The sequence below is a fragment of the Acomys russatus genome, chromosome 4, assembly GCF_903995435.1.
Source record: "Acomys russatus chromosome 4, mAcoRus1.1, whole genome shotgun sequence".
Taxonomy (NCBI): domain Eukaryota; kingdom Metazoa; phylum Chordata; class Mammalia; order Rodentia; family Muridae; genus Acomys; species Acomys russatus.
The window spans coordinates 80,699,673-80,988,030 of record NC_067140.1 but is presented as its reverse complement, the minus strand read 5'-3'; the positions used below and the strand labels follow the sequence as shown (position 1 = coordinate 80,988,030).

Below are 288,358 nucleotides of genomic sequence, written 5' to 3'. Positions count from 1 at the left end.
CCTATGCTTGCAATTTGGAAGGAGTTCACTCAAGTTTTTGTCGCTTTTGTTCACTGGAAAGTGGGGGGCAAGGCAATTCCATGACAACAGTGTGGGGACGTCAGAGTAAGTTAAGTGGACTAAGTTCCTTCCATGGTGTTGGGACGCACCAACACCTAAAGGCGCTCTATAAGAGGAAGTTGGTCATTTCACTTGACTTTTCCTAGACTCAGTTTCCCTTTCTGTAAAATTGGGTGATGTGATTCTATGATTTGGGGAGTCTGCATTTTCTCAGACTCTTGGTCCACAAGACTGCTCACACAGCTTTAATTCAGTCTTGTGTGTACCAACCTGTCTCTTAAACCATGTGACGGGGAATCAGGAACACGGACACAGTACATAAACGCCCAAGGCCTTCCTTACACTCTGCATTTCTAAGTTCTATCTTTAAAGAAAATAAAACAACAAAACAAAACAAAACAAAAAAACCAGGTCCCACTAGGCTGCCTGGCCTCCCTGGAACTTACTGTGTAGACCAGGCTGGCCTCAAGCTCACTAAGATCTGCCTGCCTCTGCCTCCCACGTGCTGGACTAAAGGTGTGTGTCACCAAGCCTGGTAAAGTGTGTCCTCTTCATCTGAAGACTTCAGCTTTCCTGTCCAAGTGTTACAGTAGTCTTGACCAGGGCTCTGTGGAAGCCCATTAGGAAAAATCTACTTCTCTGGCCTGGGTGGAGACCTAGCATTCCAAACCACCCCAAACACAGAATTAACCCAGTGAGGCAGGCTGATAATCACCTGGCCAGGGGACCACCCCTCAGGAAGGCCAGTTTACCTTAATCCCTTCTAAAGAGGCAGGAGCAACAGTTAGCCCTTTAAGGAGATGATGCACTCTTCCAGGATTCCTAACCCCTTGTGCGGCATCCTGCATAGCCACAGCTATGCAGCAATACGCGTCTGCTGCCGCCCTGACTGCTCAGGAAAGGACCATTATTCTTTCTCTCGTCCTCTGAGGATGCCTTCCCAACACTGTGGTGGGCTCCACTCTTCCTCACCAGGTGGCTGCTGGTCCAGCACGTGGCTGACCTCACACCTAACTCAAATGGCATGGCTTTTTTCTCTTCTTCTGATCTTTGGGGCAGCTGCTGAGATTTATGACTAACCAGCTTTGAGGTTTTTTCTTTTATACTTTAATAGAATTACCCTTACATTTCCTTTTAAGTTTATTCTTCAGTTCTTTTATTAACAAGACTAAGAGCCTGAAAGGAGACATCTATTTCCCTAGGTCACCATGTGCTGACTCTGGCAGGGCTCAAGGTATACTCAGGTAGAGCCAAACAAAGGCATGACAGAAACTAATATAAAATTTGAGGAAAACAAAAACAAAAACAAAACCCAATGGTGCCTATTCCGCTCTGAGGAAACAGGACCAGTTAACCTGAAGGTGCAGCTTTAAATACTGTTTCATAGTCCCTGAAGCTAGGTGAATTCTAAACCCATTGATGAGACTTAACCATATTTGGAGTATGAAGTTTTTAATCTCTGGTGCTGGGATGGGTGGAAATGTTTGTCTATTACAGAGACTCCCATCTTCTTCTAAAAGAGAGACTTCAGGCCAGCTTCCACCACCACCCTCCCCAATCAGACACCAGGCTCTCATCCTCCCCCCACCCCCCACCCCGCCCCACAGAGGCCAACAGGGCAAGTGGCAGGAAGCAGAGGCCTGGTAGGATGGGGGATAAAAGGGATTCCTGGGGCTGGAATGGGATCTCCAGGACCCCCCCCCCCACCCACCCCCCCCACACACCCTCATGCCCTCCCGAGGAGCTCAGGCCTTTTAACACCAGCTACCTTCCACTCCCAAAGGGCCACGGCCCTATCCTTTCATCTACCACACACAGTGCCTCTTATCAGAGGAAATTCCTGAAGCCACGGGGAACAGCCAAGTCCCCATAGACTGCAGGGTTCCTGCATACCAGAAGGGGTTAAGTAGTGTGACCTCAGAAAAGGCCAAATTGGTACATTGATTATTTGAAGCTAAAAGCATCAAGGCACTATGACTGAAGAACGGGCCATCTGGCCTGTCCTTTCCTTTAAGGCAAACCATAAAGAGTCTTTGGGGGAAGCGTGTACTTTCTCCTGCCCAGGCAGGGAAGCCACCTTGAGCATTACAGGCCTATGGCTGGCGATGGGTGCAATGACCTTAAATAAACAAAAATAAACAGACAAACCTGAGCCAACCCTGATTCTCATTCTCTCTCCCCCACCTTCTTCGGGGCGGGGAGGGGGAGGTGTTGATACAGGGTTTCTCTGTGTAGCCTTGGCTGTCCTACACTCACTTTGTGGACCAGGCTGGCCTTGAACTCACAGCAATTCATGTCTAGCAGCCCTAGAACTACTTACTAGTCTAATCCAGATAGGTACCCACCTGGCCCCCATTCTTCCACACGTTAACTGCTCTTGGTCTGGACTTCACTCTCTCCTGAAGGGCCCCGTAAACATTCACAATTGAGAAAGGCCACATGCTTGTCTCTTGCAAATCAACTCTTGAAGTAAATGGGTTTCCCAGATCCAGTTCAAGGGCCCACACAAGAATCAGGGACAGCTAGGACAATCCTCATCTCCTGTTTATATAGCAAAAGTTAACTTAAATATCAGGCACAGTAAGAGCCTACCAATAATGACTAATTAAGATAACACAGAATACTATGATGGTATACTGGGAAGGCTATGACCAAGAAGGCTTTTAAAGGACTAAGAGTGATACACGTCCATGTAGGACAGAACAGGACATGTGACATTTCAGAAATATGTGCAAGTAAAAACTTAAGAATGGTTTCTGGAATTTTCCATATAGCATTCTTAGATTATAGGTAACTAGAATTGTGCAACGTGAAGTCATACACATGAGGGAACTCCTGCAGCTGTAGAAGTGAACGGTAGACTTTAGGGCAAAGGCCTGAGGCTGAGAATGTCTGTAAACGCCTCTATCAGCTATAAACATTACAAAACTACTAGTATTTCTATTTCAGAGAGAAACCATAGACCTGAATTTCCTGGGTGTTTCCCTAAAGTTTCACCTGGGGCAGCCCCTGGGGGAAGAGGCTCCCGAATGCACTCACATGTGGATGACCAACTGAGGACCGAGGGTTGGAGGTGTTCCTTCCACCGACTTCCAGAAGTGCCACGACTCGGCACTGAGGTATTTAGGCTCTGCCAATGGACAGAACCAGGCCCAGGCCCTAGTCCACCTCTGGTTAACATGGTAAGCTGCCTAGTTTCCAAACCTGCTTTCACAGTATGGACCAGGTATAAGAAAGAGCACCCATCTTAAAAGGAAAGTATTTAATAAGATAGTGCACAGGTTATGGCCGCTTAGGACGGACCCCACTACACGCACCCATGCTCAGTGTGGTTCTTATAACAGGCATTTGTGATCTTGCACACTACCTATAGTCTTTTGCAAACACCAAGGGATATCCATAGTTACAAACTAGAAGGCAGGCTTATGTCCACCAGGCTCAGGGACTTTATGCTATTTTATAGTGCGTCAACATGGAATTATTTTTTTGCTTGTTTTCATCATCACAATCTGTGCTATGATCTGACACTGTTCATTATCAGAGTCAATGTATTAGCAGGAATTGAAAAGTTCTACTGATCTCCTAGATGGGATAATTTGCCCTCTAGCACAGCTGAGGCACAGCAGCTGAGAGAAGTTCTAGCTCACCCAGCTGTGACATCTCCGGGGACACTAAGCTGCACCAAACATCAAAAGGCAATTACGGAAACCAGTCACTAGGCTAATGAGTAGCCGTCACTGTCCAGTGGTCAAGAACCACCCACACTGTTGTCCACTAGAGACAAGGGCTGTGGAACAAAGACTGCAAGCGGAACTTGAGAAGTTTACTGTCTGACGGTTCTGGAAATACGCTACAAGTGAGGATGTCAGCAGGGCCATACTTTTCTAAAGATGCCAGGGAGGAAAGGGTTCCTGTCCCATCTCCCAGATTCTGGCAGTCTCAAGTATCCCTTATACAAAGAAGTATTCCACAGACATGATAGCCGTTGCTAAGAGCACAGGCCCTCATGTTGACAGGCGAGAAGTGAACTGTAGACCTGCCTCTTTTTTTTTTTTTTTTTTTTAACTTTTCAACTGTACATAAACATCTCTACCTCTCTGTGTTTGGATTTCTACAGTCTGAGAAAAAGAGGGAAAATACAACTATTTCCATGTGCCATAGGGATCACAGAGAAGGTAGCCGCTCTGTGGGTTTGTCAGCACTCTGAGCTGAGAAGGCCTGAGGAGAGAGACAAGCCTGTGCGATGCACTAAGTACTTTCAACTGTTGCATCTTCTACTTGGGATTGTGAAGTGCTTCTCAGTGGCACATCGACCTCACTTGATGTGTCGTGGGACCCTACATGGCTCCAAGGCCAGCTTTGTGCCCTACAACCCTGGCACTCACATAGGGCTGAGTGTTTAAAGGGGCTTCCACATGAATTCCTCTTTAGAAAACCGAATGAGGTGAGAATAAAAAATCCTCATAGCTAGGGTTAACTGCATGGAAGCCATTGATGGTCGTGACGGGTCATTCTGCGCATGGCATTCCAACTGGAGCTGAGCTCCAAAGGATGGCCAGAAAGGCCTTGGGAGACAGCAGCTGGGCACAGACCTTCCTGTGGCAAGCTAGGGCAGAAAACGAAGTTGGGAAAACAGGAGGTACGTAGATGTCACGCCAACAGAAATTTCTATAAAGATGGATGATACTAAATTGGGATTTTTTTTTTCCCCTGACTGAAGATGGTAAGAGACTTGTGAATCAGGAAAGAGAATGACAATTGCTGCAGGAAAGTCCTTGTCCCCAGCCAGGAACATTAATTTCCCAACTATTCAGAATGGAGGGAGGCGGATCATAGGTCTGCATGCAAATCCGAGTGACTGACAGGGATGCTGCTCTAAATGACTTTTTGCTGCTCAATGAAGCAAGAGTAAAGAGGGCGGAAGGTGGCGGGGGTGGGGGATGAGGTGGGGGGGTGCTTAAGCAAGAGGAGTCAGGATAACATGATGATAACCCTGCAGGCGAGTGGCACCATGCCATGTGTTGGGGTCCAGGGCAGCACGGAAAAGAAAAAGGTTACTGAGCGTTAGCATTTGTTTTCCTGCTTCCTAACTATGGACACAGTGCGGCTCATCACTTCCTGACCCTCTTCACGATGTCATCCCCTGGAACTGTGAGCAGAAGCAAGCCCTCCCTCCCTCCCTCCCTCCCTCCTTCCCTTCTTCCCCTCCCTCCTTCCCTCCTTCCCTCCTCCCCTCCCTCCCTCCTTCCCTTCCTTAAGCTGCTTTTGTTTGGTATTTGGTAGCATTAGGCAAGTAACTAATACAGAATATTAAGATTTCGAAATAAAATTGTATCATAGTTTGGACAATTTCCCTAGTGTGTACACACACACACACACACACACACACACACACACACACACACGCCAGTCACCTCAAATGAGCATGCACTCAGTCCCAGCACTCAGGAAGAAGAGGTAGGTATCTCTGTAGTGAGTTCCAGGCCACCCAAGGCTACATAGTGAGACCCTGTTTCAAACAAAAACAAAACCACCAAAAAACAAAAACAAAAAACAACACAAGTAGTTCCCTCCAAGGCAGCTTTGTTAGATTATAATACCATCTAACCACATAGCTGATTACACACTGGTGCTACCTTCAGTTAGTAAAACGTTCAAAATGTTTATTTCTGCTTCTGGAATATCTGTTTTATTAAATGACCAGGGGCTAGGGCTTTCGCTCTGGAGGAAAGCACTCACATAGCATGCATGAAGCCTTAAGATTTAATGCTCAGCACCGCAAAAAAGCCCCTCATCAGACAAAAACGCCACGGCCCAGTGCGATGGTACACACTGCAAAGTCCCAGCACTCAGGAAGCTGAGACAGGAGGATTAGGAGTCCAAGGCCAGCCTGCATACTGCATAGCAAGAGCCTATTTCAAACACACAACAATAGCAAAAACAAATACAATCTTCAAGTTGGGAGTGTAGCTCAGTGGTAGGGTGAACAGGCAGTGGGCACAAAGCCCTGGCTTCTGTTCCCAGCACTTCTCCCGACAATCAGAATAGAATCCCTGCAAAAATAAGAAGTCTTGGGGTCTAGCCAGACTCTTTCTGTGGGAGACCTGAGAACACTTTTCTTGGAAGCTTTTCGTACTTTCATGGGAAAAAAAAGAGCTAACCATCTGAACGATGCCAGTGGACCGTGGCTGAGGAAGCAGCAGCTGCAGCAGCCAGCCTAGCCTCCTGTGCTATCAACACGCTTTCCCTGCTGTTGCTAGTTTTCTTCATTTTCCAATTACTACTTATATGGCTTCTTGATTCTTAAATTAGGTAAACAAAACAGAAAACAAACAAAAACCCCACCGTGGCTGGGGAATGAGGAAGGACAGAGTTCTACACTACGTCAACAGCCCTAACTGTCTACCTTATCGTGGTCCTGCCCTGGAAAGACAATTTTTAAATCCCATCTGACTCTGTGTTCTACCATGGTATTCTGCCCTCTGTGTCTGAAGTACTACTCCAAGAGCTGCTGCAGGATCTGAATAGAAGAGGCATAAAATTCTTATTAATAGTTTATTCTGGTACACTCTTCCGGTCAATCAAAATCCCTTGGTAACAACGTGCTGAAACCTCCAGTGATTGGTCACTTAAAAGCAATGGGCGTATCTGGCTCCTGTTAGCCAATCAGAGATGAGGAGGGGAACAGAGGATGGAGGGCAGGGAAAGCAAACACAGACTTAGGGGCTCCAGCGATTGTGTGGAGTAGGGCCCTGGCAGGAACTGGCCTGGGCGTGAAGGTCTGTGCTGCCAATGCCTCGGCCTGATTAGAAAGTCCTCCTGATCTTTATGTTCCCTGATATCCTAGGTCTAAAGTCTCAACACCTCTGTCTTACGCCTCATCAGTTAAGTTTCAGGGAAGATGGAGCCAATAAAAATAGAAATGGAGAGCTGGGATGTGGCCCAGTAGTAGAACACTTGCCTGGTATGTGCATCTTATCTTCAGTGCAAATCCTGGTCACTGTGATGATCCTCCCCCCCACCATCCCCCCTCCACCATCCTCCCCTCCCCCATGCTCCCTCTCCCCATCCTCCCCCTCCCCATCCTCCCCCTCTACCATCCTCCTACTCCCCCATGCTCCCCCTCCCCCCTCTTCCCTCTCCCCATCCTCCCCCTCCACCATACTCCCCTCCCCATCCTCCCTCTCCCCCATCCTCCCCCTCGACCATGCTCCCCCTCCACCATGCTCCCCCTCCCCCCTCTTCCCTCTCCCCCATCCTCCCCCTCCACCATGCTCCCCTTCCCCCTCCTCACCACCACCATCATCCTCACCCTTTAAGAAAAGGCCTGTGTGCCGCTTAGGAGGGAGAAGGCACGTGCCACCAGCCCTAACAACCCACTCAATCCCTAGGCCCCACAGGGTGGAAGAGCAGAACCAACTTCCCCAAGTCGATCTTCACATTCCTACATGCAGATACACAAAGCAAATAAATTTAAAAAAAAAAAAAAAACAACTAAACTAAACAGAAACTCTTCCCTAAGAGGATATTGCATATCCATAGGCATCTCATTATATGGAGTGGGATAATACATATAATAATTGCACTAAAGGGATAAAAATTTGTAACCGATTTGCCAGAAACAAATGGAGCCTGGAAAGCGTAGTCTCTGGCCAGCCTGTGTAACCACTCAGGCACCAGGCAGGCATCTGTGTTGTCATGGTCTGGATCTTTACCACCCCTCAAGGCCTATGTACTAATGACCAGGTGACACCTCACTGCCCCCATGGCCTATGTACTAATGACCAGGTGACTCCGCACTGCCCCCAAGGCCTATGTACTAATGACCAGGTGACTCCTCACTACTCCCAAGGCCTATGTACTAATGACCAGGTGACTCCGCACTGCCCCCAAGGCCTATGTACTAATGGTTATATTCCTAGCCCCTGGTGTTACTAGGAGGCACTGGAATCTTTAGGAGTCAAGTCACAGAGGTTAACTCCTCAAATGGAGTATTGGATCGCCAGCTATAGCCTCAATCTCAGACTGTGTTCAACACACACACACACACACACTTACTTCCTTCTTCCGCCTTCTACAAGGGGAGCAGCTTTGCTTTACAATTTGAGGACTGCTTTGCCCCAGACCTAAATGATGGGGCCAACCAATCATGGCTCAGAGCCTTGAAACTGTAAGCCAAGAGGACCTTTTTCTCCCGTAAGTTGATTCTCTCAGGTCGTCCCAGCAACAGACAGCTGCTAGGAGGAAGGTCTCCTTGCACAAGCAGATGGTCAGTCAGAAGAAACGAGAAAGGAGAGCTATTGGTAAGCCCATCCTGTCCCATTAAACAAGGCTAAAGCCAGACAGCACAGATGCTGGCAGGACGCTGCAGTAACAACGATATACAAAGAGAAGAGACACTTCCGCCCTCCCTTAGCCAGGAAACTTCTCCAGGAATCACACACCTGAAGGGTTCAGCTGGAGGAGGCACTCCTCTGCCAGGAGGAAACTCCACACAATTCTAACTTGTCACACTACCCTGTAAGAGAGACTCCTGCCGCGACGACAGGTGCGGCCACACCTTGACCAGGTCTGCTCTTGTTAGTCTATTTAAATGTGAGTCTTACGTCACGGCTGAAGATGGATGGGTGGTGATCTACGGACTTCATGGTTCCTCTTACCAAAGCAGCCACACGAGCAGATCTTCTAGCTTCTTTGCTTTTCACGAGTATCTGTCTCTTTAGTTTTGCCAGAACCCAAATTCTGACCCTAAGAACTTTTGGTAATGGCAGGCGCTGTAGTGCCCAACCTACATGCCCTTGACAGCAGGCGCTGCAGTGGTCAGCGCACAGGCCCCTGACAGCAGGCACTGCAGTGGTCAGCCCACAGGCCCTTGACAGCAGGCACTGCAGTGGTCAGCCTACATGCCCTTAACACCAGGCACTGCAGTGGTCAGCCCAGGTGCCCTTGACAGCAGGTGCTGCAGTTGTCAGCCCAGCTGCCCTTAACATCAGGCACTGCAGTGGTCAGCCCACATGCCCTTAACACCAGGCACTGCAGTGGTCAGCCTACATGCCCTTAACATCAGGCACTGCAGTGGTCAGCCCACAGGCCCTTGACAGCAGGCACTGCAGTGGTCAGCCACCATGCCCTTAACATCAGACACTCACTGCAGTGGTCAGCCCACATGCCCTTAACACCAGGCACTGCAGTGGTCAGCCTACATGCCCTTAACATCAGACACTGCAGTGGTCAGCCCACATGCCCTTAACACCAGGCACTGCAATGGTCAGCCTACATGCCCTTAACATCAGGCACTGCAGTGGTCAGCCCACAGGCCCTTGACAGCAGGCACTGCAATCGTCAGCCCTCGTGCCCTTGACAGCAGGTGTGCAGTGGTCAGCCTACATGCCCTTGACAGCACGTGTGCAGTGGTCAGCCCACACACCCTATGTCAAATCCTGTATATATTTGCTGCACATCTCTGATGGAGAACGGTCCTCCTACCGCAGGACTCGCTTTGCCCACCGTAGAAGAGAGCCCACGAGCTTGGTGCTGCCCTCAGCCAAAGTCTGAGGAATGCAAATGCACGAGTACTCCAGTAAGCTGCCTCTGCTCTGGCTGCTCTCGTGGGCCTACAGTTTCCAGAACTTTCCTGTGGCACAGAACCAGGTTTCCCTCTGTGCAGTTTGCTCGCTGGGCACCCTTGCCAGGCTTCTTTGCCAGGAAGCTCCTTTTCGCCTCTCCCGGTTTTTCTGTTCATAGGACCGTCCCCAGCCTGTTCTCACCTCGGGGCCTACTCCTAGAGACCCTGGGTTAAGACAGAAACGTTCACAAACTTTTTCTACATAAAGAAGGCTACTTCTTCAAATGTAACTTTAAACACACACACGCACACACGCACACACATCTGTACAGGACTCTGAGTATCTGTTTGTGAATTAGACTGTTCTTTCGCAGACACTCACCTCCTTCCCATGTAATAAATATGTAACAATAATGAGAACAGAGCCCCAGAAACTAGAATCCACTTCCCAGAAGGATTGTGTGTATCTCTGTTCAGGGAAGGATGTCGCCCAATACCGCCCTCTGTTTATCGTGCACATGTAAGCTGCTGCCTCCCTTCCTGGCCTGGAAACCTCAGAGGCCTGGCGCGCATCCCCCTTATCTTTCTCCATGCTTCCCAGAGGCCAGCTGGAGGCCGGCTTCCAGGCAGAGCCCTGCTAGGCTGCGTCTTCCTCCCCCCGGCACCACATGCCGCCTTTCTGTCTTCATTCCACATGCTTACCAGTCCTGCCTGGAACTGTCTGCTGTTGAACTAAAAAACCAGTGAATCTGCCCACCATCTTAGACATCTTCTACCGTGATACTTCTTGGATCCTCAGGACAGGATGAACTACTTCCCTTTTGTACAAAGTCACATTGCTCTTGAATAAGAGAGGTCTGGGAACCCACCCTGAACCTACCCTCTACCCTCTCTTAGCTTTGCTCTTTGAAAAGATTCCCTCCAGGCTCAGAGTCCCATAGAAACAGAGTTTAAGAAAGGGAATCCCCCTTTCCAGCTTGGGCCCAGGCCGAATGGCTCCCAGAAAGAAGGGTGGCGAGAAGAAAAAGGGCCTTTCCGCCATCAACGAGGTGGTGACCCGGAAATATATCATCAACATTCACAAGCGCATCCGTGCCATCAACGAGGTGGTGACCCGGAAATACATCATCAACATTCACAAGCGCATCCGTGCCATCAACGAGGTGGTGACCCGGAAATACGTCATCAACATTCACAAGCGCATCCGTGGAGTGGGCTTCAAGAAACGTGCTCCTCGGGCACTCAGAGAAATTTGGAAATTTTCTATGAATGAGATGGGGACTCCAGATGTGCGCATAGATGCCGGGCCCAAGAGAGTTATCCGGGCCAAAGAGTAAGGAATGTTCCCTATCGCATCTGAGAATGTTTGTCCAGAAAATGTAATAAAGATGAGGATTCTACACTCAAAAAACTACAGTCAATGTGGATGAGAATTAACCTGATAAATGTCAAATAAAGTTGCAGAACTGCAAAAATAATAATTAAAATAAAATAATATAAAGCAATCTGGTTACATATTAAACTGTAGAGGGTTTCCTGTCTTGTTTATATCACTAACATAGTATAGAGTTACTCCATAAACTGTTTGGAGAAAGATAATGGCAAAATGCCTTAGGTATAATTGCAATATGAGATGCCCTAAAGAAAAACTGTCTATAATACTGGGTACGCACCATTTTTAAAGACAAGAATCCCAGAATATAGGAAGAATAAGAGAGGGCATCATACAGACACATGGCCAGGAAGGTACTTGACATGGGAGAGAAACAGTAAGTCCTTGATGGGGAGCCAAGACACTTCATGGAAACCGCTCTAAATGAAACCCCCGTGTCAGACTGGGAGGGGTGGCCTCCTGTCTGCAGTCTCCTTGGTTGCCAATCCTTTCCTCTCCTTCCCTGCAAAGGCTTTGGGATCACAAATCCATCAGGCAGGTCTTAGTGTCCACAGGGGCGGAGCACTATCCTTCCGCATCGGTCTAGCCAAGAGCAAGGAGCCTCCTATCGCCCCGCTCCCCACCCCAACCCTGTTGCTTGCCGACTAATGAAAACAGGATCTCTGTCATTGACTCCTGAAATTCAGAATTTGAGTTCAGAATTCGGGAATTTCCCTAGGAATCTCACGCTGGAGAAGGGGAAGGGATAAAGTTTTAGGGCCAGGCCGAGGAGGACTTCGAGACTTTATCCAGCCTGACTACTTTCTACATCACCCTGCAGGGGAGACTGGAGCGGAGACAGTGGGCGGAGACAGTGGGTGGCATCAAGGGCTGGACCAGCCCCTCACCATGCCTGTGTAGTTCTGCATGCCGCTTTCTAGTCTTTGAGGCTTAGACGCGTCAGTGAAGACAGACTTGGGAGTCACTGGACTTCTTTGTTTCTCTTCCCAAAGTGACCACCTTAAACGAACCCTTGTTCTCTAATTTTCACTACTATTTGTCTCTTTAATGGGCTTGCTGAGGGTCGGCGGTGAAGCCAAGGCTTCTGGGGCTTCCAGGGCCCAGACTTGAACCATAGCAATTCCAGGAATGTAAGTATGAAGACCTCATTCAATAAAAAGTATAATAATGGGCCGGGAGTGGTGGTGTGTGCCTTTAATCCCAGCACTCGGGAGGCAGAGGCAGGTGGATCGCTGTGAGTTCGAGGCCAGCTTGGTCTACAAAGGGAGTCCAGGACAGTCAATGCTACACAGAGAAACCTTCTCTCGGGGGAAAAAAAAAGTATAATAACAAAAGCTTCCCAGTCTGAACTTAAAAAACGACACAAAATCTGAGATTGCAGGCAACTAGAGGATTACACACTGTCACTTGGCCAGACCATCATCAGACCTAAGCTCACAGTGGAAATCAGAATAATTCTGGAGTTTGCTTCCCATTCGGATACTTAAAGCTCATCAATATCATTTGCGTCACTCTTACAGGTGGTTTTAACAAAACACAACATATACCAGAAAACCGAATCAGGGATTTCCAACCAGAGTCCGTCAGCCTGGGCAGCAGGCAGAGAGTCTTGAAACAATAGATTGGTGGTGACAAGCAGGCTCCCTGGCACAGACTGGATTGGCCACAGCCTCATCTTAAAACACGATCCAACTTTATTTTCTTGGCCTCTTCCATAAAATAGCTATGTGTAAACTTTGGCCAAACTACTAGGAAGTTGACAGACATTTCTGCTGTGGAATAAAAAGTGTTATATAATCAACCAATCACTGTAAAATGATATACTGGAGGCCTTTTGCTGCTGTCCCTACTAATGTGTGTGTGTTTCTTTCTCCAGACTCTCCACACTTCTCTTGGTGGATATTAAAAGATGCCTCAGCAGGGAGAGCCTGGGCCTTAACCTGTCACTGCAGATGCAGGTAGCTAGCAGGCCGAACGCTCGGTGTTGCCTGCTTTGTCATCAGCACAGGCTCTAGGCTCTTCCTGTCTTTTTCCACACACACATCTTAGGTATGAGCTTCTAGCACTCGACTTTGACCTGGAGTTCATACTGGCTAAATTCCTCAACTGACTGTGCCCCGGTGACTCACTGTGTCCTGGTAACGCCTGTGCTCCCTCCTGCTCACTGACCGTTTCTGTAACAGGTAGGTGATACATAGGTTCTTTAACTCAGAGGGGTCGGGCTGGAAGGATTGCTCAGTCAGTAACACAGCATCCTGTGAGCACCAGGACCTGAGATTGACCTCCAGGATACAAGTAAAGATGCCATGAGCAGTAGCTGATTCTTATAATCCCAGTTCTGGGAAGACAGACAGGAGGGTCCCTAGGGCTCCTGGGCCAGCTGATCTTGCTTAAGTGGTGAATTGCTGGGCAACGAAAGATTCTGTCTCAAAGGGAGTGACCTACACACCTACACACACACACACACACACACACACACTCAATTTTTGTTTGTTTTGGTTTTCGAGACATGGTTTCACTGTGTAACAGCCCTGGCTGTCCTGGACTCAACTTTGTAGACCAGGCTGGCCTTGAACTCACAAAGATCTGCCTGCCTCTGCCTCCCAGAAGAGGGTGGAAGAGAACACAACAGTTTAAAAACCATACCAAAATCCACACACACTGGGGGCCATACACGCTGGGGTGTAGGTCTACAATCCCAGCACCGAGAGGTTAAGGTGGGATGGTGAATTTAAGGCCAGCCCGGGCAACTTAGTGAGAATCAACCTTAAAACAAGAGTACAAACAGGCTGCCACTGAATCAGTGTTATAACACTGGCCTAATACTCAAGGGCCTGGGCTCAACTCCTAGTGTTGCAGCAGACTGGGGGGCATGGCGGGTAGGGGGATGAAGAGTAGGGGGTGGGGTGTTACACATTCAGTATTTCCCTACCATGCTCCCTGGTCACACATCCAAGAACATACAAACACGTGCCTGTATACACGCTGTGTGCACATGCATCGCATTCCAACACACATCCATAAGCCTAGCTGATGAGTATTTATCCTTCCTCACCTCATCTTGGTACCCCACCCCCTCAGACAGGGAAGCTCCTTCTTTCTCGACAAGTAGAGTGATGCCACCCTCCTGAACACATACGAAAAGTCACTCTTAACACATGTTGAAGGTAAGTGGCAGTGCTCAGTACTGGAGACAGAGAAGGGCTACCATATCCGTCTTTCCCATGGGTCTCCTCTGAGTCTGCATTCCCTCTTCACATCTCTCCAGTTGCAATGAAGGCTGAATAGTCAGGACTTGTAAGTCTGTGAACGCTCCCCAAGAGAAGTGCAGACTCTGATTTAGAAACCCCTGGCTTCAAACAACGGGTTTTCAGGAACAGAGGGCTGCTCGTCCCAGGTGAGGACCAGCTGTGGGGAACCCTCAGTTTCAGGTCGGAACTCTGCCCGCAGAATGGCTGCTACTACTTTCACATCCTTAAAACCAGGCAGTGACACCTTAGGTGTGTGAACTGCAGACTCAGGTAGTGGGAACATCTTCCTGCTCAGCGACTGGATAAACCTCAATGAAATAACGCTTTCTGACTGAATAGAGGATCAATGATATAGCATTTGCTTTGTGTGTGTGTGTGTGTGTGTGTGTGTTTGTGTATATGTGTATGTGGTGTGTGTGTGCATATGTGTGTGTATGTGTGTGCATATGTGTGTGGTATGTGTGTGTGCGCGCGCGTGTGTGTGTGTGTGTGTGTGTGTGATCCTGGTTCATCTCCAGCACCTCAAAAAAAAAATATCCTGTTAGTATAAGAACCCTGGGCCGTCCAGCTCATATGCACAGGTTTGGTTTTTTTAAGCAGGTGTCCCTTATAGTCTCCCAGGGGCTTGGGGAGGCTCAAGAGGTGTGGCATTGTTGGAGAAAGTATGTCACAGGTCAGCGTTGAGAGTTTAAAGACCTCTGCCAGAGTTGAGGTCACGCTCTCTGTTTTATGCTTAAGGCTCAAGGTGCAAGCCCTCAGCTCCCGGCTCCAGCCACCACGCCTTCACCCACCATCACGGGCCGTGAGAAAGTGGTTAATTCAGCACAGCTGCACTTGCGAGCACTTCGAGCTGGAAAGTCTAACGGCCAAGGCTTCCAGGCAGCTCCAGAGCCTCAGATCCAACGCAACCCTGGGAACTGCCTCCCAACAACCAGTACAGAGCAGATAAAACAACAGCTACGATGGCGGGTGGGTTCCTACGGTCTCCTGACATCCAAAAGGTGCATTCTTCTCAGCACCGTGAACACTGGATGGAATCTACTATCCTTGGGAACTGGCAAAGTGGGCAGCAGGATTTGAGTTCAGTAAGGGACATCTCCCCAGGGAGACTCCTGGGAACGCCTTTTCTGGAAGTTGTACAAGGAGAAAGGTCCCCTGTCACCACATAAGGGCTAGCAAACATGCCACATCATGGCGTCATCCTAGAGTCCCCGTTAGCATTTAGATAATCCCGTTAGGTTATCAATGATATTGTCACTCTAGTGAATCTCCTGCTCTGGGCTATCTGTTGCAGTCTGGGCAAATCCCCTGGGGTTCAGTTGGACCTGGGAGCTGGCTTCAATTGGTGCTTTGACCTCTCGGCCTCCATGTCCTCTTGTGCAAAAAATGTGATTTGGTGTGTATGGGAACCAACTGGGTTACTAGCTATAAAAACAAAGATCTGTGAAAGCACAATCTGCTTTCTTCAGAGCCACTACCATCCTAAGGTATACGTCCTGCTGTGCACTCCCCTATTGTTTTTAAAATTATCTGTATTACCTGTAGGCCTGGGTAATGATCAATCAACACACAAACACTTGTTATATTTTAAAATAGCCTTAGTTAACCTGGGGCAGGGCAGACATTAATCCTCTAAACTACCTCCCATAGTGGGTCAGGCATGGGATCCCTGTCTCAGTCCCATGCCATCTGCTTCCAATAACTTCTATCAAGCTACCTCCCATCCATAATCCCAAATACTTGCTCATGTTCTTTACCTGGCATGGATTCTCCATCCATGACACCAGCCATGTGCTTCTCCTGCAGCTAACCCATGGCGGCCTTCCTCTCTTCCCTTCAGGTCCTTCTCTTCTCTCCTCCTGACAGTCTTTTCTTCTTCCCAGAATCGCTCCCCCCCCCCCCCAGCCCTATCTACCTCCTGCCCTGCCCAGGTGGGATGCCTTTTTATTAAGCAAAAGGTGGGTCAGACAGCAAGCAGTAATTAGCATCAAAATACATCAGATTATCCCCCCAACACCCGCTCCAAAGCTTTAACAAAGGGGTGCTCTGCTCACTACCCCACTCATGTACTCTACACCCCTTCAGTGCAAGTCACAAGGGTTAGGGTGAGATTTTGGGAAGCTCATTGACAGTGGACAAGTACAGTTTGTGGCATATTCATTGGTATGACCTCTCTCTCTCTCTCTCTCTCTCTCTCTCTCTCTCACACACACACACACACACACACACACACACACACACACACACACACACACTTCTAGTGGCAGTGTAGGTGCCTCACCAGGCAGAGGAGGAGGAAGGCAGGGAATCTTCCATATTGAAACCATTAAGACCCTTGAAGGATCATTAGACAGCCTGGCTAGACCAGCCGGGGTTGGGCAGTACATCTCCCTGTCATATTATGGGATGTACCTGAAGAATAGGCTCAGTGGTGGGGGCTGATAAAGGAAGAGATGTGTCTGTCACCAAGGAGAGGAGAAGATTGCCTTAGAGAGCAGAACAGCTCTTCGCAGTAGGCATGGACCTTGACTTTGGAGAGGCACTGGGGAGGGTGCCCTCAGAGGAGGGTGAGGGATGCTGGGGTGGTGGTGTCTTGGTCGCCTTTCTGTTGCTGTGATAAAACACCATGGCCAAGGCAAATTATTCCAGAGGGCTAGGACTCCATCACCAAAATTCTGGGAGCAAGGCAGCAGGCGGGCAGGCAGGCAGGCATGGTGCTAGAACAGCAGCTGAGAGCTCACATGCTGATTCACAAACAGGAAGCAGAGGCACACTGGGAATAGCGTAACTTCTGAAACCTCAAAGGCCACCTCTAGCCCCCAGTGACATACCTCCTCCAATGGGGCCACACCTCCTCCTAATCCTTCCTAAACAGTTCCACCAATTGGAGACCACACATTCAAACATATGAGCCTGTGGGCTCCATTCACACTCAAAGCAGTAGAGGTGTCATCTCTCACGTGCCCTAGAAGGATCTCAGTACTCTGAGAACCTGTTTGTACATGAGGGGATTCTGGGTAGCTGGCTGTTTTCTATGATGCGCGTGCCCCACTCCCACTGACCTAGAACAAACCCCCAACCCAGAAGGTCCTGTCAACACCCCTCTTCCCAAGTCCTAAATATTAAGGTTCCTTGATGTCCAAGACCGTCCAAAGCCAGATGAACCCTAAGGAGGTGAAAGCACAAATATGAAGGTTCAGAGCAGGAGGGAAAATGCGCCCCTCTGTGCCCTTATCAAAACGTCCTCCCCAGCCCGAACTAAGGGAAAGGTCAATCAAGCTCTGCAGCGGATAAACATGACTCTGCAGAAAGCCCCAGCTGCCCAATCTGATGCGTGCCACCGTCAACCCTCATAAACGACAGAGCAGGGATCCATGGGGGCATTGCTTCCTCTGAACAGTCATGCCCCAACAAAACAACCATCGCCTGTATTTATTTAAAAATGTCGACATTTTGTGCACCATGGACCTTTTAAAAACAAGTTTCTTTTTTAAAAAGCACAGTGTGGAAGTTACTATTTATCTTAGTTTCTGAGCGTGGCCAAGTGTTTACTTTTGCTTCAATATTTACAAAGTCTTGTTGGTGGACCCACTATGTTCCTAGGAAACCACAACGCGTCCAAGCTCTGCAAGACTGCACTGTGCAGAGGCTGCTTGTGGCCTCTCCTGCGGAACTAGGAAAGCCCCAGAGACTCGAGGGCTCTGAGAAGAGAGGCGCCTCTCAAGGCCCAAAGGCCGACCTTGCCTCGTATTTCTTGGCAGCACGTCATCCGCTTTCCAGCTGAACTTCTGCAAACCCTGCAATTCCCCGGCCGCCGTCGAAGAGAGTTGCCATTGCAAGGGGGTATGCACCACGCTCCAGCTAAGCGTGGAGTACTGGCCCAGAGGGGAACCCCCTAGGCCTTCAGTGGGGAAATGGCCCTGTCCCTTCCCACCTGGAATCCAGAACTCTTCCTGCACTGCCAGCTGCGTGCTGCCCTCAATCACTGCGATGGTCCACGCGCCCTGCTGCCAGGGACTCAGGGACTCCCTGACCCCTCTGCTCCACTGTAGGGAGAAAGCGGCGGATCACAGCGTGTGCTACGCACCGGAGCACTGGGACTCGGGGTCCGGCTGGCTAGCGCAGGCGAACGTGACACAAGGCAGGCGGCGCCACAGGTAGAACTCAACAAAGGTCCCCACCTTCCAGCTCTGTTGCACTCGCACACGCACCTGCACCACCAGGCATCCAGCCCGCACCCTCGGTGACTGCCCATTACCCAACCCCTGCAAAGGTCAGCCGAGGACACCCCATGATTTTCCCTGGAGTGGACCCCAGAATGTCACCCAGCCTCAAGTCCTAGCGTCCTGACTCCCCATTGCTCCCTCCCCCATCGGTCCTCTAGGACCGCTGAGGACGCCAGCTGGTTGGCTCTTTCTTTCTAATAGTAAGCGACAGCAGGGCAGTGGGGCACCTCGCGCTTGGTACCCGGTTCTTCCCACTTGAGATGGGGTCTCCGCTGCTGCCACCCCTTACCTCAAGCATTTGGTGCAGATCCCAGAGGCAGGGGCAACCGGCGGGTCGGTGACCAAGTGGGGCTAGGATTCCCGGCCCAGATGGAGAAAGAGGAGGCCAAGGGGCGGAGGGGCGTGGTTGCGGGGGGTGGGTGAGGGAGGAAGAAGTGGGGGAAGGAAAAGCTTTGTGTCTGCCTCCGCCCTGCTCCTCTGAAGATCTCCTCCTCCGGGATCCCCCGCCCTCCTCCCAGCTTCTCTAGGACCCGGTCGGGGTGAGCTCGTCAGAGGTGAAGAACAAGGCGCCTGCGCGACCCCTGGTCCCGCCCACCCTTGGGCATTAACCGGGTTACCAGGAACTCTCAAGCTGGGGCGTTTGGAATGGGAATCGAAAAGTTTACCTAACCCGGAGCAAACTTGGCTGGGCCCGGCCCCCCCCCCCCCCCCCCCGCCCCCCGCCCCGACCCTCTCCGCTCCACCCCGTTCCCTCTGAGCTCCCCTCCACTGCCAGAGTTTGTTTCTGGGAGGTTTCTCCTTTCTTCCTCGGACGTCTGCACGCACCTCCCCTAAGACCGACTTCGGATCCGGGAAAGGGGCCGCGCGGAATGGAGAAGTCCAGCTGCGAGAGGCTGGGGCACTGGGTAGTGGTGGTATGGGGCACGGATCCCAGCCTGGGGTTTGCCATTGTGGTGGTCTCCACAGCACGAGCTGCAGGGAGGCAGGATGGTGTTGGCCCTGCACTCCAAAGTCTAAACCTGGCAGAATACCTAGCAGGGAGGAAGGGAGGGGGCAGTGCCGGAGGCAGTTGTCCTGTGAGCTGAGTTGACAGTTACCAAAGTGGCCGGTGTCACAAAGGGAACCTCAAAGAGATCCGTGTTTTTCTCTGAATTGGAAAAGGAATAGAGACCTTATCTTTGTTTTTGTTTTTTGTTTTTTGTTTTTTTACTTCCCACCTACGGCAGAGAATGGTTGCTTGTGAAAGCAGAATTCTAAGGGGGAAAAAAGTATATATCACTCAGTACCATCGGCCCAGCACCAGCAAAACCCAAGCCACCGACTGTGCTTCTCTTTGTATGCCAAGTCGCCGGTTTAATAATTTAGTAGCAGCTATGCGCCCGGCTGTGTGCTTGAGATACGTTAGAAAAGAAACCATCTTCCTTGCTCCGATGACTATGACATGCGGAGGGGTAACGGTGGGCTGGCAGAAGGGAAGCCAAGCCGCGCACACCACAGGCAAATTACTGGGACGTTAGAGCAGATCATCTATGAAGAAAAAGAACTTGGGTGGTTGGAGCCCTCGTGTCTGGCCCAGGTTGTAGAATGAAATGGGCTTGGGGGCGTTGTGAGAGGGAGCTGAGTAAAAAGAGTGAGGGAGACGTCGCGTCGCGGGTGATGGATTCCTTCACGTGGATTTGGGCATTGAATTGTACGATCTGACGCAGCTGGAACTCCCCCCCCCGCCCCGCCCCATTGTCGAAGCTGGGAAAGAACCAGGCCAGAGGGAGGCAGGTGCCACAGAGCAGGCTCACAGCCCTGCAAGTGGGAGAGGCACGTGGGATCCACCGATTTCGAAGGGAATACTGATAGTTCCTAAGTGGTGGTGCCCTGGCCCTCTTTTCCTCTGCCTCCTAAAGCCTGAGAGGATGTTTCTCAATAGACAAGTGTGCCCAGGTCAGCGCCGGCCTCCCTCCTTTTCTTTCTGCTTACCCTCTTACACAGTTCCTTGGCCACTGCTTCCTGGATCCACCTTGTCAGCCCTCTTCAGAAAATTGGGGTTCACTTTGTCTTACTCTTCCCTCAATCTGGAAAATATGTTTTAGTGTAGGGATCCATCTATGGAGTCTCTACGGAGGGAATTTAAATGGGCCGCAGCCAGCATATACTTCTTTAGTGTATTTCAAGATGCCCATTTGAAGGGGCCGCAGATGGGGCTGGCTCTGAAAAGCTGTGTTTTGTGGGGGACTTGCGACTGTAACGAAGGTATAGACTAATTTGCAAAGGAGTTTTTCACTGGCAGACAGACCAGGTGACACCTGACCTGGAGGGGCTTTCTGATGACTATCAGTTGGGCTACCTTTAGCTCTCTTCTGCCACCTTCACAGGGACCTAAGCCTCAGTCTTGACTGGCTAAGAATGCTGTTTTAGCTTCCATGGCTACCCCTCCCCACCTTTTGAGTCTTGCACTTGGCACGTGTCTCACGTCTCTGCACATTAGTAAATAACTACGCGCTTTCTCATTAGCATGTATATCACTGGTAAAATTTTGTGGGTCCACGTGGCTGAAGTTTCAGAGGGAAGAGAGGACAAGACTTCCCTGACAGTGCTACATCCTAAACACCACTGTAAGCACTTAGGCTCCAGTTACAACCTTGACTACACTGCGTTCTGTTGGAACTCCTGTCCGAACTCTGAGGGGGCTGGGGGAGAGGAGAGGAAGAGATAGCCGATGAGTAGTGGAAGTGGAAGGCCCCAGGGATGGAGCAGTGTGCTGCCCAATCTTAGTCCCTCTCAGGCACTCCTGTTTGGCAGGTTTGACCTCCCCAGGGGCCCTGTGGGCTGGAATGGCTATTTCTCTCAGTGTATACTCTCAGGTGACTGTTGTCAGGAGACCAGCTAGCAAACATGTCATTCCTAATGAAGTTGGTTTCCCCAGGACTTGACCAAGCAGCACTGGGTCTAGCACTGTCCAGGCTGACACCACAACACTGTTTCTTTTCCCTCTGTAGCAGGGCAAGAAGAGACAAGTGTGTGTGTGTGTGTGTGTGTGTGTGTGTGTGTGTGTGTGTGTGTGTGTGTGTGTTGAGAGGGGGCGGAGCTTGGGGGTAAAAATGCCTGGAAAAAAAAGTTTGTTAAAGCTGAAAAATAATAACAATGTGATTATTTGTTTAATTATCTGTATACTTGTGGGGTACACCCTCAGGAGGAGATGGACATTATTCCAGAAAGTAGCTGTTTCCCTTACAACTATCCAAGTTAGAGCCAGGTGTGGCTGCCCACGTCTCTAAGCCCAGCACTTAGGAGGCAGTGGCAGAGGGATCTATGTGAGTTCCAAGCCAGCCTGGTCTACATAGCAAGGTCCAGGCTAACCAAAGCTACAGAGAGAGAGAGAGAGAGAGAGAGAGAGAGAGAGAGAGAGAGAAAGAGAGAGTGTTCGTGTTCTAGGTCAGCCAGGGCTACATAGTGAGAACCTGTCTCAAAACACGGCGCTGGAGAGTAAAGGGTCTGTCATCCAAGGAGGAGAACTGAGTCCTAACGCTGAGGAGGCAGAGACGTGAGGGTCTCTGGAACTCTGGTCAGTATATTCTGACATTTTTTTCCCTTTGACTTTCAACTGCCTGCATCCTGGCATTTTTATTTTTTGGTACAGAGTGCATAGTTGATTTTTGTGTACCATGACTTTACTATGGGTTGTGGGTTGTATTAATCGCCAAGGTAATATTTCTTTTTTGCCCCATTTGATGTCTGCCTTGAGTTATCCTTGGTCAGGGCTCATACGATCCCTGCTTTCATATTTATAGCCACTTGATTAAATCTGTCTGTCCTATTTTGAAGTTCTCTGAGTCAGTTTATGCTAGATGAGTCCTGCAGAAGGAACACACTTTGTAACTATCTTTTATTTTATGTGGATGGGTGTTTTAGAAATTGTTATTGTTATTTATTATTTTATGTGGATTGGTGTATGCCTGCACCTTGTGTGAATCTGGTGTCCTCAGCGGCCAGAAGGGGGCATGGGATCCCCTGGCACCAGGGTTGCAGATGGTTGTGAATTGCTGTATGTGTGCTGGGAATCCAACGGGGTCCTCCAGAAGAGTAGCCAATGCGCTTAACCACTGAGGGTTTTTGGCTGACACCTGAGCGAGCGTATGGAGATGGGGTTAATCTTGAGGGAATGGGAAATAGAGCTTTGGTTATCTTCACTTGGTTTGCCGACCATGACCACTGAAATATAAATACAATCTGCTGCTGTAGGAGTTTAGCTGCCCGCAGGCCCACTGCTTACCCAGGGGCAGCCTTCATAGTCTATTTAGTCTTTGTTTATGTTCACTAAGCTTTGGACACAAATTCCATTAGTGAATCATTATTTTTAGGTGATATGACTCATCTTTCAAGAACCGGTTTTCCGTCTCCACATACCGATTCTACTTATAACAATTTGATTTAATTCTGTTTAAACTTGTTTTAGTTTTCACTCACAGAGCATTCATGTCATGTCTTTGACGTGTATGATGTTTTGCTGTTTCATTAGACCATAACTGAAAATAATTTCCCCTAGCAGGATGTACTGTGTTTGTGTTTCTGAGAAAAATTTTCTAATCTCTTTAAACACAAATTGTGTGAAATTCTTATTTTCTGTGGTGGACTGTGACACTGGCCTTGAGGAGTCTTCCATCCCTGTATGTGCCTGGCTGTCACTTTTCCCACTGACAGGCCAGTTTGCTCTTCCCTCCACTTGCCTGTCTAGTCCAATCATCTGACTTGTTTGACCAAAAGAACTGGAAAAAGTGTAACTGTGGCTTTAGGATTTTAAGTTTATGTGTCCCCATTGTTTGCTTCATGGGCCCAATGCCAGCCAAAAATCTTGAGATATTATAATGATTGGTCTCCACTGTCAACTTGATGGGATTTAGAATTAGTCACCTAGGAAACACCTAAGTGTATCTGGGAGAGTGATTTATGTTCAACAGGGGACAGGACCCTCCCTGATTGGGTGGTACAAGTCCGTGGGCTGGGGTCCCAGACTGAATAAAAAAAAATAAAAATAATAAAAATAATAAAAATAAAATGGGAAGTGAGTTGAGCACCAGCATTCATCTCTACCTGCTTCCTGACTAGGATTCAGTGTGACCAGCCATGTCATGTGTCTACTGCCATGCCTCTCCTGCTGGGGTGGGTTGGATTGCTTCTTGAACCATTAGCCAAAATAACTCTTCCTTCCTTAAGCTCTGTTTGCCATGTATTCTGTCATAGTGATGCCACTAACAGAGACAGGCTCCCAAACGGTGGGGCACTGTGTGGGAAGCGAGCCTTGGACAGTCTCCAGCCACCCATCCAGGGGCTCAGCCATCTTGGGTCCAGACTTCCAGCTGAATTTGGCTACCGCAGTGGCTTCAGCTGCCACTACTTTGTGTAGAAGAACTACCAGTTGAGCCCTTCCAACCTACATAATGACAAAAAAAAAAACAAAAAACAAAAAACAAAAAACAAAAACAATGGCTGTTTTAAGTCACTAAATTTAAGAGTTGTTTGTTACACAGCAATATCACCGACATAATTGCTTTTCAAGGCCCTATAGACATTCACTTCACTGTGGCTGTGTAATTTGGAAAGGATTTGAGTATTTCCACCAAGGACTCATGTTTGGAGTCTTGGGCTTCCTAGGAGCAATGTGGGGAAATGGGTTCTAGAACCCTCAGGAGATGGAGAATACTGAGACTGTAAATCACTGTAAGAATGCGCTCAAAGGGGAGTATGAGACTCTTGTTTTTTTCTGAATCCTGTGGGAATGAAGCCAATGGTTTTGTACTTGCCCTAATATCCTACCTCATCATAGGCCCAGAAAAACAAACAAACAAACAAACAAAAACCCACCACTCTCCATCTTCAACACCTCTAGAGTAATTGGTTGTATAATTGCTTCAAACATCTTGCTATACTAAAGGAATGATGCACTGGTCCTCTTGGAAACCATAACAGATTTTACAAGGGCAATAATTTCCCTCAATGGCTTTACCACACACGAGGAATTATACAGTGTACGTTAAAAACCACAAAGGTTCAGATATCATTATTTGGCTCTTTATAAAACCATTACTGACAAGGCCTACACAAGACTGGACCTTTCATCTTCCCATGAAGAAGGCCAAAGGGCCTTATGAGGCCCACTCCTCCCTGAGGATCTGTAAGCAGCTAGTGGTTGCTGAGGGAGGAAGAGACACTTTCCTCAGAGGTGTAGCCACCAATAAGTTGCCCATATGCCTATAAGTAACTTTAGTTAAGCTCCCTGGGACACATGCGCACTCATGTACACACACATATGCTCTTTGCCGGCATCTACATTAGGCTATACTTTTCCCTTTGTTTTTTTTCTTTTCTTCCTCCTCCTCTTTCTCTATTCAGACTTCAGTGCTTCTGTTTTAATGTTTTCTTTCCAAATGGTTTCTCTTTCAAGCTCCTTTAACACTAATCTTAATTTTCTTTTCTTTGGTTCATAAACACATCGGTAGCATTGGCCTGTTCTCCCTACAGAATATATAATGAATCTCTTTACCACATCCCTTGGCACCTACCTAAGCCAAGCCACCTCCTCCAATCCTTCTGTTCCTTACACATACCCTCTGCAACCACCACAGTGGGGCTTTCTGGTTGGAACAGTGCGGCGACTACTGCCCCCTACTGGTCGCTTTCACATGGTTGGAAGGTGATCTACTCAGGAGAGAAATTCCTCCAAACTTCCTGATCTACAAATTTCCAGACCCTACAGCTTCTCACCAGTTATTCTTAGAAGAAATCCTCGTGACTCACGTGGCCCCATGTTCTGGCCACGCCTCCTATTTAACGTCATCCCTGTCACCCTCTCCCCTACCACCCTGCTTCTGTCTTCCTTTTCTGTTCCTGGAACACTCCAAGCAACGTCCAACTGTTTCTTCTGGGTGATACCCCGTGTCAGTGCTCTGCATGTCTGAGCGCCTTCCAGAGGGGTGCTGTGGTGATGATGTCATAGGCTTGACTGTGTTTGCTTTCACATCCCCTCTGTTCAGAAACACTTTGATGAGTTAGAAGGTTCTAGAAGGTTCTAGCATCCTAGTTACAGTTCTCTTGTACTTTGAAAATGTCCTGTTGGCCCCCTGAGCTAAGCATCACTGTTGAGGAGCATCAAGTCAATGTGGCATGTTTCAGTAATCTGGAAGCTCTTGAGAGCCAGCCTTGTTTTCAGTGTCTTTGTTGTTGTTGTTGTTTGGGTTTGTTTTGGGTTTTGTTGTTGTTTGTTTGTTTGAGACAGGGTTTCTCTGTGTAGCCTTGGCTGTCCTGAACTCTCTTTGTAGACCAGACTGGCCTGGAACTCACAGAGATCCACCTGCCTCTGCTTCCTGAGTGCTGGGATTACAGGCGTGTGTGTGCCACTACGCCCGCTGTCTTCAGTGTCTTTAAATTCCACTCTGATGTGTTCCTTGCCTCCTTACGGGTACGCCCTGCACACCTCTCAGCTGGAGAAGCTCGGCCTTTCGGGTTCTAGGTAAACAACACTGTGTCGTGAAGCGTTTTCTTCCCTCTGTTCCTCCCTTCTCTCCTACCCGTGGGTGTGCTTATTAGCTCTGCCTTCCACCCGTGTCCTGTAACATCTCCGCACTCCATCTCTTTCCTCCTCAGCTGCCCTTCTTGAAGCAGCTCTGGGTCACACCTTGCTACTCACGGTCTCTTTGGTTGTATTTATATAATCGGAACAATGAACACAGTTGCTTATTCTGATAAATATTCAGTAATGTATAATTTATTTTATGATATGTATTATTTAACATATCCTTGGGGCAGGTGTTGGCGAGTGAAGCCTTGTGCGTGTTAATAAAGTACACACTATGTTGCTGTGCCTACACTGGTGTCCTTTCCACTTGCTTTCTTTTCATGCACTTTCTAGATGCTTCATATGAGTAATTCCACCCACCGCTTTACTCTTTTATTACAAGCCTTCTGATCTGGCTAGGCTAATGATTCTGATTCAGGGGTGCAGGTGTTCCCCTTGCTGCTTTTTTCTTTGACAGTTGTACTCCACGTGTGGGTGTACGATTATGATACACGTGTTTTACATGACAAATTTACACAACGCAGTGGGTTAAAACAGTTAGCTGAGTCCCCTACCTAGTGTCTTACATGGGTGTAGTCCAGGGACTTGGTGGGGTTTCCATCTCAGTACTACAGGGCCTCTGGACTCCAATCCAGGCTTTCTTCTAAGTGCCTGTGGCTGTTGGCGACAGCCTTTCCTCTGGGCTGTGCGACTGACACTCTTGGCTTTTTGGAGGTAAATGAGCTTAAGCAAAGGGTGGAGGCCCAGAGTTTTCACAGCAAGGGGTCACTTAGCTTTTTCAGAAGCTCCGAGGTAGTGGCCAGCGGAGTTGAAAGGCTTTATCACGGAATAAGGGGACGGCTTCAGGAGAACCCATCTGGGTCCGAGCTCCATGTGCAAGGGCAGCCTCAGCGGTAGGGCGATGCTTGGGCTTGCAGCACTGAGGAGCCAGAGTTAGCCAGATCCAGGAGCTCTGAGAACCTAGCTTACTGATGCGCCTCAGCCAGAGAGAGGTGCTGTGCTGAGGAAAGATACTTGAGGTTGGTCTCTTCCACGTACACCTGTGTCTGCATATCCAAGCATGCCCCTACCCCCAAGCGTTGGGTGCTCATTTTTCGGGGTGTGTGGTGTACTCATTTTTAAATTGTTATTACTAAAAGAATAGCGGTGGCCAGAAAAACTCAGGATCTGTGCTGCTTTTGCTCTGAAAGCTGAAAGAATTAAGAATGTTCTTCATGGAAAGATCATATTCCCTATTTTAGGAACATTTTTTTTCCCCAAACAAGCGTGAAAATTTCCCCTTGTTGGCACATTTTGCATGGCTTTGGCTTTTATGAGCAGCATTAAGGAAGTGATATTCATAAGTCTCTGCCTGGTGCGTCAGTTTGAGTTTACAGCACAGTCTCTGAATGTGGCTTTGGTCTCAGCTGTGAGGTCAATGTAGAAGGGGGTTGCCAAGGCCTTTCTGCGCGGAGAAATTGATGCACTGATAAGGAGAAGGCCTCACTAGACTGGAAAAAGAGGCTGAGGCACAGCAGAGGTCACAGCAAGGACAGAGGTACGGAGGGGATTTGTACGTCATAGCCTGTTGACCGGCAGAATACACTGCTCCAAAGACACAGGAAAGGTGGGGGCTCAAGGGAGGGCAAACACTTTCTAATTACCTCAGTGACAGAATTTTCCCTTCCTATTTTCTCCATCAGATGCATATTTAATCTCGTGGCATATCCTGCCCTACAATCCAGGGTCCCTTTCCTAGATCTTGTTTCTAGTTGACTCCGGGATAGAACACCATTAAGTCACATCTGCCACCATGCCAGTGGCTGTTTGCTAGAAAGCCTTGGAGAGTGATCTGAGATTCCTTTTCCTTCTCCGTGAACTGAATGTGGTTATTCCCACAATTCCTAAACTGGTGTAGCATCAAAGCCCAGCGGATTATATTCTTGCCTATTTCAATTTTCCAACGTCATGACCTGTGTTTTAAGCTTTTTTTGTTTGTTTGTTTGCTCTATATTTGATCTCTTGTTTTCTTTAAAGATATCTGAACATGGGTAAGTGCTTCTTTTTCCTCTCACCACCCTTCCCTCCTCCCTTCTCTTTCCCTTTCTCATCCCTCCCTCCTCTTCCTCGTCATCTTACTTGCTTTTCTCTTTCTCTCCCTTTCTCTCATTCTTTCTGTAGCCTTTCTTCTTTCCATTTTTAATGTTCTCCCATCACTTCCTTTTCTTCTGTTGTTTTAAAACAAAATCCCAAGTGTTTAATTTTACTAATAAAGACTCAGGAGCCAGTTGCTGGGGTGAAAGCCTGCTAGGTCAGAGAGGCAGAGAAAGTGCCCAGGTGACCCTCCTGCTCAGCTGATGTCCCAGAAGAAAAAAGCTCCTCTCCTTCCCCATGCTGTCTTAAATACCCTTCAAGTCAGTGTCCCTCCTTCCTGTGTTTTCTATGTTCCCTCCCCGTCAGGTGGTCACTTTTTTGCCTCTTAACTTATTGTTGACTTTATTTAGCTCTTGTTTATAGAAAGCGCTTAGCTTAAAGGTGTACGCTAGGGCTGAGCCACACCACAACAAGAAACAGAATTTTCCAGTTCACAGAATTTTCCAGATCACAATGTGATCAGATATCCTGCCATATTCTTCCTTTCTTTGATAGTACATATCCCTTCCTTCCTTCTTTTTTTTAAAAAATAGTTTTTTTGCCAACAGAGTATATTTGCCTTTAAAGACCTTCAGAAAATTCCAGTCCAGCCTTTCCATTACACTATCTTCAGGGGGCCAGTTTTTCTGAATATACACTTCCAGAGATATCTCCATGTCTCAGGATTGGTTTCTTCCTAGAACTGCTCGGAACTAAATTCAGGCTCCACTTTTCTTCTATGTAGTTTTTTTTTTTAATTCATGTTCTCTTAGAAAGGCCTCCAAGGAACAAGTCCTGCCGTTCTATTATATTGTAGTGTGATTCTAATTAACAATAGCGTTCCATGTAGTTCAGAATATTGAAGAAAGGTTTGTTTTTTTTTAAAGAATTTTTTTGAGGCAGGGTTTGTCTGTGTAGCCTTGGCTGTCCTGGACTCACTTTATAAACCAGGCTAGCCTCAAACTCACAGAAATCTGCCTGCCTCTGCCTCTTGAGTGCTGGGATTAAAGGCGTGCACAACCACTGCCCAGTTAGATTTATTTATTTTTATATTATGTGCATTGGTGTTTTGCCTGCATATATGTCTGTATGAGGATGTTGGATTCCCTGGAACTGGAGTTACAGATAGCCATGTGGGTGCTGGGAATTGAACCAAGGTCCTCTGGAAGAACAGCCAGTGCTCTTAATTGCTGAGGCAATTAGCCCCTGAAGAGAGAGTATTTAGACTGTTTCACCACAAAGAATGAGTATGGATGTGGTAATTACATCAGTTTAGTCATTACTGTGTATACACATTAAAACTTGTTGTATTCTGTAACTGTACAGTTACTGTTGTTGACTAAACTTCCTAAAGTACTACACAAAAAATGTTCCTGAACAGAAAAGAAACAAACAAATGAAAAAGAAAAACAGAAAGAGTGATTTCCAGAGGACTCACTTTCAGTATCTATGCACATCTGAAAACAAACTTATTTTGCTCTCATTCTTGGCAGATATTTCAGTTAACTCAAATATTGATTCAAAACACTTGTCATCTTAATTAGAAGGTGCCCACCCACCCCAACCCAATGAATCTTGCATCTGGTGCTGTGGTGTGGGTGATGCAGACACAGTCCTGGGTCAGTGTGTATGGTTGACACGAGTACAGCCATGTCAGAGATGCTGATTCCTCAGACCCGTGGCAAGACCTTCCCTGGGTCATGTCCACAGGAACTGCAGGGCCTGCAGGAGTGACAAGGCCTTCCCCTGGTTCCAGCATGGATGTTGACAGTGTGTGCAGCAAGTGCCAAGCACAGCTTCCTCCCCCAGAGGACTACAGCCTGAGCCTGCTCCCCAACCCAGATTCCCTACTAAGATTAGCTAACCTGCCTTGTCTTCTGGTCGAAAAGAAACATGCTGCGTTTCCAGGCTGCTGGTGCCTTACTATCAGAATGCACAGCCCACCCAATCTCAACTTTTCTCAGCACATGCCTGTCAGTCTTCCTTTCCCAACACCCAGTTAGATCAATCTTAAAGCTATGCTGGTCTCCACACTGTGGGAAACAGCCAACTGACACGAGTCCTAAGTTCCATCTAACTGATCTCATTTCTTTTCCTGGCAAAAAAAAGTTTCTTCATTGTCTAAGTTTGAATAGTCACTGGGATGTCTCCCATTGCTTTTTTGTCCTGGCCAGTCTCTTGCCTTTTGTGTCTTCACTAGATTACCGTGGGTTTACAGATATTTTTCCTGTAACATATTACTTCTTACAGATCCTTTATTTTAAGGGATTTGGGAAGGAGAGAGAGAGAGAGAGAGAGAGAGAGAGAGAGAGAGAGAGAGAGAGAGAAGGAGGAGACAGAGGAGGAAGAAGAGGAGAAGGAGGAGAAAGAGGAGAAAGAGGAGGAGGAGGAGGAGGAGGAGGAGGAAGAAGAAGAAGAAGAAGAAGAAGAAGAAGAAGAAGAAGAAGAAGAAGAAGAAGAAGAAGAAGAGTGATTCTCTTGTTTTTATGCTTTGTTCCCCCCAGCCCTTATTTGGAGGTTAAACAAAAAGATGGCCCCAGGAGACCAGGGCTGAGAGAGCCCTTATGGTGGGGGCTGCAGCTCTCATAATGGATCCTGGTGGCTTAAACAAGTGAGTGACATCATCATGACTTCCGTGACGCTCTTCCCTTAAGCAAACAGAGACATTACCTTTCTTTTCTTTTTCTTTTTTTTTTTTTAATTTATTTATTTATTTAATGAGTGGTTTTTTTGTTTTTTGTTTTTTTTGGGTTTTTTTTGGCATGTATGACAGAAGTGGGCATCATGATCCACCATGTGGCTGCTGAGAGTTGAACTCAGGACCTGTAACAGACAGTGCTCTTAACCACTGAGCCATCTCTCCAGCCTGACATTACTGTTCTGGTTGGAAGAAAATGATTTGAAATTCTGGACCATTTAGGTCAGAGCACAGAGAGCAGGGAAACAGAAGGGCAGCTTTCTGTAAAACTCTAGACTTACAGTACTTCTGAACTGCCCCTGGTGCTAATGGAGGAATGTGATTTAATATCCTTGTTTCCCAGGGTTGATGGGTGAATTGCATCCTTAACTAAATGATATTAGTTATTCAAGTATGAAATATGAAAGAAACAGCACCTTGTAATGATTAATACATTTAAATCCACTGAGACTGAAATCCCTCATGTTATATACCACATTCTCACAAGAATTCCCAACTCCAAACTCCATCTTATCAAACCTCTGGCAGAATTGTGGAGGGATCTCATTCTAGTTAGCTTTAATTGTCACCTTGACACATCCTAGGGATGTCTGAGAGGAACTCTTCAATTGATGAGTTGCCCAGAGCATATGGCCTCTGGGGATTGTCCTGAGGGCTGACTGCCAGTGAGTGCACCATTTCCTCTACAAGTATTGGTTCTGCCCGAGCTACATGAGCTACTTCTCATTGGCCTGTGAGTGTGTCAGCAAGCAGCATTCTTCTGGGGTTTTTATTTGAGTTCCTGCCCTGACTTCCCTCAGTGATGGATTCTACAGGCCAAAAATAAATCTTTTCCTTCCCTGGGTTGCTTTTGGTCATGGTGTTTGTCACAGGAACAGAATCAAACCAGAACAGATCTAGTTTGTATGTACGTGTGTGTGTGTGTGTTGTGGTATATGTGTGTGTGAGTCTGTGTTTGTGTGAGTGTGTGTTTGTGTGGTGTGGTGTATGTGTGTGTTTGTGTGGTGTGGTGTATGTGTGTATTTGTGTGTGTGTGTGTTCAGATGCTGAATAGTGGACTTGTGTCTGGGCAATTCCAGATGCTATTTGGAATGGGTCGGCCACAGAAATGCTTTTGAAGGTAGCAAAATTAATGTCTACTTTTTTTCCTGTTGGTGCTGTGCCCAATTGTGAGAAGGGACACAAAGGTTTCCAGTGTTGTGATCAGTCTTTCTGGTAAATAGGTAAAGTCAAAGTCCCGGGACCCAGGTGTTGATGAACTTAGCATTGTTACAGTGAGGCATCACAGCTTAGCTCAGCAGATTTTTTTGCATGCATTTATGTACGATGCATGTATTTCTGTATGATGTATACATGTATGTATGTGTGCTTTCATGACACACGTGTGTGGGTGCCCACAGCGGCCAGAAGAAGCCACCGAATCCCCACAACTGGAGGCACAGGTGGTCATAAGCTGCCCAACATGGGTGCTGGGAGCCCAGCCTGGGTTCTCTGGAAGAACAGCAAGTGCGCTTAAGCACTGAGCCATTCCTCCAGCTCCATAGAGCAGATCGCTGTTCTCTCACAGTGCTGGAGGCTGGAAGTCTGCAGTCAAAGAGAACCTGTGCCGTCTTGGGCACTCAGTGTTTCATCCTTCTCCGTTAGTGGCAGTCCTCAGCATGTGGCAGCCTAACGCCAATCTATCTCCACAGTCCCATGGCCTCTCGCAGCATGACTGAATCTGGGGCCAGATTTCCCTTCCTCATAAGTACTCCAGATTAGGAATCACCCAAATGCTAGATGACATCATCTTAACTTCATCATGTCGGCAAGGACTCAATTTCCAAATAAGGCCACTTAGGAGAGAGTTCTGAGATGTCCTAAATCACATTACAAGCCTTAGGCTGGACGGAGGAATCATCCAGACAAGTATATTTTAGCTTGCAGTGTCCAGCTAAATGGGCAAAGGAAAATCCTGCCCCACGTTCCAACCTCATGTCTCAAAGACAACCTGTCAAGGCCACGTTGCAATCTTAGAACCAGCCAACCAGAGAGCCGTGACGTCTTCTTCTCATGAACTAACATCCTGCCCCAAGACTGTGTCAACCCTGACTCCCTATTTGGTATTGGTTAGCAGAGACTGGCCAGCACGGCACTGCACGTTAACTCATGACGTCACAGCCTGCTTATCTTTCACAAGCACAGCTTCATTGTAAGGGATTTGTGCTTCTCCTCCAGATTTTCTTCTAGAACACCTTGGCCCCTTAGGTCCAGCAGACGTTTTTTCTACCAGCTGACAGCCCAGGGTATTTGTCCCAGGTCTGCATCATTCATCCTTTTTTTTTTTTTTTTTTTTTTTAAGATTTATTTGTTTATTAAGTTTACAGTGTTTTGCCTACATGTACCCCTGCATGACAGAAGAGGGCACCAGATCACATTATAGATGGTTGTGAGCCACTATGTGGTTGCTGGGAATTGAACTCATGACCTCTGGAAGAGCAGCCAGTGCTCTTAACTGCTGAGCCATCTCTCCAGCCCCCTGCATCATTCTTTTGGCCAGCATCCGTGTAGCTCAATAAATCTTTCTTAGCCTCTGGACCTCAAAAGACACCCATTCACATATATTCTTGAAGGCACACAATCCAACCTCCAATAATTACCAAAGCAACTCAGAAGCTAATTGGAACAGCGGAGCTCAATGAGCGTACAGCACAATAAATATGATTATTCTTTGAGCAAGGATACTGTAAATTTATCTTAGGCTTATTAATAGCTACACCCTTATGAAGCACAGGACTGGTAATGTAAATACTAAATTACTGAAAAGTGGGGACGAAATGCTCACACCTGCCTCACACTCCTAATGAAAACAAGCGGAGAAAAAAGTAGAAAAAGCTTGACAACAGAAGGGCAAATGGAGGTGGAAGAACCTATCATACAAGTATGGAAAAGGAGACTTTACACAGAAAGGCATCAGAGCTGGGTTTTGTTTGTTTGTTTGTTTGCTTGCTTTCTTGTTTCTTTTCCTTAGAGACAAGCTCTCACTGTGTAGACCAGGCTAGCCTCAAGCTCATAGTCATCTGTCTGTCTCTGCCTCCAGAATATTGAGACCATGCCTGGCCTAGTCTTGTTACATCTTTTAAGATTAAAAAAAAATCCTCATTAGTGGAAAATAATTTTTGGGAATAAATTTCTATCCTCCTAACTCCTTCCTTTTTTTAAACTTGAGAGTTATGAAGAATATAAGTTAAAAAAATATAATATGTCTCTCCTACACTTTCAGTGTCACATGTGTGTAGAACTTAGAGATGCATCACGTGACTTTTAATTCTGACAGAGTCTTTTATTTTAATCTTGTAAGATGTGACCTGCAAACACTCTTACCTCAGGTTTTTCTGCTATACTTTCTGGAAACCTTGAATCAAATGTAGATACCATAGAAGAAATAAATGTCTGCATCTATAAAGAATTTAGCTGCCTGCTCTGACATCTGCGTATGTATGTGGTATAAGAGACGGAGCCCAGGGCCTCGTGCATGCTCGGCAAGTGCTCTGCCAGGGAGCTATTTCCCCAACCCTTTATTTCTTATTTTGGGACAGCATCTCACTATGTTTCCCAGTCTGGCCTTAGACTCACAGCTCAGGCTGTGCATGGTCCATCCTCCTGCCTCAGCCTCTCTAGTGCTAGAATTACAGGGGTGTGGACCACACTCTCCAGCTTGAATTAATATCTTATAGTGTGCCTAGAGCTCTTCAAATGGGGACATTTCAGCAAGATGAAACTTCCAGAAACCTACAGGGAGTTTGCCAGAACTGTTGAGGGCATGTGCAATGGACAATTTCCAAGCAAAGCAACAGGAGGTCTAGAGAAAGTAAAGGGTAGCATTGTAGGCTAGAGCTCAGTAGACCCACTCAAGGAGCACCTCTGATGGCTAAGGGCCTAGGCAGCAGGGCATTGCATATTAACTTGTGGGTCTTGTCTAGGACAAGCCAGTCCTTTCTGCACACACTAAAGATTGGTGTAGACTGTGCCTGTTGCCTGGAGCTCATTTACCACTGTCTCAGTGTGGAGACCTGTCGATTCCAGCTTGTCAAAGTCCTTCTGAAATGACATGTACTACCTTAGTGAGTCCCTCATCAATGAACAGATAAACCACACATGTATATACATTCTACTTTTACACAGAGTCATTTTGGAAAGACTTTTTTTTGAAAACTGTACTTGGACACACACTCCATGGGTTTCTACAGGTGACTCTAGGCGGTGTTTATAAAGCACTAAAAATGTTTTCCTATGTCAGGGTATTGTTAGTACTGGAAGGAGAACACAGACCAAGACCCCTTACTAACTCACTTAATTTTTAGGGATTTTGTTGTTATTTTTACACAGGCACACGTGTATGTGAGTGCATTCGTGTGTGTGTGTGTGTGTGTGTGTGTGTGTGTGTGTGTGCCACTTGTGCAGTGCCCACAGAGTTGAGAAGACAGTATTGGATCCCCTAAAGCTGGAGTTATGGGTGGTTGTGAGTCATCTGACACGGGTCCTGGAACCGGACGCAGGTCCTCTGGAAGAACTCCATGCTCTCTTAACCGCGAGCCATCGCTCACGCCCACGCCTCACCAGCCCGCGTGAGGAGAAGGAAGCCGCAGTGCCAGGGTGCAAGGCCTCATTTGTTTTCTCCCTGTGCTTTCTGCAAAGGCAACTCTGAAATGGCGGGCCTGGCAGCTAGGAAAATGGTGAAAAAGCACATCACACCAACTCCCTTCCAGTGGTCCTGGTTTGTATTTGGCTTGGAGATGCAGAATAAGGAAGAGAGAGCTGAAGATGGAGTCAAGAATAGCAAGGGGTGCCCGGAAAAAGAAAATGCAGGGTTGGCCTGAGTTTCATATCCGGCCTTTTGCCATGCCAAGCACTTCGAATACCTCACTTCATGATAATTGTAGATTTCCGTCCTTGTTCACGCCTTTGGGTTTCATGATGTTTTACAACCAACGATAGTGATGCCTGCCACTCCATGGAGTGCAGTAACTACCCAGGCTCTATGCTCTGGAAGCCAGTCCTCTATTCCTCACGCCATGGCTATGCTTTGACTCTTATTGCTGTCTAGCTGGGTCCCAACTGTTCTATCAAAATGAACAGTCTGAATGTCCTCCTGGGGGCCCTGTCCCTGTTTACCCCCCAAATGCCTTCTTTCCTCCTATCCCGTCTTCTGCCTGGGTTTTCCTAAGTGCAATGCTTTTCCTGAGTTTGCTTGTCATCCACCCACTCCTGACTTAAAATGTCCAGCAGAACTTCTAACCTGTGTCCACGTCTAAAGAGGGCGGGGATAGGGACTTGGTAATCAGGTAAGATCAGCCAAATCCTGTGAACTGAAGTTCCCGGGAAAAGAAAGTGCTGTACCTGCCTTAAACACTTTATAAGCCTGATTAGCAGCACAGAACTTCAGTAATTGTGAGGGTTGGAATATTGCAACTCTACAGCCAAATTATCTTTGATTATCTTTACCTATTAGGCAGAGGTGACGGCTCAGAGGTAAGAGCACTTGTTACAAAAATATGATTACCTGAGTCCTCATCACCCAGGTAAAAATTTAACTGTGGCCGAAGGTGTGTGCTGTAACACGTGCACTGTGGGGTGGAACTAGGAGGGTTACTGGGGCTTGCTAATAGCCAGTGTAGCTAAAATGGCAAGTTCCATGTTCAGAGAGAGTTCACTGGGAATAAGGCAAGAGGGTGACGGAGCAGGAGATCCAGTGTCCTTTGTGGCCTCCACATGCTGTCATACAAATGCATACACCCACACCCCAGAAAGAAGAGTCACTCACATATTACTCACCTCTGTTTTTAACTGAGCATCCTTGTGACTCCCTGATAAATTTCTCTTGGAATGTACAGACAGACTCCTAGCTCCCACAAGCCCAGTGGCTAAGAGCATTGTTGAACAGTAGCTGAGGCCCATAGCCGAGTCTTCCCCACTTGACTCTAGCCTGTTCACTGTTTCCACTAATGCATTAAAAAGCACTTTGATGCTTTATGACTTTGTTTTCTAAAACCTTCATGAACTGTTGCCATATTGGAAAATTACATTTGGGGCAACTTAAATCTGACATGGTTGCTCATGTGTGGCCCCAGAACAAATTGTGCCTTGCTTCCTTTGAGATGAAAGCTATGTGTTTGTGTTCACAGCCCCCTATATTTTCCCCTTTGACCCCATAGATATGAAAACCTGTGGGGACTCTTATTTTCTCCACTTCACTGGTGGAGTCCCAGTTTTGAGAGATTTCTCTGTAGCTCTGATGCCTGCTCACATTCAGTAATTCCAGCAATCTACTCAGACAGATGGCAGTACACAGGGACCGTGGGGAAAGGGCTGTGCACATGACTTATTGTCTTCACAAAGCAGAGAGCATCCTCCTGACAGCAGGTCCCCAACCTAAACGCTCCTTACATAAGTCACGTAGGGACCTCTTTAGAAATGTGGGCTCTGACTCAGGAGGTCTGGGTGGGCCTGGGATGGGGTATTTATGAAAAGATCCCTAGATGCTGCTACTGCTGCTGTCTGTCATGGGACCCTGTTTTGAGAATCACTGTTCTGGGACATCCCCTGTATTCGAGAGCAGTCTCATGACCTGGCTCTAGGACAGAAGTGCTACCACAGTTTTTAATGGTCAGAGCCTGGGCCCTGGCGGGTCTACCAAGCTGGGCACAGCCTCCTGTCCTCTAACTTCCCGGAAGAGACAAGCTACAGTAAAAAGCAGAGGAAGAGGGTTTATGTGTTGTGGTCACACTGGGAAGTAGAACAAATAGACCCTTTGACTTCATAAGTCCACTGTCAGGTTATTGGCATCAGTGGAAAGTACCTAGTATTCCAGTCAAATAGGTAATTTGTTTCTCTACCTGGTCGCTACTTCTATGTAGATGATATACTAGGGCTGCTTGTGAGCTTCTGAATTCTCTATGCTTGATGCATAAATTAAGAAAATACCTTTTGTGATCCAGACTTCCAAGTAAAATGACAGTCTAGAAGCCGTTCCTGTTAGACCCAATGCATTCAGTTAGGATGAGGAAAATAAACTCAATTTCAAAGCCAGAGGGGAGAGTTTTGGAGATTCATAAAGGCAACAATAGTGTCACCACGATCTTACTTTGGCCACTCTTTGGCAACGTGGCCCTTGTGACCTCTGTTAGAAGAATCCAGGTGAGAAAGGTTGTCATGTGAAAGGCAGAAAACAACTGTTACAGAGTAAAGCAAAGCACAAAGGGGGTGAGGAGAGGACAGTGGCCAAGGAAACCATTGTGATGACCTGTATTTCAGGTATATGCTTTATTGTAGTTCTTGAGTCTCTCTGATAGGTAAGACTGCCTTGAAGGATGTTTTCCTACCAGATGACTGGCAGGCCCATTTGTATAGACTGCTACGGGAGGGAACTGTGTACCATGCCTTTATTTTGTGCCAGAATGTCTTTGTCTAGAGTCTAGACTGTAGACTGTAATCTTATGCTTAGCTGCATAGTTTAAAATGCCATGTCTAGACCCAGGGCTAAAAATATGACTCAGACTCCATTCTTTTGACTGGCAGAATGCCGTGGTTTCAGTTTCCTGGGTTTAAAGCTGTTGATTATGGGGGGGGGGGTCCACTCTCAATGGTTTCTCAGCCCGCTGATGTCTAACTGGGTACCTAATAAGTCACCTGAAAAGAGCTGGGAACATACGGGCGACACATGGAAAGCAGGCAAAGGTCAAAATAGCTCTAGCCGTGCAGCCTCCCTAAGGTGTAGGGAGGGAAGCAGAAGACACCTCCAAAAAGTGAGCCAGGTGTGGAAGAAGACCTAGAATCCTACCTTGAGGACAAGCCAACTTTCTAGAACCCTCAAAATGAACTGTCGTTCGTGAGACAGTGATTTCTGCAGTGGGAGGCAGTAATAGAGAGAGGAACACTGTTCTCGTGATCATTGTCACTGCCAGGACAGAGGCAGGGCACACTGTACTGAGAGCAAAGCTAGTCTTGAAAGTGATCTACCCCAGGAGCCTGAGCACTGGAGCAAATATAAGCCAGGGGGCTCTGGGCTGAGCTGGCCACGGCCCTGGGACATGAGACAGGCCCTGGATGTGCCCACAGAGAGCAGAAGCACATTGGGCTTTGTCTGTGAAAGGTCTCTCTCAGGGCCATGTGTTTGAATTCTTGTTCCATCTGGGGAGTCTTGGTGGATGAAGCGGGTCACAGGGGCAAACCATGAGGTTTTAAAGGCAGGCCTCACTCTCTGTTTCCCAACTGTAGATGCAATGAGACTAGGCAGCAATGTCTCTAGAGCCCACGCCCACTGACATAATTCTCCCAAGGCCACACATCCTACTCTTTCCCATCAACTGGGGAACAAGTACTCAAACACATGAGCCTAGGGGCCACTCCCATCCAGACCACCACAATTGGTTATACTTTAGGATGCTTTAGAAGATTCTCAGCGTGTTTCTTTCTTCGTGTTGCCATTATAGCAGTTCATTTTGTACTTAGTGGCATTGGGATTGAGGACTCAAAAATCAGCTGCTCAAATGAGAGGCTCCTCAAGGCCAAACCAGCAAGTGGACAAATTACATCACAGAAACACAAGAAATGTGAAATGCCACGGCACTATAAAAGGCCATAATTCTTCAGCGACTAAGTTAAAAGATTCTAAGTAAAAAAGGAAAAATGTTGTGAGGAAGGAAACTGTGCAGTCGCTATGGGACTCAGCTGAGGGTCCTTCCAAAGAACCAGAATAGAATTATCATCTGACCAGCTACACGGCTCTTTGGCTTATACTCTAGGAACTCAAAGTCAAGATAACACAGAGATGCTTGCACACCCAGGTGACTGCTGCACTGTTCTTCAAGCCAAGAAATAGAAGCAGCCTAGGTGTCCATCAACAAATGAACTGATAAAATGACGTATATACCCACAATAACATTTTATTTAGACATTAAGAAAACTGAAGTCATAGCATTTGAGGGGAAAATGGATAAAACTGGAGATAAGTATGTTAAGTAAAACAAACCAGACTGCAATAGGTAAATACAACACAGTGTGTGTGTGTGAGAGATGAAGGTAGTGAGAGGTGATTTATAGATCTTAAGGAGCAGGGAGAAAAACATGAGAAAGAGTATGGGATACTTGTGACATGAAGGCAGAGGGGTATATTTGGAAGGAAGGAGAGAACTCCAGGAAGATGGTAGAAGGAACGGGGACAGGAAGCAAGAGAAGACATAATGATGTGTACGTATGAAACTGTTACAACAAAACTCATTGCTTTGTATGCTAACTAAAAAAAAAAATTTTTTTTAAATGGAGCCCTGGTGGCTGCCGTCCTATGGGGGGTGGGGCAGTACGCATCATCAACGTGCCCAGCTGCAGTGACATTTTGTAAATGAGGCACAGCTGAACTCCCCTAGATATTGGCTGCTTGGCTCCAGTAATTGAATCCTGATGGCGGTAAGGGGAGAGAGAAAGGACATATCCATACAAACTTGTGCTAAGTAGTAACCTATGCTGCCTCGAGACTTGGATAAAAGGAAGGCCATTGCCTGATGCAAGCTCAGCACCTTGCACTCCCAAAATTATCCGCCAAAATAAATCTCTTCTCATAAGGTAGGAGGTATTTCATTGCAGGAATTAAAGACATGGTAATACAAACATTGAAAAAAAAAAGTATAGCTTATGCTTTCAACAGAAGTGGCATTCACACTGCAAAGGCCCCCGCTGTGATGATGGCTGACGGCTGATGTCAGGGTATCTGAGTCACTGTAATGCTAGCTGATGTCTGGGTATCTGAGCCGAGTCAGGGGTCCACACACACCCACCAGAGCTCCTGAAGAGGTTCTTTCCTACTTCTTTATTTTCTTAAGCCCCCTCCATGCGCCAGCCATTGGCCATCTGTTCCTCCAGAGATGTCCCTGTGGTTAGTTGGAGATAGACAGTGACACAGTCTACTTAGTAGTGTACCTTACTTATTACAAAAGGAATGCCAAAGAACGGTCCGCTTCCCGCGGGCTTGGGTGACTTTCCATGCTTGGCATCTTAGTTACTTTTGTATTGCTCTGAGGAGTCACCATGACCAAAGCAATTTAATAAAAGAAAGCATTTAATTGGGGCCTTGCTTATAGTCTCAGAGGGTGAGTCCACGACTCACCATCATGTGTGACAGGCCCCCAGACCTTAGCACAACTGACACCATGATGGAAGTACCATTCAGGCCATAAAACTCAGCACACAGACAGCACCATCTGCCAAAATGAAAACAAAGTTCAATCCATCAAAGTCCATAGTTCTGGGAAGTTTCTAAATGCACTAACCTTGCCTTTTGGCTTCTGTAGTTCCAGTTCTGGCCAAATGTTCTTGTTAACTGAAGTAGGTCGATCCATGATACAGTTTCATCCTTAAAAGCTCACCCTGAGAAAAGCTCAGGCATTGTAGTTGCTGCTGGATAATAAAGATTTTATATCAGCTTAAACCTGTGCCCAAGCAGTCTCCTCTGGTGGATGGAATCCCAGGTACAGCAGGGAGCACAGCAACAGGCAGGCGGGCAGGGCACTGAAACAGCAGCTGAGAGCTTATACATTAAGACAACAACAAGGAAGAGAGGAAGAGACGGACTTCCTGGGAGTGGCGTGGGTTTTGTAAACTTCAAAGCCCACCCCCAGCGACCTCTGACAACAAGGCCACACCTCCAAAACCTTCTCCAACAGTTTCACCAATGGCAGAACAAGCATTCAAACATATGAGCCTGTGGGGGTCAGTCTCATTCAGACCACCAGACCTGGCAAGTGTGGGTAGGTCTTCTAAACTGCCGTCCTCTCCTCGCTGTTTACCCAGCAGGCCGGGCCAGTGCAAACATGTGCTCAATTAAAAGTGTACTGGGAGTTCATTAGAAATCCATTGACAACACATTTTTGAAAATACTCTACAGATTTTACTGCTGATGATCTGATTTCCTTTACAAGGAAAAAAAAAAAACTCACCAAATTTAGTGAGTCATTGTTTTCCTCCAAGCCTGACCTTGCCTAGTGAGAACATGGACGTATCATTGACAGATGGACAGCTATTCCCTCAGTCACAAGCCTTTGTATGGCTCCCAATTTCACCTTTGCACTATATCAAAACTAGTGAACTTTTAGGGTTATAAAATGAAAAATAATAATTCAGATATTTGGTAGTCATGAGAGAGGAGATGAAGCTTAGGAAAACAAGAAACCCCAGGTGTGATGGTACATAACTTCTAACCCCAGGACTTCGGAGTCTCTGAGGCAGGAGAGTCAGCATAGGCTACAATGAAGCCCTGTATCAAAAGAGCACCCATTTCCCCTAAACAAAAAGAGTAACAACCACTATTACAGCCACCATTACCACCACTGTCGTCACACTAATCATCACCACCACATCACCACCAAAGCAGGTAAATCCTAAATTAGAAGAATTCCTCCATTTTCTCTTCTCTGTGTTTCATGACTATTCACATACTCTCGTCCCTGATTTGACTTCCCCACTCTAGGGAAATCACGTAGATAAGGGATTCCTGAACCCCTCTGTGCCAGTATGGTTCATGGGATTCCGGACTGGTGCTTGGCTTCCTCTGCCAGGCACGAGATCTACAGGAAAACCTCAGCAGGTGGTTGTCTGAGAGCTGCTTGTCATGGTGTGGCCCCTGTGGACTCCTTTAGCCCTGGCAGTCCGTGCCTCTTTTTTTACCTTCTCATCCACCCCCTAGAAGGTAGGCTCCTTGGAGATTCTGTTCTTCCCTGTGTAGGCCCCTAACTCATGTACATGACCTTAGAAAGGGTGCATGTGTCTGTAGATATTGCCAGGCCACAAGCATATAGCCATGTCACACTTAAAATGAATATATGTAGGCTTGGGGGTTGGCAGAGTGCTTCCCTAGATTGCCTGAGGCCCAAGTTCAACGACCAGCACTCTAAAACTTCTTCCTGAGGAGGACGAGGAAATAAGATCATGCAAGCTTTTTTTCCCTTATGCATAGTGTCTACATTACACACAACAATAACGTTGAATTCCAAGCACGGAGGAAGCAAAGCAGAATAATTTTTTATTCTCTTACATCGAAACTCATGGAAGCCTCACTGTCTTCACAGTCTTAATTTCTGGATGGAAACCACCACCCTCTCTCTTGTCTAAATAGAATATCTGAATAGACAGTGACCATAGGAGCCAAGGTCTTCATTTGGAGGGGGCGGGGGTGGAGGGGATAGGTCAGGATTCCAAGATTTCTTCCTTGAGTTGACAGCCTCCTGGCTCATTCGAATTAGGTAAAGGAGGAGACTTCTGGCCATCATGACTTCATCTAGAGTTGAAAGTTAAAGCAGAAATAGTCTTTGTTTTTATTTAACATATATCATAGAGTCTAGGTAAGCCACAAGCCCAGCCATTCCTGTTTGAGGGGTCACGGAGTGAGTTCTCATCACACGCAAGAAGGAACCTTGAAAAACTCACTTGTTAGCATCTGGGGAGACGGCTTTCAATGCAGGCAGCACGTGTGAGGACCAGAGTTTGTATCCTCAGGGCCCATGTAAATGCAACATGGACACAGTACCCTGTCTATAATTGATGGCTGTAGAAGGCAGCCATCAGTGATCCCTGGACCAAGCTGGTTTACCTATATGAGCCGTATTGATGAGCTCTGGGCTCAACTGAGAGACCCTACCTAAATAAATATAACAAAGAGCAATCAAAGGAGACTCCCGGTGTCAGAACCCAGAACTCATTCACATGTACACCTGTGCACACCCACTTCACACACATGTGAGCCCCCCCCAACAAACACACATATACCCATGCACACACAATATAAACATACACATATGAAGGCATGAAATCCACTTCTATCATTGTATCAAAATAAAAGCAACACAAGGGATGTGCCCACAGTTCAAGACTGAGATCTGTCAAAGCAGGGAAGTCAAGGTAGCGAAGTTTGAAGCATCTTGCCATGTTGCTTCCACAGTCGGGATGAAGAGAGCAATGAATATTCTCAGGTAACTTCCTCCTTTTTATGCTAATCCCTTACAGATGTGTCCAGAGGCCCGCATGATCTCAGTAAGCCACCACAGCCATACATGGCGACTTGCTTCCTAGTGCTCTGTAACAGTTTCTCCAAGATTGAAACACTTCGCTTTAAAGGCATGCTCTCTAAGACAGGATGTAAACAACTCAGAAATAGCTTCAGGAAGTCCCTAAAACTGATCAGATTCACTGGGCCCTTCCCTCTCCACGAATACAGAAGCAGCAGAGATTGCTGAGAGTTGCTTTCAAACAAGACAAGCCGCAAAGAAGATGCCCAGACAAGCCCAGCCACCTAGAAGAAGCAGAAAGCAGAGAAACAGCCTGGAAGCAGCAGCCATCAGCCAAGATTCCCAGGAGACCCCCAGACGAGCTGAGCTTCCTGGATGTGCTTCAGATCAGCTAAACCGCCAGAGAAGCACCCTCTCCAACCTCTTGAGCTGCCTGTAAGCTGTGCAGTGGCTCCATGTTTCCAGTTTTTGTGAGTTGTCACCTATGCTGGGGAGTGCCTTTGGTAGTACAGCTGCCTTTGAGTCATTTCTGCTCTTGTAGGTTAACCTCTTACCCATATTCCTGTACCTAACCTCAATAAAATTCATTGGTTCACCAAGCTGGACTCTGTTGGTGTCTTTTGGCCTGTCATGAGTTCCCTATCTAGACATTTGTTCACATCTTCCCCAGCAATAGTGTCACACAACACTTAGGTGAATGCAGGTCCTGTCAAATGACAATCAACACTCAACATTGTACTACCTCTGACCATTTCTAAGACACTACAAGGGAGAAGCCGGGTGACATTGTTTGTGTCACAGGAGAATCAGGACAGTGACTAATGTGCAACAAGGGAGAAACAAAAGAACCCAGGACCTCATTGCTTCCTGGACTAGAGTCATCTGAGGGGAGAGGCCTCAATGGAGTCATTGCCTCTATCAGACCAGGCTGTGGGCATGTCTGTGGAGCCCTTCCTCGATGTGGGAGGGTCAAGTCCACTGTGGATGGTATCATCTCTGGGCAGATGGGCCTGGGTTGTATAGGAAAGGTAGCTGACGGCTGGAGAGATGGCCCAGAGGTTAAGAGCACTGGCTGCTCTTCCAGAGGACCTGAGTTCAGTTCCCAGCAACCACATGGTGGCTCACAGCCATCTATAATGTGATCTGGTGCACTCTTCTGGTGTACATGCAGGCAGAACACCATATCTCTGCTTCCTGGATGCTGAGATTAAAGGCATGTGCCCCACCTCCAGCTTAAAAAGAAAGAAAGAAAGAAAGAAAGAAAGAAAGAAAGAAAGAAAGAAAGAAAGGTAGCTGAGCAACCAAGTGAAGCAAGCCAGTGAGCATCATTGGTCCATGGGCTCTGTTTCACTTCCTGCCTCCAAGTCCTTACCTGTCTTGGGTTCCCAAGATATAGTATAAGATGAGATAAAATCTTCACCAACATGCTTTGGTCATGTTGTTTATCTCAGCAACAGAAAGCAAAGTAGGACAAATACTGTGAGTGGCAGCATCCCTATACTGCTGGTTCTAGGCTGTATCAGAAAGCTGGCCAAGCACGAGCCTGAGCCAGCAAACAGCATTCCTCCATGGCTTCTGGCTGTGAGTCCCCATTGGAGGTGAAGCCTTCAGCCTTCTTGCCTTGACTTTCTGCCTTGATTTTCCTCAGTGGGGGACTATGACCAGGAAGCATAAGCCAAATAAATCCTTTGCTTCCCTAAGTTGCTTTTGGTCAGGCTTTTTCCCACAGGAAGAGAAGGTAAACTCTACCAACCACCCCCTGACAGCCAGTAATCCTAGGAGAAATCAGCAGCATGGTCTCTAGCTCCCTGATGCCGGGCAGGGCAGATCTGTTCACTCATTCTACAAGGCTGGTTTGGCCCAGAAATTACATACATAAATTGTGAAACTTTCTGTGTAACCAGTTGACCCACGTTAAAACACCAAGGAGACATACGACCTTTCCAGAAAAAAACAGAGTTGCAACTTTGGAACTGTATTATTGAGTTCCCTTTGAGAGTAATGCAAGTCATTTGTGCATCACGTTCATCCAAGGCGCATGGCGTTCCTGTGCCTCCAAGTCATCGACTGGCACGTGTGTTAGGGATGAGCAGATGTCCTGGCCTAGATCTCACATTTTTGCTTCTTCCAAATCCTTGGTTTCTTCCTGTGAAGCGCTGAGTTGCCTAATTAAACTCTGTCAGAAGTATAAAAAGGGTCTTAGAAATAGAAAGGGGTACCTTCAATTCAATGAGGTGGTGACGCAGGCAGGTCTCACATCTCATAATGCTACCACAGGAACACATTCTAGCCTAGAGAGGCCACCTCCAGGAAGAGAGCTTCCTAGGGCGTGGAGGCATTGGGGGGCGATGATGTGTATTTTCTTGCCTGTGGGCTGGTGTGGGCCTCACATGGTGTTCTACCCCTGAAGTGGAAGGCCGCATTCTTCCTCCTTCCCCAGCCTTAGCCTGCATTATGCTTGCTAACGTTTAAACCCAATTCCTGACTCACAGGAATATTTCCAGCGGGCTTGTAAAACATGGCTTTTACGGTGTTATGTGGGAACAGAGTGTATCTTTTGAGCCCTTGAAGATTAGCCAAGAGCCAATGTGTGAGGCGAGGGCTGTCCACAGGCACAAGCCCTGTGTGTCTGTGTCTTCCTTGGGAGCTTTGATCGCTTACCACTTGGGAGTCATCATCTGAGCCCAGGGGCTATCTAGATGTTTGGTTGGATGCTCTCTGCCCTGTGTCTCCGGCAAGAGCACAAAGGAGCAAGTACAAGGATCTGATACACTTAATAGTCCACTCTGGGACAAACATTTTCCTTGTTTTTCTCAGTCATGACATCTTCGCTAGATAAATTTAAACCACAGCAACACATTCAATGCCAGGCACTGCAGTGGCCTGCCTGAAACCCCAGAACTTAAAGGGTAGAGGCAGGAGAATTACAAGTTGGAGGCCACTTTTGACCACACAGCCAGACCCTGTATCAAACCCCATAAGTTGGGGTGGGTGGGGCAGTGGTACTTCAGGGCTAGAGTGCTGGCTTACCAGATTCAAGTCCAGGTGTTTGATCCCTGAGCAATGCAAAACCACACAAAAACATAAAAAAAAAAAACAAACAAACAGAAAACAATATATATACTGATATATATATATCAGTAAGGAAGCTACCCATGATTAAATGTACAAACACAGGAAAACCCTCTTTCTGTATAGAGAATGCAAAAAGATTAAAGATTATAGTAGTGAAGAGCTGAGTGCACTGTGATGTCTACTTTCAGCCATCGATAGATCTCCATGGAAACAGAAGGAGAAGAGAATATTGAATTGGTGAAAAACAATACATCCATCTCTGTGTATGTTTTCTGACAAACTAATGATAGTGGCGGGGGCTGGCATAGGACAAACGCACCTCTACGGGCCACAGTGTTTTAGTTAGGACGGTGGGTCCCGAAGTGGGTTCCATCCCAGCAGCAATCAGTACTGGGAATTGTGGGAAATGAGAATTCTCTGGCTTACCCAGAGGCCTGCTGAAATGGATACTTAGTAAGTCCCTGGGGAAGCTTCTGTTGTGCATTAAAAGCTGGAAAACACTGATGCAGACAACAAGGTGCACAAATGCAGATGCAATGAGGTTTTTTTAATATATGGAAATTGTGTAGAATATTTAAACAACTGGAGGGCGACTAACTGTGGTGACAACGGGAGTTAGATGGTGGGAATGATGTGTTATAAACCTGTATGTGGGAGACACACACACACGGGTGCACACACACACACACACAGACACACACATGCACCACACATGTGCACACACACACACGCACATACACGCACACATGCACACACGCAGACACACACACATGCACCACACACATATGCACCACACACACGCGCACACACATGCACCACACACACGCAAGCGCGTGCGCGCGCGCGCGCACACACACACACACACACACACACACACTTTAAGACTAAAGCTGAGGCAGTTTGGGCCACACCCATGTGTGGTGAGAACAGTGTGGACTGAGGAGTTCAGATTTCCTGGCTCACATTTGAAGAATTCTCCCTCCTCCCTCACGGCAGGAAGGTGAAACATATCCCTTATCTTAAAAGAGAGAGGCATGGCACTGAATGGGTTTTTTTTTTTTTAATAAAATAAGTACAAAATACCAATTTTAGGCAAAAGCATTTTCATACGTAAGTGCACGTGTTTTCAGTATGACTAAGGGTCATGGGCCACAAGTAGCCAAAAGCACCTGCAGAAATTCTAAAATTTCTCGTTTCATTTCACTCCAAGATCTTTGTGCATTTTCCAAGAACTCTGGGCCTGTTTATCCCAACAAACTAGATGCCATGGCATCGTCAGATCAGCCTTCGATAAGCAGAATAAACTATCAGATAGAATGAAAAAAGATCTCAGTCTCCTAGGCTGGCGTCAAACTCACTTTGTGGCTGAGGATGGCATTGGACTTTTAACTCTCTATTTCTAAAGCTATAGAATCCAGGCTTGTGCTATTATGCTTAAAAAATTAAACTGAATGTATTTGTAGATGCATATGTTTATGTAAATTAAGTAGAAAAAACACTCAGTGGCATGCTGAGAATGTAATTTTAAATCTTCCCCGGTCTCCTCTCTGTTACAGAAATACAAACCAAAAATAAAATAAAAGAAGAATTAAGTATAAATACTATGTTTAAAAATTCTAGAGCTTGGTAAAAATGCTTGCTATATCAAAGTTGAGTAAACCTACTTAACTGACTAAGCTGGCTGAGTGTATCTTATTAAGGATATAATTATTACATACACCCCATACTTAACACTCCACCTAAAAATGCCAGCTGAATTTCTTGTCCTTTGCTCTGTGTTCAGAAGCTAAGTGAAAAGTCACTGTGAAATCAGTTCTGGCCACAGTATAGTTTATCTTGTGCACTGTTGGCTTCCTCTCTTCACCATCTTGGCTCCTGGCCTTTTAAATATCATGGTAGTGCCCATATCTTTCAATGATGATTCAGTCACTCTCTCTCTCTCTCTCTCTCTCTCTCTCTCTCTCTCTCTCTCTCTCTCTCTCTCTTTCTCTCAGTGCGTGTGTGTGTGTGTGTGTGTGTGTGTGTGTGTGCATATGTGTGCATTGTGTTAGCATGAAGCTTAAATAAAACACAGACATAAACTCTTAGAAAATACTTGACTCAGACGGGTCAGAGCCCCTGTTGGAACAGTCTACTACTCAGATAACCATCCCATTTTGAAAAGGTAAAAATAAATTTTGAAAAAAACACCTTGTTCATGATCAGTTCCCTCCTATTTGCAGGGACAGTTTGGCAGCTTTAAGGCCATCCCAGTTTGGATCAGGGTTAGAACTAGATATTGTTTCTATTTTATACCACAGCTCAAAAACTGACCAGAGTTCACAACATTATTTATCAGCTACTATCTCCCTTTCTTCAATCCTTCCCTACCACCACAGCCTCTGCTTGAAGTAGCAACACTGTCAGAAGCATGAAAATGGTTAATATCAGCCATTTTGCCTCACATGACTGCTGGCTCATTGGAAACCACACTCTCAATGGACATCTCAAGAAATAATGGTGATGGCTGGAATCCAGGCAGAACTCTGCTAAATTCTCTTCTCATCCCAGAAAGGAATCTCTTAGAGCTCCTGGATTGGCAGTACATATGGCTGAAGTAGGGAGAGTGGCTCAACCCAGGAGGGATGGAGGGACGGAGGGATGGAGGGATGAAGGGTGGAGGGGTGGAGGGTGGAGGGATGAAGGGTGGAGGGGTGGAGGGTGGAGGGATGGAGGGTGGAGGGATGGAGGGATGGAGGGTAGAGGGATGGAGGGTGGAGGGATGGAAGGTGGAGGGGTGGAGGGTGGAGGGATGGAGGGTGGAGGGGTGGAGGGTGGAGGGATGGAGGGTGGAGGGATGGAGGGTGGAGGGATGGAGGGTGGAGGGGTGGAGGGTGGAGGGATGGAGGGTGGAGGGGTGGAGGGTGGAGGGATGGAGGGTGGAGGGTAGAGGGATGGAGGGTGGAGGGATGGAGGGATGGAGGGTGGAAGGGTGGAGGGTGGAGGGATGGAGGGTGGAGGGATGGAGGGACGGAGGGGTGGAGGGTGGAGGGATGGAAGATGGAGGGTAGAGGGATGGAAGGTGGAGAGTGGAGGGGTGGAGGGTGGAGGGGTGGAGGGTGGAGGAATGGAGGGTGGAGGGATGGAGGGATGGAGGGGTGGAGGGTGGAGGGATGGAGGGTGGAGGGATGGAGGGTGGGCCTCTCTCTCTCTCTCTCTGAAGGAGCATCTCACTATGTTGCTCAGGCTGGCCTGGAACTTGTTAAGCACATTAGCTTTGATCTCTCTGTCTTCCCAACTGCCTCCTGAGTTTAGGGCTTAATAGCTGTGAGCCCTGGTGCCAGGGGTTCATCCAGAAGCTTTCCATTTTGACACATTGAGAACTTAACTGTATTTTCTAAAGATTTTACAGTGTGCATTACAGACAAAGCTTGTTTTTAAAACAAGCTCCTGTGGGCTGGGGATGTAGCTCAGTGTGCTGGCCTACCATATACAGTGTCCTGAATCTCATCACCAGCAGGGAGGAAGGGGTAAATAAGAGAAAGCAAAGCTTCCATCACATGTCTTTTTGCTGAAGATTAGGAAAACTAAGTAACTAATGTTTTTCAACACCAACAGGTGTAATAGAATACTCTAACCCACATCCAAGGTGTAATTGTGAGACACAGAGCTACAGTAGCAAGACATCTTCAGATGAATACAAAGAAACAAAGCCAGGGACCTTCTACATTCCTACCCTGGGAATACGTATTTTAAACAGCTAAGTTGTTGCTGTGACTCAGAAGCCATTTTTCTTCTGGTTCCTATATAAGTTGTGCTGACTTTCAGGCACAATAGTAGATCTGGCTAACTATTTCTAGAGAGTCCTTTGGATCCTAGCATGGCTTGTTGTAACTCTATCTTACGGTCTCTCTTGAGGAATTGGCTTTGCAGGAATTTGTTTGCTTTTTTGAGGCAGAGTCTCTCCGTGCAGCCCTTGAGTTGAGGTCATCCTGCCTCAATTCCCTGAAAGCTGGGACTCCAGATATCATGCCAACTCAGAAAGGTCTTAATTTTCACAACTGAAATCTTGTAACACCAATATGGAGGCCTTGGGCCCTGCTAAACAGCATCAAGACTCTGTGGCCTTTCGTATCCATCAGAAAGAAGTGATTCCTAACACAATGTCACCTGTACTCTACCACAGGCAGAATTCTAGAATTCTGTGATATGACACAGATCCAAAATTCATTCAGCCTTTAGACAGGGCCCATTATTTAGCAGCTCATACCTGTTATTTGCTAGACATTACCAGTCTTCCAGCTCAGTCCAGTCAGAAGAGATAGAGGCTGCACACATACCGGGCTCCATAGCACTCGCGGTATGCCGTGCCTGCTATTAATAACACCAGTCCAGGAGAGAAAGCAATACGCTGTGTTTGAGGGAGGATACAGAACAGAGAAGTTTATTTTACACCATCCGTCCAAGAAAACAATCACCATAAACCAGTGCAAAATGTGCAACCAAATCAATAAGTGTGTCTTAGCTCGGAGAGCCCAAATTGGTGATCTCCTCTCCTGGTCCTTGGTTGACGCTGTCCCTCGGCTTGTACCTCAGACAGAAACATTTAACCAATCTGTAGCAGGTTATTTTTACAATTCAAACCAGGATGTGTACAAGGGACTCGGAGAACCATACCGAATGGATGATAAGTGATCAGTGCTTAACGTAAATTAAGGAACAGCACGGCGGGCAAGAATCCACAGTTTCAATAAATACAAGTGTAACAAGCATGGGTGGGTCTCAACTTGGTGGAATTATTCTGCATAATAATTCAGCATCGTAGAAAATCTAGCAGGGCGGTGGAGCAGTGATTGGCGAAACGTTCACAATAATTTGTGCCCTTGAGCCAGTCTGAAGTTAACACGTCCTGTGATTTCCGAGGCATCAGTTCTCTGCTTTCTCCCTCCCTGGCCATCCCTCCGGGAGGGGAGGGGTCAAGCTGGCTAGCTTCTTGGTGGTATCCTATGAGGAAGGATGCTTGCTCAAGAGCCAGCTGTCAGGGTCCAGTGTACTCGATACCAAGTGGCAAATTGGGACTTCATCGACGACATCTGTGCAAAATGTGCTTCTTTCCATTTTCCAAGAAACCAGTGTCTGTAACTTCTGTCCAGAGCACAGTGATAGCCTCTGGGGTCACTCCCTGTCACCACAAATGCCAAGCAACAAGAGCACATTTTAAGGACTCACACGCTGGGGAAGTCTTTGTTGTTGACTGCCTGGTGCCTTACAGATGGACAGTTAGCCAGGGCCTCCCTGTCAAAGGCCTCAGGCAGGCTAGAACTATTGCTTGAAAAACTAGAAAGAACCTAGTGAGAAAGAGATGGTCATAGTGAACATGTGTGAAGCAGGTTTCTTCCTCTAACTCCTTGCGCCCCACCCCCACCCCCAGGTGATGCCTCCAGGACTTTAGTGAGGTGTCCTCGGGCAGAAAAATGTCACGTCATGCATTTATTCCTGGTGGTTTTGCTCAGCGGTTTCCCACCTAATTGTTAGGTTCCCAACATCCCTGGGATTCATTCACCCCCAGGAGACACTAAGTATGATCTGTGGATCATCTATTAAGCCAGAGCCCAGTGAGAGAAGACACAGGGGATTCCTCCATCTCTGAAGAAAAGTAAAGAAACAAAGAGCTCTCTCAAGTAAAACAGTTCCCCAAACCCAGTAGCCTAGGAATCACCCCCAAACAAAATAATCCTAACATTTCCTGCCATGAGCGGACCCTCTCCTGTTTCCTCAAAGTCTCTGGTCATAAATTAGGGTATCTTCTGTGAAATAACTTAAAAAAGGAGGAGGCATTGGAGTAAGTTGTGCCTGGCTTGGGCCAGTTAGCAGCCAGTTTTGTTCTAGAATCTCAGTCACTGTTCAAAAATGGAGCTTGAAAATTCATGTGGATGCTAGACATCTTCACAGGGAAGAGGAGACAGGAAGGGGGCGGGCAGGTGACAGGGGCTGGGTGGGAGGTAGGACCAAGGGAGTTGGGGAGCAAAGGAGGTGGCAGGGAGAGCCTAGCCCACCAGGACAGGAGCGGAGACCTGTGGACAGCACGGGAGAGACGGACGCCGCGGCCCTTGAGGGGCCACATGACTCGGGTGCGGCCGGGTCTCGTATTGCACAGAGAAGAAGGATCTAGGCCTCGGCAGGTGGCCTGGCCAATCACTAGTCCCCACACATGGGCAAGTTCACAAAGGTGAACACGTTGAACTCCGTCATGATGGAGAAGCAGAGGAACACGCCGTACAGGAAGAGGCACCCACACCCCAGTTTCTTGTCCAGCTGCCATTTGTTCAGGTGAACACCAAACACCTGCAACACACAGAACTGAGTCAGAGAGTGTTGGAAGGGTGGGATGGAGTGGGGGGTGGTGCATTGGGAGGGGTGGACCTGAGCCTGCAACATCCTTGGAAAATAGGAACATTAAGGTCAAAAAGAGGAAGCCAAAACCTGCCAGCAGGGGTCATCCTGTTAACAAACAAAAGTGATGGGTCCAAACCCCGAGAGTGGCTTAGGCTTACCTCTCAGCTCCAGCCCCACAGTTCTCTGCATGTGGCGCTGGACACTGGCCTCTTTCCTCTTTTCTACGCACTGAGGATATCTTCTGTGTCTCTAAGCCTCACCTAGCCAATTTTCTACTATGCGTGAGTCTCTTCCCATTGATGTGGATGGAGGCAAGGAAGTTGCCAAGTTGCTGCTTCCAAATAATTATTTCACTCCTCCCTAAAAACTAAGAGTGAAATCTCTAATTTCCCAACTGGATTGGTTGCTGTCTATCATGCTGCCCTGGTTAACCACCAATCTCTGCAGTCTTATGTCCTGGCTCATCCTCAAAGTCGGCCACTGTACTCACACGGCCTTTTTGTTAAGTTCTTGAGTTCTGCACCAGTCCCCTACGAGCGACCGAGTTCCCTGCTAGACATGCGCGGCGACCTATATTTAGGTGCAAACTGCACCTTTTCACCTCAGTGGCGTTGGCTTCACTGCAGGTGCTTAACACTGCACGTCCAGTGTTTGTCCCATCTTACATGTCCAGCTGTTCATTTGGGAAAGTGCTAGGGGACAGTGTTGTAGTCTTGACCTTGTTACTACCAGCAGCAGAAATACCTAGTACCATGGTGTCAGCATGCCTACACTCTTTCCGTGGGTACCCAACATCCACAACTCTGCATACCTCCAACATCCACAACTCTGCGTACCTCCAACATCCACAACTCTGCGTACCTCCAACATCCACAACTCTGCGTACCTCCAGGGCCTAAAATTTCTGGTTCAAATGAAAGTGGCTGCCAAAGTCTCATTCATAACTTCGAATGAGCTGGATTGTTCAGGACCTTGTTGGGAGAAGTGTGTCTCTGGGGGTGAGCTCTGAGGTCTCAAAAGCCCGTGCCATGCCCAGTGTCTGTCTGTCTGTCTGCTTCATGCTTAGGAATCAGATGTAAATTGCCTACCTGCCTGCTGCCATAATCCCAGCCATGACAGTCACGTGCTCTAACCATCCGGAACAGCGAGCCCCCAGTTAAAAGCTTTCTTTTATAAGTTGCCTTGGTCATGCTGTTTTGTCATGGCAACAGAAGAGTAACTAAGACAACCAGCGTCCCATGGGCTCTCCCCAGCTTGTCTCTCTCCTCCCTTCAGGGCTTTCTTTTCATTCCATCCATTATTGCTTTGGCAAATGTCTCAGGTTTCTCTCCCATTTGGTGCCCTTACTTGGCTAATCCAGGATCCTTCAGTGCAAGTCCTGTCTCCATTTGCTCAGGCTGGATACACACAGCTTGCCACCAATGCTGGAGCACAAGGCCCAGCCACATGAATAGGGCTCACTGACCCTAGGTTGGTTGTTAATGCTTTAAAGCTATCGCCCTGACCTCCCTGGGTCCCTGCTTGCTTACCCTGCTATTTTATATCTTGCCTCGAATTCGACACACTCCCATCCACTCACGCCCCTTCGCAGGGCTGTCTTTCCCATCTATGTGCCGAGCTTCTCTCTGTTAGGGAGGGCTCCCTTCTGTGCCCATTCACAGCCAGCTCCACACACTGGATCCCATCTCTCTTAGTGCTTGAGGCTGTGTTCCTCGGCAGCTTTCTCCTCTTTCACCTTTTTCTGTGTCCCCTTCTCCACCCCTGGAGTTACTTCAATTCAATCAATTCATTGAAAAAAGCGATACTTTTCAAAAATCTTCTCACCAACCTAAAAAAATATCATCTTACATACAAATACAAAGTCTCTTTAACATCTCATTTTATTCTTCTCTGGTTCCAGTTAACTTTTCCCATCACAAACCACTCTCTCATCAACTGCCAATGAGACAAGCACTATTTCTAACTGTAATGGCCAATATTTGGGGTGTGTCTTGCTTGGAACAGCTGGTCATTCTTTCTATCCTGAACCATCATGTTTACTTGGTCTCCAAAATGCCACACCCTACTGTTTTCTTTCATATTCAACCACTGTCCTTTCTATGTTCCTTTATTTTATTTCCAGATAGGGTCACATTACGTATCCCAGGCAGGCCTTACACACTTGACCCTTGTGTATCCCAGGCAGGCCTTACACACTTGACCCTTGTGTATCCCAGGCAGGCCTTACACACTTGACCCTTGTGTATCCCAGGCAGGCCTTACACACTTGACCCTTGTGTATCCCAGGCAGGCCTTACACACTTGACCCTTGTGTATCCCAGGCAGGCCTTACACACTTGATCCTTCTGCTTCAGTTTCCTAAATTCTTTATGTGCCAACCACCCCTGGATCTTTCTCTGTTTCTTTAGGTATTTTATTGTCATTAATTCTGTCTCCAAATGTCTAAGCCTTTTATGACTCTAGTCAGGGATCTCTTGTGTTTTCTAACTATGTTCATTGTCCTGAGGAATTGTGTCAAACAGCAGAGCATCTGACTCTATCTACACCAAATGCCTGCTAAGTTTAGACTCTTGTCTCAACCGCTTTTCTTGCCTTTTCTTCTTGGAGGTCTAACAGACATTGCACATGTAAGATGTTTGAAAATTTTCAGTCTTTCTAGATCTACTTTTCTTTCATCAACTCCATTTCAATAACTGAACAAGTGGGTTAGGCCAGCCTCCTATAGCCTTGCCCAACTACAGAATATACTAGGATACATGTAAGAACTATAAGCATGCACTGTATTGCCATCTGGCCGGCTCTACAGTTCACTTGGCATCAATAAACCTGGGTCATTAAACTTCTCAAGACATTATCCTTCTTCTATATAACGGAGATGTAATAGTGACTCCAGGGGAAGCTCTATATGGGAAAATATGCAAGGGCGCGAGTACAGTGTGTGGTACTAAAAGCATAACGTGGCTAGACCTGCTGGTGTGGCCGTATAATCCCAGCGACTTGGGAGGCCAAGGCAAGATGATCACAGGTTTGATCTGTGCACCTTTACTGTGGCTCCGCTTCAAACTATTAAGTAAAAAGAAAGTAGTAGATACAGTTCAGTGATAGCCCCTGCTTAGTGTGTGCAAGGCTCTGGGCTCAAGTCCCTGCCTAGTGTGTGCAAGGCTCTGGGCTCAAGCCCCTGCTTAGGGTGTGCAAGGCTCAGGGCTCAGTGTACAGAAAGAGAGCAAAGTGTCACAGCTCCAAGTCACACCACGTGTAAGGAAGCTCCTAACTATGAAAGGCTCAGCTATGCAAATGAACACGTTTGTGTAAGGCAGTATTTGCTCAGGTAAAATCTTGACGTTAGACCCACATTCTACATTACTGCTCTTCCTTCTTGCCTGGCCTTCTGGATCCTCAGGCTTTGGCAAATGTACATTACAAGCATACAAGGTGAGATTCAGTGACTATTTCCTTGGAGCACCGAGGAAAAAAAATTACATTGTGTTTCAATACTTGCTGAGGTAAAATTTCAACAGCATCTTTGTACGCTAATGAATACTTAAAGTGGAAATTTATTCCCACTAAACAGAAAGTTTAGTTGAAAATATTGAATTATACAAATGAATGCACTGACCAAGACAGTGAGTGCAGTAGCATTAGAAGTGCCTTGACGATAAAATATATCTTAGTCTCTGAATACTGAATATTGGTCAAAGACGAAGAATTATGGGGATGTTTTACAATCTGAAGAATCCATAGAATGGAACCTACCCTTTGATGGCTAATCTAATACAAAAGAAAGAATACCTCTGCTGTGTGTGCTGCGTGTGTGCATGTGTGTACATGCAGGGCACTTGCTGACCTGTACATGTGTGGAAGTGGGAGGTTGATGTTGGGATGCCTTCCTTGATTACTTCTCTACCTTATTGTTTGAGACAAGGTCTCTCACTGAACCTAGATCTCAGTCTTTCTTGGCTAAGCTGACTGGCCAGGGAAGCACATGGATTTGCCTGCCTCTGTCTCATAGTGCTAGGGTGACATGGCATATGCTGCTATGCCTGGCTTTTATGTAAATTCTGGGGAATCTGATCTCAGGTCTACATGCTTACACAGAGCACTTTACCCTCTGAGCTATCTTCCCAGCCCGACTCTGCTTTTTATTGTCTGATTGAGGACTCAACAAAGCCATTCTAGGCAAGTGCCCTACTGCTGAGATATACTCCAGCACTCTAAAATATTTTAGGATTGGCCTGAGATAGGACCACGCTCTTAAGAAGAGGCTAGCTTCTGCTAGGAAGGGTGGAGGTATTCCAGTGCTTTACTGAATCCTCTTTTAGAAGAAACAGCCAGGAGATGGCACATTTGGGCGTCTGCTCTATTTAATGGAGCTGCCCGCATCTGCTCTTCAAGGTGAGCAAGGGGAGGGGTTGAACATGAACACCTAAGAATAGAAAGAAGCTATAAACTTACCGTGACAAAGACAGAGGCCAGGAGCAAGCCCACGGAGTAGATGAGCCCTCTGCTATTCAGCCGAATCTGTAAGGAAGGATTGGACCAGATTAGGCTTCTGAATCAGGCACCTGCTTAGCGCAGGACACGCAAGCAACTCTGAGGAGCTGCAAATTTCTCCTCGAGAATGGAAGCAGACAGTGGCACGGTAGCTGTGCTATCTTTTGGGAGTGCATGCTTTTTCAGACACACACAGTTGTCTTTGCCAGCTCCCAGCCCAATCCTGTCCTTACTGCAAAGGCAGGGCCGCAGCCATACCAGCCCACTAACACTCAGACTTTCCATCGTGTTGTGATTCTTGTCAACCACACTGTCCTGTTGACCTCTGTTGACATTTAGTTTTCTCAAATTCACATTACTTTTAGGTTGCATTGTATCACCCAAAAGGTGATGGAAAATTTTAGATAAAGTTTATATTTTATTTTTCACATAGAGTTTATTTGAGAAAGATGCCAGGCTACTTAATTTACAAGTAGGTGGAGAGTTTAACTAGATGTGGCTGTCACTGCCTGGACTTCCACTTGGAAGAGAATTGTTCCTTCTCCTCCTCAGCACCTGTCCTGTATGTCCTACTTGACAGATGTGAAGCCAAAGCCAACTGAGATACCACCAAGTACAGGGACCCCAATGCAAACTGTGCTATGAAATCATCCATTCCCTTGGTGTCTTAGTTAGGGTTTCTACTGCTGTGAAGAGACACCAGGATCACAGCAACTCTTACAAAGGAAAACATTTAATTGGGGCTAGCTTGCAGGTTCAGAGGTTTAGTCCGTTATTGCTATAGGGAGAAGCATGGCAGCGTGCAGGCAGACATGGTGCTGGAGAAGGAGCTGCGAGTTCTATATCTCGATCTGGAGGCAGCGGAAGCGACTGCCACTCTAGGCCTAGCTTGACCATATATGAGACCTCAAAGCCCTGCCTTCACTGCGATGCGCTTCCTCCAACAAAGCCACGCCTATTCAAACAAGGCCACGCCTCCTAATAATGCCACTCCCTTTGAGCTAAGCATTCAAACACAGGAGTGTATGGAGGCCATTCCAATTCAAACCACCAGACTTGGAGTCCCAAGAGACAGTAGTGGATTCTGCATGTCAACTGAAGAGAACTAAGGGTAAAGAATTTTTTAAACCTCTCACAACATCAGCAGCACCTGCTTCAAAGGAAACTACCCTCTAGCCCAATCACAGAAGAGGCCTCAGCAGAACTGGGTGGGCTAGCTCCAAAGTTCTGAGCCTAAGAGCTATGTGGAGATGGAGCCCACGTCCTTTCATTAGGCATCAGCACCGGTTCCCATGAAGGACTTCTCCTTAACTCTCTGTGTCTGGGTTAAGATAGACCATCGGTTCTTGGAGGCCTGTAACCAGTGCTGTTGCCAACTTCAGGGCATTTAGAGCAATATAATTTCAATGTCTGCATCTTCTGTCCCATTGCATCACTCACTAAACTGTGGCAAAGCCAGCACTTATGTCTTATTTTCCTTACTTGACGGGAAGAAGTGGATGTGTGGGTTCAAGTCTGGGGACTGTATTCCTGCCTCCACCCCACTCCCATCCTACACACATGGTCCTGAAGGGATGTTTAGCTGTGTTTCTGGAAAGAGAGTACAAGACTGGTTGATTTTTCTAGCTCTTTCCTTCTTTTTCTCTTGCTTTTCTTCTTGAGACAGTAATTTTGCTCCATGGTGTAAGTTGGCCTCAAACTCACAATCCTCTGGCATCAGTCTGCAAAATGCTGGGATTACAGGCATGTACCACCGTGCCCTTATTTGTCAACTGTTTTCTAAGAAGACGAGGAGTGGCTTGGAGGGGAGGTGGTCTCTTGACAAGGCTCAAGCTACTTGTTGCTCTCATTTCAATGTTTCCCACTGAGATGTGTGCACGGGAACATGTGTGGGTCTCTACAAGTGAGTGTGTCAGCTCATCTTTTACCAGATGCTCTAAATAGCCGATCCTTTCTAGAGAGACCTGGAGCCTAACAGCCCTCCCCAAGCAATGTCTGCCAGGGAAGGCATCAGCTGGATTGTAGGGGGAGGGCTGTAAGTAAAGGACCAGAAAGGAACCACTGTAAATCTGATCCAGAAAGCATCCACCAGGACAGAAAAATCCAACAACAGACGGCAAAGCCAATCAAAATCAGACATGCGTGTAACAAAAACAGATAGGCTTCATTTGCATGGCAGAAATTACAGGTCTGGAGAGCGGAGTTGTATGTGGTAACTCACCCTAGCTACCTAGAACCAAACAGGCCAATCATGACTGCCCACACCTGTGCGACTGGAATTACATGCCAGTGAATTGCAGGCCAAGTGGCTTCTTCTAACAAAGTGAGAACTTCCAAAATGGAGTCTCTTCACAACCCATGGCCATCTGCAGGCAGCTCTTCTGTAGCTGACATGCTGGTTGCTCTCTTTGAAGGAGCCTAAATTAATTTGTTTGCTTTCTATTCTGGCTAAGTGTTGAACTCTGTTTATCAACCCGTTAAATTCCCTACAACAGTGTCCATCTTTCTGAGTTCTACATCTGCTGGTCCCTGGCTGGGAAACAGTTATCAACCACCAAATGGCTTCTGGGAAATGAAGGGAATCAAGCTGTAAGTGTGACAAGAAGGCTATAGGCTACTGTGATAAATTCAGAGCAGAAAAATGGAGGCTGGGCCCCATCTCAGGCTGGCTGGCAATCTGTCTGTACTCTCCATATGGTATGGACAGACTTTCCCTCTCTCATCAGCACGTTGGCATAGAGGAGTCAGAACTGAGGGCCAAGTCACAAAGATATGACAACAATAAGGGCTCTCTTGCTAGGTGAGGTGGCTCCTGCCTGTGATCCCAGCACTCAGGAGGGATGTGAATTTAGGGCCGTCCTGGGCTACATAGTGAAACCATCTTAAGAAGAAAATAAGATTTTTTTTCCTCCAAACATACATCCTACACTGACTCTTTGATGGTCCCCAACTCTGTACAGTGCTGGGGAGAGGAGTGTTCTGGGAGCAGCACAGTGGTCATCAGAGGGGAGAACTGTCTTTGGCGGTGTCTTCAGCCACGCAGCGCCTGGATTGTGCATAAACATCAACAAGCTGCGAATATACACTCAGAAATCCGTCAAGATCTATTTTTTAACACAATATGCATTATTTAAATATAGGCGTGTGTGTTCTCAGGCCTGCTTGCTCCCTCAGCTCTAGGGTCAAATCCCTAAGAAAAACTGAGTGATTTCTTATCCTTAAGTAGCCAAGGACCAGCGGGTGTAAAGATCCACACAGGAAGATTCCGTATGGCTAACTACTCTCAAAACGAACCATGCTTTACTCAAATCCTTGAACTCCACTCTTACAGTCACACAGAATCTCAAGGAATAGTATTGCCAAAATATGAAATCTGGCTCCAAAGATGAAAGATGATGGATTCTTCTATGGGATTTCTCCTTTCTCCATTCTTCTTTTGAATCTTCTTTTGGCAGTGCATGCCCTAGGGGGACCTTCATTTCTCCTTGTTAGAGAACTGAGCTCTTAAAGCTTGTTTGTCCCTTAATGGCTGACCCCTGACTCATCCGTGCAAACACAGTAGTCAACAGTTAGGACCCTCTGCTTGGCTCTTGGCCTAACTCCTCTGAAGACCGGACGTGGGTTGGACCATGGCTTGATGAACTGTGATGAACGGGCCAAATCCGGCCCCTGTTGTCTGCTTTTGTAAACCAAGTTAACCAGAAGTTGCCTCACACATCTAAGCACTGTTTATAGGCCTTCTCATTCTATCTTTTCCTATAATAATGGAAAAGTTTTGACTGCGGTTGATTCACAAAACCTAAAATGCTTGCTGCCTCTGGTCCTTCATAGCAATGCCAGCCAGTCCCTAGCTTAGGGCACAGGTTCCTGATGCCACTTCCTCTGTTTTAAGTCCCTACTACTTGGTGACACGCTTTCTTCGTTAAGGCTAGTCATTTGACTTATTTAAACATCCGTTTTCGGTTGCGCAAAATGGAGGGCGAGATGTCTCTACCTTATGCATGCTCGAGAGGGCTGTGTTCATCTGTATTAAAGCTTTTGAACAGAGTCTAGATCGCAATGCATTCTTAACCATGGGGTGGGGGTGGGTTGTCATCCGTTCCTCAACATTACAAGCAGAAACTCATCACCTATAGCTCCCAAACCAAGATTCTACCCCATTCAGACAGCAGGGGAGCAAGGTCCCCACAGTCTAGGTATTTGATATGGAACCAATGAGTGAATAATAAATAGTCACGAGGTATCACGTCACATGAGGACTCTAAGAAGGCCCTTTTCAGTGGGGGCAATGAGGACTGGTCAGAGAGAATTTGGTAGCAGGGAGAGCATGTGTACCACTTCCTAAATAATTTTCTAGAAGCAATATGACCTCTGCCCAATCTTCCCTGTCCCCGCTCTCCTTTTAGCATATGTAGCTTTTTATCAAAACCCAACACCTTATACAAAAGTTCTCAAGCATCCAGAAGAGTTCAGAGTCATACTGTGATTTTTAGTGACCTTCAGAGCAAGCTATAGACACCAGTAAATTTCATCACTAAACATTTCTTCCCTCATCTCACTAAGCATGTTCAATGTTAGTTCATGGCCTTTTTACACAAAATTTTCATCTAGTGAAATTTACCATTACTATTACACTATTAAATGGGTTCTGAGAAATGTATCTATCTCTGTAATGCAAATCTCCTCATGACTCTGAATGCTTTGAGTGCCACACAGTGTGTTCTTGTTGCTGTAGGTTATCAGTGATCTCATTGGCTTGGGCCGTTCCAGGACTTCATATGGATGGAATCCTAATCCTGTGGTGTGTAGCATTTTAAAAAAATTTTTTATTAATTTATTCTTGTTACATCTCAATGGTTATTCCATCCTTTGTATCCTCCCATTCTTCCCTCCCTCCCATTTTCCCATTATTCCCCTCCCCTATGACTGTGACTGAGGGGACTTCCTCCCCCTGTATATGCTCATAGGGTATCAACTCTCTTCATGGTAGCCTGCTGTCCTTCCTCTGAGTGCCACCAGGTCTCCCCATCCAGGGGACATGGTATAGCTTTTTTTTTTTTTTAAACAAACAACCTTTACATTAAAAATGATTTATTTTGTTTTGATGTGTATCAATGTTTTGCCTGTATGTGTGTATGTACGTATACCATGTATGTCCATGGAGGTCAAAAGAAGGCATCGGATCTCCTGGAACTGGAGTTAGGGATGGCTGTGAGCCACCACGTGGGTGCTGGGACCTGAAGTTGGGTCCTTTGCAAGAGCAGCGCCTGCTCCTAACTGCTCCTAATTGCTCCAGCACCTGCACAAACACTCTTCTACTCAGCATAATTTCTAAAGATTCTTCCGTGGTTTTTATGGGCCAATATGGTCAGTAGGTTGTTTATTTTTATTCTCTGGTAGTGTGAATACACCATGGTTTCATTATTGTCCTGTCAATGGGCATCTAGGCTGCTTCTAGTTTTGAACTATTAGTGTGTATTTCCTTTATAACTACAAAGCGATATGAAAACAGCTTCCTCGTCATCCTGTTTCCTAACTTTGCTCCCTGAAGTGGGGCACTTGAAATGTTTCCAAAGTGGTAAACACAATTCACCTGTCTCATTTAAGAAGAGTTCTGTCTCCCATGAGACCGTCAGCCCAGGCAGGAGGTATGTCCACCCACTGCACTCTGCCCCCCCTCCCGCCTCAAACCCATTTGTCTTTTCTTTATGTGCTGATCTCCTCCTACTTGTGAGGGACCATCTTTCCCCCTCCACCAGGAAAACCAGGACAAAGACCCTGGGGGCAGATGGCTGGACTTCAGGTGTTTCTTTATTCCAGGCCTCAATTTCCATCATCTTCCTGTGATACCAAATGTGCCTATAGGGTTGTGTGCACACATGCTGAGTGCAGAAAGCCTGTGCCTATAGGGGCGTGTGGTGTGTGCACACATGCTGAGTGGGGAAAGCCTGTGCCTATAGGGGTGTGTACATACGCATGCTGAGTGGGGAAAGCCTGTGCCTATAGGGGTGTGTACATACGCATGCTGAGCGTGGAAAGGCTGGTAGCAATAAACAAAAGTGGACATTTCACTGGAGAAAAAGGCCAAACAAAGTGAGGGGTGGCTCTCAGCTTTTCTTTATAAAGGATGCTGATATATTTTACTTATGTATATGTGTCTATATGAGTGTATTTGTATGTATATGTGTGGGTATATGGGTCAGTGTGTGTGTGTGTGTGTGTGTGTGTGTGTGTGTGTGTCAGAAGAAGGCACTGGACCCCTTAGAGCTGGAGTTACAGGCATCAGCAGGCCCCTGGCTTGTTCCATAGGTGCTGGGACTCGAACTCCAGTCCTCACAGTTGCACAGTAGCACTCTGAACTGCCAATCTATCTTCCTAGCTTTCCAATCATTTCAAGTAGAGGTATAACTTTCATGCAGGAAAATACACCGGTCTTAAGTGTACACACTAACAGATGAGTTTTGAAAAATATATATATTCATGTAACCTACATGTTTTCTCTTATATGCAGAGCCTACATTTAATATATATCATGTATGAATTACATATGTGAATTTAATGATAAACTATTATATAAAATTTTTATATATGAATGGAAATAGAGGTGGAACTATTTGAGAGATGAAAGAGGAGTAGCAGGAGTGTGGAGGTGGAAAAAGAAGACGGTTAAGAAAAAAAAAAAAAAAAAAAAAAGAAGAGGGTTTAGTCAGGGAAGTATGTTCAAACTACATGACATACCAGAGTAGAATGTCCTTACGCAGCGCACCACTACATAAAATCAAGGAATATTCATATGTGTAAATATCTGTCCATCTGTCTGTCTGTCTGTCTATCTGACTTCCATCACCCAGGTAACCCAGAACTAGTCTCTGATGGTCTGTGTACCAGACAAAAGCATCAAACTCTTGTCATGTCTGCATTTGCTTTCGGGAAAAGCCTGTGGGCCTTCAGCTCTGCGCAGAGCTGGGTTCAGTCAGGCCCCTGCCTCACAGAAGCATGGCTCAGCAAGCTCACATGCAGCGTTTTCAAGGCAAGGATGACCTGAGACCGTGTGAGGGCCATTTCAGGTCGTTCAGTCCTGGAGCTTGGTGCTGTCTTCATTTCTCGCCTTCAGAAACACCCGTTTCCCCTTTCCAATTCCTTTCTTGGCAAGTTATGAGAGAGGAAACAGAAGTCTGGCTGTTCCCAAAGTCAACAGGAGCGCAGCCCACAGCACATGCCTATCTTCTCGTATGGATGCCACAGAGACTCATTCATACAAAGTTTCACGAATTTATGTCACACACAAAACAGTTCCCGGAGTCTCACTGCATTCAAGGACCCAAGAACCTGACTCCAAAAAGATTCCCTTTTCCCCAAATGGCCATCTTCATGGTCTGAAGTCCGCTCTGCCTAATCCACGAAGTCCCTTGGGAAAATTACAAAGTCTCTGCTTTTTGCTAAGTTAATACTAGGAACACGGTACAGCTTGTCATTCCCAGCCCGGCTCCCCCAGTTCCACCTCCCCCACTCCCGCCTCCCCCACTCCTTTCTTATTTTCTGAGACAGACAGTCACTATGTAGCTCGGGCTGGACTTGCTCGGTCCTGTATTCCTGCCTCAGTCTCCCCAGGGCTTTGGGGTTTCTTACAAGGCAGTTCTAAAGTTCTAACACTTGTTTGGGTATAGCTTTCAGGTGGATGTTACTAACCCTGGCTTTATACCTGAACTGCATCACTGGGTCAGAGTGTCTCTCACTCAAGAATTTGCTGGGGTGAAAAAGTGAACAAGGCCCAGAAAAGAAAGAAGTCAGTGACGGCTGCCACTCTTCCCTGCCCTTCTCTCCGGAGTGCACTCACAGACACAATAAACTTCACTCTGGAGCCGGGGGGAGGGGGGGACACTCTCCACAAGGTAAGTAGTGATTTTTATTCTTATTTGAAGATGAGACAACTTAGCAGCTTACATACGTGGTGAGAGGTCAAGTCTGTACTTGGGATTTGGGCCTTAGACTCTCAGTTCTAGACCTCCCTTCACCTGCCAGGCCCAAAGGAAAAGCAGGGTCTTCCTCTCTCTCACCTGTGAGTCCTCAGAAGTTGCTACTGGGCCTTCTTCACCTATCAGATTTCTAAGTCCTCCAAAGGGCGCCACTTCCAAACACTGTCACCACACGACTTTGAGGGTTACATTTCTAGAACACATCCGAACCACTCCACGGATCACACACCCCACTCCTGATGTCTAGGTGGGGTAGCAGCTACCTCCCAACACCCAGTGCCCACTCTGCATCTGCTGGCTTCTTCCCGAACCATTGAGCTCCCAGGCAGCTAATCCCCGCAGTGACTCTGAGGAAGAGGTGCAACCTGAGCTTGCCTGGCCCTCAGATGGGTCATTCCAGACAGGCCTGTCCAGTTTCCTGGAGCTCCTTCGTTGGCTATCGATGTTGAAACATTCTCTGGGGGGGGGAAGAGGGCACACAGGAGCCTCAGGAAGAGCTGAAAAGAAGAAGGCTCCCAAGGCCCCCCTCCCAGGATGATAGAAGCCTAAGGATGGCAGGAGAGAGGAGACACCGAGGGTTTGGAGAACTCCACCGCTATAGATTTTGTGGTTTCTCACTGGGCTGTTTAGTGATGCAACTGTCCTTGTGTCAGCCATGCTGCTGTAAGTACCCCTCCCCCACACTTCTGTAAGCCACCCCAGAACTCAGTGGTCCATCAGGTTGGACTTTGGTGTGACTGTTGCTTTGGTCTGTCATTGCTGCCCTGTCTTCAGTGTGTAGACATGTGTTCATGTCTCCCCAGCAAAGACTCACGCAATGTCCCTCTGTGGGGATGTCACGCTAGTTTAGTCTGTAGGTAACTAGATTGTTAGCACAGCTGCTCTTGGCTGCCTCCTCATCCTGCCTCTCCTTCCCACTCCCGTAGCAGAGTTTCCTGGCCTTTCTGAGTCAGCTCATCTGAATCTCAGGATTGCATCATCTCTGGGACCCTTAAACCAATGAAAAAACAAGACCCAACAGCTTTCCCTGTCAGCCTTCCTACACTACGATCCTTAAAGACCTTTCCTTTTCCCAAACATTGCTGATGTTTTCTAACACAAAGCCTGGAATCCAAGGAGCAAACATATGGGGATGGACGATGTCACTATAGCTCCCAGGGGCTCTGTTACAACAACTGTGATGCATGTCTCCATTAAAACGAAAGGGAAGGCTGGCTCTAACAGACAGGGGTCAGGATCCAGGTATGGGGGACTCAGTCAGGAATGCCTGCTGAGAAAGGTAGGCAAGAGTGACAGGGGGAAGAAGATGTCAAGACCTGACTGGATTATTGAGCCATCCCACGTAGGCCCTCTGCTGGGAGGGAGACATAGCACCAAGGAAGAAACATCAGAGGTATCAGACCCTGCACTTCTAAAAGACTTCTGGAGAAGGTGACTTCTGGGTGACAACTGGCCTTGGGAACGGCCCGAGGCATTCTGTCTGGCTTAGCGGACTCACTTTCTTGCAGTTCCCTTCTTTCTGGATGACCACTCCCCGCCCTCCCTGTCCTGTGATCGATTTCCTACACATCACGAGGGCATGGTTCTGGCTTTCTTCTCCATCAGCATTCACTTTCTTTACTAGTTGTAGCCTCTAAAAGCCACTTTACTGCTGTTAACTTGCGAACGTTCCCAGCCACAGAGGTCCCTCTATGGAACTTCCTGCTTTACCCACACCAGTCCACTGGCTGCTTGGTACTTCTGCCAAGTCAGCATTGAAACCCATCCAACTCAATGCAGATTCTGTATTTTTCTTACATGATTTCCTCGTCTTGTCCTCCTCTGTAAAGGGCAGCACAAGTGAGCATCCTTTGATGGTTTCCCTCTTCACCATGCAGCTGTTTGAAAATGCAATCACTCTCACCTTTAAAAACCTGATTCATTCCCGTGTGCACGCCCACCATCTCAAGTCACCAGCATCTCGTCTTCAGCTTCCTGACTTGACTTCCATCTTCTTCTCTTAGCGTCTTCTGATATATTTCCAGGCAGTATCAAATGAAACCTCACTGGAACCCCGACCTTTTACAATGGCCAACGCGGCACTGGTGACCACGCCCTTGCCTCTCCCAGCTCCCTCTTGCTAACAGTCGAGGGTTAGTGTGCAGGGTTTCTGTGCCTTTGGCTTAGCATCTCCTATTTTCCAGCTTGAGCGCTACAAGGAATACAGAGTGAACTGTTGCTCTCCCCCCTCTCCCCTGCATTAGGCTATGGGTTCACACTCCTGTAGCCTCACAGTGGGCAAAAGCATTCCCCTACCTTTCTGATTTGGGGTCTGGCTGCTTTAACCAACAGGACATGAATAGGCCTGATTTGGTAGAAACATATTTGAGGTGTGTTTGCAGAGCTGGGCACGACTTCTTGTGCTCATGCTTTTCATTGTAAGAATGTGTCTTATCAGGCGGATCTGTGCCTGGGGGTCCTGCTCAAACTATGGCACCAGCCAAGGACAATACATTTAGTAAACTTTGAACCCCTACCCAGATCTTGCCAATGGACAGGACACTCTCCACAGTTGAGTGGAGAGTGGAGACTGACTTTCATACAAACTCTGGTGTCCCATATTTGACCACATCCCGTGGATGGGGAGGCCTGGTGGCACTCAGAGGAAGGACAGCAGGCTACCAAGGAGAGACTTGATGCCCTATGAGCATATACAGGGGGAGGAGGTCCCCCTCAGTCACAGTCATAGGGGAGGGGAGTAAGGGGAAAATGGGAGGGAGGGAGGAATGGGAGGATACAAAAGATGGGATAATAATTGAGATGTAATATGAATAAATAAATAAATTATATCTAAAGAAGAATGTGTCTTTTTTTTTTTTATTAATTTATTCTTGTTACATCTCAATGTTTATCCCATCCCTTGTATCATCCCATTCCTCCCCCCCCCACCCCCATTTTCCCATTATTCCCCTCCCCTATGACTGTTCCTGAGGGGGATTATGTCCCCCTATATATTCTCATAGGGTATCAAGAAGAATGTGTCTTATGGGGTCACCGGCCTAACTAGAGCAAGAGACACTTGGAGCACAATCCGCTGAAGCTTGAAGCCAAGGCCATATCATTCAAACGCTTGTCAACACACCAGTGCATGGCTGAGGACAATATACGTTAGCAGATTATGCTACTGACCCTCAGGACCTTTTATTACATAGCATCATGCTATTTTGTCTCTAGCCAAACGCCTCCTGTTGGTCTTGCTGTCTGGTTCCAGTTCTTTCTCTGTGTAGTTCCCACGATCCTATCTCTTTCCTTTCTTTCTTTTCCTTCTCTTTGGGAGGCATTGGGAAAGTCTCACTGCGTAGCCCTGGGCAACCTGGAACTTACTGTGTTGACTAGGCTGGCCTTGAACTCACAGAGATCTGTCTTGCTTCTGCCTCCTGAACGCTGAAACTAAAGGCATGTACCACAACACCCAGTTCATGATCACATCTTTATCTTTCAAATGCCCATCGTTCTTTCTGTTACTATGGTTTCCAATGTTCTTTGCCATATGGCTGCTCTGTCTTCACATTTATTTCTGCCACTCACCGTCAGCTCTACCCTCCACTCTACCCCAACCATCAGAGATTTCCTGGCTGGTCTGGGGTCAGCCATTGTGCCAAGACTTCTCATCTCTTCATCTTTTACAAACTGTTCCTCCTCCTCCTCTTCCTTTTCCTTCTTCTCCTCCTCTTCCTTTTCCTCCTTCTCCTCCTCTTCCTTTTTTCTGCTCCTCCTTTTTCTCCTTCTCCTCCTCTTCTCAATATGCTTGCTCAGATAATCCCAGACTCAGGAGAGATGCTACCTCCTTACCAGTTTTTCAGGTCCTCTAGCCCCTGGCCTCACACGGTCATGCAGTCATGTGCCCTGCACAATTATCCTCAGAAGGGCAGGCACCACAAGCTTGTTTATTTGTACATTTGGCTCCTCCCACAAGCTGCAATTCTGGAAGCCCAGGCATGTCTGGCTTGCCTACCACAGCATCTCAATGCATAGTAGGTGTTCAGTTAATGCTTGCTGCCAGAGAGAATGAACCAGCTCTACGGTCTTTGTACCTCTGTGGATTCTGGAGTGAGCTCAACTCTTGCACAGAGAAAAGGATGGAGCCTCTCCTTTCACCATCGCTTCTAAGGCTTATTTTACATTTCTAAGCCCTAGCTCAGGAATGTGAGTTCTGCCCTGGTTTCCTGGAGTCTGACTGCTGACTCCTTTTGCTCTGTTAAATCTCATGCATGGCTGTTCATCACCATAATGGTACAAGAAGCACTCACCACCCAAACTTTGACTCTTAGGGTTATTTATTCAGGGCATTTGGGTAACTAGCTGGCTTCTGAACAAGGCATGGAGTATAGGAAATGTCAAAATCTGTAAGTGTGCATTTGTTCCACATTGTCAAATGTGTGGATCTAATGTCAGGCACGGAACAGACGCCTGGATAGCAATTATCCCACAATTATGACTTGGAAATCCCATCTGGACAAGATGGAAAAATTGCTTCAGAACTGTCGGCAGGTCTCTCCAGAGGTTGGGAGAGGCCATTAAACCCACACAGGCTGCTCGCTTCTGATGTCAGAGATGTGGAAAGATGTCCTGGGGTTACTGTCACCCTAAACAGAAAAAGGCCCTTGAGTGCTCTTTCTGAAGTGAAGCCTCTCTCTTGGGAATGACTCGGGGAAGAGATGAGGGCAGGCCACTGTAACAAGTCTGCCTTCCCATGACTCTGTGCTGTCTTCCAAGGGTCCTGCATCTCAGCACAAAGCCACACAGTGATACCCCTGAAACAGACCGACTTGAGGTACTGCAGAATGGAGCCAGAACAGCATTTTCCTTAGGGCGACACCTAGGCCCTCTGCTTAGGTCACTGGTGTAACACCTGCTTACCTTATCCCGCACTCCCACAACCTGGACTTCTCTTGTTGCGCGTGGCCTCCCTCAGTGTCTGCGTTAGTGGTCCCCCATTTCCCTCCTCCTCTCGGTACCCAGCACTTGCACAGCTGGATGCTGAAGAGCATGCAAGTGGTGCTTGGTTCAGGCTTGGGAGAGCATTCTTGTCATCTCAGCTGACACTTGCAGAAGGCCCTGGAGGGGTCTCTGCTCCTCTTCCGTGGACCTCAGGCTTCTAAGCAACCAAAAGGACCCAGCTTAGTGGGACCAAATGCTGTCCAAGCATCAGTGCTCAGAGCATCTGTCCACACACGTTCTCTGTGTTTGCCACACAGTTAAAGCCCACCGTCTTAAGATGGTTCTCAGCTTGTGGTGAAGGTATGCCGTTTGAGATAGAGCCTAAACTTAAAGCTTGCCCTACACTAGCTTTCCCTCAAAGACTCAAGCTCAACTCCACGAACACAAACTATTCTACACAGGCAGAAGGCGACAAAGCTCTCAGGAGCTGTCCCGCACACAAAGGGACAGCTCGCCAGTTTGGCCCAGGAGATAAACGATTCTCTGTTTAAACAAGGAAAACTTCCTGCCACCCGGGGGATGACAAGGACTGCTGTATGAGATGCTGAACTCAGTGCCCAGCATGGTAAGTGCCGTCCAAAGGGTGGGAAGAGATGGTGTACGGCCCCGAAGCTGAGTGGGCAATGTGTCTGACAGAGTGCTCTGACCGTGGGGATTCTAGGCTAAGACATCGGCATTTGGGCTGAAAGAAAATGACTTGAGGAAAATCAAAAGCATCACATTAAGCTTGGACCTAGGATCCAAGGCTGGTGTGGTGATAGCTAGCTGCTGATTCAGCTCACAGCTTCCCCCGACCCTGTTTCTAGCCCTTTCTTCTCGACCTGACTCAGGATGAAGGCTTCCCGATCGTGACGCTGCCACTGATGTGGAAGAAAGTTTCCAGAGCATGCACATCAAAAGCTGCACAACCATAGCTTTTAAATCGTTCTTACGTTGTCAATAGTGTTGAAAAATAAGCTTACTACATACTCTTCTTTTGAACTTGTAAAGTTCAAAGTAAAATCTCATTTTCAATGGGAAGTTATGGCACACCTAGATAATCTATGTGCTAAGGAGAATGAATCTGGACCCCAGCCTGCCTCTGCATGCAAAGTGAAATCTTGGTTTTCCTGAGGCTCATGATCATTGCTGAGTTTCTTTCAAGTAAGAGGTCTTTTGAAAGGCCCTCGGATGTCTGCATCTCTGAAACCTAAATGAAGGGCTTCCTCACAGCGGCTGTTGAGACAGCTGTGTTTGAATACAACACAACTTGATGCATCTTCTTCTTCAATCTGCCCAAGCACGCTTCTGTTGTGTGGCTGGCTGCCGGTCACCGAGACGCCTGGCTGGGCTGGGTCTTCTCCACCGTGTAAGGATGGGGGAGGTCTTCACCACAGGACCAGTCATGGCTGTCCAGCAGGAATGGCCACAGCGAACCAATTATGTCACCGTTAGATGGAAAACCCAAGTGTCGGTCTCAAATTTTGTTTCGGTGATGTCACCCTGTCACTAGGCATTGAGACCTGGATAGAGTTCTTTCAGATCTATGCGACTGTTTTATTTTCCTTTCTCTACACAGCTGTGGGAATTTCAGCTGGAGAGGGAAGGTGGGCAATGGCTGTGGGTTATCTGTGGTAGAAGGCTTGCCTGACTGAGCTGTAATTTCAGGCCTGATGTCCGTATTTGGTCAGGAAGACTTCAAGGTTGGTAGAAGGATCTTGTTTACTTCTGGGATGAACTATAGCTGTTTTAAAGATTTTATCTTCCATCACCATAACATGTTATCCCAGTAAAAATAAAACTAAACAAAAATTTGTCTTCTTTTGGGGGAGGGCAGAGGCAGAGACAGGAGAATATCTGTGAGTTTGAGGTTAGTCTAGTTAACAGAGTTCCAGGTCAGTCAAGTCAAGGGCTATACAGAGAAATCCTGTTTCAAACAAACAAACAAACAAACAAACCCAAAAATATGGGGGCTGGAGAGATGGATCAGTGGTTAAGTGTACTGACTGCTTCTCCAAAAGTTCTGAGTTCAACTTCCAGCAACTACATGGTGGCTCACAACCATCTACAATGTGATCTGATGCCCTCTTCTGGCATGCAGGTGTACATGCAGACAGAGCACTGTATACATAATAATAAACAAATAAATCTTTAACTTGATTTTAGGAGTTATTTAGAGCACAATCTTTTCTTCTTCTTGTGGTTGCTTTGTCTTCTAGTTCTCCAAAGAGAAGACTAGGAGCAGATGGAATTCAGATAAAGGCCATCTTCTTGCTTTGTTTTTACTTCTTCATAACGTTGGTAAGAAGGAGAGGGGGAGTGAAAGGAGCTGGAATAAGCGGGGAGAGTTGTGAATGTGCTACAGTAGATCTGTGTAGCTGGTGCATGGCTGGGCCAAGGCCTTCACTGCTCTTCTTGCCAAGGAAGACCATTCCCAGTAGATACAAGTCAAGTCCGTTAACGGAAGGGCTTCTATTTAGAGCACAGTTAGTTATTCTGAGGCCTGAGCTCATTTGTTTGGTGATGAAAAAAGACTGAGTGACAGGAGCAGACATCCCATTTCTATGCATCATTTTTAAAAGCAAATGTTGGGCAGGGAGCAGTGGCCTACGTCCTTAGCTCCCTGTACTTCAGAGGCAGAGACAAGCGGACTTCCATGCATTTGGTGGCAACCTGATCTACACATCGAGTTCCCAGGCAGCCAGGTCTACATAATGAGACCCTATGTGAAAACAAAAGCTGGGTCAATACCTATTTCTAGTGTCAATTGGAAAGAATTTCAAATGATGAACCCATCCAGGCCTGTAGGCTCACCTGGACCTCAGGTGGCCTTTCTGTTTATGAAAGTGAAATGTTTGGTGAAAGCCAATGAAAATTAAGAAGATCCAGACATCGGTTCTGCTATACTCAACACAGTTTGTTTGTTTGTTTGTTTGTTTTGCTTATTTCATGGTTCAAGCGTGTGTCTGCCACCCTGCTGTGATTTGAGGGAGCTGGATGCATGAAGGGCAACGTTTGTCCTCATGAGGCTCCTATGGCGAGTGGATACAGGTAGTGTGAAGCTGTCTTCAAATCTCAGGCATGAGATTTGCTAAATTAAAATACGAGGGACAAGCCAGGCATGATGATGCAGGCTTGTGATTCAGGTGTTTAAGGCAGGAGGATGTTGGGTTCATAAGCCAGCTTGGGTCACACAGTGACACACTGACTAAAAACCCAGGAATTGGAGATGCAGCCCCTTACCTAGTCTGCACAAGGCCCTGCGCTCACTGTCCAGTGCTGCAAAAATAAAGGTCGATTATCTAATGAATTAAAATTAAAGTATAATTTAAACTGTCATTAAAGCCATATTATTATCATATGTCATCAGACCTAGGTGCAATGCTTATTGACCTGTAAACCCTACGGACTGATGTGCAAAGGTCTCTGAGGCATCACTAGTCATGACAGCGATGCTCAAAGCCACGTTAGCATCCCTCCCCGAACAGCAGCATGGCCAAGTCCCTTCTGGGAAACCCAGATGCTACAGTTCTAGGCCATCCTTGAAAATGAAGTTTCTAATGAGATTTTAAGCAAAATGTATTTGATCTAATAAGAAGTAAGAAAGGCAACATATGAAATATCCGTACAGTGGATCTTAGCTGCCTAAAACAAACGAGAGGGAGAAAATAAGCCAAAATACTAACAATGGTCTACTCTGGGCCACACTGTGAATAATTTAAATTTCATCCTCTGGAGCTGCAGTGTCCCATGGGCAGCTTTAAGATCCATGTGTCTGTATAAACTTAAAGTAATTAAAATGGAATAAAATTGAAAAAAAAAAAAAGTAAACCTTCTTCATTTGTACCAGCCCCACACCAAGTAAGTGCCACCATGTCACATCATATGGCCAGGGAGGTACTGCATCAGCTATTGCTGCTGTGCCACCCTGCCAGCATTGCAGAAGGGTCTGCTGTGATCTTCTATAAATCACACACACTGTACCATGAAGAAAAGTGAAGGTTCAGGCGAGCCAGCTGTGGACAAACCCCAGGGCATGTCTTTAGCGTAGGTAAACCTTACATTTTAAGGAAATGGCAAGCCAGATTTAATGTGTGAACTTAAATACAGTCAATACTACTGTTCACAGCTTGTGAACAAGAGCAATGCGAAGAGGAAAGCTTCGTCCTGGTGGCAGCCATTACCTTCCCTTCTCCTTCCTGGGCAGACAGCTAAAGCAATGAGCAAGACCCGTCTTACAAGCTGGTGGGCGAATGAGATTTCTCTGGACAAAGGGATGGGGACTGACCTGACATTTGTCACCTCTGTGCACTGTGCCCTTGCTTTCGCTACACTGGAGAAGGGTCGCAAAGGCAGCAGAGCCTCACAGTGGAATCTGACACACTCTCGGGTTTTCCTGCTGGAAGTATTCATAGGAACTGTGAGAGTGGGAACATCTGCTACAGAATTTTAGTAGGAAATTAGCCATTGCTGGGTTACCCCAGTGAGGGTTGTGAATTGTCTGCAGTATATGAACAGCGCCCAGGATGCTACTCTAACAGATAAAAGAATGGCATGCCCCGTGTAGCAGGTGTTAACACATCAGGCCGCCTCGGCCAGTCCTTGCTCTTGGAATGCTTCTGGTTGGTGGTGCGTCGTTCATGAGGGATAAAGGGACGTGCTGGGCGAGCTTGATGGTGCGTGCCTGGGTGGTGAAATTTAATTGTCATATTTGCTCTTAGAATAGAGATGTGTCTTCCTGACCAGCCCTCCACACATTCCTCAGATTCCAGGGGACTTCCTTGCACAAGACAACTTACACATGTCCCGGGAGCCCACTGCTAGAAAGAGAGAGGGCAGGGCCAGTACACGTGGTAGGAAAAACCCTGGAAGGCTGCACCAGACATCTCTGGACACTGGATACACTTTATTTTCCTGTTGCCTTTTCCTCCATATCCTTTGCTGTAATAAATCTTATCTGCAGATATAACCTGTGACTGGCTCTCGTCGGTACTCTTGCTAGATCATCAGACTTAAAGATGTTCGTGGAACCCCCGACGATGTCACCCTTATAAGAGTTTCCTTCAGGAATACAGAGAAAAATAAACACTCAAAACAAGTGTGCCTTCTGATTGGTCCTTATGTATCTTCCTGGCATCTGTCAGTGTTTTAGCTTACGCATCAAATGCTGTGAAGATGGTTGATGTGGGTCAATTATAGGAGCTGACTGATAGCAATCTTACTCACTGACCTGCAGAATTTAGGAGGGTTATTTGGAATCTGAGACCACACAATAGCTGGCACCTGTATAAGGTAGATCACCTAGATGGCCTCTCTCTAGCTTCTCCTGTTTAAACATCATTCAGACATGCTAGGCATATTGAAATATATATGCCACAAGCAACCAGACATACTAAATTATTGTAGATATACTACAAACAATCAGACATATTAAATTGTTGTAAATACCCTGCAAGCAATCAGATACATTAGGTATACTGTGGATATAGTGCACCACAAATAGACTAGAGGTTGTGGCCAAATCTCGTCCACTGACTGGTTCCATATAGCTCATGAATGGGGATGACAGTTTACATTTTAAATGGGTAAAAAGAAAGAAGCATAATATATCTCAGCATGAAAATATAAGCATTCAGGTTTCAGTCTCTATAAAGCTCGGCAACTGCTTTCTGCTACACCAGCACAGTAGCAGCGAAAGAAGCCACCTATTCCCCATCTCCCCTGCATGCCAGCCTATGCTAGTGTCCTTTGTGTGACAGAAGGTTTGCTAAGCTCCATTACAGGGTCCTGCGTGTCTCTACATGTGTGACTTTGAAAAAAAATCTGCATAAGAAGAATTTGTTTCTCTAGCAACATTAGTATTCCGAGAGCCACTTTCCCAGAGGACAACAGCTCAGTGGCCTCGGCTGCTGAAAACACTGTCTACTTAGTCTGAATTTAGGGGGAAGTGATGGAGGAAAACACTCACATAGGATCCATAATCCACAGCCAGGGTCTGCAGAGCCCAGGGAAGACCGAGCCCAATCAAGATGTCAAACACGTTGCTCCCGATGGAGTTGGACACGGCCATGTCTCCCATCCCTGCAAGAAGAAGAGGCCGCTAGTGAGGAAGGGGGCCTCAACGGGAGGGGCCCACATGGGACTCTCTTGAGTCTTTCTGGTCTGGCAGTTGGGCAGTAGTTTTGCTAGACCACGTACTTGGTTCTCTCTTAGCCTGTTACTGATACAAAAAAATAACAGATTATAATACAGAGAGCCCACATTCTACTGATTTCTGACTTTACTTCAGATATGATGACAGTGTAAGTGATAAAAAAAATCTGTATTTGGTTCCAAGAATATTGGAAGTTCTGATCCACCCTTCTAGAAGGAATAAACCCCACAGCACACACATGGCTCCACAAGCTTTCCAACTTATACATTATAGCACTGTTTTCCATCCACCCTGCCCTGATTTCACTGTTTCTGAAGAACTGAGTAACATAAAGATAATGCCAGAACAATCTACAGAACACTGTGCTACATTTTGTTGCTGCCATGGTTTAAAATAAAAGCTTTCTAACATCCAAATGAGAGTGGGCTTTCGAAAGGATGTTGACGTCAGGAGTGTCCATCTGGTCAGGTAACCTCTGGATTTTGAAATGGGCTGTGCTGAGAACTGACTGCTGACAACTGTCATTTTGGGAGGTGCTACATTAGGAGTGAGATTAGTTATGGGGGGATTATCTGTCTTTCATAAGCCCCAGTTTCCTTATCTACAAAATAGAAGCACAGTTGTTCTTACCTCTTGGAACTGTGGAATGAATAAAGCATCACACTTAAAGTGCCTCACTTAGTCCAGGATAGCCATCTTTTTTTTTTTCTTCTATCTCTATTACTATTTTACAATTAATGGTGATAATAATGACCAGGAGGGGGTGTGGGTATCTGGGCAAGCATCTGTCCCCTACAGGGGGATACTGTCTGTCTCTTTTCCTTATTCCTCTGATCTCAGGAAGCTTTCTGGCTAACTTGGCAATAAAGTTGCCATCACCCATCTCTTTTTCCAGTCAGGATTGGCTGTCCTCTAAGTTGCCACATGGGGCATCCCCCACCAGGTAGGGATGCTTTCTTCCTTCCCTCCATATCCCCAGTGTCCCTGGAGATCCCACCTTGTCTGGCCACAATGAGGCTGGCCATGCAGTCGGGCACGCTGGTTCCGGCAGCCAGGAAGGTGATTCCCATGATGACGTCAGGGATCCCTAGGGTGTAGCCAATGATGGTGACCTTGGGAGAAACAGGAAGAGGCAGTGAGCCAAGGGACACCGTGAGCCACCTGGACAAGGTCTCCGATTCAGGCCATGTTAGGGATGAGGGCAGGCGAGGGGCAGCACCTTCTCTGGACTGAACACAGGGTGGCATGAACATCGTGTGGATGAGAGCTGGACTAACAGGTCTTAGTAGGATGCTTTGGCAAAACCAGGACTGTCAGTAAAAGGTTAGTCTATCTATCATACGTTCCTTTCTGGGGATAACTTGCAGATTGGAAAAACTAGATCTTAAGGGAAAAGACAATATTGAAACAAAATGTTTGAAGTCAAGATGGCCCTGAGTCATCCAGGCTGCCAGGCTGTGTGCCAGGAATGTGAGCCGCATGCTCACGGATCTGTGATAGGAGTTGACGAGACCTGGAAAGAGGATGGCTTCGCACCTGGTGCTGTCAGAGAGGTCGTAGCAGCTTTCCCCATCCTGGAAGCAGGGGTGACCGCTGATTTTGCTTGTCAACATGACACATTTGGGAAGTGGAACCTCAGTTGAGGAAACTGCCTCCATCAGATCGGCATGTGGGGACATTTTCTTGATTGATAGTTAATATAGGAGGGTCCTGCCCACTGTGGGCAGCACTATCCCTAGTAGGTAGTCCCAGGATGCTTAAGAACAGTAGCTGAGGCTGGGCTTGGTGGCACACGCCTTTAATTCCAGCACTTGGGAGGCAGAAGGGGGAGGATCTCTGGGAGTTTGAGGCCAGCCTGGTCTACAAAGTGAGTCCAGGACAGGCAGGGCTACACAGAGAAACCTTGTCTTGGGAGTGAGGCAGTAAGCAGCATCCTTCTATGGTTCCCATCTCCAAGTTCCTGCTGTGAGTTCCCATGTGACTCCCCTCAAAGATGGACTGCGCTCTGGAAATGTAAGACGAACAAGATGCTCTCCTTTCCAAGCTGCTTTCGGTCATGTTGGGTATCATAGCAACAGAAACAAATGAATACTTGGTAACTGTTGTCAGCATCAACTTCTTCACCATGACTGCTGTCTGTCTTTTTAGTACTTAGGCACTGGGCTAAACGTTCAATTTTAACTTTTCTGGGTCTCACAACCATCCGGTCTGAGTGCTCTGCTGTTCACATTCCTCGGATAAGGAGACAGAGGGACAGAGAGGCGGCTGTCCAAGTCCCAGCCTGCTGGCAGAGGGCTCTGTTTCAGACAGGTGGTCTTCCCTGCAAGGCAAGCCTCTCGGTTTACTAGGAGGTGGATTGTGAAGGGTGGGCTGCAAGCACCTGAGATGTTGCTCAGTGATGCAGATGAGGCCACGGATGCCCCCAAATTCCAAGAGAGGAAAACAGAGCAGCAGGGAGCTGGTGAGAGAGATGGCACAAGAGTCAGGATCCACTGCCAAGTACGTAGAAAAAGAGACCAGTCCTTTGTATGTGGCCTTAGGGAAATGGGACTTGCAACACCTGGGACTCTTAGGTGGCCCTAGGGTGCCACTGGGGTATTGATACTTTGTACAACGTCTTGAGAAAATGCAAACCACGTGTCACAGCACTCTTAGGCCAGCGGTCAAAGGACCGGTGCGGGGGCGATATGTGAGTTTAGTTCATTCAGATCCAAACCAGACAAGGTTCTTACTTCTATTCAGTGCTTAGCACAGGGTGGCCTCGGCCTTCTGACGTCTGTCCCCAGGGAGGAAAAAGAGGATGCTGGAACACATATTTTTATGTTGTTGCTCTTAAGAGCCTTTGTAAAAACAAAGCTGCAAAAGCCTGGCCAAGCCTGAGATCCCGCAGGAGTGTGGTCTGGCTCTGTTGGGATTGGCCCGCTGCCCTCGCACTGTTGTTAGAATGCTTATGGGACAGGCTGGAGTTTCTGGGGAACTGATGGGCCCAGGAAGGTGAGGCCAGGGCCCTGGCTTCTCCTGAGGTTGTCATTCACTGTCAGGAACTGAATTCACATTAGTTGGTGCCATGGACTGTGGACTTTAGACTTTGAGGTCAGGGACAGCAATCCTGTCTAAAAAACCTGAGTGGGGATGACACTCTGTGGAGTGGGGGTGACACACTGTGAGAAGCCAGTGAGTAAGAAGCCACCATATTTCTAATTTTAAAATTCCATTTGTCCACGAGGTTGCGGCCAGGGATGACTGTGACTTCACCATGCCAGCTTTACAAGTTTGCTGTTACTTCCAAAACAATCTTTCCAGGATTTTTTCCCCCTAAGCTTTAAGTTGAATATAAATTCCTGAATTTATAATGTCCTTCTTTCTAACACCCAAGTAAAGTCAATTTGGATTTGCATAATTTGTCATGGTTTTTAATTTCTGCCCGAACTCCAATTCTAATGGATTAGGTTTACTCCCCACCTAAAGAACATATAAATGAACTGTCTGGGTTTCCAAAAATGACTCTGGGGTGCAGAAAGAACTCTTCTGAGGTCCCTAACCTAGTCCAACCACTGGATCATTATTTCATCTCGGAAGGGACCCTAGAACAAGTCACCTAACGCAACATGTCCTTTGCCCGAGACTCCTCTGTTGCTGGTCCTCCACCAGAGCTCAGGGATTGCGTCTCACCTCCCTGCCCCTTTCTCTCTGTCTCTGGTTTTTTGAGACAGGCATTCTCTGTGTAGCCTTGGCTGTCCTGGACTCTCTTTGTAGACCAGGCTGGCCTTGAACTCACAGCAATCCACCTGCCTCTGCCTCCCGAGTGCTGGGATTAAAGGTGTGTGCCACCGTCTGACTTCTCTTACTCATAGATGCTGGACTTGTCCACCGAGTGTGGAAAGGAAGTGACAACATGACAGGTCAGCCCCCAGTGAAGACCTCAGGGGGCACCTAGTGTTTGACCTTCCCTGTCCCAGGACGGCACCTGCCCAAAGAAAAAGAGTCAACACTTAAGGAACAATGCCACTCGAGCCTGGTGCCTGGATGAAGGTAACTGCCCTGGAGCTGGAACAAATCTGCAGAGCCACCCACAGCGCCATGCACAGCCACGTGCAGTCAGGCCACGTCAGCCTAAGGATGAACAGGATGAACGCTCGCAAGGCTAAACCGCTGGGCTGGGCATGGCTGCTGTGGGACTGACTGAAGCACACTCACCATCCACACCATCATGTAGGAGAAGGCTGCGATCCACAGTGTAGAAGAAGCAAATGTCACCATGAACCACTTCTCCCAGTGGGGCTTGCTGCAGTTGGGGACAGTGAAGTACAAGACAAAACTCAGTGGCCAGGTGAATGCCCATTTCACAGTTTCCAGTTTGCCAGCTGGGGACAGGGGAGAAACAAAAAAGAAAAGACAAAAAACAGGCTTGATTTATTTGCTTTAGTAGCCTTCATACTCTTTCCCCAGAGTGCTCTCTCTCTCTCTCTCTCTCTCTCTCTCTCTCTCTCTCTCTCTCTCTCTCTCTCTCTCTCTCTCTCCCTCCCTCCCTCCCTTCCTCCCTCCCCCCCTCTCTGTTTTTTTGAGACAAGATTTCTCTGTATAGCCTGGGCTGTCCAGGACTCACTTTGTAGACCAGGCTGTCCTTGAACTCATAGAGATCGTCCTGCCTCTGCCTCTGCCTCCCCGAGTGCTGAGATTACAGGTGTGCGCCAGCCACCATGCTGGGATCTCAAATATCACTTTTCATAAAATGCTTAAATGTTGGCTCTATTGGTCTCCTTGTGGAGCTCCTGTCCCCTCCAGGTCCTTTTATGCCCCCAACTCTTCCATAAGACTCCCTGTGCTACACCCCCAAGTTTGGCTGTGGGTCTCAACATCTGCTTCAATGTTATGCTGGGTGGAGTCTTTCAGAGAACCTCTATGGTCAGCTCCCTTCCTGTTCCTTCTCTTCAGCTGCTTCCCGTGTCTGTTCTGTTCGCCCTTCTGAATGAGAATTAAGCATCCTTCCTAGGGTCTTCCTTCTTATTTAGCCTCTTTAGGTCTGTGGATTTTAGTGTGGTTATCCTGTATTATGTGGCTAACATCAACTTATAAGTGAGTATATACCATGTGCATTTTTCTGGGTCTGGGTTACCTTATAGGTGGAGGAGGGGGTGCCGCAGAGACTGATGCACCAACCAGGGACCATGCACAGCGAGGACCTAGACCCTCTGCTCAGATGCAGTAGACAGGCAGCACAGTCTCCATGTGGGTCCCACAATATGGGGGGTAGGGACTACTTCTGACAGGGACTCTGGTCCCCACTCCTGGATCACTTTCCCCCTGAAGGGGCGGCCATGCCAGGCCACAGAGAAAGAGGATATAGACAGTCTAGGTGAGACTTGATAGGCTAAGGTTAGGGAAGGAGGGCTCCCCATGAGGAGTAGGGGCGGTTAAGGAGATGAGGAAGGCAAGATTGGGACCAGAGGTGGTGAGGGATGGGGCTATCATCAGGATGTAAAGTGAACAAGTTTTTAAAAAATCAAAATAAAAAAACAATGCTTAAATGATTTTCCACCACCACCCATGCCTGACACAGCGCCACCCAACGGAAGCTCCTAGTGTTGCACCATAAACTGATAGTTTGCAAATGAGCACTTGCATAATTAAAAAGTTCAAGGTCAAGATGATGGGTCTGCCAGTGATGCAGGCAATACCATCCTGTACTGCCAAATACTTTCATAACAGAAGCACCCAGGAATGGCTATTTGGGTGACAGATATATTAACTCAATTTCTTTGGTTTTCAACTGCTAATTAGCCTATGGAAAGAAATACGTATGCACACATGTGATATCCATACTGAGATACAGAACACCCCCCTCATCTTCCAGAAAGCTCTCCATGCCTCTCTAGCCAACCTTCACCCTGACCACCACAGATCACCTTTTGTTCAACCTCAACTTCAAAGGAATTAATCACTGAGTCATGGTTCCTTTTGCTTACCCCATGTTTGTTTTGAGATTGATTAAAGTGCTGTTAGTTTATTCCTTTTAATTGCCAGGAACACGCTGACTTTGCTTATCCATTCTCAGGAGGTTGGACACTGGGTAGTGGCCAGCTGTAGATCATAATAATTAGAGTGCCCATCAATACCCTTGCACGGGTTTTCTGGAGAGCATGGTTTTGGTTTGGCTGAAGATCTGGGGGACAGGGCGGGGTGGGGGGGATGGGGTTTTATGGACCACCAAGCCATGAGGTAGGTGTTTACTTTTTAAGGAACTAAAAACAGTTTCCCAAAATGATTGAATCATCTCATATTCCTGTCAGAGTTAAGGAGGTAAATTCTTACTATAGTATTGTGAACAGTGATTAATATAAGGCTTAATACAACTTATTTCATATCTTCAAAACCAATATAAAGTCCTATTTCATGCCCTATTAACCTTTAAATAGTGTTTTTTAATGACATAGAAATGGTACCTATCATTGCTGGCACCTGTCTGTCCCTTCAGGTGGGCGAGGCAGAACCATCTGCAGCTACATACAGTGTATGCCTTCCTCATCAGGCATCACTGGGGTGCAGTCACCCTCTGGTTTGGGGGTGGAGTTATTGCATCGCTGTGCTGACCATTTCCCCTGTTATCAACTTGACACAAGCTAGGGTCAGGTGGGAATCAGGCGCCTCAGCTGAGAAAATGCCTCCCTCAGACTGGCTTGTAGGCAAGACTGTGGGGGCATTTTTCTGGTTAGTTATTGATGTGGGAGGGGACAGCAGGCTGTGTGTCATGCCATCCTTGGATAGGTGATCCTGGAGTATATAAGAAAGTGGGCTGGACAAGCCATGGGTGGGCAAGGCAGTAAGAACTGCCCCTCTGCTTGCCCTGTGGCCTCTGCCTGCCCCATGGCCTCTGCTTTAGTTTCTGCCTCCAGGTTCCTACCCTGTTTGAGCCCCTGCCTTGGTTTCCTTTAACGATGGACTCTGACTGGGACATGTAAGCCACACACACACCTTCTTCAGCAAGTTGGTTTTGATTTCTAGTTTCATCACAGCGATAGAAATCAAACTGGAACAGTTACCCCCAATTCACCAAACCTTACTTTTATTGCTTATGCACTGTGGATCCAGTAACACTGAGCTCACAAAGGTGCTGGGGGAGGGGGTGCAGTTAAAGATGAAATGATATTAGTGAGAGAGCTGAGGGCTCCACCTTTCCCTGGGGGCACCAGGCAGCTCTTAAATGTTGTTAAAAATCAGTGAAAATGGACTCAGTGTCCATGAAGCTCTTATTGTAAGTTTTCCTTCCAAGGGCTTATTTTCCTTTACATGAGCAAAGACAGGGGACAGGGCAAGACAACATGCCAGCTGGCAGCTACCAGACTCTCTGATGTCCTGGCTGCCTTGAGCCCTGATGGCAGGCTGTGCCTGGTATTCTGACAACCAGACACCTTGAGCAAACTGAACGAAAGGCATCTCTCAAGGGGTCTTTTCTTGCCTACACTCAGTAGCCTGGGCTCAGCTGGTGACAGGAGGTGGCAGAGACAACAGAGCCCCAATGGCGGTGGCACTGAGAGTGGAGCAGTCAGCAGGCCAAGGTGGTGAGGCAAGAAACTTCTTGATGCTAAAGAAGAGGCAGCTGGTGAATCTGAGAGAACAGGGGGCATGGGATATAGTGGGGGCAGGGAGAGCAGCGATCTGACGCTCATGAACAATAGGAAATTGGGAAGAGCCAGAGAGGAGAAACTCAGGGCTCTGGCAGCAGAAGAGTTCCAGTGATCTGTCAAGCCCTTAGGGTCTCAGACACCCAGGCTCCAGAACTCTAACACTGGATGCTGCTAAGGGTTCAGAGATCCTGATACTGAGGCCTGCAAGAGAGAGCTGCAATGCTAGGGGGTGCTACCTGCAACTGTTTCCACCTGCCGGCTGTTGGGCTGGTTGTGTCTGCCAAGCTCTAAAGAGATACAAAAGGGATGAAAGACCAAGCGCTAAAAATCTTCTCCAGGCCTGCCCATGATTCTTAGCCTGGGAGAGCAAAAGGACCCTAACCAAATGGTTGGTAACATTAGGACAGAGGCCTGCTTGGCGGCAGGTTGGCCAACTGCCCTAGTCAAGTTATTCTTGATTGTCCTCTTTCTTTCATCCATGGGCCCAAACTTGGCACCTGCCCAGTGTGTTTCCTTCATGGCCAGCCCCTTGTCAGGTGGCCAGGCTTCCTAAAGGAACCTCACATTAAAGCCTACCTTACCTCCATGTTTGCGCTTGCAGGTAAAGGGAGAAAGTTTTAAGAAAAAAAATCTAGCCTAGAACATTCCCCTGCTGTCAACCATCTCTGGAGCGATGCCATACCTCCATACCATGACTCACGAAGCCCTACCTGATTTGGCCCCTGCCTCCCATTTTCCCTGCTCTGACACTATCTACCTACTCTTTCAGATACCTTTAAGCATTCTTCTGCCCCAAGAAAGCTAAAAATATTAACAATGATAGTAACGAAATATTAACAACAACACGATGATTTACAGTATAATCAGAAATGCCCCCCAAAATAGGTTTTAAGAATCTTAGTGCAGTCCACAAATGAAGACACAACACTAGTAAGAAAGAGGCTCTTTTCCTATTGGGTGCTGTGCATCCTGTTGGACTTAACCTGGGGAAGGTGAGGGGAGCAATGAGACCCCAGAGCCTGGCTGGACTGCTCATCAAGAAGATGGCAGACGTACACGTTGTTTTGTGATGAGCCTCAGGCATTGTAGGGTTCAGATTAAGGCCAGATCTCTGGATCCCATGGGAATCCTTCAGGTGGGCACGGAGGCTTTAGCGCCCTGGAACTCTGGGGAATCCCCTTGCTGGCATTGCATCAGGAGGAAGGAAGGGAGAGAGAGAGAGGGAGAGAGAGAGAGAGAGAGAGAGAGAGAGAGAGAGAGAGAGAGAGAGAGAGAGAGAGAGGGAGGTGCTTATTTGGAACAGACCCCCCCCCCAATCGAGGGTTACAAGGAAACAAGTGAATAGAAAAAGAAATGAACTCAACTTGGATCTCTAATATTCATCAGAAACTGAAAATGAGAAGGAAGAAGAGGCCATGACACAGGACTCTGAGAGTCGGAGGCTGGCGCTGATTAGATAAAGCTGCACACAGTACGAGCTCCTGCCAGCAGGGGCCGAGGCCTCCTCCACTGTTCTCAGCTGTTTGAGTTTGGCAATGAGGAACACGCAGCCAGGAAAACAGCCTCACTGCCGTGAAATTGTACAGTCACGGCTTACATTCTTGTTCCTTGGTAACATCCACCCTAAGGGTAGAAACACAGAGAGTAGCGTCTAAGCTACGACTGTAAACCCAGCGATGGGTCTAATTCCTTGAGCAAGGCAAGCAACACAGAAAGGGGCTTCAGAAGTGACCTTGAGGAGAACTGAAGGATGGCGCGGTGGCATTTCAGCTGGCTTCACTGTCTGTTTCTGAGCAGGAGGTGAGCCATTTCCTCTCCTGTGTTAGCAGCTTTTCTGGATGTTTTCTCTATTTCATTCTATCATCATTTGCTCCAAACAGAACCCCAGGGGATACATTTATTTGTATCACTTAGAGCGTATGTGCCGGGTGCTGGCTAAGTCATTTTGTGCCAGGCTAGAACACAGCAGTGAATTAAAAAGCACAGCTCTTTTTTGAGGAGGCCATATACTTGTGAAATCAGCGACAGGGTGGCTCAGCATGCGTGGCAAGTGCCAGGGTCCTTTCAAAGGACTTGCTTTGGAGTTCTATTTTTGACCAGGCTTTTAAGAATGCTTAGGTTTGGCAAAGAGAAAAAGTAATTGTGCAATGTTTTAGACCAATAGATAAACATTCACATTTGTTCTGGCTGTGTAGAAAACAAAACCATACATTTTCAATAGAAAAAAAAAATCCACCTAGCAAAATGCAATTTTATTTTGGTGGATTTCCTTCCAGTGTTGTTTTTTTCCCTTATTTTATGGAAATGTGTTTACTTACATACACATCTCTGTTTGCAAGTGGCAAGGGTTTTTTCACTCAAGAATATATGTGCATTTATGTGTAGGTGTGTAGCTATGTGTACAATACATATTAATCCATCTAATGCATAAGTATTTGATGCGCATATAAACTCTACATGCACTTATAAATAGTTATATCAATATAAACGTATATGCACATGATGGTCTTAGTGACTAAGGCACAGGCACTGGGGCCGGGAGAGTAGCATGCGTGGCATGAACTGCTGCACAGAGGGATGGTTCAGGTGGGGCAGAGCTTCCATAATTTTCCATTTAACATTTTTCAGCCTGTGGATGGTGGCTGTGGTTGACCACAATTAAACTCGAGTGAGTGAAACCGCATAGGGGTTTCCGCCCCTATGGAGATAACCTACGAACAAGTAGTAATGTAACTTTGGCAGGCAGACAGGAATCTGGGAGGGTACTTCTTTAATTCAATTTGGTAAGTGCCTATCAAGGATCCTGTTTTAGGGAAGGAACAGTTCTGGTCTAAGTTGTACATGCTGTCTGCCCCTACCCCGATATAGGGAGAAAGAAGCACAGCAAGGCTGTGCACCCCAAAACAGTACAGGTCTGGGACCTCCAGGCTCAGCATCTGCCGCTAAATGGGCTTTCAGGCTGATCATGCAATACTTGCTCAGGTAGTACTCATGCAGGCTCGGTCAGCCCCAGGGAACTGCACACACCAGTTAGGACTGAACCAGTACAGGCTTCCCGAAGCTGGTAGAAACTTTTTGAAGGTGTAGCAAGGACACAATTCTTTGGGTTTGGCCTTCTTGTTCTCCTAACGGGTTGGGAGGGGGGGGTGACAGATATGGTTCCTGGAACGTGAAAGGACAAGCCCTGCAGGGAAAGGTCCTGAAAGTCTTGCCTCTCCCCTTCCAACATGCCAGGGAGAGTCCCTGACCGACCCACAAGGTAAGACCCGCAAGGATTAGCTTTTGCATGGGTCTGCGTCTCCTGTGAATTCTGCTCTGCAGAGAGCAGGATGTGAAAGAGGCAGGGTCCTAAATCAAGGGAAAGCAGAGGAGGTAAGACCAAGGAACAGGGTGCATTCCAGAGCCATCACGGGCAGGGCGTTCCCAGCCGGGTTGAAGCAGAGCAGCGCACCAGCATAGCGGCTCTGTCCAGGGTACCTCACTGCCTTGTTGATGGGTCACGGTGCATTCCTACCTCAGAACTAAAGGTCCCCCGGCGTACCCCAGAGGCTAAGGAAGGAGCTTCTTCCACAAAACGCATTTGGCGAACGTGCTCACATTTCAACTCTTGCCCACGTGCCTTGACTTGAAAGTGAACTGAAATGCCCACACACACTTTTGGAGTTTTCAAAACAGAGCCCTGCCCTCAGCAGCCGCCTCATACAAACATGCGTCTGCTTGTCAACAGGCTACTTTGACACTGAGTAATAAAAAGGTAGCCAAGTGAAGGGCACCTGCTCTGTGGTTCCCCAGAAATCTCCATGCCCAAGCCCAAACCCAGGGCCTCTTACAGGGGGGGTCGAATGGCGTGTAGGGCCCTTCATCGTCATCGTCGTCCTCCTCTTCCTCCTCGTCGTCGTTCTCGTGGTTGTCGTTGTCTTCGATCTCATTCTCCGTCTCATTGTCAGCTTCGCCAACGATGTCGTCCCTCCGGGTTCCATTAGCACCCCTGTCGGCGGCACTGCTGGGCCCTGTTCCGTTCTCCACGGCGTGCTTGACTGGGATTTTGATGGCCACTTCAGATTCCCCATTGGCATAAGCCCTGCTGTTTATCAGTCTTTGTCTCTGAAAATAGAAAGTGATCTGTCACTACAGTCAGAGGGGTGGGAGTTACCCTACAACACTAAACACCGGCAGGTATGTCTTCCCCAGAACGGACAAGGAAGTGGGGGAGAAGACTACAGAGCCATGTGTTAGGAGATTCCTCAAAGCAGTAACAGATTCAGATGATCTCCCTTTTGTGATCTGTGGAGGAATGTCTTGAGTGGATGTAACAACTATCAATAAAGCGCTGTTTAGCCAATCAGCTGGGCAGAAGGACAGGAAGTGGAAGGCGGGACTTCCTGGAGGGGGCAGAGCCAAGATGGTCAGTAGAGAGGGGAAGCCCCTTGACAGTGGAGGAGGAGGCTGGGCGGGAGAGAGAAACGGCCCAAGGATCATAGTGGCAAGTGCTTGGGATATATGTATGTTATGAGGTTTAGAGTAGTTTGTTTAGTTTACGAGTAGATTTGTATCCATTTAGATTCTGCCCAGTGCCTAGTGCTAACACCTTTAAAGCACATTTTAGACTCTGTGTCAGTTATTGGCTTTGTAGGCTGAATGGATACAAATTATTGTAACAGTGATCCACTAGAATTTTCCCTTTGTGAACATTTCTACATCTGGGATGTTCAATTCTTTGACATCCATACATTTTGACATTATCTTTCTTTTCCACCCTGTGGAAACCCTGGTTCTATATTCCAGAAAGCTACAGGACATGCTTGGGCTAGTGTGCCACTCCAGGGAAAGTAAAAAACCCAGGGACTCTGGATTGTTTTAAACCAGGGAAACTTTTACTTAGCAATTTAGATACAAATTTATAAGAAGGAGATTTATTCAAATGGAAGAAAAAGGCCAGGGCTGGGGACCTAGTTTAGCTGGTAGAGTGCTTGTCTAGCAAACATGAGATGCTGGGTACAGTTCCCAGTACTCCACAAACTGAGAGCGGTAGCGCATGTCTGGAGTCCCAGCACTCAGAAGGTCAAGATTATCTTTGGCTACATAGTGAGTTTGGGGCTAGCCCGGGCTATGTGAGACCCTGTCTTAAAAAAGGTAAGTAGCAGGAGGCGGGGGGAGGGGGGCTAGGTTATGTCTGTCAATATGCAGTGAGAAGAGGGAGAGGACTGGGGCACAGGTGGCTCAGAGGGCAGAGACGCTGGGAAATGGCCAAGGGATACAGCTCTGTTAAACTCTCACCCAGGCACGGCATCTTTTAAATCAGGAAGTGTTATGCTCCCCTCCTCTCCCCTCCCCTCCTCTTCTCTCCCCTCCCCTCCCCTCCCCCCCCCCACTGTGCTTTCCCAGATACCTCGTTGATCAACATGCGACTGGCCATAGAGAGCCGTGTCTTGGGAGGAAAGTGGCTTGTGATCATAATTCGAAGGCCAGCCTCAGAGAAGGAAAGCTGGTGTGGGTAGGCCGACAGCAGCTCATCCACCATGATCACTGACGCTTTGCGATGGAAATTGGCTAAGGAAATGTGAAAGAGAAAATACAGTAGCCTGGAGCCCAGGAGAGAGTCGTTCATCCATTCCTTTTCCCTTATTTCTTCCCTAGGCCACTCCTTCAACCTTTGCACCTGTTCATCCATCTGTTCACTGGTCGGTCCATCTGTCCATCTGTCCGTCCGTCCATCCGTCCATCCATCCATCCTCTACTTACCTCCCCTTCCCTTCCTTCTCTTCCTCCCACTTTTCTTCCTTCTTCATCATGTTCCTCTCTTCTCCCTTCCTATCATCCTTTGCCTCCCCTTTTCTTTCCTTCCTTCTATCCATCCACTGAAGGTTACAATGATCAACATTAGGGGTCATATTTAAGTCATAGGTCATATTTAATAATTCATTTGAAATGACTTGAGACTATTCAAACACCACTCATCAGTATGGTAGAAAATGATTAGGGTAAGAGAATTGCTCCTTGTTCTCAAAGAGTTATTTTCCCACCACTAAGGTCTGGGTCACGGGAAAGACCCCGATGACCTTTGGTAACCCACCAGTGCTGATGCACGCGACGGCAACCCAGTGCACTGGTAGATGCTGCAGAGCTGGCCTGTGTTCCAGGGGAGCTCATGGTGTGGACATGTGCACACTCCTGCACGCATCCTGTGAGCAGGGTGGATGGGGTGGGGGCTGAGCTGCCCACATGCAGAGGACTGGTATTGAGGAGGAGCTTCAGACAAGCCTTACATCATATGGAGCATTCCACGGGGCCTGAACCCTCTCTCTGTGGAAGAGCACTGCATACTCATCATTCATAGTTACCTGGCGGTAGCCTATGTTAGTACCTCTTTTCCAGGCCATGAGACCATGAAGTGATCTTGCATACCATCACCACCACCACTGTTGTCATCATCATCACCACCACCACCACCACTGTCATCATCATCATCATCACCACCACCACCATCACCACCACTGTCATTGTCGTCGTCATCACCACCACCACCACCCCTCCTTGTTGTATGGCAAATACTTTGCCTACCAAGCCATCTCCCCAGGCCCAACACTAATATTACTCAGCTTTTCTGCCCCCAACTCAAGCCACAAGTTCTTTTTTTTTCCCCCACGAGTTCTTTTTTATGATTATAAAATACTCAGAAGAGAGAAACTAAAGAAAATCCTTCCATGGAATAGTACTAAATAGCATCAAAGACTTTCATTAAATGTACATATAGACCTTCAGAAAAATATCAAATGTCTGATTTCAAAATACAATAAATTATCAAGAAAGTCTAAAGTTAGAGATATAGTTGAAAATAACTTATACAGTTTCTAATTTATTTATTTTTGTTGTTTCTCTGCAAAGTGACTATATGGAATGTAGTTCAAAGAGAAAATAAAAAAGAACAAAAAAAAATAAGTTCATAGCAAAATTACATGATATTTCTCTACATCCTGCACAAACACTGATATTTATCAGAGAACAGCATGTTGCCTCCACTAGCATAATGACGGTTTTGTAAGTGCCTATTATATAGAAGAATTACTTTGAAAACAAAGGTAATTTTCTCTCCCCTTCTGTGGCTTGGAACCTGAGTTAATGTAGTCTCCAAAAGATTGTGAATTATGTGATGATAACCAGCAATGCCTGTCACTATGAAGCATTGCATTAAGCTCTTCTGCATATTTAACTGGCTTACCCATCACAGAAATGATGGCTGTCTCTCAGGCTCAGAGAAGCTAAGTAACTTTTCATAGTCACACAGCCTTAATCCACTACCTCAAAAATCCACGCTCTTCTCTCGTGGCCCTGCTGGTCCCATGTTCCCACATCACCTATGTGGAGTGGCTTCCCTAGGGATATCAATGAATCCAGGCATGGCTCACGAGGCAGGGCAGGAGACCTGAGTCTTATCTGTCTTCTCGGGTGGCCAGCTAGGATGCCAGGCGGTGGCTGCAGGCCAGGTAGACAGACCAACACCATGGCACCCGTCCTGGACTCAGACTCTGTTATTTACCTTTCTTGAGTAGCACCACGGTGGCGTCACAGTTGCTGCTGTCATCGATTTCCGCATTGTTGGCCAGTCCATTGACCATGTTCCCAGCACCTTTCGCCCTCGTTTCGAAGCACTGGTGTATGCATGCATTGTATCTGAGCAGGCAGCAAGCAGAGAGAATCTGTCAGCAACTGTCTTTCGCTTTCCCTGACTCCACAGCATCCTCTCTGAGGATGTGTCCCTTTTAGATATACGTGGTGAGGCCCTGCGCCTGAGCCTGAGCCTCATAGTCTGCATGCTACAGCTGGTTGCTTATCTAGACCTACCTGTCTTGGGCTTCTTGCGATCAGAGGTCTTATTCTCTGTTACTGTGTACCTTCGCCTCAGGGTCAGTTGGCTTGTGGCTTTATGACAGCAATCTGGGCTCTCGTGCACCGGGGTGATGGAAACACCAAGAAGTGTTTCGGGCATGCCCTGGTGGACTAGCACTGAAGGGAGGCAGTGGTCACAGGTTGCTAGGATGTTTTTGGCAGGAAAACGTTCTGCTCTCTTTACTCTGAAGTCTCCCAGAGGAATTCTCAAAACACCAAGGGTGAAGTCAGGGATAGGAATTACACGGCACCTTGGGCCACCATTGTACTTTCTCTTACTCAAGGATCTTAATGTTTATTGGCCGTGGTTTAATATGCTGAAGCTGCACTCTGCCCAGCTTGACTTCCAGCCTCCCACTGGAACTCAGGCTGGGCCAGAAACCACTTAAAACCTGTTTTATTCTCTTCCTCATTCCTTTTGCTTCCAGACAAAAGACCCCCTCAGTCCCCTCCCCTTGTATTCTGTATGCCTGTCTTTTCAGTCAGTGCCTCTGTGAGGGGCATTAACTATGGCAACTTTGTAACTACAGGGTGTGGTGTGGTGGGCCTGGATGCTCTGTGTTCCAGCCTTCTCTTCCATAGACCCCTTCCTGAATTACCTGGAGCCTTTCTGGCACAAGGGAGAACAGGGAACTAGCCAAGGATGATAGATGCAGGCTCTGAAAAGGGACACAGCTAATCCTAGAAGATTCTCGGGATTCCTAAGTGGGATGGAATCTAAACATCACTGTTTTGTAACGTTTGTGAAATAATGGCTCCAGATGTCAAGCATCGGTGGCTGCCACCACCACAGGGAAAGGTGACCTAGACGAGCCTCCTGATGGCCTAACTCATGTTGACATAGCTCAACCTGATTCAAATCAAATGCAAACAGACAGGACACACAGAGACCAAAGGCACTGGCTTTGCTGCATCATGGAATTGGAATGCAGTAATAATGTCCAAACCATGGGTGTCTCTGCAGGCTAATAGCTAAACTCTGCCTAAGAATAAGTTGCAAGGGCACATACACACACACACACACACACACACACACACACACACACACACACACACACTGTGCATGTGCACAGAGGTCAGGGGAGTGGTTATAGGCAGAAAGAGCTCCAAAGCATGTTGCTCCCGACTCTAATTTTAAACATCATTTATTTGGGTTCTGATTTGGAAAAAAAAAATTATGGTATTTATGAGAGCCAAAGAAAACCGAAAAGTAGGACAGATTTCCACTTGTGGGAGTTGAAATACTGATTGGGTATTTGGGATATTGAAGAATTTGCATTCATTTTAGAGACAATAACAATTGTGACTAGGATGAAGATGAGTCCTTTTAGAAACACATGTTAAAATCTTCATGGATCAACCAACGAATGATGCCTGGCCTTCAAAGTTACATGGAGGGAGGAGAACAGATCTACATGGAGCAAGGCTGGGATGATGGTACCCGGGGAGAAGGGTGACGTGTGGAGCTTGACAGGGGCAGAGGGGTGACGTGTGGGGCTTGACAGGGGCGGAGGGGTGATGTGTGGGGCTTGTCATTCTGTTGATTCGTATTCAACCATCACCTAACGGAAAGAAAGGCCCCTGGCTGTCTAGGTTCTGTATGAATACCATCTCTATGTCAGGGAGGAAAACGGCCACTTTCTTCTTTCTTTCAAGGTCTCACGGTGCAGCCCCAGGCAACCTAGAACTCTTTCTGTAGCCCACACTGCTCTTTTTAAAAAAATATTTATTTATTATTGTTATGTATTGAGTGTTTTTCCTACATGTTCACCTGTAGGCCAGATCACATTACAGATGGTTGTGAGCCACCATGTGGGTGCTGGGAATTGAATGCAAGACCTTTGGAAGAGCAGGCAGTGCCCTTAACCACTGAGCCATCTCTCCAGCCCCACCCACACTACTCTTGACTTGTAATCCTCCTTCCTCAGAACTGTTGGAACTAAAATCTACTCTATCTGGACAGAAACAGCGCTTGTGCTACCTTGACTCAGAAACTACTTCCCCCATAAAGATACCAACTTGCACAAGGGTTTGCTCCCAAAGTACAACAGCATCTTACTAACTTCCTGGTGCTTTAATAACAGGATAACAGGAGCATACAATGAGGGCTTTTTAAAAATGTAGTGCTCAGTGATGGCTTTCCTGAAACCAGATAGTACACCAGTAACTAACTGATTACATCCTGCTCTGATAAAGAACCTTTGGAATAGGAAGTAGTACTATTATTTTGCAGAAGAGAAAACTGAGATTAAAGATGGCTGAATAATTTAGCCACATTCCCAAGGCAGTTCAGTGGCTGCATGAGAGATGTTCCTAGGAATGAGTGGGAGGCGCTTAACCATTGTCCACGGACAATATAACTGCATCTACAAATGTATCCCAGTCAGGTGACCAGGATGTACAGGGTCAGTCCTTGCCAAGGCTGCACGTGCCACATAGCCTGGAAGGTTTCTACCTCTCTGGCCAGTTCCAGATGGCCTTTGGGTTTTCAGACAGAATATTTAAAGTTGTTTTAAAGCTATTTTCCTAGGAGGCAGCTGAAGAGTCTAATATATGCTGTGTGGGGTTGTTGTTGTTGGTTTTTTTTTTTTTTTTTCATGGCTGTGGCTCTATTTTATATTTTTAATTGAATGTTTTAAATTTTGTGCTTGCACCCTGAAGCTATTTTATTGTGAAGCATGCAATTTTATAAATCAGATTTTATACAACCCAATGATTAGAGTCTCTGATTGCAGAGAGGGACGGCTAAAGAGCAGAGATTTCAATTTAGAACTTAGGGTGGAATTTATGCAGAGAATTCCATGCGAGCAGGAGCTGTTATTCGCAGTTTTATTTGTGTCCTGCTGGTTGGAACATCTGGGGTGGTGGGAAAGCCAAAGCCTCAGCAGAAACAAACCCTCTTAGCTGCTAAATTTCATGTGCTTCGGGCTTGTTACCTTACTGTCCACAAGTGGGCTTGATGGTGACCAAGTAAAAGGGCATAGTGGCTATCGAAAGCCCACTAGCAAAATCCCTCAGTTCCCTTTGCCTTTAGATTCTATCTGTGTTTGAAGACCGTCTCATTTTGCAAAGCCTCCATTAAATTCATGATGGAACAAACAACCGTCAAGTCTAGGATTGGAGGGGCCCAGTGCTCAGCACAGAGGAGAGCCTGCATGCCCATTCTGCAGTCACTGAATGAATCAGCTTCTCAGAGGGGAAGCAAAGGATTCTTGACTCTAGGAACCCAAATTTAGAGCTTCCAAAAGAATTATTTCAGGAGGTGAAATAATTAAATAGAAGACATGAAAGGGAGCTGTGAGAATCATTGAAGACAGCTGCCCCTTGCCCCTGACCTCCCCCCCTGTGAGAATCATTGAAGACAGCTGCCCCATGCCCCCAGCCCCCCGCCCCCCCGCCGTGGCCCTGACTCCATTCATACTTTTGACATTTGAAACAAAGAAGAGGAAGATGGCTGCTCCAGCTTCAAGATTTCTCTTTGGAGTCCACAGGCCTTGGAAAGCCATTGGGTCAGCTATGGTTTTAGTGGGCGGTCACCAATTAGTCCTTACAGTGGAAGGTACTTAGGCACATCTTCTGGCTTCCTCATCCGTCTCTCTGCAGCCCTTTCCAAGCCAGGATATGCTGCAGGGAGGCCCTACTCTAGAAAAGCCATATCCAGAGAGAAGACCCAGAGCTGACCACTGGGCAGCTCCTCCAGTAAATCCTGGATGCCCTACTGAATAGATGGGCAGCGAGACGCTGATGGCCCACTCTAGACACCAGTCAGGCCATCGCCTAATTTTGCTGCTCACATGATGCTTGGCTGTGTTCATACTGGTTTCTCCTAGCAGGTTTCTCAGGCCCTGGTAGCCCAAATTAACCCTTCCCACATCTCATTAGAAAAACCAAACCAAACCAAGTCCATGCTGGACTGGGGTCTGGCCTGTCCAAGCTGACAAGCACTGATAGTCTTCCGCTTTTCTTCCCCTAGAGGTAGTTATGGATGCTGGAAGAATGTAGGCTGAGTTTAAGAGACGGCTCAACAGGGGATGGGGTCTATAGCTCTTCAAGCTCCCCATTTCACTGACACTACATGGGAACCTGAAGCAGCAGGTTCAAAAGATGTGCTTTCGTCTCACTTGGAGGGCAGCAAGCAATGCTATCATTCTTGATAAAAAAAAGTAAGCTGCCTTGTTTCCTGAAGAGGTGAGAGCATGCGGTGGCAGCTTGAAAACGCAGGCAAGTTACTGGCTTCTCTTTCCTTCTAACTGAAGTACAGGCCTGAGGGTGGGCTGCCCTTAGTGGTTCAGGTCTCATGAATAGAGCACAACGAAGTGATGGTGTGCCTGTCTGAGGAGGAATAAAGAAAGTATGGAGGGACACCCTGCCCTCTGCTTCCCTCTTTGGAATCACTTAGCCCTGTAGGGATCTACTCAAGCAGCCATAGGGAGAAGCTCATGTAGTGAGGAATGGAGCCCTTCAACCAAAAGCTAGTATTAGCTTCCCAGCCACGTGAGTGGGCCATCACCAAGGCAGATTCAACTGGCCTCAGTCAACTTCATGGCTTCAGCCCGAGACAGTGTCCAATTTGTGACCTCATGAGAGACTCTATGCCTGGATCCTCCCAGTGAAGCAGCTCTTGGATTTCTAATTCTTAGGTAATACATATTTTTGCCTTTTAAGCCACTAAGTTTTGGGACAATTTGTTACACAGCAACAGATGACTGAGACATCTGGAGTAATGGAAGACTGTATGGCCTCAATCACTTTGTTAGCTTTCATTTCATCTTCTCACACCAAGTATAGTAATGCAAAATAAAACTTGTTGGGTTTTTACCTTCATTCTAATAAAAGTTAAAAGCACGCTTGCCAGATCCTGAAAATATGGGTTCTAGAAAGTTCTTGAATGAAATATGAAAGTGGTTATTTTTGTCATCACATATGAATTGAGGAGTCATTTTTATGGTTCCTAACCAAAATGATGGAGACTCCCAACAGTCACTGAGTCTGTGACGGTGCCATTGAATGAGTCAGCGCCCCCCACCCCCTTTCTACATTGTTACGCAACACTGCTTCAGGTGCTTTACTTACTTCATGATGATGATATAGATGAGGTACATCAGCACAAGGACCAGAGACTCCCACCTGCACGGGAGGAAGGACAGTTAGAGAAGGCTAGCCCACACCTGTGGCCATACCGCCCTGCACGCGCCCGGTCTCATCTGGTCTCGGAAGAGAAGGCTAGCCCAGCAGCTAAGCCATGTCACCTGGTGCTGGAAACATCAACAGTCAGTGGCTGGGATGGCAGGGCAGACCAGCTACCCACATTCCTAGTCTATGCCCGTGTTTCATGTGCCAAAGATCGTTCCCCCTCACTTGAAGGGAGGATGTCTCTCTGCTCTTCTCTATTCGCTTACCAAAGGAGCTCTGTGGAATGTGGAAGGCCCTTGAGAATACAAGTGTTTGCATACATCTTCTGGGTTTACTCACTCACTGGGTTACACATATCTACTTACAAAGAGCAAACACCCCAGAGGAACTGATGGGAGCCTGGGGCAGTAGTGGTGGTGGTGGGGGTACAGGGGTGTTGGATACAGAATGTACTGCCAGAGAGAGACAGGGAGAAGAGAGAGACACAGAGATCAGGAGAGAGTCAGGTAGTGTCAAGGGCAGCAAGACAGACAGACACAGAGAGAGAGAGAGAGAGAGAGAGAGAGAGAGAGAGAGAGAGAGAGAGAGAGAGAGAGAGAGAGGGAGAGAGAGAGAGAGAGAGTTCCAGAACCTTCTAGTGAGAAGGTATCAGTAGGGAGAGTAAGAATGAGTGAGGGAGCTGGGCATGGTTGATAGTGGCTGGTGCCTGCAGTCTTCGAAAGTGCACAGTTCTAAATGAGCTTGGACTATATAGGGAGATCCTTCATCCAAGACACAAGAAAGGAAAACCACAGCACAGAGAGGACAAGAGGTGACACAGCCAAGACAAAGGAAGGAAGGCAACTGAGTGACAGGAATGGCCTTGTGCCTCTTAGGTTCTGAATTCTTTCATTTTCTTTATTTAGTAATTTCCAGCTAAAGCTCAGGGGGCTTGTGTTTTGAAGCCCTGTTTAGCTGCCAGTTTAAACAAATTGAAGGAACGTGTTTGGTTTGGAGAGACAGGAACTGGGGAGGTTTGAGGAGGAAGTTCCTTAGCCTTTCTTTGATCCCAGAAAAAGAATATGACCTGTTATATAAAGAATATAGATAGGTTTTGTGCTGTTATATTTATAAAGTGGAAAAGACGGAGGAATTCAGGTGGCTCCACCTCAGGGAGGGGCTAGGATACGATAAGATACAACAGAACTGGGTGTGGTGGTGCACGCCTGTGATCCCAGCACTTAGGGAGGCCAGGCAGGCAGATCTCTGTAAATTTGAGGCCAGCCTGGTCTACAAAACGAGTCCACCAGCAGAAGAATGGACACACACACACACACACACACACACACACACACACACACACACACACATCATATATACAATATATGCAAATCATTCATAAACACAAATTGTAATGTTTGCAAGAAATGGATGAGACTAGAGGTCATATCAAGCAAAATAAGCAATATTCAGAAAGATAAATATTGTTTATTTTTTTCTCATATGTGGAATATAGATAAAAAAATAAGCCATAAAAGTGAAAGTGAGATTAACAGTTGGGGAGGGGCAATGGAAGGCAGGAGGGGTCTCAGATTATAGGGACGGATGTGATCAAAGTGTAAGATGCACATGTGTGGTAAAATAAAATTGAAGGTCATTATTTTATACCACAAATACAGACTAACTAAAATAGGGCTGGTCATGGAAACTCTGGGTCCACACAGAGTGCTCTCCCATGCCTCCTTAAGAATTATTTTTGCTAGCATGCATTTATCCATACGGAAAGCACTTGGAGTGTGAGGGGTGTCTGAGCATCCCAACTATTCCTGGTTCAACCATAGTTCTTGGCTTCAGTCTCTAGTCAGGTGACCCGGAGTCTGACCCCTATTGCATCACTCCAGAAAAGCAAGTATGCATATAAAAGGGACATGGTTAAGTCTTTCTAAAGAAAGGGCATTTCAGTGGGAGATCATGGGAGAAGAACCAAATTCAGCGGTCAGTTCCACTCCCTTCCTTTCTTCTTCTTTTTAATCTTTTCGGTCATGTTGTATCCCACACTGCCCTCAAACTTGCTATCTGTCTTCTGTCTACCTCCACCTCCAGAGTGCTTAAACCTACTACTTCCTAAACACTCTTACAGTCTTTCTCATTCTTTGAGTTTTTTTTTTTTTTCTCATAGCAAGCCCTTAAGCTAGTTGTTGGCCATTTTTCAGGACCACTCAAGGGTAGGAGACCCCATTTTTTTTAAAAAATAATTTTTATAATTTATTCACATTACATTCTGATTGTTACCCCTTTGCTCTTAACCTCCCATTTCCACCCTCTCTCCCTCCCTCTTTCACCCTATTCCCCTCCCCTAGTCCTCCGATGGGGCGCGAGGCCCTCCTCCTCCACCATCTGACCACAGCCTATCAGGTCTCATCAGGATAGCTTGCATCCCTTTCCTCTGTGGGCCACAAGGCCACTCTACCAAGGGGAAGTGATCAAATCGAGGTCACCAGAATTCATGTCAGATGCAGTCGCAGTCCCCACTCCCACCCCCAACACATGGAGAATGTGCTGTCTATTGGCTACATTTCAACAGGGCATCTGCATAAGTTTGTGCAGGCCCCTTGGGTCCATATCTGTCAGCCTTGATTGGGGAGACCCCATCCTCATCTATATTGCTGGCTTCTTTTGTGAACCTGGCAAGGTCTTTCCACCCTGAGCACACTGGGCAGCTGATGCCCTGTGGCCTCCTGCCATTCCCTTGGCTCCTTTGCCTAGCTGATTAGCAGGTGGCTTCATGGTTCCCTCTACACATACTTTTTCTTAGTGCTGTGAACATCTCAAAATGACCTCTGATAACACGTCCACTGTCTGTCCACCAGCCAGCTGTGAACCTGCAGGTCAGCACTGTCCATGGCTATATGCTGGGTCCAGCTCATGATAGACTCTAGGTGGTATTCTCAGACATTTTTCCAGAGCTACTTTTGTCTCCCATAGTCACAAATTGAGCAACCAGAACAGCACTCAGGATATTTTAGTTTCTTCTAGAACCTTTGGAACCCTGACACACACATTTCAGCTTCCTTCTGATGCTGTTACACTGCCTGAGCTGCTAGCATGGATCCATGGGCCTTGTCCTGCCGGATGACCCAACAGATGGCTCTCTCATGTTTTCAGTTCTACATGTCTTCTGAAAAAAATACCCAACAGAGAGATGTCCCTTATCTCTTGCCCAGGAATAGAACTTTACTGCATTGAAGCCACAAAGGATCTCAAGAAAGCTAAGTCCAGCCTTCAGTTCCCAGGATCAACAGTGATTGGTTTAAAGCTGTAATTGTCACTCCTGTCCTATACTTGTTACATATTCAAAGATATGTAAGATGAGAAGGCCGAAGGAAGGCATAAAAGCCTCTTATTCTTTCCTCTCGTGTGTAACACAGATGTGATGGCTAGAACCACAGTAGCAATTTTAGGACTACTAGGAAAGAGCAGGAGAAACAGCCATGGTGTATCTCAGCTACACAATGGCTGTCTGGTTTTCAAAAACCATCTTCTACTAAAGGCATCCCGTCTGAGTCCTGGCTCCCACTTCTTGCCTGACCATGAACCTATGGCACAATGGGCTTTAAGAATGGTAAAGGAATCTCATTTAGTTATGGTGGGGACAATTTGGTATTTGTACAGTCTGCAGGTTCTACATCTGTAACTCAACCAAACACAGGTTGAAAATACTTTTAAAGTTCTATCTACACTGAACATTTAAAGATATGTGTTTTTACCATCATCCCTGTCATGCTTATGTTAGCATCAACTTGACACAATGTAGAGTCACCTGGGAAGAGCGTCTAGGCTGGCCTGTGGGCATATCTGTGAGGAAGATGTATTAGATTTGTGAGAAGAGATGCCCACTGTGGGTGGCACCATTCCCTGGGCAGTAGATACTGGATACATAAGAATGGAGAAAGTGAGCTTCACACTAGAATGCATGCATTCATTCAGTGCTCTCTGCTTCTGACTGTAGATGTAATGTGAACAGTTCTCTAAAGGGTCTGCTGCTGTGACGTCTCTGCTAGTGTGTACTAGAACTGTGAGCTAAAATAAACCCATTTCTCCCCAGAGTTGCTTTTTCTCATGACATTTTATTGCATCTGTGGGAAGACAATTCCATGAACAACCGAGTATAGAAGTTCTCAATCTTCCTAATGCTATGACCTCAGGTTGTGGGGACCCCCAGCCATAAGATTATTTTCATTGCTACTTCACACCTGCAAATTTGCTACTGTTATGAGTCAGAATGTAAATATTTGATATGCAGTATAGTCTTAGGCGACCCCTTTGAAAAGGTCATTCAATCCCCAAAGGGGTAGCAACCCACAGGTTGAGAACTGCTGATCCAGTGTAATACTGTGCAGTATGTGAGCATGTCTCAACCCTGTTATTTAAACAGCATTTGCATTGCATTGGGGGTTAGTGATCTGGAGGTGTCTTAATGCATGCAGAAGAAGGTGAGTAAATACCATAACATTTTACATATGGACTTCAACGACTATAGACTCTGGTATCACTGGCAGTCCTAAAACCAATTCTTCACAAATCCCGAGAGACCACTGCATTTGTATTTGACAATTCATTTCCTAAAGAGGATTATCTTCTCCCTTGTTTCAAAATCAGTTGCAATCAGTTTTCTTCTGAAGCTATGAAGTGCTTTAATCACCTGCCTTAACATGTCCAGGAGCTACTGGACTGTCTTGTAACAGGGGTGAAATTCACCTTGTAAGGTATCACCAAACCCCTGCCATGCCTTCACTGGGCACACTGAAGAGTCTTGTTTTGAGAGAGAGAGAGAGAGAGAGAGAGAGAGAGAGAGAGAGAGAGAGAGAGAGAGAGAGAGAGAGAGAAGAGAGAGAGAGAAGAGAGAGAGAGAAGAGAGAGAGAGAGAGGCTCCTGACCACACCCTTCCGGATTTCCAGATCAGTCAATGCTTGGTAGGTAGGAATGCAGGTGATGCAAAGAGTGAAAGGCATCTTCAAGTTCAATGTATGTTACATCCTTTACAGTGAGGAGTTGAAATTCCTGGACTCACTAGAGCAGCAAAGGGCAGTGGTACAGTTTAATTTCTTGGTCTCATTCATATGAGAAATTCCTTCTGTCAGCTCATGTGTGCAATAACAGTGATTACACAACAGGCCAGCACTCTGAGAATGATGACACTCAGAGCCCTGGGAGCCGTTAGCTCAGATCTTTGGAAGCAAACACTGAGAGACTTTTGATTCTAATATCCCCCAGGCCTAGCACTAAGTTGCACACTGTTTGTGACTCATGCACCTGTGGCCCTCCTGGCTCCTCCCATACTCCTAACTCCATGTACAGGACTGTAGATGCTCAGAATATAGACTCTTACAGCCTGTTTCTTTGCAGAATCTAGAATCTCCTGTAAAAGGCTTTGGGTTCTATCCTAGCATAGGTTTACTTTTTCATCACAAAGGAAAAAAAAAAAAAAAAAGACAGAGCACCATTTTGTGATTGACTGAATAGGAATGGCCCTTATAGGCTCATGTATTTGAATGCTTGGTCATTAGGGAATGGAACTACTTGAGAAGGAGTAGGAGGCATGGCCTTGCTGGAGAAAGTATGTCACTGGGGGTGGGCTTTGGGGTTTCGGAAGCCCATGCCATGCCCCACGATTTTATCTTCTCTTCTTTCTGCCTTTGGATTCAGATGTAGAGCTCTCAGCTACTATGTCTGCCTGCACACCGCCATGCTTCCTGCCATGATGATAATGGACGAAACCTCTGAAACCGTAAGCCAGCTCCAATTAAATGCTTTCTTTTGTAAGAGTTGCCCTGGTCATAGAGTCTCATTACAGTAGTAGAACTGTTGACTAAGACAGCTTTGGAATGAAAGGGAAATCAACTCCCCTTTCTGGCTCTAAGACATGGTAGGTATCTTTAAGGATCCTGTAAGCGTACCAACCAAAGATGTCTGCATTCCTTCCTGCCTGCCATGGTTCTCATGCGGTAATGCAATGCTGTGAGATGGCACAAGTGCGAGCTCCCCCAAGACGGCAGGCCTCACCCTGAGATGACCCTGATGGGCTACCTTGAGGACAACACCTTTAGCAGATCTGGGACTTGGGGTGCTCCTAGCCATTCTGGTCCCTTTTGGGCTTTTAATCACTAATCCCTAAAAAGACTTCTTATTTCTTGTGAATCAGTATGGAGAGCATGGGTCTTAAAAAATACAATATATGTACTTTATTATAATCTGAATTTTTAATAATTAGGTTTTGAAACTAATAATTATGTTTTTAAAACAAGCTGTTTTTATTTCCTAAAAAAACAAAACAAAACAAAAAACCAAAAACAAAAACAAAAAAATCCCCAGAGACAGGTCTTATAAGAAGTCAACAACTTATCTCTATGGGCCGCATAGCTCCCCTATGACATTCCTCATCACTGAGGCAGACCCTTGCTACCCCCAAGTTCTGGAAGCCAGAGGGCTGTTCTCAGACAGAGGTACTGCCCCCAAAAGCGCTAACAAAAACTGAGAACGATTTCTGAAAGCGAAGCCACAGGAATTCTCTGCCTCTTTTTCTAGCTCATTCTGAAGTCAAAGTAACAGCAGTGGAAGTTTCTAGCTACAGACTCGCTCCTATTTCTGAGGAGTTTTTCATTTTTCTCTACTTAGGCAGATCAAACATTTTTGGGGGGTGGTGGGGGGGGGAAGCTGTAACAAGGATGCATAGGCTACCCAATTTCTATTTCCATTTCAAATATACTGGGCTCGCTCAGAACTCGTTTCAAGAATGGGGGTTTGAACCATTGGCCAAAATGCAAGTAGCCCTCCGTATATTTAACTGAACAACGCCGTCTATCTAAAACCACCACAGACTCTCAGAACCATAGGCTTCCTTTTAGAGTCTTAGCAGCACTTTAATGGACAGCTGTCTGTGATATGCTTGGATCCTGACTTCTAAGATGCCGCTGAGGCCTGGCTGGGATGCTGAACTTGATTTGCATCATGCTGCAGCCCAGAAACAGAATGTCACCCCAGAGGCCTGGCCGTTACGGCTTGGTTCCCGGCTTGGCGCCCTTGGGAACTGGTGAAACCCTGAAGAGGCAGCGGCCCAGCGGGAGGTTAGTGGGTCACTAGGAGTGTTACCTTGAAGAAAACAGTGGGACCCTCCTTCTGCTGCTTTCTGGGATTGGGGCGAATGGTTTTGTTTTGATGAACAGTCCCTCTTACCGTGCTGTGCCACCAGAACAAGGGCTGACACCTGTCAAACTGGGAGTGAAAAGGAACCTTTTCTCATTATAAGCTGATTGTCTGTGTTAACTTAGTTATAGTAATGGAAAGCTGACTGACACAGACATTAAAAAAAAAAAATTAGTCAAACCACAACCATGGCCCAGCAATGGCTGACTATAGAAAGACACAAAATATTTATAATATCCAACCTCTACAATAAAGACATCTAGATATAAAGATATGAATCCCATAGTCCCAACCCAAGAGAAAAGCTTGGTAAGGGGCAATTTAATGTCTTTGTTGAGAGAGATGGAGGGATTCTAAGAAATTCTGGTTGTTCCAGTGTCGTGACATTTCTTTCCTTTTCTAAATTAGATTTATTTTCTTACTTTTTATTTATTTGCGTGTGTGCACATGTGCGCATGCACACCTGTGAGAACATGTGTACCCCAAGTATGGGTGTGGAGGTCAGAGGACAACTTGTGGGAGTCAGTTCTCTCCTTTGAACATGTGGGCTCCAGGGATTAAACTCAGGTTGTTAGGCTTGGCAGCAAGTGCTTTTACCCACTGAGCCACCTTGCTGCCCCTCCTTCCTTTTCTAACCCTCAATTCCAGCCTGCGATGCATTTGGCCCTGCATTATAAAAAGGGACAATTAGAAGGGAAAAAGAGGTACTTACCAAGAAACTTTTTCATCATAAATGAACTGTGAAAAAACAAAGAAGAAATGTGGTTAGAGGTGTGTGCACACATGTGCACATAGTGAGTTTTAAAATGGTGTGCAGTCGGTGCTCACTGCGGGCATAGTGCCACCCACAGCTGTGATGGAATGTCAGGCACCTGTGGGCAAACGCTGCAGGCTCTGGCTACTAAGAGTAAAAGGACAATCCGTGCAAAGATTGGGGTTCAGAGGGGAAGCACCAGGTGATCCCGGCCACCTTTCAGTTTCTGTCCCCAAACAGAGGGACTGGGAAGGATGACTCTGTTCTATAAAACAAGGCATGTTGTAGAATTGAGGTCTAGAAGGGGAGGTGGGAACTTGGCAGGTCCTTTCCGATGCTCATCCCTGAGTTGCCGCTAGTGACACTGCTGCACATCTCAGTGCAGTGTGCTGCCCTTCACTTTCAATGTAAGCACTCGATATTCCTCACACTCGACATTGTCCTTTTAACTGGCTCCTTTTGTTCCTAAGGGAGACGCTAAGTCACAACTGTAAGGAGGGGGGTCAGCACCCCTTAGCACCACACACAGGCGAGACAAGTGACCACAATGGCATCAAACTGTGTTTGCAGATCCTAGGCACTGTTGGCTGCCCATGCCCTGTGCTGTGGCCTGCCTTCTGTTAACGAAGGAGGCTACGAAAGGTCAGAGCAATCAAGGAAAGAAAGGGCAAATGGAGATTTTATTCTTATCTGTTGGGACCAATAGAGTGTCTGTAATAAAGTTTAACCAGTTAACCCCCCTGCCCAATGCCACCTCATATCAATTCCCATCTTGGGAAAACAAAACAAAATACAAGTGAACTACTAAAATCCTTTGATTTTATATAGGGAAACCAAATTTCGGAAAGCAGAAACAATATTGGGGTTGTTCAACCCACTGTGGAATTGGCTCTAGAACTCAGGCCTGACTTGTATTTTGTACCTCTTCCCATGACATACTTATGTGCCCATGTGACTCACAGGACCCACAAAAGGTGTACCTGTTGGGGAGGCAGGAATCCATGGAAATGGTTACATGGCTTCTTTGAACCTGGGGATCTTTGAGTGGTACTCCCTATAGAGGCAGAGGCCTCGGGAGACTGTTAAGGCAGAGGCTGCAGGGTAACCTTGGTACACAGTGCCAGGCCACCACACAGTGAGATGGTGAGTGCGGCTAACAGTGTGTTGCCGTTGCCCTGGTCTCCAGCAATTCTAATAATCTCCAGCTGTGCTGAAACACAAAAGATGCTTCAAAGACAGGTCACAAGACCCACAAGGAATCTTCTGGTGAGTTTAAAGGTCTAGGAGGTAGGAGCCAATGCTTACTTGTAACTGGTCCTTTCTAATAAGCTGTTGGGCAGAGAGAGAGAGAGAGAGAGAGAGAGAGAGAGAGAGAGAGAGAGAGAGAGAGAGAGAGAGGGAGAGAGAGAGACACAGACACAGACACAGAGAGACAGAGACAGAGACAGACAGAGACAGAGACAGAGACAGAGACAGAGAGAGAATACGTTGCTTCATTGTTTTTTGTTACTCTGTCTCTGCCATCAAGTCCAACAAGTTGACATTTGGATGAAAATGCCAAAGGCAAAAAGGGCAGAGGATGAGAGGAGCCAGGGGAGGAATTAAGGAAACAATGCATGGCTGGATGGTATGGAATCCACCGCTGGATGGTATGGAATCCACCGCTGGATGGTATGGAATCCACCACTGGATGGTATGGAATCCACCGCTGGAAAGAGTCATGCTTATTTTACAGTCACCAGCATTAACAAATTGTTATCGTGAAATAACGGAACAGAACCAATTATTTAAGATGGAAAACATTTTTATTAACTGCTTAATTCAATATTAGTCTCAGCAATGGGGATGGAACAATTACTTCATAGTCACTCAAGAGAATATGAGACGCTAGGAGAGTTTATTAACCAGGTCAATTTAATTCTCTCCGTCCAGAGAAGGCAGGCAATGCCACGTCTGAATGCAGCTTTAGGGAGCCTGTACTTCCTAAATTCTCCATAGATAGGAGCACACAGATCCTACAAAAGGAGTCATTGGGAGTCAGCTAGCCTCAGGACAGAGGCACAAGCAGCCCTCGTGTGCTTTCCATGAACAGCTGTGGGCTGGTACACCTTTAACTATTGATTACTTAAAGAAAAAGTAATAATGGCCTTAGTTGTACAAAGATCCCCAGTGCAGCTCGAATGTGAACTTCCCACAGATACATGTTCTCAAACACGTGGTCCCCGGCTGGTGCTTTGAGGGGATACAGAGCCTTTGGCGAGGTGGCCTCGGCAGCAGAAATGAATTATCGGTCTTGCAGGCAATGCCTGCTTCCGGTCCAAGCTTTCTGCTTCCCAATCCATCAGCTGTGAGAAGACTCGTCAAACTCCCTCTGTTGCCTACAGAAGCATGCCCACTCCTGTGCCTTCTGTGCCATGCCGGCCTGTGCCCCCTCTGAAACTGTGAGCTATTATAAACCTCTCCTTTAAGTTGCTTCTGTCACAGTGTTTTGTCACAGTGAAAAAGTAGCTAACACAGTCACAAATGGGGGATGGAGTTTACAGGGAGCCTAAATGACCAGAGACAGAATGGGCAAGCCTTGGTGAGGGGGAGATCGCGTCAGTTACTAGCCAGAGGCCAAGCATTTGAGCCTGCAGAACTGACATGGTGGAGTATGAGGTTGAAGAGGTGTGGTTGAGGAAGGCAGACACAGAAAGAAAAGTAGAGGTCATCCTCTTGCAAGTTCTAATACAGGGTAGTAATCTGGAAACATCCAAAATGCCCAATAGTTTTTCTTTTGTTGGGCTTGGGCCCGGGGACACTCTGTTTTCTCAAGTTAACAACTGCTGTATCTGCTACTGAGGAGAGGATAGATAAGCCACCCTTCCCCACCCCCCCAACCCCCACCCCTCCCAACAGGGACTTGGCTGTCCTCTGGCTAAGGCAGAAATGTGGGGTTCATCCCTGTACCTTAAAATGATTGTGGAGAGAAATGAGGGGATGCGGGACAGAGCATAAGATGGAAAAAGGAGGCTCAAAACCGAGCCTTGAAAATGGAGGTGGAAACAGGTTTGCTTCTTGTGGGAAAGGGAGGGGGGGTTATGAAGCATCTGAGAACACCAGTGGGGGCCAGGGCTGGCCTGGCCATCCTGTCGTTGAATAATAAAAATGAGAAAATGAACATTGCTGGCAGAATGTTCCTTCAGAAAGATGATGGTGCCTTCCATGATGGAGGCCTAGGATCATTCTGCATGGATAGTTAGAATGGGGGGGGGGTGTCTTTTTGTCTTTGCTGCTGCTGTTGGTTGTGGGAAATGGGCTTGTTATTCCTTACAGACATTATTTAACTTCATTCTCTTGATGCTTTGGTTGCTAGAGGGAATACCGCACACCTCTTTCCCTGCCCCCACGCTGCAGGGATAGCCAGGCTGTAGAGGGAATCTGACCATTTTTCACACTCTTGGGGGATTGAGAGATGGCTCAGTGGTTTAGAGTACCATCTGGTCTTCCAAAGGACCCGGGTTCAGTCCCCAGCTCCCACATGGCAGCTCACACCTGTCTGTACCTCCAGTCCCAAGGGATCTGACACATTAATACTAAGGCACATAAAATAAAAAAGTAAAAAAAAAAAAAAAAAAAAAAAAAAAAAAAAAAAAAAAAAGCCAATGTAGTTCCACTTTCCAACCACTAGGTGGTGCTCACACCCCAGCCGGCCACCCTGGGCTAGGCGCAAAGTTAAAAAGTAGTTCAAGCCCATTTCCAAAGCTCTGGTGAGCCTGTGGGAAGGAGCTAAAGCACCTTCAGGCAGACAGCCCACTGAAGCACCTACAGCCAGCCGACAGCTGCACGTGGCAAGTAGCAGTAGTCACCGCTTGACGTTCACTACAGTGGGGGTCAGGTAGGGATAAGTCATCTACGTCAACACTGAACCTTCTCACGAGTTGCAAACCAAATGGTCTCCTTCTATGGCATTTGAAAGTAACCCAACCTTTTCCCAATAGAAAGCAAGCTTTGGGTAGTCTCTGCTGTATGAGTTTGCGGCCAGGCACTGAGATGGCTCACAGTGCTGAGAGCCAGCCAGGCACTGAGATAGCTCACGGTGCTGAGAGCCAGCCAGGCACTGAGATAGCTCACGGTGCTGAGAGCCAGCCAGGCGCTGAGAGCCAGCCAGGCACTGAGATAGCTCACGGTGCTGAGAGCCAGCCAGGTACTGAGATAGCTCACGGTGCTGAGAGCCAGCCAGGTACTGAGATAGCTCACGGTGCTGAGAGCCAGCCAGGCGCTGAGATAGCTCACGGTGCTGAGAGCCAGCCAGGCACTGAGATAGCTCACGGTGCTGAGAGCCAGCCAGGCACTGAGATAGCTCACGGTGCTGAGAGCCAGCCAGGCACTGAGATAGCTCACGGTGCTGAGAGCCAGCCAGGCGCTGAGATAGCTCACGGTGCTGAGAGCCAGCCAGGCGCTGAGATAGCTCACGGTGCTGAGAGCCAGCCAGGCGCTGAGATAGCTCACGGTGCTGAGAGCCAGCCAGGCGCTGAGATAGCTCACGGTGCTGAGAGCCAGCCAGGCACTGAGATAGCTCACGGTGCTGAGAGCCAGCCAGGCACTGAGATAGCCACAGTGCTGAGAGCCAGCCAGGCACTGAGATAGCTCACGGTTCTGAGAGCCAGCCAGGCGCTGAGATAGCTCACGGTGCTGAGAGCCAGCCAGGCGCTGAGATAGCTCACGGTGCTGAGAGCCAGCCAGGCACTGAGATAGCCACAGTGCTGAGAGCCAGCCAGGCACTGAGATAGCTCACGGTTCTGAGAGCCAGCCAGGCGCTGAGATAGCTCACGGTGCTGAGAGCCAGCCAGGCGCTGAGATAGCTCACGGTGCTGAGAGCCAGCCAGGCGCTGAGATAGCTCACGGTGCTGAGAGCCAGCCAGGCACTGAGATAGCTCACGGTGCTGAGAGCCAGCCAGGCACTGAGATAGCCACAGTGCTGAGAGCCAGCCAGGCACTGAGATAGCTCACGGTGCTGAGAGCCAGCCAGGCACTGAGATAGCTCACGGTGCTGAGAGCCAGCCAGGCACTGAGATAGCCACAGTGCTGAGAGCCAGCCAGGCACTGAGATAGCTCACGGTGCTGAGAGCCAGCCAGGCACTGAGATAGCTCATGGTGCTGAGAGCCAGCCAGGCACTGAGATAGCTCACAGTGCTGAGAGCCAGCCAGGCACTGAGATAGCTTGAATTGTTGAGGAGAGCCTCTGGTGCTGAGAGCTGGGCCTCAGATTTGCTGAGCAAGTACTATTCCAGGGTCCTCACCTCTGACCTGTGTGTGTGTGTGTGCGTGCATGTGTGTGTATTTGCACTTAGGTTTCCACATACTCTGCAGCTGGGCTAAATGTGAACAAACAGAAACAGATTTGACAATAGCACTCTTTTTTTTTTTTTTTCTAGGCTCCCGAGAAGTGGTCGGGTACCATGGAAACGGGCTTGTCAGTCCTGGTGTTTGCTCTCGGATTCTTCCAGACAAGTCGGGCTGACTTCGGGCAGGTGGATCCCTGGATGTCAGAGCATCCCAGGGAAATACCAAGAGAATGGCTCCATCAAGATGGAAAAACATGGCAAAGACAAGTCGGGAACAGCTTGGGTGGAACCAGGAGAGGGGAGTGCATCACCTCCGTATCACTACATCAGCCCCAGTGTTTGAATCCTATAAAGCTATAACCACAAAGTGAGGATGGCTGCGCTGCTGCGATTTCATAATCTATGTTATGATCCCCTGGCACTGCTAGAATCTTAAGCAGTGAAAATGACAGGGGGGGGGGAAAATCAAGAATATCATTTTCTTTCAAGAGGCTAAAACTTGAAAAAAAAATCTTCCTTTCCTAACTATCAGATGAAGCTAGCTGCACCACCCCTCCCCCACCCGGCAGACTCTTCTTATCCAACAACATGGCAACCCCCGCCCCCCAGCTGTTCTACATTGGGAACACCCATGTTCCTCTTCAGGTCTAGGAGCAGGCTCAGCTAAGGGGAGGAACCCAAGCAGACATACTAGAGCGTTCCTGGTACGTGCCCCTCTGGGGTTTATGCTTTAAGGATCATGGACCACGTAAGAAGATAACTGGATGGCATCAGTGGTTGTGGGAGGGAGGACAAGAAATTAAGAGCTTGAGAATGGTGGCTCATATGCACCTAGGAGAACCTGCTACCAGGGAGAAAAGGGCTGGGGCAGTGGAACCCCGACACAAGGGCTGTTAAAATAAAGGACAAAACTGGACCCAAGCACAAACTAACAGTTTCAAGTCACTGTCTTTGTAAAAGCTGCATGGCGCCTCCTCAGCAAGCCATCTTTTGCCGCTGACATGGGCACCCCTCCCTGTTGAATGAGCAAAGATGAACCCAGCCTCCCAGAGCTCCTGGCACCACACAGCTCTCTGCACAGAAAATCCAGTCAACCTTTGGGTAACCGTTGCCAACTTATTGCAAGACTTAAAATTCTGTCATAGGCATTCCGCTGTCATCGTTTATTCCCTCTTGGCCAGAAGGAGAGATGAAACAAAATGACAGGATGGTTGATGTGTGGGAATCCAGAGGGATCAGTTGATTCCCAGTGAAGAAGGGAATTAGGAGGGAGAGGTGACTGGCTAGAGAAAAGGCCATCTGGAAAGTCAAGGACAATGTTTGCCATGACCGTTAGGATTGCTTTTCTTCCACAGGAGCAACAGGACAAGACCATTTTAAGAGAATGTAATTGTCATGGTGGATAGCTTTGTTAAATTGGCACAACTTAGAAGCACTTGGGAAGTCTTGATGGAGGATTGTCAACACTAGGTAGGCTTATGGGCATGTCTGCAAGGACTGTGTTAACTGGTGTGGGAAGGCAGCTCAGTATGAGCAGTAACGTTCCCTAGGCAAGGAGTTGGGAACTGTGTAAGGCTAGAGGAATTGAACTGAGTGCAAGCAAGTGGTTGTACCTGCACTCATTTCTCTCTGCTCGTGACTGTGGCTGTGATGTGGGAATCTCCTCCCTTGACTTTCCCCAGGGGTGGACTATCACCTGGAAGTGTAAGCCAAATAAACTCCTTTTCCCCTCTATCGCTCTTTTGTCATAAAAAAAATTCACTGCAACAGAAATGAAGCTATGAGTTCTTTCTTTCTTTCTTTCTTTTTGTTTTTGTTTTTTGAAACTTCATGAGTTCTAGAGGATGAAAGGTAGAGCTGTGTTTTCTAACAACATACTCTCAGAATAAGGAATATTTCAGAATCCTGGAGGCAAAGTCAGAATTCTATATAGCTGCACTGTATAACTGGAGCTATACTGGAGTGGTGCAGCTGAACCGTCTCAGACACTTGCTTTGTGAGCCTGAGAGGCACGCATGCCTGTAGGATGCTCATTCTTTCTCCAGAACAGTTGGCTCACGAGAACTACACTGTCAGTTACTAGCCACATGTGCCTGTATGGTGCAACTAACAAAATCAAAATTCAGTTGTTTGCTCTCAAGAGCTGCATTCCAAGTGTTCAGCAGCAGCACATGAGCATATGGCTACCACGCTGCACATGACCATATGGCTTCTACAGGTGCACATGACCATATGGCTGCCATGATTGCACATGACTATATGGCTACCATGGCTGCACATGACCATATGGCTGCCATGATTGCACATGACTATATGGCTGCCATGGCTGCACATGACCATATGGCTGTATGAAACAGTGATAAGGGATAGATGACCTTGAATTCACCCACTTCCGGTAGTCATGTGTTAAAGGATTGGTGCTTAGGTTGGCACTATTGGGAGGCTCGTGAAGTCTTTGTGGAATGGAGCCAAATGAGTTGCTGTTCGTCCATCGGGGCCTGTCCTTGAAGGTGACAGTGGGATATCTCTCTGTTCCTGTTCTCTTTCTTGTTGTTTTGTTCATGAGCTTGGTATTTTGTTCCATCGCATACACCTGTCAATGGTGGTCCCAAAGCAACAGTGGTTCTTGAATTTGAACTTGGGCTTCTGGGTCCATGAGCTTAACAAACCTTTTTATTTATAATTGCCTCAAGTATTTTGCCATGGCAAGTACAAAGTGACTAAGCCAAAGTCACTGGTCATCTCTGACAAGCTCAGCTTGTCATCAGCTCAGCTGTTTCTTCACCTCAATGGGATCTCTTCACCCAGGGGCTCTGTAAAGAGCTCCCCCTAGTGATGGGAATGGAAGCATTAACTTGTATAAGCTTCTTTGCTGTGCCTGCACTGGGTGGCCTGAGGGCTGTGCCAACAGGGGTCAATGGTCTATCACCCTCAGACAGACAGCACTTTGGATTGGATTTCCCCAGGTTATGGGTAAGCTAGTCCACAGATTTTTCCATCTTCCATGGAGGTTCTCTCCTCTTCACATCCCCAATCCCTGACTAAAACTGAGATGAAGGGTAAAAATAAAATATTTCCTTTTGGGCAGCTGTTAGACTGATGGTGTGATGGATCATTTGCATTTATGTAAATTTCATGATTATGTAAATCTTAGCAACATTTCAATGCAAGAAACTTGACAGGCTGGCTGGAATTTGGAGAAAGGGGAGGACTGTGAGGCCTACTATGCCCATGGACCAAGTGCTCCCAGGTGTGGGGGTGCTGAGGAGAGGCCGGGGAGGGCTGCACTGCTCTGTGGACAGCTGTCACATTTCTGAGCAGGCACACAACCAGAGGCACTGCAGAGAACACAGCATGCTCTCAGGACTTAGTAGAGGTGTCCCTCTTGCTCCTGGGCATCGTCTAGCTCTCCTATGGTCCACGATGTCAACAGAGACGGCGTGTGAGGCTGAAGGGGGTCTCCATTCCTGAAGGGAGGCCAACGGGAAGAACGCACTGCGTGTTTCTGAAAGAATAGCTGCTTCAGACAACGCTGTATCACTGTCGTCTCTAGCTTTCTCCTTAAAACAGACTGATTGCAAAATAGCACAGAGGAAAAATTTAGATGGAGCCTAAGTACCAAAGCGACTAACTTTGGGTCTGAAAATGAACTGTTTTTATTTTGGGGGTGGGGATTGTGTGTGGAATGAATGCACATGCCTGTCTCACTCGCCTGTGTTTTTTGCTTTCTGCTCTGTCTGTGTCCCATTTTCAGCTGCTACATCTCGGCGGTCTTAAGTACAAGCAATAATGAAGCCATGAGCATTTTCCTGGCTGGACTCTCTGCGCTCTGTTCCTCAGCAGCAAGCAGCATCTCTGGAGAAGCTGTCTTGGCTACTCTTCGGGTCTCCAGGCCTCCTGGCTCGTCCTTGGGGCTCTCCTGTGTGACTCTTGAGGGCCTCCTGACGAGAAGATACGTATAAATGGCATCTGGTCCCACTTAATCCAGGTTTGCCCTGTGAGGGAGTTGGCGTTCCTCGTACAACCTCAGAGGGTCAGCAGTTACTCCTGCCAAATGTTCCAGAACTTACAAAAAAAATTGCTAGCTAAATTAAATTGTTTGAGAAACTTGGTGATTATTTTGTGGGCCAGGGAAAGGGCTTTTTCACAGAGGTATTTTAAGTGGCCATGGCACAGTCCTGGAGCAAGCTTCATGCTACTTAAGGAAAATGGGAAGACAGCATTTTGGTTCTATGTCTCGGTTCACAAAATAGAGGAATTTTTTAAAAAAGGTATTATCATCAAGCTGCAGGGAGCTTGTGAGTCTCAGTGTAAGGCTGGGGTGTGGAATAGATGTGAGGGTGCTGTGAGAGACCCTGCGCTAAGTGCTGCCCTTCTGGACTGAGGATGTGTCTTGCTCCTCACCCAGTCTCAGGTGGAAATGACCCCAGATGGCAGAGCTGGGGAGATGGTTCAGTAGTAATGTTTTGCTGATCAAGCACAAGGACCTGGGTCTGGGTTCTCAGCTGCCAAGTAAAATCTGGGCATGGTAGTATGTGTTTGGGGGCGGAGCCAACTGGGTCCTGGGCTTCCTGACCCTGTCTAGTCAAAATAGGAGGCTCCTGTGTAGTGAGAGACCCTGCCTCAAAAAATAAAAGACAGGTGATCGAGGAAGACATCCCAACATCAGATTTTTGCCTTCACGGAGGCAAGTTAATACACAGGGACACACACACACACACACACACACACACACACACATGCGTGTGGACACATACACACACATGCATGTGTGTGCACGCACGCACACACACCACACACACACACACACACCACACACACACACACACCACACCACACACACACACACACACACACACACACCACACACACACACACCACACCACACACACACACACACACACACACATGCGTGTGGACACATACACACACACATGCATGTGTGTGCACGCACGCACACACACCACACACACACACACACACACACACACACCACACACACACACACACCACACCACACACTCGATAGATAAACTGACAGACCGATACTATGAGAATAAGATGGCGAGGAGACCTGGTGGCACTCAGAGAAAGAATAAGCAGGCTACCAAGATGAGACTTGATAGCCTATGACCATATAGTGGGGGAGGAGGTCCCCCTGGGTCACAGACCTAGGGGAGGGGAATAGGGTGAAAGTGGGAGGGAGGGGGGAATGGGTACAAGTGAGGGGAAAACAATTGAGATGCAATCTGAATAAATTAATCAAATAATAAAAAATTAATAAAAAAGATTTGCACTCATTAACAGAGGTCAGAATTGTAGATAAACTAAGTCTGTACAAAATATTATGATCTTTTTCCTTCAGAATTTTAAAAGTTGATTTTGAAAATGATCACGGCTGCGCTGGAGAACCATACCCCAAAGGGTTTCCATCCACAGTGAAGTCACACTTTCCAAAACGCGTGCCCGTGGTGAACGATGACGCAGGTTGCAATGTTGTTTCCCAGATTCTACTCCAGACCCTAACGAGGGAAAGTCTTCGGCTTCTGCATTTCCGATAACAGTGTCGATTGTTTCAGATGCTCACTGATACTGGGTGACCATCCCTTCGCGTACAATGGAGAAATATTCAGCCTTGAAGACTCTCCTCTTATCTGTCCCACTTTTTAACAGTACACTAATGCAATTTCCCTCAAAGTCACAAAACCCTAGTTTTGACAACCCATCTGTAAATACACAGCTCGAGTCTTTAGCTGATGGCAAAGAAAGATTGGATGCTGCAGCTGACTGCTTGCTGAAGGAAACACAGGGCTGCCCCAGCAGCCAGCACGTTCAGATGTCTCAGCCCTGTGATTTATGTGCCACGTCCCCAGGGCAGATGGTTCCTTGGCCCAAAGACCAAGTTCAGGAGGGTGTGTCACCTGTGAGCAGAGAAGCCACGCCTCCTTACTGCTTCACACACCATTAGCAGCAATTACATCTGTGTTATCTTGGACAGGCCCAGATAAAGTGGACTAAATACAAGCCCGTCCACACACTGTCCAGGAGGTGTCTATGCTGAAAGCTGACAACTCGCAAGACTGCTCTGGGGCAGTGGATATGGCTGAGCCTGTGCCTTGGGAGACCTTGACTGTCTCCTTTCTATGCCATTGCCTTGTTTTTGTGAGCCTAGCCATCTCTTCGAACCTCATCAGAGTGGACAGTTGCATTCACTTATGGTTGGCCTCCCTCCCTCACACTTGTCTCTTGAAAGAAAAACGTAATTTTCAAAAAGTATGGAAAAAATATCCTAAAAGTGCAGAATAGTGGAGTGCACATGAGCAATGTGTGCTGGTCCCTCACAGGACAAAGCTAACCAGAAGCTGTGTTTGGGAAATCTGGGTTGATATTAAGAGAGTCTTCTTGGGTTGAAGTGACTAGTCTGTTCCTAGCTAAGAATAAGCACAGAGTTCATGTGTGCCCTAAGGCTCATTGCCCATGACTTCAAACGATGGACACAACGCCCTGAGTCCTTCTGCTTTTGAGGTGGGTCTGGATTCTGCCAGAGATTCTCCTCTTTAGCCCCAGAGCTCAGAGGACACACCTTAGAACCCATGTACCGTTGTTTTTAGGACAAACCTTGTGGTAGTTTCCAACCCCAAACCAGCTACAGGGAAGTGCTCTGTGACACGGCTCATCCAGTCCTGGTGTTTAGGTGAGAAAATGGAAACCCAAAGAGAGCGATTTCTCTAAGCTCAGTGCCGCTAGTAAGAAGGTGCAGTAGGTTTGGTTTCTAGACACTCAGAACATATATATTATACCTCTTATTAATTATGAAGTATTGGGTCATACCTGCCACAATCTGCCATTTCTAAAGATGATGGTATAGTCACGAGCCAAGCCGGAAGACGTGATAACCAAGGACCCAATGATTCAATTCCCTCTTTGAGTTGGAATGCCCAACAGCTGGAAGCAGCAATATCCAAGGGCACAGGAAGATGGAGAACTCTACTTAAGCAGGTAGAGCATATTCGCCATCTTCCACCATGTTTTATTTAGGTACTTGAGGGGTTGGCTGATGCCCACTCGCTTTGGTGAGAGTGGTCTTCTGTCTTAATTCTATTGATATAAGTGCTTTGTCTGGCCCCAATCTGAAATATCCCAGAAGGTTTTTTTTGTTGTTGTTTGTTTATTTTTTTTCGAGACAGGATTTTTCTGTGTAGCCTTGGCTATCCTGGACTCGCTTTGTAGACCAGGCTGGCTTCAAACTCACAGTGCTCCACCTGCCTCTGCCTCCTGAGTGCTGGGATTAAAGGTGTGTGCCATCACACCCAGCTTTATCCCAGAAGTTTTAATTATTTGTTCTTTAGCTGGTTCAGGAAGTGAGGACCAGCTGGTGGGAATTGATGACACCAGATGCAGGCCTTGGAGGCCTTGGCCACTTTCTCCTGTCTCATCAGCCCGAGTCCATCATGATGATGTCGACACATGCTCCCACCGCCACAGTCTTAACTGTTTCACCATCCTTCCTTGCCACAATGGCCTGAAACCCTCTGAAATTTGAGCCAAAACAAACCTTCCTTCCTACCTTTAAGTCGTATCTGTCACATGTCGTTACAAGGACACAGTAGTAACCAATACACAGAAACACCCCAACTACTGAGCCTCCCTTAGCCCAGCCAAGTGGACACATAGAATTAACTGTCACACAAGGAGACTTGCATTGGCAGTCACATCTACAGTTCTTATTTGCTTCCCCTCTTTGCAATTACCTACCCCTACTACCTACTACTGTGTGGCTCCACTTGCCAAGGTGGGGAGTTTGGTTCCTTCTGGTCCTTTAAATGAGGAAAGAACATTCGCAGGGTTTCTTGGTGGAGTCTTAGAGAAGGGAGAGTAGTAGGTGACAGAAGTGCTCCATGCTGTAACTGGACTCATGAAAGACTGCAGTGTGGCAGCGGTATCCATTTAGGCTGGGACTGATGCCCCACGTGAAGTGGGGGACTTGCTGGAGGCATACAGTGAAACTAGGTAATGTGAGTTTAGGGGAGCTGGAGGAAAGGGCGACCTAAGGCAATTTCCCCGTTGGGTGGTCAGGATAGAGATGAGCACAGTGGACATATAGGAAGATAATCCAGTTTTGTTAGACACGTCAAGAGTCAGTACAGAGGGCAAGGTCATGTCACGCAGATACCACGTACAAAGCTATTTACCCTGTACAATGGGCCTCAGGGAGAACAGAGGGGTGGGGTGGAGTCATGGAAGGGATGCTGTGTGAGGAAAAGGAACATTCTAGAAGGGCTTACAGAATGAGAGGGGAAAAATTCTGGGATACTGGAGAGGGGAGTCAGGAGCCATGAGGTCAGCGAGAAGGAACAGTTAAGAGGGTGACAGAATGGTTGCATGGCATCTCTTCGCTCCAGACAACCTAAAGCCACTGCTCTGAGTCCCCAGTGAGCATCAGGGTTCTGGGTAACCAGAGTAATTTGGAGAAAGAAAAACCTGTCTCCACACAGAGGCACAAACATGCCCATTAGCCACCACGTCCTTGAGAGAAACTGCACACTGACAAGGGTTACACTGCCCTGTGTTGTGTCTTAGCAAAGCTGAACATGGTACAAAACAACTTACCACAATGAGTGCGACCACAGACAGGGTGTAGTAGATGGAATCCCTCAGCAGGCACCAGGAGGAAAGAGCCACCACCTATAGGAAAAGGGAGACAAACAGGAAACACTTTGTCAGGCTTCTTAAACAAGACAGCGTGACTCTTGCCAGCATTCGTCCTCCATGAGGACCCAGACAGAGGAGAAAAGAAGGGAGTGTTTCCCCTTTCCACTTCAGTAGAGTCATCTGTATTCCTGGCCAGCGATACACTGAGAGGCCATGCTCGCGTGTTTGGCGCCTGGCTCCTTTAGCCTGCTCATCAATTGGGAGTTGTGAAAAGGCTTCAGGTGTGTTAGTCTGGATCCTCTCATGAGCAGAGGCAGCAGCTGGACCAGTGGGGAAATGACTAGTGACGAAGAAATGGGAGGGACCAAGGGACTTGTACCACTGTGATTCGGGTCTGACCTCTGAGAAGGAGAGAAGAAAAGATGGCGTGTCAGGCTTCTGGGTGGTTCCACAACTGTGTGGCTAAGGTCAAGGCGGGGCCTCGGGGCGAAGATGCTCACTGAAGGAGTCTTAGGACTTTTGTGAAGGGAGTGACAGGTGTGAACTTAGCGCAGAACAAGCACCTGGACCTGGCAGCTGCCCCCCTTCAGAAGGCAGATAAGCCCCTGTCAGCTCTCCAGGTCCTTGTAGACCCCTTCAGCTTCTCTTGCCGTGCTTCTATCACACAGCTCCATCTGTTAGCAACTGACCAGACTTAATGAGAATTACAAAACAAATGGGTTTACCTAGGAATTTGGAAAGAATGTTTCTTTAGTGGTTGGTCTGTGTCACCTTAAGGAGATGCTGGCTTGGCTGTGACTAAGCCAGAAGCACAGAGCTAAGCCAAGGCTACAGAAGGAGAAGGGGTCTTGTTGAAACAACCAAGCTAGGGAGCCAGGACCGGGCATCACGCGGAGGTGTGGGCAAGCCATTTTCTTCTGCTGTAAATCCTTCAAAGTCTCTTTTTAGGGGATACCTGGCTCTACTTTGGCAGACTTGTACAGCGACTCATGGAAAAGTCCACAGGACCATGTCAGCTGGCTGTTGGATTATCCCTTCGTGGGAGGGGGTGAGGGGGGGAGTGCCATGTAACTCATGGCCACATGTCTTTGGCTGCTTTTACTCTTGGACTAGTTAGTGAAAATGACACCATAAATGTCAACACTCCCGGGTAAGTCAGTGAGAGGCATGTGGTACACTAGGCACATCCGAGAAAAGGGACCCCAAAGGTAAAGGGGCCTCTCATACCTCCACTGATCCCGACTGCTCGGGCCACCAACGAAGACCAGGCAGAGTAAACTGAGAAGAGGTTGTTTACAGTCAAGTAACATGAAAGGCAGGGCAGCCTCTTCCATTAATGCTTCCTCTACTGTGTATACCGACACGCAGACACTTTCCAGAGCTAATTCTTCCTCATTAAGGTCTGCACTGGCTGGTTTAAGTTAATGCTGGCAGGGTTGTCCAGAAGAGACTCACTCCACGGCAGTGGCTGGAGAAGCACTGCAGAGCTTTCTTTGTCCTTTCATCATCTCCCTGGGACCGTGGCCTCTTCGACGCTGTGCTCATCACTCTCCACGGATAGAACAGAAGAAAATGGAACTAAGCCGCTCATTTGTCAGCAGGCTGCAAAAGGTCTTGGATATTTACTCAATTTATTATAATCAATTGAATTTACAGCTTGAGACAAATAATCAGTTCTGAACCTCTTTTAGCAAACCACTTGGGCTTCTTGATGACAGATTGAACTCACACTTCTGCCTTTGCTCTTTTTTATTATACTGTGAGCACATGACACTACAAATATTTTAAAAACAAGGAATAAACCCAAAAAATACAATTTTGGAATCTGGAAAGCCGGGGAATAATTAGCCACTCATCTGGCTTTGCAGAAAATTCAGAAGTCAGGCTGCATTTGGGCCTTGAAACAGGACAACTAAAAGGCTATCTAAGAATTTCATCTCTAGATGTCCGCTCTCATTTTAACACTGTCGATCCCTCATCTTAACAGAAAATAAGAGTGGCACCGCCTGAGCAACAGCAGTTCAGAAAACAGAGGTGCAGAAGGAGGGGACAGCCAAGGGCATCGCCTAAGAGCAACTTCCAGAAATTAAGGACTTCTACATTTTCCAGTTCTGAATACCCTCATGTGTGTATCACAACAAACGACAACAAAACAAAAATACAATCCATTTTCTTCACTTAGATTAACTATACAAAGTGCACAGCCACAACATTTCACAGCAGTCACCTAGGAACAGACCTTAAAATGGGGACAGAGACAGATGAAGGAGGGAGGGAAGGAGGGACAGACAGAGGGAGGGACAGACGAAGGGACAGACGAAGGGAGGGACAGAAAGAGAGGAGGGGGAAGAAGGATATATAAAGGAACGAAACCAGATTGACAACTGAATTTTCAAAAAATATACTAGAAACCAAAAGGAAATGGGTAATCCCTTCAAAATTAGAGAGGGAAATTATTTTAACTGAAAGTTGGTTTGTACATCCAGCTTCTTAGTTTAAAAGTGGGAAAAGAGTGAACAACAAAGAACCTCCTGGTGGAGATGGCTTAAAATACGCAAACCACCCACTGGGCAAAATGCCCTGTTTCATCCACTGACAGAATTTTGCCTAAAAATAGGCAAGCTTGGATGTAGGCAGAGTTGACGACCAAACTCTGCCAAGACAGGGCAAGCAAGTCCTCAGTAGTTCCTGACTCAAAAATATGTATTTCAGATATACTGGTCCAGAAGGCTGAAAATAATGCTCCAATGTTATAGAGAGTTATAGGTGACTGTTCAGGCAGCAAAGTATCTCTGTCATTTTTTTTTTTCAATTTGGAAGCTGCTAAGCTGCACTTCCTGTTTACTCAGGTAATTAATTTTATTTCTTCTCAAGTCTCTGATGAGGTTGAAGACCGAATAGTTTAGTTTCACAATTAAACTTAGTTGTTTAGGAGTTAAGATGTTTTTTAGGTCTAGATAGGTGTTTTAAGTTGATAGAGATGAGATACGATAGACATTGAGTTACATTCAGAATTTTAGACTCACCGAGATAGGAAAATGTTTTCTTCAGGTTGCCAAATACAAACAGCCCAAACACTATGAATGTAACATTGATATAATTCCTGATTGTTTCATGGTTCTTCTTGCTGTATGTAGTTTATTATATATATAATAATATAAATGCATATGTATGTATATGTAATATAAATGTAAAAATATTATAAAAAGTGAGAAAAAGAATAAGTGCTAAAGTTTAGCTCCTTTAAAAATTTGTCTTTGATGCTTCATTACTAAATAGACTTTACTGGAGGATGCACTTCTTCAAAATAGGAATTACATAGAGGGCATGTTACAAAACATCATAAACTTAGCACCTACACCCTGTAGTAATAAGTGAAGGATGTCTTTAGAATGATGACAAAGGCAAATCACAGGAGGATGATAAAATATAAAAATATAATATTTGCGGGCAGTTTAGTGGGGGCCTAACCAGACCGGTGAAGATCGGAAGACTCCAGACGAAATATTCCAAAAGAAAAAAAAGATAGAATATCTGATAATTTGGAACTCATAAAAAGGTTTGAGAGTTCTAGGAACAGAACATAGAAAATGAGGCAAACAAACAAACAAACAAAACTAACAAAATAAAGGCAATCATTGTGGAGTGCAGTGACCCACACCTGTAATCCCAGCACCTGGGAAGCTAAAGGCTGCATGGCTGTGAGCTTGAGGCCAGTCTAGCCTACATGGTAAGACCCTATCTCTAAAACATGCAGACTCAAGCCAAACAGAAACAAATAGAATGACAGTTATAAACTACTAGGAAAACAGGACTACTCCCAAAATGTTATGAATCATTATGTATTGATGGCGCAGTTATTAAGGAGAGGTTGTATAGCTGTAAAGGCAGACTGTTGTATAGCCAAACTTAATGATACAAGTCTTTGAGGACAACGCGGGGATGGCCGGGGCTAACGGCTCCTCTCCCATGCTAGGAAGTCAATACAGAACAGCTGCAGCTGAGAAGCCATTAGCGGCCACCTCAGTGTGTTATGTAGAGATTTCACAGTGGACACCAAGAGCAGTCACATTAGAGGGAAGTGGCTCCCTCAGATGAGTGGGAAATTGGTAGTGACCGGGCTGGAAGACAGCTGACTTTCATAAGAAATCGCCAATAACTGGTTCATTGCTTAAGCTCCGTGCCTTTATGATCTTAATAAAAACGGGAGCATGCGCTACAAATTACCTACTGATGCAGGAAATGAACCTCGCACCAAGTCCAGATGTCAAGTCCGAGCAGACTCTAACACGTTTTCTCTCATTATGAACTGTTTTCAGCATCTGGACTGCAGACAGACCTCAGCCCCAGATTAAGATGTAACACGTTACAAAACCAGTTTCCCTGCTACAGAGAGGGTGAACCATGGAACATAGAAACAAGGAGTCAAACCAGCGAATAATCTCTTTCTCCTTGGGAGGGAGCTGAGGAGAGGCATACTCCCAAACCTTCCACGGCTCTGCTGTCCTTCCTGCCTAACTTTCCGATACCACCATCCACTGACAATGGCCATATTTATCTGACCCTGCAACCCAGGGCTGGAAAAGGTTAGTTCATGCCATCTGCACACCAGACTACTGTGTTAGGGCTTGCCCTCTTTAGCCAGCTATTGGAGCTTGGCAAGACTGAGAAACTTGACCAAGATTGTGCCAGTAGAATTGGGGGAGAATTAGGATCTGAACCCAGGAAGCTTGGGTTGTAAATCCCTGTACCTGCACACAGTGCTGTACAGTACCCCACGGGAGGCAAGGCTGAAAAGAACGGATGTCCTGTTGCCATGGTATTGGCTCTTATAGGGAGGGAGTTCCCTTCCTTCAGAACTGCTTTACGCTGTTGGGACAAGAGTCTTAGAAATGTACCTAAAAGGGAAAGAAGCTGAAGCCTAAAATACAAAACAGCACTGGCCACAGTTAAATTTAAAAGTTAAGTCCTTCAAGGGAGATGCAGGGCAGACTGTCAAAGCATACAGACTACAGGTAGGGGCGTGGCCGTAGTAGGAGGGAGAGAGTTGGTTACATGCATACTGGAACCAGTGGTCCATTAATCCACTCCTCAAGAAGAAAACCCCTGCTATTGCTTGGTAATTGTTGCAGTTTCCATAAACATGAATACGTGAACCCTACAGAGTCCACACTGCCTCTCAGTGGTAGATGGAGGCAGGGTCTATCTGACTCACACCCTGAACATATTTCCTGGTGGAGATGGACATGTCAGTATCCCTGAGCCAAAAGAGAAGAAGGTCTTGTGCATCTGTCTGCAGGTGTCACCCAACCCAGCGCAGGGTGACAACCTGCTGTCACACAATGATGGAAAGAGGGCAAGATAAGTCAGAGACCAGAACAGGGGCCCTGGGAGAAAGCCAACAATGAGTAATTCTACCCTTGACCTCATTAATCGGTGGTACAGATGCTGGGGACTGCAAAAGGCCGTCCAGTGGCAAACGCCTCCGAAATCTAGCTAGAAGCTCTGCCCCTCTCCCCTAGCTCCAGGAATCCCTCCCAGCTGGAATTTCATCTTGATATTTCCTTGCTATTTCTGGAGTGCATTTCACACATTCTTGACTGACTGTGCAGCTTCGATTTCCTTCTTATAATTCATTTCAGAGTGGTGTAAATGAGAAAAAATATCACACTTCCCAAACAGAGGAAAACATAGTCTTTTCTCTTTCGGGATTCTGGATTCTTCAAAGAGGTTAAAAATAATTGTTTACAATAAATTTTTGTCTTCTGTATGTTACTACAGATTGTAACTCTCCACATGTTTGGAGATATAAAGTATATGTGCACATAATTCAATATAATATATATATATATGATTGGTTTTTATTGGTGACTAATAAAATGTGCCAGACATATTTTAAAAAGTTACATCTTATTTTCAGAATGCTTCCTTTAAAAAAAAAAAAGATGATCAAAACAGACAAAATGCCACAATAATTCCACAGCATGAAGTTGCTGTTGTCTCAGAGAAATACTATTTCACACAAACTTCATGGAAAAGAGGATTAGGGAGACCATAAGTGGGTTTCATTCCAAGCTTTTGAGTTTACACAATTTCTACAGCCAATTCTCAGCAAACAGCCACACAGGCTGGAGCTAAGACAGGCCTCTGGGAGTCTGGGAAATAGCAGAAGACCCAGGTACTGATGTCTGGATGGAAGAGGGCCTGGTGTGACCTCTTCTTCCCCCTGGAAGTCTTGGCTACCAAATGTTCACTGCTCAGATTTGTTGCAGATTATTTCTACATTGGGGAAAACCACCAGACTCTAAAAGACTTTGAGCTTTCTAGAGGTTTGCCGTGGCATGGCTTTTCAGAATACATGAGCTTCTGAGTATTTATTTTCTTACCTTTTATTTGTGTGTGTGTGTCTTCTGTTACTAGCCACCTTGCTTTTTTGAGACAGCATCTCTCACTGACACTGAGTGTCTAGACTGAACGGCCAGCCCTGCCTCCACCCTCCTGCCTCTACCTCCCAGAGCTGGTGCTATGGGCATGTGCTGCCTCACTGCGCTATTTACCTGGGTTCTGGGGACCTGAACTCAGGTCATTGCACCTGTGCAGCAGGCACTGCACTCAGCGAGCCATCTCTCCAGCCTGTGGACCTTGGCTTATTTATTAATCTTCACAATAGGAACATAAAGTGAATTTATATTAACTTTTTCGAAGAAAACTCATTTGGAACTCTAGTTTCACACAAGAAAAGTGACAAGTCAACAAGCTGTGGCCTGATATACATTTAAATAAAGAGGCCACCTCAGGACAATGTGCACAGAGAATGGTCTTTCGAATGCTTGTGGCTGCTCATATTGACCTGGAAACTAGGGGTTACAGGGCCTTTCTGCATCTCTTACAGCATTATGTGCAGTATTTTTTTGTGATAAATGTAAGCTGCTGCCTACCGTTTCAGAGTTCATCCACACGCCAGGGAGCACACAGCTAGTCCTGCTGTAGCTTGTCTACAGGGCTATTTCCTGCTATGTCCCAGGGGCCCTTAGCCCATTCAAGGATCAGATGTAGGGGCATCTACTGTCATAGTCAGGCACTGATTTACCAGCACGTAGCTGAGTACTTGTTAGTACTGGGTATTTGATACAAGTTTCTTGAATAAAAGTAGCATGTTTAGGGCACCTTCATTGACCCACATGTGCTAAATGAAGGAAACAGAAATCCAAGTATTGTATGTGGGGAGGTGACTCTAGGAAACATTTTTGGAAGGTTGGGGGAGGGAGGCAGATAGCAGGAGGAAGACAAAGAAGAAGCTATGGTAGTGGGCAAGTGAGGCTTAGCCCCCGTGGGAGCTGGAGAAAGAGCTGGGCCACTTACCCACTCACTGTACCAGCCACTCAACTGCTACAGTTCCTGATACCTCTTAACCAAACCAAGAAGGGCAAAAACACAGGCTTCCAGGGCGAGGAAGAGCCCCAAGGGAAGAAATAAAGGTCTACACTTGGAAATCAGGCCAGGCTAGAACACTGACTGTGCCTCCTCTAACTGAAAATATGAATTCACACACACACACACACACACACACACACACACACACACACACACACACACACACATGCACATACACACATGCACACCGACACACACTTCTTTGTAATCAAGAGAAAGTAAGTTTTTTAATGAGAAGAGTTAACTGGTCCAGAGTCAGGCTGGATGGGAAAAGAGGCTGGTGCTATCTGCAATAGCCTTAATGCATCACGGAGCCCACGGCAGACTATGTCATGGATGCTGCCGAGGTTACTTTAATTTGTTGTCTCCCTGCTAGTGAGATCACACTCTGGGCATGGGTGCTTAGGAGAAAACGGATGTAACTTTTTTCTCATGGAGATGGGAAAAGGAGCTGAGGAGCTAAGGAGGTTGGGCTCCTTAGCTATTGGTGTTTGGTGATTTAATTGTCCCTCTATTAAAAAGGGAGCTGGAAATCATAGGAAGTAATGTAGGAGAAGTTGAAACTAAGCAAGGGAAAGTCATTGTTTGGGGGGCTGTTGTTGCTGGCAGTCATCTCTCAGGCCACTGCAGAATCATCAGAACCTGTCTCTTATTAGCATGGTCAGGTGATGTATATACACTTAACCGTGTCTGCTAGAGGACAGGGGGTTCCTAAGTTGGCCACAGATGGAAATGGAAAATACAGAGAGTAAAGAGCTAGGGAGGGAACCACAGCTCTCTAGCCCTCAACCCAAGCACTAGGGTCTGGACGGAATTCACTGGGCATAGTAAGATAACTAGGATTTTCAGGTTAGAGAATGACTCTGTGTGTGTGTGTGTGTGTGTGTGTGTGTGTGTGTGTGTGTGTGTGTGTGAAGGATGACACTCCAAGTGGGAGGTTTTGCTTGTATAGGGGGTTTCTTACTTCATCTATTATAAGTACCAGTCCTGTTGGGCAGCATGCTTCTTTACCATGTAAAAAAAATTACTGCTCCTTTTTAAGTTCTATCCACTGAAATGAGAACAGAAAAAAAATCTGAACTAGAACTTATTTAAAAATGGACACCCTTCAAGTTAGCACCAGATATATTTTACAGGGTAAACGTATTCTCATCTACATAATGTAATGTATTCTCATTTGCATAATATAATAGGACAATCTCAAGCATGGGGGATCATTTTTGGTGCTCTGATCTGTAACAGGCCATCAGAGAGCTTGGTTTCCAAGATGGCAGGGAGCTTCTTTGCATTTGGAGTGTGGAGAAGTGGGACATTCAACCGTATCATGTGACTTCAATAATCAAACAGCTAGACCACACACAGGATGGGAGTTTAAGCTTCTGGAAAAAGGGCCCTCCCTCAAATGATACACACCGTTATGCTAGCATTCACTGTCTAGTGCATTATCAGATTAGAAGAGGGGACTTTCCCTGGCGCTAGAGAGTGGATAAAGCAATCATGGGTGGGAGCTGGGCTGAAGGTCCACTTACCACTACTTGCTCTGAGAATTAAGAGCCTAGAACAAATGAGACAGAAAAGGAGGAGAGCCAGCCACAGAATGCAGATTGGGTATGGATTTGAATTGGGAAGTTTCCATTTCACATCTGGAAAAATCCAAGGTTCTCTGATTTCATGATTTACAGCCCCAGAAGTGGGATTTGTGTATTTACAGTAGTGTTTGCAAAAGGATGCGCTTGTGGCCATGTTAGATGCTGATCTGACTTAAAATGGAGTCTGTGTTTAAAGAATCGATATGGTTGATCCCAACGCTCAGTCCAAAGTCTTCTGGATATTTGGTGGGAGCTCTGGGTGGGAGGGAGGCATCTACCTATCCCCCCCTGGGGTGAGGATTCAGGCTGTCTTCCTCCTGTAGAGGTGTATGGTGATATTTTTATAGCAAACAGTACCAGTTGCTATGTCTGTGGCTCATGTGGCTCCAGTTGATTTGCAGCCAATCTATTTTAAGTAAATCATGTGACTCAGGGTGGTGGGGGTGGGGGCGGGGCAAGCAGGTTATGTTCATGAATCAGTCCAGGGCAAACAGGACACAAGGACATTTTATGACGTGTGCTTGGAAGACATTAGCCCCCCACATTAAATGAACTGAGTGGTGTGTCAGTCTCATCCAGCCTTGGTCTGTATTAGATAATTGGCCAGAAAGTTGAGAGACCTGGGTGACTAACACAGCCAATAAATAGACCATCTCCAAAGCACCCACAAACAAAACCCAAACATAAACCAAAACAACAAACAATAAGCCAGAACCAAACCCCCAAATTCCTCCCCAGGGAGCTCCATGCTTTTTAAACACAGCACACAGAGACATCGCATTGCCTAAAGGTTGATGGCCATTTGCCAGTTTACAAGTGAAGGCTGGAGAAGCAGAGAGTAGCTTGCACCTTCGCTTTCCACAGGACTGTGAGTGCAATCAGACTGCAGGTGGAAAGCTCAGACGTTGGGGTTAACGGCGTCTGTTATAATTACATTGTGCAGAGGCAACTGAGGAGGTGAGGAAGAGACCCCAAGGCAGTGTCCTCCCCTTCCCTCATTCTATCACTTTCCAAAGCACGCTCACGGCTGGAAGGCGTGACATTGTCCCCACTCTTTGCCAGTGCTATGTGACCAGCAGTACACACACTGTGTATCTCTGCTTCAGATCACTTTCCCATCTGGAGTGCTAACAGTCACCTGTAATAGACCCATAGCAACGTGTGAGAACACATAGGAAGTGGATGAGACATTCCTACGAGTGTGTGTGTGTGTGTGTGTGTGTGTGTGTGTGTGTGTGTGTGTCTGGGGGGAGGGGGAGGAATCCTGTGTGTGAATGTACTAACTGCGAAGGGCATGTGTGGAAGAGGCCTTCATCATAGCTCTCTATTCATTCCCAGAAAGAAATGACCTCTCTGAGTGATGTGAGGGATCTGGGGAGCTGTTCTGTTAGGCTGTCTGCCAAGAGGCCAAACTCCTCACTGTACCGTGGTGGTTAACATTAAAACTTGCTTTTTAGGGGCTGGAGCAATGGCTCAGCAGTTAAGAGCACTGACTGCTCTTCTGGAGGGCCTGGGCTGCATTCTGAGCACCCACATGGACAGCCACAGCTGTAGGAAACTCTAGTTCCAGGGGATCCAACACCCTCTTGTGGTGGCATCTATAGGTATTGCACACATGTTGTGACCAGACATACGTGCAGGTAAAACATACAAACAAAATAAAACTAAATCCTTAAAAAAAGACCCTGTTTCTTATACGCCAGCCACTTTCATGGTTTTTTCTTTGCAACTTTTAACGCTGTCATTTTACAGATGGTTAGGCTGATACCCAAGGGCCACTCTGAACCAGGTCTGCATACCTGCACTCCAAGCCGTAAGGCTCTTGCTTTTAAGTGCACATTTTACTGCATCACAGAAGTCAGGTGTATCTACTTGATAACATCAGCTTCTTGTGCCCACTGCTGTTTTCTGAGGCCAGATCCGGAAGGCCTTTCAGCTGAGCCTCAGAAGGGCCTTAGTCGCAAGATAAGAAGTGTCAGACAAGATAGAAGAATAAAGCTAGAATATCTAAATGCACTTGCCTTAAAAAAACAAAGACAAAACCCAAAGAACACACACACACACACACACACACATTACCTCTAATCCTGTAGACAAAACAAACATGAACCGAATTTTCATAATTTTCTTCCTGGTTCTATGTAGTTTTTAAATTAAAAGTCCATTACAGTCTACATTAAGTTAAACATGTCACATGCTGGCACATGTCTTTAATCCCAGCACTTGGGAGCCTGAGGCAGATGGATCTCTGTGAATTTGAGACCAACCTGGTCTTCACAGTGAGTGCCAGGAAAGCCAGGGCTATGTAGAGAGACTCTCTCAGGAACAAAACAAAACAAAAAAAAGGTCACTGTAATATGTAGCGCTTTAAAAAAAAAAAAAACATTTTGATTAAGAATTTCACGTCATCAACTCCATCCCTTTGTATTTGCTTTCCATCCTTGTAACTTCCTCCCTCCCCCAAATAAAACATAAAATAAAATAAAATAGAATAATAATAAACAAAAACCATTTTGTTGTGGAAGCTGTAACGCATCACACAGTACATCCCTTCTGTCCGTACATCTTTAGTTGCAAAAGTTCATTGCAATACGTTACTGGTCTGTTTCTAGGCCTCTGGCTTCTGCGACACCATCAATACTGGATCCTCACTGGTATGGTGCTCCTCTTGGACATCCTGTTGCTGCCCTGTGTCATGAAGATGCTGGAGCTTTGGATCAGCAGGACAGGCCCCTTAAAAAGCTCCAGCAGATCATAGATGGGGTAGATGTTGGGGTGGGCCAACTCTTCAAAGCCCTGGGTCTGGGCCTGGGTGGTAGCCGAGCTGGTCAGCCTGCCAGCTCTCCTGTGCCCACACCACCAGGGTAAGTTCTCAGATAATCCACCCAATGCCGCAGCTGGCAAGGGGCTGTCATGTCCTTGAGGCTGACTCACTTGTACCTTCGCTACCAGGGCCAGCTCTGCTGTGCTGCCCAGGCAAGGTGTGGAGTCTTGTTTCTGAATGCTGCAGCCATTAAGGGGCAGGGACAGCTCTCCCGTTCTTGTGATCTTAGGGGCCAGCTCACCCTGAGGGGTGAGGGAGGCACCTCTCCCTCACCCACACCACCCCATGGCAGATGAGGGGTGTGGGTGCTAGATCACTAGAGCTTACACCTTTAGGGCTGGCTCACCTGCACCCACCCCTGCCACCAGGCCAGCTCTACTGTGCTGCCCAGGAGGGATGCAGGGCCCACTTTCCTAAGTGCTGCAGCTTGTGAGGAGCAGAGGCAGCTCTCATGACCTTGGGGCTAGCTCTCCTGCAGCCACAGATGGTAAGGGGCGGGGAGCGGGGGGAGTATGTAGGTTTTATATAATGTTAATTTCAAAAATTAATTCTGATTTAAAATATGTGTGGTTATGATTGGAAAAAAGCTCGATGGTCTGGAGAGATGACTCAGTTACTGAAAGCATGTCCTGCTCTTACAGAAGACAGACGGTCAGGTCTCTAAGACACCTGCTGTCCTCTGCACAGACACGCACAGACACACAGCCCTCTAACCTGGAGCTGTGCAAATACATAGCTCAGGTTAACAAGAGCAATAGACTTCTTGCCCCACCACATCTTGCTTACCATGGACAACCACTTTCAACATCCTGTGTCAGTTACTCTAAGCATCACCAAACTAGCCCTAAATAACTTCTCTTTCTTTCTTTCTTTCTTTCTTTCTTTCTTTCTTTCTTTCTTTCTTTCTTTCTTTCTTTCTCTCTCTCTCTCTCTCTCTCTCTCTCTCTCTCTCTCTCTCTCTCTCTCTCTCCCTTCCTTCCTTCCTTTCTTTCTTTTTAATCTGGTTTTCTCATTGAGGAAGATGAGACAAATGATGCGCAGTGCCAGAAGGGCTGAGGCACGGGAGCAGGAGCGGGAAACACCAGGGTCCCGGGGCAGAATCCCCAGCAGAAAGTAAATCTCACAGCTAAAAGTTACGAGTTGCCTGGCCCTGGAAAAGCCACGATTTTATGTCTTGCTATCCCATTTTCCTCATCTGCAGATGGGAATAATCATATTAACAGCTTCTCCATCACGGGGCATCCTGAGGGTCAAGTGTGATGGCATCTAACCACTTCAGAACGTTGCCCGGAATGCCATGGCTTTGTAACAAGCGGTACCCATTGCCTCCATCTTCTGCTTTCCTTCCTTGAACATTTAAATTTTATTTCCTCAAGGTCCTCTTGAGGAATTTATTTTTATATTAAAAAATTAAATTGACATATTTAAAACTAAATGGTATTTGGGGTTCCACAATGAAATACACCCACTTCTTAATTAACCTCTCCAGTGGCCCGGGACTATACATACACTTGTAATTATTTCCATTTTGGGATCTTTTAGTGCTAATTTATATAATGCCAATTCAGAAGATTTTAAAGACTCCAGACTTAGCTTCTTCAGCGATCTGTTGAGTCCCACCATGAGAACTAAAGACTTGGATAAGTTAAGTTTCTTCCTATCCCCTCTCATCTGTGTCATATTTGACAGCGATGGTTACTATGGCTACTATATACTTGATGGTTCTCCTTCTAGTTCACATTCCATTAGTCTTTTGCAATACTACCCCCCGACCCGCCGCCCCATAATCTTTTGTGGTTATATTATAGTTTCTTTCCCTTTGTTTCTCAAAAGAGATAGAGACACTCCCTCATATGCCACCTACCTGGCAGTGTGGTGGGCCTCACCAATAGTTACAATGGCAGTGGCACTTCTTATTCAAACCCTTGCCTGTACATAGAAATGTCCTAAGAGCGGTGGGAACTTCTCTTCCTTGGCGTGGCATGTGTACAGGCTACCTGCCCAGATTCCTTCAACAATTAGGCTGGTTGCCAGCTCTGTGAAGTTTCCTAGGGGAGGTCTCTTTGTAAGCAACCACTTGTTCAAACTGACTTACAGATACACTTCTTGTGACTGTCCATGTGCTCTGGACTATGGTCTGTGCCACCTTCCAACATCAGGGATGGCCATTCCAAAATGGTAGTCAGTACCTTAGCAGGTAACACTATCAAATTGAGTCCAATGTTCAGCATAATGGCTTCTTTAAAAAGGGAAGATCTTTTTCACACTGAACTCTCTCTCAGAAGACGTTTGAGCAATGACATCTCATATATGTATTGTCCACAATTCAATGGTTACCAAAACAATCACGAGGAGTGTTGACTTTCCTGTAGCAACTGCCAGGTGCACTCCTGGCTTCTATCACTATTCACCATGGCGATTGCATCTTCTTCTTCTTCTTTTTTTTTTTTCATAACAGTAGCCACCACCCCTGCAAGAGCTGCCTTCCTGAACAAACACACCCTCAGGGTACTCACATGACATTCCATTGAGCCACTCTGAAAGATCAGAGTCCCAGATGGCAGGCTGTGGCACATATTACAACATATCCCAGAATAACAGGAAACTCCTGACTTCATAGTATAGCCAGGCAGAGAATAGGTGTCAAACACGCACAATTCAGAGGATCTACAGTTACTTTCTTCCATTACTTACATCGTTCAACCACATTGTTCCCACAGAACTTTCTAGAACATCTATTGATTCAACAGTAGTTACAACAAGAAAGTGCACATCACCATCATTTTGCTAGCCTCTCACACCACCTTCTACTTTATTAATTAAGACAGAGTCTTAGGTATCCTGGACTGACTGGCCTCAAATAGGTTATGTTGTGGAGGATAATTTTGAACTTCTGAGTTTTCTATCTCTACATCCTGAGTGGTGGGATTGCAGGCTTGTATTACCATGTCCAGTTTAGGACTGAACCTAGGGCTTCCGGTGTACCAAGCAAGAAGTCCACTAAGAGCTACATTCTTAGTCCCCACTTTCTACTTTTAAATTCTCTCATGAATAATTAAATTGGCTTTTGCATTGTCAACACTATTTATTTTTTTTTTTACATTTTAAAAGCCTCATTTATACTCCCCATGGTCTCTAATATATATATATATATATATATATATATATATATATATATATATATATATATATATATATAAAGAACAGCCTGTTTTTATTTTTTTATTTTTTGGTTTCAATAGCTTTGTAGAGTTCTCTGAAGACACTGACCAAAATGTGCAAAAATCATTTCTACGACTAGAATTATCTTTGACTACTTGGTGGACAGCTGTTCTGCTTATCCACATTGGTCCTCTTTTTGGGAATGATACCCCAATGCCTGTCGGTTTCAGAAAGCATCTCTACAATACGGATGTACTTAGAACAGTAAAGCAGAAACTTGCTCGCCTAGGCTTTGGGCATGCGCAGACTGCCTGGCATATTCCTTCAGCAGGAAGGCTTGTTGCTGTCCCTGTGAAGGTTCATAGAGTAGTCAGACAGGTGCGCTTCATGTCAACAGTACGTAGTCAGTGCTGTGGGCAGACTCAGAGCCTGCAAAACCAAAATTGGAGGGATATCGTCTTTTTCTTCTGGTCGAGAATCACTTTATGAACTTGGCCATCAGAAAAATTCCAGAGAACCAGACTCAGTCAACCACTTTCCTGGGAACACCTTTATTTGCCTTAAGAGGATTGTTTTGGCTCTGTCTTGGGAAAGCCAGTAGTCTGTTGACATGAGGAAAGACTGACTGACTCACCTAATCCATGAAATAGGTGACTTTTTGATTAATAGAGTTTGTCAAACGTTGTGCAGTTCCACTTCTGAGGAGAAGTCAGAAGAGATCATGCAGCAACTGCCCAATTTCCCCTGGCAACCTCAGAATCCTAAGCTGCCATGAAGTTAATCTCATATCCAAAGCAACCACGATGTGTCCAAGACACATGGAAAAGCCACCTGTAGGCATTCCAGATGGGTGCCACTGGGTCCTAGCATTGTACCCATCCCTGTCCCATTGCCATTTACATAATATTCTGAGATTTTCCATGTAGTACCTAGACGTTATGGAACAGGTGTAATTATCTTGCTGTGCTCTCTCTACAGCCTGGGGCCACAGGCTCACTGAGCTGAGTCAAATCACTCTTGTTTTATACTATCACGTTCTGGGTGGCTAGATATACAGCAACAGACACCCAATAATAGTCTTGTAGTTAATTTCCCCAATATCTTCTTCTTTAACAATGGACTCCATATATCACACCCCCTTTTAGTCTGTGCTTAATGGTTTGTGAGTATGTCTAAAACCCGCATTTCCTCTTGAACTTCTTTTTCCTGTAAGTGTTTTGGACCGAGGACTTCTGAGCCCTGGGTCAGGAGCCACATTTTTTTTTCTGTCCTTTGGAAGTTTGTTAAGATTTTCAGGTCACCATGGAGTGCCTTCTATGTCTCTTAGGCAATGGTGATTAATTCCCTTGGGGACATGGCTGTGGTGAATCTCCCTTGTGAGGAGCAATGGTGAAATGCTTCAGGAAAAGAAAGAGGCCCCCTGTTCATAAGCGGCATCATGAGTCAGACGTAGGCTGTGTTTGGGAGATGGAACACATGTCCCAAGGTGAATGTCAAGCTCTCCTCTAATCATTCACCCTGTGAACATGAGAGGGTTAATTTTCTTCTACTTTAGTTGAATGCTCTTTATTTACTAACTGACTTTTCAGCAAAAGTTTTGAAGCTCAGCCTACATGCTATAAAATGTATCTGTATAAAATCTGAAACTTAGTCAATCATAAAAAATGTAGCATATCTATGTTTATACCTCTGCCTAGAGAGGTCACCTAGCCCCCCCAGAGCCATCTTGCTCATCTAGGAGGTCACACCAGTGGAGTTACACGATGCTCACACGAGTGGAGTTACACAGTGCTCACACCAGTGGAGTTACACGGTGCTCACACCAGTGGAATTACATGGTGTTCATATCTGCTTCTTTCACTCTGTATCCTTGCCTTTCATTTATGCTGTTGTTTGGGACAATGATTTGTTCCCTTTTATTGCTGACCCATATTCCACTTGTTCACCTGTTTACAGGCCAATGGATATTTCAGATGGCAGCAGTCCAGACAAATCGCTATTAACATTGGGGAATAAATCTTTAAAAAAACATTTATTGATAATTTCACACAGGAATAAAGTGCATTCTGATTACTACAGCTCCTCCAGTCTCCCCCTCTACCCCATCTATCCCATTACTTATGCCTCTTGTTTCATTTTTTATAACACACTGAGTTAAACCCTGACCTTCTGTGTGAAGATAGGTTTGGAACCACTATTGGAGTCTGGAGCCTGGTGGGCTCTTCAGGGGAAACACAACTGAAGACAGCAACCTTCTTTTCCCCAGCACCCCTCAGTAGCTAATAGTTCAGCAAGGATGGGTTTTCCCCTCCGTTCCTCGCCCCCCCCCCCCGCAACAAGCCCCTTCCTGATCCATGATTGACTGTTGACAGGAGAAGCCTGCTACACAAGAGAGAATTCCTTCCTGGTATTGTGAAATCCATCAAAACCCCATGGTTGAGAAGGTCTTAGGCCCTCGGAACGAACTTAAAACTGTCATTTAGTGAACCTGTCAGGGCTCCTAATGACCTTTTAAGTATCTATGTTTATAGCCATAGTCCATGCTATCCTGGCTTTAACAGCATACTTCCCTTAGTAACTCAAGTTGGTGAATGCAGACACTTGGCTGCTCAAGGTGCGATTAATGTTTTCATGGACACTGTTAAGATGCTTCAGATCCATATATGTATATATCTACATATATTTAAAAATTCCTGTTTCCCTGTAAGATAGACTGGAGTCTCCCCGGAAGAATTTCTGGTACCAGCTGGGCAACTGAAATGTGGAAATGAGTCTCTTTTTTCTCAGTTTTCCAACAAGCATAAAACTCTGGCTTCCCGGAGTTATGGGGAAAGAGCTAAGCATATCAAAAGTGTCCTATGAAAATCAAAGCTCAGATTGCTGACCTGGAAAACTTGACTCAGGAATGCCTTGGTAATAAGCATTTCAAAGAGACAGGCAGGCTGTCTTCAAACAGCATAGAAACACTGCTGCAGAGGTAGAAAATGCAGTGCTTCTCCTTTGACTGAGATGTCTCAGCCCTTAGGAATGGCCATGCCTGAGTAGGGAACGTGAAAAGAACTGTAAGGTTCAGGAAGCTTTTCTCTCCTTTATAAATACACACAGTGGCAGCAGCAGCAGCAGCAGCAGCAATAGTAGCAGCATTTAATAAATTTTCAGAGCCAGGCACTTTCTAAAGACATTTTCCTGCATGCTTTGCCCAGTTGAATTCTCATGCAGCTCTTCTGAGATGTCACCTTGCTGCTCAGCTCAACTGTATCGCCTCAAAACTCAAGAGTGCGATCTTGGAGACCATGGACTGGAATGAAACGTGGCCATTAGGATGGACCCCAACCTAAAAGCTGGTATCTTTGGAAGCAGTGGAGCTTAGGGTGCAAAGGGATCCCAAAGGAGACATGATGGCCACTGCCACACTTGGGAGACAGACCTCAGAGGAAATGACCACTCAACACCTTGACATCTTGCCAGCCTTCCGAGCTGTGAGGAAAAACCAAACCAAACCAAAACCTTTGTGCTGGTTCAGCCAGTACACGTGTGGTACTCTGTTCTGCTGGCCTTAGCTGACTGGGGAGATGACTAGGAACTATAATCTCCACTGCCCAGATGGGGCAATGGAAGATTATGGCAAAGTGCTGGAATGGCATGGCCAAAGGCCAGAGCCAACGGAATGGCAAAAGGCCAGTGCTGTAGCCCAGCAGTTCCCAGGACCATCAGAACACACAGATGTTTACATTACAGTTCATAACCGTAACAAAATTACAGATATGAAGTAGCAACAAAATTAATTTTATGGTTGAGGAATTGTATTAATGAAGGTCACATAACATGCAGAACTGTAAATGTACAATAGAGGAGGAACTGTGTTAAGGGTCACAGAGTGGAGGACTGAGAACCACTGTTCCCAAAAACGCCTTCCCTACCCAACCCAATTAAATGGAAAGCACGTCCCGACTTAATGTCTTACAGGGACTTACACCCAGTTGGGCAGATAATCCTCCGCAGGGCAGGCAGAGTCCAAGAAGGTGCAGATAAGGATGAGTGTTTTGTGAAGGACTGTCTAGGATGGGTTCACCGCTCCAGACCTATTGACAAGGATGTCTAAACTATGACATGACTGTCCCTTCTTCCCAGCATGGGGTTCAGTGGCAACAGGCAGGGTTTCCCTGACGGCCTCCTAAGAGGAAAGATATCTGATATAGTCAGCTAAGCTCCTGACCCCAGAAACTAAAGATGTGCTAGTGTCACAGTGAGATGCACTTTGCAGAAGTCCCCAAATAGACACAAGGGTCTTTATGGGAGGGGTGGGGGACAGAAGGGGTGACAGGAGATGTGCTGATTGGAGCAAGAAGTTCAGGAGATGCAAGGAAGGGCCCCATGCTCAAGGAACCAGGACCCGAGAAAGGTAAAGTCTCTCTGATGCTTCCAGAGGGAGCTCAGTCTTTCCAACATCTTGATGTTTGACCTTTAACCTCTAGAACTGTCAGAGTATCGGCTTGGGTTGCATGGTGTGGTTAAGCCTTTGGTAATGTGTGGCAGAGGCAAAGGGACAGTCCCACACCTGTCCTGCTGTGGAAGTCACGCCAGGGATCAGCTGCTGCTGAGCTCCACTAACTCCCAAGATGACAGATTCTCTGAACCCTGGAATTAAAAACAGCCTGCTGTCCTAATGCCTAGCAGGGCACTGAAGGCCTGCACTTGAGACTGTGAGCAGGGTATGCTGTGTCTTTAGCGATTCTGCAGTATTGTCTAATTGTTCCCACGGTCCTGGTAGGTGCATGTGGCTGCCTAATTTTCTAAAGAGGGAATGGGAGCCTAAGACATGCTTCTCCCAGGCCCCATAGCTAAGAGCGACAGAGGCGCATTTGGGTGAGCCACACTTGCCAAAGTTTGGAGCCAACATTTTCAAAAGCTTAAACAAATATTAGGATGAAGGTTGGTAAGATGGCTCAGAAGTTAAGAGTGCACACTGCTCTTGCAAAGGACCTAAATTTTGTATTCAGACTCAGGTCAGGCAGCTCACAACCACGTGTAACACCAGCTCCAAGGAACCCGATGCCCCAGGCAGCAATGGGCACCCACATTCATATGCACAGACCCCGGCCCAGACCCCCACACAAACCCCCACACAGATGTACACACTTGTGTGTAATTTAAAACAGAATGGATCTTTAAAATCATTTACCACCTTAACTTTTTTTTTTTTTTGGAGACAAGGTTTCTCTGTGTAGTCTTGGCTGTCCTGGACTCACTCTGTAGACCAGGCTGGCCTCAAACTCACAATGACCTGCCTACCTCTGCCTCCCATGTGCTGGGATTAAAGGCATGTGCCACCACGCCTGGCTTCACCATTTTAAGTGTGTTGTTGATTCCAAATGCATAGATGTGTATTTTACATATACACTATACACATATAGATACACATATTTTTGTGGGAAGCTGAAGCTATTGCCCTTGCTAAGAGGGCGCCTGGCAACCTGCCAGGCAAGATGACTTGCAATTCTGTTCCTGGTAAACAAGTCCTTATTTGGGTTGTGGGCCGTGCTTTGCTCTGACGAATGCATCCCGCCTTGTCGGGAACCAATTGGAGCTACCGACGTAAGGGCTGCTGATTGGTTGAGGCAGAGGATATAAAGGGTCGCGGAGGTGTTGGGGGAGGAGAAGCGAGTGAGCAGGAGAAGAAGCTTGCTGAAAAGGTTCCTGAATAAACTGCCTGGAGAACGCTCGGGTCGAGTCCTTATTTTCCGCTGGTCGGAAGGGACGCGACATATTTTCTCTTTAAATTTACTTTAAACTTTTCCATACAAGTATCTCCTCTACATTGAGCGTGTTTTCTCATACCACCACACCCTCCTCCCTCACGCCCCCTCCCCTCCTGTTAGTTACCTCTTTTCTCCTAGACAGCTCCATTTCTACTTTCATGTCATAAACACACACTTAGTTTTATATATCTATGCAAAAAATGCAGGAATGAAAAATGAATGAAAACCTACAACATTTATCTTTCTGACACCAATTTACTTTACTTAATGTGAATATCTTTAGCCTCATCCGCCCTCCTGCAAGTGACATCACTCCACTCTTCTTTATGGCAGAGGAGGATTCCATTTTGTACACAAACTGTTGTTCCTTCATCCATTCTGCCGTTGATGAGCACATAGCTTGGTGCTGTAACTTAGCTATTGTGAATCGTGCTGTAGTTAACAGCAAAGGCACCAAATACATTGTGCCCACTCACTTTGTGCTTTCGTGGGTGGCTTTTTCATATAAAACTTCTGCCAACAGTAACTACTGGTATTGTCATTGTCACTGCTGTCTGCTTAACTAGAATTCTCCACTCACCACTGCCCAATGACCTGACAACCATCATTACTCTGTCTCTAATACTGATTGCTCTAGGTACCCCATGTAAGTAGAAATATGAAATACTTGTCCTTTTGTACCCAGCATAGTTCAATCAGCATAATGAAACGGCCCCCCAAAATTCTCCATGCATGAAACCCAAGCTTGTAACACTTGCTTTTCCCGCCACTGACCCTCAAGGAAGCTTTAGCCTGGATTAGGGTGATGGTCATATTCTTACATGCCATATCCGTACCCTCAGATTTACAAAAGCATGGCACTCCTATTTGGTTTTAAGCAATACTGTAATGTTAAATTCTGGGCCCTAAGTGTGGCCAGGCAGTCCCTGCCCTGCTTGTGGAAGAGTTTAGTAATTACAAGACAATGACAGACATTTGCCAAATTCTCTTAGAAATTAGTCTCTACCTCCCTTTGTACACACTGTACCAGCACCAAGTCACACAGGATGCTGCACTGTGTACATCTTTTTCTTTCTGTTTCTCCTGACTGAAAAGGTGATGGAGGAAAGTGTTACCACTGTACAGACTGAGAAGTGACATGTTATGGGTTTATTTTAAATATTCTATGATGGGCATTTCCCTAGAGACCTTGTAAAACAAAGTTTACAATCATCATTCTCAGTACTTTTAAAGTCACTGGTATCTGTATTCCACACACATACTGACACGGTCATGACGGTTATGTTCTGCATAATGAGGGGTCTGTCCACCTAATTGGTTTCATTCGTAGGCAGCTAGCATGCTGCTTCCACACACTGGCAGCTCGAGGGCCAGAATGAACATCTATGGTGCTGTTTCAGAGCACCTCCATGGACACCAGTCCCTCTGGCTGTCCCAGATGTGGGAGGTATGCTTTCGTTGGGGCACACCTCCCTGGCTGGACCATGGGCAGTCAGCCCCTTCCCACCATGGCCTGACTTGACATTTGAAATCCTTTGGAAGAGTGGAATTTATGTGTAGGCTATGAAAGCTATGCTAAATAAGAAAACAAGGTTATATATATCATTGAGCCAAATGAAAAAGGGTGGCTGTCCTCAAGTTATTGACCTGAATTAAAGGATGTGTGCTGAAATTAGAATATTATGGTTATGTATGTGCATATGCAGCCTCACATCTTTTTGCTCAGCTTCATGGTTCTGTCTGGCTTAGCTGGTTCAACTTGAAGGGCAGGTCTGATGCTAACAAGCGCTCAGGCCTATCTGGGAAATTCTTTTCATTTTCTAGTTTTGAAGAAGAGTTTTGCTGCAGACCACTCTTGATTGGCAGTTTTCTTTTAGTCCTTTGAGTTTCTTATTTCTCCCTTTCTAATTTACAAGGCTCTGTGAGAAATAGTCCACTAGCAGGCTCACGGAAAGTGCCCCTGTGTATGAGTCTTTCTTCGCCTACTGCTTGAAAGAATTTTTAAGTTTTTAATTTCATAATCACCTTCATTTTATTTTATTCAGCAGAACTCTAAATCTATTCATATTTTGACATGTACGAGTCCCATTTTTTTAAAAATACAAAACACAGAGAAATAAGAAACACTTGATAATTAAAAATTTGAAAATCTCAACTCCAATTCAAAAATCGTCAGCCCTTGTAGAGCATGTCACGCTGTGTGCCACCTCAGCAACCCCAGTCTTTTTCTGTTAGCTCAGCTTCCTATCCCAGTCATAAGACACCAGAGGAAAGCCAGATGAAAAGAGATTTGTCTTTGGTTCATGGGTATCTTACTTAGGGTTTTGTTGCTGTGAAGAGACACCATGACCATGGCAACTCTTGTAAGGGAAAACATTTAATTGGGGCTGGCTTATGGTTTTAGAGGTTTAGTCCATTAGCACCATGGTGGGAAGCAAGGCAGTGTGCATGTCTATGGTCCTGGGGGAGCCGAGAGCTCTACATCTTGATCTGCAGGTAGCAGAAAGAAACCTTGTGCCAAACTGGGTGCAGCTTGAGCATAGGAGACCCCAAAGCCCACCCCCTCAGTGACACACTTCCTCTAACAAGGCCACACGTACTAATAACGCCAGCTCCTATGGGCCTATGGGGGCCAATTACATTCAAACGACCACAATTAGTTTAGACAGTTTGTTCTATGGCCATGATTTCCCCTTTTGGGGGCCTTTGACAAAGTAATGCACCACGGGGGATGATAGGGCCAAGCTGCTTATCTCTTGATAACCTGGGAGCAGAAAGAGAGCGGGAGGGGACTGAGGTCTCCATATCAGTTTAAAGGTGCATCATGGGATATGGTGACTTTACTTCCCCTGAGTGAGACTCCAGCTAAAGAGTCACAAACTTTCCAATAATGCCACTAGCTGGGGATCAGGCCCTTCTGAGCGATTGCTCTGAAACACACCACCAGGGAAACTTCAGTAATACCTAACAGATCACACAGGCTCATACGTAGTTGAGTTGGTAGAATGCTTGCCTACCACATATGAATCGCTGGGCTCCATCCACAGTTAATTTATCTTTCATTGCTGTAGTTGAAACTCAGGGCCTTACAATGCTTGTCAAGTGCTCTACCACCGAGCTACACCTCAGCCTCCAATTTGAGTCATTATGCAACCATTAATTATTCAAACTCTCCAGATTTGTATATGCACTTCCTCAAACTTAAAAGCAATTTGGACATTTACTCAAATTCTCTTCTTGAGTTTTCTACGATGCTTATATTGGTGCATTTTATGTCTTCGAAGTCTTTTAGATTTTCTTCATTCTTTTCCTTTCTGTAGGGTTCTGGGATTAAACGTAGGGCCTCACAAATGTTTGACAAACACTGTACCATCCAGCTACATCCCAAACCCTGGTATTAAGTTTTTAGTTTTTCAGACAGTGTCTCACTAAGTTCATGAACCTTGAGCTTGTTCTGTAGCCAAGATGAGTTTTGAACTTGCCATCCTCCTGCCTCAGTTTCCATAGTAACTGAGATTACAGGTCAGTGACACCAGGTTTATTTTTATTTTTTGCCCCTTTATTTCCGTGGTCTCGTAGGACAACTTCCTATTGGTTCTCTCTAGAGACAACACACACACACACACACACACACACACACACACACACACACACTTTGTTTTTGTTAACATTATTTTCTTGCCTTTGTTGACTTTTGCATTCCCAATGAGCACCTTGATAATGGTCATTTTGGATTTTTTAAAACAACTGTTACTTTTCTTATTTTTTGAGATTATAACACAATTACATCATTTCCCTTTTCCATTTCTTCCCTCCAGATCCTTTCATATACTCATCCTTGCTCTCTTTCAAATTCAGGGCCTTTTTATTCTTTAATTGCTATTAAACATATATACTCCTAAATACATACAGTTCATTTGGAGACTCCCATTTCTCCAAGATCCATTTCTGAGATTTGTTTTGTTTCTTTGACTCGCTCACATTCTGCAGTTTCAAAATTAACTTTGTTTTGTTGGGATTTGGGCATTGAAACAACCCTCTGGTTCCCTGGCTGTGGGCTGCTTTACCATGGGGACAGTGCTCATCCATCACCTGCAGGGGAGATCCTGCAGGCCTCTGGCATCTTCCTCAGAGCATGTGGGTCTATTTCCCAGCCAGCTGCAGACTCAGCCTGTTTCTACTCAAGTGCTCCCTCTAGTGTCAGTTGTGATAACAAAATCTCTGCTGCTGTGGACAACGAAAGGGGTTGCCACTGTTCTCAGAGGTCTGTAAGCACCCACAGCATGCTGCCACCTTGCTTCTTCTGTGTCCTTTGTCAGGCAAGACAGAAACCAAGTCCCCAGGCAGCTCTCCAACAGCCAATGAAAGGTGTCCTACCCTCGTTCCCTCTTGAGGGAGAAGGCACAAGCTGTGCACTTCATTCCAATTTCGGCATGCTCTTCTGGCAGGAGGATGGAATTCAGTGGCTTAAGTATGACAGAATTTCTTACCTCCTCCACTGTGCTTCTCTTGGCCTCGTGCCCACATGGGGTGGTGTTTCATGTGACTTTGTGAGGTTCTCACAGAGGAGATGGGCTCCTTATTCTGTTGTGGAGTCCGGTGGGGAGGAAGGAAGACATAGGGTTCCCCACAAATGACTCAGTGAACATTCATCAAGGGAAGTCACAGTGTTCTTCCATATACACTAACAAAGTAGGACATTAAGTGATGCTGGCCAGACACGCCATATTCTTTAATTCTTCATCTAATATGTTAATTGGTCTTGGATTTGTTTTGTTATTTCTCTCAACTTCCAGAATATTTACCAGTTTTTAGGCTATACCTTTTCCTGTATCCCCATGCTACAAGTGAAAAAAAAAAAAAGCAATAAACAAAAAACAAAACAATGCATTTTGATGCCCATAAAAGAGGTAAGCACATGGGGTTCCTAAACAGACAAAGGGTCAAAAATTCTATCAGGCTGGTGAAAGATGAAACAAATTGAAGGGCTTTTCTCTCTCATAAAATTTCAAATGTCCAACGTAGGAGATATAATAATAGTAGGGAAATGCAGAAGACAGAGCATCTAAAAAAAATAAAAAGAAGAAGAAGAACACTTAAAGTTGCTAAAATGGGAAGACGTGGTGAGCGGGAGAGGCCTTTCAGGAGTAATTAATTATGACGTGCTGTAGAAGAGCTCAGATGAGTCTACCTGGGAGGTGGAGGCATCTGTGGATCACACAGATCCCTATTGCGCCTTTGGTTTTGCTAGCTCTTTGCCTAAGTGTTTTGCATTCTGATGCCCCCTGGACACAACTCACCCCTTAGTCTCAGAGGATAAGGAAATTTGATATGCTAGAGCCTATGGGCTTAGCTGGTGGCGCTCTGCTAGGTCAGGCACTTCACACCAGTTCCTAAAACAATGTGGAGTAGTGTTCAACAGAAGGAGATGAGACCTTGTTCTTGTCCCACAACTCCTGTAAGACTTTCTTCGGGAATTAAAAAAATTATTTAACTATATGATGGCCCACAATGATACTGAAAAAGGGATGGCTGATCAAACATACATATGGCTAATAACTGAGATAGTCAATGCTTTCTCAGCAGGAATGGTGACTTAGGCTATGAAAACTAATTTTCTTCCTACATTGTTCACTGTTTTTCCTGGTTTTGATGGACAGAATTCTCAGCATGTGTAGTAAGGCCACTGGTAATTTCACATAAGCATGTTAAGTTGTGGTATAAGCAGCATGCCAACATGAAGGAATACAGATTTAGAAGAAAAGACTAATTCCTTAGCTTCTGTGTCCTCAGAAAGAGCTCCTCAGGCCCCCAGGGTGGGACTAACAAATCTCCAGTTACTATTGAAATGAGTTGTGGTTATTGTAAAGGTGGATTTGACACTGTTCAGGAACAGCACATTGGGGGTTACTTATTATGAAAGCAGAATAAAAATAGATAGTTCTCCAGTGAAACAGAACAATTCACCTCCCTTTGGACTGGCATGACCACACTGAGTTCAAGTCCTTGCTACGGAGTCCGGCATAAGCTTTATGTCTCAGTTCTGACATATGTGAACTGGACTTGGTGACCACCACTATTTGAAAATCTCCACTTTACACACTCAAGTAATACTGAAGTGTGACAATTCTTACAATAAGTTCAAAGGCATCCCGTGAAGTTACGGTCAGCTGCACCAAACTGAAGGGAAGTTACATAAAAAAGAACTCTTACATATGAATAGGAAGAGATGGAATTTGGAATTTATTTAAAATGCTATAAAAGAACGTGCTGCATTGGTAGAATTGATTTTACATGCTATAAGAGAGTGTGCTACATTGAAAACCTTGGTAGGGTGAAGCAGCAAGTTGGGAGTACATGGGGAAGATGCGGGTTTTAGGGAGTCACACACATGCATTCACTTGTGGCCAGCTGTTCCTGAGTAAATATATCCCCCAAGGGATAAATGGCATCGTGTCACTGTGTTCACTTTGGCTCTCATAAAGAATGAAACTATAGAGACTTAGTGTTATTGTTGCAGCTGTTGCAAACAGCTGCAGCCCCTCCCTTAAAAAGGACGGACAGGTGGGCGCGACCTATGGTAGATATGCATGGGGACTTTCTTAGTAAATTTAGATCCTGTAGATTTCCCCCAGGGAACTGATGGCATTATGTGGGATTGATAATAACTGGATGAAGTGAACATATGACCCCAGCATACTTTTAATATTGTCTCATCGAGTAACAGAGCATGTAACGATGCCTCTCTGTAGAGAGTCATTGACGAAGATTTCTTCTCTGAACTCTGTCACCCAATAATTTCTACTCCTCTATGAAAAGTTCCAGATGGGTGACCAACATCATAATTTTATTCACAATCCTAGCTCTATCTAGAAGATTGCAGAAGTAATACAAGATTTCTTGGAGCTTATACCATGTAGAACAGAGGTTGTCAGCCTATGTGTCACACTCTTTTGGGGGTCATTACCAGCCACCCTACACGTCAGATATTTACATAAAGTATAACAGTAGGAAAATTACAGTTGTGAAGTAGCAACAAAAATAATTTTATGGTTGGGAGTCATCACAAGGGAGGGAACTGTAGTAAAGGGTCACAGCATTAGGAAGGTTGAGGACCACTGTTCTCAAAGAAGATTCTGTTGTTTCTGCATCTCTCAGATCTGGCATGACTTCCTTTGAGGCAGAGCTAGAACACAACAAAGTGATGGGCGCCAATTCTAAGTCTTTGTTTTAGGAGACCTTATGTGTCTAGGTTGGTTCTAGGGACATTTTTACCACCACGTGAACAAGCTTGGGTTAGCCTGTTGGAGAAAGAGAGGCACATGTTTCTTCCTTGAGACATTTCAGTAAACACAGGCAGCAACATCCCAGACTAGAAGTTTCATCCCGCTGAGTTGAGCTCAGATTTCTCACCCACAAAATTATAAGCAAAATGATCAGGTGCTTCTTTGATGTCATGGACTCCTGGAGCGGCTTGCTACATAGCAACAGATACACAATCCTTCAGAGCTCATTCACGGAGTATAAGTCTACCAGCGGGAGCTATAATTGATTATCTGCTCGCTTTCCTCCCCTGACAGCTGCATAATCTGTGTAACACAATGCAGTGGACTCAATTATTGGATGCTACTCACACTCTACCAGGGACTCACATCACAGGCTAGGTAACGGTAACGTCGAAATTCTTATATAACACAGAATGCCCCTTCTTTGGGCATGCTTTGGGCATGGCAATATGGTCACGTTGATGAGAGCAGATGTGATGGGTTGCTTGCATTAAGGAAGCTGACGTGTTTCAGTTGTCTTTTATTTCTGCCATCACTGAAATCTTCTTCTGAGTAGCTGCTGCCACTTCAAGCTGGCACCAAAATGAATGGTAGATGAGAAATAAATGCTCATTCTTGTGTGTAACTGAGATTTAGGGGCAATTTGTTATACAGACACATACCACTTTATTTTTTAACCTAACAAACATGTCTGGGTTCAGGGATTTTTTTTTTTTTTACAAAGTAGTGATTGAATGGTAATTTAAAAATGACTTCTGAGGCCAAGGCTTGATCAATCAAAGAAAAGATATTGATTTACATTCAGAATTTTAGACTCACCAAAATAGGAAAATGTTTTTCTTCAAGGTTGCCAAATACAAATAGCCAAAACACTATGGGTGTAATGTTCATATAATTCCTGATTGTTTCATGGTTCTTCTTGCTCTGTGTAGTTTATTTTATATATGTATAATAATATAAATGTATATGTAAGAAAAATAAAAAATTATTAAAAAAAGAAAAGAGTGCATTAAAAATACTAGAGTGCAGGATGCATGGAAAGACAAGCGTCAAGCAAAAATTCCTCAAGATAAAAGCTTACAGGCACAGAAATAAAGGCAGTTCTTGAATAAAGACAATAGGAGATAAGATCTGAGAAAATTTCTGGTTTATGCTGTGACATTTACAAGGGAAGGACTTGTCAAGCTAGTTCACCAGAAGGAGCATCTGTGGAGAATGAAATTTGATCTTCAACTCCATATCTTCTTTCTGAGTCACAGGAATGTGGGATGTGTCTAGACACCAGGTGTTTATCCCTGTTAGTACACAGATCAGTCCTCTGTGGGGACAAGTGTATCCCTGTCCCCAACAGCACACTCTTGCTCTTCTTGATACCAGACTCATATCTAGGTAGGTTCATTTTCATCCACCACTAGAAAACTCAACACAATGTGTGTGATTCAGTTGTACCGTAGAATATTCTATAAGTCTGCATTGTCCTATCCAGCATGGTGGCCCCTGACCATATGTGGCTACGAGCACTTGAAGTGTAACTTGAATGTCCAATGAACTCAATATTTAATGCCATATGGTTTTCATCCATCGAAATTTGGATGGCTGTGGGCAGCTAGTGGCTATCACTTTGGACAGCATAATTCTACAGGTTACTATGAACCTCTAACAAATATCACCAATGTGATATTTAAAGCCTTTGGAAGGTTAAACCTCTGCGAAAATATCTACTGGCTTGATTGTTGCCTTAGAGGCTCTCACTCCAGGATGAACACACTGAATATTGACAATTGGTGGTGCATCAAGTTCCAAAGTGTCGCGGGCCACTGTTGAGAGATACTTTATGGTGTCAAAGTTGATAACATCAAAATGAATAGGTGGTAGCAATGAGATACTGTATTGCTACGTTTTACAACTCTCCTGGGAAAGGTACCCAAAGTCCAGAGTACATGCAAGTTAAAGGAATATCTTCTTTTTCTTGCTCAACTAAAGACTCTGAACTCAAGTCACTACATTTGGTGATTTTTATTCTATAAAAACAAAGGCAAGGGAGGAAGACATTCAGAGACCTGCTGCCTGCCAGGCCAGGTAGAGTGGGCTGGGAAAGATGCCCACCATAGACAGCCAGAGCTGCACAGCTCAGCTCGTGTGGGCTGTAGATACACTGAGGCCACACAGTTTGGGAGGGGGAAGCATCCTTAGACCTGCCAACTGCCATGCCACATAGGGGAGCTGCAGACATCTACAGGCCCTCTTGCCCCCTTGAGGCGCAAACAATGGAGGTCATGCAGAAGTCTGCCAACTGTGTGGTCTGCTTGCAGTGGGAGCCATTACAGTGTGCTAGTGTGTGGCAGACAGATGGGAGAGAAAGTGGCATGGAACAGTTTGGGAACTGTGAAAGGAGATGGACGTAAAGACACAGGGAGGAGAGGAATAGCCTGTTATAAGTAGCCAGCCCCACCAACTGCCTGAGGCCTGGTGAAGCCCTGGCCAGTGCTGCTGCAAAGGGCCATGTCTAGTCCTTGGCCATGCAGCAGCAGGAGTTGGTCTGATATTTGTGGTTCATATTACAACTAGAGACCATGCAGACATCCCTAGTCTGAGCAGCCACCTGGGAGCATGTGGATGTACAGGGGGCAGTGCCGAACTGGCCCCATCTCTCAATGGTGGCAGCACTCAGGAGAGCAGGCCCTTTTTGCCCAGGCAGGGGCACAGGTGAGCTAGTTCTGAGCGTGAGAGCAAGGAGGTGCTGCCTCTACCACTGCTCTGCCATAAAGTGGACAGGCACCGAGGTCACACCCTCCCTGAAGCCATCCCCCACCCCAATACCTGTGGCAGTCAGGAGAACTGGCCATGGGGTTGTGAGAGCAGGTGAGCTGTCCCTGCCCCTTGCCATCTGCAGTACTTGGGAGAGTGGGCCCCACGTGTCAACTGGGCAACGCAGTAGAGCTGGCTCTGGAGGCGTGAATGCACATGAGCCAGTCCCAAGGCCATGAGAATGGGAGAACTGACCCTGCCTCCTGCTCATGGTGGCATTGGGTGCCCTAGCTGGAGCAGTGCTGGAAAGCTTACCCTGGTGGTACAGATAAGGCAGAGCCAGTTGGGTGATTGTCGCGTCCCTTCGACCCGAGCGTTCTTCTCCAGGCAGTTTATTCAGGAACCTTTTAAGCAAGCTTCTTCTTCTCCCACTCACTCGCTTCTCCTCCCCCAACACCTCCACGCCCCTTTATATCCTCTGCCTCAACCAATCAGCAGCCCTTACGTTCCTAGCTCCAATTGGTTCCCAACAAGGCGGGATGCATACGTCAGAGCAAAGCACGGCCCACAACCCAAATAAGGACTTGTTTACCAGGAGCAGAATTGCAAGTCATCCTGCCTGGCAGGTTGCCAGGCGCCATCTTAGCGAGGGCGATAGCTTCAGCTTCCCACAGGTGATCAGCTCCCATCTAGGCCCAGATACAGGGCTTTGAGTTGGCTCACACTAAAATCTACATCATCTGTGAACTGTTGGGGTGAGCAAAAAAGCTGGACCAAAGCTGCAGGATCTCCATGACACAGGGCAACTGTAGAAGATTTATCTTGTGTATTGTATGGATGCAATACATGTCAATTAAAAAACCTATGACCTATAGCTTAGGCATATAGGGAGATGGAACATCTGGGAGGCAGAAAGAATTCTGGGAGAGAGCCAGGTGCATGCGTTTCAGCCAGCAAGAGGTGAGGAAAATGGATGCACGGTGCCTGAGCTCAGGTAACTGGCCACATGGCAGTATATAAATTAGCACAATGGGTTATTTTAAGTTATGAGATAGTCAGAGAAAAATCTAGCACTAAGGCCTAGGTATCCGTAAAAAATTATTCTAGCCTCATGAGTCGTTATTCTGGGAGCCAAGGGACAGGAGGAAAAACCACCCACAACATGATGACGTCTTTACTATAGGCAGCAAAAGGACAGACAGGAGGAGTCTGGTGAGGAGCCAATATTGATGGTGTCACAGAAGCCAGAGACCTCAAATCAGACCAGCGACTCATTGTGGTGAACATTATCAAGTGAAGATGTGTGGACAGAGGGGTCCATTGTGGGACACACTGTGACACACTACAGCTTCCGGGATGAAAAGTTTTGCTTTGTTTATTATTATTGTTGTTGTTGTTGTTATTGTTATTATTATTGTATGTGTGTGTTTTATTAATGAGAGGTTACATGGGGTCAGGGAGATACGAGGGGATGGGGAGGTGAGTGGGCCTGGAGTGCATGATGTGAAATTCACAATCAATAAAAAGTTCAAAATTAACACAAAAAAAAAAAAAAAAAAAAAAAAAAAAAAAAAAAAACCCAAAAACCAAAACAAAAACCCTACTACTGAACTCATGTGAACCCATCCTTACGCTCCAGGGTTGGAAAATGTTCTAGCACAACTGGAATGTCCAGTCTCCTTTTAAATGCCGTAAGCCACAGTCCCTCTAAACACATAGTGTTGTGAAGGCCCTTCTCACACTCTCCAGATTGTCCTCGAAGAGTGAAAGCCCATCAGGCCATGAGCCCTAACAGATTTTCCACTTCCCAGCTCTTTTTTTTTTTTTTTTATCAGATGTTCACCCTCTAAGGCTCTAAATAGTGGCTGCTAGTGCAGTGACAAATGGAAAATATCTTTCCCAAATGTTCCAGCTCCTGAAGAGATGCTCTGGATACTGACCTGCCTCTGTCACCTTGGTTTGCCTCTGCTGCATCTGCTTATGCATGCTAGACTTTTGGTTCTCAACAGTTTCATCCCTGATGGACCAATGCTCGCTCCTTTGTTGAGGGGAGGCTGTGTTCACTGAAGCTAGAATATTCCCTCCTTGACATAGCTCTTCAGACTCTCTCTCTAGCTCTTCCCCTGCTGCCAAGCCACTGTTCCTGTGCAGTTTGTTGACCTCCAAAGACTCTCAGTGCAAGAGCAGTGTGTTCTGGCACTTACATATACTTTCCTTCTGGCTCACTCATCTCATTTTATTTCTGGGTCCTTGACTTTTCAAGTGCCTAAGAACTCCCCAAGGAGTTTCCTGGAGTCCATAGCCTCCAAATATCTCACTTGATGTTGGCTCAGAGGGGAAGCACAGCATGGTTTTGACATTGGTGTGAGGGGCCAGTCTACATTTGTATTTCAGTGCTTTAAAGTCTAGTCTTTCACAAGCTGACCAGCTGAGAGGAGTGTATCTGGAGGAGAACAGGCAGAACACGAGGCTCCGCAGAGAGTAGAGGGAGCAGAAGACTGGGGTGGCCCTCTAGACTGTCTCTGTGATGTGGGTGACATGGGCTATAGCTGCAGTAACACTGTCTGGGAGATAGTTAGAAATGCAGACTCTCAGGCCTCACTCCAGACCTACTAAATCAGAAGCTGCAAGGCCCCAGGTCCTCTGTGATTGGCCCCTACTCTACCATGGAGACATAGACTCAAAGTGCATTAGTTATGGCTGTGCTGTGACTACCTCATGGGGACAACTTGTAAGAGGGTGGATTTGCCTTGGCTTGCAGTATCAGCAGATTTGCTTCATGGATGCTTGGCTCCATATACGTGGGCAGTACACTAGCATGCTAGGAATGCGTGGTAAAGGAGAGTGGTTCTCCCTCTGCCTGACCAGGTATTAGGGAGGAAGACAGTAAGTGATCAGGGATAATGTGCTCCCAGGACCTGTTCCCGATGACCAATTTCCTTCTAGGCAGGTGCATCATCTCAACGTTTCCACATCTCCCCCAAATCTCTCCACCACCCAACGACCAAAACAAAACATGAGTCTGTGGGGGGAAATTTCAGATTCAAATATTAACAGAAACTAAACAAAGCACGTGGCCATACACAAAGGATGTGAGCTAGAGAGGAATGCCTCAATGAACATGTCTGGGGATTTGATACTGGATTCATATTTTTACCTTGGTGCATAAAGTATCCATAATAAGAACCAAGACAGAAAACTCATATATAACCTTAGGAAATTACGTCTAAGGGTAGAGGGCTACTGTGATGGGCAAGGGGGTAGGCAAGAGACCCAGGGGGAATGAGGTGACCATGACTCTATCTAGTGGGCAGAGGTGTCAACCTCTGGAAATCCACCCAAGCACCTTTATTGCTGCTGTCAAATAGACACGTAAGGAGTAAGTGAAGAGGCCAACAAACATGGTGGATTTATATGTGTTTCCTAGAAGTTACGCTATTTGCTTCTCTCTTTTGCTATCTTCAGATGCGCCAAGGGCATGATATGGAAAACAAGCCCTCAATTGGCCACAGAAGAGAGAGAAGAGAAAATCTAAACAGGCACAAACACTGCCCATAAGTACTAGGCAGCTCACTGAGTTTTACTTCTCAAGTTAGACAGGTTTGCAGAGCTAGTAAGATTCTTATTCTGCAGGAAAGTAAGAAGCAAGTCCCTTGAAAACTGTCTGGTCTTTGCCAGTGCCCCTATGGTGGAGGGAATGAGACTCAAAATGCAGGGGGAGATGCAGCTTCTTGGAGCACCATAAATGCTCGCTGTCCTTTCTGATCTCACAGGTCTTCCCTATGATGAAATCTAAGATCTACTTCCCAGGCATGGGACACACTGGGTCTCCCAGGCAAGTTCCCTGCAAACGCAGGACAGCTGATAATGCTCCGGCAGGTGGAGTCTCGGATGATGTCCCATTGAGACAATGACATCCTTGGACAGCTGGTGCGGATGCTTTAGCTTCCTGCTCCCCAAATGAACCTCTGCCTTGTCACCAGGCTATAGTGTGAAGACGCCGAGGGACTTCTTTCACCCACACCCACCATCAATGCTGAAGCCCTCATCATCTATCATGTTTCCTTTAACAGAACTATGCTAAATATATGGGTTTTGAAAGAGCCTTGAACTTGAGACGCTCAAGGGCAGTTCATGGTTTCTTCTTCAAGCTTTTCCCAAGTGAAAGAAGATTGGTAGTAGGGCAATCCACTAGATTCCATGACCATCATTCTTTTATCACAAAGAATCGAGAACCATGGCTTAATCTTACTTCTACAGTGGGAAGCTGGCTGATAAGAAGATCTGCTGAACAGTATGGCTAAGGAGGCAGGAGGTGCAGAGTCATGGTCCCCTTGTTCTGGGAAACAGGAGTCATCTGGCTAGGATGACTGACGGATGCAGAGGGCTGCAGTAACACTGAGGTTTGTGGAGTAAGTGGTCCAAGGAAACACCTGGTCACATTCCCCTGGAAATACAAAAGAGAGCCTCTCGGTGGGTGGGGATACTATGTCTTTGGGCCTTTTTAGGGTGTCGCAGAGAATTTACTTTTCTCACGGAATACAGTATCTTGAACCCATAGGTATGCCCCCATCTTTGCTACCTCCTTCTTGATCAAGCTTCTTCTTTGCTATGATTTTCTCTGATCATACTTTAATTTGTAATGTTCTACCCTCACTGATATCCCTATGTTGGCTTCTTCTTCTTCTTCTTCTTCTTCTTCTTCTTCTTCTTCTTCTTCTTCTTCTTCTTTTTTTTTTTTTTTTTTTAAAAACATTGTCTTTAACAGATGTTCCTTCTGTCACTTTTCAATGACTTATACAGAATTCATTGGTCAAGGAGATAGAGTTCATTACATGGGCCTGTTGCTCAGCACTAATGGGAGAGGCTATAGCCCTTACTTTGTTAGAAACCTAAGCAATACCTACAAAGCGTGCCCCCAATCAGTTGGACTTTAACTGCGTTGCCTTTCCTGCTGTGAAACTTTAAACGTGCCACTCCAAAATGTGGTGACATGAATGAAGCAACCCACCATAGTTCCACAGGGACAGCTTGTCTCTGCTCTAGCTGGCTTGAGGATTGGGGACAGGAGTCACAGGATAATTGCTTAGTCTCAAGTCTGGCTTCTGGGCTGGAAGCATTCAGCTGAGGCCACTGTAGGGTCCTCCAGCATCACTCCGGGTGTTAGTAAGGGCTACGAAATGCGATGGCCTCAGGGTAGCTGAGCTTGCTTCAAGGTGGTCTAGAGCCCCAAGAGTCCATGAGGGTGGGAGAAATGGAAAAGGGGATAAGAGATGGAGACAGAAGGAGGGACAAGAAGGGACACACACACACATATGCACATACGCACTCACGCATGCACACACGCATGAGTGTTTGCAAAACTCACCTAGGGAGTCATGCTGTGTCTTATCTGCCTCAGGTTTTTGCTGGAAGAGAACCCGTGAGCCTGTTGCGGTGTTTTGAGGTAGTACAGGTGAGCTGAAGTGGACGCTGGGCAGCAGCACTGGGGAGGCTGTTCTGGCCCTTTCCCAGCCACTTTTACAGCTGGTTTGCAAGAATGTAAACTATGCTGCTCTCTCAACCAGTGAAAATAACCGAGCAGACTTCCTGGATATCAGGATAAACCTTGGCTCTATATCCCTCCTCCCCTCCCCTCTACAGAGGTAGTGTTACTATGCTCCAATTTTCAGATGAGGAAACACAAAGACAAGAGCCAGGCTTCAAAACTGCTTGCTTAAGATTTCATGTATAGGTTGTTAGGAAATGACCCATGCCCCTTTAACAGAAGTCTCCCAAGCTCAGTGTAGCTCCACAATGTGGTTGTATTTGGAAACAGGGTTTTGAAAGAGACCATTAAGGTGAAAGGAGATAATTTAACTAGTCCTCTCATAACAAATTAAGGCCCAGAGTCACCCAAATGGAAGACAGCCAGGCACAGCAAACAGACAGTCACCTAGGTGCTGAGGGGAGGCCTGCAAAAGACCAAGCCTGTGGGAGTCTTCAGCTGAGATTTCTAGACTGCAGAAGAGGAAGGAGAAGACTTCTCTTCTACAAGGCTGTGACACTCTGCTGTGGTGGTCCCAGCTGACTTTGCAGCAGTGACACTGACATGGAGTGTACAGGCTACCTGCCTTGGCTCTATGACTTTGCATCAGTGATGCGGACATGGAGTGTACAGGCTACCTGCCTTGTATCTATGTCCTCACCCATCCTGTTCCAGCAGTTGGAATGTGGGTCTATGTCAGTGACTCCTCCAAACTTTTCCCACCACTAGTAACAAATGTATTTTAAATCAGGCTGGCACTCCTGACCTGCAGTTTTCATAGTCGGTGCTCAGTGGAAGACACTAGGAAGAGAAGCCAATTCAGTGAAGGAGCCCTCCGTCACCAAGCCTGAAGCTAACTCCTTTCAAATGGGACTGGGGCAGTTTTAAAGCTCCCTGGGATCTAGCTTGGAAGTGAGAGATCAAAGTGGGAAGAACTGGGGCCCTGGGAGCTTCCTGTCTGATCGTTACCCCCAGTCATGCAATAGGCAATCCTGTCTGAATCGTGGACCCGAAGCCCCTGCTGGGTACCTTGTTTCTTTCTACCAGGTCCTTTGGTTTATTATCTTACATTTCAGATGTTGCTGTGACAGAGAGAAGGCATAGGCTAGGAGTAAGTTCCTGAAGTAGGTGGGCATGTGGGTGGCCTGGGATCAAGACTATGGGCAGATTCCTCAGGAAGAGGCCTTGGCTCCAAGTCCCAGAGAAGGGTGGGCCTTGGATCACCCTCTGTAGCCTGACTTTGTATGTAACAGCCAAGGCTTCATCATGTTTCCCCAAATCTTCCCTGGCACAGATGCAGTGGGCTAGATCCTTCAGGCCATGTGAAAAGAGACTTCAACACTGAAGCTTGTTCTACCAAATGCCTCAAACCCTTGTGGATGTGGGGTGGTGGAGTCAGCCCTCACTGGATAGTGCCTGGCAGATGAACTAGACACATTTCCTCGACTCCATGTTCTGGGAGTTTCTTATCCAACATCTCCGAGACTATCTGGGGACATGTCTTTACCCACTGGCAGAAACGGGTAGGCACACAGAGCCTTTCAGGCACAGCCCTCGGCTGTCTAGATTCTCAAATCTCACAGAACTCCAGGATTTGGATGAAATGTGCCCAGTAGCCATTCTCCCAAGGCTATGGAGGCAGATTCATGTTGTCCATGAGATCCGAGCTCTGAAGGGTGGGGCCATGTCCACATGGTTTGTGGTACAATCCCAGGGTGATGTTTACACACCCATGTGTACAAAAAGCCGATGAGGGCAGGAGCTCATCTGCTTCTTTTACAAGAAGGTATTCAATAAGACTGAATTTAGGCACGGGTGAATAGGTGCTTGGTTCATAGATCTCTTGTGTTGGGAGGAACTCATGGCTTTTGTGGGAAGTGTTTAGGCCCTCCCTCCCTCCCTCTTTCCCTCCCTCCCTTCCTCGCTTCCTTCAGCAGACCCCAGCAGGACCTTGGACAGAGCCATGCTTTCCTTCTAGACTGAGGTAGTCTTCAGATGGAATCCTGAGATGGAAAGAGATCCTGACATCCTGAAGAGTGTGGCTCACCATTCTTGGACCACAATTCTTCAATGGCCCCTGTACCTTCTAATGCCTTTGTGGGGGGTGTTAATTTACACTCTCTGTAACTCATTTCCTCAGGGGTGGTTTTAGACCATAGAAACTTCTTGAAGCCCAAAGTGCTTATTTGGTGGCTTTGGAAGGAGTGGGTAGATGTAGGTAAATCATCTCAGGTAGACAGACAGTGGGCCAGGGAAGTGGGGGAGGTCCAGCTCTTGTTAAATGTTGTTGACTCTTCACCCAGCACCTAATAAACATCCCCTTTGCTAGGTGCCCAAGGATGCACAGTGCTTCCGGGCGTTTCTATCCAGAGTGTGGTACAGCAGGCGCAGAGGGCATGGAAATGTGACATGCCAACCCCCACATGGAAACAGTGGCTGCTGAAGTGCAGAGATGTGGTCACACTCCTTTAGGGAGGCTTATAGTCAGAGACTACAAGGTCAACAGCATACGGTCATGTAATTCAGGCCAAATGCGGGCCAGAATTGTTCCAGAGCTCTCTGCCGCCTCGACTGAGGCCTTCCTGGGCCTGTGTCATGGCTTTACTTTATTTTCCTCCTCTTCCCGTCATAGGCATCAATTCCTAAAATGTATCTTGCACCTTAAACTCTGTCTTAGCATCTTTTCCAAGAAACCTTACCCACCGATAGCTTCAAATCCATTCCTTGCACATTTCTGAACTAGTTTTGGCCCTTGCCTAATTTTCAAAACAGAAAATGCAAACAAACAATAACAGAATCAGCCAAAAAGGCATTACATCACAGGCTTGGGAGGATCCTCAGTCTCATGGAGGTCTGTTCAAGGATGAAGCTCAATTCCACAGAGTCTATGAAATCAAAGCTTAAAAGATTATGGTTTAAACAAGGGATTATGGCTTAGATGATGAACAAACAGAAGAGCTTTACTAATCACACACACACACACACACACACACACACACCATTTCCATTTGGGTTGTCAACCTAATAGATACTGGAGCTCCCACAGCTGCCCTCCAACACAGCGCATTACTCATTCTCAGCCATGAGGTTCTTAGCAGACTAATCGGGGTCAGAGGCCTGCCTGAAAACAGAGGCAAGGCCTCAGGAGCTGTGAAGTTGCTGCCACTTTAACCCACGTCCACAGAGCATCCACAGGGGCCTCAATATCACAGGTTGAACTTTCTCAGTTTGACAGTTTGAGGAGAGGGGATTTTTCAAAGGATTCTGCTGTGCAAGTGATGCTTGCTTGGCTTGTGCCACAGCTCAGTTTGGTGGCTCAGATTAACAGGTGCAAAGTGGGCAAGAAAGGCATAATAAAACGAGAGTGGGTTTCTACCAGGCTCTTAAGTGAAGGCCCATGTCAAAAGCAAAGAAGGCCAGTGGGTCTGTGACACTGTGGGAAGGTTTTGCTCGGGCATTGCATAGGCAAGAGGATACTAGGCTGTTCTCACTGAGTGTTTCCTGGCTTTGCAGTGCTAGTCTAAGTCTATCACATGTATTTTCTGACTGAATCATTGCAACGGCCCCACGAGGTAAGGCTATTATCACTAGCCTATAATATAGGTGATCCATCTGATGCAGAGAGAAGTTAAGTAAACTAGCTTTGTGTCAGATAGGCAGCGGGTGGCACAGATGACACTCAGTCACAGTATTTGGGCTCCAAATCCCAAGCTCCACATCCTGCTGTCAATCACCATCTTTCCAAGATGCCAACTCCTGTAATTCTACCAGAGCAGATCAAAATGCAAGATCTAATTTCATGCTTTACTGCAGACTCTTGCGAGGGTCACCAGATTGAGAGGGAGCCCACAGACAGACGGGACGTGAGGGAAGCATCTTAGATGGCATTCTAAATCCCAACTTTTAGTCTAAATTTTAAGAAATCCTGGCCGTCAAGTACATTCCAAGTCACTCACCCGTGAGAGGAGTTCTGGGTCCCCCAGGTATAGCTACAACTCTGGGACCATTAGGCCACTCTCTGTAACCTACTCATGGGGATACTGCATTGCTTCAAACACTGTGGTGGGTTCCAGAATATAGCAACCATGCTGGTCAGTCTATTCCCACTGGAAATCTGAGAGGCTCATTCCCTTTGCTGGTACATATGCAAAGGTGATAATTAATGGTGGGCCTTAGTGAGCTACCTGCTATGGCCCCACTGTCGTCAGCATCCTTATTTGCAGTTTTGATATAGAGAGTTTTCGTCAGATATTCAACACATCGAGACTGGCTGCAATGCTGGAACAGAGACTAAGCAGGGACAAAGGTCTTGAAGTCAAATGTCAAAAATATAGTTAAGAGAAATAGCGAGCCAAGGATCAGTCTCCCCTGGAGGAATAAATGAAGACTGAGGTTAAGCCTTGGGGGCTTTATGGCCAATTAAACACGGGATAGAAACATTCTGTTTCAGCAGAGAAAACAGAAGTGCTGACTGGTGTATACGTTCAGCACAGCACCTAGAAGAGCCTCCTTAGAACCTGCTTGCCTGCTATTCTGGGTATGATGGGACCCTGCTAGTTTCAGGACAGTGGTGACATGCTCTATTTTTGACTACAGACATCACCTTGGCAGGTTGACTGGCACAGAGAGAATAAGGGGACAAGAAAAGAAATTTACGTATCTTAAGAATGGCAATCTGTGTATCACTGAGTGATGTCACTGAGGACGGATGATCACTTGACCATTATGTTTGCCATCTGTCAGTCAGTCACCAAGTAGAGCCCAAGCAGTATAGGTCTTGGGGAGATACTGGGAAAAACTTTGATGAGCAACAAAAAAACAAGTGATAAACAGACCTATAATGACTGTGCACTATTTAGAATGTTTTATAATGATACATACTATGGGGGGAAAAGAACAGAGCAAGGAGCCTTGGAGTTCTAGGTGGGATGTTCATAAGCCTGTGAGTAGAGGCCAAGAAAGGTGATGCTGAGGCAACTGGAAAGGCCCAAGAGATGAGAAGGAATAAATGTGCAAGAAATAGAGAAGAGCAGGTGCTAATGATGGAGCGTACAGTATGCCTAGGAGGTAGCAAGGAGGCCAATGAGGCTGGAGGAGATAGAGCAAGGGCTAAGCTGTGGTCCTAACTCCCTGGATGTGTGCAATCAGGCTCCACTTCTGCTATCTCTGCCAAGACAGTCCATCCATCCCTTGATTAGTTAATCATGAAATCTAGATCTCAGGTCAATCTGCAGAGGTCCAAACCATAACAAGTCTTCAGAGTCTCTCAGGGATCTGTTTGGCTTCTACTCTGGGGGTGACGAGGACCTGCTGGTTTGAAGAAAATGGTGATATGCTCTATTTTTGACTTCCAGCATCACTTTGGCATGCTGATAGGACACAGAGAACAGGGCAATGAGGAAAGAAATGGGGAGACACTTAGGGGCTGCTGAGTCATCCCAGAGAAGGTTGATGGTGGCTTGGCCAGAGCGGCAGTAGTAGAGGGGCTGAGAACGGCAGGATCTCGTGTGTATTTTGAGGTAGATTCAACAGGACTTTCAGATAATTTTGATGTGTGGCAGAGAGTCAACTATGAATGACTGCAGGGTTCTTTGGAGGCCTGGAAAGATGAACTCCTTCCTTATCAGACTTGAGGGGAAGCAGATTTCAGAAAAAAAAAAAAACACAACTCCATGTTTTAACAAACCTGGGACATCAAGTAGATGAGTGGAGTCATCACTGTAAACATCAGCATAAAGGTGAGTGTTGGCAGCATCCTTAAGACAGAGTGTGCGGTGGGCAGATGCAGGAGAATGAAGCAAGGGGACTGAGAAGGAGCTATGGAAGGGACAGTGTGGACTTTGGAGTCCAAGAAATGAGTTCCATGCCCAGTGCTGTTGGCTCATGGTGGAAAGGGTCAGAGTCAGCATTAGGTTTAGTGAGCAGAGTCCCTGATGGGAGTTGTGGTAGCGTGAAGGCTTCCATCCTGTTGCAGAGCAACAACATCACCCCACCGGAGTAAGTGCAGGAGACAACTCTACAGGCTAACTCTTGGCATCTCTGTTGATTCCCAAGATGCTCCTTATGAGCAGTTCAGATCTGGGGAAGCTCCAGCTAGGTAAAAAAAAAAAAGTATGTGATTCCTCATGACCTACTGAAATTGTTGAAGGTCTAAAGCCTTTGAAAGAAGCATTGACCTTGACCAAAGTCTCTGCTGTAACCAGGTCTGTTTTTATCATTTTTGTGAGTCCAGCCATTGGCTACTGATAAAGAAGGAGATACTCAGTTATAGATGGGCTCCCATGTGACAGAGTGCTGGTCGAGGAACCAGAACCCTGGTGGAGTTATCAGATTGACTCTCATTTTTTTTTTTTAAATCTGTCAACAGGATGCAATCACTTCTTTTTCTTCTGTCCCAAGAACCATGCCAGTGACAAACTTAACCTTTATCATAAAGACTGAGAAAGGGGCAGAGGCAGGAGGACTCTTGAGTGGAGACATGCTGCACAAGATCCATCTTTTAAACAGAGTTTAATCCACCAATCTATTGAATTTACAGAACATCCTGTGCTAGTGGGGATTTCCCCCAATGCTTTCTGAGACAGCTACTTAGATAGAGGTCTTTTCCAGAGTGTAAAAGCAAAGGGGTTGGTTTATAATATAAGCAAGGATTCTCCCAATAATCTGTAGTCCCAATTCAACTTTTCTATTTGTAAATTATCTCAGGCATTTTTTATAGTGGTAGACAGGCGACTACCACAGTTTCCAAAACACACCATAGCTTCTTCGCCCCTGGGGAGAGGGTGTCTTAGCTGATTTTCTAAAATATTCTGACCGAAACCACTTAAGGTAGAAGAGTTTTATTGTCTTGGGGTTTGAGGCCACAATCTATTGTGATGGGAGAGTCAAGTCCCCCGGAGCTTGAAGTGAGCCAGGAGAAGAAAGCAAGGAAGGAGTGCTCTGAGCGTATTCATGTCTCCATTTAGACAGTCCAGATTTCAGCCTTCCCTGAGACCCACAGGGTCAATACACCACCACAGGTATGTCCGGAGGGCTATCTCCCAGATAATGCTAGATTTCATGAAGTCTACAGCAGAGATCAACCAACCCAGGCAATGCCTCCGGGGTAGGTGTGACCTGCCATTTTCCAGAGCCCTGTGAGATTGAGTCTCTCGTGTCCAGGGCAGAAATCTGCTTGGCCAGAAGCCACAGGTTGCCTTCCTTCTCTCTGTGTCTCTGTCTCCCATTCTGACTCAGCGTTTCTTAGGACCCTGTACTAAATAAATTACTTGTTTTTGAGGGTTCTTTTTGTGTGTGGTGTGTGTGTGTGGGGGGGGGGGTCCTGTTTCTAGAGAATACAAAATTGGACACAGATTAAGCAGAATGACTCTTGTCATTCTTCTCTGGGGCCAACCGTAGTGGAAGGCAGGCAGGTTAGCAGCCAACAGCCTGGGGCCCAGAGTGGTGTAGAGCACCAGCCGAGCCCTCCCACTCTGTCTCTGAGGGCATCTTCTGTAAGGGAACTGTAAGTCTATTATCTCAGGGTCTCCTTGTTGTAGGCAAAACAACATTTAGTAAAACTCAATACAAAAGTCAGAAAAGAGAGAGAGAGACTGAAGAAGAAGGTGGAGGAGTAGATAAGGAGAGAGAGGAAAGCAAAAGAAAGGGAAATAGAGAACAGGACAGGGCTCCCCGGAAAAGCCTCCTGTGGGTGGAATTAAAGTCAGGGGCTCAGCAGGAATAGAAACGGGCAGGTTCCTCCCCACGTTCCCTCATAAGCAATTCAAAACCAGCACACTGACCTAGTGAGCACAGTAGAGGGTGGGTGGCTAATACCCAGAGGGACAAACTCTGTTCCTGTGCTACAGGAAACACTGCCAAATCCAAGCCTCTGCTATCATGTTCCCAAGTCTACAGAGACCCCAATCCAAACTCTTAATCCAAACTCTTAATTTTGTTTGAGACAACCCACCGCCACTCTCCCATTATTATAACTACCATGAAGCCAAGTGGCAAAGACGAGAAAGCTTTATATAATCTACTTGAAGCAAGGGTCAGTTGCACAACTAACAAAATGATTGTATTGACATTTAATCTTACAGAATAAGTGACTATACTGTTTCCTAAACAACGCATCAAGTGCCGATTGTTCCTTGATGTCACTTTCCCATAGACTGGCATAAAAAAAAGGACATGCCACGCCATTGCCCCCTCATCCAGCTTCATAAACAGGGTTTTGGGGGGAAAACGAAAGGGTTCCATCAGGTTTTCCAAGCCTTTGTCTTAACCCTCTCATTTCCTCATGCCTCTCCTGGAAGGATGCGGCACTGTGTCAGTGTCCCTGCTCTTTCCGCCCTGTTCATCAGTGCCTCCGTGTGTGGGGTGTGTCCCCGTCTCCAACACACCTGCTTCATGCAGTGCTGCACCCCTGCGACTTTCAGCTTCATTGTGCAGTCAGATCACATTTTCATAGGGTGTTACAACCTCCAACAAAGTGCCGTGAACTGGTCAGGGAGGGTGACGTAATTGAAGGGAAGAGATGCTCTTGTTAAGCAGGGGAAAGCAGATGGAGGCACTCAGCTCTCCAAAGTGCTCGGCTCACTAGAGAACACTGAGTGTGCTCAGGGTGGTGTTCCTATAAAATGTGCCACCAGCAGTGACTCAGATAAAGGACACTGTAGTTAGGTCAGTGAGCTCCATCACATGCGATGTTCTTTTGGTACACTCAAAAATATTGATATTTGTTTCTAGAGTCATACCATGACCTGGTGGTTCTCCAGGAGCAACTAAATCAAACCTAAAGGGTGGAGCTAACCTGTGAAGGAAGTTGTAGACTTTGTTATGCCTTGGCAGCGTGTGCTTCATGGGAACACAGCAGCAGGTGGAGCAGGTGTCAGTGAGCCATCTTAGCTCCTTCTGCAGACGGGCTCTGCACATTGAGATCTCCATCATTCAGCCGGTGCTTGATCACTCACCCACCTATAACCTCACACTCTGAGCCTCTGTGAGCATCCACCCAAGTGCTGCAGCTGAGTGCTTACACGCTTGTGTGTGTGTGTGTGTGTGTGTGTATGTGTTTTCTGTACCCTCAGTCACACATCAGCATCACCAAAGGGCACCAATAGCAGGGACAGAGAAATTATCATCTCAACCCAAATAGGAAAATAAAACTGAAAACTGATACTGGAGTCTGAAGAAAAGATTACACCTAGCTGCTGAAGTCAGAGAAAGCCTTTTGCTGGTGCTAATGTTGAACACGGTCTTGAAAACTGGAACGACTTGCAGTTACACAATCTGGATGTGATACCGAGTGTAGAGGGTTTGTGTCCTGACTAGTGTGCTAGGGGAGGGGCTGAAGAACTGGGTCACCAGATAGATGTCCCATGAGTAGTAGCAGCCTATACTGTAGGGAAAAAGTCTTCCTAGAAAGAAGCCAGCACATGGGCAAGCAAATCCGATGACTCGTCGCAGGAGTGTGGTACTGGCTGCTTTGTGTTCTCGAGGGCAGTCAATATAAACCACGAAGCACCAGAAGAGCCCATAGCTTGCTCTTGTATTCTAGCAGGAAAGCAATATTTCATTTTAAACACAAAGGAAAGAAAACAGCTCTTTTGTGAGAAAGTTTAGTGAAAGTCCTGATTGGAAACAGAATTATTTAGGTAGCAGGTTTAAGTGATTTTGAAAAACCACAAGAGGAGGGACTAGAAAGAAAAGAAACGTAGAAGCCGCTAAACACCGCACAGCTGTAGGTGGACAGGGTGAGCAATGAGCTCTAATTGGAGTTGATCAACTGAACACTATAGAAATGGCATGAGGCATCTCTTTGCTTGGTTTTTTTAATATTCAAAATCAGCAGGAGATGAGAGCCCACACCCAAGGCTATTCTAAGATCAAGATGAAGTCACTGTGGTCCTTTGTTTTGTCCTGGTATTATCTGCTTATTAGAAGTTGACTACTACAGGCAGTGATGACTGGAGGCAGGAGGACTGTGCACGTGATGACTGGAGGCAGGAGGACTGTGCACGTGGAATAGATGTGCATAGTTCCTGGCCTTCTGTTCACCAGCACATCCCTGGTACTGTAGAGTCTGCATTCTCATTTATCAAATAGGGCAAAGGTTTTTATACCTGTATCAATGATCTACTTGTGTGAAACACTTATGTCAAACAGTGAATGCTGAGTGTCTCACAGTATCTGAAGATTGGAAATTCGGAAATGGCTTAGCTGGGCCATGTTGGTTCTAATGTCTCATCAGACTGTAGTAAAGATAGTGGCTGGGACCATGGTCATGTGGTGACATGATGGGGCTGCAGTGTCTCCAAGGAGACTCTCAAGCATGGCGGGTGACTCTGTTTTGGCAGGGCGTCTGGCTTCTCTGCATACAGACCTCTCTGCAGGGATGTGCAAACATTCTCAAAGGTAGTGGTTAGTAGCTGCTTCCTCCAGAGAAAATAACCTAACAAAGAAATGTAAGCAGAAGCTACACTCCCTTCATGGATAGCCTCAGGAACCATCTGTCACCATTTCTACAATATACTGCTAGTGACATAGATCACTGTTTGGGATAGGTGGGGAACAAAAAGGTTTAATACTGGAGGCTGGAGGTTGTGAGCTGCCGGCCACCTTGGAGGGTGGCCACCATAGAGGTCAAATACTTTCATTTCTCAAGAAAAAAAAAAGTGTGTGTGCGTAGGATTTTAACTTTATTTTCCTTAGATTACTCCTCTTTGAAATTTACTCATTGCTTTTCTTTTTCTTCTCTCTTCTTCCTTCTCCTTTAGTAGTTTTGGTAATTAAACCCAGGACCTCTTGCATGATAAGCAAATACTTGGCCACTGAGCTACACTCCCAGCCTTGTATTTATGTTTTGAGCCTCCACAGTACACAAGTAGCAGGCCACGAGAAGCCTGTTTTCTCTGTGACCACCATTACAGACCCAAGCGTCAGAACTGGCCCTCAGTAAATGCTCTTCAATTAAGTGATTAGACCATTTGGTGCTGTCTGGGATGTGTGATGATCTCTTCCTGCCTTTGCAACATAAAGGCACTCTAGCCTCAAGCTCTCCTTGGGAACCCTCCCAGATCTGTGAACAAAGGGACTCAGGGTAGCCCATAAGCAACAGGGACAACAGCTGGCTCAGCTGCCTTCCCACGTAGCAGGCACCCTGGGAACCTGAGCATCACGACAGATGCAGTTGGCAGCCCAGAGAGTCACGGGCATTTTATGGGCCGTGTGCATACCTAGCTTTAAAACAACATTTCATTTCAAAATGCACAAAGAATTTAAGAAATCATAAAAGACAAAAGAAAATAAAACGCCAAGGGAAAATATGTGTCCAAACTCTGAAATCTGTAAGAAATCTCATTTCTTTGCCCCGATGGATGAAAGGTTTTCTGCTATCACACAGCTGCCAGGTGGTTTGACAATAGCCAGCCTGCTGGTACCCAGGCCTTCTGACTCAGTGAAGGATTCAGCCAGGTAAATGAAGTCGCTATTTCTGGTGCCTATTGATGCCTTCTCTGATGGAGCCCACTTGACACAGGAGTGCTAAGAGCAGGAAACAAGCTCGGAAATACCTGGTACCAACTCCATTACACATTGATTTCTTTTCTTTGGGAAAAGAGAGAAATTTGGAGATGCAAAATTGGACAGAGATCTTTGTTCTCAGCAAGGCTGCATGGAGCCTTTTCTTCATCCAAAGCAAAACTGTTTCCTGGGCCTCTCAGAGTATGGGGCGTCCTGCCCTGATGAGCTTATCTCCTCAGAGGGCAGATGCCATGGTGAAGCCAGAAGCAGTCAGAATAAAGCCCACTCAGAACTTAAACTCAGTCCCAAATACTCAATCATGTCCACTCTGGCCAAATAAATGTCGGAGATCAGTTATGTGTAGGGTTTTTTTTTTTTTTTTTTTTTTTTTTTTGCATCAAAGGGAAGCCCTCATGCTTGAGGCTTCACTGGAATAAATTTTATTTCTTTGAATAGGAATAGGGTCACTACAGGGTTGCCAAGAACAGGTGGCTTTCCCAAAGAGGCAGAACTCCAGACTTGTTTTTGCTTGGTGTTGAACCACAGGTGTACCAGGTTGTTCCTGGGAAATAGTCTCAGGTGACCCATGACGAGGGTGTGGCAAATGTACCCGGGCCAGATGATACTCCTACTAATAGAGGAAAACACATGTCAACTGGCCTTCACTCACCACTCTCATTTTTGCCAGGCATTACCCTGTGCGGAGAAAGGTGGGAACCCACTATGACGTCTCCCATTAGTACTGGACATACTTATGTAATGCCCAAAACTAACTTGCAAGCTCACCTGTCCAGGGACCAGGTAACTCCCTGGAATGCTGGGAATTGTAGTTCTTGGAAAATAACAAAGCCTCATGAGAAAGTATGGAGGCCCATAGGTTTGTCCTCATAAGTCCCTGCCTTATGTAGGTTGGGGGCCTTTACAACTGGGAAATTCCAGAGAATGGTCTGGACCAAAATTCATCTCTTGGTCAGTATTTAATACTTAATAAAGCTTGCTTTGGCTCCAAATGGTGAAATTGGTTTTTCTCCAGCAAATCTCAGAATTGACACTTACTGTGTTACGGAACAAGGAACAGGGATTCTGTGTGTATGTAGAGAGGGCGGGGTTGAGAGGATGGAAGGAGGAAGGGAGAGATTCTGACATGGGAATATTCATTGCTATGCTTAGCATAGGGGATCACTTTAGGACCAATAGAGGAGGGTGTCAGTGGTCTGGATTCTAGGGATATCCGGACCTGGGTTTGAAGCTTGAATTGCACCCTTTACCTAGTTGACACTAAAAAAGCAGGGGGGCTTCAGTTTCATAAGGCTATATCTACATAGAGAAGTTCAATGGCTTTCTAACATCCTAGCTTATAGCAAGGACATAGTTGGGGCTTGGTGCTGAGAGGGTGGATGAAAGTGCTCCTAGACCAGCCATGGACACAGCCAGTGTTGAGCTCTCTGTCTCCCAGTGTGTAAGATGGGGAGAAATGACGGGACTGTCCTTGAGGGCTTCTAGAAAGATCAAATAAAAGGTTGTATGAAAAGAACATAGCATAGCAGCACACAATGGCCCTCAAGTGTGGGGTACAGATAATTACATTTTTAAATAACATTACTAGTCTGGCCTTTTCAATTGTTATTACTATTATAAAGTATGACTAAAACTTACCTGCTCTTAATCACACTTTCGTAGTCTTCTTTATAGTAAATTGTGTTAAGTACAATCTAGATTTGTATACCCAACATAGTGATATGATTTCATGAAACAAGTTATTTATGTTTGAAAAGTGACCATATTGTTCTGGCTAAGAAAACCCAACTCACACCCTCCTCCCAGGAAAACTCAAGCACATCCCACTTCACGAACTCCAACCTGAAGAATGCTCAAGTGAGTAGCGTGGGTACTTGTATCATGAACCAGACACGCAGGGATCTAGAGTCTCTGAGACCAGTAAGGGTCAAGTCAACCTGGACTCCGGTTGAGTAACCAGGTGGTAGTTATGACTTCTTTGGTTTGGGGGAAACTGGGATTTCAACTGGGCTCTAAGATCCACAGGAGCAGAGGACAGTATAGCTACCCGGGCTTTGGGTGTGTCTCCTTTTTTGCCAACCCAAGATGGAGGAGCTTCCAGTCCTTCCCTTTCATTCACCAAGGATTGGGCATTTTCAATGCAGGGCCACAGATCTGGGCATCAAAGGGACAAGGCACGGTGGAGAGGGCACTAGAGATGCCAAGGCCTCTAGGCAGAGTACTCTAAGTTAGAGATGCTCTTAAGTTCCTTAGACAAACTCTCGTACTGGGAGGAAGACCAGGCCAAGGTCTGGGGTGGCAACATGGCTGTGATGTGGGGACCACAGGGGTAGAAGTTCAGCCCCAGAGCATCTTGATGAGCTACAGTGTGGGGTGGAGGACCATTGGGAAACCGAAGAAGACTGAGATGGAACATCACTCCAAGACCAAGGATGCCTTACAGAGCCCTGATGCCTCGTTCATGTTCATGATTACGACCTGTTGATGTTCACACCTAAGTTCCATGACACTGTTACCAACCCAGACGTCTTCCGGGTGGAGGTGAAATACCTGGGCATTGGGGGCCAGTCATACCTGGGTGTGGAGCTCAGCTTTGCCTCATCACTTGCTGTGGGTTCCTAAACAACTCCTCTCTCACTTGGAAACATCACTGTCTCACACTTCGTTAGTTACTTTTCTCACTCCTTTGACCAGATAGGTGACAGAAGAGTGAGTTAGACTGGGTTTCTTTGGGCTCAGGGCTGAGGAGCAACAGTTTACCACAGCAAGGACAGTTTGACGTAGCTCATCTCCTGTCTATGGTGACGGAACCCTGGCGTCCAGCTTGCTACACGACACAGACCGAGACACAAAGAGCTTGGGTGAGAGGCCAAGGCCTCCACCACCACCAGTGACCGACCCACTTCCAGCAGTGAAGCCCAACCTCCTAAGAGGTTTTGCAACCTCTCAAAACAGTGCCACCAGCTGGGACCAAATGTTCAAACACTTGAGGTGCCCATTCCACACTCAAATCATAACAGCCCTCAAGATGCGATGAGGACAGAACCCTCTGTTTGGTCCTGAGCAGACTGCTTAGAGCTCTTCCCCGCCAGACTGCAGTCTTCTAGGTTCTACACATATCCACACCCATCTGACCACCACATTCACCCTCCTTGGTGGATTCTATACTGTTCTTATTCTTTTCACTTAATAGTCAAGGAAGCTAAGTCACAGTGAGGCCAAGTAAGTTCCACAGGTCACGTAATCAAGATTTGGGGGCAGGATTAGAAGGAGTCAGCCTTAAGAGCCATATAATAAGTCGGTGCGCGTACAGTTAATACAAGGTGACTGATATTTATGATCACTCTCTCTGCCGAGGGCTAGAACTGAAGCCATACATCTTAAATATTTTGTTTCCATTAAAACTCGGAGAGCCACATTTCATTAAAATGCATTTTCATTTATGAGAGATGACGGATGAGCAAAATTCTTTTATTGTATTGTCAGGAAAATTAAGAAAATATATTTTAGCTTGATATTCTTATTTCTTTTTGTATGTGAAACCATAGAGCTGTTTTTTTTTTGTTTTTTTGTTTTTTTGTTTTCTTATGATGGTGTTGAAGAAAGGCCTTTAGATCCTTGAGAGATTTCAATCGAATATGAAGCCCCTTTTCAGGCCTTCTCTTGGGGCTTCACTGCCCATAGAGAATTTACGCATGTCTAGGGACTGCTGGGACCTTGTCTGTGTGTGGTTTATCCAGGCTGAACTGGCAGAGTCACCAGCCAGAGCTCCAGGCCAGGCAAAGCTGTCAGGGCTGAGGGTTTGCCACCCCCCCCCACTTCTGTAAAAGGAACTATTTCCTATTTTGGTTTGGTTTTACCACTTTCCTGCAAGAGTAGCGAGGCATTCCCTCAGCAAGACTCCACTGGGCCCCAGCCTTCATGGAAAGCATGGGCCAAAGCCTCCCAGGATTTGAAAAAGAAACCACCTTTACCAGGGGCCTGCACAGGCTTTGACTTCTCAGCCCATCTAAGAATCACCTGTCTGCCCCATTCTAGTCTTTTCTCCATGTTCTTAGAGCAGAGTTGACTTTTCTAGAGACCCTGTCCGCTGGCAAGAAGAGCTGAATAAACCAATCCTGGGCCACAACCATTAACAGGAGGTGAGGGCTCCGCTGCTCTTTGCAACAGACTTTCAAAGCACTAGAGTATAGCAGAATTAGGTATCAGCATCAGAAAAGGCTTCAAAAATCTCTTTTATCCACTGCCATATTTCAATCGCTCCTACAGTCCACCACCGGGGCACGTATAAATGTAGCTCAGAATGGAGTCTGAGTTCTAAAAGGAAACGTGATCTTGTTTTTCACTCAAGAGATGACTGGCCACCCGGTAGGCAGCCTCAGCACTTTCTGCAGGATGTTCTCCAACCAAGAGGCTCAAGGGCACCCCAGACAAATCATCTTCTCGACCAATGCATGCCAATCTAGGATGCCCCGTCCTTCAGGAGACCTGTGCCCCTGGAGCCCCTTGTGGAGGGCCCCTCTGCACTGCTTTGTGCCACTGGCTTCTGTTTGCTCTTCAGAGATGAGGAACACAGGCTCTGTGATCAAACTGCCAGGCTCGGAATCCTAGCCCTGCTCTTCCCGCATGTGTGGCCTGGGGCAAGTTTCCCTCCCTCCCTCTGTGGCTTCTGTTTTCTTTTCTGTAAAATGGGGGGGGGGGAACAGTATATCTACACCAAGGGATAGATCTAAGGATGAAATGAGTTAATGCACATAATTCTGCACTAACTTAACTGAGATTCCCCCCCAAAAGATGATTAACACAAAAGCTGTTTTTAGTTTACAATAAAAACAGACAATAACTGAGAGCAGACGGCAGTTGTATATTGTTTTTTAAAAAGGAAAAAATAAATGGTTCGGTGGGGAGGTAGGACACGTGTCTTTGGCAGCTGCATGTTGCAGTAATCAAAGTCAGCAAGAGGGCGGGGAGAAAAAAAACCTCCAGGTTTACTGCATCATGACAGAGATCTGAGAGTGATGAAGGCCGTGGGGATAATGATGACTAGCCAGTTCACCTCATCCCCAGTCTCCTCCCAGCGGCTGGCCATGGTGACCAGCCAGTGCACCTCAACCCCAGTCTCCCAGCCGCTGGCCATGGTGACTAGCCAGTCCACCCCATCCCCAGTCTCCTCCCAGTGGCTGGCCATGGTGACTAGCCAGTCCACCTCATCCCCAGTCTCCTTCCAGCCGCTGGCCATGGTGACTAGCCAGTCCACCCCATCCCCAGTCTCCTTCCAGCCGCTGGCCATGGCGACTAGCAGTCCACCCCATCCCCAGTCTCCTCCCAGTGGCTGGTCATGGTGACTAGCCAGTCCACCCCATCCCCAGTCTCCTCCCAGTGGCTGGCCATGGTGACTAGCCAGTCCACCCCATCCCCAGTCTCCTCCCAGTGGCTGGCCATGGTGACTAGCCAGTCCACCCCATCCCCAGTCTCCTTCCAGCCGCTGGCCATGGCGACTAGCAGTCCACCCCATCCCCAGTCTCCTCCCAGTGGCTGGTCATGGTGACTAGCCAGTCCACCCCATCCCCAGTCTCCTCCCAGTGGCTGGCCATGGCGACTAGCAGTCCACCCCATCCCCAGTCTCCTCCCAGTGGCTGGCCATGGTGACTAGCCAGTCCACCCCATCCCCAGTCTCCCAGCGGCTGGCCACGCCACTACATGGCCCAGTTCTAATTTTCCATGCTCCAACTGCAGCCACAGCTTCATCTTGGAGGCAGAAGAGTCACTAACAAATAAAGCATCCCCAGACCAGGTTTCTTCCTCATCTCCTGAGGAGTGGCAACTTGTGTGTGTGCCTCCCTACAGGAAAAGGAGGAAAACGGACCTCCCCTCTCCTGCCATGTACAAGCCAAGTGGCTCTTTTGTTGCGGCTGGGCAGGATAGAACATCTTGCTTTGCCAGTGAAAACCAGATATTTGGTTAACAAACGCCACTGTCCATGTGTTCTGCACATGAGCCAGAGAGGCTCATGAATAACCCTTATTTTTCTCACTTAGCAAGTCAGAATCAGGCCCAGGATTAAGACTTCCATTTACACGCAGAGTTGGGACCTATTTGGCAGTAAAGAGCTGCTGGATTGGGGAGGGGGAAAGGGGCGCCGGCCATAGGTGACTTAATTCACATATGTCATAATGGAGATTGGCCTGCAATGAGACAATGAGAATAACTACAAGAAAGGTTTTTTTTTTTTTTTTTTTTTTTTCCACACTAGAAAAGCAAAACCAGAAAGCTCACAGAACTTCCCTTGGCTTCCTCCATTGCTTCTGTATTTTAAAATGACAACTTGAGTCCTTGTTGTCTGATGTTATGGACTGTCTGCAGGTCAGAGAACCTGGAATAAAGGTAGCTCGATGAACTGCGGTCTTGTATGAGATAATGAACTAGCTAAGCTTTAATTAGACACATCAAGTGCCTGGGGGAGGGGCAGGGAGAACCAGAAAATGCATGGGTCAAGTGACATTGTAGCAACTGTGTGGGTCACAATTGCTCACGTCTTGCTTTGCCATTTGCCAAACCATGCCTGGTATGAGGAGTCTGTGAAAACTTGTTGATTTGAAATTCATCAGCATTGATTTTTGAGGTATGCAGTGTGTCACTGGTCCTGGTCCTACAGGGAACCCATCAGCCAGCATTTTGAGGACAAGTTTCACCACCGGCAGTCATAGCTCCTTGATAGGTGGGTTGCTTAGTGAGGTTGTGTAAGACTGACAGTGAGGATGGCTACCAAGTAAAAATGGCTGGGCAGTGGTTGATGGCAGAGGGAGCTTTTAGCTAAAAATGTGGGTGTTGTAGTTACAATCAAGTTAAAAGTTAATTTGTATTAAAAAAAAAAAAGTTACTTTGTCTAGGGGCGGGGCCCCATACAGGCAAGTGAGGAATGGTGAGAGCAGGAGTAATAGTCCTCTATAGGGACAAGGTCTGCAACTGGTTATCCAATACCAAGTAGTCATCCCTGAAATTCTATAAAGGAATACTGAACAGACTGCGTAGCTTGTGTTTATAGCTTTCGGCATTAATATAAATCAATGATTGAAGAGAAAGAGGATGCGGATTGAGACAGAGCAATGAGCACTATGTGGGAGGGCCTAAGGGAGGAAAGGGAAGGGGGGAATTACACATTTTAATTAAAAAAAAAAGATAATTTAATAAGCAAAAGTTAATTTTTGATTAATAAATACATTTTACTGTTTCAGCGACTCTCCCACATTTCTGGACCTGACACAGAATTGCTGACTACACAATATGTTCAGTGGAAACATACTCTTAATTTCTCATGGGCAATCTATTATCACTTATAGTCAATAAATATTCTGTGTCCCACTTAGATTGTTCAAGCTAAAAGTCCTGGTGTCTTGTATGATTTCTCGATTTCCCTCAGTGCCATTTCAATTCACCATCCTCTTAGTGTCACCTCTGGGAAGTTCCCTAAATCCAGCGGCCACTTCCCACTACCCCTTCAGCTGCAGGACCCACTCAAGTCTCTCCTCACAGCATTCTTACTGGTTTCCCCGCTGCTATCTTTTCTCCATGGATTCCCTTCCTCTAGTGAGCAATCTGAGTGATTTTCTCAGAATATAAATCAGATACCATTACTGTGGGAACCAGAACTCTTCAGTGGCGTCCCTTGGCACCCAAATCCTCCCCAGGAGCCTTGGCCATAGCTGATCTGTCTGTCTGTCTGTCTGTCTGATCCCTCACTCTTCACCTGACTCCAAACTGGCCTTTTCTGTGACTCTTGTTTCTGTCTAACTGCTCCGTGTCTGGACACCCATTCTCCTTTCCATGTGGAATTTTCTTTTCCAGCATATGTAGTTGCCCCCATAATTAACGGTTCCTCTGAGAGACTTCCCTGACGTCCCTTGTTGGAGTCACTCCTCTACCTTCTCCACAGGTCACCACTGCATCATCTCCTAACACACTTCTAGGATGAACTTTTAACTGTGATTTGATCATCTCTCAGTCTGAACAGTTCTTGCTAAGACTGCCCATTGGTCTGTAGGCTCCGGGAGAGCAGAGACCATCACTGCCTAACTTACTTTACATGTCAGGCAGTGAAGGGATGGCCGTACAAAACTGCTAGCTCTGCCTTCTGACTGTCTGGGGCTCTGCCCAAAGAGCTCCTACTGTTTCTGCTCACCGTGTCTTAACACACTCTCTGGAAAATTATGACATTTGCCTTTTTATCCATCTAACTAACCAGTCCCTCAGTCTACCTATGACTGACTTTGAGGAATTGTGAGAGCTCTGAGATCACATATAAGCCTTGCCTCCTGGGCCATGCCAAGGCAGTTCAGTTGGTCCTTGATCAAAGATCAAGTAAGTACTTACTTGGGCCAGATGCTACTCTGTGTGTTGTGCAAATGTGTACATATCCTGTGTGGATGCATGTTCCAGTGTATGCATGTGGAGGTCAGAGGTCAGGGTCAGGTGTTTTTTCCTTTTCCACCTTGTAGTTTAGGTCTTAGACACTCATGTGGCTGGCCAGAGAGTTGAAGGCCTATCTCTACAATTTTCTCTCCCCTGCACTCAGGTCACAGATGCATGCTGCTGTATCCTGCTTTTATATGAGTGTTTGGAATCCAAGCCCATCTCCTCAAGCATACATTACAAGCACTTTACAAATGAATCCATCTTCTCAGGCCCCCAGCTGGTCTTACCTCAGGAGGAGCAGAGATGCCTCTGGGAAGCTCACAGCCTAACATTCTTTCCTCATGGACCAGAGGCTCCTGTGTCTTTTTAGTCACTTTATGCCTTTTCTTGTTGCTGGAGAAAGCCATAGCCATTGGGCATGCATCTTCTCAGTAGCCTTTGTGTCACTGTTTCCTTGCTCTGCCTTGTAGGCCAGGAGACCAGCACTTAGAGTGTTTGCAGGGATGGCAGTGGTGTGTCTGTTCCCTCTGTTTAAAATGACTCACATTCAGAGTGCCGTCTGAACCAACCTATATTTTAAGTGGTGCTGTGTTCCTTAGAGTGGAAGGGAGTATTTCCCGCTGCAGTGAACTGTCAGCATTTTCAGTGGAGAATTTCCTGGAAATTCTTTATAAGCTAGCATCTTTTCTTTTCATGAATCCTCTAAATCTTCCTGTGTTGTTTTGTTTCTTCATATCACTGACTCATAATTGGCACTACATGCCTTCTTCCTAGCACCTAAACCAAGTGTAATGTCCCATCTCTCTCTTTCTCGTGCTCTCCCTCTATCTGTCCATCCAGCTGTTATTTATCCATCTTCTGTCACCCATCTTTTTACATTCCTACCTATCCACCAATTAGTCATAGTTGTTGGATAGTTAATAACATCCTGTATCTTGTAGCCAAATTCTAGAATGCAGTTCTTCTCACTGGCATCTCTCTGGTGCTCAGAATGTAGTAAACATTCAGTGAAACCTGCTAAATCAAGAACTTACTGTGCTGGGGTCTTAATTCAGTGGTCTGACACTTGCTGTAGGGTCATTCTTCAATGGACTATTAATCTTCTTTTAAATCCACAGATGCCTAATAAACCTGCTTTCAGAAACATTGTATATACACAGGTACATAGTTTCAGGTACTGAGTAGCCTCAGGTGTTGGATACAGATCCTTCCACAGGCATTTTGACTGCAGTTGCTCACACTCAAATCACGAAATTTGATTTGTTATGTCATAGCCTCACACCGTCCTCCATATATAAGGCCCATCACTGCGCCTGCACACACACACACACACACACACACACACACACACACACACACACACACACACACGTGACGTGAAGTGAGGGCACGAGGCAGTGTGGAGACTAGCCTAAGGACCCGAGGAGACAGGTTCCTTCTCCTCTGCACACTCCCAGGACTGCTAACGCCCATGCTCCCCTGTGTCCATCTGTCCGAGGTGAAGCTCCAGGGCCATGGTCACTATGTTTCACCCCTTGCCGCCGTATGGGCCTGCTGGCACATAAGGGGCATATAGGAAATGAAGCCTCTGTGACAAGAGTAAGGGTCCCTGGGCCCTTCAGGCAGATTTATTTTGGAGCTAGGAGACTGCACAGCCAAGGTAGTTTAAGGCACGTGAGCTGTACAGATAACCAGGTGAGGGTGAAGGAGGCAACCATGCCCCAAAGCTCCTTTTCTACCTGACTATGCCCTTTGCTTCCTATGGGCTTCATGGTTAGAAAGGCATTGGTCTGTGAATGAGTGTTGGCAATGGATTCACGTCTGGCAGCCTAGGGTGTGATACTTCTTAGCTACCTGGACTCACTGTAAAAACTGGGGAAAGAACTTGACATTTGTATGCCACTGGCTGGACCCTGTAACCCCAAAGCCCTCTGACTCACTAGTGTGAGGAGATTATTAAACACTGAGTCTCAATACACACACACACACACACACACACACACACACACACACACACACACACACACACACCTTTCTGATTGTGGATACCATCTAGCCAATTACCTGATGCTTAGACTCAAACCCAACCCTCCCTTCCTTAGGTTGCTTTTGTTAGGCCTTTTTTTTTTTTTTTAAATCACAGGGACAAGAAAATGTCCTGGGAAGAAAAGGCTTTAAGTCTCAAAGTTGGTCTCTCTTTTTGGGAGGACTGTCTGTTGCAATGGAGAGACAACTCTGGCTCCCCTTGCATTGGCAGCCAGCCAGCCCTTAAGAGGGCCTTTCCAAAGAGGTAGGCAGTGACCCAGAACTCACTTTCCAGGAGCACTGTGAGGCTTAACATGGAAGGAACGCTCACCCCACCTTCCAGGGCTCCAGCTTCCCACCTCAAGTTTTTGAAAGTACACATCTTGGATCTCAGGTATTGCTAATTTTGCTTTGCTGGGTACAAGGGCACAGACCTCCTCATATTCTTTGGCACAGTTGAAGAATGTGGTTTCTGAGTACCTCCATTGTAAAGCCAAATAAGAGCAACAGCACCAATAAAACATCTCTATGACCATGCTAAATCATTTCTAATGACCCTGCTCTCTATTGATTTGGAAATTAAAACAAATCAGACAGAAGGACCGAAAGAGGTTGTTGAGCGCCGTGATTTAGAGACTGCCAGGACAAGAGGACAAGGAGAGGACAAGGACCAAATGACAGTGACAGCGTGGGTGACCAGAGATTTGTACAGATTTTTATTTTCACCAAAGAAGACGGCAAGTAGTCATGGGAAAAGACGCTCAGAGCCATGCCTCTAAATGCCAACTGAGCGCACAGAGAGGCACTCTCCATCCTCACCAGAATGATTACAGTCACAAAGTACCAAAGCAAAGGGAAGCTGACCAGACCAAGTGCCGGTGATGGTGCAGATAACTGAGACCTCACTGACCAGGGTAGGGATGGATCATGGGCATCCTCCCTGAAGAGCAGTTTGGAAGCCTTTGATCAGGAAAACAACAAACACGCCATGATAGCCTGGATGTGCAATGTCCCTCAGCGGCTCATGGTTTGGATGCTTGGTCTCCACCTGGCTGGTGCCAGTTTGGGAGGTTCTAGGAATTCTATGGGTGGCATGCATCTGCAGTGTACAGGTTCTGGGCAGGTCTTAGGTGTGTGTTATCCTCAGTCCCTTCTAGTCTCACCCTCTGACTCCTGTGCGTTAGTAAGTGAAGAAGAGTCTCTACTGCATGTTTCCATGATGCTCTGCTCAGCTCCATGGGGTTAGGAGACCATGTCTGAAACCATGACTCAAAAGCCATGCTTCCTCTAGGTGAGTTTTCTGCCAGTTACTTGGCTACAGTAACACAAACGTTCCCCCCCCCTCTCTCATATCTACCTATGTATTATCTACTCAATTTATGTATCTATCTATCTACCTACCATCTCTCAATCTACCATCTATTTATCTATATCTTATCTCATCTATTATCTATCTATCTCCATCCATCCATCCATCCATCCATCCATCCATCCATCCATCCCTTGATGCAGTAGTCCTCCTTGGTTATGTGATCAGAGATGACAGTATATGGCCATATAAATACCAATGGCAGCACTATGTGAGACCAGCTCAGGAAAGAAAGCCAGTGAGACAGGTTGAGCTACAGCACAGGCTCAGAAATTTCATCATCACCGTATGATATGTATACTAAGGAAGGACCAGAAGCTGTGCTTTCTGGGTAGAACAGATCACATTCTTATCTCCAGAGAGACGACATGTGTAGCTGGTTCTTGCTAACTTCAGCTAATCTGGTATCTCTAGTTAGAATAGTTGGTCAAATCTGATAGGTCCATCCAGTGTTTTTTTTTTTTTTTCCAAGACAGGATTTCTCTGTGCAGCCTTGGCTGTTCTGGAACTCTCTCTGTAGACCAGGTTGTCTTTGAACTTACAGAGATCCACCTGCCTCTGCCTCCTGAATGCTGGGATTAAAGGCATGCACCACCACGCCTGGCTCCCACACAGATTTTTAAAATTAATTAATTTACTCACTTTTACATCTCAATCATAGCCTCCTCTCTTCTCTCTTCCTGGTCCCACCCTTCATCTCTCTTCCCTGAACCCCCTCCTCTACCCCTCAGAAAAGGGAGCCCCTCCCCCACCCTACCCATCTCAGCATATCAAGTCACATCAGGACTAAACACATCCATGGCGGCCTGGCAAAGCAGCCCCACCAGGGGGAAGTTATCAAATAGCATGCAGGATAGTATTTGTCAGAGACAGGCCCTGCTCCCATTACTAGGGGACCCACATGAAGACCAAGCTGAGTGGATATTAGCCACATTGTACAAGATAACCATGCTACAATTCACAGACCCAAAGACAGTCATAACAAGGAAGGCCCTAGGGAGGGTGTATGGATCTCACTGAGAAGGGGAAATAGAACAGACGGAGGAAGTGCCCAGCCATTTTTGTTTGATGATGTTAAGTAGAAGCTGGACATTGGCGTGGGCAAGATGACGTTTTCTTGGCCCATGCTGTATGTGTATATGAAGCCCGAAACAGCTATAGTAATTTTTCTTTTCTTTTTTCTTTTTCTTTCTTTCTTTCTTTTCTTTTCTTTCTTTTTTTTTTTTTTTTTTTTTTTTTGCCATGAAAGAAAACTAGTCTGAGGAAGAGGACAGAGATGATTACAGGCAAGGGGACAACAATAGGGCCAGAGCCTTGGTCAAACCATACACTTTCCTGTGTAGTTTTCAGATACCAATATTCTCTTCACTTAGGATGTAATTAAACTCGGGGCTTTGTTACCAGAAACTGTAATTCTCTGCCCTCATCTACAGGTGGGCCTGAAGATGGATCCAAGGTATGGGAAATGATGACACTACCAGGGACAGAAACACAGGACACAGAACACATCCCAGGAACACTCTGGTGTGGGGCTGGGACATCCCAGGAGGGCCACCCATGTTGGATCGCTGCGTGCTGCCCAGAGCCAGCACTGCAGCACTGGTGGGAGTGAAGCCGAGCATGAGGACGGGGCTTTATGAGTTCCGGCCACTCCACTGCTCTAACTGGCTAGGGTCTGGATCAGCGTTCTGTTGCCCAAGGCGGGCGACCCACAGAAGCTGCAGGGGAACCTGTTTCCCAAGGTAATAGAGTCCAGGGGATGGATTTCTCCAGGCACCAATCCTTGCCCAGGCTCATCTCTGCATCGTGCGCTCTTCATCCTTCTCTCTGACAGGACTGAACATGAACGCATCCTGCTCTAGAGGAGGCCCCGATCCTTACTTCTCCATGGGTCCCCATGCTGGCTCTTTCTTGTCCCATCGTCTCTCTACTGGCAGTGGAGAGTTGGCCTCCAACTCTGGGTTTGGAATAGGTGGTGTGTGGTTTTCATGCCCTCACTTTTCATAGTCCCTAAAGGACACACAAAATCTCAGCCTAGTAAAGCAAGAGTACAATACTTATGCACGGAGGCTTTATAATCAGGGGCTCCCCACATGGATAAAGCAGTCAGTAGGTATAGCCAGTCTAGTCTTAACTACCCAATAGACCTCTTCGTCCATGCTTCTAGGGTTCAGTTCCTAGCCTGTTGATAAGGATAATACTATCTTGTACCTTAAGACTCAGTGGGGACATCTACACAAATACTCACAGAACACTGTTGGGTGTGGTGTTTTCTGAATAAGCTTATTGAATGGCAGCTATTCCCCCCCGCCTGCCCTAATCTTAGGATTTTTTTTTTTTAAATATGAGTTGTGAAGCATGCAGTTTAAATGAAAGGTTTTCTGTTTAATAAAGCTACAACCTCGGGCACAATTAACTATCAGTCAGTATTAATTTGTACTTTTCTCTCCCAGAGGTTACAGTACAAGCTGTGTATATCTTTGTTTACTTTAAATACTTTATTGTTTGGGCTGAGGAGATAGGTTGGCTGCAAAAGGGCCCCCTCACAAGCATGAGGGCCTGAGTTTGGGCAGTGACTGTATGCAGCAGCACACATCTGTAACCTCAGCATTAGGAGAGCAGAGGCAGACAGTCTCATTGAATTGATGAGCTCTGGGTTCAGAGAGAGAGTCAGGTGGAGAGTGACTGAGACCCCTCATGTTGACCCCTGGCTTCCACATACACCGAACCTTCACACACATGTGTACACACTCACACAAACACATAAACATTATACATAAGTGCACACACACGCACCATTATTATTTATACAACATGGTCCAAAATGATACACAAGGAATAACATAAAATTGCATATTACAAATAATGTTTTAAAATATTATTTAATATAAGTAGCACTGCAAGCATATCATACTTTGGCAAATCCTAACATTTTTCTAGTTTTTATGCAAATTTACCAATTATAGTATGAGAATCAAGGTTTCAGCAAATTTATACTACACTGATATACTTGAAAGCAGGGTCAGCTAAATGTAGTGGCACACGCCTATAATCTCAGGTCTCGGGGAGACAGAGGCAGGTGGATCTCTGTGAGTTTGAGGCCAGCCTGATCTACAAAGTGAGTCCATGACAGGCAAGGCTACACAGAAAAACCCTGTCTCAAAAAGAAAAGATATCATTCACCATGACCAGGTAGGCTTCATTCCAGGCATGCAGGGATGGTTTAATATATAGAAATCCATCAATGTAATCCACTATATAAACAAACTGAAAGTAAAATACCACATGATCATCTCCTTAGATTCAGAGAAAGCATTTGATAAAATCCAACACCATTCATGTTTAAAGTTTTGGAGAGATCAGGGATACAAGGCACATACCGCAACATAATAAAGGCTATATACAGCAAGCCAATGGCCAGCATAAAATTAAATGGAGAGATACTCAAGTAAATTCCTCTAAAATCGGGAACAAGGCAAGGCTGCCCACTCTCTCCATATCTCTTCAATATAGTTCTTGAAGTTCTATCTAAAGCAATAAGACATCAAAAAGAGATCAAGGGGATTCAAATGGGAAAGGAGGAAGTCAAATTATCCCTATTTGCAGATGATATGATAGTGTACATAAGTGACCCCCAAAATTCCACCAGAAAACTCCTACAGCTGATAAGCACCTTCAGCAAATTAGCTGGATACAAAACTCAAAAAAGTCTGTAGCCTTCCTATACACAAATGACAATCATGCAGAGGAAGAAATTAGGAAAACTACACCCTTCATGTTAGCCACAAGCAATATAAAATATCTAGGAGTAACTCTAACCAACCAAGTGAAGGACTTGCTTGGAAAAAATTTCAGAACTCTGAAGAAAGAGATTGAAGATGACATGAGAAGATGGAATGATCTCCCTTGTTCATGCATCGGGAGAATTAACATAGTAAAAATGGCCATCTTACCAAAAGCAATCTACAGATTCAATGCAATCCCTATCATAATACCTACACAATTTTTAAAGACATTGAAAGTTCAATTCTCAACTTCATATGGAAAACAAAAAACCCAGAATAACTAAAACAATCTTGTACAATAAAAGGTGCTCTGGAGGAATCTCCATACCTGATCTCAAACTGTACTATAAAGCAATAGTAATTAAAACAGCATGGTACTGGCACAGCAACAGGCTGGTTGATCAGTGGAATCGAATTGAAGACCCAGATATGAATCCACACACATATGGTCACTTGAATTTTGACAAAGAAGCCAAATCCATTCAATGGAAAAATGATAGCATCTTCAACAAATGGTGCTGGTCTAACTGGATGTCTACGTGTAAAAAAATGCAATCAGACCCATATTTGTCACCATGCACAAAACTCAAGTCCAAGTGGATCAAAGACCTTAACATAAAACCAAAGACACTAAATCAGCTAGAAGAAAAAGTGGGGAAGAGCCTGGAACACATTGGCACAGGAGGCGACTTCCTGAGCAGAACACCAACAGCCCAGGCCTGAAGGTCAACCATTAATAAATGGGACCTCATGAGGCTGAGAAGCTTCTGTAAGGCAGGAGTCACTGTCAACAGAACAAAGCAACAACCTACTGACTGGGAAAAGATCTTCACCAACCCTACATCTGACAAAGGTCTAATATCCAAAATATATAAAGAACTCAAGAAATTAAACACCACCAAACCAAATAACCCAATTGAGAAATGGGGTTCAGAACTAGAGAATTCCCAACAGAGGAATATTGAATGGCTGAGAAACACTTAAAGAAATGCTCAATGTCCTTAGTTATCAGGCAAATGCAAATCAAAACAACTCTGAGATTCCATCTTACACTCATCAGAATGGCTAAGATAAATTCAAGCGGACACCACACACTGTCGAGGATGTGGAGAAAGAGGAACACTCCTTCATTGCTGGTGGGAATGCAAACTAGTACAGCCACTTTGGAAATCTATCTGGTACTCTCAGAAAACTGGGAATAGGGCTTCCTCAAGACCCAGCTATTCCACTCCTTGGAATATACCCAGAAGATGCTCCAGCACACAACAAGAACATTTGCTCAACCATGTTCATAGCAGCCTTATTCATAATAGCCAGAACATGGAAACAACCTAAGTGTCCATCAGTAGAAGAATGGATAAAGAAACTGTGGTACATTTACACTACGGAATACTACTCAGCTATTAAAAACAAGGAATTCCCGAAATTTGTGGACAAATGAATAGAACTAGAAATGATCATGAGTGAGTTAACCCAGAAGCAGAAAGACTCAAATGATATTTACTCACTTATATTTGGACACTAGCCCAAGGGGCATGTCCCATGAAAGTCTTCACTTACCAGGAAAGTGGGACAGAGGGGAGGACATCCTATTGGGACTCTAGGTGAGAGAAGCATGGGAGAATGGGGAAATATAAGGATCCAGAGAGTTCTAGAAACCCACAAGAAGAATATTATGATGGGCAGATCTGGACCCAGGGGTCCTGCTCAAACTATGGCACCAACCAAGGACAATACGTGCAGTAAACTTTGAACCCCTACTCAGATCTAGCCAATAGACAGGACATTCTCCACAGTTGAGTAGAGAGTGGGGACTGACTTTCACACAAACCCTGGTACCCCATATTTGACCACGTCTTCTTGATGGAGAGGCCTGGTGGCACTCAGAGGAAGGATAGCAAACTACCAAGAAGAGACTTGATACCCTATGAGCATATATAGGGGGAAGAGGCCCCCCTCAGTCACAGTCATAGGGGAGGGGAGTAGGGGGAAAGAGGGAGGGAGGGAGGAATGGGAGGATACAAGGGATGAGATAACAATTAAGAAGCAATATGAATATATATATATACACACATATCTATACACACACACACACACACATATATATGGGACCAGTCAGTCACTTTGGGAAAATGAAAAATTTAAATAATCTTTTAAAACCTTTATAAAATTTTTATTTGCTTAGTACTGGGGATCAGACACAGGGCCTCACACACATTAGGCAAAGCACTGTCCAGGCATAGATTCATATTTATAATTTCTTAATAGTCCACCTGGTCCTCATGCTTGTATCCATTAGTGGCGTTGAAGATGGGGGTCTAAACAGCGGGCTCATTTTGAAGCCTTAGTCTGTGTTGGCAGCACACACTCTCTGGGCCCATTTCCATCTCTCCACCTTTATCATTTCAGGTCCTTCCAGCAGGCAACTTCCCCTGCATCCTCTTGCCTGGGAGTTTCCCTGGGTTCCAATGTCCACCTTGACTGCAGCCACCCAACCAGCTGCAATGCTGAGGGATTCAGGTTTCCCACAAAGGGTGGAATGGAATGTGAAGGTGGCCTCTATGTGAGATGAACACCTGTAAACCAGTCCCCACGGATGACTCAAATCCCAGTTGCAGTAGCGATAACTTGCTCATTAATGCTTTTGTCTGCAGCTCTCTCTTTCCTGTCTCACCTCCTCAACGTCTTGCTAGTGTTCCCTGGGGCAACCTTTCAAATTAACTGCGTGCACTTGACTCCTTGCCTAGAGTCTTCTCCTTGGGATATTCAGATGCAGGCAAGCTTCAGCTCGGATGTGTAACCTCTTGGTGCTGCTCTGTTTGTGTAAATGAGCCAGCTCAGACAGGGTGCTATTTGAAGAAAGGCAAATCTAGCCAAGATTAGATGGACCTCGCCAGAGAACATCAGGGACATTATAAGGATGCCAGGAGCCAATGTGGGAGCTTTTATAACAAAGCGGAGCCATCTGCCAGCCTGTAATAACCAGAATATGAAAGTCCTAATCTGGGATACAGTTAAACTGTTTACTCTCTGTTTGTAGTTATGTATTTAAAGCTTAACATGCTCTGAATGGTGGATTTAAAATCATACGCACATTGTTTTACAAAATTGGCATGAAGTCCTTTTAATGCAATATGCAAATTATATTAGAAGCTTGCGTCAAGACCTGGATATTTTCACTTTATTGTTATTCTTCTTTACCCTTAAGGAAAAACTGGGAGGACCATAGCTCTGTAAATGTCTTGTGGGGTACCCAGGACCTCTCTCTCCAAAACACTTTCTAATAAGCAATTTCCTCCTGACCCATAAAACCTCCACAAAGCACCTCAGGTGAACACTGAGGCACCGGGTATGCTTGCAAACTGCAAATACGGCAGACGTTCAATTATCCCGAATTCATCAAAACTCCTAATTGAGACAGGAACTCAAACCTTACAGTTTAGTTACTTTAGTTGTAGATGGGTGACAGACTTCCTCATGTAGTGCCCCCCCTGCTGACATGCATCAGAGACAGAGAGGCCCATGGATGCTTGCTGAAATTCTCCCAGCCAAGTGAAAGTGCAGAATAACTTCAATAATAATGCTAAGTGGGACCCTTGATTAAATTTATTGATCACTCACTTCCCAATTTCTATCCTTTGCTGTGACATTCATGGCACCCGCTCTGCCGTCTAGGAATGTGCCCCTCTCCCCCCTGCCCCACCTTTGAGGCTGGACAACTCTCGCTTCTTGCTGGTTGCTTTTTTCTACCACTCCTGGGATTACCTAGCGCCAAGCACCAGTCTGCTGATCTCATTATGTTAACGTGTCATTTTGTTCTCATGTACAAGACCTGTTCTCTCCACTCCCCATTGTGTCTCTGATGGGGGCCATAAACACCCTTGTCAGTTGTTCCATCAGCCGAGGGGCCAAACTTTTCCAAAGACCTAGGGTGTAATCTGGTAGTGCGGACCTCAAGATGAGTATGCCGTGATTTGATGAAAGTGTTTAACTTGTTTTGACTTTCCTTGTAGACCAAGTGCTATTATTAGTGCTAAACATGATAGGTCTCGTCACCATGGCCATGTTGTGCACTATGCTTACACTCCTCTACAGAGGAGAAGGAGAAGGCTTCAGTAGCTGAAACAACTTCTCCAAAATCCTCAGCCAGCATACAGCAGAGTAAAGATGCGATGCGAGGTCAATCTAATTCTTTGGCCCGTGTTCCTCCCAAAATACAATACTATGTCTCCTGCAAAGATGTGAGGGAATCTACAAAAATGACATGTGGATGGCTTTGGAAAGCTCCAAGTAGGCACAGGATTAAAAAAAAGAAAAAGGTGGGAGGGTACACCTAGGGTAACCCTGATGGGAGGGTACACCTAGGATCACCCTAATGGCTGCTTCCAGTCGCAGCTCTGATTGCTACCTTTCTCCAGTCATGTGGAGCTGTGAGACCAGCCAGCAAAGGCCTGGAGAAGGGAGAGAGGCAGATGCCAACAATCTGTGCAGAAGCCATGAGCAGGTGTTCTAGCCAAGCTTGTGATGAGCGGCACTGCTGATGAATTACACGTCACAAACACACTGCAGCCATTTCATAAGTAATTAGCTGTGTGGCATGGAGTAGACACCACCCAGTCATTTGCTTCATTTCTTTACATTATCTCTTCCCCTTCGGGCTTGCTTCAGAATCAAGCTGCAGGTACAAATGACTAATGAACCAGTGACAACACTAATAACGGCTAGGCTAATAATCATACAGCTAATGGTGACAATGCTAATTAAGAAAGTGCTAACAGCAACAGCTTCCGCCTGTGTGACTATTCATCTCTGGGAGGCAACGATGAGTCGGTCAGACTGGGTAGAGCCATGGGAGAGTAGCGCAGTAAAGTCAGGCGTGAAGCTGATTCTTTTGGCACTACCTACCTACCTAGGAGAACTCAAGAACACTACAGTGTGGGCCCACTTAACACAGTGGGTCATCAAGAAAGCAGAAAACTGATCAATCTACTGAATGAGACAGCCCTCAGTCATCATGGACTAAGCATCTGAGCAGGACTTTCTTATCAGAGATAGCCTGCCCACCAGGGAGCCCTGGAGCTGATGTTCCCTCTGCCTGTCACTTGGAAGGAACAAACACAGCAGGCAGAGAGGACAAATCAGTTGGCATGGAGATAGGGGCATTAAAAATGGGCCACAGCAGCTGAGTATGATGGCGCATCCCTGTGATCCCAGCACTCGGGAGGCAGAGGCAGGTGGATCTTTGTGAGTTTGAGGCCAGCCTGGTCTACAAAGAGAGTTGAGGACAGCCAAGTCTACACAGAGAAACCCTGTCTTGAAAAACCAAAGCCAAAAAAAGGGGGAAGGTGTGGCACAGAGAATAGGAGTGAGTTCTATGGGAAGGAACTCTTTAGTGTGCATTTGAGAGATGGATCTCAGGCATGCTTGCTCAGCAGCTTCTGGGAGACACATGGCCTGACACATGAGGGAGAAGGTCACCAGGATCTGTCTTAGCATTTTGTATAAATCAGCCACTTCCAGCACAGTTCAGACCACGCTGAGGTCCCTGATCAGATGAAGTAGATTCCCAGGTCTCTCAATATTGTAAGTGCAGTCACCTCTGGAATATCAGAAGTGGGTTGTGGAGGCGATACTGAGTCTTGGGTGTTTAGGCGGAGGACTGAAGGTCTCATCTCCAGGGAGTGGGGAGGAAGCTAGGATGTGAGAGCTCAGGGGAACTTCATGTCCTGAGAACCTCCAGGCTCTCTGACATTGGCTGCCCAGTAGCCTCACACTCTGGTGTCTTCTGAGAAAATTACTGAGACTATTCAAGAGACACCAACATTCATAAAGCACAGTGTCCCCCCAGGATACACCCCCTGTAATTAAAATAGTCTCCTTAGGATAACCCAGGACTTTGAGGTCCCTCTAGACTACAAAAGCTCCAGCCTGCAGGAAGAAAGGTAACATCCTGAACTGTGAAAACTATGAATTCTTTTAAGTAGAATTTTTTTTTTGGCCTCTTTTCTTCTCTTTTTCATTTATCTGACTTCCTCTTAGGCAATCATCACACATTCTAGTGCAGATCGGCAGCTCTCAAAATGAGGTGTGGGTGGGGGGTTAATTTTCAAGTTCTCAGTTAACATTGTCAGGTTGGTTAGTTCCCTATGTGGACTGAGGGATCTGTATTCCATCAACCTGGAAGCCAGCTAACAGGGGCTTCAGGCCTCTGATGGGGACCTTCAATCACACTGTCCAATGCCCCAGTGCAGGTGAGTTCCTTTAGGACAATCTCCTGCCTCAGCTCCGTACATTCCATCTTCTCCACATGTCACGTGCAACCACCACAAAGAAGCCATCAGTCTTACCTGCCCCGCAAAGAGCCCACAGACACCAATGATACACAGGATGTTGAACACAGCAGAGCCCACGATGGTGCCAACTCCCACATCGCCCTTCGTGATGAAGACTCCTGAAACACAGACCAGAACCAGTCTGGCTATAGTGGTCCAGCTGCATTCCAAGAGGGACCTGAGGGACATTTCCTAGTTCTAGACTATGCCTAGGACGCAGAGGAAACAGTCAAGTTTTAGAGGGAGATTTGAACCCAGAGGCCCTGGGTCTAGGAAAAGACCGCAGCAGAGCTATGGGAGGATCTGCTGGGATTATGAACTTAATATTTTGCCAGTGGCGGACAAGCCACATTTGAGGCCCATCTTCCCCGGAGCCCTTTTCTCTCATACAGGGAAGGGCCGAGCCATCCTCCCAGTGTCACCTACCTATGACCGATGTGAACAGCTCTGGGGCTGAGCTGCCTGCTGCCATGAATGTGGCTCCCGCTACATCTTCACTGAGGTGGAGACGCTGCACAAGGAACAAAGACAAGACAGGTGAGTTGGGATTTCAACTGGGAAGATGTGGGACTGCGGGGCCTGAGGCCCCATGCCTTGAGAAAGGCAGCACCAGGACTGCAGAAGGCCCCGTGGGCTGGGTTCAGTCTCTCACACTGGCAGCTCCTGCTTTATGGTCACCTCACTTGCAGGACCAGCAGGGACTACAAGACGCCATTAGCCAATAGCTCTACAGAAGATTTAGGCGTCCATGACCCAAATGTAGCCAGGGGCTGTTGTGACAATAACCAGGAGGATGGAGTGGTGAGCTGAGCACACCATGGACAGTGTTGGGGGACAGTGTTGGGGGGACAGTATTGCATAGTCATTTCCTTTCTAATGACAGCTCTGCTCAGCTCCCTAGGAGTTGGTAGACACTCTGATTTTAGAAGAGATGTGGAAAACCCAGAGTTGTTTGCAAACACCATGGCTGTTATCGTGCTTTGAATAACCTCACACGAGCCAGGTTTCAAGGCTCTAAATGTGTCCGTGGAGTCACCCACCTGAAGGACAGTCCGAACCCTTGACCTTCAAACACTGAGTGGCGCAGCAGGAGAGAAAACTTGAGGCTGAGGGGAAAATAGCAGCCCCAGATCTTTGAGGACAACTCCTCATTCCTCAAGTCACCCTGTTTGTTAAACCGGAAGGTGATTTTCAACAACACAAGATGAATGCACTTTAGAAGCTAGCTGGTGTGTTTAGCTTTCTGGCATTCCAAAGTAAGCTGCCAGTGTGGGTAAGTTCCCTTCTGGCTCCAGGGCAGAGACTTCCCAGTTTCCACTTCTCAGAACACCAGTGGCTGCACTTCCCTTCTTGGCCACAGAGAGGCAGTGTGGCCTTGGAGGAGCCTCTGATAGTGGCACTCTCTTCAGGATCCTGGGTTCCTTTGGCTCTGCACTCACAGTTAAAGTTCACATGGGGTACTGAGGAGACCCCGAGATGGTATCTCAACACTAAAAGCTGGTGGGGAAGCCCCAGCACTCGCGTCTCAAAGGGTGGGGATGGCCAGAAGGCAACTTGACTCTGGAGCCAGGCGTCTCGTAAGCTCAGCTTCCAAGAAAGCTTTGAGTTGCTGCCCTTCTGTTCTGAGCTCTATGTGCTGGGGTTAGCTGCGGCTTGTGAAGCTTGGCCTTAGGTCCTGTTTCACTCTTGCTTCCAGATCTCCTTCCTCTCCTCCCTCCTTCATGCTTAATTTACTCTGGCCTAGTAATACCTCACTGGACTCTTAGAATCACTCGGCACAAGAGGCTCTCTTGCCTCTGCATCGCTAGGCGCTATGATGGGTGGCAGGGCAGGGCAGGGAGACTCTTCCTTACCTTCATTCTGAGAACAGAACAACTCCTGCGTCCCCTCATCACGGCGGACACCCTGCGCTCCCTATGAACAACACGCCCTGTTGCTCCCATTTCGGTTCATTCCGTATCTTTTCCTGAAACTCTTTGCCGACAAGGCTCATTGCTGCAGACATGGCTTCTTTGGCCCCTCCCTCCACACAGCCCTGCTGTGGTACCACGGCAGAACTCATCACTTGCTCCCTTCTCTCTGCACCATGCCCCTACTGGGTGTATCCAGCCTCCTGCGAATACAGTCAGCCTTTGAGTTCAGTGGGGATTCATTCCAGGAAACCTTCCTTCCCCCAAAGACCCAGCCACCCAAATCCAAGCATTGTTCAAATCTCATATAAAATAGTGCTGTGATTACATATAACGGATACATATCTCCCCCGTGTATTACAAATCATCACTAGATTGCTAATAATCCCTGATATAATGTAAATGTCATGCAAAAAAAAAAAAAAAAAAACCACAAAAAAACAAACAAAACAAACAAACAAAAAAACAGCCTGTATTGTCCAGGACATAAAGGCAAGGAAGAAAGTCTATATCTGTCCCATACTGATGCAACTTAAAAAAAAAAAAAGTTTGATCGAAGGTTGAATGCTTAGATGTGAAACAGGCATAGAGAAAGTGGAATACTTCATTTTGCTCAGTGGTCCACAAACCCGTGCATGGCCAGGGCTAGGCTGTGCGTTCTCTGGTTTCCTTCCCAGCCTTTGGCACATAGCTCGGCTGGGGCAGAGCCTAGCTCAGTGTTTACACTACTTATATTGGCCCATGCCCCTCGCCCACAGCTCAGGAGACCCCACTGCAGCTTCTGCAGCTTGCACATGGCCTGAAAGCCTTCCTACTCCTGCTGTCTGATGGCATCACTTATGTGCAAGCTTCTGGCTAAGGCTGCTACCTCAAGACCAGGAATGGCGTGTTCCTCCCCTCGCTGAGTCTTTGCTTGCTGGCTAATTTGGAAACACCCCTCTCTCTCTTTGCTTCAGCAAAGCAGATCCGAGTCTATCTATCCACTGCAGGCAAAGAACTTCTCAGCACTCTAACACCTTTGTATGTTCCGTGGTGTAACTTCAGAGCTGTCTAAAATCCAGTGGCTTACCCGACCCATTGCTGGAGCACTGCGTCACCGTATTAGCACTCCTTTTTCTTTCCTGCCCAACACTTTTCCTGGCTTGAATCAACCCCCATCCTAAGCTATGATCTATTGTGCAGCAATGTGGATTTCTTTCTAGAATCATTGTCACCAACGTCCAAACAACGTGCCTTGGAGCATCTGTGGCTTAGCCTCTGAGTTAAACTGGGAGAAAACCCTGAGCATCAGCATCAGCATCACCTCTCTACAAAGAGGTGAAAGCAAAGGTGGTATGGAGAGTCCCTGGCTAGGAAGCCCTGCTGGGCCTTGAAGGGTGGTCCCGCATCACGGCCCTCCCATCCTGTGAAAGAATGGAACTCCAGGGAGTGCGGACCACAGGCTCTCAGAAAAGACACAAACATGGGAAACTCTGTTTCATCCTACTCATTTCTACAGACACACCATTAGCTCAGCCATTAGGAGGGCTTTAAGCACATGGAGCTGCACTCCCAGAGACAGGCATGTGGCATGACATGCTTGCTTGTAATTCATTTTGCTCCTGAAACTGGACTTGGTTGGGAACAGGGAGAATTCTGGGAAGGGAGGCTCCTCATCTGCTTTCTTCCTCTCTGGATAGCTGCGGACCCTAGAGGTAGAGCCAGTTTTGACAAAACCTGTTGTAGAGTTGCGACTGACTGGTTTGAAGAGGACCCAGCAGTAAGCTCAGATTGCCCTGGGCTCAGGTCATGACTCCACTCCTAAGCAGCCCTGTGACTTGGGGCAGGATGCTCCAAGTCTCTGAGCCTTGGTTTCTCTTGGATTCCTAGAGAGGAGCTCATTGTGGTCACCCGGCGGAGTCTTGCACGCCATTAAAGAGAAGATGGATGGGTACATTCACACCGCACTGACTTAGCTATGCAGGCAGTTGTCTGTACCCCAGAGACCCAGGAAAAACAGCATCTTTATTCCATTCAACACTTTCTTTCCTTCTTAACTTTTTGTTAAAGGCTCACTCCACCCTTTTCTGTTCTGCCAGCTACTTGGTTGCTTTTTTCCCTAGAAGGACATGAATGGTCTCAAATGTTCTATGCGCTTTGTCAATGGAGGGCACATGTTGATATCTGTATTTCTGTATCTAGGACATAATACATATCTTTGTTGTTGGCGACAAAAATGTCACGTGGGAAGAGGCCGTGCAACTTTGTTTTGCAAAAGAGTAAAGTACTGAGAGGTGGCGAGTGGGCTCTGTGCACCTCCTCAGCTACTGACTCAAGTAAACTCAGACAGAAAATACTCAGGAAAAAACCCAAAGCAAACCTGTATCCGTAGTAAACATGCACAGCACAAACTTTTCTTCATCATTTCTCTCTCAAACTTATCCTTTGACCAGTAGTTACATAACACTGACATTGCGCTAGGCATTGTCCAGACATGGTTTAAACCTCACCGTCTTCCACCAGTCTAAGAAGGGAGTTGAACAGCCCAGGACTTAGAAGTAACCTGCTGTGGGCATTGAAGGGTCACAAATGCCCCTTACTGAGGGCTGAGCACTTCCTTGTCTTTGACGTAAGGTGAGCCTGTTCCTAGGCTGGATCGCTGTGACAAACGTGTCCCCACTAGAGCACTGTGCACTGCAGATGCCACCTTGTTCTCCCTAACCTACTGTCACTGTAAAGAGGAGCATGCTTCTATGGCCTTTCTAGAGGTTACTGTGCAATGACTGTTTATTTCTAAGTACAAAAACAAGCTTCCAGGGCTTGGAAGAATCTACCTAGGCTAATAATCTTCCCAGTGAGGTGTCCAGACCAGCACCCTCAGCGTACTCTGAGACCCAATTCCAAACAGATTCTGACTGCCTTCTCCATTGGTCTTTGGGACCTACTGAGTCAGAGACTGTGGGTAGAGCAAGAAGGGGACACATGGCTTGATGGCTGCTGGACTTTCAGGTGGGAGAGGTGTCTGGGGGAGCTGCCTTCTGAAAGCTCAAATGCGGAATTAAAAACAGTAGACAAAACAAAATGCGAAGCTTGCATGTAAGGAAAACACACTTCAGGACAGACCGCAAGATGAAAGTGATGAGAGAACGGAAGCTTCTAGAGAGGGTGAGCATTAAAGAAACCTTTCTAGGTTTATTTATTTATTGTGTGTGTGGGTGCGTGTGCATGTGTGTGTGCCTATTCGTAGGTGAAGATGCCAAGGGCACATATGTAGAGGTCAGAGGACAGCTTCCACCATGTGAGACTTGAGGGCTGAATTCAGGTCGTTAGGCTTGGTGGCCAGTGCTTTTACCCTCTGAGCCATCTTGCTGACCTCTGAACGTATTTTTTAATTTGCTGTTCAGCCTGGCATTGGCTGTGATAATGTATGCGATGTGTAAATCCTTTGCCTAGTTCCCAGAGCCTGCCAGGCTTCCACCGAGAGTACAAAGAATGTGAGGGAAGCCTGTGGTGGTGGTAGAACCTTAGCCTAACAGGACCCCAGAGGGAAGAAATGACGGATGGAATGACAGGAAGCCAGAAGCAGCAGGATTGAAAAAAAATGGGGCGGTGGCGGTGAGCAGAGCACAAAGCACAGATGGCCCCCACGCCTGGGGTGCCGACTGCAGATTAAACATACAGGGGATCAGGATTGTCTGAAAACTGTCGACATCTGCAGGGAACACACAGCTTTGGTCTTGTCATTAGTACCTAAACAACACACAGCAGCATCTGTCTCCAAAGGACTTACATCATGATAGTAAAGTACACAGGAGGATCCGTGTGGGTTGTTCCTAAACGCGGCACCTTACTACACACATTTTGTGTGCTGGACCATTCATGAGTTATATTGATACAAGACAATCCAGAATCATCCCATGGACACACTAGCAGTACCGACAGATGCAGTGGGGAAAGAAGCTGAACCACCCACCGGGTTCTGAAATGTTATACATGCCTGCCTGAGCCCTCGCTCAGGCATGTAGGTGCTTACATATAAGACTCTCCAGGACCATGGAGATGAGGCTAGATCATGCAGGACAGTCCCCACCCCAGGCCTCTCTCGAGCACACTGGAAATGGCCCCCACATACCTCACAGATCTTTTCCAAGGACGGGACGAAGAAGTCGTCGCACACGATGGCCAACGCATAGAACATGTACATGGCCTGGAAGAAAAGAGGCGAGAAAGGGCGAAGCATCAGGCAGAGCCAAGAATAAAGGGGTTGATAATTTTCTGCTTTGGGTAAGATCATCTGTTTATCATAATTTTAACTTTGTATTCAGAGTAAGTACAAAATCTTTGCAATTCCTGAAAGACCCATGGCCTTGCTGTAGATTCGTCTTTGACCTCACTACCTGCTGATTGCCTCTTGTTCCACTTCTAAAACCCAAAGCAGACCACGGGCACCAGCTTCAGGAATGCTGTGCTTGTTTCATCTGCCCAGAATACTCTTCCCCTTGAGGAACGCCATTGTGTCACTCCACTGTGCTTTTCAAATACCAACCTGTCTCCCTGCCCATCTCTTCCTCTCTATCCTCTAGCTTGCTTTTTTAGGGGGCATATTACAGGTAAGTCCGTTAGTCTGTTGCCGCTTTCCACCACCAGGAGTTGATGGGGATATGAAGTTACTCTTGTGATCACTGTTGCATTCTCAGAAGTCATCCCAAGGCTGGCCTGAAAGCATCGGTAGTTGCCCATGTCCCACTGAGGTTACTTAATGCCCGGTCCCTGCAGGCTCGCCTGTGCAAACTTGCTTCCACGTTGTGGTCAGCTATCACTAGGGCATTCCTAGAATCTCATTTTCTAGGCAGAGATTTTCTTTCCCCTTATTCAAGGTATCATCTTGAAGAATGAGCATTTGTTTGGATTCCAGTGTTGACTGACTGCCCACCACAAACCTATCACTTCTTGGGGGGACCCCAGCACCTTCACATATTCACAGTGCCTTGGGTGGAAGATGTCTCACCCTTTCTCCAGGATTACGTGTGGATTGAACAATCAATGTGTGGAATTCCTAGTAGCGATGGCTATTGGTTCAGAGGTAGGCACGTGACTTTGGCCCACCCAATCAGATACAAGGAAAGAGTTATCAACTTTCCAAAGAGGGACATTTCTCACTCTCTGTTGCTCGCTGTGGATAGGAAGCGTGGGATTCTTGGATGGGTGAAGTTGACTCTGACTGGGAAACAGCCGAGTCCTCAACAACATCATGGAGCCAGGAATCATATAGTATTAACCCACCATGCCTTTGGACTTCATAGCATACTGGCAACATTGCTGGGTCAGGTTTATTTGGAATTTTCCAGTATTTTTAGCCTAAAGTGTTTACCAATGCTGGCCCAATTTCCAGCATTGTCACTAGTAGATTTATTATTGTCTTCTCTTTTATAGTCCCACTGATTTCTGCTTTACAGTACAGACCCCCAGTCACACAGGGCATAAGCCTAAGACCCAAGCCAGCCACCAGAACACACCATTTCTCATCACAAAATGATAGGTGCGCAGGAGGCCTGCTGAAGGCCAGGCAGAGATTAATAGGGTTTAAATACCCCTCAAGCCTCTGGCTGACAGAAGTAGCAGTCATACAGAGAGCCTGACAATGGTGCTACCACATTAAGAAGCTGAACTAAGAGGCATATGTACACACACACACACACACACACACACACACACACACACACACACAAATGCACACCCAGATACGCACACACAAATGCACACCCAGACACACAGATGCATACACACACACACGCACACACACATACATACACCCCAACATCATGTGAAACGAAGTGAATGTTGCCATTTCATGAGCCAACCCTTTGTCTTTTGCACTTAGGCTGTTAGCGGTGTTTCTGTTGCTTACAACTTTCTTTCCCGAGGTCTTTGCTACAGTCCTAGCTGGAAATGATCTCAGGTCATTGGCTCTTGGCCAGTGCACTAGTTTAACCCCCTGCTTCCCTTTGCGTGCACTTGATCTTCTCCATGTGTATGTGTTCATCCTCTCTCACAGGACAGGGGGATTGTCAAGCACAATGTAATACTCCATTCTTTAGAAACATCACATGAAAGCATAGAGATAACGTGCCCAATGTGCAGACTATGCTGAATTATCAAAACCTACCAAAGTACACCACAGGGGATGGTTAGATCAACTACGACTCATCGTTTGGTGCCGTGTTGTCAAGAGCGATTGTGTAAATGTACATTTAGTGATGAGCAAATCAATCTACACTGCACTATTATATGAAAATGTTAAAAATTAAGCCTTTCCTTTGTTAAATTGTTTAGATATATGTGTGGACCAACTCACATATATAAGCACATTTGCATATGAGTTGGTCATGCTGTCAACTAGCCATGTTTCTTCATCAGAATGAATTGATCTGTATTTTATAATCATTAGCCATATTTTCTCCCTTTTGCCCTAAATTTTCACTTCTTGTATGATTTGTGTAGGTGGTAGGAAATTTTAGAGGTAAATATTTTTATATTTTGTTAATCTCCAAGAAGCCAGGAAGAGTAGCATCCAAAGAAGACTCTAAAATAATTTTGTTTATTTGTGTTTTTGAGACAGGGTTTCTCTGTGTAGACTTGTTTGTCCTAGACTTACTTTGTAAACCAGGTCAGCCTCATGGCAATCTGCCAGCCTCTGCCTCCCTGAGTGCTGGGATTAGAGGCATGAACCACCACCCCTGGCTTAAAAATATTTTTTTATTGCTTGATATATATTCATAATCTACAAAATCATTTGCCTGTGGCATTTTTGAATATTTGAAATAAAAAATAATGCTATATTTTACAGCACTGTGCATCAGCCAGAAATACATTCCCAAACCACAATAGACTCAAGCCCTCTTGCGCTGTGTGACGTGGCTGATCCAGTGACATGCAGGTTTTAACATTATCCTTGAAAGGACATCCAAATTAAGTAATTGAAATACAGAGCAACACATCTGTGGATTAACCAAGATCTAAACAAGCTGTCTATCACTGACATAGTCAGCTCATTGGAGCAGCTGGCGCTGCTTAGAAGTCCGTGAACCCTCTCAGTAAGCGCATGTTCCCATATTAAGTATTGATCTCGTTTCAAGACAAGAGCCTCCATCCAATATTCTAACACCGGCGCTTACACTGGGATGAGAAATGAGCAGATCTGCCAAGCTCTCAGTGCTTTGAGTGTGATGGCCATGGGAAGCCACACTGATTTAGGTTCATGAGATAGGGTGAGGCGAGGTGGGGATACCCGCTGTCAATCAGGCAGAGCACACTGGGTGGGGGGTGCTATAAAGCCTGAGAGACCGGTGGGTGCTCCTTGCCTACTCTGGGGGCACTCTCTGGCATCTGGGGAGGAGAGGCTGCTTCTGTGGTTGTAATCCTTTGTAAATCTCTCCCATTAGGCCCACAGGAAAGCAAGTTCCCACCAGGAAAATAAACAAAGAGCACAAACTAGAAGAACAAGGGACCCAACAAAAGGCTTAGAGTCCAGATGTATAGTGCAGGACTCTTACAGAAAACGCAGCGTCCATGGAGCTGTCCACACAACTGGAACAGATCACTGCAGAAGACTAAGGCACTTTCTGATTCATTTACGCAGCCCTACATTTCCAAAGGATAGAGGATATCATGGAGGAGGAGAAAAATAGCATTTGCCGCTGTTCACAATCCCATTCCAGGTCTTGTGCAGAACTCTCTCTCTCTGTCTCTCTGTGTCTCTGTGTCTCTGTCTCTGTCTGTCTCTGTCTCTCTCTCTCTCTCTCTCTCTCTCTCTGTCTGTCTCTCTCTCTCTCTCTCTCTCTCTCTCTCTTACTTCTTCTGGTACTCGTGGGAGGCAGGCATCCCTGGGTCCATTTCTCAGACAATGCAGGAAGACACAAGCAAATGGCAAGGCTTAGATTGAACCTCAGGGCCAGCGCCAGCCTTCTCTAAGCCAAACTCTCTCTACACAGGTCAGCTCTCATCGGTGATGCCTCTGGGTTCCAGCTTGCCTTCTGTTTTTCTGTCTTCTCCAACTGTGCAGAGAAAGGAGTTACAGTCGTCTCCCCTGGGGCTGCCAGTCAGGTTTGCGGACACTCTTCTGTGCCATATCTTTTTACCAGGTTTGCTGTAAAGTACAAGACAGACCTGGAACCTGAACAAGTAGATGTGAGGCCTGGAGTGGACGTGACTGTCATGTCTAGAAAATGGGCAGGTCATCTCTGGCGCTTTAGCTTGACTCTGAGGATCACAGGGTCTTCTTCTCTTCTTTGGAGCTTAGAAGAGCTGTCCGAGTGGGAACCTGCACGTTGGTGTTGGTTGTGCACACTCTGGACTTTGCCCATGTGTCTAGTCTTCCTTTTCCTGAATGGCAGCCGCATGCATCATGTATTTGTAGTCTGCCTTGCTCCAGGCTGTGCTGACACAGAGCAGCTTCTGGGAAGTGGATGGATCCTGGCACAGCTGGTCTCACCACTGAGATCTAGCAGAAGAAATGCCTGGAGCCTGGGTGGATACCCAGAGAGATGAAGAGGTACACCAACTTGCAGATGTGATCCTTCGACACTGTAAATTCTAGTGACTTTTCTTACCTTACGTAGCCTCTGGTGTGGGACCAATCAGTGGGCCATGTGGGTGGCTTACTAGGTTGCTTTGGGGAGTACATGGGAAAAAATGGGCAAAGGTGCCTGGGCAAAGTGACATACCTTATATACCAATATTACTATTGCAACAGTGGCCATGCTATGGAAATGTGGCCAAGCCATCTCTCCAGAGGAAAAGACACATGCAACAGGGCCCTTCACTCTACTTGCTCTTGCCCAGCCTGCAGAGGTCACACGACACAAAGATAACTCTTGAGTATAGACCAGCTACAACTGGCCAACTCCAAGTTCAGCAAGTCAACTAAGTCCAAGGACATTTGAGCGAGTTAATTGTTTTTATATGTGGCAATAGTCACAGATCATGACTGATTGCCTAGAATGCAGACTTTCAAATTTCTTAAGTGACAGAAGGACAGAGAAGAACTTACAGGGCCAGGGAGGACCACAGGTGTTCTCTTCCACCGATGTGATCTTCGTATGTTTGAAGACTATACTACTCAGAGACCACAAAAAACGAGTTTGTGCTGAGGGCGTCAGACTTCAGGTTTTAAAGAATCCTTTGGTTATTAATGGAACACTACTGTACCGGGGCACCAGCTCAGAGCCAGATAGCCTGGTGGGAAGGAGCTCTAACATGTAATGGTTGCTGTCTTTGGACAAACAAGAATGATTTGAGGTCCAGTTTGGAGAGCTGAAGACAAGTGGCTCCCTTGAACTCAAGCTGAGAGGACCGAAGAGTTGAGGTCTGTAGCATAGCCGACACTGTCGGTTGCCTATCCAAGGGCCATTCGTTTTTTCATCTCACAAATATAACTCCAACGCTGTGCTGAATGGTACCTTTAGCTTTTCTAGTGTTCCTGGAGCTAGCTATAGCCATATTCACTGTTTCAGTCGATTGGAGTAGGCCTAGATCCAACTCAAGTCATCTTTTCTTCCTGCTTTGAATTTTGATGTGATCTCTGGAATGGCAGCAGCCGTTGTGTAACTATGAGGTAACAGGAAAAGTGATATATACCAACAGGATAAGGTAGCCAAGACCCACGGGCACCAGTTTCCACCCTCTGCATTTGTTTTCATATGAGAGATGGAAACCCTGCTCTTTAGGTCCCCGTTAGTTGAGGTTTCCATCCTCAAAGCCATGTTATCTCTCTAACTTCTATGGCAGACAGATGCTCAGCTGAGCAAGGGAAGTGGAGGAGCCGAGAGAAGCCCCCACCGAAGAGGTAGTCCTGGAGCCGAAAAATTTAAAGATAACTACTGCCTCATCAGATGACTTCAAAGTTGACTGGGACTAATAAAACCAGAGAACTGGAGGCTGGAGAGACAGCTCAGTGCATAGAGCATTTGTCATACAGTCCTGAGGACAGCATTTGGAACGCAGGTCTCGCATAAGAAGCCAGGCATGGCATGTAAGTCATGTTGTGGGGGTAGAGGTGGAGATGGGGGTGTGAGTAGGGGTGAGGCAGGAAAATCACAGGTAGCTAACTTCCTGACTGCCAGCTTAGTTACATGATCGGCTAGGGATTCAATCCAGGGAAAGAAGGTGGAGAGCGATAGAGCAGGCATTCACCTCTGGCCTCTGTGTGTACCTGCATACACATGCCCACACACTCACTCTCACACACATCTACCCATCTCCACAGGCACACACACACAAAACACGGAAACCAGTAGCGGCAGCAACAACAACATCAAAACAGAAGAATTCTGGCTACAGTGGTTAAACTAAAAAAAAAAAAAAAAGGCCAACATAACAAGAGATATTTGTGGGTTGTGACTTAATGGAGGTGAACAGACTGTAGCTGGAGTGTTGATATCCATAAGTGTTTCTGAATCGCGGGGAAAACGTATTTGAGGAGCGTGACTCTCGCCCTGCTGTTTTATGTGGCGTCTACAGTCAGCAGATTTCACAGATAATTTCACTTTACTATATCATCTGCCCTCCTGGCTCTGTCTTTTGATTCCATGAATGAAGAGCTGGGAAACCCTTCATAGAGTGGGGCTGCGGATCTCTTGCCTGGCTAGAAATTGCTCTAAACCTCCCTCCAAACTGTGGCTCACTAATAGAATAGTAGATCTTCTTCCTCCCTTTCTCTTATAACACGTCAAGTGCTCCTAGGACTAGGATCTGAAAAGGAAAATTATCTCTTTTAAAAGCATTTTCTTTGGGTTGGCGAGATGTCTCTGTTAGTAAAGTGCCCACTGTGCACCACAAGGACCTGAGTGCAGATTCAGTGAAATGCCTACTGTGCAACACAAGGACCTGAGTACAGATCCCCAGCAATTACATAAAGGTCAGTCGTGGCAGTATGTTTGTACTGGGGTCCAGTGTGAGGAGTATGGAGACACATGGCTTCTGGGAGCTTCACTGACACTGACCACCAGCCTAGTGGAACCAGTGAAGCTGCAGGTTCACTGACCTCGGCATACCGACATACACATGTGCACATATCCATATGCCCATGTACACACAACACATACATGCACATACAAAACAAACAAACAAACAAATAAGTAAATAAATGAAATAATTTTCTCATAACAAGTTTTGTGTTTCCTGGCCCCATGAAGCTACAGCAGAACCAGTGTCTACCATTGACTTGGAGACACTATGGACTGCAGAGTGACAGACTTAGCCTCATAGCATAGATGCAGGCTTCAAATAAGATGGTCAGGGAAGGGGTTTTGCAGGGAAGAGGAATAAAGTTGATGGACACCAATGTTCCTTCCCCATCTTTAAGCAAAAATTGGTTCACCACTAATTTTTCAACATCAAAAACCCGCTTCAGTGTGGAAAAGAAATGCTGAATAACTAATCATCCATGGATCCCCCAAGCTGTAACTTACAGGAGTTGGCACATCAGTGCTAGCTCCCTTGTGTTCTGGGTAGGCCAGTTCTCAGCTGGATGGAGTGTCACATGCCCAGAAGGCTGTGTGCCTGCTCATGTACCATCTATCGCCACACTTCCTGCTCATCGCCACACTTCCTGCTCATGTACCATCTATCGCCACACTTCCTGCTCATGTACCATCTATCGCCACACTTCCTTTCCTCACCCCATTTCCTAGTTCCCCAGTGATACCAACCTCTACCAAAATAACAACTTATATTCCAATCTTTGTCTCAAGGTTGTTTCTGGACAGCCCAAATTAAAGCAAAAGGGAGGTGAGGTAAGGAGGAATGTGAGAGGAATAAAATCTAAGGTGAAATCAAGACGGGGCACCTTCAGCAGCAGCCGCCTTCTGGAAGACTACATGACTCTTCTGAGTGTCGGCCAGAGTCATTACTTGGCTGGCATTGGGAAGGTCTTTAGTGCCATTTCAGGCCCTTGGAATTTTTTAATTTTAATTTTTACTGAAAATAGATCTTTTTCATATCTGATCAGAGTTTCCCCTCGCCCAGTGTCTCCCAGATTTTTCCACCTCCTCACCTACACAGATCCATACCCTTTCTTTTTCTCTTTCATTAGAAAACAAACAGGCAACTAAACAAACAAATAAAATATAGGGAAAAACAAAACAAAAAAGAGCAAAAGAAAAAGCACAAGGAATACATGCAGATACAGAGACATGACACATCTCACACACTGAAAGAAATTCCATAAAAACACTGCAGTGGAAACCATAATATTTAAATGAAAAACCTGTAAGGTAAATAAAATGGGGGGGGTGGAATCTAATGGAAAGGATTATAGGTTAAGACATTAACCATTAGCACAGATTCTATGACAATTTTATTTTGAAGAAATAGCAGTAGGCTTAGATGTCCTAGAGGTCAGATGGGGCATCTTAAGGGTAGAGAACTTTCTTGGTATACACAGGGCTCTGGTTTGAATCCCCAGCACTACAATAGGTAAATGAATAAACACACCATGATAAGTGAAGGAATAAATGCACTTCAATGAATGAATGAATAAACAAACAAGATGCTCAGTTGCATCCGAAGCTGTTCAGAGGCATCAAGGCCATTTGTTGTGGAGCCCTGAGACAAAGATTTACTATCTCTGGCAAGTTAGTTCAGTAGAGGGAGAACCTGCTAATGGCCTCCCTACTCTTGTGCTGCCTTCTGTCTTTTCTCTCTGCCCTTCTTGCTCTGCATGACTGCTGCGTGGTCTCTTCCCCTGAGCTATTGGTCCTTGTGTCCTCAAGAGGCATTCACTTCCACTGCTTCTGTTGGGCATCTGCTGAGGGAAGGTCTGGGGACAGGTGGGTAAGGCTGGGCTGGTGCAGATGGGGGCATGGACTTCCAGGGTTCTCTCTGTGTGCCAGCCATACTCTTTTACAACTTGTAGGAGACATCCTCTGGTCTCATGATGGGGAACTGAGTGAGGCTCAGGCCACACAGCTAGTCCGAGGCAGAGTGTGAACCTCCTGAGTACACATCCTCAATCACTGAGTCATATGGCATCTCAAGAAGAGGACTGTATACCATTGCTTCTGTCCCTTGTCTTAATTTAAATCCCCCCTGTACAGATACACCTTAAAATAGGGACGCTAAACTGGGTCTATAAGTATCCAGCTTCCCAAGGAAATTTCATTATATTGGTTTGTTTTTAATTAAGTCTCTTTTCTTTATCAACATAGTTGTATTAATAATGTAAACTATGGTGTGTGTGTATGTGTGTGTGTGTGTAGAAGAGATAAACCTGTTTTTGGTATGATCCCAAGTGTGGGATCGGAACGGTCTTGTGAGAGAACAGGTGAGGTTAATCCACTAGAAGACAAACCACCTCGTACGGGAGCTTGATTGTTGCCGGCTGAAAAGATCCGTGAACAGACTCAGGGAGGAGATATATAAATGAGCCCAAAACTGGAGGCGAGACTTTTGGAGACTTGTTATAGTTTTGGCTGTTCAACAGTCCACTTTGAGATGCTTCTAGAGAGAACCGCTTGAGGGAAGGCTTCGGGGCTCCAGCTCCTGCTGAGGTTCCGGGTTCTGGTTGCTCCAGGTTCCAGCAGAAGAAATCCTGCTGATTACGCCAGGAGAATCGTTCCTCGGAACTGATATCCCTTTTTGTTATTGTGTTCCTTAATCCTCTTTTCCTATTGTTTAGGTTAGTCGGATTATAAGTGATGTATGCTCGGTTAATAAGTTTGTAATAAAATAACATAAAATAAAATAACAAATGTTAAGAAAATTGAGCTTTCATGTGTGTTGCTGGGATGATGAACACCTGGTAGGCAACTGCACTACCACTGAGCTAAATCCAAAGCGTCGATATGATGTTTTGATTCATATACATGTTGGGTAATGATCACCTTGGGACAATTGCGTCCCCGTCATGTTATGCTTTCGTCGTTTTAACACTGTGAACACGTTACAGATGAGCTCTCCTATTTTGTCACACACAACGCGGCTCTCAGTTCTCCTTGCATGCCATTTTTTATTACTACTCAATGGAATTTAACATTCCCCCCTCTATGAGTGTAAACATGCGGTCACAGTACTAACAGCGAAATGTGGGTGTGGGTTCTCAGTGGAAGTCTCAGTTACTTCTCATTACTGGGAAATGGGCTTTAAACTGTCATTTGTATGTAGGCTGTTGGAGACCTTATGATAGATTCTCTATCTAATACATGAATAAAAGCTCACATGTAACTTTCTGTTTTATGTGTATAAGAATCACCCCAAAATACATATGAAATGTGGGCCCCCAAGCAGATTCTGGAAGATGTACTTTGTGAAGCCTGGGCTGAACCCTAGGAATCTGCATTTCTAAGCAGCAGAAGGTAGTTCTGATGTAGCTAGTCCAAAGGAACACAGTATATTCTCTGCTTCTATAGGATCCTAGGACTCTCTTCTCCCTCTGTGATTAAAGATGTGCTTAGAATCCCCTTCCTGGTGTTCACCACATTGGAGCAACTCCCTTCCTGCTGTTTGCCCATGTTTCAGGCCAAGGTAAGAGTTCCCCACCACCACTGCGAGGTTCTGGACATCCAAACAATGTTGGCTGGTTCCCTTATACCTGCCAAGGTCCTACCAGATCCCAAAGAGCCAGGATGGAGAAGGACGAAATGTCCAACCTCTCTTTCCACCTTCCTTTTGCACCCTGTCTTTCAGTGTGTAAACACTTGGAACCCAAGTGAATTGGCATCATTATGGTAATGGCTAGAGGCCCCAGCAGAACTTAGGTTTGGACATCTTGTTAGAAGCCGCAAGAACTCCTCTAGGATAGAATCCCCTCCTTAACTGTGTGCCTTTAGTATGTCCAATCTAGTCCCGTAGGATATGTTTGCAATAGTGTTCACCCTGGGAACATACCTGGAACCTTCCTAACATGGCACAAAGATCTAACAAACTGGATGTGTGGGCAGGGGGGTCCAGTCTTGAGCTGTGTGTATAAATGAATAAAGTCAATAGGTTTGTGTGGGGGGCATACACTCTCAGTTTCACTTTGTTGCTTAGCATCCAGTCTATCAAATTAAGCCAGGGCCACACTTCCTCTTACAGCACTTCCAACTTCACACTTCAATGACAATGCATTAGAATAATTACCAGATAATTACTATGGACTTTTAAGTAGGAGATCCAAAACCTCTCTTGTTAGGCAATTAGCTTGGCTGGGCACATGGTCTCCTCTTTCTCCTCTGGTTGATGTTAGGTAGCTTAAAATTCAAGGAGAGTCCAGGGAAACTAGTAAATCAATGCGTGACTCCTGCTCTCACTATGTCATTGAAATCTGTTTGGCTCCTGTGACTTAAACCAAAAAAAGAAAGAAAAGAAAGAAAGGAAGGAGGAGGAGGAGGAGAAAGAAGAAGAAGAAGAAGAAGAAGAAGAAGAAGAAGAAGAAGAAGAAGAAGAAGAAGAAGGAGAAGAAGAAGAAGAAGGAGGAGGAGAAATAATCAAGGTTCAAGAGAAAAATGGTCCTAAACCTTTGTACTTAAACCCTCCCTGTTGTTAGAGAAGCAGTTCAAGGTGTTCTCATGGTTACCAAGAAGGATGGACTTGCTCTAGTTTGCAGATGCTGACATCAGCATTAGGAGACATGTATGTAAGGTAGAGCACTAAAATTTAATCAGGGATTCTGTTACCCTCTTCAGGGCTTACAGGAAGCAAGAGTCAGTGTTGCAAATAGGAACCCAGGAAATTGTCTGAAGGCACACAGAGATAGAACACACAAGGACAGAAGAGAAAGATATGCCAAGGTTAGAAAGGTTAGAAGCCTACTGGAAGAGAGTTGCATCTTTGAGATTTTACAGTTCTTGTTTATACTTAACACAACCAAAATAAGGGGAACTTGCTGGCTGATTACTGCTCTTCCTCATTGTAAAAGAGTGAGAGGAGACATCGAGGCTACCACAGTCATGAAGCAGGAGGATACTGCAGTCAGGAAGACAGAAGCAGAAGCCTGGGTCGTCCTTCAGGCATGTGACGCTAGGTGAGTATTTTAATTTTACTATGCTTTTATTTTTCCCTTGTCTGTAAAATGAGAGAACTACTATTATTTTTCTTATTTGGTGGTTTTGAAGATAGATAATGCATGTAAAACTCTTAGCATGATGGCTAGAATGCAGCAATCATTCAAAAAGTACTGGACAATGTTGTTGACGGGAAAGGTCATCAAGATCTTAATCAGTGTTTTAGAAAAGTGGAGCCACAAGACTAGAAAGGACTTGGAGAAGTGTTCATATTCTCCCTTATGCCCCTTTTTACTCACAAAGGAAGACCAAGGGGCTTATTGCTCTCTGGATGTGGTGGCTACTTCCATAGAAACAACCACACAAGGATGGATTGCCAAAGAGTTTGGTTTCCTTTTCCTCCTTTGTCTCGTAAGAGTTCATGCCCATCCAAAGAAATCTAGCCCAAGTCTCACATTCCAACAAACACATGATTTAAGAGTCCCCAGTGGTCAACGGAGATGGCCAACTCGATGGTAAAATCCAACCCATCCTGGATTCAATGTTAATTGCAACTGAGAAACAGATGGTGTCTAAATCTAGATTCATCTGCTCCACATCTGTGGGATGTTTTCCCAGAGGAGAAGACAGAGCTGTGGCCAATTTCTATTTTGCTCCAAGAAAGACTGAACTACTGCATCGAAGAAACCATCTTTTCTTTGTCATGATAAGATTTTCTCTAATCTACATAACCACAAAAACACTAGGTCAGATGTGTAAGCAAAGAAAAGTCAGCAGAAGACAAGTCATCACCACAGCTCAGAACACAGTGACAGTGAGGGAGGAGAGTGTGTAAATAAATGTGTCTATCAGTTTGTAACACAGTCCTTGCCCTATCTCTTTATTATAGATAATTTTGATAATTAAGGAGCTTGGGTGGGGAAATTATTTTATTATATTCTATTACTGATACGAATACTACTTAAAAAGACAAAATAAGAAGCTCCCTTCTTTGAAACAGTCTGCTAACTGATGGAAGAAGAGTATTGTCATGACTACTGGAGGGAGTATTGATCTCACTAGGTTCTGATCAGCTGGGAACTTTGAGGCCTCTGTATTATTTAATGGATACGAAGGTGCCTCTACTCAATTGCATTTTCTCAGTACATTTGTACAGACAGGGACTGATATCTTTGGCTGTGACTCTTGGGGAGTATTGGGCACAGATGGGTGATAATCCAAGACTTGAAAAGTTGTGTGCTGTGTAGAGTGGATGTACTTCTTGGCCCATTTCAGACAATGGATAGCTCCCCACCTTAGCTGTAGTTCTGTCTTTCTGCCTAAGGCTTCTACTAGTATTCTAGAATGTCCCTCAGCTTATCTCATGCCCATGTCTTAACATCTACAGGGTCAAGTATCTGAAAAAGTGAGTAGGAGCCAGGGAATCAAAGGCCCACTCTTCTTTGTCCTCACTGGGTAAGTTCCAAGTAATGGTGTGCAGTATGCTCCTCAGAGTCCTCAGTGGGAATGAATCCAGTTGCCTACAGTTAGCCAGCTATTTAATTTCTCTTTTGTTGGCTTCTCCTTTCTTCCTTTCTTTGCCTATTTCCTGTTACTCTCTCCTTTTTGCTTTATGGAGATTAGTTCAAATACACAAGTTTTATGTGGTAATGTGCTGGAAGAGGCTTGGATCAGTTCATGAGAGACATCAAATTTTAGCTGGGATAACATCAGCACCTTGAAATTAGTATGTTGTAGTTATACCCTGGAACTTTATAAACACTTACAGTTAGGGATATTATGAAAGTATTAGCTTTTAAAGGAGAGCTAGCACTTCTGCATTTACTAGCACACCACTGTCTTTATCTGAGTTCTTGTCTAGAGCTTGCAAATTAAGGGTGTTGGGAGCAATCTTCCAGGAGAGAAGTAAAAGTTTCCAGGGTTATTATAAACCTTTCTTCATGGGCTAAAGATTAATGATTCTAAGTACACTTAGCTGCAAAAGACTGCTGGTTCTTTGATTTAGAATGAGGTGAGCGGAGAGATAAATTAAAAAGAAGAGATAGATTCTAGGAGTTCTTGTCACTAGAGCATCATGCTAGAAAACAACATTGATGACCTTGAGTTACACAAAGACTTATTAGATTATTAAGCACAGAAAAGAAAACACTGGAAAAGGAAAAAAAGATTGATAAGATAAATCACATCATGCGAAATGAAACAATAAAACAAAAATGAAAATCTTTACTTTTCAGAAGATTCTAAGAAAATGAAAAGAAAGAACCACGGAGTGGAAGAACACAGTCACAAAATGTATATCTCATAAGGCACTTATATTCTCTACACATGAAGACCACTGACAAGTCCAAAACATTTCAGCAGACACCTCCTGAAAGAAGACAAATGGATGAGTACGGAGCTCACGAAGACACATTCAGCATCACCAGTCATGAGGAAAATGCAAAGGAAAACCTCACATAGCTACTGTAAGAGGCTCAGATAACATCAGCAAGACTAATAAGACTGCGGTATGGCAGCACACACAGACTGTGTGCTGGAAAGAGCCTGGCTAATAAAAAAACTCTCAAACAAACAAGCAGCCCCAAATAAACATGTAAATAAATAAACAAATACTAATCATGCAGTCCTGTCAAGTGTTGGTGAGAAATGGGGACGGTTTGAACTCTTGCATGTTATTAATTCAAGTACACAAGGTTCAGACACCTTGTTAAAAAGAGGGTTGGCAGCTTCTCATACAATTTGGCACATACATACCATTCCCAACCTTACGTCAAAGACAGGAAACCATCTGTAGACAATAGTGTACACAAATGTCCATAGCAGCCTTATTCATAACTAGGACGTTTTCCAACTGGTAAATGAATAGGCAAACTTAAACCCCCGTATAACTGAACCCCTGTATAACTGAACCCCCCATATAACTGAACCCCTGTATAACTGAACCCCCCGTATAACTGAACCCCCGTATAACTGAACCCTCGTATAACTGAACCCCCGTATAACTGAACTCTGCTCAGCAATAACGTGGTGTTTCTCTTCCACACAGCTCATGCACACACCTATATAGCTGGATCTCAAAAGTAAGGAAATGTATCCATATCCCATATTCATGATATGGTAACACTAAAATTTTATGATGTCACATAATATTTCCACTAGAAATACAATATCAAGCAAACTACAAGAAACCAGAGGGTCTTCGAAACTGTTAAGGTCACAGAAACAGACCTAAGATGCATCCTGGATTAAAGGGAATGAGTCATCTTAGTGACTCAAATGCATTATGGGACATTGGGTTGGAATAGGAGAGTAGGCCAATGGGGAAACTGATGAGAGCTGAGTATTTTCTGTAGATCCTTCTGTAGTATTAAAGCAAAGTCAGTTCACATTTCTGATCATGAACTTAAATAACTATGGTTACTTAAGATGTTAATATTAGGTGAGAGTAAGTAAAGGGCACAAAGGAGCTCTGTGTGCTATCTTCAATAAAACGAAATTATTTAAAGATACTTTCTAAAAAGAGAATTTTTGTAGGATTGGAAATAGTATGTCAGTGTTTCTCAAACTGACCCAGAGAACCTCATAGTTCAGCAAAGCACCCAAGAAAAGGAAATGATAAACCATCCTGCTCCTTCCTCATTTACCACCCATCATTTACCCATGATGCCTTTGCTCATGCTCCATTCTAATACATTAGCTATATGTGCACTCATGTACTGTATTGCTTATGTCTTCATTACAAAGGGGGGGGTACTAACCATAATAGCTCTTAATATTTCCATGACATTATATTCCAAAACATTCCAGTTTGGTCTACCTTTGAGAGAGCTTTGGTTTTGAGGCCATCAAATACACAGAACATACTGTCTGTGGTCAGAGGTTGGATTATACTAAGCTAGTCACTGAAAACTGGGAAAAGTTGTCCCAACCCAGAATTGTATCATAAACTTTGTAGAAACGTACTTGTAGAAGGGAGTTACTGGGCTGTTAAGTGGTGAGATTGCCTTTTAAAGAGCCGTACTGGCCACGACAGCAGCATTTTACCCTCAAGCTAATAACAAAGCCTCCTTCTCAATTTGACATCATTATTTGGGATTTGCCAGAAGAAAACCCACACTTATTAAATTACTTAACTCAATGGTGAAATTATTCAGCTGACTCTGAATTCTCTACTAGTTTGGCTGATAGGGTAAGGAAAAAGACAATTTAATAAGACAAACTGATTATTAACACTGAGCAATTTTCCCAGTAGATGCTTTCTTAGCAAACAAGGAATTTTATTTTGGTTTTATTTTTTTATTCCTAAAGCACACTTGGAAATATACAAATGTGATGGTTAGTTTCGTTTGTTTGTTTGTTTTTTGTTTTTTTTGCTTTGGTTTTTTGAGACAGGGTTTCTCTGTGTAGCCTTGGCCATCCTGGACTCACTCTGTAGACCAGGCTGGCCTCGAACTCACAGCGATCCGCCTGCCTCTGCCTCCCGAGTGCTGGGATTAAATGTGTGCGCCACCACGCCCAGCTGTTTTTTGTTTTTTTGTTTTTGTCTTCTTGGCCCAAGTTAGAGTTGATTGGGAAGAAGGAATATCAGAAAAAGTGGATTGAGAAATTGGTCCCCACCCACCCAGACTGGCCTGTAGTCAAGTGTGTAGGGGCATTTCCTTGGTTACTGATTGATGTAGGAGGGTCCAGCCCACTGTGGGTGGTCCCAACTCCTAGGCAGGTGTTCTTGGGTTGTGCGAGCATTGTGTAAGTATAAGGTTGTATATGGAATCAATGAGGAACAAGCCAGTAAACAGTGGCCTTCCACGGTTTCTCTGGTTCCTCCTTTGAGTTTCTGCCCTGACTCCCTTCAGTGATAGATTGTGACCTGGGATGTAAAAGCCGAATAAACTTTTCTGCTCCCCATGTTGTTTCTGGTCATGGTATTTATTGCAGCAATAGAAAGCAAAAACAGATAGAACAACAAGTTAGCTTTTGTTAGCTTGTTAGCTTCCCCCCCCCCAATGTTGGGGATCAAACCTGGGCCTGCGTGCCAGGCATACATTCTCCCATTGTCCCAACAGGGAACTTTTGGTGTCCCTAATCACTAATGTAACAGTATTTGCTGATGGACTCTTTAGGAGGTGACTAGGTCATAAGTGAGAATCCTTCACAAATAGGACTTGTTTTCATATAAAATGAAAATATTGACAAGCTCTAATTATGGAGGGAGAGGGAGATAAATACGTAACGAAGAGAGAGGAGGGTAACATGACTGTAAGAATGTCTGAGACCGTCATAAAGAATCACACTATTAACTATATAGTTAAAATACACATAAGTTGGTGTGTAAATATACATATATAGCTTAAGTGAAATGCTCCCATCTGGGCTGGCAACGCTCCCTCCAAGAGCCAAAGACTACCTGACAAGATCCCAACACCAGGCATGAGAAGCCCTCTTTTGAGTTGTTGGTCAGAGATGTCTACAAGACTCCAAAAACATTACAGATTACTGTTATTGCCCTTGGTTTCTTGCTCCAACTAGAAATGGAAAGTAATTCCCTATTGCTGAAGATACCATGCAGTTCAGCAACAGGGCATAGAGGTCCTAGCATCAACTAATGTGGATGCTCCTTGCCTAAGGATTAGCTTTTAGGGTACCAGAAGGTACCACGAAGCTTCCAAAAGAGGGGAGCAACCAGCAGTCATACCCAGCTATGATGCCTATGGACTACACCAACAACCAGCATGGCTCATAACCCTAGGAATGCATTAGTGGCATGTATACCTTGGTGATAGCGAACAAATTCTTTAATTGGACTTAAGACCTGTTCATCAAGAAGGAAACCAGGCTTGCTGCTGGAAACCTTGACAACCCAGGGCTAGTGAAGGCATGGGTCTTGAAGAGCTTTTTTTAATGCTTAAAAAAAAGTGCTCTAGAAGCTGCCTTGCCTTCTCGACCACATGAGAACATATCCATGTGTCCTTTATGTTCCAGAAAGCCCTCAACAGTCAGAGAATTTGATGGTATCTTAATTTTGAGATTCTCAGTTTCCATACTGTTCTCTCTAAGACCTTAATCTAAGCTATTTTGTTACTGGGACACAAGCAGGCTAAGCCATGTAGCAACATCTCCGTGGTTACTAGTATCTTCTTGACCAGGGCTGTTGAAATTTTTGTTGTGATGTTACTCAAAGGACAGAAAGGTCCTTTAACACTCACACCCACTCATTATCTCCTTCCAATTCCTTACCAGATGAATCTCCCCAAACATGAAGTAAAGGCCCTGTTTTTTGTGATACCCTGCCACACACTGCCCTCTTCGTTTTATAAGTAGGAGACTGAGGTTCCCTGACAAGGGACTTGATACTCCCAAGGGAAGGGAATACATCATCGGAGCTGTTGCAGGCTTCCTTATACCTCTAAACCAGTTGACTTTACAGTTCCGCCTTGAGTAACTTGGGGATGAGCTACTGCAGTCTTCAGTTAGCTATACAACTATTTTTACTTCCTACTGTTAAAAGTAACCAATAGAGGAAAAAATTTGGCTACTCTTTAAGTATGAATTCAATGGATTGGAGGTGGTAAATGTAATTTCTCATCCACCAATTCTCCCTGGCTTTGTTTTTCTTTAAGAAATGTCAAATCACCTCCAGGGTCCCTGAAATAATCTGCTCTTGCTTCCATCACGGAGCCTCTCTGGGATCCCGGGACATTCACTGTTATTTGATGTCTCTTTGGCAGTGACTTATTTATGAGTAGCAAACAACAGGTTCTCCTGAGTTACTGAGCTGAAGAATAAGAAAGAGCTTTACTGTTTTCCTCAGGAATGCTAAGTTCTTGGGGGGAGGTGGGGGCGGGATTTGTTAATGCTGTCAGTTATTGAGATGATAGCTAACTCAAAGCCAGCTTTACAAACCTGCAAAGAATTAAAAAAAACCCACTCCTTTCTCAGCAGGAACAGAGCCAAGGTTAACTGAAAGCAACTTCTTAGCAGAGATGAGAAAGTATCCCCAGGTCCTCCCCTTTATAGGTAGGATGCTTTGTCCTGCTCTCCCCTCCTCCCTCTTCCTTGGGTGGATGCTTTGTCACTATGGGCTGGCGGCAGTTCTCGCTCAGCTGTTTGGTTTCTCTACCGGGCTCCCTACTCCTTAACACTTGCCCCACAGGCTGACATCTAGAAGGGTCCAGCAAGAAGAAGCGTAATTCAGAACTTACTAAGCTTATTTCACTTTTTCCTCATGTTGCCCTTGGGGCCTTGGAGATGTTATCCTGGGTAAGGGAAGAAAGACTGACCCTTTGAGGATTTCTTGCTGAATGTAAGGTGCTTCATTCAAGGCCTTGCACCGATCCCTTCTAAGGCTTAACAACTGTCCCTTGAATAGATGCCATCAGCCAGCATTGTCATAGGAATGGAGAGAGTGAAGCTTCCTGAGATTACTTGTCATCAGTAAGTGAACTTAAAAGCCCAATGTGACATCTAGGACCACAGCATTCTTCCTCCTCTACTTCCTCTTCCCCTCCCCCAAACTCTGCTGGAAGCACTTCTAGAGCAAGGCCATCAAATGGAAAGAAAACAAGTTCTATTTAGCACTTTCTCACATTGGATTTGCTGCTTCCATGGGCTCCAGGGCAACCACACTGGAGAGTGGAAAGAGGAGAGTCCATATCCTGGCTCTGGTGTGTTTCTTTTAGATCATATTATTGTCATGGAAACTATTATTATTGTTGTTGTTGCATTCAGTGCCTTAGAGTTGTTTTTTTGATTTTTTGAATCGTTTTTCTCTTTTCTTAAACCCCACTTCCCTGGACTAACTTTCTGCTACTCCCAGACCATCCAACCTGCTATCCCACATTCTCTGCAACTCTACCCAAAGACAAACAGTCTGCTCCCCCATGTTTTTTATAATCAGTTTCTTATATTTCCCCTGTGTAGATTTTTGGAAACAGCTGCAGACAGACAGATGTTTCAATGCATCCATTTGCTCTCAGTCTCAGGGGTTGCCCTTCACTTCAAAACGTCACTTAGAAGGATTGGAGTCTCTGGTCCCAAGGAATGGAACGCACTGAGGCCAGCAAAGGCACCCCGGTGCTCATACTGGCGTTAGCTCTACACATCCTTTCTACCATTCTGTTATTAGTTACTGAGTGTCAAGTTGCCAAGGACATTCTGTGAAAGACTGAAGCCTAAAAACCCTGATAATTAGGTGGTCAAATGACATCACAGCAGCAGAATGAGTCTGATGGTTTCCCATGGTCCATATGTAAACAGCAATAGAACAGGGTCTATTTTTTTATAGGTCTTTGTAGGTTTGACCTACAAAGGCAACAAGGGAACCAGGGCTGGCAGTGGTGATCTGGGGATGCAGGAGGAGAGATGCTTGCTTTACTTCCTTTTTCTCCTGGACACAATGACTTAGAAGGACCAGCTCACCTTGCTACCCTGGCTGAAGCTGGAGACTGGGTTGGCCTTGACTGGTTTTCTAGGCAAAGAGACATTCCTAGGAACAGACTAATGGTAAGGTTTCGAAAGGAACAAAATATGGCTTCCCAAGAGGCAGATTTGGAAGGAAATCTCTTAGGCAAGAGGTAACAGCATTGACATAGTTTGCAGGCAAATGTAAGTGTGGGCAGCACAGGAGGAACTTCCTGCGCAGTCAGCAAAAGGCAACTCCCAAGGTTTTGTTTTCTATTTTTTAAATAACAATTTGGCTTTGAGGGGATTTTGATATATTTTGAGGCCCAGGGACAGAGTTGGCAGCTGAGATCAGCTTGTTTGGTCCTCTGGGGCTTGAAGGGAAGCAGGATGAGAGTGTTGGGCAGGGGTTGAGAATCCATTCCAAGGCTTGGGAAGGATGCAGGTCTACAGTGTGTCCCACAGGCAGGCGGGGAGGAGCAAAGGAGCGTCTGTGGGTGTGTATCATTCCCAGAAGCCAAAGGAACACCTTCCCTCAGGTGCCTCCTGCAGAGGGTGCTGGGAAGAACCCACAAAAGACTCAGGGCATGTTACAGCAACTCCACCAGGGAATTTCTCTATGGCCACCACAAACATGACAAAGGGCCATATGGGTATGAGATGGAGAGGGCAAGCAGGAGGATAATTTTAAAACAATTGCACTTCTGTTTTAATGTCGGAGGATTTTGATGTACTTGGTGTTGCTTCCTTTAGGTCCAAGAGTTCTTTCTCCCCAGGGACCTTGCTATCCATCACACCTAAGACAGTCACCTCCACAGGCACACCTCAGCAGACTTTGTTACTAATACTTGCATCCTTATGTTAGTTACTGTTCTCCTTGCTGTGACAAGATTCCTGACAGAACCACAGAAGCAAAAGAGATGTGGAATGCAAGAGCCAGCTGGTGATGCTGTTTGGGCAGCTGGGGAGTCATTGACGTGATGGCCCTGGCTGCCAGCGTTGGACCACTTACTAGAGGAGGGCCTTGAAGGTCATACCTACTTCTGGTAGCTTTGCTTCCCAAAGATCTGCTTCTGAATGTGGCCACTGTATGTGGAGCTCTGCCAAGCTCCTGTCACCACAGAGCCATTCTACCATATAAACTGGAAGTGCTCTCCCAACCACGAGACAAAATAAACCTAAGGTTGTTTTACAGGGTCTTTTGTCACAGTGGCATCTGCTGGCTCTGAGGTGAGGGTCTGAGGCAGGATGAGCACTCTGGTTCCTGTACTCTGCCTTCCCAGATTAATGGGTCTGATGCTCCAACTTCAATAATCACTTTATTCCCGCCCCAATTTGGAAACCAAGAGAACAAAGGGGAGCTTTGCTAAATGGAGAAAGAAGGATTGGAAAGTCAAGAAGCCAGAAAGACTATGTGTTGACCCTTGAACTGGCTCCTCTGGACTCCTTCCCTTCACTGCTGTGACATGAGGCCACTGTTAGTTGAGATTTCAGTTGCCTATAGCTTGCTAGATTCTCAAGATGGAGTTAGCTCAGCACGGTGTGTCCCCTCTCCTCCCTATTTGCTCTCAGACCTCACAGCCCACTTGGGGCTACTTTCTTTCCACCTTCCCTCTCAGTCTCATCTTCTCTTAATTACTATCTTGCTTTAATTTTTTTCAATATCACTCCTTAATTGGTCATAGCTATGAAGGCACTTCCTCTCTTAAATAGACTAAGGAGCCCTTTTCCTATCCACGTGCAACAGAAGGGCCCATCAGGCCACAACTGAAGGGGGCAGCAGCTATACAGCTATATTTTACGTAGAGGCAGAAAGACACTGTATTCACCCTAAACCTAATTATGATTTGACAACATTCTGCTAGGGTTTAAATGGAAACAAAAGCAAAAGTGCATTTTTTTCCCCTTGTGTACATGAACATCTTCATTTTTAACACACACACACACACACACACACACACACACACACAGGGAGAGAGAGAGAGAGAGAGAGAGAGAGAGAGAGAGAGAGAGAGAGAGAGAGAGAGAGAGAGAGAGAGGGAGAGAGAGAGAGAGACAGAGAGACAGAGAGAGACAGAGAGAGACAGAGAGAGAGACACACACACAGAGACACAGAGACAGAGAGACAGAGAGAAAGAGAAAGTCCATGTTTCTCCAGTTGTAATTTGTTGTGAGGCACATACCAAGAAGGTAGAATTTCTACCCATTTCTGGTTGTCTTTTGGTGTCACTTCATGAACTGAAGAAAATCCTTCAAAACTGCAACATTACGGTCTCACGGAGAGACCCACTCTTCTCCCCTCTTGAGAACTGTCAAGTTCTATAGCACTCACCAGATTTCATCGCAAGGACACTATGTATGTTGCTTAGTACGTTCTGAAATTACTGTGAGTGAAATAAATGATTTTCCTCTATAATATTTTTCCTGTTGCCTATTTATTTATTTAAAGACAGGGTTTTGCCCTGTAGCTCAGGCAATCTATGAATTTGCAATGTAGCCAAGGATAGCTCAAACATATGCCAATCCTCATGGCTTAGCTCCCCAAGTCCAGGGACCACAAGCATGCACCACAACACACTGAGTGTCTGCTCCTTTTAAAGAACCAAAAACAGATACAGGAGGAAGGAAAAAATAAGTAGGAAAAAAGGAAATTGCTGCATTCCATGGGTTTCATCTAGAATAACATGGGGGAACTAACTTTCAGGAAAATTTCAAGACTGAATTCAGTAATTGCTTTCTCAGTGACTCAAAGCTTTGTATTACTCTCAAACATATTTTTCCTGAATAAATGGGGAAAACAATAATTGAGACTAACAACACAAGATGTTTGCTAGAAGATATCATGTGAATGTCAGGAATGTGAGAGGGTAGTCTACATGTGGCGGATGGTTGCCATGCCATGTTGATTTGGCTAAGCAGGTGTCTCCTTCCTCCATCATCACTCCACATTCATCCTTTTCAAAGCTGTGAATTCAGTGGAGGAGGAGGGCCGGCCTCCATGGAAGGGGAGGACCACCCTCCATGGAAGGGGAGGATCACCCTCCATGGAAGGAAAGGGCCATCTTCATGGAAGGGGAGGGCCACCTTCCATGGAAGGGGAGGACCAGCCTCCATGGAAGGGGAGGAGCATCCTCCATGGAAGAGGACCAGTCTTAGGTCAGAAGTATATGATTAGCCATTCTCTCCTGATAGAACTTCCAAACAGCCTTTCAAATGAGTCCCATGCCATAAACTAGTCATTCTGGAAGGTTCTTCAAATTTTCTCACATTACCTGTTTTAATCTTTCTTTGTGTGTTATATGTATTTGTTTCCATGTGCATGTAAACATATGTGCATATGTGCGCACAAGAGGGTATCTGTGGAGGTCAGAGATCTACACAGGTCTTCCTCTATTGTCCTTCACCTTGCTATATTTCTTGAGATAGTCTTTTAACTGAAGTTGAAACTCCTCAGTTCTCATCAATATGGCTAAAACTGGCTGACTAGTGAACTCTGGGGATCTCTGTGTACCCTAGGCAACAAACATGTGCTTCTTTGTGTCTATAATTTTATGTTAATGCCAAGGAATCCAATCCATGGTCCACATGCTTGCGAAGCACTTTGCCACCTGACCCATCTCCCCAGCCCATAGGTTATTTTTCAAAATGTGTTTGGACATCATATTTTGATGGCTGGTCTCATACCATCTGAAACAACCTTAGCCACCCAACTCTTCATTCATTGGCCAGGGAAATAATGTCTAGGAGTTGGTGGTTCTGAGATTCGGTAGGGAGATGGCTCACTGGGTAAAATACTTGCCGGGCAAGCATTGAGCTCTGAGCTCAAACTACCAGAACCTACATAAAGCTGGGCATAATTATGCTGCTATGCAACCCTAGCACATCTACAACAAGAGAGGTTCCAGCTAGCCTTTGTGTGCAGTATCAAACAAGAGGAAGACTGTTTCAAACAAGGTAGAAAGCAGTGACACTGGAGGTTGTATTCTGACTGCCATACCATATCACAGCATGTACATCTGCTTACACACATACACACACACACATCATAAATGCACACACATCATAAACACACACACATACACACATCATAAACACACACACATCATAAACACACACACACACACATACATACATCATAAACACACACACATCATAAACACACACACACACACATACACACACACACACACACACGCACACACTTTTAAAAAAGACTTTGAGGTTGAATGCAGTAAATACATTGTGCCTCCTGGTCATGACTGACATATTACTTCTGCTGTGTCAACTTCTGACATAGGAGAAAATATGCTTCATTTGAATGAATTCATTCTGTATTGCTAACTGGAAATCTAGTTGAGGTAGACACCTGCTTAGCTATGTGTCAAGTTCTTGTGCTCCCTTAAACATGGAATAAAGAGCTCATCTAGAAATGGTTACCCAGACTCATGAGAGATATTTCAGCATCCTCCGCAGTTAGCGTCTGCCATGTGACTGAATTACAGCCAGTCAAAAATGAGCTAGCAGAAGTGATAGGTGACATTCTCAGGCTTGGTCCATAAAGAGATCATTCATATCATACACCTTTACACTTTACTTCTAATAGCTGTCAAAAAGGATGGAGAAAATGCTTAAAAGTGCTACAGTAGCGAACTAACTCCATTGCCTTGACCTGAGACTACCTTCACAGGATGAAAGAAGGAAGGAAGAATAATTCTAAAGTACCAAACACAGCTGGGAATTCCTTTTGGATGGTGTTGGACAGGTCGAGGATGAGCCATGTCATATTCTAATACTTAGTTATTGGCTAAAGTCTGCAATGATAGCTACACAGATGCCGTGGCTCTAGCCTGAGCACAAAGGAGGCCACTCTAACTGGAAACAGTTGAGAGCTATAGCCAGGGCTGAGGGTTATTAGAAATCATGAATCTTCCTTTAGCCTAGGCTCTGGGACTTCATCAAAAGAATTGCACTTTCAGCATCTGCATCTCTACAGGCTCAGGCAGGGGAGGGTTGGGGAGGTCGTTGATTTTGGCCTGGTCATCTGCCCAGCTGCTGCTGAGCAGGGCAACCCTTCCCTGGAAATTAAAAGTGGCATGTGTGATAGTGGCCATTGGCTGCAGTCACCTATGACCTGGTCCCCTGTATTACACTGCATTCATTTTCTAGCAGCTTTACTGAGATATAGTTTACGTGCTACAGCTGTAAGTGTATACTTATGGGTTTTAATAAAATTACACAGTAGAGGACCAGAGTCCTCAAACATTTCCACCAATTCCCCAGTTTCCCCAAATCTATCTGCAATGACAGCCCCACCTTCAGGTAACCGCTGAAATGCTTTCTCTAGAAAAATTTCCTAGAAAAATTTCAACCACTAGAGTCAGGTAGATCTCATACTTTGTACTTAGTTTCTTTCACTAAGTGCAAAACTTATAGGGCATTCATGCATGATGTGTCAGGCTTTCAGGCAGACCCTAGGCATGGAATGTTGAATGAAACTGACACGGTCCATATTATTGCAGAAACTAAGACTGATGGGGAGAGAGACATCAATCAAGAAAAAATCCTACAACACATGTATAATTTCACATTGTAATCATAGTCACCAAAGGAAAAGTTCAGACGGCTACCAGCTCATACCAATAAGGCTGGACTCGGAAGGCCAGAAGTGGCAGTATGGAGGGAGTGGACTAAGCAAGACAGATACTGAAACTACAGATGGTAGCCAGGTTTTCAGGTTCTGCGGCTGCAGGATATGGGAAGCTCCAATTTCAGAACAAGGGGAAGTTGTCTAGGGACCAGGCTAGGACGCAGATGGCTTGAGTGCTGCGCAGTTATGACACAGAGCATCAGAAAGAACTGATAAGTTGGAAAGTATCTTAAGGAACTGGGTGAGAGAGGGGGTGGAGAGGGGAACGGGAAGGAGGAGGAATCAGGTGTGGGGAGAGTGAAGATGGGGTGAGAGGGTTAGGAGAGAGAAGGGAAATGGGGTTGGGGCATCTCTAGGACAAGCTGAAGACCTGGGATGGGGAAGGTTCCTGGGAAGATATGGGGGTGACCCTACTGAGACTCTTAATGGTAGGGGAAACTCAGACGGAAGTGGCCAGGAAGGACTTACAGTGGAGGGAGGGACACAACAACCCACCCACAAAATCCTCTACCCAAAGTTTGCCCTGCCTACAAGATGTGCAGGGATAAAAGATGGAGCAGAGACTGAGGGGATGGCCAATTAATGACTGGCACAACTTGAGACCCATCCCATGGGAAAGACAAGACCCCTGACACTATTAATGACAATCTGCTATGTTTGCAGACAGGGGCCTAGGATATCTGTCCTCTGAGAGGCTCCACCGAGCAGCAGATTGAAGCAGATCCTGAGACCCACAGACAAACATTAGGTGAAATTACAGAGTCTTGTGGAAGACTGAGGGGAAGGATGGAGGGAGCTGGAGAGGTCAAGAACACCACAAGCCGACTAACCTGGGCCCATGGGGCTCAAAGAGAGTGAACCACAAACAAAAGAACATTCATAGAGTGGTCCTAGACCTCCTACACATATGAGGCTGATGGGCTGCTTGGTCCTTGAGTGGGTCCCCTAAGAATCGGAGCAGGACTGTGTCTGACCTGGACTCTGTTGCCTCCCTCTGGATCCCATTTCCCTAGCAGGGCTGCCTTGTCTTGCCTCAGTGAAAGAAGATGCACTTAGTCCTGATGTGACGTGATGTGCCAAGGTAGGTTGGTACTGGGGGTGGTGGTGGTTATGGAGGAAGTGAGTGGGAGGGTAGGACTGGGAGGAGAGAAGGGAGCAGGGTTGCAATTGGGATATAAAATGAACAGATAAATAAATTAATGAAAAAACCCAGTAGCATGGAGCAGTACATGCTTTCAACCCCAGCGTTAGGAAAGATAGAGTCCCAGCGAAACTCCAAAAATCAAATTAAGTTAAAGATGCCATTAGTCTGACATTCCAGAAAACCAAGATGGGATTTTCAAACTATGATCATCCATTCTTAACATTCCATGAGGCCACCTTGATGGGTGGGTGGGTCGGGAGAGATGAAAAGGGGTGTGGTGCGGCGAGCATGCCTCTTGTCCTTCTGGCTGAGGGTTTTGTTTGATACATCGGTGACATTGGGCAACAGCAAAAGCAATCTGCTGGCAGGAAGCACTGAAGCGTTGGGAGGCATTCCACTAGTCAACCAAGCTGAGCTGGCCACAGTGAAAAGGAAAACTCTCATAGTGCAAGTCTCCTCCATGACCCTGAAAAGACACACTCCTGCAAGGCTGTCACTGCTCTTGGCCCAGGGCTACAGAAATACCATGTAATATACCTCATCAGGGGCTAAGGAGGCTTATAAACATACCAGGAGGTGAGGGTGGGTTGGCACAGCATTGTGACCCAGACCCTTACCCAATCCCCCTGTCTCAGGGTGACCTGCTAAAGTCACTCTCCTTTCAGGGCCCAGGAGCATGACTGACCTAGCTATTTGATTCTTTTCAATTGCACATGGGAACAAGAGCCAAAAAAAAAAAAAAAAAGTAGAAAAAAAAAAAGGTAGCCATTTTGTAAGATCTTAATTAAACAAGATCTACACAGGGCATGGTGACTGTGCAAATGGGGACGCCAGGCCAGCTGACTCCTTGGGGAGTGCCTCTGAAGAGGAGCCCCAACAGAGGCCAGGAGCTGAGCACTCACTTATCCACATGGGCTCTGGGAAGGCCTTTCTTCCTATTTGCGTGTCTTCACACAGGCTCTCTCCCCTGGCTGATTGTTCCCACAGAGGCCCCTGTCATTACAGGGCCTCTCCCCATCTATACTGTAAGCTCCTGCTTGCAATTTTCATAGGTAGTTCCCACTTCTCACCCCTGGGAACCTGGTAAGCAGCAACAGCCAAACAACAGTGCTGCACTGCTCTTAAAGCCCACGTGATCTTTCTTCCATCAGACTTTGGGGAAAAAAAAAATCCTAAAGTATCCATCCATGTTTGCTTTTTCTTAATCCTTGGAGCTGGTGCTTAGCAGCAGCAGCAATGGACCTCTCTTTTCTGTGCTTCTAGTCTCCTGTAAGTCCCCTCATCGGTGCCGGCAAGGAAGTGAATCTGAGGTTGGAGTTCAGTCCACAGTGCTTCCTTGAAATGACCCTCAGTTGTATTTTTCTACTCAAGGTTCATTTTGCTGACTGTTTGGGTGTGGCAGGAACTGAGAAGGAAGTGACATCTGCGCACTGGCTTGGGCACATCGATGCAACGTTTACTAACTTTTTTTTTTTGCACTGATGTACATATGTCAGACGCTCACCTAATTTCAAAGTGTGCTACTATACTTTGCTGCATCAGATGTGATGCTTACGGAACCTCTCCTGCCACTACCTTGAGCCCTATGAATTTTAGTCTAGCGTGAGAGCGGTGCTGTCACGCAGAGCCTGGCCTTCCTGCTTCTATGTAGGAGTGCTAGGATTTCAGCAGACCCTTCCATGCTTCTTTTGTGACACCCCTCACGCTGTCTAGCGGTTCTACCGCAGTGCCACAGTAGACGGCGGACTCTCAAAATCCAGACAGAGCGTGAAAAGCGCCTTCTCCTGGATGGTCCATTTCCTACTTCCTATGGGGCCAGATGCAACTGAGGCATCGCCAGGCTCCTTGCTGATGCTACCCTTCTGCTTCAGGCTCCAGCTTCTTACGCATTCTAACAACGCGATGTTTAGAGGGTGGTTTTGGTTTTGGGAAGGAGCCCCGAGCGCCTTTGAGGTAAAGAGTTTGACTCATGGGGTGGGTAAGCCGAGTAATGAGATTTCCCTTGGCTGGAAATAAAGCAGGACTGCCGTAGCACAGTGAGTTTGGCTTTCTGATCTGAAGAGGTGTGCTAGACGATGGCAGTGCAGGAGCAAACTGGTGACCTCTGGCTGCCCAGTTCTTTCAGCATGAACTCATTCTGAGTGGCCGTCAGCTGCACCTGCCAGGGACTGACTGTTCAGAGTTTTGCTATATTCTTTTCAAAGAGCACACGTGTAACCTTTAGGATTCTGAGTTGTAAGCAATTCAAGCACCATCTAGAATGTAGCATGCTATGCTTCATCTCAACACTTGGATGAAGAGTTTCCATCTATCCTCTATCATCCATCCATCCATCCATTCATCCAGGTTAGATCATTTCCTCCCTGTGGCCATGCAAACAAGACAGTTATACAGCCTCCTGTGTCAACAGCATTCTGTCTCAATCAGGAGCTTCACTGGCCTTTGTATCCCTAACACTGTTACAGCTTGGCTCATCATAGGACTCTAATACACACTCATAGAATGAAGGGCACATGGTCTGGGTCCTGCTGGTGGCTCAAAATCATAGCTCAGCATCCCTGACTACTTGAACCTTGTTCATAAGTAGAACTCCCACTCTCTGAAAAAGCCACCGGTCTTTGTGTTAGGCTGCCTCTCAGAGAGTAACACCCATGTCAGGCTGAGGCACCTATTCACAGCATCTCGCTATTGTCAGGTACTCTATGTACGAGCCCGAAGACTAGAGTTCACTGAACAGAACTCTTGCTTTCTAAGCCATATAATGGTGACCATGAGAGTAAACTTTGCTGGCTCATTTGAGGAATAGGATCAGGATAATTATAATAAAAAGCCCATGTATCTAACATTTACTTTATCTCAGCCATGGTGCTAAGGGCCTTAAATACAAACTTTTCCTTGATCCCTCAAAGGCTCACCATAGGCACCATATTCCCTTTCTATGAATGAGGAAAACTGACCTTATGAGACAACAATAATTCTCATGGTTTACCCTGCTGTGGGTGGCACAGCCAGCCCGAATCCATTTTACATGCTGCCCAACACCTGTCATAGGTTGATATTCCAAGGACAATCTGTCCTTTTCTTGCCTAGGCTAGCTGTGCAGGACTCCCTTGCACTCCATCCCCTCTCTGCTACCGTTTGGATACAGATAGTGTTCATCAGCGCTCTCTAGATAAAGGCCTGCTCCATAGGGTAATAGTATTGAGATATGCCATGGGTTTTAAGGAGGGGAACTTTGTAGATGCTCCTTATGTCATTGGAGGCTGTGTTCAGAGGATCCTAGTCTTGCTCTGCTTCCTGTTGTGAGCACCCACTCCCAAACACGTGCTTTAGCTCTCACTCTCACCATTCTCTCCAAGGCCCAATGCTATAAAGCTAGCCAGTCTTGGACCAGAATCTGAGAACCGGAGCCTCTTCACCTCCTAAAGAGCCTGTCAGGTACTTTGTTCTAGTGATCGATTGATCGATCCAGTGCAGTCAGTAGCCATCTCTTGGGTGCATTTCATTTATTTTTCTTCAGACACAGCCTGAGTCTGGGCTAAAATCTCACACAATTATAGCAATGAAGACACAACTGACATCTATTTACTCAAATACTTTTCCCACTCCCATTTTGGCAGGCAGCCCTCCTCCAGGGGTGACTATGAAGTCCTAAACTCAGAACTTTTCAGGGTTGTCTTATACTCATAAGGAACAACAGAAACAAATTTTTGCAACTTCAAAAACCACCAGCACCACCAGCAGCAACAACAATCAACCACGCCAACCAGATGCTGGCACTCTTACCTGAAGGCCTAGGCCTGGATTCTAATGAGTCCAGCATCCCTAATGGAGAGTCACTGTCCTTAGGTCTCACCTCCAGTGCAAGTCCAGAGCCCTCTTCTATGAGACCCTGAGAGCACTCCATGTTTTGTATAATCCCTCACAGCTCTCAGGGACATGGGACCCACTTTTTAACAGACCTTTCAGTGGGAGGCTCCTCATTCCTTGGCAAGCAAGGATCTTTGGCCAAGGCAACACTTTGGCAGGATCTGAATGTCAGGGACTGGGTGATTGAACTGTTTAGCCCAAAGGGAGAAAGGGCTGTTTAGTTTTTCTCAGCTCGGAGACTATTTCCAGCCTACAGCAAGCAGCAGCAGCAGCTGAGTATTTTCCTTCTTTCTAGGCTAGTGCTCCAAAAACCATTTCCATTCACGTGAAGACTTTCCATAGGATTTATCTATTCAGATTGTGTCTTCCCCTTTCTAAACCCGAATGGCACACACAATGTTCTTGTTTTAGTACCAAAAGATGAGATACACCTTTAATGATTCTTTGCTATAATTGCAGACAGGAGCCTAGCATAGCTGTCCTCTGAGTGGCTCCACTTGGCAGAGAATCAAAACAGATGCTGAGACTCACAGCTAAACAGTGGGCAGATGCAGAGAGTCTTGTGAAAGAGTGGGGGGTGGATAGAAGGACCCTGAGGGGACAGGAGCTTCACAAGAAGACCAACAGATCCCAGGGGGGGTCTTGCAGAGAATGAAGCAACAATGAAGGACCATGGACTGGACCTAGGCCCCTGCACATACAGCCAATGAGTAGCTTAGTCTTCATGTGGGTCCTCTAGTAAGGGGAGCGGGGGCTGTCTCTGACATGGACTCTGTTACCTGCTTTTTGATCACTTCCCTATGGCTGGGCTGCCTTGCCAGGCCACAGGGGAAGAAGATGTCCTCAGTTCTGGTACAACTTGATAGGCTGGTGTGAGTTTAGAGTGGGGGGCTTCCCCTATCTGAGGAATAGAGGATGAGAGGATGGGAGGAAGAGAGGGGAAGGGGCGCTCCAATCGGGATGTAAAGTGAACACACACACACACACACATACACACACACGCGATAGATAGATAGATAGATAGATAGATAGATAGATAGATAGATAGAAAGTCATATCTCAAGTCCCTTGGGAATGCCTTGACAGATGGTTCTTTCAAAATTAAAAGTTGTACCCTGAGTCCCTATGGATACCTTGGGCCTCTCTTCCAAAAGGATGACTCAGTAGGAACTAGGGCCATAGCATCTCAACATGGAACAGGCCCCATGTGTCCCCTCAGAGTCGCCATTTGAATGAGTCCTGAAGAATTAGTGTAAATTCAAATTTAGATAGACCTAGAGACAGTCTTGTGTTCCTTCAAATGACATCAGTTCTCCCCCCATTATAGACAACTCTAGCTCTCTGTTTCATCATTTCCTACAGGCACTAAGAGGCTTACTTCCTTAAGCAGTCTACACAGGAAGTCATACTAATTGACAGCCCCTCCTCAATGTTTAGGTTAAACTCTATGACTTTGAGATGTAAAAACTTATTTGTAGAGCACTCTGACTGTAATTAATTTACAGGTCTTTGGAGTTTCTTGTTACAGTGTTCACGGTGGTTTTTATGTAACTCTTTTTATGACTCTTTTGTCTGCTGGTCCAGCTGTTAGTTTGTGCCTATGATTTGATACTTTCATTTTTTAAAATGTATTTTATCTGTGAGATTTCTACCTCCACGTCTTACTATCTTTTTTTTTTTTTTCTGCTGCTGCTTTAAAGAAAAATAATTGTTCAAGATTTCTGTCCTAAGTCATATCCTAGCTCAAGTGCAGGCATCCAAGAGTTAATGATCAAATTGGTTGGGACTAAGGAAAAACAAAAGAAAACAAAAAACATTTTAAAACCTAAGCAACAATGAAATTCACTTAATACAACAGCAAGAAAAGATTTAGATTTAAATTGACAATATAAACAGTTGCCTTAATTGATTTCAGTCTTTTATAAATTTTGCACCTTACTTCATCCTGGCTTATCATATATATGTTTCTGTATACACGATTCATATATTGTGTTTACATGCGTGTGTATGCATGAGTGTGTGTGTGTGTTGTGCAGTATGTTTACGTGACGAAATCTCCCCCAAAGGACCTAGATTCAGGGTGCCTTATGCATATGCATAAAAACTCAGTCCAGGGTCCCTCAATTCATTAAACAAATCTAAAAAAATTAATTATTTTTTAAGTTTGTTTTTAAAAATATCTTTAAGACTGTTAACACACTTTGCCTATGTTGTTGCTATACAGTTAAGATACCATCTGTTTTTAGATGTCAAATACAAATTTAAGAGTTTTCATTAAAGCATCAAGTTACTGATCTGCATTTGATAGCAGGTACAAGAATTGGCTTTAAAAGATTTTGTACTTTATCAAGATATTGCTTGTTTTCTGCAAAGTTGTCAGCCTTTAAAGTTCATAGAGAATTGAGTCTTAACAGAATTCCGATGTATTTATTCTGTCAAACTTTATCTAAATGTGTGGAACAGGTATGTTCTGACTCACTACTCATTCTCTCCAGCTGGTGTCACTGACCTTCTGGGTATTTGACAATCATACTTGGAGGCCACAGCCAAGGAAGGCTAGGGGCTAGGATGACAGCTGGTATTCTGTCCATCAGCACAGGCCAGCCAGGCTACAGGGGACAGTGGACCACATGCAGAGGGCTTTACAACTCTGGTAATTTACTGTCTTCTTCATCAGAGAGGCTATGGGGAGCCCAGAAGATAGACTTCATCCTAATTCACCAAAGAGCAGGGCGGTTGTAGATGGAATGTCCTCAGAGCTCAAAGTGCAACAGCATGGCAAACAAAAAGCTGAGCCATCCCTGCAGGTGACACTTGTGGTAGGAAAAAAAAAACCCTAAACGAGCCAAGAAACCTAATACTACCCCTAAAACTCTCCAAATGACCTAAACTATGAAAAAAAGAGGTTAATTTTTGGCCACCTATATAACCTGAAATGCTTATCAGAAATTATAACCAAATAGTAAAATAATCAGTGTTATGAACAGAATTCTATTAGCCTCAGACTAGGGTTGTCATCCTGATCTGGTTCAGCTGGGGGAGTGCAGCACTCAGGCTGATAGACCCACAAAGGCTGTCAATCAAAAAGGCAAGATTAGCTCATTTAATAAGATGCATTGTTTTATTATGTACTCCAATGACTATCAAATTCCAGGCAATTATTCACAAGGTTCTCACGACTGAGGTAAAGCTCTGTCTTATATAGCAAAATAAGAAACAAACAAGAAGCAAAAGCCAGCTAAGGGCTTACACTTTCTTTTCTGAAGATGCTTCCAGGGCCAACCTGGGGAAGGGGCAGGGGGAAGGGGAGGGGAATTGGGAGGGAACTGTAAATCTATAAACTCCTTCTTCTGGCTTTTTCTCATGGGAAGTGACTCAGTGACACTTAGCCCTATCCTATCTAGGCTCCACCACACAAACCCTCTCCTGATTGCCACCAAACTCCTTTAAAGGCATTCTACTCTTCTGCTGAGACTCATTTGTCTGTCTCCAAGTACGTACAAATCCAATACTCTGTTTAAAGTCTCCTCTTCGATTACTGGAACTGTCTCTATCACAGTTGGGTAAATCATAGGGGGCTTTCAGGAGCCTAAGCTTTTTGCTCGTGGATACAACAGCCTTCCTGTAGTCTTCCCTAATAGGCAGAGCATTTTCTCCATCAGGAGCCTTCAATTCTTGTTTTGCTTCTCCTTACCAACCTTTTCAGTCATCATTTAGTGGGCGTGGCCATCCAGTGGGTGTGGCCATGGTTGGTCTCCCTCATCCATCTAATAGGACTGCTTATTTTGATCCTTGCTTACCCCCACTGGTTAGTCGTGTTTACTTCTTCCACAATTAAACAGATCCAGCATGAAATGGTGTTGAATATATCCCATGGAGGTCTGTGTTGGGATTCTATTAAAAACTGCTCATCTGGGCAGAAACTCCTTCAGTGCAGTCCTCTTTTACAGGCTCCTTAAGCCTCTAAGGGGCATCAGTGAGTCCCACCTCTCTGGGTTATTGAAAGCAGCCTATAGTTCAATCTTGCTTTTGCTGCGTGGCTAAGTCCTGAGGACCATATACTCCCAGGCCCATTTCCGCCTCCAAGCTGACTGGACAAGAACATAAATCCTGGCACATTCTTCCCCAAGTCATATTTAACATCCATGTCATTATATTTCTGTCTGTCCTGGACTAAAAGAATAGTACTTATTTAACTGTTGGTAGCTTTTGGCCTTACCTTCATCAGAGATGCTCGGATCGGAGTTTATGAAGCAAGTTTTTCTGCCAAAAGGCCATTTTTAGAACTCACAAACCAAGTAACTACACTAACCCAGGAACAAACTTTCTTTTTCTTTCTTTGAATTGTGTGCATTTGTGTGTGTGTGTGTGTGAGAAAATGTGAGTGTGTGTGTGTGTATGTGTGTGTGTGTGTGTGTGTGTGTGTGTGTGTGTGTGTGTGTGTATGTGTGTGTTGCAACAGTCCATGTGGCTGTGTGGAGAGACCAGAGGTTTAAATTCAGTACATATCCCCCCATCGATATTTTATCTTTTTTTTTTTTTTTAATTTTTTTTCTTTGGAGGCAGTTTTGTCACTGAACCTCAAGCTTGCTGCTTTGGCAGAGTGACTGGCCAGCCAGCCCCCACTGTCTGCCTGTGACTACCCTCCAAGCACTAATATTATGGCCGCATGTCACAATGTCTGGCTTTTACATGGGTTTTAGTGTCAAAACTCAGGTCTTCATGTTTTCACAGCTAGTACTTTGTCCATGGAGCCAGCTTACCACCCCATGCAAGACCTTTCAATAATATAGAAGTGGTTAATTTGTTTACAGCGGTGGTTTTAGCTTAGATCCGACAGCTCCCATCTGCTGACTTCTGCTCATGACAGAATGTGTGCCGTGCTAACGGAAGAGTGCGCTTTCACATCAACAAAACTGAACAAGCACAGTCATGTTACCAAAATACCACTGTGTGGAGGATTTGGGGGGCAGGGAGGAGGAACAAAGGGATGGTATGACTGGTGGGATTTTAAAACAAATGTCTAGTTGTGGTAATCCTGTGGCTTCCCTTTCTAGAACTACTTACAGCCACCAGTCTACTTCTTGCATTTATTTGGTCCTTACGTTTTGATCCACTCATCACGTTTTCCCCCTAAGTTTTAACAGGTCTATCCCAAATGATGCTTCAACAAGGCTTTCAACCTCTACCATCAGAAGCCCTAATTTCATTAATTTCCTACAGTGAGCAACACAGAATTTCCACCCAAATCATTGCTAAGTACTGTTTTCTTTTCATGGCACCCCCACCCCCACCTCCCGGCCACACACACAGCCCCTAGCACAAGAACAAAGGACAGGTGGGCACTGCCTGTGTGTCACTCTTACTAAGCTTGAAGAAACTACTGAGCAAAAGACTTCCTGCCAACTTCTGGATAGAGTTTGCTGTTCACTCCATGGGCAACGAGGAGAGAAGGCAGGACTGAGAGATTAGAAAGGTAACAAGTTCCTTTCAGGGAACGTTGTCGGTAGTGCGTGGTGCGATGGAGTGCAGCCAATCAAGATGAACCGGGATTTGGTACCACAGAGCTGTTGCCCAGTCTCAAAGCAGAATTAAACGCTGACCAATTATCCCTGGCTCCATCTGCATGTTGGGAACGGCAGGCCACCCTAACCCAAAGAAGACAGCTCCAAAAGAAAAGCAGCCACACCCATCGTCTTAGGCTGGCAATTCTGTCGCTGTCTGGCCGCTGTGTTCCAGCAGTGTGTTCAGTAAGCTTGCCTTTTAAAAAGGCCGCTCTCATAGGTACTGCTCTCACCACCTGTCCATCTCTGCCACAATCATCCCTCTACAGTAGACTATTAAGTCAAGAACATTCACCTTTCTTACTGAAAGGAAGCACTTTACGGCTCTCCTCTGGTGAAATCCAAATCACCAGCTTCACTCTTCTTGCACTTTGGGGCCATTAAAATGGAGACCCTTAACATAAACACTGAGGTAACAAGGTGGCCCATCTGCTAACGCAGAAGGCTAAATCTCTAATGGGATTGGTTACACACGCAGCGTGGAGATGCTACATAGTGGAGTCATGTCCCTGGCACGATGCAGTGGGATGGCTCCAGATTTTTTTTTTCACACATGCTGTAGAACGCCCTGATATTTATGCCTCATAACTTGTTTGTGCAGCAAAGAGTTAATGTTTCCAGCTCATATTTTTGGATCATGAATGTCCTTGAATAACTCAGGAAGTGAAACAGGGAATAAAGGGAACTACTGCATATATTTTCAGTGTCTAATAAACATTTAGAAGCAGAGTCTCCAGACTTCATATCCCTAAGGTTTCTGAGTAGATGGAAGGGCAATTTTCACTCTGGTTTCAATGTTCCACACCTGCTCTTTTTCTGGGCACCGTGTTTGCACACTGCCTGCTCTCCATGTCTCTTTCCACCTGGCTGCAGGTGGTAGCATGAACACCCCTATTGATATAGAGCTCTTCATTATTGATTGGCCCATGCTTTGCTGGGAGTGGTCTCTTGGATTCTCCGATGGTGCTGCCATGGGCTTGGATTGCTATCAAGATGTATACTGTTGGGAGGCAGTAATCAAAGGTCTTTTCTCCTTCTGTCCTTGCTCCCTGACCCCACAGGCAAATCTAATAGCCTATGCATGCTACATACACTGCAGGCATGTCACAGCTGCTGACTTCAAAGCTAAGAGAGTGAGGGGGGACCAAGAGCAAGGTCAATAGCAGCACACGACTCCTGATGTCCCAGGTGGGAAGCCCATCTGGTCTCTGCCCAAACTAAAACAAACAAAAACAAAAACAAAACTCCACCCAACTCAAGTCGTATTTTTCATTTGAATAGAGATTTTTGGAAATAACAGTGCAGTCTCACTGTGTATACCCAGAGCCTTCTTAAATCTGAGGTGTTAGGGGTCTGTGGCTCTGGCTGCAGGGAGACAAGGGCATCTACACTCATCTTGGTACTTGGGAATAGATGAATTCGATCACTAGTGTGGGCCTGGGAGGTGACGAAGAAGGAAGTGCTACCATTGGGCAGATGCTTTTTAGAATTCAAACGTGGAGGGTGGAGAGATGGCTCCATGGCTGAGAGCAGTAAGCGCTCCTCTTGCAGAGGGCCCAAGTTTGGTTCCCAGCAACTGCAGCTTAAAACTCTAACTGTAACTCCAGCTCCAGAGTAGCCAACATTCTCTTCTGGACTCAGTGGGCACTTGTATTCACACAAACAGATACACGTGACACACATCTACACGCTAATAATAATAATAATAATAATAATAATAATAATAATAATAATAATAATAATAACAACAACAACAATAACAATAAGTCTTCACATTTTAACTTTACCACAAAAGGGCAAAAGGAAGGAGAGAGAAGGCAGAATTGCCAGGATGGGTGGGGCAGGAGATCCATTTTTCCAGAGCACAAAAAGAGAGCAGGGGACCCTGGGGCTTCAAAGCTGCTCCAGCATGCTCTGGAGGCGGGAGCTTGGGGCAGCTTGAGCACTGCTATTATTGTAAAGTCTTTCACACAGGCTGTTCTTTGCTGTTTAAAAGGATCCCACGATAGGTTTTTGGTCTAAAAGGTTTAAGAAAAATGTGTTCCCTATGAAGGAAGTATAGAGCAGAAAGCTGCTCTAAATCAGAAGAACATGTGAGCTGTATGTGTGTGAGGTTTTTAAAGGAGCTGCCTTTTGAGTCTTCACCTGCCTCCCCAGTTCCTACCGAGGATGGTTCTAGAAGGGTTTTTTTTTTTTTTTTCTCACAAGAAGCAGGGCAGAGTAGGGGAGAATATTAGTTTAAAAATTGCTCCAAGGACCATATACTGTAAGTCTACTTAAAGTGACATGTTATCAAAATAGATCTTCTTTTCCTTAGTCCTTGTAATTGGTCTTTGGTGACTGTGACTGTCCAGTAAAGGGAGGAAACACCAGTGAGGTTCTGTTTCTCTCCATCCCCTCAATCTCCTTTTCTATTGCTGAGAATCATTTTGAAAATGAAGTAAATCAAAAGCAAAATTGTCCATTAATGCAGCTGTGGTTAAAATGTAGAGGGGAAAGTCAGGAAAACAAGCCTCGCCCAGTCTTCATTCAGGATTAGCACAGCCTCACATAACACACGTGTGGTGTGTATCCTCACCACAGCACTGCCTATGCCCCTCCCAGGATGGAACGCAGGGTGTGTATGAGGGAGTTCGTGTTACTGGCCTCCAAGAACCTTCTGGAATGAACTGTTTGCCATTTAGGGCAGATAGAAGAACTCATTAGCATGTAAGATGGGTATTCAGGCAAAGCACCACATGTGCTGAGGGCTTCCCTTGGCTGTGGGTGGCTCAGACTGTGCTAGGAAGGACCTCCATGTGGGGCACTGCTTACTGAGTTCCCTTTATGGCCAAAGGGTCACATTATTTTTGTGTTTGTTTTTTTTCAAGACAGGGTTTCCTCTATGTAGTCATAGCTGTCCTGGACTCACTTTGCAGACCAGGCTGATCTTGAACTCACAGAGATCTGGCTGCCTCTGCCTCCCCAAGTGCTGGGATTACAGGCTTATGCCACATTCTTCAGAAGACAAGCTGTGGAGCTTGGGAGCCCTAGGCCTAGGCATAGCTCTGTACAGAATGGCTCGCTCCATGCCCTAGGTAAGCCATTGGGCCTCTGAACTTTCAGTATTTAATCTGTAGTGGGGCAGGGGCGAACAGCAGACATGTCCATGGGGCCAGCTGTGCTACACTGTTTTCAGGACAGATGTATGTCAGCCAGAAGAACTGCACACAGGTGGGCTCTGGAATCCACAGTCACAGGCACGTGGTCCAGACGATCCACTATGCATCTGGGCACCTGGATGTGAAGTAACCCTGCCTGTAGCATGGCCCTTCACCCCGTGTTGTTGCCCAAAGGTGACAGGTGGTGGGGAGCAGACAGGGCTCTATGTGTCCACCATGATGACAGGAATGGGTTGGGCTAATTTCACATTTTCTTTTTAATTGTCATGGGCACACTACTCATAATACAAATTGACACATTGAATGAATTCATCCTAGCAAATACTCCTATGCAATTAACAACCAAAGTGGTGGAACACGGCCAAGGGCCCTGTCGCTGTTAATGATGCCTGAGGTCTGCCGTCATCGTCCTAGTTGCTCTGTTCACCTCTTGGATGTCTCCCAAAGGCCCTATGCTAAAGGCTTTGTCCCCAACATAGTGCTACCAGGGGGTGATGGGGACTTTGGGAGGTAGACCTGGTGACTATCTTCTAGTCATTGAGGATGTACTCTCAAAGGGAGCTGTAGGACCGCTGTACATCCTCAACATAAGGTGTATGTACATGCCCCACCGGGATATGATGTCTTCCATGGGTTCAAAAACCACAGGGCCAATTAATCACAGGCTGAAACCCCCAAAATTGTGAGCCAAGGCAGACCTTTTGACGTTGCAAGTTGTCTCGGCTACCTATTATAGTCACAGAACAGTGACAAGTGTGCTGCCTTCTATCTCTAAGTTCTTCCTGTTCATGTGTATTACTACAGTCGGATCGATAGCCTAGACCCTTCTGTTCCTGCCACAGTACTGTGTAGAGTCGACTATATTTTGTGTTATTGATTACTACCACTGCGTAGTGTTTATGGTAACATAATACAGTTGATCATTTCTATTACTTTTGTATGGCATTCTGTGTCTGGCTACTATGAGCAGGACTGCCTTGACTATTCTAATATTTCTGATGGGACTATATATACACTACTATTGATGTAAAGAAATGGAGTTTTTGGATAATAGAGTGTGTACAATTCAGTTTCAAAATGCCAAATAATTTTACAGTGATCTACTTAAATTCTATCACCAACAGATAAGATTCTTATCAACACTTGGTATTGACTGTCTTGTGTTTTATCCATCAGTATTTCTTTTAAAGAAATCCTTATTTTGTGCATGATATGTATGTGTCTTTCTTTAGTTAGCATCCCAAAGAAATACTTTGGGAATTGCCAATTTACACTGATAGGCAAGCTTTGGCTTCTCCTGTAGCTTATAGACTTGCTAGGAGATTCCAACTTATTTGGAGGGAGTCAGAAGTCTCTACACAGATGCTGAGATTGACTGAAACACCTTCTTGGGTGTCAGAAGACAGTCTCTCTAGTCCAATGAGATTGAACTTTACTGCTTCATGAAATAGTGTTCCAGGAGACAATGGGTCTGGTCACAGGAGGAAGTGACCTTATGCTTCCCTTGGAAAAGCTGTAAGAAGACAAATGCTAGCTCTTGAGTTTGGATACATTGCCCAGAGTAACTGCCAGCGTTCTATATTTGCAGAAAACTGGCACTCGTAAATACCAAGCTGTGCTATTTGTGTAGCTGTTGCTCATCAATATATGTGGGGATTCTGTAATTATAATAAGTGATACCCAATGGCTTCTGGAACCTCAAACAAGTGAGCCCAACAGATAATTCGCTGAGCCCTACAGATACCATCACCCTGGGATCTAGGTCTTTCATGTAGCCTATCTACTCAGATGAGAGCCAAGGCCTAATATGTGACTGGGATCCAGCCTGCTGATTTCCCTACATGGAATGTGAGTGAGCCAAGAAAGACATCTGGTCTACCTGATCTTGCTCAATTTCTCTGTGATCCAATTTCCATCTCTGTAGTATTAAGCACCAAATCATAACTTCACAACAAGGAAGACATGATTTTACCTTTCTGAGTCTGAATTATCTCTCTGAAAAATAGAGGCTATCAAGCAACACGGTAAGAGAGGACAGCAGGCACCCATGTCACTGCCTAGAGATCTGAAACCTCCTGTTGATAACATTTCCAACATCTCACTGAGAGAGGCAAAACTCACTGACACAGAGAAGTGTGTCTTATAGGTCCCTTTTTGCTTGTGTTCTGCCCTACTCCCTCCTTTGTAGTGACCTGAGCTGATATTTCTTTACTTGATCAAACTTGAGGTATTAACACACATATAACTTTTTATTCTTATATTTTTATTTGCACATATAATTCTGCTAGGCACATTTATCTTTATTCCACTCTCTCTTTTAACTATCTCATAGAAAAGACGAATTTCTAATTATTTGATTGATTGTTTATTCTGGAAACTTTAGGAATCCTTCTGATGTACTGCTGAGTCCTTTGTGGCTGTAACATGAAGCAGAAGTCACATGCTTCGGGCAGAGTTCACAGAGGGACAATAAACATGCAGCCCTTTCTAGCCACCTCCCATCCTGATGCATACAGACCAGTGTGAAGATGGCATAATCGCAGTATGTGACTCAGTAGGACCACAGGGAGTGAGAGTGAAGCACTGGCCAGCATTTTGCTTCTTGCTTTCAAGATGATGGTGATGACGACGATGATGATGATGATGATGATGATGATGATGATTATTATTATTATGATGATTATTAGCAGTCACTCTTATATGTGACAGAAGTCTTGCTCATTATACAGTGCAGCTAAGAATCTGTACTGGTCATGCTGCCTCGGGGCCTTGGAAATGTGTCTGTCTACTCAGAACAAAAAGGCGTAGAGCCTTTCTCTGGGTGTGCTGCCCATACCTGTGTGCTTAAGCTCCTTGGTGATGTCGGGGGAGTTGGAGTCGGGCAATAGTAAGTCCCTTGTTGTATTTTCAGAATCCCAGCCTCTTGAGGGGACTATGCTATGGTGAATCATAGCTGGTCATAGCTGTCTAATGATGGGAGATTTAGGTGATCAGACCGTTTCTTTTTCCACTGTATGGAAGTTTGACTGGGCCTTGGGGATATTTCCTTTGTTTTACAGATGGAGAAACCAGGTTTCTAAAGGGCAGGAGTCTTGATCCTGGTCATGAAACTAGCCAACAGGAAACTTTGGACAGAAAGATCTATAACCATGAACCATCACAGAAATCAACGAGACAATAGCCCCACATAACCACGCTTGCTCTCTTCTGATGAGTGGGCTTACTACCAGAACTGTACCCCAAAGGCAAGAGAAAGAGATACTTGGAAAGGACACTCAGTTGATTTGAAGACGTTTCAACAGCATGGATATGTAGCTCAATAGAACAATTCATGAGGTTTTGAATTTGATTCTAGCACTAGAGAAAGAGAGAGACAGAGGGACTGATTCTTCCACGGGTGCCCAGAAGATGTAATTTTGTTGTATCTTGTTAATAAACAGATCAGATAGAAAACAATAGCAGCCTGCCCACAGCTCACAGTGCAGAGACCTCTTCCTTCTGTTTTCATGCTATGTCTCCATGCCAACACCATCACTAAACCAAGCCCATATGAACATATTCACAGAACAGGTTTCCACTTCTGTTTGGTGAGGGCCAGTATATCTTATGCAGAATGCCACAGCACTGGACTTTTTCTGGTTCAAACAGATTTCTCTCCAAATTGATTTGTCTATTTACTATAGGAAGGGACACAGAGAATTTTGTTGCTGTTGTTGTTTTGCCATTTTTATCATTAAAAAGTTGGGTTCCTTTGCAACTAGGGCAAAGAGTAGGGCAGAGGGTTTGGCTATTGATGACAGTTCTGAAAACAAGAATTGGGTCATGTGTCACAAAATGCACATGGCAGCACTCCTCAGAGTTAAAGGGGAATCAAAGAAATGGATGTTGCCCATGTGTCCAAGGTAGGACAAGAGTGGAGTGATTCAGGGATAGGAGAAAAGTCAAGGGACTATAAATGAAGTCAGAGACCTGGGCAGGGCCGAATCACACAGCTCTGATCCTTAGGGATTCTTTTAAAGGATTTCTTCATGAAATATGGACACGAGAGAGAGAACTATTCACTCTTACTGTGGCCCAGGCCGTGGCCTGAACAAGGGCCAGGTCAGTAGAAATGGAGAGAAAGAGATGGGATCGATACATAGACCTTACTGATGTGTAGGAAGACAGGAAGGAGATCGATCTTGACTCACAAGTTTCCAGCCTAAGCAACCGAATGCTGAGATGGCCAAAGCAGAAAGAGTTTTGCATGGAGGATAAAGGCGTCCTGTCTTTTAAGCCTCACAGCTCTATCTCCAATTATATCCTGACTCCATGTGATATGTAGATCCGGGAAAATTATTTGAGTTGTCAAGGGAAACACACACACACACACACACACACACACACACACACACACACCTCATACATGCACATATAGAGCTATTTTTCATACACTAAAATTTTTGTCCATGTGTTACACAAAAAGGTTACAGTACTGTAGGTGTGTATATGTGTGTGTGACATGTGCATTCACACTTAACCATCAGCCTAATGTTATCCTCCAGGATCTCTCTTTTGGAGGACAGTAAGGAGTCTTCCCCTAAGCAAACTCTATAAAACCAAAGTGATGAAATCAAATAAACTTAGACCTGAGTCCAGGGGAGGGTGGGAGGGCTCAGCAGCAGTCAAAATGGCAGATTCTGTTACCACTTTAGATGCTGAGAGGCTTTATGCTAACTGCCAAAAATATACCTATCCCCACGGTCACAGCGAGGAGAGGCAGTTCTAACAAGCTCTAGAAGGGAGGCAAATCTGCAGGCTTCCACCTTTGTGCGTAAAACAACAGCAATCAGAATGCTAATGAAGTAGCTGACAAGACAGATCCCATGGTTGCCTTTGGAATCACTGGGGGAGCAGTGAGGAGCCAGCCTTCCAGCATTTTCGGGGTAAGCCAGGAGAATCAAGGAGATGCCTGATCCTGAGGGCCACCTTTGGACATAATTAGCATTTATGCTCGGTGGTTTCTGGGTAGAATAAAAAAAAAAAAAAAAAAAAAAAAAAAAAACACGTTATCAAGGGCTCATCTGCAAATGGCTTCAGAAGTGGTCAAGGGAACCTGGGAAATGAGTCTCTCCAGTTGAGAGTGCCATTCCTAGCCAAGTGCATGGATGCTGATCATGATAGTGGACAAGCGGGTCCCATCTCAAGCCCCAGCAATGGCAGGGGAAGAAGTGGTGGTTGACAGTTACTCCCAATGTCCTTCCCTTCACCAGCTTTGGTTATGGTTCCTAATTCCGCAAGAAAAGTTGAACAGACTGAAAGGACATTCCTTAACATGTGAGCAGAGACTCTCCCCCTGACCCCCCCCCCCCGCCCCGAGAAATGTGGATCTGATGACTGCACTATTAATTGCGCACGCAGCACAGCGCTCATAACCCTCACACTAACACTGCATATATGCTGGTAGAATGGATGGTATTTTCCGGGTTACAAAGTAAGACACAGGGCTGGAGGAAATGCACTGAAGGGAACAGATGTTTTAGAATGGGGCAAAATCCTTACTAGTCACAGCTCATGGATTAGGAGAGGAAATGTGTGGGCTGAATGGAAGAAAAGCTGCCTGGGAGGAAACCGCCAGCAAGACATCACCTCACACACCTGAAGAGAGTGTTGACAGCTCTTGTGCCTGTCTGTGTGCCTGTGTCAGAACTGGGTAGCTGCTGACTCCCCGCCTCTCACTGGATGAAAAGCAGGGCACTTTTTCTTCTTCTGTACCCGCAAGACATTATGCAAAGCGGGAGTCAGCCCAAAGAACTCGCCTCAGGAGATTCCACTCAAGTACCTCCTGACTCAGCACTTAAGGCGCATGGGGACAAGGAGACCCAGAGGAAGCCACCAGCCTGAGTTCTAGAGGGTAAACTCAGGGTGTGGGATGGGTGTGGGTGTATATTCCTGTTTGTGCAGTCGTGCTGGAAGGGCCTGGTGCACATTACAGTAGGTGCTACCTGCAGCCGCCATCATCCCTGTCCCTGGACATCGTGTCCCCGAGCATCCCGACACAGCAAGAACTGTCCCTTTGCCTCAGGGCTTTGGGGCTTGCCTGCCTATTCTGCCTGTGTGGCCAAGTGGAAATGCAAGGTCAGGCAGCTTCAGTTAATGTGTGGCAGGGAGTATTAGTGTCCCCAGTTACCTCATACCCAGTTTGGGACAAGTGAGGTTGTGCCCTTCATCCCAGGTCGTGCCAGCTTTCCAACAGGATAACCCTCCAGTGGCTCTACTCAGGAGCACCGGGATTTACTGTGCCCTCTTTCTTGGTTGCCTCTACTCTATGCCTTCTGGCAGAATACTTCCCTGGAACCATCCATTGCCAAGAAAATGCCTGTCCTGGATTCCTCCTTGTCTCGGGCATCTTGGCAGCAGAAGTTCATCCCCTGCAAATCCTGGAGGAAGACATGGGAAAACTGACTCTGAAACAAACACCCTCCTTTGGGTTCCTTCTGGGAGTGTAGAAACTTCTTTCCTATAGGGTCAGATTTTTTAAAGTCACACTGGAAACCATGAAACCATGACTTGTACGATGCTTTACACGAGGGCAGTGGGGAGGGTAAAGAAAAGAGAACAAACCCACAGCCTTCCCTGGATAGTGTGATCTGATGTCTCAAGGCCTCTAAACATGGGGCTTATAGAGAACAGAAGAGCCCAGAAACTACTGTCAAAAACCGATGAAAGTCTTCACTTAACAGGAAAGTAGGACAGAGGGGAGGACATCCTATTGGGACTCCAGGTGGGAGAAGCATGGGAGAATGGGGAAATAGAAGGATCCAGAGAGTCCTAGAAACCTGCAAGAAGAACATTATGATGGGCAGATCTGGGCCCATGGGTCCTGCTCAAACTATGGCACCAACCAAGGACAATACGTGCAGTAAACTTCAAACCCCTACCCAGATCTAGCCAATGGACAGGGCATTCTCCACAGTTGAGTGGAGAGTGGGATATGACTTTCACACGAACGCTGGTGCCCCATATTTGACCATGTCCCCTGGAAAGGGAGGCCTGGTGGCACTCAGAGGAAGGATAGCAGGCTACAAAAAGAGACTTGATACCCTATAAGCATATACAGGGGGAGGAGGTCCCCCTCAGTCACAGTCATAGGGGAGGGGAGTAGGGGGAGAATGGGAGGGAGGGAGGAATGGGAGAATAGAAGGGATGGGATAACAATTGAGATGTAATATGAACAAATTAATAAAATATATTAAAAAAAACTCAAACCTATGGAGCACAGTATCTAAAACACATGGCTGATTTCTCATAGGCTACAGTATTTGATTATTTTATTCGAAATGAGTTTTTTTTGAGATTTGTTAAAGGCTAGTTCTTTTAAGTGACAAAACACAGTACATCCAGATGCCCATATGGCATCTGTTGTTGCCGTAGCCTTGTGTTTGTATTTTTCAGGGGGAAAAAGGGCTTCTACACATTGCAGTCAACAGAGAATTGTGGCATGACCTCTGTCAGGATCAGCATTAGCATCTCAGCACAACAGAGAGATCAGGTGCAACGCTAAATAAGAACTAAAACACTTCAGTGGGGAGCAGTAGAGCCAGCAACACACTAGACAGATGATGCGAAGGGGAATGTTGCATCATGCTCCAGTTATTTGCCTTTGTACATAAATGTGTGGCATCTCAGCAGTGCGCATGCCCCTTACTGTAGCGGATCGCTGTGAGTTTGAGGCCAGCGTGGTCTACAAACTGAGTCCAGGACAGACATGGCTACACAGAGAAACCCTATCCCGAAAATATTAAAAAAAAAAAAAAAAGAGCTAATGGGCATTTTCTCTCTCCTGCCTCCACCTGCGCTCTCAGGAAATGAACTGTGAAACTATGTCTCCCTCAAAGTTCACTTCTCCAAATGCTTTTCTATGTTGGCTTGGGAGTGAGGATCTGAACTGAAGTAGAGAGAGAGCAATTTATACCAAACCCTTTTCTCTTGTGACAGGGAGTGGGGATGGGGAAAAAGCCATATCAAGATAAACATGTGAAAGAAGGTACTCTGCCTTCCCTTCCCCTAGCATCCTGTGAGGAAAAGAAAACCGTTCATGAATTACAAAGCAAAGAGGCAAGGGGAGGGGGGAATTACAAAGAGAAAAACATATACTGCAAGGCCACATGCTTCAGGGCACTTCCTTCAGCCACTAGCTACCTTCTTTTGGGGGAGTGCTTTTCCTTTCTTAGGGAGCAGTCTCTGTTTTTATTCCATGTCTAACTTGCATCGCTTTTTTTCCTCTCTCTCAGTGGCTGATGGGATTTTCATATAGCCTGCATTATTGTTTTTCTCTCAAACTTCAATACAATTGTCCTCAAGTTTTCTTTCAAGTACATTCTAAATTATTTTGTTGATGACACTTAGACCTCAGTAGCAGGTTGTGGGACAGTCAGTTTCTGCTATAGTCTGAGGAGGCTGGAAATGGTGGTGATTTGCATAAAAATAGTAGGGGATACCCAATGGTCTGGAGTCTCAGAAGCAGAGCTGGATATTAAAATTCCAGTATACATTACTGAATGGTGGGAGGCTTGTGGGGGGGGCTCCCAAGAAATGGGCGTGGGAGAGCTAGGAAGAGGGTCAGGGAGCAGACAGATAGTAAATGCTGACACTGAGGTTCTAGTGTGGTGACTAGAGCTTATCCTGCTGGGTCACAGGAGGAGACTGGATAGAACATGTGACCTGTTTAGTCCAACTGAGGCACTGTGGGACTGAAATATTCTCTGAAGGAGCTACTTTTGGGGCTGTTGGTTTTCTGGAACTTATTAGAGAGTGTCCTGGATTCTAGAAGGATGGGATTTAGGTACTAGAAAAAGCTCAGAGGTGTGTGTGTGTGTGTGTGTGTGTGTGTGTGTAAGAAATTAGTGATTGTGAGAGCACAAGCAACTAGCAGTACTTAGAAGACCTGGGTAGGGGGCATGTTCTAGTCAGTGTCAGACACTCTGCCAAGGGCTTCAGACTTGTGTTTGTAGGTACCTTCCAACACAGCCAGAGGAGGTGAGTGTCAGATTTGTCTCCAGTGACAGACAAGGAAACTGAGGGTCTGTAAAGGCAAAAACACTTTGCCCATGTTTACCTGCTGGTAAGTAGAAGGACCAGGATTGAGGCTCAGGTAGGTTTCAGTGAAAGTGCAATCTTGTTCCATCCATTTGCTTGCAAAGTGCATGATTTTCTTGTTTTAAAAAGATCATCCTGAGTGAGATATCCCAGACTCAGAAAGACACACATGGTATGTACTTACTCGTAGGAGGATATTAGCCATGTAGGATACGATAACCACACTACAATCCAAATACTCTAAAAGTTAAGCAACAAGGAAGGCCCAGAGGAGGTTGTGTGAATCTCACTCAGAAGTGAAACTAGAATAGCCAGCAGAGGTGGATGAAGAGAGAGAACTGGGTAGGAGATGGTGTAGGGAGAGAAATAAGGGTGGGGACCAGATGTGGGGAGTGCGGGCATAGGGAGAGTAGGGGTGAGGAATGCGGGCGTAGGGAGGGTAGGGGTGAGGAGTGCGGGCGTAGGGAGGGTAGGGATGAGGAGTGCGGGCGTAGGGAGGGTAGGGGTGAGGAGTGAGGGTATAGGGAGGGTAGGGGTGAGGAGAGTGGGCGTAGGGAGGGTAGGGGTGAGGAGAGTGGGCGTAGGGAGGGTAGGGGTGAGGAGAGCGGGCGTAGGGAGAGTAGGGGTGAGGAGTGCGGGCATAGGGAGGGTAGAGATGAGGAGTGCAGGCATAGGGAGAGTAGAGGTGAGGAGTGCGGGTGTAGGGAGAGTAGGGATGGGGAGAGCGGGGGGGGGGTGGTGGTGGGGGTGAGGAGAATGGGGTGGGGAGAGCGGGGGTGAGGAGAGCGGGGGTGAGGAGAGTGGGGGTGAGGAGAGCGGAGGGTGGGAGGTGAGAGGGCTGGAAAGAGAAGGGAAATTGAGGGAGGGGCCATCTCTGAGACAAGCTGGTGACCTACAACAGGGTATGCCCCTGAGAGTAAATAGGGGTGACTCTAGCTGAGACTCCTAAGAGCATGGGCCATGGAGACTGAAGTGGCCACCTTCTATCCAGGCAGGACTCCTAGTGGAGGAAAGGGAACACCCACAAAATCTTCGACCCAAAATTTATCCTAAATACAAGATGTGCAGGCATAAAGATAGAGCAGAGCTTGAGGCAATGTCCAACCAATGACTGGCCCAACCTGAGACCCATCCCATGGTAGAGAGCCAACCCCTGACACGAATGATACTCTCCTATGCTTGAAGACAGGAGACTAACATAGCTGTCCTCTGAGAGGCTCCACCAAGAAGCGGATTGAAACAGATGCTGACACTTGAAGCCAAACATGGAGTACAGCTCAAGAAGTATGGGGGAAGGATAAAAGGACCCAGACGGGACAAGAACTCTATAAGAAGTCAGAGTCAACCAACCTAGGCCCACGGGGGCTCACAGAGACTGAAGCACCGGTCAAAGAGCACGCATGGTCTAGACCTAGGCCCCCTACACAGATGTAAAACTTATGGGCATCTTGGTCTTCACAGGGGTCCCCTAGCAAGAGGAGGAGAGGTTACTTTCTGACATGGCCTCTGTTGCCTGTTATTAGATCACTTCCCCTTAGCAAGGTTGCCTGGCCTGGCCTCAGTGGAAGAGGATGAGCTCAGTCCTGAGGAGACTTGAAGTGCTGGGGTGGGTTGATACTTCTTCTGAGGAGGGGACGGGAAAGCGTGATGAGGGTGAGAGGGTGGGGTCAGGAGGAGAGGAGAGAGAGGGGCTTCTTTGGTCTGGATGTAAAGTGAATAAATAAATAAACTTAGTTTAAAAAGAAGAAAGAAAGACACACTCTCACCACCATGCTTTGTCATCAGCCCTGGGAGCCTGGGGCATGAACCCCTGCAGTGAGCCTGTGGGGAGAGTAAAGTCCCCAGAGTTTGATGTGGGGCTGCTGAATTAAACCTCCTGAGCAAGGGTGGGCGGAGGAGACAGGGGTGTCTTAAGAGCCACTGGAACATAATTTACCCTCCGTGTGCTAATCCTCTCTGGACACCAGTTTTAGCTCCATGTTGACACTGACAAATTAAGGACATGCTCAACACTTTTCCAAGGGTAAACAGCAAATTCCACACGCCGCTTTAATCATTTTTCTCTTCCAGGGCAAAATCCCTTAACTAAACAAGTCCGTCCAGAGAGTGAGTTGTGGCTGGAACCTCTCTGACCAGACCGTGCAGGTTCTCGCCAGTTTCAAAACCCTGTTGACTAAATTTATTCCTAAGTATTATTAGACCTACACATAGGATTGTACTCTGATTTTCTTTTGGGCTAGCTTATTGCTACTGTATAGAAATGCTACTCATTTTTGCAGGTTCATTTTTGTAACCTGCAACTTCAGAATCCATTTATCCAAGGCTTTCTGGTGGGGCCTTTAGGGTCTTCTGCAGAGCAGCAGACACTTCCAGTTTGTCCTTTCCTACCTTTCAGTTAATAATGATGCAGGTTTTAAAAGGCCAAATGCTTTTGGTGGTACATAGGTGGAACCCAGGGCTTTGTGTACACCAAGCAAACATTCTCCTTCTGAGATATGCCCACAAATTCCAAATAATTGCATTTCAGGTATTATTAATACAAAGAAATTTTAAGTGTGTAAGGTGATAGATATATTAATTAGCCCACTTTTGGTCATTCCAACATGTATCAAAACCTTATATCATACCCATAAATATATATAAGTCATTATTATTTGTCAATTAAAAAGTTAACCTCCTTCCCAGAAAATGGGCAATACTTCTTGCCTCTAAGCCCTAGGCTTGAAGGTAAAACTTGAATGGAGAAATCTGTTTTGGTACCTAAGAGCTAAGGTACCTAAGACCTAAGAGCCTAACCCTCACAGAACACCTATCATGTGCTGGGAGACATACGGTACTCACTCCAAAACAGACATTTCCTCTCACCTATTCCTGTCTTGTTAGTACCTTACATCCTCATTGGGTGGTACCACCCTTCAACCCTTCCTCCTGGGATGACCAAGCCCAGGACCCCACCTTTGAAAGGACCAAGTAAGAAAGTAGTGCCTCTTTGCCAGGGAAAAATCTAACTCCATTATATCAAGCAGAAAATACAACATACAAACAAAAACCTAGTCCCTTGAGGGGCACTCCATCTTCCAGTTTCCTCAAGAACAAAGGTCAGCCCATGTGCACACTTGATTTATCAGGTAGCTGGGTGTAAGGTAGGGCTGAGACTTGCTCTGCTGGTGATGTGTCATCCCCCTGCCCCTACCCCAGGCCTCTGGAGAGAAGCTTCTTGAGTAAGAGCTGGTGACCTGATTCAGGACAGGCAAACTGACATGGGATGGCGATCCACAGCCGAGTCAGGAAAAACTGAGCTGAGCCCACAGAAGCCTACCGAGGTTGTGAATGGTGCTGGTAGGTGGTGAGCAAGCAGGGCAGGCAGTCAGAAGAACATGCCAGGGAACCAAGGTGAGACCGGAAGCGGAGTCGCACCTCTTAAGAAAGAACACAGGTCATCCCAGGAAGATTGGAAGCACGTTACCTAAGCTGGAGCGAGAACACCGCACACTGAACTAGTGACGAGAGTGAAGTCTGAGGGGGATGCCAGCTGGGTGCTCCCTCCTAGTACCCAATAGCATCAGATCACATCTACGCCAGAGGCTCCTTCCACTGACAGGGATTCCCTCTGTACCTCTGGCGAACAAGGTAAGATCACAGTAGAATCCTGAGGTGGGGACCGGCCCATTCTGAACCTTAGAAGCTAACATAGATGTAAGGGAGAATGGAGATAGACCAATATAGTCAGTGGAGTTCTCCGATGCACAGACCATATTACCTCCCTGAGCTAAAGGAGAAAGAAAGAAATGAGCAGGTGAATGTGGCAATGGCGACCACCACCCATGGACCCAAACCCTCGCATGGGGATGGCAGAGGAGTGATATCAGCGGCCTTCCTTGCCAGTCCTAGACGGCCTTCATCTGCGGAAGTCTTGGCTTGATAGACCAGCACAGGATTCTGTACTGACTTCCAGGATGGCTTGCTCTGTATAGGACCTGTACCCTTTACTATAACCTCCTAAAGGACACTGGGCACTGGGGTGCAGGGAAGCCAGATGTGGACAAGGAGACTCCCATGAGTGCATAGAGTAGGCTGAGATAGAAGGATAGCGATCCATCCCCGCCCCCTGGCCCCCATAGGGCCCATGTATCCATTTTGCTTTCTTGAGAGGCCAGCTGGGAGCTGCAGACGGCAGCTTCTTAATTAAGATTTGTGTAAGAGATATCTTCCACAGGTTTGTGGCTTTGAACACTTGGATCCCAGCTAGTGGTACTACTTTGAAGGGTTGTGGAAACTTTGAGAGGTGGGGCCTACCTGGGGAACATTAATCAGAGTCATACAAGGTTCCCAGTTCCCCAGTATCTGTCTATCTCTGACCCCACCTCTCTCCTACCTTGATATAAGCTAACCCATCATTCCACCCCCCGGCCCCTTGCTATGATGGTCTGAGGCCCAGAAACTGAGCCAGTTGCTTCTCTCAGGTATTTGGTCCCAGTGATGACAGCACTGACTAGTGTGCAGCCATGCAACTCAGTGGAGGAAAATTCCTTTCTGGGAAAACCCCCGAGGTTCCTGTGCAACTCCTGGAACATGTCTAAGTCGAGACTATGAAAGTTCAGGGGACGCATTCTCAATGATGTATCCTTTTTATTATTTGTGTTTTACAGTCCTGGGGCTCAGACCCAGCATTCTGCTGTACCACTGAGCAGCTCCCACAGCCCACTCACGGAGGCTTCTGTCCTGGGCAATCCATTTGCCAGATGTGGGCTGCTGGATGATCGAGCAACTCTATTCAGTCTCATTTAATCAGAAGTTGCCTTAACAAGGGACAGAAACACTCTCCCATGTGTGATACTTCACACACACACACACACACACACACACACACACATACACACACACACGGGGGGGGGGGGCGGTATCTGTGGGGAAAGAATAGCTATACCCTGAAAGTGGTGAACGAAGCCTCAGTGCCTACAAAAGTTACGTTTGAAAGTTGGCAAAGTACACAGGGAGGTTTGACCCACCAAAGAGGGACAGACCCCCAAATTCATTTTGAGAGGGTCAACTATTTACATCTTTTCTTCCTCCCCTGGCAGAGAAAATGCCTGGCTTGTTAATCACCTCACAGATTCAGCTATCCGTGTTATACAGGATAATTATAAAAAAGTTGGCAGGTACTTATAAACCATAGTCAGAGCCTCAGAAAACAACCCACAGGCTTCTCTCTCTGTTTGGAGCAGACCTCAGTGAGTTTACGGAGGACACAGGTTTCCTCAGAGACACAAAATCCTACATCTAACACCCCAGCATTAGGAAAGACGGAAGAACAAAGGATTTCTAGGACACATGCACTTTCCTGAGGACTAAAACTATAAAGATGGCAGATTTGCCCACTTGCGGGGGAGGCATACACACACACACTTGGAAGAAATAGAAATGCGTTCTGAAGTGCAATCTCAGGGCTTAGGTATTCTAAACCAAAAGGATCCAAGGGAGGAAATTAGAGTTACGGTGTTCAGCAACTGACCCAAAAGGGCTATCCTGTGCCCCACAAATCACATGCAAAAGAGAAGTGTTCCCAGGGCAGAACAACAGCAGCAAGCCCAGACAGCTAAGATTTAAAAGTTTGCTGGTGTGTGGGGGGGTGGTCTTTGGTCCCACCAGCATCCACAGACCTGTACCAACTTGTGCCAAGACTATAGACATCATATAGAAAGCAAACATTTGTGGTACAATGCAATGGGCCATGTGGGTTTGGGTACAAGTGCTAAGTATGATTGGCTTTCCCAAGAGGGCCTGAAAGCACATGCCACTCTGCCTGAGACTCATGCCTATGGCTAGTTAACTTCATGAAAAGAAAAGCCCTATAGCTCTAACCCTAGGACAGCTGAGGGTGACAGGTCATGCTTACTGGGACCCACTAGCAGAAGACAGTACTTTGCTGATGTGGATGGGCATGCACCAGGCCCTGGTACTTCCAAATGGTGTGTCCCCCACAGGCCTTTGGACCTTTCTCTGTGATCTTGCTGGGACACTCTCAACATGCAGAAGGACGATCTGCTCTGATCCCGTGTCTAATATTTTCCAGCCCTAACCCTTAGCCAGGAGGTAAAGCTGAATGAAGACTGAGAGGAGGGACAGTGGCCCTGCCGCCCCCGTACAAACCTCCAAGTCACCTCATGGTCTCATGGTGACCTCCACATGAGTTCCATGACCCCTCTGCCTTCACGCCTGTGCACTCGCTACCCACATGCCTCAGTTCTCTTTTCTCCAGGGGCTCTGAAGTCTCCCAGGCGCATCCCTCCTCTGCAAGTAGGCAAATATCACCCACACACCCAACCATATGGTTCTCTTCTCTTGTCTGGAATTACACCTATTTCTCTTCCCAGGTCTCCTTTAGTGGCTTCCTGTCCACTCCTCAAGGCCAGCAGCACCTGGGCTTCCAAGTGTGCCTCTGCTGAGCTCCCCCAGTAGACAGAACAGAGCATGGCTAGCACTTTGCACAGGTCCCATCCATGGCTGGTCTCCTCACACCATACTGACTTCCTACACGGTAAAGCTGTCTTTCATCCACCCAGAAGGGCCAAGCCAAGCACTGACAAACTGTACTAGCTCAAGGAAGTGTGTCTAGATGTGTGGGTCATTTAACTTCTTGCAATTTTGACTTATATTTTCATCTGTTAATGCTGGACCCTAAAACACTCTGCCCTTAAGGCGATTATTCTTCTGTCCTGGTGTGTTCGCTGAGAACTTCCTGAGCCAGCTAAATTTGCTGGGTAATATGTTAGGTCCGTGCGGATAAAAGATTCTGCCCTGCATTGAGCAAGCGATAACTATACAACTCATGTTCAGCAAACCAAATATGATGGAAAGGGCTCCCCTCACGAGATAGTGTTTCCTTTGCAGAGTCTCCGGTGGGTCAGAGGTGGCCCTTGACATTGCAGTGCACCCGTAGGTCAATTCTCCCAGCCACATTGAGAGACCTTCTCCTCAGCCTACCCACCTGAATCTGCCCTGGGCTACACACATGCATGTGGAGCACAGGTGGCAAGTTCAAGGTTAATCCACCTGGGTCCCTTCCTTCTGAGATTGGGGTCCTGGAAAGGAGCCTGTGCAGATGTTGGCAGCCAGCTCGAGGATATGTGTTAGTTACTTCTTTGTTGTGATAGAATGCCATGACCAAAGGTAAATTAAGAAGGAAAGAGTTTATTTGGGCTTATGGTTTTAGAAGGAGAATCCATAATGGCAGGGGAGGCCTGGCAGCAGGAAACTGAGAGATTGCATCTTCACCCACATACAGGAAGGAGACAGAGGAGGGAGGGAGGGAAGGGAGGGAGGGAGGGAGGGAGGGGAGAGAGAGAGAGAGAGAGAGAGAGAGAGAGAGAGAGAGAGAGAGAGAGAGAGAGAGTATGAACCTTTGAAGCCCGCCTCCAGTGATGCACTCCCTCCCACAAGGCTCTACTTCCTAACAGTGCCACTAACTACAGGGACCAAGTGTTGCTCTGTGTGAGCCAAAGGGTGCACATTCTCATTCAAACCACCAGAAGCATGTGGGTAGTTAGCTCTTAGACTCTATGCATTGTAGAGAAAGGCCTTAAAGGGATGGGCCCTGCCATCCATCTTAAAGGGATGGGCCCTCACTTCCATCTCTGGATTTCTTGCCTAGAATCTAAAGCACGGGGCTTGGGACAGGAACAAAAAGGAGAATCATATACCAGAGACTTCAAAGTGTTAACTTGTAGACTCATGCCCACTCTTGTAGGGAGCTGCCTACTGTAATAGAACATGCTGCCCACTTTGTTTTCATGGCAGCCTGGACCTATTGCTACAGGTAACAGGAGCTTTTCTGAGTAACCTGGCCATGTGAAGGGCAGTGGAAATTCAGGACCCTTGGCCTTTGGGTGGGAAGACTGAGTTAAATGGGAGGGCCCTGCCATGTGCAGCTAACAGCACTTCTGTGGGAGGATGAAAGTCCTGAGTGTTTGGGCCAAGACCAGGAATCTCATATCTCAGATGTCAAAGCAGCAGGGTGCTCTTAGCTGCTGGGGAAGTCTGGGTCCCACCCAGTGCCTGGGACACCTCAGCCGTGTGACAGTGGAGCCTCTGTGGTGCCAAAGATGGCATCCACATTAATTAGTGCACACAGCTCTCTGGAAGAGCAGGGAGGACTGGCAGCTTTCCAGAAGTATTATTTGTTTGGTGTTTTTAGAGACAGTCTTTGCTAACAGGAAACATGTCATGTGTCTTGTCCCCAGGTAGGAACGCAGTTGAAAAAGAGTTGAAGGGCTGATTGCTTTTTCCAAGAAGGAGGTCGGTTCAAGTGACTCACAGCTCTAGAGAAAGGAACCATCTTGTCAGAAACCATGTGCAAGCAAAGACTTCAGAGACTCAAACCCGTGCCTGATGTAACTCCAGAACCCAGAATGTGCCTACAGATCACCTTCAGGTGTGGACTGAAGATTGGTTGCTAAATCTTCTTTCTTCGACCTCTGTGGTCTTGTGAATACAACTGATAGAGCAGAAATGTGGCTTCCGAGGCCAAGTGCTAAAGACCATGACACTTCTCCTTGCTGGCCATAGTCATTCATGAGCTATAGTCCATGGCTTCCACGTGGAAATCTAACTCCTGGAGGCTACTCCACTGCAGAGGGTACATGGAGGAGCTTTAATTGATGGCTCCAGGGGAACCCAGCCAAACTTAGGCCCCAGGCCTGAGGCTGAAGAAAGCCTCTGGAAGTGTACTGTGCATCCCAAGTCACCCAAGTCAAGTTGTCCCACCCACATGGAGAGGCATTTCCTTCATGTTACGTCTGAGTGATTGACAGGGAGAGCGCAACAACAAAGGATGTGAACAAGATTCACTGAGTTTAGGGCGTTTATCTTATAGCAATAGTTAAAGAAGATGGCGCTAAGAATGTTTTGAGGCAGTAACATGCCTAGTCTAGACTTTGGATGGAGTGTTCTTGTTCTGCAGCCATTTTCTTAGATATGTCACACACACACACACACACACACACACACACACACACACACACACACACACACACACACACACACACACACCTCAAAAGCAAACAAACAAATAATCCAAAAAACTCTCCAAACGGGATCAAGGTCAAGCAAAGACCTTAGATTCACTGTGTGTTTGAATGATGATGTGGGACACTGGTGTGAATTACAGAACCAGAGGAAGTGGTAAGCTGTAGTTGAGCACCTGTTAAGGGACAAGCAAAAATTTTTTAAAAAATTAAGAAAAAGGACAAGCACTGAGCATTATCACATTTAGTCTGCTGAGTAAGAAAATACTGTCCCTACTATGTGCCAAGAATGAGTGAGAATGAAGCCAGGGACAGAACAAACTCCATTGTCAAAGGGCTTATGTGGGAAGCTGACAGGCAATGAAAAAATGACTGTATAACGACAGATCACATAGAGTAAAACAAAGCATGGTAAAGGGAAAGAAACACTGTGACACACAGACCGGCTGGTCGCAAAATGGTGCAGTGTGAGCATAGGCAGGATCGGGGTAGTTGGGAAACAAACATGACGAGAGTTCACTCTTGGGCATGAAAACGAAAGAAGACTACAGACAGATGTCTGCCAGCCAGTCTTTAAGAGATGGTACATTTGGAGATGGTCTGCCCCCAGGCAGGTGGGCAAGCAGGAGTGGAACCTCTGTGGGCATTTCGGCTGTCAACCTACCTTCTGTCCTTCAAGCCCGTCAGGCAAAGGCACAAGAGGGGCTACTTACACAGAGCACGTGGAGGACCACCGCTCCTTGTCGCCGGTCTTCATTGGAGAAGATGTCCCTGGGGAATTCATGCAGAGCTGGAGAACAGAGAGAGAACCAGCTCAGTACAGATGACCTTTGCAGTACAGCTGATCTAGGACAACACCACCAGCCCTGACTTTAGACTCCTATTGGTCCTTGGTTTATGAGCTTGCATAAGAACAAAACAAAACAAAAGGCTTCAAGTTCATGAACATCTAACTTAGAATTTAGTATTTCCTTTGAGCAAGAAGTGACAAACTATGCAAGTGTTAGCATGACCTTGGCCCTAGCTTACAATGCAGATTTTCATCTAGAGTTGTCCTTTGGTGCCCATGAGAGATTGAATCTGGGATTCCTAGGTCCATTCTGGAAAATGGATGGTATTTGTATATCATCCCTAGATGACTCATAATTTTCCTATAATATAAATAGTCAACACACTGTATGATTTAGGGAGCGATAAGTCTGCATACAGGAATAATTACAAATACTTTCAACGGTAGTTGGTTGATCTGTGGTACAGAACAGGGTACATTCCACTCCATGCCGCTATATTTGTGCAGCTCTGCTTTGTCACTTTGGCGCCATGGTAGTTTGTAGAACATTGCCTGTGACATCAAGTTTAAATAGGGAAGCTGAGTGTGGCACACATCTTTAATCATCTCACAGAGTGTGGGGGATCTCTGTGAGTTTGAGGTTAGCCTGGTCTACACAGTGAGCTCTAGGCCAGCTGGGGGTTACATAGGGGGAGACTGTCGCAAAAAAAATAAAACTTACACGAGGAAGTATGGAACTAGCATTACAAACGTGTTCTCTAGTATTCTAAAATATTTTCATTCAATATGACCAGCTTTTATCTGTAGTTTTACAAACTTTGTCGCATGCAGTGGAAAGGGCTTTTCTGAGCAGGGCATGCAGGCTGCCCTTCACTCCCACCCTGCCACATTCTTACCAGCTTGGGGACTCCAGCTCCCCCATCCTGCTCTGGAACGCTGCTCTTCTTTCTGACCTGACCTACATTTGCCATGAGGTGTGTAATTCAGGAAGCAGTAGACACTCTGCCCGCCCTCATCCAACCTTTAGCAGACATCACCAGCTAATGACATTCTCCCCTGGAGCTTGAGGATGCCTCCTACTGTTTCTCTAGTGGGCAATCAATGGAATCTGTACACCAGCTATCAGGAACATAGGTTTGCCACTCATTCTTGCGTAAGCTCTCCCCTAGCAGAGTCAGAGACGAGGACTTAGGGATGTGTAGTGTATCTGGGAAGCGGCTGCAGTGGTGAGTAAAGACAGTAACAAGAACAAGAAGGCAGGATAATAAAACAAGGGACAGGATAGACATTGAGATGTAACAAGAATAAATTAATAAAAAAAAAAGAAAAGAAAAGAAAAGTTGACCGTGGAGGATGCCAGGGTCCAGTCCTGCTGGGCAACGCTGAAGCTCTCATAGCAAATACCTCAGGATCATGGCTCACTAGCTAGGGGATTTGTCCCAGATACAAGGCACTGGCCATTTCTTGCAAATACTCGGTTTTCTGTTTCTTGTGGTCTTGGGTCAGAGGTATAAGGTATTTGGGCCCCAGAGTGTATCTGTACACATCTGTATATAAAGTAAACCTCACCTTCTAAAGTGCATCAAGAAGAGTTAAAAGTATTGATTACTTCTTTGAAATCTGTTCATTCTCTCATTATCTTCCTTATAGTAACTATATAGACCAGAGATATTAATTACCTTGGATTATTATTCATTTCATGAGGTATGGTTAGGCTCTGACTGGCAATGGTGCCAAAGTTTCATACATTCAATAGAAACTCTCCTTATAATTCTGAATGTTGCTTAGGTCCTAGGCTATCAATATGTGGCACAGGATTCTCCATGAGGCCTAACCACAGGGGAATGTGAGTGTCCTGAGCATATTTGAAGTGGGCTGGGTCAAACTAGGACTGTGGCAAACTAAGTGTACTAAATATACAACTGAAGATAGATTATTGGATTATAACATCATTGTATGTCACAGAGCACCTGTGTGTGTGTGTGTGTGTGTGTGTGTGAGTGTGTGTGTTTGTGTGTGAAAAAGATCAAGGTATTTTTTATGTCACACATACACAATTAACAACTTAACACATATAATAAACACATAATTTTTATGTTTGCATATATCAATGATATCTCAATGGAGTTCGGTTTGTTTTGTGTGTTTTTTGCTTTTGTTTTGTTTTTTGCTAGGTTTGCCTGTATGGTGCTAGTTAACCACACTTGCTACTTATAGCCTGACCTTAGGATAATGAAATGGGGGGTGAGGAATGACAAGAATTCCCTGGATATCCCAAATGTGCTTCTCTAAGGACAATATTCTTTAAACATATTGCACTGAGTTCTCCTGATTAATGAAAAACCTTGGAAGATTTTACCTTGTGGGCCACAGTGAAGTTACCGTGTCGAAATGACAATAGGAGGAGAAAAGTCCACAAAATAAGCTATGAGCTGAGATCAAGCCCTGGGCCCTGAGATGCTGCCCACTATTTTATTGAACTGTCTCAATTCCAGCACCTTCCCTCCACATGCTAATATTAGCCTCTGGTTTGCAGTGCCTTTGGTACAATGCAAGGAGCTCTCCAGGGATCCTAGGAGGAAATCATTAGCTTTGAAACCTCTCTGCTGATGACAGTGTCTGTGTGCAAGTTTTCTGATGTCATCCTCAATTCTAATCTCTGACTTTTTTTTTGAGCTTTCCCAAGGAAGAGGGAATTGAGCCATAACTACTTGGTAGCTTCTACATTTCCTTGACTTCTCCTAAAATTATAATAAATGTGAGTCATAAACTATGAGAGAAGTTCCTTCATGGCCACTACCCAAACTCAGGAGATTGGAAAGAAAGAAAGGAAAGGGAAATCCCTCTATAAACATTTGCCCTGTCCTTGCCTAGAGAGTCCAGACTCTTTCTGCATAGTGACCAGATCTCATGTTTCCTGCTTGCCCAGACCTTGGGCTCCAATTTTTGGCTCCAAAGAGATGACAACCATTGTCTATGCCATTGTAGCCTCCTTGTCCCTGAGGTTCCTGTTGACTTCTGTAGGCTTATTTTGCTTCATATAAAGTCCTTGGTGGCTGGAGTTTGTGTTAGGTTGGATAGTGATGAACCCACATGAGTCAAGACCATGGCTCTGGGGGCAGGAAGGATGACTGGGCAAAGATGATGGTGCACATTTATTAATCACCTGCCTCAGGCAGGCTCTACACATCTCAGTGAACCTCCACCAACCCTTTTTATCCCCATAAAAGCCATTATTTGCATTTTATAAATGAGAAAGCTAAGGGACAAAGACATCAGGTTGCATATGTGGAGATTCACAGCTATAAGTCTACAGAGCAGGGCCATACTTGATTTAAGTTAGAGCCAATATATCTCGTTGGGCTGTCTTTTCCACTTCTGACATTATTTGTGGTGTTGCTCTGTGATCTCTTTCTTCTCATGACTTCCTACTTCAGCAGAGAACAACAGAAGGGAGGATTCTCTATCCTCAATATCATTGACACAAGATGTTTCAACACCAGCCAGTTATGGGATTTAAGGGCCACAATTGACGACGACCTTCCAACCCTCAGATTGATAGAATGCCAAGTTAACTTACTGATCACAACAGTTCTCACAGGAGAATAAAAGACCAGTATACTACCCTGAGAAACAACCAAAAGAATCACACGTGGGAGCTGCTGAGTGAGATTCTCAACTCAGTGGAGGGTAGAGATGAGCAGTTGGTAAGGGTTATTTGTCACATGTGTGCCATTTTGTCATAAAGGTGTGGTAGCCATCTATTTCTTTAACTCCATGACCAGCAGAAGTAATATGGCTTTAATCAAGAACAGGCTTAGGGCAGCACATGAAGGGAGTTAAGGCTACAGAGGAGACACCATGAGAAAGGAAGAAGTAGCTGTGAGTTTGCCTCTGCCATGTGTCCACACCAGGACCAGTTTGTCCATGTAGTCTCACTACCATGTGGAAATGGTTGGCAAGCAGAGTGGCACAGTTTCATCAAGGGCTCCGTGTAATCAAGAGAGAACTTTGGTTTTGAATACTAGCATCTTGATTTTAAATCTCCTTGAAAGTCAGCAGACAGCTACTGGGTGAGTAAAAGTCCGGTGAAGATAAGTATCCCACTGATCTTTGCTTTGGACACTGTAAGAGTCTCCATGCATCGTTAACATGTGGACCTGACTGAAAATCCTGGGGAAAACCAGGCTGAAGACCATATCCTGAGTGGAGTAGGGCCCAAAGGACAGAATTACTCATCAGCAAAGTCCTGAAGGAAAACACAGGTCCTGGACAAGCATGAGTAACAGTGATGGAATCGCAGAGATGAGTTCAAGGTCTTCTTTCCCTCGCTATGCACAGGTCCCCCACTTCCTCTCCTAGGGATTGGTATCATGGTAGCATCCAGAGCCTGATCTCTGATCTATCACCAGCTGTGAGCTCCTACCTGATTGGTCATGAGAAAATGCATGGGAAGTCCCTGTGGAGTGATGGTTGGTATAATTCAATCACAACACACACCAGAGTCTGGGGACAGAGCAACTGGCGGTCATGGAGCTTCCTTCATAAAATGATGTGGTTTGCCCATGATCAGATGAAGTAGGGGGGTTGAGGTTGAGAAGAGTGAGGAATGTAGAAGTAAGTCAGTAAAATGCGTTCAAATAATTTGCTTCATGATGAACCGTAGGGGGAAAAATTGATAGTAGTCATGCAAAAAGAACAACCAGGTTAGAGAGTCTCCTAGGATGGATTCTTCACCTGTGACATCAACCACACACAAGCTGATCAAGCTTTAATGTAGCCTGTGTTGGTTTCAAAAGAAAAGGCCTCTGCAGACTCACGTGACGAATGTCTGGCCCACTGAGAGTGGTACCATTATGAGCCGTTGGACTTGTTGGAATAGGTGTGGCTCTGTTGGAGGAAGTGCATCACTAGGGGGAGGGCTTTGAGGTCTCACATGCATAAGCTATGCCCAGTGTGGCTCACTGTCACTTCCCGCTCCCCGTGGACCCAGAGGCAGAACTCTCAGCTCCTTCTCCAGCACCATGTCTGCCTGCACGCTGCCATGCTTCCCACCATGATGATAATGGACTAAACCTCTGAATTTTAAGCCAGCCCCAATTAAATGTTTTTCTTTATAAGAGTTGCTGTGGTCATGGTGTCTCTTCACAGCAATGGAAATCCTAATTAAGACATAGCATTTCTCTGCAAACATACATTGGGCAGATGATGACCGTATGATGGTGGTCTCATGATTACTCTTGCACCTCTTACAAAGAATGAAAGCTTACTTGCTACAGTTTCCATTACCAACTTGCTCAAGCTTGAGTTGCCAACTGTGGGGCCTGTGAAGCCAGAAGCTGAGAGGTTGTTCATTGCTTCGCATGATCCCAAGGCACTGATCACTCAACACTCTTGACCAACCCCATACTGGTCAAACCCTGTGCTGGTCATAGTGTAGGGAGAGAGTAGGCCAGGTTTGTCCCACTGGCCAAATGGTTCAGGGAAGAGTGGCCAATGGCAGCTGAGCTCCTCCCACAGAGAACAGGCAAACTCTCCATGTGGAAAACATGCTGGTGCTTTGCATATGTGAGTGTGGGAAGTGGTGTTTACAGAATACCTGCTGTTTTCCATGAGGAGCACATGGAGGCAGAGGGGCACACTCAGGTAGAAGGCTCTGCCACTGGTCCCTAGCCTCAATTCCCTCATGCATGTGTGAATAGAAGATCAGACAGTTCAGGGACTCTAGGACCCCCATCCCCCACCCCCAACACTCAGATGTCTGGTATTAGCCATCCTGTAAGTGTACATTTATTATGCTAAATCCAAAAGAATGGAGAATGCTTCTTATGGATAAAGGTAGGGTGTTGCTCACTGCTTGTCAGGACATGACAGTGAGATGGCTGCCGCTTTTAAGAGCACTCACAGTCTGGAACTGAGACTAGAGGTCAGTCCCATCCATGCTCCACACAGCTAGACACCCTTCTCTAGTAGATGGGCACATCGTGTCATCTTTGTATAACCTCTGCAGTGAGTATAAGCAATGTATAACCATCAGGCTGCCTGGGTCTATCTAGCCTAGTCGTCACACAATGACTACACGTCACTGGTAGGGCATGAAGCAGAGGGTGCACTCATCTTTGGTCTTGGTATGGAAATGCACCTATTGCTCACTCCAGCTCGCCTTTTCATCTATTTCCAAGGATGGTGGTTACTCCATGAGGGGCGTCATGTGATCCCTATGTTCAGGCTGTAGGGACCCCATGGCCCATGTGGCATGCTGAAAATATCTACTTATGTAGGGGTGCAGCTTCATCCAGGTGAGAGCTCCCCTATACACAGCTTCTGTCTATCTCAGCTCCCTTCTTTCTTCCATGTAATTTTCTTTCCAGTATATCCTGCCAGTCTGGTGACCAGCAACAGCATCAGTGCTGTTCCCATGGAAACCACAGAGCCCCGAGCGGAGTGGATCCCTCTATCCAAGGCAACAGTAATCAGCGTCCTTATGTCTGTCTCCTGGCTGAACTCATGAGGCCCAAGAGTGATAAATCTAAGTGGAGGATTGCAAAGAGGTAGAATGTGTTTTGTTCTGTTTGAAAGAAAAAAAATTTAGTTTGGACACGAACACTATGTCATATTAGACAGCCTTGTCTTATTTTGATCAAGAAACAGCCTAGGCTCGACACGAAGCTCCCAGGGCTTACATTTGAATCAAATTTTTAGTATAAGAGTGCATTGCACTCTAGCTGGTAGAGAAGAGATGCCTTCAAATACACACTTGTCTGCAAGCTACTCGGTATTTCCTAGTGATGCAACTTTGGTGACTTGTTATGCATGCTCAGATGGGCTTTTTGGTGATGCAACTGCCCAGGTGGCGTTCATGCTCCTGTAGTAACGCCAAGAAATGCTTCGGCTCACCAAGTTGGTTTTACACACAGTTATTTATTTGGTTTGTTGCTGTCTTCTGTTTCTGGTGGGGGGTGGTTGAAGATGGTAGTGGATAGAAACAGATTTTCCAGGCAAAGTCACACAAAAGGCCAGATTCTTCATCATGTCTGGGCAAGTGGAATCTTGGCTTCTTCGCTCACCAGAACACCAGTCTCTCATGTACAAGTCTTCTCATGACAAAACACCTAGTGCAAGCCCATTGACTACTCTCCGAAGTGAGGGTCTGCACACTGTCTGTCTCTGTGCAGTGATGGGTGAGGTTATACTACTGTTTCAGATGCTTTTGTTTGTCTTAATTAATGATTCTCCTTCCTTAACCCAGTAAAACCCTCATCTCCCACTTTCACTGGCTGGAACATTCTGAACCCTGCCAGGTGTGACATTTACTTGGCTCCCCACAAAGCCTTCTCTGGCTCTTTCTGTAGCCCCATTGTACCATGGCAGCATCGATGAAATGATTTCCCAGCCACATTGTGTTTCTTGCTTTATGAATGTATACCTTCCCTTCAGGGACACTGAACTCCCTGAGGACAGAACCCCTGCCATTTCTCACTCTGCTGCCAACCCCCACCAGGCAAGGATCTGTAGAAATGAACTAAATGTCAAGTGAATGTAACTGTGAACAAACACAAAGGCCCTTTCCCCAGGAGGCGGCTTTTGTATAAGCACCGGACAGAATTACCAACTGGGAAATTTTGTTGGAAGGGACATCTCAGTAAAACTCTCCACAACCACACCTCAACGCCATTGCCCATTAGAACTGTTCATAAATATCCCTTTTCTTTCTCTCCCAGAAACTTGGAAGGGGCCTTTCTACAGTCCTTGGGTGGCACCAGGAAACTAGGCTGGCTAGTGAAATAGGACCACAGTATGAGTCGCATGTGGCTTTGAAAGTCAGTGCTCATCTCACCAGCCTGCTCCATTGTCTTGCCTTGGTGATCCTGAAAGCTCAGCAGGGTGAATCTTTTATTCAACTGGATCCTCTTGTGGCATCTCAAGTCCCCAGTCCCCTTGTGCACATATTTTGTCTAAGCAGCATGCATAAAAGTAACAACTTGTTTTTTTTTTTTCCTGAGATTTTTTTGGTTTTTTTTGAGATCCTCTTTAGCCAGAATATCCTAACCCGTTGTGAGCAACATGAAGTCAATAAGGCTCTCAGCATCCTGTGACTTTCCTAGGTAAGTTATTGGCCGGGAGAAAATTGTGACTGTTTTCTTATCTTCTTTACTCGACTGGGGAAGGTGGTTAGATTATAGAACATTCATTCTTCTCAGTCTCCTTAGTGCTCAGCAAACATTTACATTAGAAACTAATTCAGTATTCATAGCCACGCATGCCTGAACAAAAAATTTATAAGGGAGCCCGTGTGATAGGACATGGAGGATAAATATCCTTTATCTAAGAGATGCAAGAGGCCCATGAAGGGTTTGTGTTGTTTTGGACATTCCAATACTCACCTATGTATAATGAGATAACTTGGTGTTAGGGCCCAGATCAGAACACAAAATTCATTTATGCTTCATAAGCACCTTAGACATGCACCATGGAACAAAACAGGTTTCTGAGGGAGTTCACTTGGCTTATTTATTTGCAGTGAATTTTGTGTAATTTTACAAGAGCTGTATGCAGATTTCAAGAGCACAACTTGCTTGCTAAGAATGTCGTTAAAGAGTCATGGAGCAAGTATTTTAAAATGCTGTTCGAGACAAAGTTTTGTGGTGGGAAATTTTCCATGTCGTGTTATTGCTTAAAAGCTTTCAGATTTGGTGTTTGGATCTGATGTGTTCAACCTGTATATGCACAAATCAGTTTTCTGAATTGTTGAGTCGTCTGCGTGTATAGCAGAGACATTTTGATTTTTTTGTTTTGTTTTGTTTTTTGTTTGTTTGTTTGTTTTGCATTTACAGGTAAGAGATGGGTGCATGTGCACTTGGACACATGCAGAGCCTAGACAATAACTTTGGGTGTTATTTCTTAGAGACCAGCTACTTTAATTTTATTTTTGTTTGCTGGCTGGTTGGTTTGTATTGAGACCAAGTCTCTTGCAGACCTGAAACTTGCCAATTAAGCTAGGCTGGCTGCACGGTGAGCCCCAGGGATCACTTGCCTGTCTCTCTAGAACTGGGGTTTCAAGTGTGCACTACTATACCCAGATTTTTTGTGTGGATTTTGGGGGATCTAGCTCAGGTCCTTGTGCTTACAAGGCACATACTTCATGGACTGAACCTATTTTCTTATTCTCAGGTTAAGGCAGCCCCACGAATGCGCACAAGAGGGAAAGATTCAGGCGAAGGATGATGTTGGCTATCTAGCAGCCAGAGCTGATTCTGAGATCTTCAGAATTTGTGTTTGGTTCTAAGCACCACGCCTTAACTGCTTTGACTAGCTTATTAAGAAATTGTCACTGTGCAAAATGTGTTTTAAGTTATCATCCTGAAAAAGCAAAGGACTCTGGGTCCCCATCACTGAGGTTGGGTGGAGAGAAGATCAAGCTGAGAGAAAGGATGTGTTCAAGGCTATGAACTCATCCCGGTAATTTCAGCGTCATGAGTGTGAGGACCAAACTAAACTTTTCAAACATGTTTTCATTGCTTCTCCATGGTAAGAAGTACCATCCTCAATATCAGACAAGTTGTCTAAGGCCCTGAAGGAAAAGCAATCAGCCTGCATTCAATCAGATGTGAGAGAGAAGGAAGGTCAAACAGCGTGACTCTCTAGCACGCCCCTTTTTTGTTATTTTGTTTTTATTGTTTTTAGAGACAGGGTTTCTGTGTGTAGCCTGGGCTATCTTGGACTCACTTCATAGACCAGGTGGGCCTTGAACTCACAGAGGTTGGCCTTCCTGCCTCTGCTTCCCCAAGTACTGAGGTTAAACTTCCATATTTTTCTTAACCTTATTTTAATATTTTTATTGTTATGATATTATTTTGTTTCTGATAAAAGACCTCACTATGTAGCCTAGGCTAGCCTTTATCATTCTGCACGAACTGCTTAAATTCTGGGATTACAGCTGGGCACCACCATCACGTCTGGCTTCTCCTGACTTTTAAGGACCTAAGTCCTTCCTTTTAAAAACCAAAATAGGTGCACTTCAAATGTATCATATTAATCAAAGTGATACATCTCTCTCATACAAGGAATCTAGTCAGTAATATATGTAACCACATACACATGTGGGTAGACAGGAAAGCAAGAACAGATCCTTAAAGGGAGATGAAGAAAGAGGGAATGCCAGTGACAGACATGAGCTATTAAGGAGGATACAATGCTAACTGTTTTATAATTCTGTCCTGGAAGGTTATTTATTTTTGCTTTTGGTGATAGCTAAGTGATACATAAAAAAATCTTTGATAGCTAAAGTGTAAAAACTAATGTAAAGCTCCGTAGTTTCAGCTCCGAATGGCTGTTGTAACTGTACAGATGTTCATTGAGATTCGTACACCTTGGGTCTGGTTAACTTCATTTTGTGTGTGTGTGTGTGTGTGTGTGTTGTTGTTGTTGTTGTTGTTGTTGTTTATTTTCAAGTTTCTTAAATAAAAAAGTTTATTTAAAAAATGAAACAGATCAGTTGAATTAAAAAAAAAAAAAAAAAAGCGTCTCTGTGAAGAAGAATTACCACCTGGAAATAGAAGAGCTACATTAGAGAACTCATATAGCTCTAAAAATGCCATTGCCAATCAAACTGGTTGAGTAAAGATTAGGCTGCTAAGTGCTTGAGAGGTCTGAGACCTCAGGATACAGGTACTATACGGATCACAAGTTTCAATCTAGCCTGGACTATATGGAAATATCCTGTCTGTCTGTCTGTCTATGACCTATCTATCTAGATTATGAATATGACATTTTCTGACCACAGACAGCAAGGGTTATAGAAATGCCTGCATTAGAATTCCTTCTTTACCAACTCGGAGGTGTGTAGTGTAAACGTATCTTTTATTTGCCTGATGTAATTGTCTTCTTGGAGGCTTGCTGCTTCCATCTGCTAATCCAGGCCTAGTCCCAGCAGCTTTAAGTCTCTGTGCAATGTAAGATAGGCCTAGATTGCTTTCAGCCTCCAAGACTTAGTGGTGAATAAGATCATCCTTTCTAGTTCTTTCTGAACTCTGCCTGGCTGGTTCAACTCAGCTGTTCTGGCTCAAACTCCTCTCCAAACTGACTGATTCAATCTGACTCCTCTCAGATTCTCACTGAAGTGCTCTGCTTGGCCTCTAACAATCTGTTCCAATCTTCTGGCTCCTTCTCTGGCTAGCTCTGTCCTTACCTGTGTCTAGCTTGTTCTCTCTTTAACTTCTCTCTGTTAAACTCTTCTGGTAAAAACTGCCTCTGAGTTCCAGGAACTGAACTGCCACAAATTCAACTCCATTGCCCTGCCTCTCAACTCACTGACTCAAGCAAACTGCCTGAACAGCACTGACTAGAACTCAGAGATCTACATGCGTCTATCTCCTTAGTGCTGGGATTAAAGGCACGTACCACCATGCCTGGGCCTAAGCTTTTCTTTACCTGAAACTTTCTCTATACTGGCATAGTCTTGAACTTAGAGATATGCTTCCTTCTGTCTCCTGGGATTAAAGGTGTGTCTGCATTCCAGTCTGATCACATAGACCTAGAAGGTCTCTGGACTTGATCTCTTGCCAGAGCAGCCATATTCTGAATTAAAATTCCTCTACAGTGTAGCCTTGGAAAAATGCCTCAATCTCTTTGAGTTTTAGTTTCTTAATATGCAAAATAGGAAAATAAAAATAATACTCGTTAATTGTAAAGATGCTTATGAAACACTCAACACATAGAATTGGGTGAGTATTTATCAAGTGACAGATTCCTTTTCGTTGAATAGTATTAGAGTAGGAGATATGAACAAAGGGGAATTTCCTAAGACATTAGTGTACACAGCCTGGCACCCTTCTATTTTCACACGAATCACCAATACCCATATCTTTTTGCCCGATAGCTTTTCCATATCTGAGCTAAATGCTGTGCCAGGCAGTAAGGATTCTCTTTCTTCTAGAACAAGTCTTCAATCAAAGCCTGATGAAAGCATGGTGCACAAATATCCCACCATCCTCTACACTTTATGACTTAACTCAGGTGTGAGTTACATGGTCAGAGTTTGCAACAAAAAGAAATGGCTACTGTTGGTCCCTGGCTTGACTCACTTGCTTGAGCTGATTGGCTGTCTTTCTTTCTCTGTCTCATTACGTCACTCTGCAGGTTCACCTACTACCTAGGTTCACCTGCTTAACAATGCATTTGTACCTCAGTAGGCCTCAGGCAAGTCCAGATTAAACAAGGAGAGCAAGGAGTTTTGCACCTTTACAATTCCACAGATTCATTTTTTCCATCAAAGGATTCATTTGTGTTCAAGTGACTAATCTCATGAGCAATTTTCTCTGGGCAATTTCTATGTGTTCATGCATGTATACAATCTAGTTCTCATCCTAGGCTGGAAAACCATCGTTGTTGGTCTTTTTTTTTTTTTTTTTTTTTTTTGTCATGGCTCTGAAGTTGACTTAGCACTCATGACAAGCTTGGTTTCCACTTCAGAGTTCTTTTCAAGTCCGCATTGGCAGGAGACTTTAAATAGTCAGCCCACATGCTTTTCTCCTGGAAGGGAACAGACATTCTTTGGAACCAAAGAACCCTGATCATTCATTACGTAGATGTTTGGCCTGGCAGAGCAATGAAATGTAATTTGATGAACAAGAAACACATATTTTATAAATAATATATATATATATATATATATATATATATATATATATATATATATATATATATATATAAAACATGGCTACTGCAGAAAATACAGTGATCTCATGACTAATGCACCAATTGAAGGCCACAAAGCCAGGTAGCAGAAAGGGGACCTGTGTGCAGGTGACAGCTTGTATTTCGTTGATCATGGGGGACAACCAATTCTGTATCAGTAAAAAAATTCTCATTAAAGGAAATAAAATATTAAAGGGAAATGTGCCCATAGAATTCAGAACTGTGTGTCTTTCTTGGACTTTTTTGTTCCTCAAAACAGTCCTTGGTGCCAATGTCAAAGACTATGTTTAAATGGATGATCCCAGGGCCAGTCCGAATTCTGTGTCCTTGCTGATCTTACATTTGCTTGGTATCTAGAGATACTCAGACCAAGAAGTTGATGTACCCATAAACCTGCTTAATGGTTCTTTAAAAAGGTCTACCATGGTTAGAAAGCTTACCCAGACCCTTAGCCCCACTGGAAAAAAAGGAGGCTGAATGATTTTTTAAAGGAAAGCCAGGCTTAAAATAGTTCTTTTAGAATGTAATGCTTCTCTGCAGGAACCCACATTTAACATTTTCACTCTTAGGCATTTGATTTATAAAAGATGAAGTGCGTATGTTAAGTGACTGGAGGTTTCAAAACCAGTGACATTTTTAAATGTTAAATCGCCAAATCTCAGAGCTGAGAGTAACCTTTAGTGGTCTACAGATGGGAAAGTAAGAACCACAAAATTTGGTGAGAGGCACAAAGGTTTCCTTCTGTCTTCTTTCAAAGTCTGGTCTTTCTGTTTCTGCACATTGTTTGGGGGATAGAAAACAATGCCCGGCTAATGCCACCAGTTGACTAGCAGGGACTGAGCACATGCGACAGAGCCGATGCATTCACACTGTCTTTTATAGTTATGAGAACGGAAGCAAATACATGCATGCTCTTTTACACTGGAGGTGTACAGACAGAGCCCTAAAATGCAGGAATGACTGGCAGCCTCTAGTCCTGATAACAGTGACTCCCACCAATTCTTTTCCTCGGTACGTTTTAAAAAGAACACACTCTACTAAATAGGAGAGAAAAGCTGAAAGGCATTTTGATGTGACCCATAGAGGCTCCAAGCATATTCAAGCATATGGAGTAGGTTATTACTATAAATAGCTGATTGAAATTTATAACAGAGGAAAGGTCTAAGAAAACTCATATTCTGTTATAGGAAGACACAGTATCAGTGAATTAAGCTGTGCTTGTATCTTAATTTTGTACTTGGCATCCTCTGGCCTTTTCCTTCATGGGAAAATGTAGCTGCTACCTACAGGAGATCAGCTGCCCCCGGATCTCAGTTACTATAGATCTCTCGATCACTTGCACACATGTGTGGACCAGAACACTCAAGAATCTACCAGTCATATGTGGACTCCTCTTAGAACAGATTTGAACTCAAGTGGCTTTTTTCTTAGATGTCTTACTTAGGGTTTCATTGCTTTTAAGGGACAACATGCCCAACAACTCTTATAAAAGAAAACAAATTGAGGATGGCTTATAGTTTTAGACATTCAGTCCACTGTCACCATGGCGAGAAGCACGGTAGCATGCAGGCAGACATGGTGCTAGAGAGGGAGCTGAGAGTTCTGCATCTTGATCCCCAGGCAGCAGAAAGAGACCATATTCCATGCTGGGCAGAGCTTGAGCATAAGACTTCAAAGCCCACCCCTACAGTGACATACTTCTTTCTATAAGACCATACCTGCTCCAATAAGGTTGTATTTCCAAATAGTGGCACTCCCTATGGCCAAACGTTCAAACACATGAGTCTCTGGGGGCCATGCATATTCAATCCAGCACGTTAGATAAGTAAGCTCCTGTGTTCCAAGTGCATATTCCAAATATTCTAGGCTTATCCGTTAGAAAACACCTATCACTCAATATGATTTGATACTAAAAGAAGACAGTAATTAATCCAAACTAAAAGCGCTTTTTCATCACTGTTTTCCAATTCCCTGGCTCATTACTAGGCTCTGGCAATGATGTATGATCATTTGGAATGAAAGAGACTATGTTCCTTTAGCTTTGACTACAAGTTTGTATCCCCAGGTAGGCTTCATAGGTACAGACCAAAAGTAGGAACCAATGACAAAGGACCTACGATGGGAAGGCTATATCTGGTCATAGTGTAGAGAGACAAGAGCAAAAGAGAAGGTTTTATGGAGACTCACGAGGCTACCCTCTAACCAGACAGGACTCCTAAATAGAGGGAGAGGAATATCACCCAACCACAAAATCTTTGACCCAAAATTTACCTGCCTACCAGATGTGCAGGGATAAAGAAAGAGTAGAAATTAGGGGAAACTCCAACTAATGTCTAGCCACAACGTACAAAAGAGCCAACTCCTGACACTATTAATGACACTCTGCTAGACTTGCAGATGGGAACCTAGCATAGCTGTTCTCTGAGAGGCTCCACCCAGCAAGGGATTGGAACAGATGCTGAGACTCACAGCCAAATATTGGGCAGATTTCAAAGAGCCCTGTGGAAGAGTGGGAGGATGGCTAGAAGGACTGGGAGGGAATAGAGCTCCACAAGAAAAGCAACAGAGCCAACTAACTGGCCCCAGGGGGACTTACCGAGACCAAAACACTAACTGAGGACCATGTATGGACTGGACCTAGGCCCCCTACACATATGTGCCTGATGGGCAGCTTGGTCTTCATGTTGGTCCCCTAGTAAGGAGAGTGGGGGTGTCTCTGACAAAGACTTTCTTAGATGCTTTTCTGTCACTTCCTTCTGGTGGGGGCTCCCTTGCCTGGCCACAATGGTAGAACATGTGATCAGTCCTGATGGGACTTGACATGCTGGGATGGGTAGGTGGGAGGGCCTCTCCTTTTCTGAGAGGTAAGGAACAGGGAACATAGGGAAGAAGGAGGGAATGTAGGGCCAGGAGAGGAGGAGGGGGCTATGATTGGGGTGTAAAATGAATAAATAAATAAGTTATTAAAAGGAGGGTTTATGGCAGTAAGTTCTGGCTATATGTATGACTTCAGAGGTGATATAGTAAGGAGACCTTGGGTTCTGTTATCTTCCCTTGAAGAGTGCAGGATCTTGTTCTAAAATGAAGTTGGATTATTTGTGGTGGTTTTAGAATGACAGGATTTGGTGGGATTTCTGGAGGGTCCTATCCTGTAGTAGTGCAGACTTTATTCTAAAATGCCTGCTATGACTGTGCTCTTGAGTTGCTGAGAGTTTGAAGGGAAGTTTAGGCTATTAAGAGACTTAACGATGAGAGTTTATGACTTTTGTCTGCCCAGTCATCAATCAGTGTTTCAAAGTCCACTTCTTCCCTTTCCCTCCAGGCCCCTGGCTGCCTGCAACTTTCCCAAGATGCCTGGAAATTCCCCCCAGCAGGTCAGGGGTCCATGCGTAAGGACCGGAGAATATGCTCATGCTAGGACTGCTTATGTGACTCCCGGTTTCTGACATTTCCCTTAATTGACAACAGTTCTAGAAGCTTCAAACTATGATACCGGATGTCCCGACTCAGTAAGATGACTGCTTTCTGCGTAGGTTTGGTACCTCAAATACGACATATAGTGGGGAGCCTTGTAAGGGGGAAAGCCAACTGATATTCTGTCCTAACACATCTTCCTGCTTTCAGGCTTCCTATTCCTGCTTTCTGCACTCACCATGCAGATCATTTAAACAGTCATTTCGGCATCTTGTCCAGTGCTTATAATAGCTTATATAGGGGAGTGGATCTGCTATTATCCGCTCTACCACAACTGTAAGTCAGAAACCCTGATTATATTCCTCATCACTATGTGCTGTAAATCAACTTACAATAAAACAAGTACATATGCGATTACAAAAATATATTATCAGCCTCTTTAAGCCAGCTATGGAACTAATGGTGCATGGAGTAACTGTGGGCCCGATGCTAAATAAGGCTGCAGAGGCATAGGGGAAATGATGTTAATGCTTAGGCTGTCGAGACAGGATGGAAGGCCTGGGAGATAACCTAGTTTTGTGCTACATTATATGGCTAAACTGATGACTAGGCAGAAGCAAGACTTGGCATGGAGGTGGGGGTGGGGTACAGGAAGAAGCACCACAGCTCTCCAAAGCCCTTGCCTATAAATATTTCAAGGTCAAGGCATCCCAACAAGCATCTGTGGAAATGCGATGTCTTTAAACAGGCAATGCCCCAAGGCTTAGATCATGTGTTCAAAGGCAAAACAATGTTGGCCACCATCTATAGCTAAGGAAATGGTAGAATTCTTTTGGAATCTGGAGTCCATCTTCTTTGTTTCCTGTGAGTGTCATATTTTGATGTCCCACATGAGGTTGGCAAATTGAAATTCACAGCGACAGAAGGCAGGTGTTTAATAAATGCTTTTCAAGTCCAGACGAATCTGTGACGCCTTATACAAAGGAAGCAGAGATAGGAAGCACAAGGCAAAGTTCAGCCATTGCATAAGGCACACAGAGCTGTTAATGTTTGAATTACTGTACAGAAATTCTGCCTCATTCATGACTTAGTTGAGACATGGGTAATAAATTCTACCATTTTTGCTGTTGTCGATCAAAGGAAAGAGGAAAAGGTAACACCAAGTGGGAGGGAAAGGTTTCATACTATCTTTGTCTCAGAGATGCTCTCCTACCACACTGACCTCCGGGGGCCCTCAGAACTTGGGGGTTTGTGTCATTGGCTGTCTTTGTGTCCTTCTCTGTAGTTATACTTCACTGAAGAACTGGCTTCAGTTGAAGATGGGTGAAAAGAAATCTTTAAAGCAACCCGCATCAAAGAAATCATGCTGAGGTCACGGCTCCCTAACCTCAGAGATGACGTAATAACCTAGGTCATGATGTCACAGAGAACATATGATAAGGCACACATCATGTTCCCATCATGACACAGGATGGATCTCAGACCCAATCCAGTAATGCTGGTAAAAGAAATAAACTCTTTAGCTCACATCTAAGAACAGCTTTTGTGTCTTTGAAGATACTGGGCTGCAACACATAGTAGTTATCTTATCAGGTGACAAAATGCCAAATAGAAACAACTTAAAGGATGATATATTTACTTTGCTTATGGGTTCAGAGTATCTCAGTCCACCACACCAGGGAAGGCACAGTGGTGGGACCCTCACACAGCAGTGGCCTAGGAAGCAAGGAGAGCAGGTCAGAAGCAGGAGCCGGTGGAACTCTCAGATGCCCACCCACAGTGATCCAGGAAAACCAGAGAGGCTCTACCTCCCAGAGGCTCCACAGCCTTCAGTAGAGTGCTGTGAGCTGGGCATGGAAAGTCTTCAAAACATGAACCTGTGGGGGGCATTTCAATCTGAACCATGACACTGTCATCGTATGCCATGCTGGCTTATCTGAGTTCATGAAGTGTGTGGAGTAAAACAACACATCTGAATTTGGTTAAAATTGAGAAGGAATTCCATTATCAGTATTTCTGGTCATTTCTCATGAATATCAAGTTTCGAGGCATTCCTTCTAGCTCTATTGAGAAACTTAAATTACCATTTCAAAGCATGAGCTTTCACTGTTGGAGACAATTAAAAAAAATATATATATATATATTCACATAGTCTCTCTATGAAGCTCTACCTGTTCTGTAACCCACTTTGCAGACCAGGCCTTGAAATCACAGAGATCCGCTTGCCTCTGCATCCCAAGTTCTGGAATTAAAAGCAAGTGTCAAGTGTCCAGGCTTGGAGCCACCTTATAAGTACAAATAACATATTCTATGAGAGAGCCTAATGTTAACATTTTCTTTCCTAGTAAAAATAAATAGCATCGCAGCATTAAATGTATCTGCATAAGAAGCTGTATCTCCTAGGAGACAGTCAGATGAAAAGAAAGGAAAGGGGCATATTTTCATCTGATGATGAAAAAAAGTAGAGCATCTGGAACAGAGGAAGCAGGGCCTGGCCCAATAGCTTTCTGTATAGTGGAACTGGAATCTGCAGTGGGGAGGGCTTACAAAGGAGCAGCCTGTGGCACCGAAGCAAACCAAGAGACTTATTCTTAACACTTTCATGTCTATGGCTTTTTTCAAGGACATAGGCTTGTTCTGGGAGCAATTCAGATATCAAAATGAGGTTACTTTCTTTATGACCCCAGTGACAGGCTATAATCGGCTTTCTAGGGACACAGGTGTATACATGCTTCCCCGTTCCCTGTCCTCTGAACATAAACACCCTGGGTATAGCTGTCACATCATCTATGTCTTTCTAAGGCTTGCCGAGAATGGGAAGGAAGCATGCAACACACTCTTGGACTCATGCGGTTAATAGATCAGATACAGAAGCCAGAGTCAAGCGTATGTCCACATACTCACAGAAACATGAGCAGAAGAATGCCAGGATAGGAGGAAGCCAATGCCCGGAACTGTGAGCGTATATGCAAATACATTTGTGTACAAAGTACACACGTACACAGAAGTTTTGTCCCTGAATATGTACATTTTCATAGGCATATATACATGTATCTTCATGTACTTATGTAAATGTAAATTTAAAGTATATGTGTAAATATAAACTTAATGGACCGGATATTTTTAATCCCCAATCTGATGGCATTGGGATATGGGGTCCTTGGGAATAACTGTTTTAGAGGCTTAGGGCTCTTGTACAGGCCATGAGAGAGCTGTCTACCCTCTGGGCTCTTCCACATCATGCCGGAATATAAAGCAGACATCTATTCAGAGGGAAAACTCTCACCAGAACACAGCCATGCTGGCACCCTCATTTCAGAGGGTTTGCTTCCCACACTGCGAGAAACAATTTCTGTTTATGAGCAATCCAGTTTACTGATTCACTGTCGTACTCCAAAGAGACCTGCAAGCGATGTGTGCACATTCTGCACATCTCTAGCTGTATGTCAGTCAGTTTCAAATGTAGTGGGCTAAGCCAAAACTTGCATTTCAGTAATTGGTCTTACACTTCTAGTGGTTTGCTGGGCTCAGTTGGTGGCTCCTTGCTTAGTCACTGAACAACTACAATCACAGAGTCTGGACACACATGGATGCTCAGACTCCTTAGTACTTGTCTGACTCCTGGCCTGAAGAGACCCAAATGCCTAGAGACTACTACAGCTAAAGCTTCTTGGCCTGCCTCTCTATCTTTCTATGATCTTTCTCTATGGTCTTTTCCTGCATGGGGACTTCCTAGCCAGTGGCTTACAGATATGTATTTATCTTCCAAGACAGAGTCATGAGAAAGTCACGTGGCTTTTAATAACCTAACCTGGGAAGCCACAGAGCACAGCCATTGCCTTCTGTGGCTCAGGGAAGTTACTAAGTGCTGCAGGGTGTTAAGGGAAGGAGAGAACTATCCCTATATGTTTCTAGCCAGGGAGAAGTAAGATTCTGGAAGACAGTTATTGTAGTGAGTAGTGGGGGAAGCTATGATTTGCCTCCTTTGAAATGATGACTTTACATATGACTACTTTTCTAGCTAATCAATAGCTACTAATGTGGATCACTGTGTAGTTTGCAAAGTCATGAAGACTCTAAGGCAGTGGATAAAGACCTCATGAAGTGAAACAGATGTGAGTGGACCCTTGTAGACAGGATAGGCTTACATGCCCTAGAGGAGACTGGCCAGGTGAAGAGCAAAGTAGAGAGGAAAAGGAGGAGCAAGAGGGATCAGGCTACCCTGGGTCTTCTGTGGTAGACATTCTATAGTGTGAACTAACAAACAGGGTTTCCAGTGAAAACAGGGACAATGAAATAATCATGCTTTCCTGTACAATTATTCCTCATCAACGATCTTCCTGACCCTCAAAATACCCTCGAGAACTCTATGGGAAACAGAGGTCCACCTTACAAAACAAGTATGCTCCTGCATCCAGGTCTTCTGAACCAGGTACCCCCTTTTTCTCCCACAACAGTTGCTTTACAACCTACATTGGCCATGCCTGAGTTTGCATTTCTCCGGGCTCAGAGAAATAAGCAAATGCCTGCAAATCCTACAGCCTTTGTGTTTCCTAAAAGACTTCACTAAGGACAGAGAGCACCTATAAGTGACATCACATTTCATTAAAATCCAATATGAAATCCAACTCCAGAACAAGTCAATATTCTGGTTAGTCTTCTACGAAGCCCCAGCTGTGGAGACACATCTCTATGGCACACAGATTCTGGGGCACTGCTCCTTACTGCTAGCCTTGAGCATGTGAGTCTGTCCTTCTGCTTTCTCTCTTTTCCTTTATCTTCTTATGGGTCTCATGGAGTACTTGCTAGTTTCAAACTCTCTGTGTAATTAGCTTCTGATATTCCTGAATTCTGGGACTAGAGTGTGCCAGATGCAGTTCTAGGGGTTAAGGCCCAGGCTTGGTTTGCTAGGCAAGCCCTCTGTGGGCTGAGCTCCAGTCATGACCCTTGTAGGGAATTTCTCTACCTCACCTAGTGTCTTATACTCAGATGGCGTGGTCCTGGCCCCTTCCACTCTAAAAAGAACTGACTGGAGATTTTTCTCTACTTTAAATGCTGGCAGTGCCCCCTTGTCTTGCCACTCATCCTGGGCTGGGCATTAAGCAAGGCGTCAACTAAGAGCCTCCAATGCCTGGCATTCCTTGATGAAAAACACGCTCGTGCCTTGTGCGGTGACATGTTCTGTGCTCAGGGCCTCATGTTATCATTTGCACACTTCAGGGCTATGGGATGTCAGCTTCTCAGGCAAGGCACCAAAGGTTGGTATTAGGGCTTCTGAGAGATCCCAATGTGCAAGGAAGCCAGGTTCTGACACTGCAGGGAGCTGGCCTGGCACAGCTATTGCTTTTATAATCTCCTCTGAAAGCTGCTAGCATTGACTGAGCAGGGACTGAGGTGCTCTGTCACTTTCCCAAGGAAGCTCATTCCAGCCCAGGTACTGTTGGGCTACACCCAGGGCTCCTCTGAACCGAGAGTCCCTTCCGTGAAGCGCTGCTTGGTATGGTGCCTCCACTGAACCTGACTTCCTCCTGCCCTGGGTCCCATGCTGAGTTCTTAGTCATTTTCCCAGGATGAAGTGTTAACATCACATTCTTATGAATGCTTACTTCCAGGCTAACCCAGGAAGCATGTAGATATTGCCTCTTCCTCCAACATTTCCTTGGTCAGCGCTGAGCGATTCTGTGCTACACTACTGCAGAGATCAGGATACGACCTCATGACGGCAGGCTGGTAAGTGGGTGGTGGTCAAAAGCTTGCTGCCTGCCCTCTGGGACATGGGTTTAGAATTCAACGCTTTCTTTTCAAAAGAGAGGTTCCCAGGTGAGCCACACACGCCACTCCGTGGCCTATCATTTCCTAAGTGGTGTCTATCTATTTGTGTTTAGCAGATCGCTCCTTCTGTCCAGCCTCACACATGCCTCTGTGCCTTTGCTGCACTGAAGTGGGCTGGCTGGTATTTAGGACAGATGGATTCTAGACAGGACTTGCTGTAAGAAATTGTCAGCGAGGAGGAGGGAGGCTTGGGGATGAGGCATGGGGTGGAGAAGCCACAGAAACAACTGCAAACATGGCCAAAGTTTCCACTCCCTGTGCCAGCTGAAGGGAGCCAGGGGTGTCCCAGAGGCATGTCTGAGAGGCAGCTACAGAATTGTCTTCTCGCAGCACTTGAACACGTTCCATGTACTTCTGTGTCTCCTCGTCACATCCTTTGTCTCAAACCTCATTCACTGGGAGTTTCAGATTCAAATAGCTATGGTTTTTGTTTTGTTTGTTTGTGTGTGTGTGTGTGTGTGTGTGTGTGTGTGTGTGTGTGTGTGTGTGTGAGAGAGAGAGAGAGAGAGTGGAGAGGGAGAGGAGAGAGAGAGAGAGAGAGAGAGAGGAGAGAGAGAGAGAGAGAGAGAGAGAGAGAGAGAGAGAGAGAGAGAGAGAGAGAGATTTGGAAACAGGTATGCTCCACTCAGGTGACAACAGGATACCTAGTCCCATTCTGGAAGAAGACGGGGATTTCTTTGGATATTAGATGCGCATGGGACAAAAGAGCTTGGCAAATTGAGTCTGGAAATGGAAAATTTGTAATTTATGGGTGATGGTTTCCAAATACCAGAAAGGCAAGTGGCAGAGAAAAGGTGTAGTGTTCAAGTGAATGGTCAGGGGGCAAGAATAGGCAAGTCCAAGTGAGGGAAATCTTCCAAATATCTGCCACATAAAAGGTGTGGACCACACACATTTTGGCCAGCCTTGCTTTCCCAAGGGAAACTGGCCTGCCATAAAATTATTGGAATCAGCCTGTTTTATGTCCTCATATTTTAATAAGCCTGACTGAATAGCTGAGTGGCCACGTCCATGCTGGCAGGAGAAGCTGTTCATGTTTGACCAGTTGCATTAGCTTATGTGTTCACCCTCTTCCTCCTCCCTCTATAAAACATGCCTATGACTTGGTATTGTATACGGCTTAGAAAGGAAAGGGAACTCTCATAGGTGAGTGAATGATGCTTCTGTGTAAAAGTGGCAAGAGCTCACAGGGCTTGTCCAAATACAGTAAGGCAACAATACGACGGTTTAATCTTGCAGTAGAGGTTGCTAGCACCTTCCCAGAAGCCCTTCACTGACACACAGTGTTGGCATGCTATCTGCTAATAGCTCTCTGCACACCTTCCTTCAGTTAATTGCCCTCAGCTAATGTATTCTACTTCAGCCAGAAATGCCTACAATATGAAGTCCTTGCTCCAAAAGCATGGTGTGGCCAATATGTGGCTAACACTAGAGTGTAAAGGCCAGTTCGTGCCTTGAGGTTGAACAGCTCTGTGGTGGCAGACCCCTCCCTAGTCGTTATGGACGCAACCTGAGATAATCCTGTCAGCTTGCATTGTTCTCCAAAGGATTGTAAAATGAAATATAAAACATGTTAGAAGTGGGTCCCATGGCTATTTAGGGCCAGCCAGAGCAAGCTTTGCCTCCATGATTCTTCCAAATCACTGTGACCCAAAATTGGTCTAGTGGCTCCAGGTCTTTCTGTTCCAATCTAAATTCCTAGTCTGGGAACAGTGTCATCCAGGCTGTATCCTAGAAACTGACAGCACAGATCAAAAATTGGATTTGTCACTAAGAAACAGTGACCCAGCTATTGCTGATCACCCAATAGTCTCTTATTCTAGTACTTGCTCAAATGTAAGTCTCTGTATTAATCACTATCTACTGCAAAACAATTTTCTTATGTGGATTGAGAGATGCACAAAATCTGTGGCTATAAAGATAAGAATTTAGAGGGCAGTTTATTATTATGTCCATTTATCAGAATAAAAGTATTAGACTTTGCCCCACTAGTGTCTATAACCTACTCAGCTATTTTTTTTTTTTTATGGCCCAGATAATACCAGGCATGGGTTCTATCTTGTGTGTTGAGATTTCAATAGAAGCAGACAGTGTTTGTTGGTTGGTACCCTAACACTTGTGCCACTATTGTGCCAGTGTATATATCTTGCCAAGGCAGTTGCTACTATAGCTGACAGCTGGGTAAAACTGTTGATGGTTTTATTTCCTAGCAGTATACACAGAAACTTACAGAACTATGAAAGCTAGCCAGTATGGATGAAGGCTCCAGGTTGGTACTAGCTTGATTTCTCCATGTCCTGTAACTCAAGTATATGTGTCTTCAGCAATAGGATATAATCTGTCTTAGTTACTATTGCTGTGGTAAGACACCGATGACCAAAGCAGCATGAGGAGGAAAAGGGTTTATTTGGCCTACACTTCCTCACTGTAGTCCATCATGAAAATATCCAGGACAGGAACTCAAACAGGGCAGGAACTCACACAAGGCAGAAGCTGATGCAGAGACCACGGAAGGGCACTGCTTACTGGCTTGGTCTCCATAGTTTGTTCGCCCTGCTATCTTATGGAACCCAAGACCAGCAGCCCAGGAACCTACAATGGGCTGGGCCCACCCCCATCAATGACTAATTAAGAAAATGCCCTACAGGCTTGACTATGTCCCAATCTTATGGGGCACATTTTCTTAATCGACATAAAACTATCTAGTACGTTGTCTTAGTTAGGGCTACTGTTGCTGTGTGTTGCTTTGAAGAAGCAGCATGACTAAAAGCAACCTGGGAGGAAAAATTTTTTTAAGATTTATTTATTTGGTTGGTACAGCAGTTTGTGTAGGGCTCCCCAGGTCCAGATTCGCCAGCCTTGATGGTCTTCTTGTGTGGTTCTTGGACCCTCTTGGTCCTTCTATCTCTGCATTCTTCCATACCACTCTCACTTGGAGTCCAAAAGTGAGTCCCAGCATCTGTCCTGATCTCCTACTGAGTGAAGACTCTCAGAAGACATCCATATCGGACTAATATCCAATTATAAGTCAGTATATATCATGTGTGTCTTTCTGGGTCTGGGTTATCTCACTCAGGATGATCATTTCTACTTCCATCCATTTGCCTGAAAATTTTAAATCTAGGTCCCCTATTCACATCTAGCAAATGAACAGCTCATTCTTCATTGTTTTGGGGAGAGCAGGGACTGCCTCTAACATGAACACTGGTGACCCCTGTTTGACCACTTCCCCTTGGTGGGGAGGCCTGGTGGCACTAAGAGGAAGGGGAAGCAGGCTATCCAGATGAGACTTGATATGCTGTGATCATATGGTAGGGAGGAGTTCCCCTTTTGTCACAGGTCTAGGGGAGGGGAATAGGGTGAAAGAGGGAAGGAGGCGGGAACAGGAAGATACAAGTGAGGGGATAACAATCAGGATGTAATCTGAGTAAATTATTTTTAAAAAATTTTTTAATAAAAAAAAAAGAAAATATCTGGAAAAAAGAGATTTATTTCTTCATTATGTATACAGTGTTCTGCCTGCATGTCACACCTGCTTTCCAGAAGAGAGCATCAGATCTCATTATAGATGGCTGTGAACCATCATGTGGTTGCTGGGAATTGAACTCAGGACTTTTGGAAGAGCAGCAACTGCTCTTGACCTCTGAACCATCTCTACAGCCCAGGGAGGAGAAGGGTTATTGTGACTATCCACATCGTCATTCATCATCGAAGAAAGTCAGGGCAGGAACCTGGAGGCAGGAGCTGATGCAGAGGCAATGCAGAAGTGCTGCTCACTAGCTTGCTCATTATAGCTTGTTCAAGTTGCTTTCTTATAGAACAGAGTACCACCAGCCTTGGGAATGTACCACCCACAATGGGCCGGGCACTGCCTCCCATCAGTCACTAATTAAGAACATGCCCTGGGTGTAATGGAGGAATTTCTCAATTGGGGCTCCCTCCTTTCAGATAACTCTAATTTGTGACAGGCTGACATAAAATTATCCAGCATAAATACTATCATCAAGTTCCAAATGGTAACCAAGAACAACAGCTCATGATGTTTGCACGGGTATCTATGGAACTTCAGTGACCAATGACTGGAGGAGAGGCTCAGCAAGTATGATGAGAGAGGGAGCAGAAAGGTTGTAAAAACCAGAAGGTGAAGACATCTGCAGTGAAATAGCGTTTGCCAAACACGAAAGCACTGTTGACCACAGGGGCTCACACTGTGGCTGCAACCACATGCACAAGATTTGCACTAGATCAAGCTACCCAAAATCCTAGTGTGGACAAGCTCATAAAGCGCCATGTCTGTTTGAGTAGCTATTGGCAGTTAGAGAGTCAGCTTTCTTCAGAGATGCAAACTCTGAAAAGCATAGGTAACCTTGCCAGTAGATGGTCCACCCTCATGTATACAGAGATATCATTAAATGACTTGCATTGCAAACATTGCTCAATGAATTAAAATACTCTAGCTCAGTGGTTCTCAACTTTCCTAATGCTATGACCTTTTAATACAGTTCCTCATGTTGTGGTGATCCCCAACCATGAAATTATTTAATTTCTATTTTAGAACTGTAACTTTGCTACTGTTATGAACCACAATGTATATATCTGATATGCAGGATATCTGATATTCAACCCCCAAAGGGGTCATGACCCACAGGATGAAAACTATTGATCTAACCAAGTTTTTAAAAAGTAAACAACTATGCTGTCCCCGCCCCCACACACTAAACATGTCTATAACAAATAAAACTGGGTATGACTTTTACTTCTCAAATCTTCCCTTGAAGTTTGAACAAGGATTGTTAGTGGGTTGGTGGGTGTGCTGTGTGTGTGTGTGTGTGTGTGTGTGTGTGTGTGTGTGTGTGTGTGTGTGTGTGTGGTTTGTCTGTGTAGCCTTGGCTGTCCTGGTCTTGCTTGTAGACCAGGTGGCCTTGAATTCAAAGAGATCTGCCTGCCTCTACCTCCCCAAGTGCTGGGATTACAGGCCTGCACCACCATGCCCAGCTGTGTGTTCATATTTTTGTAATTTTTCTGTGTGAGTCCATCACTTGAAAAGGAATTAGTATGAATAGAACCAGCCATCCTTGTTGAGACACCCCAAATATTTAAATCTTCAAAGCTTTCCTTTGCTGGTTTTTCATCTCTTTTAGGCTGAGCTTTCTTACTATGGGATCTCTGTTCTGATGAAAGAGCCCCATAACCCAGCACTCGGGAGGCAGAGGCAGGTGGATTGCTGTGAGTTCAAAGCCAGCCTGTTCCACAAAGTGAGTCCAGGACAGCCAAGGCTGTACAGAGAAACCCTGTCTTAGAAAACAAAAAACAAAAAACAAAACAAAACAACAAGAACAAAAAGCAAAAAAGAAAGAAAGAAAGAGCCCCATGAAGGATCTTCAGCTTGACTCCCTGAGGGAAGTTTTACTTTCCTTAAAAAAAAAATTATTTCAAGAATGGAAAATGTTTCAATTATTTTCGATGAGTCTGGCTAACAGTTGTACAGGGGATGCAAGTAGGCAACTTTTAGATGTAGACATTCCTGTACCTCCTGGAGCATCTCTGCTGATCACATGCAGATAGGGGCTGAACTTGACTCCCCATAGAGATGGTCAGTACAATTCAGCTACAGACTCCCTTTGTGCAAGTCTGTAAACTCAGGCCCTGGAAGCCTGCGAGTTACTGACAAGAAGGAGGGATTTGTTGTTGTTATTGTTGTTTGACACAGGGTTTCTCTGTGTATCCTTGGCTGTCCTGGACTTGCTTTGTAGACCAGGCTGGCCTCAAACTCACAGCAATCTGCCTGCCTCTGCTTCCCAAGTGCTGGGATTAAAGGCATGCCATCACGCCCAGCTAGGAGGAATATTTTGGTCTGGAATGCAACAAGCGAGGATAAGCGATCAAGGGCCAAACAACAACAACAACAACAACAACAAACAAACAAAAACCAAAAAACCAAAAAAAAAAACAACAACAAAAAACCCAAAAAAACCCCAAACATTATACAGCAAAGGAATGGGATGGTCAGTCATTTGTGGCACACACCTAGAAAGTATGTTCTGTTTCTGGTGACTTTGGGTGTGAAACACTAGGCCATCTTCCCTTTTGGGGAGGGACAGTGGATGAATTGACAGTTGGCCCAAGAGACTTGTTTGTGATCTGTCTGTAGCCTATTTGCATCCCAACTTAGATTCTCATCCTCCACCCCAATGATCCATCATTCTTTTCTGCATAATGTGCTCTGACTCCCTTTCGCCCCTATACCCACCCCACCCCTTTACATTGTACCAGGGCTTCTCAGCTCTAGTATTTTCCACTCCTTCATCTTTAAGATGGTCCTCAGAGTTCAGAGCGAAGCCAATAAATGCCAACTGAAGGAGACAGTGCCTGATTATTGTTTAACATGGTTTTAGTTGTTTTATTCGTAGCACAGTTGTTTTACAGTGCTTATGCTATACAGAATGGCTTATTCATCTGTATGTAAAGAGTTGGTGTTTCCCTGTTTGATTGCTATTTTTACATTTTTTCATATGTCATAATACTGTATGCACCTTGTAAGTATACGCATTAGACCATGGGTTTTGGGCACCCCCAACTAAGATGCCAGGGGTGGGATCCAGATGAGTACTATCCCCTGTGTGACTAGCTTAGGGGCGTGGGACTGACAGTCATCAGGATGGCTGACAAAGAAACATCTCACACCTGGAAGGCTTTGCTATCCATCTGGTCACCTGGTCAGCGTGTGCAGCTTTCTGTCGCCATGGCAACAAAGCCAGAGCCAATCCATTTAATTCAGAGAGTTACCATCAGACCTCCAGGCAGCCTCAAGGTCAGAAATAATTCTATGCCTCAATTCAGACACTGGCAGTCAGAAATAGGAGATGCTACTGGAAAGATTAGAAACAGTCGAGAGTGGATCAGGAGGGGCTGAAGGGAGGGAGTCGGGGATGGATATGACCAAGATACATCATGTACATGTTTGAAATGTTCAAAAGATAAAATTTAACAAAAGGAAAGAAATTCCACATTCTTAAGTGTTCCATAAACTGCAAGGTTGTGCAAGTCCCATCATTATAGTTGGACATGGGTAACAGCTTTAAGAAAGTATATCTGGTTCTGTGTACCAATGTGGCATAATGTAAGGCCATGTGAGAACGAAGTCTCCAAAATGTTGCTAGTTTTATGTTTATTTACTAGAGATACATAATAAATTAACTTCAAAATGCATTGTAAAAACATCAAGTATATAATTTTCTAGGGAACCTCTGAGTGTGATAACCACTTGGGATCAGGAAGCCTGGCTTCATTACTGGAGGGCCAAGTTTCCGAAACGTGTGCAGAGGCAGAAGGAATGTTCCCATCATACCACCAACCCCACAGAACGGGGAACGTGGGTGACCTGCAGAGCACCCCTGTGTTGAGTAGGTTTCATATCCAGAACCTGGTGCCTAGCCAGACATAAGTTAGTTGACTCAATCCACTCTTCTAAAACCCTGGCAGACAGATAGAACTGCCATTACTGCAAGATGTAGAAATTATACTGAAAAAGGAAAATAACTTGACCAAGATTACGTAGGTCCTGGACTAGTATCAGATTGAAAAGGAGGCTTGGAAGGCTATTACCAAAGATACTGACTGCTCTCCACAAAGATGCTCAGGCCCTACTGCTGAAGACAACACTTACAAATCTCACTGAACATAGAGAAATCAGTCTAGTGCCCAACTAGAGCCGTTACTCCCACTAACTGGTATTCATGGTACTAACAAGTACTTTGTACCTTACAAGAGAGGAAAGGTAACCACCAAGGCTAGCTACAAATCCTCTGATCTATAAGAATAACATACCTTCATGAAATATTGGAGCAATAGTGGCACAAATATTGCCAGTTAACCAACCACTCTGGTTGGATTTAAGGCCTGCTCCATTAGATGGAACCCGTGATTGACACTCCTTAGGTGGCAAGAATCTGAGGCTCAATAGGTGATGGAATCAGAAAAAGTCAAATACTATTGCTTTGCTAAAGGAACATAGCAATAAAATGACTCCTAATGACAGCGTGCTGTCAGTGTCTCACTCAGTTATCATCAGAGAAGCTTGTTCATGCAGTTGAGGAGAACTAACAATGAGGCCCATGGCTAGACAATGTGCAGAGTCCTAAACAGGGCATCCTCATCAAACCCCTCACTCCAGGGCTCAGTGAGCTATGCAGAAAGTTTGTAAGAGCCAGAGGGGATAGAGGCCACCAAGGCAGCAGTGTGTTTCAGAGACAACAGGACTGATGTACATATGACCTCACAAAGACTGTCGGCAGCACAAACTACATCTTTATAGGTAGGTTCAAGGCAGTCCCAGAGACATTGAAGATGACCAGCAGCTCAGTCCCTATCAGGGTAGCCTTTGCCACGAAGAACAAAGACTGGCCACCTTCCCCCGCATCCCCTGGAGGCCATTAATATATCAGCGAGCATGGGAGACAGCAGGCATTTCTGCTCTACTAACTCATGACCCCAGTCAGCAGTAGAGGCAGGTACTTGAGAGAAACTACATGGATGGAACCATCTCGCTGTAGACTGGAAGCCTCCCTAGGTAAAGGGCTTAGGGCAGAGATAGCTGCAGGCAGCCCTGGCACCTACGCACAAAGAGAGCAGTGAGGACTCTCGCCAAAAACAAGACCACAGGCTCCAAATGATCATTGCTACAAATGAGTCACGGATTTGAGGCAAAAAGGGAGAAAGGACACATGGAGTTTTATTAACGCTTCATATTTTAAAATATGAATGAAAAACATCTCGTTCTGTAATTTGGATAGCACACATTGCAATGTATACTGAAACATGCTGCATCTTAGAAATAAATATAATTATTACACATTAAGCAAAAAAAAAAAAGTTAAGATGTTGAACAGTTAACAACCCAGAATTGGTCTCTACGCACTGTATACACATATACAATTGGACTACATCTACTCGTGCAATTAAAATAGTATTTTTTAACTATTAAAAATCAGACTTAAAAAGTGACACTTACAGAAATGGTGAAAAGGAGGGTGGGGAGACATAGTGGGCTTTCCCAAAGCTAGTCTGTCATAGCTATACAAAACGTTTGTGAAATCCCTGAGGAAAGGCAAGGAGCAGAGCTTAGGGACCGGTGGCAGCCCCCTGTCACTCGGCAAAGACCGTATGGGGTCCTACATCTTTTGGGGAAATGGGTCTGGGGGGGGCAACAAGCTGAGGAACAGTGCATATGCTGAACAGTAGTGTGTTTGATAGAATAGCCACCTCAGCACCCCCAGTTTAAGAGCTTAACCTGTATCAGTCACAGGGTCGTAATTATTGTCTTTCAGCCGCTGTCCACATCAGGTCTCTTTGGGGCCTCAAATACAATTGTACTTAAAGCAATTTCCAAAGGTTGTTAGTTCTATAATGATAGCATAGGGTAGGGGTATCTGGGTATTTATCTACCTAGAAAGCCAACGTATTTGACAAAAGGGCCGACCGAGCACCGGAGATATGGCCTGCCTCTCTCTGGTTTTATCGAAGGAGCAAGGGTTGGGGTTGGGGTGGGGGTTCCAGCTGCCTGATTTCTCACAGGTTTGAGAAGATTTCTGTCTTAGGGATATTAGCTGGGGGCTGCCTTCTCGGTTCCCACAGGGTCATGGGCTGGGTTTGTAGAGGGGCTACCCTTAAGCTACAGATGGGTTTCCCTAACACTACTGTTGAGAGTGACAGATGGAAGGAAATGTGATTTTGGAGGTTAGTTTGGGTGGACTGGAAACAGTTCATATGGCCAGTCTGAGGATAACTATAGTTAGAAACACAAGCTCTGCAAATTTATATCCAGGGTGGTAATCCATCCTGGCAGACACAACATGCGGTGCACTCGCCCACACAGGCACGCATGTTCGAACATGCCATGAGCTTCCTCTATCACAAAGATATTCTCTGCTTTCTTCTACCCCAAACCTAATGATAGATTCAGAAAGATGGGAGGACATTAAGTTCTGTTATCCTGCATGGTCAGCCACAGACTATTCCAGAGAGATGTCCACCTGTGTCAACATATGTGCATTCGTAGACCACACACTCTAAAGAACACTCTGACCTGACTTTCTCTGAATATAAAGTGAATTTCCTTCCATGTTTGCTGGCAGCTCAGGACCCAGAGAGCTCCAGGCCACACTGAAGCCCCCAAAGCAAGTACAATCTCAGTAACAAGCACCTTGGAACCCGAGAATTGCAGTTTTCTGGCAGATGGCACCCTGGAACATTCTAAATGCCCTAAGCTTATTTGAAAGTGTAAACTGAGGAACATCCATTAAGAGAGAGAAATATGCATATGTTTAGGACAGTACCTCCCAAATTACAGGTGCTTGGTAAATTCAAATCGCAGCTGAGCAAAAAGGCTACAAGGATCAATCAAATATATTACTGTGGTATTTTTTTTTTCATTTTTCTTGAGTCATAGTATACTTTAGTCTAGAGGGGTAATGAAAAGAAAATATATACCATAAGATAAAATATATTTCTTGCCTTTAAAATGTTTTGGTCTTAAGTTAGGATTCTAAATGTGAAGATCCTCATACACTGAAAAATAATTCACATGGAGGTGATACACCTTCTATAGTTTGGGTGTGGAGTATCTCTTAAAGGCTCAGGTGTTCAATACTTGCTTAATTTGTGGTGCTGTAAGAAAGGGATGAGATGCTTAGGAGCGGCAGCCTAGTGGAAGGACGTTAGATCATGTGTCCTTCAGGAAGATGAGGCGGAGGTGTCCTCTTCTTCTTTATCTCTTTGCTTCTTAGCCACCCTGAGAACAAGCTTTGCTTTAGTATGTCCTACCACGATGCTCTTCCTCAAATGATGCTCTTCCTGAAAATTGATGACCAAAGCAACCATACACTGACATTTCTAAAATGACAAGTCAAAAGTAAACCTTTCTAGCTGGTTGACTTTTCACAAGTATTGGCGAACAGGTTAAGACAAGGCTAGCCACATGTAGAAGAGCCTCCATGTGCCCACTATTCCCTGAGGGTGGGCCTTAGAACCTACCGATTCTCCATCTCAGCCAGTGACGGTGCCATTTTGTTTCAGGGGAATTACAGGTCGTAGTTTTCAGCATATGTACGGATTGTACAAGGCCACGTATCCTCCAGGCAAGTTCTAAGACTGATTTACATATTCCTTTCTTGAAAGCAACGTGTGCACGTATGTGGGGGGAGCAAGTAGACAGTACAGATGTTTACGTTCTGTCAGTACGTTCTGGTACTGTCTCAACAAGCATAACTCTGACAAGCTACTTGTTCCCATTAGTAATGAGGCTGAAAAGCAACCAAGCCAAGTCCCAACTGTACTTATTCGTAGGAACTTCAGAAATGGGAATTCTAGGAAAAATCTGCAGGCACACGTAAAGGGGACCTGAGGTAGGAGTCTCAGATACAACCAGCTTCAGAACACTCTTAGGCTTGCTCGAGCTGGGCTCCCATTTTCCCTTCCTAACAGAAGGTAACTTCTTATATCTGTCCCTTGGGCTCCTGAGGGAGGAAGGCAGAGCTCCTGACAGGAAGTTTGCTCATAAATCACTTCCCAAGTTGTCTGTAATTTTGCAACAGATGGGACTTGTCTTCTTAACTTCTCAGCCCAGGCCTTCAAGTGTTCTAGCAAGAAAGGAGGTATGGTCCTTGGAGGTGAGCAGGGAGCATCCTAGGGTGAGACATTCAAGTCAGTGCTCCAAAGCGCACACCTTCCAGCTTCATTTGACCCAGAGACACACGCTGATTGCTGCCTCATGCCCCAGGACTACTGAGTGGCCATGGAACAGATGCCAGGGTAATTTGCAACTTTCGCATTACACAGGGCATGGCAATGCTGCTCTTGTTTTGCATAAGGGAGTGTCCCTTGTCCTTTCCCGCTGGTCTTTGGAAATAACGGTGCAATGTAAGAGTTTGCTTGGAACGCGGTGTTGTAAACACAAAGAGAAAATTATAAACATGTATCCCAATTTAGTTCAGATTTGAAGGAAATATTCCATAGATATGGTTTCATAGAGGAAAAATACAAATGGAGGGAAAGGAATGTGATAATGCATTAGAAGCAGCTGCGAACCACTAAGATCCTTCTAGGAAGGTTGACATCAGAGCTTTCATGACTTTCTGGTGGTTTCAGTCAGTACCTTGGCGATCAGCAAATATTTCTGAACAAAGCAGCTCCATCTTCTCTTGGGAGGCCACTAGTACTGGCTTGGTGCACAGACGTTTGTCTCTTCACATCCCAGGGCATTTGACTAGGGCATATGAGCTTTAATGGACTCAAATTGAATTGCTCCATGGCATATAGTACGGGTGCTATTATGTCCTTACAAAGTGGAGCAACAAGCTGGGATTGAATATTTCAAGGCCTTCGGGTCTCTTAACACATATCAATCTGAGGATGACACATGAAGCATGGGTTTCACTGAGAGGTGGCTGCTTCATCTGTCCAGTGAGGCAAAGGATGCTTTGCCTTAGAATCACAAAATGCCAGTGTTGTCATTATGGTTATCTTTACTTGGGAGCACCAGTTCAGGTGTAAGGAAGCCAGTGAGGCTGTGGCCCAAGTGCAGGGAGGAAAAAGGGACAATGGACCGT

The 288,358-nt window shown here is 45.8% G+C and overlaps 1 protein-coding gene across 1 annotated transcript; it reads right to left on the bottom strand.

The window, feature by feature from the left end:
• Window positions 1-52,944: 52,944 nt before the first annotated feature.
• Slc24a3 (solute carrier family 24 member 3) lies at window positions 52,945-195,897 on the bottom strand. Its single transcript, XM_051144931.1, has 16 exons — window positions 195,829-195,897; window positions 195,290-195,364; window positions 191,122-191,182; window positions 189,695-189,814; window positions 189,284-189,387; window positions 119,452-119,526; window positions 105,473-105,498; window positions 97,519-97,572; window positions 92,096-92,229; window positions 89,948-90,108; window positions 88,389-88,662; window positions 81,131-81,297; window positions 77,931-78,045; window positions 76,748-76,860; window positions 57,806-57,871; window positions 52,945-53,302 (listed from the first exon to the last, which is right to left on the bottom strand). The coding sequence occupies exons 1-16, from the start codon at window positions 195,895-195,897 to the stop codon at window positions 53,156-53,158; spliced, it is 1,761 nt and encodes a 586-aa protein (XP_051000888.1). The 3' UTR covers window positions 52,945-53,155.
• Window positions 195,898-288,358: the final 92,461 nt, after the last annotated feature.

Bases quoted from the DNA above. Each gene is read 5' to 3' on its own strand.
- Slc24a3 (XM_051144931.1), bottom strand. From the start codon at position 195,897: ATGGGCAACTACCGATGCTTTCAGGCCAGCCTTGGGATGACTTCTGAG. The intron at 105,499-119,451 runs GTAAGTTGTTTT...GTTTTTTCACAG, and splicing joins CTGTGGTCGCACTCATTGTG to TTCATTTATGATGAAAAAGT. The intron at 88,663-89,947 runs GTATCTGGGAAA...TTCTATTTTCAG, and splicing joins GTCGCATGTTGATCAACGAG to AGACAAAGACTGATAAACAG.